At 37.6% G+C, this 288,358-nt stretch overlaps 6 protein-coding genes, 1 long non-coding RNA gene and 5 pseudogenes across 8 annotated transcripts; 6 read left to right on the forward strand and 6 right to left on the reverse strand.

Annotated features, from left to right (window-relative positions):
- Nucleotides 1-9,791: 9,791 nt before the first annotated feature.
- Nucleotides 9,792-10,748, forward strand: LOC119524697 (annotated as a pseudogene).
- Nucleotides 10,749-47,894: 37,146 nt separating this feature from the next.
- LOC119524699 lies at nt 47,895-49,394 on the reverse strand (annotated as a pseudogene).
- Nucleotides 49,395-60,413: 11,019 nt separating this feature from the next.
- On the reverse strand, nt 60,414-235,313 carry LOC119524710 (annotated as a pseudogene).
- On the reverse strand, nt 70,631-72,284 carry LOC119524707 (olfactory receptor 2M4-like). Its single transcript, XM_037823381.1, is given in 2 exon segments — nt 70,631-71,225; nt 71,228-72,284. Coding segments are annotated over 2 exon segments (981 nt in total). The 5' UTR covers nt 71,919-72,284; the 3' UTR covers nt 70,631-70,935.
- On the forward strand, nt 117,687-118,646 carry LOC119524700 (annotated as a pseudogene).
- On the reverse strand, nt 132,125-141,669 carry LOC119524701 (microtubule-associated tumor suppressor 1 homolog). The gene is made up of 3 exons (XM_037823371.1): nt 141,600-141,669; nt 134,573-134,724; nt 132,125-134,472 (listed from the first exon to the last, which is right to left on the reverse strand). Exons 1-3 carry the CDS (start codon nt 141,667-141,669, stop codon nt 132,610-132,612), a joined length of 2,085 nt encoding a protein of 694 aa, XP_037679299.1. The 3' UTR covers nt 132,125-132,609.
- LOC119524702 (olfactory receptor 2T6-like) lies at nt 153,464-154,483 on the forward strand. The gene has a single exon (XM_037823373.1). It carries the CDS (start codon nt 153,524-153,526, stop codon nt 154,481-154,483), a length of 960 nt encoding a protein of 319 aa, XP_037679301.1. The 5' UTR covers nt 153,464-153,523.
- Nucleotides 178,933-179,886, forward strand: LOC119524709 (olfactory receptor 2T27). Its single transcript, XM_037823383.1, has one exon. The coding sequence runs from the start codon at nt 178,933-178,935 to the stop codon at nt 179,884-179,886; it is 954 nt and encodes a 317-aa protein (XP_037679311.1).
- LOC119524711 lies at nt 212,700-213,921 on the reverse strand (annotated as a pseudogene).
- A 16,595-nt stretch (nt 235,314-251,908) lies between the features above and the next one.
- On the forward strand, nt 251,909-252,841 carry LOC119524703 (olfactory receptor 14A16-like). The gene has a single exon (XM_037823374.1). The coding sequence runs from the start codon at nt 251,909-251,911 to the stop codon at nt 252,839-252,841; it is 933 nt and encodes a 310-aa protein (XP_037679302.1).
- Nucleotides 252,842-252,976: 135 nt separating this feature from the next.
- LOC119524712 lies at nt 252,977-268,697 on the reverse strand. 2 transcript variants are annotated; one of them, XR_005214868.1, is made up of 6 exons: nt 268,677-268,697; nt 267,703-267,796; nt 266,157-266,532; nt 264,987-265,129; nt 253,489-253,572; nt 252,977-253,153 (listed from the first exon to the last, which is right to left on the reverse strand). It is a non-coding gene; the product is annotated as an uncharacterized LOC119524712 (long non-coding RNA). The 2 variants fall into 2 exon arrangements; XR_005214867.1 differs by lacking the exons at nt 252,977-253,153; nt 253,489-253,572 and having other exon boundaries at nt 263,542-265,129.
- Nucleotides 268,698-272,741: 4,044 nt separating this feature from the next.
- Nucleotides 272,742-273,701, forward strand: LOC119524708 (olfactory receptor 2T11). Its single transcript, XM_037823382.1, has one exon. The coding sequence runs from the start codon at nt 272,742-272,744 to the stop codon at nt 273,699-273,701; it is 960 nt and encodes a 319-aa protein (XP_037679310.1).
- Nucleotides 273,702-288,358: the final 14,657 nt, after the last annotated feature.

Consider the following 288,358-nt stretch of genomic DNA (forward strand, 5'->3'; position numbering starts at 1 on the left):
AAATAATTTACAAAGGATGCTATGGACAATTGTATGCCAACAAATTATGCAACTCAGATGAACCCACACATTTCTAGCAGTATACAAACTATCTACCCAGACTCAAGAAGAAATAGAAATCTCAATAGACCAATTACAAGAAAAGAGACTGGATCGTTAAACAAAACATCCCAAAAAGTGAAGTTCTGCACCAGATTGATTCATGAGTAAATTTACCAACTATTTCAGGAAGAATAAACACCAATCCTGATCAAACTCTTCCAAATAATTGAAGATGAGGGAACCTTCCAAACTCCTTCTATGAGGCCAGTACCACCATTATATCAAAGTTAGATACAGACATCACAAAGAAAAGAAAATTACATCCCAATACCCTCATCAATTTAGAGACAACAATCCAAAAGGAAACGCTAATCAACTGAATCCAGCAGCATATTTAAAGAATTATATGCCTTGATCCTGTGGGAGTTATCCAAGGTATGAAAAGGTAGTTAAACAAAAGAAAATTAGTCAGTGTAATACAATGTTATTATAATGAAGTTTTAAAAAATAAAACATGATCACCAAAATTGATGCTGAGAAAGCATTTAAAAAAATTCAGCATCCCTTTATTATGAAACACTCAAAAATATAGGAATGGAAGGAAATTTTCTGAACATGATAAAGGGAATACATGAAAAACCTGTTGCTAATATCAAACTTAACGGTGAGAGACAAGAAACATTCCCTCTAATATCAGAAATAAGACAAGGATTCCTACTTTCACCATAGTTATTCAATAATGTACTGGAAGAGCTAGACAGAGAAAATAGGCAAGAAAAAGAAGTAAAAGGCATACAAATTGGGAAGGAAGAAGTAAATCTTTCTCTATTTGCAGATGACATGATCCAATTTATAGAAAATTAAAAAAAAAAATCAGCAGAGCTATTGGAACTAATAAACATATCAGCAACCTGCTGTGGTACAGAAACAACAGGCACTACTCAGCAGTTTCTGTATACTATGAATGAAAAAGCTGAAGAGGAAATCAAGGGAAATACTCCCTTTACAATACAAACTAAAAACATCAAATAGGTAGTGATTAGTTTAACCAAGGATGTTGAGGAATTGTACAATGAAAATCACAAAAATTGCTGAAAATAATGATGACCTCTGTATTTGGTAGGACATTCTGTGTTCATGGATCGGAAGACTAAATATTTTTAATTTGTCAATTCTATTCAAATTGTTTTCTAGGTTCAATTCAATCCCAATCAGAAGTCAAACAGCTTTCTTTGCAGAAATGGGACATCCAATCATCTTAGTTGTATGGAAGGGCAAGAGGCACCCAATAAGCAAATGGTATTGAAAATGTAGGATAAAGTTGGAGGACTGATGCTTCTTTATTTTAAAATTTAGTACAAAGCTACAGTAGTCAAAACAGTGTAATTCTGGTAAAAGGAGATAAATATATACTACTGGAATAGAATTGAGAATTCAGGAATAAACCTCACATCAATGCTAATGACATTTTGACAACAGTCCACTCAATGGGGAAAGAACAGTCTCTTCAACAAATTGTGCTGAGTAAACTAGAAATCCATATGCACAAGAATGATAATAGAACCTCACACCTTAAACAAAAATTAATTCTAAATGGATCAAAGACTTCAATTTAAGTAGCAAACTATAAAATTTCTAGTATAATACTTAGGTATACATTTTCAGCATATTTGTTAGGTAATGGTTTCTTAGAGTTTACATGAAAAGCACAAGTAACAAAAAGGACAAATTGAAATTAATAAAAAATTAAAAGTGTGCATGAAAGGACATTATCAAGAAATCAAAAGAACACCTAAAGAATGGGAGAAATATTTGGAAACCATGTATATAATAAGGGTTTATATTCAGAATATATAAGAAATCTTGCAAGTCAACAGCAAAAAGATAAAAACCCATTTAAAATTGGGCAAAGGACTTGAATTCACTTTTCTGCAAAGATATACAAATGGCCAATAAGAACATGAGAAGATGCTCCGAATCATTAGTCATTAGGGAAATGTAAATCAAAAACATAATGAGATGTCATTTCACACCACTAGAGATGCTACTGTTAAAACATGAAAGATAAAAAATGTTGACAACGGTATGGAGAAATAAGAATTCTTGCACATTTTTGGTGGGTTTGGAAAATGGTGCATTGCTGTGGTAAGGTTTGGCAGTTTCTCAAAAGTTAATGATAGAATTACCATATGACCTATCAATCCTACTTGTAGATGTATAGCCAAATAAATGAAAACCAGTGGCTCAAACAGATATTTCAACCCAGATGTTCATAGGGGCATTATTCATAACTGCCAAAAGGCAAAACTTATCCAAGTGTCCATCAACAGAGTGATCAACAAAGGGTGTTATAATCACTCAATGGAATATTATTTGGTCATAAGAAGAAATGAAGTTCTGATACACGCTACAATGTGGATGAACTTAGAAGACATCATGTTGAGTGAAATTAGCCAAAAAGTAAAGGACAAATATTGAATGAGCTTACTTAAATGAAATATTTATTGTATGCAATTTGATTGAGTCAGAAATTGGAATAGAGCTTACCATGGATGGGGATAGGATTAGGCAATGGGTAGTAAATGTTTAATTGCTATAGAGTTTTTGTTTTGGTGATGGAATAGTTTGGTAATGGATGGTTGTGATGGTAGCACAATATTGTGAATGTGTTCAACACCACTGCGTTTTACACTTGTAAATAGTTAAAATGATTAAAATCAAGTTTTATATATATATATACATGTATTTGACTAGAATCAACTGGACAACACAAGAGTGAATCATAATGTGAATCACTATGGCCCATATTTACTAAAATAATAAAAATTTTTCATCAGTTGTAACAATGGTACCAAATTAAGGCAAAATGTAATAGGAAAAATTGTGTGCGGTGGGGGGTGAAGTATGTGGGAACTCTAGTTTAGCCTGAAGTTTCTATATACTACAACTCATTAAGGAAAAAAAAAAAAAAAAAAAGGAAACGTAGCATATAAAAGAAAGACTTTGCAATTATTTGGGATTTTTCAGGCAATTTTGGAAATATAAAGCTAGAAAAATGAAATTCCTTTAATTTGTGTTACAGGCATAATATGAGCAAAATAAAAGAGCAGCAGGTTTTTCCTGGAATCACCCTCCACTAGATATAGATAATCCTTAATTGTTATCATATTATTTATTTGGGAGTTTCACTTTCTCTAGTAATAATTTATAAAATGAAAACAGACATACCAGTGCACTGAAAATTCATAATCTGTTATTTGAGTTTTTGGAAATGCATAAAATTAATTCACCAGGCTTAGCTGATTACTATTAGATCATGGAAAAACTTTCAATATTTTTTTTCTGTTCTGTTGTTTGATTTTTCTAACATTCTGAGTGCATCTCATTAACTTTTTTTTCTCATTCTCTGTAACTCTTCATCTCTATTTTCTCCTGAAAGCAAAATGCTAGATACATGGTTTTGGACAGAGTTAAAATTTTGTGGGTTTCTTTGTGCATTTGTTTGTTTATAACACTAGGATATTTTACCAAGTCCATTAGTAAAAACTATGTCTAATTAAAATTCACATTTTTGAATACTGTATCAAGAGATCCCAAATCCAGTACTGAGAGCAGTCGATAGAGACCATCCCTTAGGGAGGCACTTACATTTTACTTTTCTAGGATCACCTTTATAGTTAGTGTTATGTAAAACTGAACAGAAGCAAAAATTAAAAATAGTAATTTATACTATCACATGTAATTTACATAGCACAAATCATCTTTTAATTAAATTTATTATTTTATCCTCACAGAAATTTGATATATTAGTATTTAAGTATTTTACAGAAAAAAACAGCTGAAATATAGATATTTAAGTATTGTATGAACATGGATCAGAGAGAAAAGGGAAAGGAGAAGGACCCAGAAAGGCAGGCAGAGAAAGACAGACTGAAATAAGAGAAAGACAGACTGCCTTCTGGAGCCGGAAACTGGAAAAGAGCCAAAGACCCGGGAACGTTCTGTGAATGAAATGGCTCCGAGGCAGGGTTCCGGGAAGAAGCACAGCTGGTCCTTCCTCCCACTCACCTGAGCCTGGCAGGAGAAGCAGGGCTGAGAGCAGCAGGGTCCCGATGCCCACCCAGGAGGGCTGCATCCCCCAGCCCAGTATCAGACCCTGTCCTCACGTGGGCTGTCGTGGGCACGTCCTGGGTTCTGGTTCAGGCTCACTCACACTCCTCCAGAAACATGGTGAACTTTGCTCCTGAAGGGAAAACTGGCTCATCACCACTCCCATACATTGGAAATGTAAAGCTGGCAACAGGTGGATGCTGAGCAAGCTGACTCAGCCTTTTATATATTAAAGGGCCAGATAAGGAAGGCAGAAAATAAGGTGTGGTTATGGATCACATGGTCTGATAGCAAAAAGAAAACTGATTCTAAACTGCTTTTCATACTTGCCTTTCTGATTCAGGGTTTCCTTTAATTAAGGACAGAAACCCACACATTCCTTTCTAAAAAAATTTTTGAAAAATTTTAAGTGACTATTATATTTTTATTAACTAGGGAAGGGGCCAGCACCAACAATGTCATGTGGTACAGGTGGGAGCTCATGTGCAGAAGTGCAATAGTTGCAAAGTCACCCAGTTCGCAGCATCCCACAGACAGGAGGTGCTTCAGTGTGCTGTGCTCCAGTAAAGGGACTGTGCATCTTTGTTCTCCTGTTTACATTTTTTTTGAGCATGCATGGATACAGCCTTCTATATCAACACAAATATTTTGAGCTTAGATGCCAAGCCAACAGCATTCAGCTGCATGCTGTCTGCCCCATAAATGGAATACCCAGGGTCTTTTCCTACATTAAGCTGAGTTTGTAAGCTGCCGCACTCCTGTGGGAAGCTGAGAGCCTCTCCGCTGAGAGAGAAGGAGCCACTCGGTGAAATAGCCCCTACCTGAGAGCCCGTCCAAGGTCATCCACCAGGCAATTCTGGTCAGTAATATACACACATCCTCTTTTATAAGCAGTTGCTCAACATTTTACAAAGCACAGGCACTTGAGTAAGTACTGGGGATAAAAAGACAGAAAAGGCATACAGGAGCTCATAGTGCAGTGAGAAACTGATGCAAATAAATAATGCTAGAAAGGGTTAAGGCTGTGATGGAGTAACATAGTATTGTTTTGGGGATCTGGAGAAGAAGCTTGTGAAATACTCAGAGAGAAGCAACACTGGGGGGATATTTGAAGGATGTAGAAGAGGGCCTGCAGTGGAAGATCAGGAGAAAGAAAATGTACAGAGAACTGAACAAAATATCAGCCTAGCTCAGCATGACCTATGGGGAAGAGTAGGGAAATGATGGTGAAATTACCACACGGGCTGAATCAAGACAGGACTTGTGGGTCAGACCACAGTGTTTTGATTTTCTTTTGGAGAAGATGGAAGCTACATAGGTGTGAAAGACCACAGGCCTGGATATATAATGACTGAGTTTGGATTTCAAAATGATTGTACTGTCCTGTGATCATAATTATAGTAACTTGGAAAGAAAGAAAAATCATTAAAGTTGAATGAATTTTCAGAGAAAGAATTTGTAAGTACTCAGAGGTTGTAAAGATGGATCATCACTGCATAAATTCAAGTTGCTAAGGAATAGGTTGAAGTGGAAAAATGTTTGTGTTTTCATAAAACACATTCTCTGTGGATTCTTAGGATGGATCTATCTATTATATCTATCCAGGATGGATCTGTCATATCTATCCACATGAATCTATCCATCTATGACATATTTGTCTGACCATTCATCCTTAAATGGTTTGATTGGTTCTGTTAATCAGAAATATTTTGAACTATTCAACATGATTTACAGCCTTTGATATCAAATCATTAAGCAGAACACATGTAGAACCATACTGAAAAAACTACATATGGATAGGAGAACATCAATTAATCACCGTTGAATCAAAATGTAATTCAAGATTCAATCACATTAGAAGATTATCCTGAGATACAAATAGAAGATTTTAGGAGAAAGTGTCTATGTAATTTACTATTTAATTATAGTATAAGAGGAGGCTTATTTCTCAAAAATAGATTATGCCACTTATTGAGAACACCATAACTTGGAAAGAAATAATGATTCTTCTAAGCATGATGGAAAGCATTTGTGATTTTAGGCAAGTGCATGACATGAGATAAATTTCAATTTTAAAGTATCACTCATGCTTGCAGAGAATGAATTGTATGTGTCAAGAATTAAAATAGGAAAAACAGGGAACTAACAAGGAAGCACTGGCAAGAAGTGTTGGTACTTAGATGAGAAAAGTGATTATAATGGATATGAAGAGAAAGGTTTGGAATTGTAATATATTTTGGTGATAGAGTCCAAAGGACATATAGGTAGCCTACACATGGGTATCAAGATGCAAAAATGATTAGCAATTACCCCTAGATGGTGACCCATTGAATTGCAAGGTGATGGTACATTTATTAACATTGAAAAAAAGTATTAGAGGAACAGGTTGTGCATCAATATTATGAGAAACAGGCTGTGGGTGAGTATTTATTTGTGTTTTGGCCAGTTGAAATTTGAGCTGCCTACTACTCATTTTAAAAGAGCCATCCGTAGTCGTTGGATATATTTGTCCATTAATTCAGGGAGGGTTCAGAACTGGAAAAATATATTTGTGAGTCATTGGACAGTAGACATTTAAAGCCACAAGATTGTTTTAGAACATCTAAGGAGATCATGAAGCTACAGAGAATGAGGTTTGGAAAGAAACCTGAGGCTCTTTAACGTTGAGAGATTGTATAAAAAATAGAGGCTATCATAGGAGGCACAGAAGGTGCTGTCTGTGAGTTGGGGGGAAAGAGAACAAAAAGTGTCCCAGAAACCAAGAAACAGTGCTTCAAGAAAGAGGGCTCAGACCAGAGTACCAAATACTCCTGCAGGATGTGGTCAGTTCAGTTGTTTGTCACTATGGTGGTCAGTGGTTTAAGGGCAGGGAGTCTGACCACAGTGGAAGAAATAGAAAATGAAGAGGTGGCAATACCAACTGTCAATAATTCCTTTGTGAAGTATTTCTAAGAAGTTAATCAGAAAATAGAGCCAGGAGTCAAGGGAGATATTTTGTTTTAAGGTATGAGACATAAGTGATTGTTTTATTTTCAGATGTGATATAAGAGATAGTTGGGAATGGGTGAACAGAAAGGAGGAATGGTTGCCAAAGAGAGAGGATCCAGAAGTATCCTTGAGACAGTGAGATGGGATGGGAAGTAGAACTCAAGAACAGGTTGTTCAAGAAGTCATTGTAAGTTTCCACCTTTTTACATGCTGCATAATTTACCTAACAATGAGGTTTGTTGTTTCTTGTCTAACTCCCAATAATACATGAATTGTATGAATCAATAATAGCATGAAAAGTCATTGATGTCTGGGATCAGGTCACCATGTTCATGGTTCATTCATTTCTTTGACTAGACTAAGCACTATTTTTTTTAATTCTATCTATAAAAATCATATTTAAAATGGACTTTTATGAACCATGTGAATTTCAGGTAATATACTGGCAGAATTAAGATGAACATGTCTACAAATTTGACCATTGGTCACTTGCACTTTTCTTTGAGCAGATGTGAGTTTCTCAGTAAGTGTTATTTTGACACTGGTTTATATTATCTCAGCAGGTAAATTCAACAGAATCATGTACTCAATGGGGACAAATCATTTTTTCCTAATGGATGTTAGAAGACTCCTCAAAATTCATCTTCTTCCACTACTGAGTAAATATTGAAATCATCACCTTTAATATTCAATTTCTCTGTTTTCACTTATAACCAGACATTTCCAGGAAAAAGGCAGTAAACATAAGGATACATACTTGTCATTTGAAATATTCCATTTACAAATACTCTTATTTATTTTGAGGGTAAATTTGGTCTTTCTATAATTATCACTCTGTGGGCTTAGTTATCTCTCATTTGACTCTATTACTCACATGAATTTTCACATATTTCAAGGCAAAGACCACTTTCTGAGAAATCTTAATATTTCATATCCTAACATTTCCCCATATAATGGTGAATAACAACATGATTTCTGTGATTTTTAATTCCAAAGCATGAGTATCCAAGAAAAGTCTGTGAGAGTGACATGAAATTTAATACATAATGTAAAAACAAGTTTGTAAATATTCAAGAGAGATGAAATTCTTCATTTCCCTCTCCTCATTGCTAAGGTAAATGATGTAAAAACAAAATACTCTAGATCATAAAGATTATTGGTTTACTTCATACCATTAAAATAAGTACTTAAATACATGCATTATTTGATAAAGTAAGGAAAGTTTTGTGACAACTACTATGTATTTTGGTTTCTACTGGAAGGGAAAGTATTTAGTTCCGGAGAGAGACGAGTGTGGGAAATGAGTCAAGAAAACCAATGAGGAAAAAGTGCATTTTTCTCCAAGTATCCCTTGAGATAAACTAACAGCTATCGCCTTTGGGAGAGGAGGAAAGTAAAAGTAATTATCCCATAAATTCATAATAATTAAAGTCAACGGACTGAATTCCCTTAAGACAGACCCATAATTCTTTTGGTTCTTGGGTGTCTGCATGTGTATTTCTACATTAATTTCTCCCCCATAAATGAGTATTTAACGTCCAAAATATTGAAAATATAAATTCACAATTAAATCAGGAATTCCTCAGTTAAGAGAAGAAGGCTTGGAATATAATAAGTTCTACACAAGCATATTAGCCATGCAATGAACACCTTTGTTGAAAAGCCATAATATGCATCGGACATGGTAGAAGGTAAGATCATTTCAAAGAAGGAACTGGGCATGAAAAACTATCGAATGGTAGCATACTGATGGAGTAATTACTATATTTTGCTTAGAAACATAGGAGCGCTAGGATTGGTTCGCTCATATTTGCCTTATTCAAATTAAACCTGAAATAATTAATCAAGTGATTTTGTCCATACAAGAAGCAGAGTCATCACATGTAGGAAATAAAGGTAGTCACAGTTTTTGACAGTTATAAGTGTTTGTAAACAGTGAGGAATTTTATTACATAAATTGGTCAAATGAGAGAAAATAATAATAGATATATTTAATAAAAAGTTAACCAATGAATTATTTTACAGGGCTATAGAAAAATATAAATAATTTAATTTTTTAAGAATATCCATTCATTATATTTCTCTAAGCGGTGATAGATTTGTGAAATGAAAATATTCAGCAAATATTTATTGAACATCTATAATGTGTAAGGCAAGAATCCATATGGGTCCTTGAAGAATGCAAACGAGTGTAATTTTATCCTAACTTTAGAGGATTCACAAAATAAATTGTAACAGAAAAATGATAGGTTACATTAATTATGAGAGAAACCAAGAGCTTGAAGAGTAGGTGAAGGTATATAATGTTTATTTTGACTCACCATGACATAGTCAATGTGCTGTCTCAATATGAGAACATTATTATTACCATCATTTTAAAGATAAAAACAGAGGTGCATAAAAATTAAATAATTTGCTCAGGACACAGGGCTAGTTTACATTGAAACTTGATACTCTATGACTGAAATCCTTGACCTTTATAATGCACTATACTATTTAAATACTAAAGAAATGTATCTAGTCTAATACCTGGGTTTGACATAGAAATGCAGTAGGCTTTGACAAATGTATCTAAGAAGAATATCCAATAATAAATGTCCATCCCTCATACTCTAACTGGTTTCCCAGACTGTCTCAACACTCACATCAGCATGAGAAGAGGAAATGACACATCAACCACAGATGTCATTATCCTTGGACTCTTTCCTGATATGAGATATGTCAGCTTCCTTATCTCCATCATTTTCCTGAGCTACATCATTGCTCTCACTGAAAACTCCATCCTGATCCTACTAATTTGGATGGAGTCCCAACTCCACACTCCCATGTACTTGCTCCTCAGCCATCTTTCTGCCATGGATTTAGTTCTCATCTCTAACACCATTCCTAAAATGGTCATTGACTTCTGGGTGCAGAGGAGAACCATCTCACAGATTGGCTGTGGAATACAGATGCTGGTGTATGTTGCCATGACAGGTTCTGAATGTCTCCTCTTGACTCTGATGTCCTATGATCGCTATGTTGCCATCTGCAACCCACTGAGGTACTCGGTCATCATGAATTCCAGAGTCTGCCTGCAGATGACTACTCTCTCCTGGGTGCTGGGGTTCCTAAATTCCTTGGTCCACACTGTGTATACCATGCACTTTCCACTCTGTGACTCCAGGGAGATTCACCACTTCTTCTGTGAGGTCCCAGCTATCCTGAAACTCTCCTGTGAGGATACTTCTACATATGAGATGATTATGTTTTTCACAGAAATTGTGTTCATCCTCATCCCCTTTGGGATTATTCTGACCTCCTACAGCCTCATTTTCTTGCATGTCTTTCATATGCATTCACCTGAAGGATGAAACAAAGCCTTGGCCACCTGCTCCTCCCACCTCACAGTTGTAAGCCTCTATTTGGGTTCAGGTGTCTTTCTCCTTATGATACCTCCAAAACTGTATTCAGCACAGTGAAACCAGGCTGTCTCCCTTTTCTACAACACCCTCACCCCCATGTTAAACCCCATCATTTAAAGCCTGCAGAACAAGGAAGTGTTAGGGGCTCTGATGAATGTGCTGAGGATGGGTGTCAGTTCTCAAATTGCAGCCAGAAGACTTTAGAATTGTAACAGTATGTTTTAGCCAAGTCTTTCACAGATAGGTTTGATAAAATAATAGAATACTCAGGTAAACTTTTATTTGAAATCCTGAAAATCACTGGCTCTCAAATTAGGAATCAAAGTGACAGATACAGGAGACTGTTGTATTCAATAACATGCAAATATGGGAATCACAAGAAGATTTAGCCAACAAATGGCATGGTCAAGGAAATAATTCACAAGGATCACACCTTTATTTTGAAATGCAGTTATTTCATTTTAATTAATCTGCTTTCCAAACTAACTGGATAATTATATATTTAGGATACATAATCATAATTCAAAATTCTATAACCCACTCAGAATTAATTACTTTCAAATTTTGGAATACATATTTCCAATCAGGTTTGTGTTTCTGCATGTAGGTATAAGTATAAATATTTACACAACATGAATATATGCATTTATATGTATATATGTATGTTAGGGGTGTGTGTGTGTTTGTATTAAGTGAATACATACAGGATAAAGTTTGGAAAAGTGAAGGAGACAAAATTATCCAACAGAATGATAGGTTTTATAATCTATTTTTTGACTGGCCAATATTTTGTGAATAGCTATCTGTAAATATTTTAAACTCTCCCTCATTGCTGAAGGACAGTTTTGCTGGATATAGGTAGGTTCTTGGTCCACAGTTTTTCTCTTTCAGTACCTTGAATATATCACACCACTTTCTTCTTGCCTCAATGGTTTCTACTGAGAAATTCATGCTTAGTCTTATTGAGCTTCCTTTGTACGTGATTGATTGATTTCCTCTTGTTGCTTTCAGAATTCACTCTTTGTCTTTGACATTTGGAATCTAATTAGTAAGTGCCTTGGAGTGGGTCTCTTTGGATCATCTTTGGGGTATGCTGCACTTCTTAGACCTGTAATTTTACATATTTCATAAGAGTTTGGAAATTTTCATTGATTATTTCCTCTATTAGACTTTCTGTCCTTTTTGTCTTCTCTACTCTTTCTGGGACATCTAAAACATGTAGTTTCATGTGCTTCATGTTGTCATTTGTTTCTCTGAGACCCTGTTCATATTTTTCCATTCTTTTTCCTATCTCTTCTTTTGCGTGTAGTATTCCAGATTTCCTGTCACCTAATTCAGTAATCATTTTTCTGCCCCTCCAAGTCTGTTGTTGATTGCTTCCATTGTCTTCTTCATGTCTTCTATTGTGTGTTTCATTCCTATAAATTCTGCCATTTATTTTTTCAAGCTTCTGAATTCTTCTTTATGGTCACCCAGTGTCTTCTTTATGTACTTCATCTCTTTTGTCACATTTTCTTTCAACTCATTGATTTGATTAAGAAGATTTGATTAATTAGTTGTTTCAACTCTGGAATCTCAGAGTTGAAACTTTGTTCCTTTGACTGGACCATATCTTCAAGTTTCCTTGTGTGGCTCATGAGTTTTTGTTGTCTAGGCATCCGATTTTCTTAGTTAGTTTATTCTGGAGGTTGTTTTCTCATTTTTGCCTTGGGTTTTCTTTGATCTCAATATTTCTTGCTTCCTCTTCCTGGCTGGTTGTCAGACTGGCTTTTTCACAGTCTTCTCCCAAAATCAGACTGCCACTGTGGTGAGCCAAAACTGCAAGGTGAGCTGACATTGCAGGATTCCTATGCCTTCACTTTGCGAGCTCAAATCTGGCTTGATGTTGTGCTACACCTGTGGCCAAATACTCCCTCAGCTGCCCCAGTACTCCAGACATCCACAAGGTAAGGAAGTGGCTGCCAGCTGCTACTTCCCTCAAGGGTAGGGAAGGGTTTCAGACCGAGAGCTGGAAACACAATGTCCACATTTGTCAGTCTCTTTGTCCCTCACTGACCTGGGGGTTGAATTGTTCTCTCCTATACCCCAGGTTTTTAAACAGTGGGATATGTCTCACTGCTGTGATAGATTTCAAAATCAGTGTACCTGGTGAGAGATTTCCCATCTGCTATTCTGTGCCTTTCCCACACTAAGCCCAAGTGTGTGTGTGTGTGTGTGTGTGTGTGTGTGTGTGTGTGTGTGTGTGGAGGGGGGATTAGCTGGTCTGGGACAGACTATTCCTACCTAGTATTTCTTCTCTTTCTTCAATTTGACATCTGCAGGGTCCTTATCCAGTCTATATCTTCCTCCAGAAATTCAAACAATTCAGAATCATCCTTTTTTCACTGAATCTCTGGAGAGTTTTCAGCAGCTTTTTATGTTGTTATGTTGATGATGTCACTCTTAAAATGCACTTTTACAATTGGTTTTCAACTCTGATTAGATTAAAGCACCAATTCTCTGTTTCCAATATTCAAGATGGCACTGATATTACATGGTGTGAGTTAGCAATACAGATACAGAAAATATCACATTTTGATTCTCCTAATCTCACTTTTACATGAAGCAAGCTCCTCACAATTCTTCCAGAATTTTCCCCGTATCCATTTTTAAAGTTGTTCCAACATATTTGGTATTTGCAAACTCAGCAGCACCCCACAACTCTGTTACCAAAATCTATTCCAGTTTCCTAATGCTGCCATTATGAAAAATACCAGAAATGGATTGCCTTTTATAAAGGGGATTTATTAAGTTACAAATTTATGGTTCTAAGACCATTAAATTCTCCAAACTAAGGCATGAACAAGAGGATACTTTCACTAAAGAATGGCCAATGGCATCCAGAACATCCCTGTCAGCTGGGAAGACACATGGCTGGAGTCTGTTCTCCTTTGTTCCCAGGTTGTCTTTCAAAATTACTTTCTCCAAAAGGTCTCTCTCAGCTGCTATGAGTGCCTTCCACCTGTGAGGTCTCTCACAGGACTCTGGTGATTTGATTAAGACCTGCCCTGAATGGGTGGAGCATAGTTCCATGGAAATTATTTAATCAGAGTTCTCACCCACAGTTGAGTATTGTCACATTTCCATGGAAACATTCAATCAAAACTTTCCACCCAAGAAGAATGGATTAAAAATTATAGTGTTTTGTGGTGGACATTGTTCTAGTTTGCTAATGCTACCAGAATGCAAAACACCAGAGATGGATTGGCTTTTATAAAAGGGGGTTTATTTGGTTGAACAGTTACAGTTTTAAGGCTGTAGAGTGTCCAAGGTAACATATCAGCAATTGGGTACCTTCACTGGAGGATGGCCAATGATGTCTGGAAAACCTCTGTTAGCTGGGAAGGCATGTGTCTGGTGTCTGCTCCAAAGTTCTGGTTTCAGAATGGCTTTCTCACAGGACATTCCTCTCTTGGCTGCAGTTACTCAAAAATGTCAGTCTTAGTTGCTCTTGGGGTGTTTGTCCTCTCTTTAGCTTCCCCGGAGCAAGAGTCTGCTTTCAACAGCCATCTCCAAAAATGTCTCTCATCTGTAGCTCTTCTCTCAGCTTCTGTGCATTCTTCAAAGTGTCCCTTTTGGCTGTAGCAAGCTCTCTCCTTCTGTCTGAGCTTATATAGTGCTCTAGTAAACTAATCAAGGCCCATGCTAAATAGGTGAGGCCACATCTCCATGGAAATTATCCAATCAAAGCCATCACCCACAGTTGGGTTGGTCCCATCTCCATGGAAACACTCAAAGAGTTACAATCTGATTAACACTGATACATCTGCCCATGCAAGATTACATTAAAGATAATGGCATTTAGGGAGACATAATACATTCAACCCAGCACAGACTTAATATGTCCAGCCAGTACATCTGGGGAAAAAATTGTCCAGAGACTCATGGGAAGGCAAAAATGAAGCTCTTCTGTATAAGCACTGAAAATAAATACAACTATTCCTTTTCTTTCCTGTGACAGTTTGAGACTGTTGTGTACCTCAGGAAAGACTATGTTGTTTCAACTCACTCTGGTGGGTGCAGATTTATTATGGATGAGATGTTTTGATTAGGTTGTTTCCATGGAGCCATGTGCCACCCAACTGTGGATGACACTTTTATTTAGATTCTTTCCATGGAGATGTGGTCCCACCCATTTCAGGTGGGTCTTGATTAGTGCACTGAAGTCCTTAAGAGAGCTCAGGGGCTGACACAGTCCCAGACACTTAGAGATGCAGACAGAAAGATGGTTGGAGATGCTAAACTAAGAGATGAAGCCCAGAGTTTTCCCTGGAGAAGCTAAGAGAGGACCCACAGTTGCTGAGAGAGTAACACTCTGAGAGAACAAGCAAGGATGCACAGGAGCTGAGAAAGAGAAGCTAAGAGAGACAGAAGCCCAGAGACATTTTGCAGAAGCCATTTTGAAACCAGAATCCTGCTGGAAATAGGGACCAGCAGACTCCAGTCATGTGCCTACCCCACTGACAGAAGTGTTTGGACACCATCAGCCTTTCTTCAGTGAAGGTATCCTCTTGTTGATGCTTCAGTTTGGATGCTTTTATGGCCCTAGAAAACAATTTGCAACCCTTTATAAATGTCAATCCATTTCTAGTATTTAGCATAATAAGATCTGTGTGTCTTTTTATTATTATGGATGTCTATTATATTCTTATTATTTATATTATATTATTATTTTTAAATATATTCTTATTCTTATTTTATTCTTATATTATTATTATGGGTGTCTTATTATATTCTGGCTGTCTTATTATTATTCTTTCCCTATTTTTCTCTCCCCAGTCTCTCTCTTCTGCTCACTGGGATTACACAGCAAATAAGCTCCCTGTATATATTTCCTTGAATCAGGATCTGTTTTGGGGATAAATCCACACAAGTTCATATGGCGACTTAATGAATACTATTACTTCATCAGATATTCTCATGTACTTTTAAATGATTCAGCATATCTATCCTGAATTATATCCAATCTACTCATAGGAGTGGCATACTTTTGCCCACATATCTTTATGATAATTGACCTTAAAAACCTTGTGGGATGACCCTAAGTTTACCAAAGTATTAGTAATACAATAACAAGTCTTTTTAAATTTTAATAGTTTCCACTTGGTGTCCTCCACTATGAGAACTTTTATGCCACAGATCAAAGATACAATCTAGGAGCTGTTCCAACTGGCAAGTATATTAGGTCCAATTACAGACCAAGGGAGAGGGGAAATGACCACCAAGTGGGCTCATAGACACAGTTGGGCTGCATAATAATAGACTTTATACAAAATTTCATTTATCTGGCCATGAACTCCCCACTGCAAGTTTCCACTCTACCTGGACAACTTGATGATGCTTTGGGTCTCTGCATATCTCTGTCATCTAAAGCCCCTGCTGTCTAATAATACATGAAATGTCTGGGTGTCCTTCATTCTCCAGAGCACAGTCACCCCAGTTAAATTCCTCTAGGTCCATTTTGGGAAGGTCCTAAGGGGGTGACCAAGTATACAACTTGCCAACAGTGTTTTAGTCCTAAGGATCCAACCACTTCTTGAAACAATGTGTTCTGAATCTAAACATTGCTTCATGACTGGGAAACATGTAAGGGATTATGACTTTCTACAGTGTCTACAACTTATTCTCTACCTCTTCCATTTTGTCCCCTTTCTGGTTGTAGATGTTAACTAGTGTCTTTATTGGTTCATGCCTATTTAGCCCCTAAGATTTTTTTTTATATTCATATAGTATTTTATTTGCTGACCTCTTTGTGAAACATTCCCAAAATTCATAAAGGCCAATGGAACTTCCATGCTAAAATGTTGCTCAACATGACTAATTTTCTAAACAAAAAAATATTTTAATGTATAGTGCTTTCATTTTACTTTTGAGGAATCAACAGGTGAAAATGACATTTAGGTGGTAAAACTCAGGTTACAAATACAAGATAAATATCAAATAATATCATATTTCTGATTTAGTGGAAAACTTAACAGTTTTGAGTCATGCTTAACACCTGGTTAAATAAAGAGATAATGGGCAGGGATGTCACAGAGGTATGCAAAGATTTAACAGTTCAAATAATCCTTAGCTGTTCTGAGAAATTATAGATACGATATACGTAGTAAATATTTCTCTAATATGGTGATTTCAATCACTAGTGACCATCATTCAGTTAATGCATTCAAAGTAATTGCAGTTATTTTTGAGTACTGAAAACTGGTTTCAAAAAATTATAACTCAGGGAGCCAAGAATACTACAAATACCTTACATTCAAAAATACAGTTTAAATTTGGGAAGTTTAAGTTAAGGAATACTTGTAATTCTTAGTTACTTTAGATATTATTGAGACTACGCTACCTCCTTAATTTGGTGTATTACTATGCATAGTTAATCTCAGTTACCATGTTATGTATTTACTAGTCATCAACAGCACAAATTTTTATGCTCCAAAAGAATTATCCATCTAGTAAAATGGCTATATTTAATTTTCTTTTAAAGACAGACGAACTAAATTGGAGGAAGATTGGCTTCTTTTAATATCTTTTACAAATTACTGATACAAATTCACCAAAGAAGTAATTATATATTTTGCCTAACATCAAATAGTCTGCACAAAGTTTCTGAGGTAGATGTATGTCATGTTCAATTTCCAAAAATAAATACAGGCTTTCTAACTGAAAGTACCTACATTCCTAGCCCTCTAAAGTAAACAAACAAACAAAAACTACAAAAAATGATCTCTTGGCTTTTGAATATCCCACTTAGTTACATAAAGTATTTTCTGTCCCAAGACTTCCTCAAATTCAAAAAAATATTTATTTACTTCATGAAAACATGACAGTCTTCATTTCAAACCATTCATTCAGTTTCCATGGCTCTCATAAGTCACATTTGTTGACTGTGGAATTTCTCAATCTTCTTTACATCTTGAGCTTGGTCTGTTCTATACACCAAACAAACTAAATCATCTGTTCTGTTAATACACAGACTCCCATCACAATGCCTATATTTGAGAACCACACGTGCCTTCATAGGGTCTGTGAGGTAGAGCTTCTTGGCCATGAGGGTGAAGCCCTCCCAGGTTCGGTGCTGCAGCATTGTGGGCTCAGGATGGACAGGAAGGGGCAAGAGAGACAAGGCCACATGAACCTGCACACCCACCTACCTGCCTCCTGCAGCCACCAGACTCCGGAGTCAGCCCCTAGGATTTGAAGCCCTATTGGTTGTCTCCACAACTGCCTATGGATCAAGTCCTGTTGCGATATATTTGGCTTTGATGCCTGAGTTAAGGAAGTTCAAGTCTACTCATTCTGGTAGTCAAATAGTGCCCTTTGGCTTCTGCATGGATCCAGCATCTTGTGGATATTAAAGAAAGCAGCTATGTTTGTACCTCTCCTATAATCAGTCCTAATCCACAGAGGAAGCCACCACTGACCTTCCTAGTGAGCCTGGGGCCACTTTCACCAATGCATTCCTAATGGTCACAGTGAATGTTGTGTGCTCTGGGTCCTCCCATAGAACATGGTCAGGTGATGAGACTCTTACTTGTGTAATATAAAAATTGCTAAATTCTCACTATCATCTTCTGGAGAAATAGTCAATTCTACCTCACAGAGCTTTGGCCATCATATTTTCTAGGCTTCTGAGAGCTGCCTTGATGTTCATTTGACATGTGGTCCTTAACTGGGTTCTAAATCCCATATCCTGAGAAAGTGCTTGCTCAGTCCAAAATTCTGCTTAAAAATGTTTGCTGATCCAGTCTTGCATTCAGGTCACCTTAATAAAGCACCCTTGAATTCACCCCAAGGATAATTCCCTGGACTTTACTGGTACATTCTGGCCAATTCTCAAGAATGATGGATGGTCTCATTCCTCCCCTATTAGATTTTTTTTTATTTTGAAATAAATTCAAACTTACAGGAACAGTAGCAAAAATAATACAAACCCTATACAAAGAAATCCAGCATACCCCAACCCCACTCCACCGATACCCAGATCTACCAAATTTAATATTTTGTCACTTTACCATTCCTTTCTTTCCCTCTCTCCCTCCCTCCCTATCCATCATCCATCATCTATTGCTCTGTCTTCTGAACATGAGAGCAAGTTGCACACATCCTTGAACAAATAATATAATTCACATATGCATTTCCTATGAACAAGAATATTCATTTATGTAATCACATTAAGTGTAGTTAAGAAGTTCAAGAAATTTAACATTGATATAAAGTTTACATTCTATATTTCATTTTTTCTTATGTCCCAATTGTGTCCTTTTGAGCCTTTTCTCCTCTATTCTTAGATCTCACCCAGGATCATTTATGGCATGTAATTGTCATTATCTATTTAGACTGTCTTTTTTTTCAATTATGGAAACATATCCACAGCATAAATCTTCCCATTCCAACCCCTCCCAAGCATTCCATTTAGTGGGATTAATCACATTCACAATATTGCAATGCCATCACCTTCCCACCTTCCATTACTAGAAATTTCCCTTCATCCAAACAGAAATCCTACACTCATTTCTTATTAACTCCCCATTGCCCCTCCCCCACTTCTTGTAACCCATACTCTACTTTTCATCTCCATGATCATATTCTCTGATACTTTCTTTGTGTTTACCATTCCCCTGTTAGATTTAACATCTTCCCATGTTATTCTGGGACTTAACTTTTGTGTATGACTTAGCGGCAAGGAGACGGACATCACTTCAGGTTTTTATCTGTTGGTTTGTAGGCAAGAGTCCTCTACAGCATTTTCTACCATGGTAGACATGCTCATCAATGTTAGGGAAGGATGGGCCATCTCTGTAAGAGCTGAGGGTTTGGGAAATTCCATAAAGTCAAGATATCCCAGGTCATCCATTAAGATGTCTGCATTATATATTCCATGTTCTTGGGTTTTTCCATGGTTAGGTCTTAACATTAGCAACAAATATACCCATACTGAGCATTCTAACACAGACTAGAGCTCCGTGACTTCATGAAGACATTGGACTCATGTTTAGTTATTCTTCTCTTCCACTAGGGGATATAAAGGACTCTTAGTGAGCTACCAAAGACCCTGTGGTTCTCACATGTATCCATTAACTGCTTATAAGAAGCCTTCAGTGGCTCATTATTCTTCTTCAGGATATCATAGAACTGAGCAGTAACCATCTAAATATGCTGCCTTCCTTTGTAAATATTGGTCCCCGCATATAATTCAAGTATCTGAATCATTACATGTGTGGTGGTGTTTTTTTGCTGAGATATTTTTCCAGGTCACCATGAGTAACATCTTTAGCAATTAGGCCACCACCTTATGTGAGGGTCCTTCCATGCCCCTACTGTCAGTAGCATGTCCTCGTCACTCAGCTGCTGTTGAGGGTGCTCACCCCAGACTCCCAGATTTTATTACCTTACATTCTTAAGGGTAGCACTTCTTTTAATCCATGTCTTCTAAGAAACAGACAAGATAAGATTAGGACTTGCAAGAGATTTGTTGGGGGTTTGGACTCTAATAAGGGGAAAAAAGAGAAAGGATCCAGAATTGGCAAGTAGACTATGATGTAGGCAAAAATCAAGTTAATGAGAAATGGAAGGGGGATAGACAGAGTCCCAGGCTGCAGTGAAGTGCTCAGAATGTTTTGTCCAGGGAGATGGGGAATTCAGAGCTAAATTCACATTTTAAAGGAGTCCTAGGTCTCTGAACAAATAGCATCCCTTTCACATTCAGTCACTAGATTAAAGTGGCGTGCACAAAGTGTGGTCTCCAAGGAATGCAGTGATGGGTTCAGAGATGAAGCCTTGTGTTATTTACACTTTCTATTATGGGAGATATAAGCGCTGCATTTTCATGGCCAGGATGGGATCCATATATATATCAGGTTTAGAGTTGAAAAGTTTTGTAAGGTGGAATTGAAGCAAAAGCCTTACTCACATAAGCTTGTCATATGTTAAAAGACACACAGTTATGCCAGTGGGTTCTAGATTGTCCTTTTTCTTCATTGACTCATGTCCAGCTCTTCTCTATTAATTTCCCACTAGTATTAGTGGTCCCAGGCTACTAGGAGTCAGTAACTACAAAGAAACTTGATTTACCACCTTTATCATTGTTCAAACACCACATATATAGATATATTGTGTTCTGCATCTGACAGTGTCAACATGTGCAGTCCTTGAAGATCTGAGTTTGCTTACCTTTTTAATGTTGACTCTTGGTCATTGAGAGTAATTTTCTTGCATGTTTGGTGATCTGGAATTATGAGTATGGGGTCCAGTGTGGCCTCAATTGAGGATTTAGAGGATTTATTGCAGAGAGGATTTAGTTTCTGCATATGCTTATGCCAATTTCCATGGGCTGCCATGAATCTGAAATCACTTTAACCCACTTTTTTGAGACTTTGTTTTGGCCTACTTTACCTTACAAAAATGGATGGCATTATAAACATTATTTTGCTTTTCTTACTCAACACAACTCATGGAAATCTGGTGCACTGGCAGTTTCCTAATGGGTTATTTGTAATGACTTTATAATGTTCCTTGCTATGGATATCATTTTTCTTTTGATTGGCTTCCAATTTATTTCCAAGTATTCTCTGCTAACATCACTGCTACAATATTCTGCCCTTTAAGGACAGATTTAATGGAGTTAAAGTGCTGACTCAGAGTGTACATGATTTGTGTTTCTTTTCTCCTATTAATTTAAATAGAAACTGCCATTTAGTTTTTCATTTGAAAAACATTAACTAACTACTTTTCTGTCCAAGATAATTTTATAGGTGCTAAAATAGAACAGTTAGTAAGCTCAGACTTCCTCTCATGGAATTTAAATCACCATATACTTACTCCATAATTCTGTGTCCTTTTTTATCCCAACACCAATATCTAGAGAATAATATCTAATCATCTATCAGCATTAGGTGTCATTACACCTTTGACAGTGAAGATTGGCTAAGTTATGATGCACTAACAAACAAACCCTCAAATCTCAGAAGATTAAATAACAAGAATTTATTTCTCCTTATGTGACATCATCCATACCAAGTTCAAATTAATTTCACCACAGGACCCAGAGTGAGGGAATATCCACCTACCTGAAATTGTCAGTCATTTTGGCAAAGCTCTCAAGAAAGGTTTCATATCAGTTATCAAACCTCAACAGAGCCATGTTACTGCTGGATACAGATATTGCAACTATACTTTAAGTTTTTATCAATCACACACATATAGTCTTTCATCTTGACTTCTATTTCCATGCTACTTTCAATGTCTTTGACTACAGTTATGTACTTTTCCCCTCTGTTTGGAAATATGTATATACACTGATATTTCTGGAATCACATTCTTGCTACTTATGATTCAGGTGAAAGAGAGGATCACCATTCCCATAGTTGGGAAATTCCAGGAAACTCCCAGATTAGGCTCATGAACTCAATACCTGATTTAGATGACTATAGCTGGGGTCAGAGGTTAGTAGAGTGTTGTATTTTTTTTTTATTTTTAAATAGATCCATGCAGATGTGGAAAGAATCTATTCTCCAAAGTAAAGTATTCTGTGATCCCAGAAGAGAACCTCTAGGTTAGCATGCAGAGCAGATAAAAAGGAAGAGTTACCATATAAACAAAAATAAAGGAACAGTAAAATCATCATCCATAATGTAGGATATCTCATGCAAATAGTTCATGTTATGTATTGAAATTAGTCATGTATTTAACCTGCCTATTTTATTCGACATAATAGCATTAGCATTCTGCTATCTACATAAAGAAATATTCTTTAATAATACTCTATTTCACAATTAATAACAGGTCTTTTAGTTTTCCTTTTTTAGTTTGGCTATTATATACTGATATTATATTCTGCTGAGATTAAAACATTTTCAAAAATGTGTCCATTATATTGTTTCCCAATGCAAAAATTCATGGTCAAATAATTATTAGCTGAAAATAATGTATATTATCTGATAATTTACAAGCTAGGATATTTTATTAACCTTTTGTGGTAGGAATTTTTATGTGCCCTTTTAAAATTTAAATACACTTGGGAGAGACAAAATGCTAACAATACATCCCATCAGCTTCTGAAGTTTTAACTCAGAATAAACATATTTAAAGAATGTAAAAAATGAATGTAACAGAAATTTTTAAAATCATTTCTTACTAAAATATATGAACATTAATTTCACTTAGTAAAAAGTATGTGACAATTTGTGTAGACTACAAACCATACCCAATCAAATCATATTAGACCACAGATATTAGGGACAGAGAACTGAAAGATCACAGGTATATACTGATATGTCAAAACTTACAAAATATTCATTAGATGTGGTGAAATGAAAAGATTGGGAGTTTTAATTTTAGAAATGACACTTTTCCCATATCTTCCTAATGCCCCCTAAACATCCTTGTTTTCAGGCTATAATTAAAGGGGTTCAACTATAGAGGTGATAATCGAAAATAACACTGATACAGCCTTGTCTTGATTGGGCTGTGTGAGGAGCCAGGAGTCATGTAGGTGAAGATGGCTGGGTCCATAAGAGACTCCAAGACCATCAGGTGGGGAGGAGCAGGTGGCCAGTGCTTTGTTCCTCCCCTTGGGGGAATTCATGTGGAGGACAGTGAAGAAGATGAGGGAGTAGGAGGAAAAGATGATAAGCAAAAGGAATGAAGGAGCTAGCACACCATGCCGTCACAAGAATTGTCAACTATACACATGAGAGGTATCCTCACAGGAAGAGAACTCAAGATAGTCATGATTTCACAGAAAAATGTTCTGATCTCTTGGGCCACACTTAGGTAAGTGCATGGTGTATGCAGTCTGGACTAGAGCATTTAGGGCACCACCCGCCCAGGACCCCCAGGACCATCATCATGCAGACCCTGTGGTTCCTGATGACGGGTATCTCAGTGGGTAGCAGATGGCCACATAGCGATCCCAGGACATGAGAGTCAGGAGAATGCCCTCAGCTCCCCCCAGCATCTGATATAAAAACATCTGTGTCCCCAGCACTGGTTGAGATGTTTTTCTTCCCTGAGAGAAAGTCAATGGCCATCTTGGGGACAGTGGTGGAGATGAGGAGCAAGTCAATGAGGGACAGCTGGCTGAGAAGGAAGTAACATGGGCAGTATGGAGCTGGGAATCCAACAAGATGAGGAGAATCAGGGTGGAATTCCCTGTGAGGGCAGCAACACAGATGAAGATGATCACACCAATGAGGATGTTCAGCGAGTTCATTGCCGGGGAAGAGTCCCAGGAGAATAAAATCCATTCCTGTGGTCTCATTCTTTCCCATCATCAATTAAATCCAACTGCTTCAATTGAAAGGTACGAGGTAAGGAAAAGAAAAGCACCAATAATGAATTATAACTTAATTTATTATTTGTTTTCTTATAGTAAGTTCAAATCCACTCTATGGAAATATCATTTCAGTGTATTATTAGAATTCTCAAGTTAGCAATGTATCAGTTACATTTATATCTTTAATACAGGGTGAAACCACAAGAACATACAAATGTAAAAGTCATTACTAGTAAACTATGTATTAAACTTGTTATAGTTTACCAACAAACTTCAGTTGCCCTGCAAATGAATGTTCTAAATCCACTCCTGATTGCTGATTACACTTTGAACAGAGACTGATTTTCCTTTCCCCCCTCAGGCCACTTGGCCCTGGAAAAAAATGTGCATTACAGTCCTCCTCGTCATCCTTACAGTTGAGTGTGGGCATAGTTTTCCCCTCCTATCGATAGCAAGCTTGGAGGACAAGTGCTGACCATTGTGGGGCTTCATTGTGGAAGGAGTGTAGACAAGGAACTACCATCATTATTTGTTATTTGTGCATGAACTCAGTTTTGTTTACATGGGTCAAGCACTAAACTTTGTGTGTTTTTTATTATAGCAACTAGTGTGATCATAATACATAACATATGTGAGAGAATATATTTTACCCTGAAAAGGTACATTGTTGTGTAGTGACTGTGACAATTATTTTAGCTTAAAATCAAATATGAATTCTTTCACTCAGTTTGCTATCACTGATGCCACCTTTTATCCCAGATTCAGCATCACGGAAGCAGACTTAATCTACCTCCCATATTAATTCATTAATTTGCCTCCCACTTTCCAGCTTTGCTGGTGTGCCTGGACTTGTGGTACCTGCCCACTATTTTCTACATCTTCACTGGCCGGACGTGCTCATCCAGTGGTGGTATCTTTTGTAAATTACCTAGATTGATTGACACCTGCTTGTGCAGTGAGTGCAACTCTACACGTCATCAATGTGCAGATCATTCATCCATAAAAGAACATGTAAGTGGAACAAGTGACCTCGAGGCATTGCCTGCAGGTTGTTGGCTCTGATTTATACAAAGAGACATTAATACGACATTAGCCTGGCACCCTAGATGAGAAAAGGGAAGTGTTAAGAATCAGAAAAGGATATGGATTGCTGGCTTAATTACAATGCAGTACATCCTATTGAACAATCTTAAATTAATTGCTACTCATTGGTCAAAATAAAATATCTTTCTCATATCTATTTTTATATTTTATTGTTTTAATCCACTGTCTTTCCTACGTTCAACATATTCTCCTTTCTTTTATATATTTCTGTAAAATACAATATTATGAATACACAGAAAAACACCAATCAAAAGATGATGAAAAATGTTCTGGAAACAGATAGTGATAGTGTTGCACAACATCGTGATGGGCTGCAGCTATTAGTTTAGTCATAGAGAAGTCATAAATATGTAGCAAGGTTGAGTATAGTCCTAAACAAATGTATGTTTATCAATATGATGTAATGGCTAAACTAATCAATAGACTAAAATACAAAACTATATTAACAAGTTAGAGACAAATAATAGTAATATCTTTTCTAATTTAGTAAAAATATGTTATATTGCTCTTAAAAAATCATAACTAGTAAAAATATTATCAGCAGAGTTTTACAGGCATTCAAGGCTAAGACTCTGATAACATGGATATACCTTCCCTTGATCTTCAACCATTTGTGTTCACAAAGCATCATTTAATGTAAAAATAGAATATGATTTCATTGAATGTAACTCAAAAATGCCATAAATTCTTTGCAACTGAAACAAGGAGGAACTCTGTGATCTCATGTTCACCTGCTTCTGGAGGAACAGGGGCTCCCAGGCTTGGTCATGTATCAATTACTTTTTAAATTGTAAACTTCTTCCTTTTGCTTTAAGTGCTCCTTTTAGTAAAAATGTGTTAAAGGTGAATTCTTGTCTTGAGTGCTCTCTAGTTTTTTTTTTATTCATTTTATTGAGATATATTCACATACCATGCAGTCATACAAAACAAATCATACATTTGCTTGTTCACAGTACCATTGCGTAGTTGTACATTCATTACCAAAATCAATCCCGACATCCTCATTACCACACACACAAAAATAATCAGAATAATAATTAAAGTGAAAAGGAGCAACTAAAGTAAAAAAAGAACACTGGGCGCCCTTGTCTGTTTGTTTGTTTGTTTCCTTCCCCAACCTTTCCACTCATCCATCCACAAACTAGACAAACGGGAATGTGGTCCCTATGCCCTCCCCAATCCCACTGTCCCCCTCATAAGCCACATTTTTATACAATTGTCTTCAAGATTCATGGGTACTGGGCTGTAGTTTGATAGTTTCAGGTATCCACCACCAGCTACCCCAATTCTTTAGAACCTAAAAAGGGTTGTCTGTATTGGGCGTAAGAGTGCCCACCAGAGTGACCTCTTGGTTCCTTTTGGAATCTCTCTGCCACTGAAGCTTATTTCATTTCCTTTCACATCCCCCTTTTGGTCAAAAAGATGTTCTCCATCCCACGATGCCAGGTCTACATTCCTCCCCGGGAGTCATATTCCATGTTGCCAGGGAGATTCACTCCCCTGGGTGTCTGATCCCACGTAGGGGGGAGGGCAGTGATTTCACCTTTCAAGTTGGCTTAGCTAGAGAGACAGGGCCACATCTGAGCAACAAAGAGGCATTCAGGAGGAGACTCTTAGGCACAATTATAGGGAGGCCTAGCCTCTCCTTTGCAGTGTTCCCAGGGGCAAATTCCATGGTAGAGGGCTCAGTCCATCAAACCACCAATCCCCTATGTCTGTGGGCATGTTAGCAACCATGGAGGTGGGGCAGGCCAATACCCCTGCATTCTCCACCAGCTCCTCAAGGGGGCTCTGCATATTTTTTTCCTTTTTTTTTTTTTTAACTTTTTTTTTTCTAAATCAACTGTATGAAAAATTAAAAAAAATTAAAAAAAAAACATACGATACAAGAACATTTCAAAGAGACCATAACAAGGGAGTAAGAAAAAGACAACTAAACTAACTACTTTACTTCCAACATTTTCTTACTCTACCCCAAGAAAGTAACCTAATATAGCAACATTTCTGTGAACTTGGTCCTACTATACCCATCAGAAATTAACAGACCATAGTCATTCCTGGGCATTCCCAGAGCATTAAATTTACCCATGATAGCTTATCTGTTTTTCTTGGATTATTGTTCCCCCTTCCTTAATTGCTCTCTATTGCTAGTTCCCCTACATTCTACATTATAAACCATTTGTTTTACATTTTTCAAAGTTCACATTAGTGGTAGCTATATAATATTTCTCTTTTTTGTGTCTGGCTTATTTTGCTCAGCATTATGTCTTCAAGGTGGTTCCATGTTGTCATATGTTTCACAACATCGTTCCTTCCTACTGCCATGTAGTATTCCATCGTGTGTATATACCACATTTTATTTATCCACTCATCTGTTGAAGGACATTTGGGTTATTTCCATCTCTTGGCAATTGTGAATAATGCTGCTATGAACATTGGCGTGCAGATATCTGTTCAGGTCACTGCTTTCCGATCTTCCGGGTATATACCGAGAAGTGCAATCGCTGGATCGAATGGTAACTCTATTTCTAGTTTACTAAGGAACTGCCAGACTGACTTCCAGGCTGGCTGAACCATTATACAGTCCCACCAACAATGAATAAGAGTTCCAATTTCTACACATCCCCTCCAGCATTTGTAGTTTCCTGTTTGTTTAATGGCAGCCATTCTAATCGGTGTTAGATGGTATCTCATTGTGGTCTTAATTTGCATCTCTCTAATAGCTAGTGAAGCTGAACATTTTTTCATGTGTTCCTTGGCCATTTGTATTTCCTCTTCATAGAACTGTCTTTTCATATCTTTTGCCCATTTTATAATTGGCCTGTCTGTACTATCGTCATTGAGTTGTAGGATTTTTTTATATATGCAAGATATCAGTCTTCTGTCAGATACATGGTTTCCAAAAATTTTTTCCCATTGAGTTGGCTGCCTCTTTACCTTTCTGAGAAATTCCTCTGAGGTACAGAAACTTCTAAGCTTGAGGAGTTCTCATTTATCTATTTTTTCTTTTGTTGCTTGTGCTTTGGGTGTAAAGTCCAGGAAGTGTCCGCCTAATACAAGGCCTTGAAGATGTTTTCCTACATTATCTTCTAGGAGTTTTATGGTGCTTTCTTTTATATTGAGATATTTGGTCCATTTTGAGTTAAGTTTTGTGTAGGGTGTGAGGTAAGGGTCCTCTTTCATTCTTTTGGATATGAATATCCAACTCTCCCAGCCCCATTTGTTGAAAAGACCTGTTGTGTCCCAGTTCAGTGGTTTTCGGGGGCCTTATCAAAGATCAGTCAACCATAGATCTGGGGATCTATCTCCAAATTCACAATTTGATTCCATTGATCTATAAGTCTATCTTTATGCCAGTACCATGCTGTTTTGACAACTGTGGCTTATATAATAACTTCAAAGTCAGGGAGGGTAAGTCCTCCCACTTTGCTTTTCTTTTTTAGAGTGGTTTTAGCAATTTGAGGCATCTTCCCTTTCCAAATAAATTTGATAACTATCTTTTCCAAGTCTGCAAAGTAGGTTGTTGGAATTTTTATTAGGGATTGCATTGAATCTCTAGATAAATTTGGGGTAGAATTGATCATCTTAACTACATTTAGCCTTTAGCCTTCCTATCCATGAACATGGAATATTTTTCCATCTTTTAAGGACCCTTTCTATTTCTTTTAGTACAGTTATGCAATTTTCTTTGTATAAGTCCTTTAAATATTTGGTTAAGTTTATTCCTAGGTACTCGATTGTTTTAGTTGCTATTGAAAATGGTACCTTTTTCTTGAGTGTCTCTTCAGTTTGTTCATTTCTAGCATATAGAAACATTACTGACTTATATGCATTAATCTTGTATCCTGCTACTTTGCTAAATTTGTTTATTAGCTCTAGTAGCTGTATCGTCGATTTCTCAGGGTTTTCCAGATATAAGATCATATCATCTGCAAACAATGACAGTTTTACTTCTTCCTTTCCAATTTGGATGCCCTTTATTTCTTTGTCTTGCTGGACTGCCCTGGCTAGCACTTCTAGCACAATGTTGAATCACAGTGGTAGTAGCGGGCATCCCTGTCTTGTTCCTGATCTTAGGGGGAAGGCTTTCAGTCTCTCACCATTGAGTACTATGCTGGCTGTGGGTTTTTCATATATGCTCTTTATCACATTGAGGAAGTTTCCTTCAATTCCTACCTTTTGAAGTGTTTTTTATCAAAAAGGGATGTTGGACTTTGTTGAATGCTTTTTCAGCATCTATTGAGATGATAATTTGATATTTCTCTTTTGAATTGTTAATGTGTGGTAATACATTGATGGATTTTCTTATGTTGAACCATCCTTGCAGGCCTGGAATGAACCCAACTTGGTCATGGTGTATGATTTTTTTAATGTGTCTTTTGGGTTGATTTGCAAGTGTTTTGTTGAGAATTTTTTGCATCTATATTCATTAGGGAGATTGGCCTGTAGTTTTCCTTTTTCGTAGCATCTTTACCTTGTTTTGGTATTAGATTGATGTTAGCTGCATAAAATGTCTTAGGTTGTATTCCATTTTCTTCAATGTTTTGAAAGAGTTTAAGTAAGATTAGTGTCAGTTGTTTTTTTTGGAAAGTTTGGTAGAATTCCCCTGTGAAGCCATCTGGCCCTTGGCATTTATTTGTGGGAAGCTTTTTGATGACTGATTGGATCTCTTTGGTTGTGATTGGTTGGTTGAGGTCTTCTATTTCTTCTCTGGTCGGTCTAGGTTGTTCATATGCTTCCAGAAAATTGTCCATTTCCTCTAGATTATCCAGTTTGTTGCCATACAGTTGTTCATAATACCCTCTTATAATTTTTTAATTTCCTCGGGATCTGCAAGTAATGTCACCTTTCTCATTCATTATTTTGTTTATATGGGTCTTCTCACTTTTTGATTTTGTCAGTCTAGCTAGGGGCTTCTCAATCTTGTTGATCTTCTCAAAGAACCAACTTTTGCTGTTATTTATCCTCTCTATTGTTTTTGTTGTTGTTGTTGTTCTCTATGTCATTTATTTCAGCTTTAATCCTTGTTATTTCTTTTCTTCTACTTGGTTTAGGATTGGTTTGCTGTTCGTTTTCTAGCTTCTTCAGTTGATCCATTAGTTCTTGATTTTGGCTCTTTCTTCCTTTTAATATATGCATTTAATGCTATAAATTTTCCCCTCAGTACCCGCTTTTGCTGCATCCCATAGGTTTTGGTATGTTATGTTCTCATTTCATTCATCTCTATATATTTAGCAATTCTCTTGCTATTTCTTCTTTAACCCACTGATTGTTTAGGAGTGTGTTGTTTAACCTCCAGTTATTTGTGAATTTTCTAAGTCTCTGATGGTTATTGACTTCTAATTGCATTCCATTGTGGTCAGAGAATGTGCTTTGAATAATTTCAATCTTTTTAAATTTAATGAGGCTTGTTTTATGTCCCAGCATATGATCTATTCTGGAGAAAGTCCCGTGAGCACTAGAGAAGTATGTGTATCCTGGTGATTTGGGATGTAATGTTCTATATATGTCTGTTAAATCCAATTCAGTTATCAGATTGTTTAGGTTTTCAGTTTCCTTATTGGTCTTCTGTCTGGTTGATCTATCTATAGGAGACAGTGATGTGTTGAAGTCTCCCACAATTATTGTGGAAACATCAATTGCTTCCTTTAGTTTTGCCAGTGTTTCTCTCATGTATTTTGTGGCACCTTGATTGGGTGCATAGACATTTATGATTGTTATTTCTTCTTGCTGAAGTGCCCCTTTTATTAGCATATAGTGCACTTCTTTTTCTCTCATAACATCCTTGCATTTAAAGTCTATTTTATCTGAGATTGATATTGCTACTCCTGCTTTCTTCTGGCTGTAGCTTGCATGAAATATTCTTTCCATCCTTTCACTTTCAATATTTTTGTGTCCCTGTGTCTAAGATGAGACTCTTTTATGCAACATATTGATGGTTCATATTTTTTGATCCATTCTGTCAATCTATATCTTCTAATTGCATAGTTTAATCCATTTACATTCAACATTATTAATATTAAGCTATTCCTTGAATCAGCCATCCTGTCCTTTGTTCTGTCAGATAGATTTTTCCCTCTCTCACTTAATGTCCTTTAATGTACCCCATACTGAATCTCTTTAGTACTGAATCTTTCTCCATCTCTGTCTCTCCTTTCTTTGTTTTTCTGTTGGTATGGCTCCCTTTAGTATCTCAAGTAGGGCAGGTTTTTTGTTTGCAACTTCTCTCTGCATTTGTTTGTATGTGAAAAATTTAAGCTCTCCCTCAAATTTGAAGGAAAGCTTTGCTGGATAAAGTATTCTTGGTTGGAAATTTTTCTCACTCAGAATTTTAAATATGTCATGCCACTGCCTTCTCACCTCCATGGTGGCTGCTGAGTAGTCACTACTTAGTCTTATGCTGTTTCCTTTGTATGTGGTGAATTGCTTTTTCTTGCTGCTGTCAGAACTTGCTCCTTCTCTTCCGTATTTGACAGTGTGATCAGAATATGTCTCAGAGTGGGTTTATTTGGATTTATTCTATTTGGAGTTCGCTGGGCATTTATGATTTGTGTATTTATGGTGTTTAGAAGATTTGGGAAGTTTTCCCCAACAATTTCTTGGAATACTCCTCCTAGACCTTTACCATTTTCTTCTCCTTCTGGAACACCAATGAGTCTTATATTGGGATGTTTTATATTATCTATCATATCCCTGAGGTACATTTTGTTTTTTTCTATTTTTTTACCGATTCCTTCTTTTCTGCTTTCATTTTCCATTCTGTCTTCTTCCAGGCCACCGATTCGTTGTTCAGCTTTCTCTAGTCTTGTACTATGAGTATCCAGAATCTTTTTAATTTGGTCAACAGTTTCTTTAATTTCCATAAGATCATCTATTTTTTTTATTTAGTCTTGCAATGTCTTCTTTATGCTCTTCTAGGGTCTTCTTGATGTGCTTTATATCCTGTTCCATGCTCTTCTTGATGTCCTTTATATCCCATGCCATGGTCTCATTGTTCATCTTTAGTTCTTTAATTAGTTGCTCTAAGTACTGTATTTCTTCTGATCTTTTGATTTGGGTGCTTGGGCTTGGGTTATCCATATCTTCTGTTTTTTTCATATGCTTTAAAATTTTCTGTTGTTTTTGGCCTCTTGGCATTTGCTTAACTTGGTAGGGTTCTTTTAGGATTTGTAGACCAATTGAAATCCTTATCTCTAATTTGTCAGGTCTACAGCTTTGCGGAGTACACTTTTTGTGACTAACCAGCAGGCGGCATCCGCGAGCCACCTGTTCCCCTCAAGCCAGTTCTCCCCTGCTTTGCCTCTGTGGTGAGTGGGGAAGTAAGCCTTGTGGGGTCCAGTTGGTGTACCAAGCTTGCATGTGTAGTTGGTGTTGCCCGCCCTGTATAAGAAGGGGCGTGTGTCTGGGCAGTCAGGGAGGGGGGTGGCTCTAAGAAACAAATCTCCCTGGTGTTCCTGGAGTTTTAAAGCTGCTGCAATAGTCTAATCCTTCAGTTCAGTCCTGCCACAGTTTGTCTCTGCCACTGACCCACAAGTCCTTGGTATTAGTGTGTGGCCCTGAGACTAGTGAGTGGGTCCCTCTTCCAGGCCGTGCACCCCCTGGTCCTCTGTTGAGGGATGACTGTGCTATGTCACAGGTGAGTGCCATCCCCCCAGGGTGGTTCTGGGCTGCTGGTCTGTGTAGGGAGGCTCCCAGTCTGCTGAAATGATGTCTGAATGGGGCTTGTTAATTCCCACTGCTCCACCTTCCCAAGTCTGGGACAACCAGCTGAGGGTGCAGGGAAGGCTAATGTCCACACCCAATTTTGTCGTGTATGCGTGTTATTTGAAGCACTTCCATCACACTGGGTTGTCTGGGGCAGCTCTGGGCTATGGGGCCAGTGATGGGCAGGAGTGTTTCTTGTCCACCAGGATGATGGCTGTAAGAGGATGCCCCCCTTTTCTTGGGAAGTTTGTGGTGTTTGGTGAATTTTCTCAGCCACTGGATTATTGCCTTTGTCTCAGAGCTCTCAGTTCTGCTCTTGTCTTGACCTGCCCAAATTGCAAGTCTTTGAGGCTTTCTGTATTGGGCTTCTTAGAGTAATTGTTTTAGAAAATGAAAAAAAGATTAAAAAAAAAAAAAAAAAGAAGGAAAAAAGGGCCCTCTGGCAGATCTAATGCGTTCTTGAAATGCTAGAGAGACAAAGCAATTAGGGCTATTAAGGAAGATCCAGGGGCAGATGAGAATCAGTTTTCTTTGGGTTTTGCAAATGAGCCTGCGGGGCCTGAGCTCTGCCCTTCCCCTTTCTATGTTCACCAGAACTCCAAAAGCATCCGCTTTTATTTTTGAGTTTGCCTTGCTGTTTTTTGCTATGCCTTTCGCCTCTTCTGCTGGGCTGGCTGCTCTCAGATTCTCTGGTGTCTGGTCTCAGTCTATCTGTGGTTGGAGTTTGGATCAGTGGAATGAGTTTCCAATAAGAGCTGCCACTGCAGTTCTCCCTTCTCCTTCCCGGTGCTGACAGCCCCTCCTCCCACGGGACTGAGCCTGGCAGGGAGGGGTATGGGTCCCCTGGCTGCAAAAACTTACAGATTTCACTGATCTCAGCATTTCCACGTTTTCATGAGTGGTTGTATGAAGTATGCCCAAATTCAGATTGCTCTGCAGTGTCCAGTCCACGCAGTTCCTGGCTTTTCTAACCTACTTCCCTGGAGGAGTAAATAAAACATACACCTCACCAATCCACCACCTTGCCCCACCTCTCTTTCTCTAGTTCTAAAATATTATCTGTCCCTATACTGTTAATTGAATGGGAGGTTACTTGATGAAGCCCAAACCCAATGAATCATGACCTGATTGGGCTCAGGCCTTTTCTAATGGAGATCATAGGTTTCAGGTGTAAAGAGACAAACCCATGACATCAGACTATGAAATTAAATGCTTATAATTTATTTGTTTCTCTTCCCTTAAAACCTTAAATTTGGAACAACACACAACCATGGCCATATATTTATTGCTGCTTACTGCCAGCCCATTAGAAACTAGTGCAGTACTGGCCCCCCAAAAGGAAACTTCCTTATCTGGCAGCATCTCCTAAGGATTTGCCTCTTGTATTTGCCCTTATCTATCATAGAGCAAACCTGTTGTACTCCATTTATCAAATCTGTATATGCACATGTATGTGGAAATACATGATTCCCTTTTTCTCATATTCATACCTTTAAATTCCAAACATATTTAGCAGCCAAATGCAGTTCCCTCCTCTTTCATTATGACTTTCTAAATATCTGTCATTGATTTGTACAAGTTTTATTTTATTGATCTGATTATATGTATTTTTCTTCCATTAGACTGGTTATTCATTTCAGAATTTCAATCTGTAGTCTAGAGCATAATGGTGTTTTTTGTGATGTGATGAAAGAATAAATGAATAATAATCTTTATTTAAAATAAAGCTATTTCACCTGGACATTCATGGTGCAACACTTATAAATCTATTTAGGAATAGGGATATTCTGTTTCATGGAATATATTGTTATACACACGTATTAACACAGAAGAACATGAAGCCTTCATTCCCCTCACTCATTTCTATCTTCCCCACTTGAGTTTTCCTGTTTGCTGAGTCTGAAATCTTTGCACTCTTTTTTATCTCTGCTCTTGTTTTATACGTACAGATGATCTATGTTTATTATGACCTTCTCTGTAATTAATACTGCAATTCTCATTTTCATTTTTATTGCCTTTATCTTTCTTTTATGGACCACTCTTTCCTTGTCAACAATTCTCTTTTGCTTTGGTTTTCAATTATCTTTGGGATACAGCACAGAGGTGTGCTAACTTTCCTGTTCAACTTGAGAATCTTCCTCTTTTATTAAGGGAATTGATTATATTTAAAATTATCATATTTATACTCTTTTGCTCCATTAGTTTTTACTACTTTCTGCTGCAAAATTGCTGTTTCCTTTGATTCCTGACTTTTATATGTGACATTTTACTTATTATTACTCTTCCTCTTATATGAGAACTTTTCTATTAGTTGTTGTGTTTTATATTTGTAATATATATTTAACCTATATTTTCAATATGTCAATTTATAAGTGAAAATCTAATACTTTCAGTGAAATGTGATACATTTAAAATATTGATATTCCTTCTTCTTCTCCTTTCATATGTCCATTTCCTTCAGCACATGAGGATTTTATCTCAAACTGTCTTAAGAAAATTATAATTGCAAATAATTATTTACAAATTAGAGCATAATATAACTATGCATAATAATTATAATGATTACCTTGTCTTTTAATTAAAATTACTATGGTTGTTTAGACTTTATCTGTAACCACTGGCAATATTGTCATTTCTGAACTTCCCTATTTACCTGTTATTGCTTTTGAGTCACAGTTTTGGGGGCTGGATTAGATCTTCTATCACCATTTTGCATTGGTATAAATGATATCATTCTACAATTTTAAATGTTTGGGTTATCTTCCGTTTGCCTTGTGATACATATTTATCATTATGGATTCTAAGAGAATTCTTAGGGCTCAAATTTTTATCATAAACACTCTATGAAAAAAGTACCAATTTGTCCATTGCCTTTTGTATTGTGAAAAATCTATAGCTATACTATTTTAGTTTTATTTGTGGGTGATTGTCTTCATCTCTCTATACTCTTTCAGGAGAGCTTAAGTGTTTTTATCATCTCTTTTATAATCCCTTCAGGTTGTGTCTTGTAATGACTCTATTTTAGTGATTTTGCGAGCTGTTCACCCCTGTTTTAAAATATTATCAATTACCTATAATTACTAAATTGACTGAAAGATATTGAAGTACTGACCCCACAAGACCTCAGCCCCTAATTATTCTTCCCTACCTCTTCTGGTAAAATCTGCACCTGCCAGGATTCTTTCCAATGGAGAAATTTATGGCAAATGTATTCATGTTTGTTCACCTTCCATTCATAAAGTGAAGGTTTGTATCTTAATCCTCCATTAAATATGCAGAATTATTCTTCTAAATGGTTTCTATTCAAGCTTTTAACCATTTTTAATTTTGTTGTTTCTTTATTGCTGAATTTTAAGGTTTCAGTGTATGTCCTGATAAGTGTTCTTTATCAGACATGTGTTTTCTAAATATTTTCTCCAAGTCTATAACCTTTCCTTTTGTTCTCTTAACAGCAATTTCTGTGAAGTATGATAATTTAATTTTAATAAAGTCCTTAATTTTTTCTTTCATGGATCAAGAATATAACAAGTTCTCTTGTCAAACTCAAGTTCTTTTAGATTTTCTCTGTGTTTTCTTCTAGAAGTTTTGTTTTCCATGCAATATTTAGGTCTATGATCCACTTTGCATTAGTTTTTGTGAAAAGTGTAAGTTTCTCCCTAGTCTAGTTTCCTTTTTTTTCTTATGGATATCCAGTGTTCCAGCACTTTTTGCTGAAAAAGACTGTTCTTTCTCCATTGAACATCCTTGTATACTTTGTCAAAGATCATTTTACTGTATTTGTGTAAGTCTATTTATGTATATTCTATTCTGTTTCAATGATCTTTTGATGTACTTTTGTCTTGATTACTGGAGCCCTGGCAAGTTTTGAACTATGATAGTGTCATTCCTCCAGCTTTGCTCTTCTTTAATCATCTGTCTTTTGACTTTTTATATCATCTTCAGAAATAATTTGTCAGAATCTACAAAATAGGTTTCTGAAAGTTTGAGATTGTGTTGAGATCTTGATTAATATTGGATAAATGACCTTTTCTCATCAAAATTTGTATGGCTCTGGAATCCATCTAACTTTGGCCAAGCACTTTGCCTCAGCACTGACATTTGAACTAGTTAATAAACTATTTTGAACCCTGGAGCCTAAACTCCCCAACCTCAAACCCACATATGACATCACCACTCACATCACCCTTACACCTCACATGCCTTACAGGAACCCACATTTGCAGCCACCACCCACCAACCCACACCTCACCCAGAACCCACAGCTGGTCCCAAATGATAAACTATCACCTCTGTCAACAGACTTCCAGACCCTTTCCCTTTTCAAGTGTGTGTGCTTTGAACTCACCAGTCCTTTACTCTGGTGGGAACTAATAGCCTCCACACCTGGATCATAATAAATACACAAGCCCATGGTTCCCTCTGGCTCCGGGTGCTGCTCAGTAGCTGGGTTGAGCCAAATGGGCTGTTCTGGCTTCCTGCAAACCACTTATGGAATGTCTCTCTCAGACCATAATAAATGTTTTTCCTCTTGCATTATTGTCTCAGCCTTCCTTTGTGTCATATCTGGCCTCCACCCATACCCAAATTTAAAAATCCAACTAAAGCAATGTGAAACAGACTGTTAATCTTCCCCCTAACTTTCCCCAAAGGGACTTATGGCCTTTTACAGAGGAGACTGTGCATTCAAACAAATAATATCAGATGTTTTGTATATTAGTGTCCACTGGCTTTGAACCATTAATTCCTAGAGAGACAAAACTTCACTGTGGTTTAACAGTCAGCACAGGTGCTTATGAGGGTTAAGTGATCAATGGGATTTTAGCTAAGGTCCATTTCACAGATGAACCAGTGTGTCCTCAATCCCATTCTGTGACTATTTCCCAATTTCAGAATGCATAATTGGAATAGACTTATTCAGTTACTGGCAGAATACCTACACTGGCTCCCTGACCTGAGGAGTGAGGGTTATTATGGTAGAGAAGGCCAAGTGGAACCTGCTTGCTGCATCTACCTAGCAAAATAGTGAACAAGAAGCAACACTGCATTCCTGGCAGGACTGATGAGATTATTGTCATCTTCAAGGAATTAAAGGATGCAGGGGTGGTGATTCCCACCACATCCCCATTCAAATCTCTTATTTGATTTGTGAAGAAAAATAGGGACCTTGGAGGATGACAGTGGATTATCATGAATTTAACAGGATGATTCCAATTACAGCTGCTTTCCCAGGTGTGCTATCATTCCTTGACCAAGTTAATGTATCACCTTTACCTCACATGTAGCTAATTTTCTGCAAATGCTTTGATCTTAATACCTGTTGGTAAAATTGCTGTCACCTGTCAAGTCCAGCAATAAACCTTCACTGTCCTTACTCAGGGGTGCACTGTCTATCCAGCCCAATATCATAATCTAGTCCACAGGACCTTTTACTGCCTTTCCCTTCCCCAAGACATAACACTAGTCCATTACATGGATGATGTTGTATATCAGAGGATAGGAGATTTAAAAAAAATCAGGGCCTTCAACCTCACTGAAATTTCTAGATGTCCAGTGACAGGGACCATGATGAGCTACCCCTTTCAAGGTGAAGGATGCACCTGGCCCCTCCTACAACCAAAAAGGAGGCACAATGCCTTGTTGAATTCCTCGGACTTAGGAGGCAACATATTCTTCCTTAGGGTATACAACTCTGGCCCATTTACCTAGTCACCCAAAAAGCTGATAGTTTTGAGTGGGGACTGAAGCAGTGGAGGCTTTGCAACTGGTCCAAACTGTTGATCAAGTTCATCTGCCATTTGGAACATATGGATCACCAGATCCAATGCTGCTTCAAGTGTCATTGACAAATCAATAAACAGATTAGAGCCCTAGGCAGGACCCTATGGTAGAATCATGGTGAAGATCATTAGGATTTGGAACCAAAGCCTTGCCTTCCTCTGCAGATAACTACTCTCTTTTTGAAACAGATTTTGGCCTACTACTGGGCCTTAGTAGACTTTACACTTAACAATGTGCCACCAAGTTACCATGAGACCAGAGTTGCCCATCATGGACTGTATGCTGTTTGGCCAACCAAGTCATAAACTTGGGTGTGCCCAACAGCACACCATTATCAAATGGAAGTGGTATATATAATATCGGGCTCAAACAGGCCTTGAGAGCACAAGTAAGTTACAAGACAAAATGACCCAAATGCAAATGGTTCCCACTTCTGCCACATTATTTTCTTCCAGCCCATAGCTATAGCCTCCTTCGGAGTTTCCTATGATCAGTTGATTGAGGAAAAGAAAACTGAGGCACAGTTTATAAATGTTTCTGCATGATATACAGTTACCACTTAAATAGGGCAGCTGCAGCACTAATGCCCCTTTCTGGGACATCCCTTAAGGACAGTGGTGAAAGGAAATCTTCCCAGTAGGCAGAATGTCAAACATTGCACCTAGCTGTTCATTTGACTTGGAAAGAGAAATGGCTGAAAGAGCATTTGTATCAAAATTCATGGGCTGTGGCCAATGGTTTGGCAGGATGGTCAGGGATTTGGAAGGCAAAATATTGGAAAATTAGTGACAAAGATGTCTGAGTGGATAGATATTTTTGGGTGGGCCAAAAACATGAAAGAATTTGTGTCCCACAAGAATTCTCACTAGCTGGTGGCTTCTGCAGAGGGGGATTTTAGTAATTAGGTGAATAGAAGGACCCACTCTGTGGCTAACATTCAGCCTTATTCCCCAGCCACTCCTCTCATGCTCAGCAAGATTATAAACAAAATGCTCTTGGTGGTAGGGATTTAGGTTATAAATGGGCTCACAAACATGGACTTCACTCACCAATGCCAGCCTGGTGAGTACCTAATCTGCCAGCTGCAGAGACCAATGTTCATTCCTTGATCTGGCACAAATCCCTGAAGACATTTGTTTGCCACCAGGTGACAGGTTGATTACATTGGGCAACTTCACTCATGGAAAAAAATGTTATTTTGTTCTTATTGGAGTAGACACATATTCTGTTATGAATTTGCCTTCCTTGCATGAAATGCTTCCCCTGACGCTACCAATCCTGGAGTTACATCTTCATGATATTCCACAGAGCATTCATTCTGAAAGGGAACCTACTTCACAAATAATGAAACTTGGCAATGGGCACATGCTCATGGAATGCACTGGTGATATCATGTTTCCCAGCTTCCTGAAGCATCTGCATTCATAGAATGGTGGGATGGCTTTGTGAAGACTTTCAGTGCCAACTTTTTGGCAACACTTTGCAGGACTGGGCAATGTTCTCCAGGGGATATTTATGCTCTATGTCAGTGTCCAATCTACAGTGCTTGTTTCTCCCATAGCCAGGATTCACACATTCAGGAATCAGATGGTGGAAATGATAGTGTTGCCACTCATTATTTTCCCTATTGATGCACAAGAAAACTTTTGTTTCCATTTCCCATGATCTTATACACTGCTGTTTTACATATCTTACTTCCAACAGAAGGAGTGCTTCCACTAGGAAACACAACAATTATTCCATTGAACTGAAGATAAGACTGCCATGTGGTCACTATGGGCTCCTCATGCTCTGAATTACCAGGTAAAGTCAGGAGTTACTCAGATGTCTGGGGTGATTGATGATGTTTATCAAGGGGAAATAGGACTGCTACCATGCAATGGAGGTTAAGGAAAGTATGTCTGGAAAACAGAAGACCCCTTGGTGTGTCTTTTACTACTACCATGCCCTGAGAATAAAGTCAATGGAAAAGTTCAACAATGTAATCCAGACAGGACTACAAATGGCCCAAATCCTTCAGGAATGAAGCTCTATTTCACCCCACCAGGCAAGGAGTGATGACTAACTGAGGTGCTTGTTGAGAGTAAAAGTGATATGGAATGGGGAGTAATAAATACCAGTTATGACCATAAGGTCAGGTGTAGAAACAAGGGTTAAAATGTTTATAAGTATTTTTCTGTGATTTTTATGAATAGCTTGTATACAAACACAAAGTAAATACATTTGTTTTCCTCTAACTCTAATTAAAATAAGTTGAAATGACTTTATGTCAAGGATATCAAGGATAAGGGTTAACATCAGCAAGGACTTTCTTCTGGGGAAATGGCTATTAAATTTGTGCTGTACAAAGGACAGCTGAATTATGTTAAGTAAAAATATGGCCATCTATGGCTAACTGCATCTACAATCAACAAAGGAAATTGTCAGTAGTAAGGACAGAAATCTCTTCAATCAATCCGTTGGAGGTCATAAAGTGAGGACTGAGAATTTTAACAGTTATAAAGAAGAATTTTGATCTCTACTTCACATTCATAGTTTCTCCTAAGCAAGTGAACATCATCTTCAATTGAGTTTCCAACTTGTAGCCTCAAACACACAATTTGGATTTGCCAATCCAACAGTCATGTCAGTCAATTCCCATAATAAATCTCTCTCTCTCTCTCTCTCTCTCTCTCTCTCTCTCTCTCTCTCTCTCTCTCTCTCTCTCTCTCTCTCTCTCTATCTCCCTATATATCCTCTGTATACACCATCTTGACAACAATAAAATTTCCAATCCATTAACATGGGGTGGCTTTCCATTTATTTAAGTCTTCATTAGTAGCTTTTAGCAATGTTTTATAGTTTCTAGTTGATAAACTTTCAATTCCTTGTTTTATTTTAATCCTACATATTTTACTATTTTATTAGTTATTATAAACTGAATTATTTTCTTTATTTCCTTTACTGATTGTTCATTTCTGTGTATAGTAATAAAACTGATTTGGGGTGTTCTTTTACCCTACAACTTTGATGATTTCATCAATTATCTCTAGTAGGCTTTCTATCTGTGTGCATACATTTGGGGCATTCTATACAAAGGATTGTGACATATGAGAATATATAAAGAAACTTTATGTTTTCCTTTCCAAGTTGAATGCCTAATTTGTCTGCCTAGATCTTCCAGGAGAATGTTGAATAACAGTGATGAAATCAGACATCATTGTATTTGTCCTGATCTTAGGGGAAAATATTGTCTTCCACTTTGGAATATGATGTTAGTTGTGAGGTTTTCATAAATCTTTATCATCTTGAGGGAGTTCCCTTTTATGACTATATATTTAGTTTTCATCATGAAAGTGTCTTTAACTTTGTTTTCAAATGATTTATCTGCATCATTTGAGATTATTTTTTTCTTTCATTTAATTAATTCAGTGTATTACACTGATTTTCTCATGTTAAACAACCTGTGTAACATAAGAATAATTTGTCCTTTGTCCTGCTGTATCACAATTTTCATATAATGCTGGGTATGTTTTGTGAGCATTTTATTGGGATTATTATGCATAAATATCCTTAAAAGATATTCATCTCTGGTTTTCTTTACTTGTAGTGTCATATTCTCTCTTTGGCGTAACTGTAATACTGGCCTCATAGAAAAATTTAGTGAAGTATTTCCTTTTCTTCTATTTTTCAACATAGTTTGAGGATTGATATTAATTCTTCCTGAAATGTTTGGGAGAAATCACTGGTGAAACTCTCTACTCATGAACTTTTCTTTTTTGGGGAGTTTCTGATTACTCCTTAAATCTTCGTATTTGCTATAGGCCTTTCAGATTTCCTATACCTTCTTGAGTTAGTTTTAGTAATAAAAATTTGTCAATTTTATTGATTTTTTTAAGAACATACTTTTGGTATCATTGATCCTCTATATTGCTTTTCTATTCCATACTTATTTTATTTCAGCCCCAATCATTATGATTTCCTTCCCTCTGCTATCTAGGTATTAAGTTTGTTCTTCTTTTCCTTGTTCCTTATGTGTAAAATTAGATTATTGCCTTGAAATCATTCTTTATATATAGTGGATGCATTTTCAACTATTTATTTCTCTCTGATCATGGACTTTCTTATGTCCCAGAAATTCTTTGAGTGTGGTAGATTTAATCATGTACTCCAACAAAGGACATGTTTTGAATCTTAATATGTTTTCCTGTGGTTGTGAACCCATTAGCAAATAGATCCATTTAAAAATGTTTTATTAGCTATGATGTGGTCAAATTAAATCATGGTGGTTCTTAGTCTGTATTACTAGATGTCTTACGAAGAGTAGAAATGTGGACATTCAGTAGAAACTACAAACCAGAAGACAGAAAACATTGAGGTCAAATGTAAGAGAAAGGTACATGAGGAGAACAAGGACATTACATTGTGACAGAATGGGAGATACAAGACACAGAACCCCAGGGATATGGAAGCCATAACAAGCAAGCTACAGGTTCCAACGGACAGCATGGCCAGGCCAGCATGCTGATTTTCAGTTATGGTCTCTAAAACTGTAAGCCAATAAATTCTTGTTGTTTAACTGAGCACACTGTGGAGTATTCATCATAGAAGCTCTGGAAAACCAAGAAATTGAATTTTTGCTTACATTCATCCCTCAGTAATTTCTAATTTCCCTTGTGAATTTCTTCCTTTGGGCAATTTGTTGTTCCAGGGTGTGTTGTTTTATTTGCACATATTTATGAATTATCCACTTTTCCTTCAGTTGATGATTTCTAATTCATTCCCTTGTGATAATAGAAGTTATTTATGATTTCAATATTTTAAATTTGTTGAGGGTTGTTTTGTGGCATTATATAGGGTCTATTTAAAAAAATTTTCCATATGCCCTTGAAAATAACGTGAATTCTGCTTTCTGCAGATAGAATATTCTATATATGCTTTTAAGATCAATTTGGATTATAGTATTGTTGAATATGTTCAAGTCTTATATTTCTTATTGATCATCTGTATAGTTATTGTATCACTTTTGAACATGGGGCATTGATGTCTCCATGTATTGCAGAACTGTATTTTTCTCTTCAATTATGCTAATATCTGCTTCAGAAATTAAATCTCCTCAACAACATTTCACATGCCAAATAACTGTCAATTTATGATTATTGTAAGAAGAGTTCCTGCTCACAATATGAATAAAAATAGGAAATATCTGGAGGTAATATTAAAGTATGTATGTGAACTTTGGAAGAAAACCAAAAACAATTAGTAGGAGAAAGAAGAGCTTGAATAAACTGAAAGCAGCATTGGGTATATCTCCTGGACCAAGACCATTCAAATTTTTGCTTTTTGTCTAAGGTTAGAGAGTCTGCATGTAAGAATTCCAAAAAGAGTTGTGGTTGATGCTATTTGTTTGTTTGATTTTGTTTGTTTCAACACAGATATCTCCTCAAGCATCCAGAGCATAGAGTACCAAAGTTTGGCAACATCTAAAAAGTGGCAGAAGCATGGTGGAGCAGCTTCCTTACTCTGTGGAGCTGTTGGCTGCATAACATCAATCCAGTGTGAAAGCAGCACATTAGTTAATAATTTTCAGGGTCTCTGAAGGCCTAGGAGTGGATTGTGAGGCCAAACACTTACAGTGCATTCTGAGAAACCTCCAATAAATTGGACACCACATCTTAGGTTTGGCAGTGTGTGCCACAGGGCAATTCTCCCCTGTTATTTCACAGGCAGCAGAGGGAGGCTTTCCCTCCATCCTTAGGGAGAACCACATGGTAGGTGCACTTTGGTTTCTGCCTCATGCCCTGCTGTGTTTTATGTGAGGATGGAGGGTTATCTTTGAAAGTGGAAATAGTGATGCTCCAGTGACTATGGTTAGTGGTTCCTGGACCAGATAACTGTTACTTATTAGTAAAACATTGAGGCATTTAATATCAGGGGTAGTATAAATGTAGTCCACAACCATTTCCTGAACAAAGGCTGAATGACTGTGCTATTGATCTTAGCTATGGATTGGGATTCCTAAAAGGGTAATATCAGGGCAAATAAAAGATGACAAATTAAAACCACATTTCTTTGAGAGATCAGCCAATGGAAGGAAAGAAGTTAGCACATAATAGTGAAAATAGAGTTGTAACTAGTATCAAAAAATCCTTTCATCCCTCTACATGTACAAGTAGATGCTATTTGGTCATATGGTATTGGAGACAGTCTAACATTTTATGATTAGTTAGGAACACAAAGATCTAGATCAATATAGCTGCAGAGAGCACATGCAAGCAGAATAATTCATTCTGATGATACCCTGTATTGCCCACATGTTCTAGTTTGCTAATGCTGCTGGAATGCAAAACACCAGAAATGGATTGGCTTTTATATAAGGGCCCTTATTTGGTTACATAGTTACAGTCTTAAGGCCATAAAATATCTAAGGTAAAGGCATCAACAATCAGGTACCTTCACTGGAGGATGGCCAAAGTTGTCTGGAAAAACCTCTGTTAGCTGGGAAGACACATAGCCAGAGTCTGCTCTGGAGTTCTTGTTTCAAAATGGTTTTCTCCCAGGACATTCCTCTCTAGGCTTCAGCTCCTCAAAAATGTCACTCTTAGTTGTTCTTGGAGCATCTGTCCTCTCTTAGCTTCTCTGGAGCAAAAATCTGCTTTCAAAGGCCATCTCCAAACATCTCTGTAAGCTGAAACTCCTCTCTCAGTTCCAGTGCATTCTTCAAAGTGTCCCTCTTGGCTGTAGCAAGCTCTCTCCTTCGGTCTGAGCTTATATAGTACCATGGTAATTTAATTCAGACCCACCCTGAGTGGGTGGGGCAAAACCTCCATGGAAATTTTCCAATGAGGGTTATCACCCACAGTTGGGCAGAACACATTTCAATGGAAACAACCTAATCCAGATGTTCCAACTTAATCCCATCTAACATGTCTGCCCCCACAAGGTTGCATCAAAGAACATGGCTTTTTCTGGGGGACACAATACACACAGACACATTCTACCTCCTGGACCCCAGAAAAATGTGATCTTCCCATGTACAAAATATTCATCCCATAAGAATATCACAGAAACTTAAACCATTTCAGTAACAATAGTTAAGTACAAGATCCCATCAAAATCAATCATAGGTGTGGTCAGTCCTGAAGCATAATTTTCCCTTAGCTGTGGATCTGTGAACTTAGAACAAGTTATGTGCTTCCAATATACAAAGGAACAACATTCACAGGGTAAACATTCCCATTGTCATAAGGAGAAACAGTAAGGAAAACAGGGTTCACAGGATCAAAACAATTCCTAAACCCTGCAGGACAAACTCTATTAGAATTCTAAGTCTGAGAGTCATTAACAGAATGAGGTTGCATCCTCAGGGCTTGAGAGAGTGGGAGTCTAACCCTTCCTAAGGGCCTTTGCAGCAACCCTTTCCTCTCCAAATGCTGGAGTGAGATCTCCAACATATCCACACATTGGGGAGACTACCTTCTCAGCCCCAGCCTCCTTAAACATTAGGGAAGCTCCAGGATTCCCTTCCATCTCTGGGGCACATGCTCAACCCCTTCAGAACAGTAGGGTGGCAGCCAGGCTCTCCCCAATTCCCTGGGAATGTGCTCTACCCTCTTTGGGGCCTGGGGTGGAAAAACTCTTCTGGAGCATGGAGGCAGAAGGCCCACCCTTGACCCCTGGGGCAAACTCACCCTTGCTATGCATGTGGGCCACTCCACTCTCCCTGCCCAAGGCCTCTTGACTCCAGACTTTAACCTCCATGGCTCTGTCTTTGAAGAAATTTTTCCTTCAATTTGTTCCTTGCCTGTCTTCTCCAGTACAGCCCAGCAGCGGCTCTGTCTATAAAGATCTCACAAAAATTCTGTTGGCTTCTCATGAAGCACACAGGGATTAAAGCCATCAGACAATAGAACTTTCTACAAATCATTTCTGGATAACTCCACTTCCAGTCTTGGCTTGTACTGAAATGGTGGTTGGGTTCCTTGTTTCTTTAATCTTCTCATGGGGCTGTAACATCTGGGATTCCACTCACTGGAAGCCCATAATGTTCCAGACCATCAACTTCTGGTTTCTTTGAACCCAAGAGTTCAGTTCTAAGTTTATCTCTCTCCACTTGCATTTTACTATAAGCTGTGAGGGAAAGCCAGGGTACATCCTCCACACATAATATGGAGATCTCCTCAGCTAACTATTCCAGGTTGTCACTTTTAAATTCTTCCTTCCATCTGACACCAGGACTGAATTTTGCCAAATTCCCTGCCACTTTAAAACAAGGATTTCCTTCCTTCCAGTTTGCAATATCACATTCATCATGTCTGCTCAAGGCTTTATCAGAAGTATCTTTAGAGTCCATATTTCCACAGTCTCTTCAAAGCAGTTTAGGCCTGTTCTATCAAGCGCCTCACAAATCTTCCAGAATCTTCCCCTTATCCATTCAAAAAGCCATTCCAACATGTTTGGTATTTGAAAACACAGCAGCACCAGCACCCCACTTTTCTGGTACCAAAATATATTCTAGTTTGCTAATGCTGCTGGAATGCAAAACAACAGAAACAGATTGGATTTTATAAAAGGGGGTTTATTTGGTTACACAGTTAGTCTTAATGCCATAAAATATCCAAGGTAACACATCAACAATCGAGTACCTTCACTGTAGAATGGCCAATGATGTCTGGAAAACCTCTGTTAGTCAAGAAGGCACATGGCTGGCATCTGCTCTGGAGTTCTACTTTCAAAATGGCTTTCTCCCAGAACATTCCTCTTTAGGGTTCAGCTCCTCAAAAATGTCACTCTTAGTTGCTCTGGAGACATCTGTCCTCTCTTAGCTTCTGCAGAGCAAAAGTCTGCTTTCAAAGGCCATCTCCAAAATGTCTCTGTAAGCTGAAGCTCCTCTCTCAGTTCCAGTGCATTCTTCAGAGTGTTTTTCTTGGCTGTAGCAAGCTCTCCTTCTGTCTGAGCTTATATAGTGCTCCAGTAATTTAATTCAGACCCACCCTGAGTGGGTTGAGCAACACCCTCATGGAAATTATCCAAGCAGAGTCATCACCCACATATGAGTGGAGCACATTTCCATGGAAACAACTTAACCCAGATGTTCCAACTTAATCCACACTAACATGTCTGCCCCCACAAGATTGCATCAAAGAACATGGCTTCTTCTGGGAAACACAATACACACAAACTGGCACACTATGTAATAAGGTGAATAGTCCTGTTCCTTCTATCCACAGAAAACACTGAGTTAAAATGGAATAGATTACTGTACATTCATTTTGGTTTCATAAGCTACTGGACATAGACTGAAAACCCTCTTTCCTTTCCTGGGATCAGTAACTACAGCCATAACTGCTACTTTACTAATAGTATACATAATATTTCAAAATTTTTAGACTTATGATCTTGGTTTTCAAAGGGAGACATGACTTTATTAGAAAACAATTAAAATAAACAATAAAAACAGGTTAAGTTGGTTCTCAATGGATGCTTCGGTGGGTGAGTCTGCTTTTGGCTGCACTGGGCATCTCCCACTTCTCTGCAATGCAGGGTCCAGCTCAGAGCAATGCCACAACCACAGGGACTCATCTGCTGCTGCTGAAGCCACAGTGGCTCCATCTGGGCTCAGGGTCAGACTCAGGACATGGGCTGTGTGGCTTCTGAGCTCTGTCACCTTGCCCATGTTTGGGTACTTCCAAATCACCACCTGAATCTGAGCAATGCCATGGCCACAGATAGGCTCCTTGTACTGGGGAGACCAGAGGATGGAGCACACCTGAGAATGGGCATCCACAGCACTCAGACAGACCCTGGAGCAGACATTGCAGATACAAATGTGTCCATCACTGGTGCCCCCTCCTGTTGCCAAGACATTGGCCTGCCAGGGACACCAAGCTACAGCCTTGACAGCACCTTGATGTTGGGTGAATGTCTGCAGGGGAACCCAGCCACCAACTCCAGCAGCTGTAGGCCACACATTGACCAAGTTATCATTTCCACCACTGGCCAAATGCCATCCATCTGGTGCCCAGCATAGTCCACACACGTCTTGGCTATGGCCGCTCAATGTGGCCACATGGTGTTTGGCTACCCAGACATCATGGTGGTGGATGTGACCACAGCATGAGACACTGGATGGGATATAGCTGTTCCAAGAAAAGGGAGCCCACTTGTGCAGAGTGACTGGTCATGCTTCAAAGCCATTTCTGCTGCTGCACATCCCATAGCTGCACCTCAGCACTGCTGGTGCCCACAGCCAGGTACTGGTCCCCTTTGACCCAGGCCATGGAGCACATGTAGACCCCAGGCTGCTCCATTTGCAGCAGCTGCAGGATGTCACCAGAGTTAGCACTCCACAAGTATACACTGTTGTCCAGCACCACAGTCAGTAAGCTCCCATAGCTTCTGTCCACGAGGTTCAGGCAGAAGTCATCCTGGATATCCAGGGCATTGAGGATATGGCCTGGGAGGGAAGGAATGTATCAGCAGGTCTTTCAGCTGGAGCCAGGCATTGCTCTCTAGCTATAAAGTATATTCAGTCTGTTCTGGTGACCCTCTGGGGCATTCTGGGGTTTTCCACTGAGACAAAGGATCTTGACTGCTTCTGCATCGAAACCATTCAGATTCAAGGCCCAGGCTTTCTGAAGATCTTTCATAGTGGGTGTCTGGCTGTGTTCAGTTTCACTCTCTCAGCTTAGAAGGAAGCTGGCCACCTCCCTCTGGGAATCACTGTGATGGTGGATGTAGCAGTCACTGCCCACTTGGCTGGGAACTGTTTGAGCTTTGGAGCTGGATTTTCCAGGAATTGGGGCTCAGGTCCTGCTGGCACTGTGGGATGGGTAGGCTAACCTCTGGGGTGAGGGGGCTGGCCCCACAGAGTCCTTGGCTTTGAGCTGCCAGTGAGCAGGTGCTGCATTGGGGATGGATGCATCCACTTGGAGCAGGGAGTACAGATCTCTCTGGAACAGAAACTGTGCCATGTTTGCCTCTGGGGGAGGGGTGAATACGTGGCATTAGGACCCCCAAACCAGTAACTTCCAGAGACTCAGCTGTTCTCACCAAGCTCCCTTGAACTCTCCATAGGATCTTCTTAATGTGGAGAGTCACCCGATACCTAAACACCATTATCATAGCCAGTTGACGGATAAAAAACATGCCCTAGGAAGTTAAAGACACTTTGCACTATCAAGACACTACTAAGTGATAGAGCTGGATTTTAAATCCATATTGTTTGACTCCAGAGGCTATTCTGTTAAATACTAGTCAAATTATCATTTCCTTTTCTCTGCCTGGAGATAAGTCAAAATGAATAATGAATGTATAAATGAATGATTGAATGAAAATTAAAAGGAACCACAGATATTACACATGACTTTTCTCTTACCCTGGAGATAGTTTCAGTAGATAGTTGGAAAACTAGGGGATATATGTAAAGACTACACAATAAATACAGCTTGTGCCTTTGAATACCGGACACTGAATATTAATGATCTTAGCTTAAATTGACTATATTGATTTATTTATTCATATAAGCTTATCAAACCAGGAGATTCCACTTACCCACTCTCTCACCTTTTAAAGGTTGCTGTCTAATGCTATCTTGACCCTCAATAAAAATGCTACTTTAAACACATAAATCTTGTCATGGTTCTTCTCTGCCTAATTTCAATGGCTTCTCAAAGATCTTGGACAAGGTACAAAATTCTTAATACGGCTCTATTAGGTCTCTCTAGGGTAACAGAATCAGAAAAAATATCTATAAACATCAGATTTAAAAGAAGTGTGTCACGCACCTGTGGGGATGCATGAGTCCAAATTCAGTAGGGCAGGATGTACAGGTCCAAATTCTGTTGGGCAGGCAGCTAACTGGTGACTCTGATGAAGCTGTTCCATGAGCTCCTCAGGAGGAGCTGAGGAAGAAATGAAGGTTCTCTCTCTTCTTTCTTAAAAGTCTTCAGATGATTGGATTAGATCCAGCTGATTGGATTCTCAAATGGCAGAAGACACGCCATTCGATGATTTAATCTGCACAGATGCAGTCAATTAATGATGATTAAAATGAACCAGTCTTCTGGTTAACTATCCAGCCACAAATGCCCTGGCAGTAATGGTTAGTTCAGTGCTTGCTTGGACAGGCACCTGGGCATGATCACCTGGCCAAGGTGACACATAAAACTGACCACCACAGTGGCCACAGAAATACTGCATTTCTTGGCCTTCACCTACCTGCCACAGGCTCTTGATAGGTTTTCTGAATCAGAATTATCTAGTCAGGACACTTTATGGCCTGCAGATTGCAACTTTGTAACCAAGTAAACCCCCTTTATAAAAGCCAGTCCCTTTCTGGTATTTTGCATTCTGGCAGCATTAGCCAACTGGAACACCACCAATCTGAGATCCTTCAGCACTTCCTCCAGAAATCCATGACTTCAGAGCTAGGCCAAATCCTCCTAGCACCATGTACCCTCTCACATAGAAACTGTTAGGGTATTAATTTTACATTTATTTCCTAAATGAAATTGTATTTTTCTCCCAGAATAGGAACAGACATCAGAGCAAGGAATTTTTCCTTATTTTTTTCTCTATCAGTTCTCATGCATCAGTCCCACAATGGCAGTCATTTATTATATGCACAAAGAATCACTGGCCTTAACCTAATGAGTCAAATGCAAGAAATTCCTAGTCCTCACATGGTGCATGGTGACACATCTCCACCTCCATTGAACCTAACAGCTTTGTAGGTAACCAATTATGTACAATTACATTTTTACAAATAGAAGGAAAACATTTTAGCTGGCTCTCAAGATGATTTTAGATCATCAATGGTCATTTAACTGACTGAATTCTGACCTTGCTAGAATCATTTTAAAAATCAAGTATGGGATATTATTGGATTTTAATGTTTCAAACACTACTGAAGGTAAAAATACATATCACTCTACCATTCTATTCTCCTTTTTCTTCTGGGTAAAGAAAAGTAGGAAACCAAATCAAAAATATGTTAGAACCAGCCTCCTTTGCTACCTGCAGATAATCCAGCCCAGATGGTATGTAATTTTAAAAACAAGAAAATCACCTTTAATATTTTTTCAAAAATTAAATCTCCTCCACAACATTTCACATATCAAATAATTGCCAATTTATGATTATTGTAAGAAGAGTTCCTTTGTTTTTGTTTTGTTTGAAATTTTGTTGTTGCTGTTAGCCCCACCTCCTCTCTGTCAGGCTGAATCCTCCTGGCTCCTTTTGTGTCCACTCTTGGTTTGTCTACCTTGGAGTTTTGATTCTGCAACTTGAATTTGTTAGTTAATTCTGCAATTGGAGACTGGTTGAGCCTCCTCCTTTCTCCCAGCACAGATGGTTTGTTTTTCCCTTGGGGAACCAGCTCCAAGCAATCTTCCTTACCTGTGGGGTAGATGAGCCAGCCACCTGACAGGGAAACTTACAGTTCTTCCCTGTGTTCTCAGCCATTCCACCCATTCCAGACTGTTGTAGCATGTGTTTCTGGTCACAGAAGTCCCTGAAACTGCTGTTCCATACAATTCCTGGCTATTTACCAGCTGCCCTAGAGAAGTAGCTAGATTCCATCCCTCATCACTCTGCCATCTTACCCCTTCCCACCAAATAGGCCTATGATACAGCTTTTTAAAGTGATCTTACCTGTTTTTTCTGTGTCCTGCTCTTCCTTCCCCATAACCTGCATTGCAGCATTACTGGACTCTTCCAACCCTCTCAGGAGACATTACAGATTCTCTTGATCTCCTGCAGCCTGGAGTCTTCCTTGCCATACTGTCCTTCCTTTCAAATACTGGTCATTCCCCCAAACCCATAACTGGATCTATCATCTTTTCCTTAGCTGTGTCCTCAGGACTTGCCTATATCTCTTCCAAATCCTCAATTCTGCTTCAAGGTGCCTCCCTGTGTCCAACAGGAATGGGTCATATCCAGAAGCAGAGCCTTGGGCTGAGTCATCTCTCCACAGTTGTTTGCACTTAAAGATGTTCAAAAACCATTTGCTAAGCTAAAATCCTGAGTTGTTCATAGTATTTGTCAAAAGTCCTGGTTTGAATCTCCATATGGTTCCTCAGACTCCCCTTGGTAGATTGGGGTGTGAGGTAGAAGGCTGCCTCTGACCCATATGGCTTTCTGAGATGTGGGAGTTTATGAGCAGACTGACCAAATCATTATGACTGCATATTAGACTCACCCACCCATTTGCCCTTTCTGTTCTTCAACTGTCTTGCATTACCTGGCATTCTTACAGCACAGTATTTATCACAAATCTCTACCTGTCACATGGTCAAAAATCTTCATGTGTACATTTTTTTTTCTGAATTTATAAGGAATTTTGATATATTTAACATTACAATGAAATTACATAGTTGATTGTTGATGACCTTACTCTATTGTGTAAATAAAAATTAAGAGCAAAATATTTTGTCACAGAGGGTGAAGTCAATCAAGGCTTAAAGTATAATTAAGACACACCAACCACCATGCAGAAATGTAACACTCAAAATTGAGAATATCAAACTATATTTCTGGTTAAAATATTCCAATTTTGCACCTTTCTGTGCTCTGATTAGAGATTAACTTAAATGCAAGTCAGCATAAGCATTCTAGGAATGGGAATAGAATAATAATTGGCTCATTTCATGGGAAGGTTACTGGCCAAAATTTGGGCTAATCCATGCTCATGCCTTCCCTCTCCACTCATTCTTTAAAGTTCATTTCTAGGCACTGGCTCAATGGCTTCTACTTTTTCTGGATGGTCACAGAACCGGTGGTCCATGAAGTACCTTTGGATGGTTGCCATATATCCTTCCTCCCTTCCTCCCTTCCTCCCTTCCTCCCTTCCTCCCTTCCTCCCTTCCTCCCTTCCCCCCTTCCTCCCTTCCTCCCATCCTTGCTTCCTACAATCCAGGATTCTTTTATTTTTTACATTTACTATGCTATGAATTCATAGGGGTTACATTGCAGCAGTGCAGGCTCCCTTACATCTGTTTTCACAAAGTGAGCTTCTCTGAGTTGAGCAGGATGGCAGTTCAATTGAACCTGGGTAACTTTCCCTTTGGTGTAGCTTCCTTCTTTTTATGATAATTTTCCTTCCTGAGGTTCAGGAAATTATCTCAGGTCTCAGAGAGCTTGATATGCTCAATATGTACATTAATTCTCTTGGTGAGTATCTTGCCCTAACTTTTGTGTTTACAATACCAATTGCATGCTGAGTAACATTGTAGACACTTCCAGTTTTACCATAGTAAGATTTGCAGGACATTCATTTGGCATCATGTATTTCTTATCGGGTCTATTATCTTGCTATTTGGAATTAGTCTGGGTAATGAACTTTGAAAATGTTGCTCTATATTGTTTCCTCATTATACTGTAAATCTCTTGAAGTCCCAGACTTTGAGGTCTTAGTTTTACCCTCAGTACTTACAATTTACCACCTCTTCATTTTGCCGAGTAGTGTGTATGAGCAGATGCCAGCCAAGTGACAAGGTGGGAAGAGCAGGGACTCTGAAGCCAGACAGACCTTAAATCCTAGCTGTTTCCTTTGAAGCCCACTGCACAGGATCTCATCAGTCCAGTGGGTTGATGGTAACTTCTTCCATGTCTGCTGTGAGATGTAATTGATTTACAGTATTTAAAGTTCCATCCCTGGAACTGACATTAAATAAAACTTTCACTTTTCCATTCTAACAAGAAGCAATTTTCTAAACCATTTTCACCTGTCTATAATACATCAAGATAATTGAATAATACATTGTTAACAGAGACCTATTAACTGCACCCACTTCCATGCATTCAACATTTCCTTGTGCCTATGAAAAGCATATGGTTAAGAGTGAAGGCTCTGAAGCCAGATGTCCTAACCTCAGGCCTCTGTGCCTCAGTTTCCATAGGTGTACAAAGTGGTTAATTATAGAACTTATAGCATTATTGTGAGGAATTCCTGAGTTTAATGAATAAAGTTTAAAGTTTACCTGTACACTGTCATCACTTAATAGATGTGCCTGTTGTTGTCATTATTTCTTCTTTCCTCCTAAATGGCAGGTCCTTGGGATTCAGTGAGGCATGAGATTTCCAGCCATAAGAGGCTCTCAGCATGAGTAGTAGATACAGAAAAGTTTACCACAGAGCTGCAGAGTGAAGATGGTGTGAAGCCTAGAGGGTGACAGGCTGGTAGTCGGGGAAGGTTCCTGGAGTGGATGATGCCTGCCCTGATTTTGGAAGTTAGGTGAGAATTAAGCAAAGAAGGTGAGAGAGGAGTAAGGGTTTTCCTGGCAGAGGGACAGATGAAAAGGCCCAAAGGCATGCTGCTGCCTGGAATGTCTGGGAATGGTTAGTGGAGCAGGGACTGGGGCTGGGGAAGAGAAAGCTGGCCCAAACTGTGGCTGGTGAATGCAATCATGACTCTCTGTGTCTGAGACATCCCTCCATATGGCACCACTTTTCTTCCCTCTGTTTTCAGTCCCACTAGGGAATATCAGCTGGAGCCAGGCACCTGGTTATGGTGAATAACCCATCCACTGAGGTGAATAACCCATAGATTCAAGCAGCTGACACTGTGATGGGCCACATGAATACAAAGACAGGTCATTTCAAAGGGCAATGGTGGAGTTGTTTCTAAGATATACAAACAATGAAGAGGGGCAGGTGACTTGAACTGTGATTTTAAGTCAGACTTCCTGGAGAAGCAGGTCTTGAAAATGAATAATGATAATCTGAGGAAGAAGGAGGGAGTTGTGTGGAAGCCACAGGGTGCAGGTGAACCCCGGTCCCAGCAATGGATGTAGATCCCAGCAGTTCTCAGGAGCACTGGGCTATTACAGGGGCTGTGCTCTATGGGGTAAGGCCCCAGGACCACAGCTGCTGCCAATCTTGTCCAGACTAGCAGACAATTGTGTTCACAAGGGTCTGGAGGCTAATTTATTACTATTTTCATTATTTTGCCTGATGAAGCTCAGTTCTGGTCTGGTTAATTAAAGCCTGGGGATTTCACTGAGCCAGGACACTCAAGGCTTAGCATCTCTAACTTTGGCACTGCCCTGTATTGACTCCTATTCTAATTGGAATCACAGACCACAGAATAGTCAAGGTAGAAACATGTTCACTTTTAGTAACATCTGTCCAGCATTCTAGGTTGTCTTTCCACCTCAGCCGCATGCTCAGTGCTCAGAGGGCAGCAGTGACATGCAGAGGGAAAGGGTGAGCCCCTCTGCCTCTCTAAGAGGCACCCCCATAAGGGCTCCTCTGCAGCACTAACAACTCAATTAAATGGAGAAATAATGGCCCAGATCCTGTGCAAATACTCTTATCTCACCCTGGGTAGAGTTGTTCCTGGCCAAGAGTCAGTTGATAAATTAATGGAAGTAGAAATTGTTCCTGGAAGAGTGAGCCATGCTAAAAGGTGCTGCCAGCTTTATCTTGCTAACACCCAGCTCCAGGCATATCATCATCTTATTTGAAAAGTTTTCCTGGCTGGGCCCCCATGCTTGCTAAAAGGGTCTCACCACTCAGCACTGGGCCATGGTGTGATCTTGCCCAACCTCTGTGACTTTTACCACCACACTGCACTCAGCAGCTGGACCTTGACAAATTGTACTTAGATGTAGTAGCTGGATGGAGTTTTATAATAAAGCCAAATCCCAAACTCTTAGCTTGGAATGATCAGATGTCATGGGGTGCCTTGGAGAGACTGGCTCTTTAGGAAGGAGAGAGAGTAACTAGGTGGCAAAAATGTACTGTTATAGTTTTCCTTTTCATGTATCAGAGTTTTAGAGAAAAGCAAAACATAACTTGAGCCTTAGGACTCTAAGTATAGATTCATTGAGATAGAGGTTTGCCAAAATCTCCGCTTAAGCTGTGGAGATGGTTGAATAATGGAAGAACGTGATTGCATTGGAACACTGACACTAGTATCATGATCTATGATGAACCCACTTGGAACAAAATTGAATAAATGGCATTTGGAATATGTAGTCCCTGAATGGGGATTTCAAGTGACACACCTATACAAAATTTCATAGGACCAGGGAGTGAGCAGGGCTTACAAGAATCCCAAAAAAGACAGATTTAGGAAAAAAAAAAAGGTGTGAGACAGGAGAAATGAAAGTACTAGAGGGAAACTATGCCTCATGTAAAAAAAAGAGGAATCAGATATAATGATAATATGGAGACCAATAAATTTGGTGAAAACAACTATCTTCTTAGCTGAAGAATCTAGAAATTTGAGGCTGTGTTTTTCTGTGCCTAGTTGGTTATTGTGAGTTAAGGCAAAACTATGCCTTCCCATTTGTACTTGTCAGACCTATCTTTTCAACCCACAGTTGGTTAGACTCAGCATATTCTTTCATAAACTCTGTTCATGCTACTAACACATCCTGGCCTCTACTACATCTGCCTGTCTGGCTACCAAACTAGAGTTATCAGGGGTTCTGATGTCTACAAAATCTCAGCAACCATCTGGATGCCTTGGGCAGTGTCTACAAACCACCACTTTTGCTTAAAATGAAAAATCAAGCCATATTCATGATGGTATGATCCAAAATCCCCAATTTCTATGTCTGCAATGGTAACATGGAGAAAAAAAAAAAAAAAAAAAAAAAAACTAGCAGTGTTCAGCCTGTGATAGACATGCAATAATAATTGAATATATTTTAAAAAGTAATGAATATGAAACATTTCTTTAATTCTAGACCATTGGCTTCATTTGAAGATTCATAATCATCAACTAGAGAATAGGGAGAAAGAAGAGGTGAGGTTTTTAAAAAGGCTTATCAAAATTGGTTCATTTTCATACTATCTTCCAGTTTTAGAAAAATAAATAAGACCCAGACACAGGGAATGGGAATGAGACAGTAACCACTGGTTTCATTCTCCTGGGCCTCTACTCTGATTCCAAGAATCCTGAAATTCTCATGTCCATCATGCTCCTGACTGGTGTGATTTCTGTTACTGGAAACACCACGCTGATCCTCCTCATACGGCTGGACCCGCACCTCCACACCCCCATGTACATCCTGCTCAGTCAACTCTCACTCATGGATTTGACTTTAACTTCCTCTACTGTCAGCAAGATGGTCACTGACTTCTTCTCAGGGAAGAGAAACATTTCACAAATTGGCTGTGGGACACAGATGTTCTTCTACTTGACAATAGGAATAGCATAATGTGTTCTCCTGACCCTCATGGTCTATGACCGCTATATGGCCATCTGTAACCCACTGAGGTACTTGGCCCTCATGAGCCCCAGGGTCTGTCTGGTAATGGTCATCATGTCCTGCATGGGGAGCTCTCTTACATCCTTATCCCACACTATCTATGTAATGCATGTCCTTACCTGTGGCCCCAGGGAGATTCATCACTTCTTCTGTGAAGTGATGGCTTTCCTAAAGCTCTCCTGTGAAGACACATCAATTTATGAGAAAGTGGTATTGGTTACACGTGCAATATTGATCCTCATCCCATTTGGCCTCATTGTGGCTTCCTATGCCCTCATCTTCCTCACTGTCCTCCGCATGAACTCCCCCAAGGGGAGGAACAGAGCCCTGCCACCTGCTCATCCCACCTGACTGTGGTGAGTCTCTATTTTGGTCATGATTATCTACATAAAGAATCAGAGGTAATAAGAGAATATATATTTTTCCTAAACTACTCTCCATTGAAGAGCATTGTGGTACTTCCCAGTAGCCCTTTTAAAATATCTGGATCCCAAAATTTGCAAAAAGAATTCCAAAGAATTCAGGAGTTTTCAGAGCTGAAGTGTTGCCTTTAACATGACATTCCCATTGGAAAGACAACCTCCTTCAGGTCACTATTCCTTTCAAAAGCACAGTAATTGTAAGAAGTACAAGAAAGCATCATCACATTGAGGCTTGCATTTGAAATGAACACCCTGTTGTCTTCTCTGACCACAGAATCTTATTGTCTCTGCTCATTGGCAGGTGAACGTTGCTCATGCTACATTTTAGATTCCACAGTTCAGTCCAATCGACAGTGTCATGACCCCCTCATTTTCCCTGTCCACCCATTTTCACATTGGAATATAATGAACAACTAAAAGGGTAAACATTTAGTTAATAAATTTTGATGGAAGACCAAAAAAAATGACAAGCTTCAGACTGAAATCTATTAGACTATCTGGGTACTTTTAAAAAGAAATTCTTTTCCTCTTCATGGGTATATTTAAAAACAGCCCCTTGTTTGCCTTACAGTTTGGCTGCTTGTTGTCATCTGGTATGTGTCTCTCTCTTTTGATCTTATTCAGAGTCAAATAATTGAACTTTGTGTTGACATGATAGCTGTGATGTTTTTTATGAAGATGCATTGGCTGTGTTGTGAGTTGGAAAGCTCATTATTTCAGGACTCAGAATATTAAGGCAAAATATAGGTATTTTCACTAACTAGAAATAGCCACTCATTTTGTGTCTGACTTGTTTTAATTATTTCAAAAGGAGAGATATTGTATGATTCCACTACAATGAACTCCCTGAACAATGTAAAATCAATGTATTATAACATAGAATATTGGGGACTTACAGATAGACAGAAGCTAGTGAAGGGGGAATGATAACCTAATATGTTTGGATATGTTAATGAGGGTGAATTTAAAAGTACGGGAATAAAGAAAAGAAATAGCCACTCAGCAGATTCACAACTTCACTAATCCCTGATATTTTTCACCTGCAAAAATGAGACTTTACACCAGAGTAGTAACTTTTCACTATTTAATGACCATTGGAATAAACTCTGAAGGTCATTAATTAAAAGACTTCAGACAAAAATAATCAGCACCTCTGTGGTCCCTTCTACAATCTCTTCATTCTAGGCTCACTTTATTCAAACTGTGTTTCTCAGGACACCAGCATAAGGATAATATTAATTTTTACCTTAACTAAAAATTATGATTCCTTGGCCCCACTCAAGATCTCCTGAATTAAATCCCAGAAGTTTAAGCCATGGGAATTACATATTAAACAAGTTTTCAAAGTGATTTTATGCACTAAAATGTTTTGGTTCTAAGGGATTTTTAATAAATTAGTGCATTTTAAAGGTAATACCTTTAGTGTCTCTGTGTCAAATACATCAACTCTCTCCTAAGCATTGAGTTCTCTTTTTTGTATACATGGAAAGTAATCAGGCAATCAAGTAGCAGGTTTGAAAATGTTTTCTTTCCACTTGACTGAATGGGGAACAGAAAAGTAGACTTCGTAAGCAAATAAGAAGTCATATTGAGTAGGATATGAAGTAAAATTTATCATGTGAGATAATCTGGAGTACAGGGAATCATGAATGCCTAACATGAGAAGATCAGATCAAATGCATAACTGAGATCTTGCAACACAGGTCAAGGATACTAATACTCCTTTAAATTTCTTATGGGATTTTCTCATTTGTTTATTCTGCTCCAAATTTTGACTCCATTCTCTGTCTCCAAATTTCTGCTGCTTCCATTTAAGTCTACCAAAGTGTAGAATCATTGGCAGATGGTTGAACACTTAATTTAATAAACACATTAAATCTGTCAGATTGCATTTAAAATTTAAAAAATTAATAAAATGCATAGATATAAAGACATGGGAATATGTCATAGATATACACATGTATTCTATATTGTGCTATAAATAATAACATGGAGAGACAAGCTCAATTTAGTTTCAGGGTATTTCCAAATTAGAGCCTTACACTACCCCAAGAATGTAGATTTTTTTTCCAATGAGTCCTGAATTATATATTTAGATTCAGAAAAAAAGCAGGAGGTCCCATTTCTGTTCTCAGGTAATATAAAATGAACAAAACTGAAATCATTTGAACTCAACCAACATTTATTGAGAAGTTAAGTGCAAAAAAATCTATGGAACATTCAAAGATGACTAAGACTTGAGCCTCTATGCCCAAGGAGATTATATTATGTTGGAGGCAGATCTGTGAAGAAACAATAATACAAGACAATAAAAAGTACCAAGACAGAGGCAAAGGGAACTCTGGTGGAAGCAGTGATGAAGCAGCTTGAAAAACTGAGTAAAAGTCTAGAGATAACTTTATGGAAGAGAAGCATTTAAATAGATGCCCACAAGCAGCAGGGGTCATTCTGAGCTGAAGATCAAAACTGGTAACTTGTGAAATAATCTGAAACATTCAAGGCTGAGTAAGTAAATACAGTTGCACTACAGCATATATGTAAGATGAGTGTTGGACATAGGATTCAAAAGTTACCTTAGGACCCTGCTATTCAGCAGAGTATCTCAAATATGTAAAGCTTGTTAAAAGGCATATGCTCCAGCCTCTTCCCCAAAGAGGTTGATTCATGAGGTCTAGGGTGGTACTCAGGAATCGTGATATTTATATTATGATCAATTTGGGTAACATTGTTAAATAGGAACTTCTACAGGGACAGCAAGTGGCTGGTATCTACTACCCTCTCTCCCCATTGAAGAATAGTTCACTTTACAGAAAACTGAAAAGAAAGTAGCAACATCATTTCTCTACTGTGGCTGAAAAATTGAAATTCAGATGGCCAGTGTTTCAAAATAGCTGTCGTATCAAATGGGAGAACAATGCAGAATCTGAGTATTTTGAGGCAAAGTGGCCTCTCCTTTACTATTTAAACATTAGCCTTCTCCACAACACTTTCCTCAAAGCAGCCAGCACCTCCTTGTTCCTCAGGCTATAGATGAGGGGGTTCAGCATGGGAGTGATGATAACATTAAACACAAAGAGATGCTGGTCAACCTCTGAGGGGAGAGAGAGACCTGGGGTCATGGAGACAATCATGGCTGGACAAAACTAAAGGCTCACCACACACAGGTGGGAGAAACAGGTTGCCAGAGCTTTGTTCTTGCCCTCAGGGGAGTGCATGTGGAGGACAAGAAGGAAGATGAGGGTGTAGGAGGTCAGGATGAGCCCAAAAGGGATGAGAAGGAAAACAATGCCAGACACAAAAACCACCTTCTCATAGGCTGAGGTGTCCTCACAAGAGAGCTTCAGAAGGGCCATAACTTCACAGAAGAAATGATGAATTTTCCTGGACCCACAAACAGAGAAATATATGGCATAAATTGTGTGCATTAGGGAGATGAGAACACCCCCAGCCCATGACCCAGTAGCCATTTGCACACAGACTCTGGGTGTCATGATGATCTGGTATCTGAGAGGGCTACAGATGGCCAAGTAGCGGTCAAAGGCCATGAGAGTCAGGAGAACAGACTCAGCCACTCCTAGCATCAAGTAAAGAAAGATTCGGACTGCACAGCCGATGCAAGAGATGCCTCTGTGTCCTGAGAAGAAGTCAGTGGCCATCTTGGGGACAGTGGTGGAGATGAGCATCAGGTCCATGAGGGAGAGCTGGCTGAGCAGGAAGTACATAGGGGTGTGGAGGTGAATATCACTCCTGATCAGTAGGGCCAGGATGGAGTTTCCAGTGGTGGCCACTAGGAGAAGCAGGAGGACAATGGCAATGAGGAAGCCAGGATGTCTGGAGTCAGAGAAGAGGCCCAGGAGAATGAAATTTGTGGTGGTGGATCCATTTCCTTGCCCCATGTCTTAGTCTATTCGCTTGATCTGGAGGATCACCAGAGAAAAACACACAGTGAGAGCTCCTCAATTATAACTGAACCCGTTGAATTGAAATTTTAATATTTACTGAGGAAATCCAAATATAATGCTATGTATTTTGAATGTGGGAATAAGTCATGGCTTGCTATCTGTTATTAATTAACAATAATACTTAACAATCCATTGGAAGCATAATCAACAGAAATGAAGAATATTGGTTTGGTCAACATTAAACTGCATTGATTTGCAAAATGTTGCTATCATTCATTCTGTATTACAATTGTAATTTTTAGTCAATATGAAAATCTCCATACATCATGGAGGTGTGATATGCAAAGATCATCCAGACATGTTTCAATGTAGACATAGTTACTAATGCACAATAACTAACAGAACCTAGAATTTCTGCATACTTCTTGTGTTTTAAGTTCATAATCTTCATCTATCTTTGTTACTTGGAGGACGCAAGATTTATCAGATGACATGATCACCCAGGGATGAGAGATTTTATGACTCTAACTCTTGGGACTGACCAGGAATACCTTGAAAGTGATTCAAACTGTTTTCAGTCCTCTAAATGATACATCACTGTAGACCAATTGATGGCATACTAGACTTTGGAAATTAAAGTATTAGTTTTTGAAAAAGTACACATCAAGTTGAAATTGTTCCTACAAAAGTTGCTGGCTCTTTTCTCTATTGCTTTCTCTATCGTGTTACTTTCTCCAATGCATGAAATAAACCTTGGTTTTGCAAATCTTTCTATAACATTCTGTACCATCTCATCACAATTTTTGAATTTGCTCCTCTGTTATTGCCATTTTGTGTCATCTCATTATGGATTAGGAAGAGACAAGCAAAACCTAGGTGAAAGAGTTATAGCCAAAGCAGAGTTTTGAAGTATGATCCAGAAGGAATGATTTGCAGAACCTTAGAAGGAATCTCCCTCTCCCTCTCTCCCTCCCTCTCTCTCTCTATCTCTCTGTCTCTCTCTCTCCCCCACCCATTACAAGACTATTAGGAAATATGTCTCACTATAATTTTTTACTTACAGGAGGATTGTACATCCCAGTACTAGCAAATCACCATGGAAATAGTGGAGATCATTAAATTTTCTGGAAATATTATTAACACAGTGCCACATATATGTAAACTTGTGGCCATACAATCTTCAGGTATCTCTTAGATGCAATATAGAGAAAGTGCTGCAGTTCTTGGTAGAATATTATTATCCTTCCATGTGGATTATATTATAATTTTTACTCAGAATGAAAATGTGATGATATTGGAAGAGTGTAACTGAAGGAATTAAGTCAGATAGGAATATTCCAGAAGGCATTCTGCAAGGCAGGTTATAAAATAAGTGTGGAAATGCTACTTACTCTACCTCACACTTGGAGATCATTATTAGCAGAGTAAATACTCTGGAAAATCTTACAATTAAAAAATTTCTCCAATTTTTTTTTAACCCAGAATCTTCTCAGTCTGCTATTGATCTTGTTTCCCATAAGATTCATTAATACTCCCTGATCTCTTATGCTTTATGCAACATTATTGTTAATTTGAGATTGACTTACAGAATTTCAGTAATTGACAAGAGGTGATTGAATGTGTTCATTTTGTCCGAGAAATTTTAAATAAAATATATTTTCTTTTCATGTGATTTTGTTTGATTGATTGTGTTCCTGCTAATTGACATGAATCTGGTTCATTCTGGAGAGGAAGAACCTGTTCTAAAAAGAGCTACATGTTAACAGCATAATGAGGAGTAAACACAGAACACAAAAAGCATCTTTACAAGTTATTTCTTTTTGTAAGTGTAATAATAGTTTATGGCTTTATCCTTACAATATAAGTTTATATTGCAATTACCTTACTTTTCAAATAAACTATAAGAAGCACAACAAGCATTCAACAAGTAAAAACAAAAGATTTATTTTCCTATTTCTACTGATTAATGTAGAAGGAAGATAAGGTGGGATAAAGGAAGGTGTCTTAGTTTCCTAGGGTTGCCATAACTAAGTATTACAAACTAGTTGTCTTAAAACAGCATACGTTTATTGTCTCATGGCTCTGGAGGGTGGATGTCCAAATCATGGTGTCAGCAGGGCCGTGCTCCCTCTGAAACCTGCAGGGGCGATCCTTCCTGGCCTCTTCCAGCTTCTGGTCTTTCTGAAAATCCTGGGCATCCCTAGGCTTGTAGACGTGTCACTCCAATCTTTGCCTGCCGTGTCTTTATGTGCACTTTCTCCTCTTTGTCTCCGTGTCCTCTCCCTTTCTTAAAAGGACACCAGTCATACTGGATTAAGGGCGACCCTGCTCTGCTGTGACCTCATCTGACCTTTACTAATTCCATCTGTAGGGACTCCATGTCCAAGTAAGGTCACATTGTGAGGCCCTGGGCTTATGACTTCTGCATATCATTTTGGAGGGCACAGGTCAACCCAGAACAGAAGGATAAGAGGGGAATCATCTGGAAAAAGAAGAGAGAGTAACAAGTAATGGGGAATGAGGGACAAGGTGTCATTTCTTTCCACTCTCTCTTTTATGTGACTTCCTTAGAGGCATTGCTTTACCACACCATCTAAAGCTTACTGCTGATCGCTTCATCTCCTCTTCCCTGATTTATATTCTCTCATACTCCTTATCATCACCTAAAATCAAATAAAACACTTATTTGCAGGTTTATTTCCCTTTTGTCTGTCTCACTCATCAAACTATAGTTTCCTTGAGGGCAAATGATTTGTTCACCACTGTATCTATCTCCCATGAGCTGATATGGAGTATGCCCTCATTCAACACTTATGGAACAAGAAAAGGATATATAGACTGAGAGAAGCAGACAGCAGGACAAAAAAAATTATGTATCTGAAGAGCATGGGAGAAACAGGGAAACAGATACCAGCAGGTACTAAGCTGAGTGTTGTGTTATGTAAACTGCCTTGAGTATCTGCATCTGCTGCTTATTTAGATGTTCAGCTCCCAAGAAACTCTTCTCCTGCTGTTATGGCCCATTGAAATTCCAAGGGCCCTGATGTCCTCTGTTCCCAACCCTTCATCCTCCATCCACCATAAAGAACTAAGGTTTTCTGTTCTTCAGGGAGGATTTATGCCTTTGAATAAGTGGAGCTGGACAGTGCAAAATTGAAATGGAGAGTACGAGGTTTCCAGCTCTGGACATGGTGATCAACTAACATTTCTAAGATCAAAGAAGTGAAAAAGCAATTTTCAGATATGCTAGCATTGTGCCAACCTGAGCAAATGAGCTCAGTTTATCTCACAGAGAACAAGTTCAGAGCAGACTAAATTCTATGCAGTGCTGACCTTACCTATAATAGGACTTCATGACTTTCTGTCCAAAGTTAAGCATAAATTGTTGAACATACAAATCTATAGCCAATGTTTCAAATATTTATGATGCAAATATAATAATCTAAGATGTGTTGTGTTTTTCTTTTGTAAGTTGGCTTGATTAGAACCTCTTTAAACATCAAGAAAACACAAAAGATTTCTTTAAACCCTATTTCTGGGAAACTAGGATAATCTATGTTTATAAATGATTAGTTTAACTATTTTGCTTGAGCTGACTAGTAGCTGATAAGTTTAGTACCATTATAAATAGTGTGTGTTTAAATATATATTATCTATGTGATTATCAAATATAATCTGCTGCTGCAATCTGACTATTCACTGAATCCTCATGCACCCTCTCAACTCTCTGTGATGTTTCTTTCATAGATCTGGGAACTGGTTTCCAAAGCACTTCGACGATGTACCCAACTGTAGAGCCCTGAAAATTGTTACTTACTTTCATGCCTCTGTACACAAACTTGGGAACAATGACTTCTTTTTCCAGTATTGGGTAACTTGTCATCATGTATGTGCCCATGTTTGTCAACTCCTGGGATTTCTGGGTTCTTCTACATCTCCCCTTGCATTCTGCAGCTCAGCAAGTGAGGCATTAGGCTCTTCATGTGGAGAATAAACTTTGACAGTTGGTGATCTTGGTGAAGTCAACACCACAAGCTCACCTCAAACCCAGGGAGTGTCTGACAGCACTAGGAAGCAGAGATTAAATACAGGACTGTTGACTGGAAGAGATGCCCTGGGCTCCACAGGGATTTGTGTCAGCTCATTCCAGCCCTGGTAGGTGACTAGATCTGGTGTCAGAGAGCAAAGCTGGAATTCACCAGGGAGAAAGTCACTCCTCAGGAGCTTTTTGCAGATTTATTTTTAATGTATGGGCCAACTGAATGCAGGTGGGTCTTAATCTACATTAGTGGAGACCTTGTGAAGAGAAAAGGTCAAAAGCCAGAAGCCAGAGAAGGCCACACAGGAGGAAACCAGGTGTCAGCAGAGACCAGAAGAGCCACAAAGGAGAGGGAATCAGCAAGGAACCCCGAGGCTTGCCAGTGGTCAGCTGCAGAACTCTACAGACTCCAGGAGGAAGCAAGTCTGGCTGATACCTTAATTTTGGACTTATTTTAGCCTCAAAATCATGAGCCAACAATGTCCTGTCATTTGTGCAAAACAAGTTTGTGGCATTTGCAATAAAAGCTCTGATAAAGGAAGACAAGGGATAAGAGTAGGTTTGTAACTCAGTTCACCTCTTACTATCTGTGTGACCTTGGGCAGGTTACATCACCTTGCAGGCTTCTCTTTGCTCGTCTGCTACTTGGAGGTAATATAAAGCCTTTTTCATGGGACTGTTCCAAAAATTAAATGAAATAATGCACTTGAAGATGTGCACAATATATGAACTAGTCATAATGTTGGCAAGATGAATCTTCACGGGATATGTATATCACAGAAGAGCTAATACTGATTTAATCTGATTGAACTGCAAGATCACAGCTAATGGATGGTTTTGGAACATGCAAGTTAAGCCCAGTTCACCCTAAAGGACCTAATCAGATTGGGGTTTTGTGGCTTGCCAAATAGGAAAAGGAGTTCTGCATTTTTAGGAGAAAAATCTGACTTACAGGTGCTGGGCATGGTGGTATGATCTGTTGGCTTTAATGTAAATCACATCCTTCCTTCACCTCCATCAACAAATGTCCCCTGCTGTGAGAAGTTTCCTCTGACCCCTGGGTTGGATCAAGCTTTCTGACCTTGTGGTGGTCTCAGTTCTGGTACTCAGGTATTTATGTTCCTTCCTCTTCCTCCAAATAATTTATAAACTCTGTGCTTGAGAAAAGTCAGCTGAGAGGCTTGGACTTAGAAATTACTTAATAAATATTTGTTTTATTCAACTGAATAATAAATGAGGGAACTACAAATGATTACAAATGGTTAATAATCATTTCTTATGTACTATCACTTGTAGGCAATTACTCTGAGCCTGAACCCTTCATAGGACTCTAAGAATATTAACTCAATCTCATATCAGAACTACAAGGCTTGAACTTTTCTTATCATCTCTATCATAAGAGAAAAATCTGAGGCATAGGGGAGCTCAGTAATTTGCCTTAAGTAAAAGATCTAATAAAAGATGGGAACCTGGTTTGAACCAGGAAGTCTTTCACCAGGGGTGATATTTCCAGGATTCTGACCAATTATCCAGCCCCCTAGCTATGCTCCCAGCCTTCACCTGTGCTCCAAGTTTCCTGCCTATGCTCCCAGCCCATACATCTGCTCCCAACCCTTGACAGAACTCTCATCCTCCATGCCAATCCTACCACTCCCATGGCAATGCTCCCAGACCCTGACCAGTCTTCATGTGTCTGGTCTCTTCCCAGCCCCTGCCCATGTTCCCAACTCCTGCTCCTGCTCTGGGCCTCCCTGCCCATCCTCCTATCTACTTCCTCTGCTCCCAATCCTTGACCAAACTCTCATCCTCACACCAAACTCTCACCCTCCCTGCCCATGCTCCCACCCCACGGCAATGCTCCCAGACCCTGACCATGGTCCCTGCCCTTGACCTTGATTCTTCCATGCCCCTGTCCATGCTTCTCATTCAGGACTGGATAACTAAGAGAATTCTTTCATGTGTGAGAACTCAATGCATTGCAAAATTAGTCATTTGGGCTTACTGAGAATATAAAAATCAAGTTTTGATTTATTGATTGCATTTTATGTGTCATCATATTTGTGGACTCTTTCTTGCAGCACTTCTTGTCTGTATAATTTGTAACCAGTATAATGTTTATATTCCTTATTGCCAGCCACACTGCAACCCCTCCAGCACTGGCTACCTTACCTTTAGATTTGTCAGTATACAGCTTGAGGCTAGAAGAAGGGAAATAACCAGTTAATTTAACTACAATAAAAGTTAGTGGATTAATGGAAGACTGTTCATATTTTCTGTCAGTTACCTCACTGAAATGATCAATCTTCTTCTCCATTTAGATTCTGACAGAGAGAGGCTCTACCCCATGAGGCAGAAAACCAGGAGCAACCTTCAGCTACAGGGTGCATTTGCAGATGGATTTCTGCACAGAAAGAGGCTTCCACACAGCTCTCAGGCATCACCTGGGTCTCAGATTCTCCTCCTGATGCTTTTAAATGAACCCCAGTGGTCAAAAAATGCATTGAGAAGCATATTTTATTTTATTTATTGTAAATGTATGGTCCAATTAAGAAGGAACTGGATTAAAAGTTTAAGATTTGGAAGTTCTCAGATTTATCCCCTTATTTGCATGACATTGTCCAACCAGCCAGTCCCGTCAAACCTTATACAATGTAAAAGATTATATTTTTAAATTCTTACTGCTGACATTCAAAATAGCACCATACTTTGATAAGTAACATTTTCTAGGGACAAAAAAGTGTGGCCTACTCTGTAGTTTCTCTCTATAAGTTGCTTACGATAGTTGTGGAAAGAAGGTGAACATGGTTAAAAGAGCTGTTGACTGTAGAAACAATATACAGTACACTTAATTTCATTTATAGTAACATTAGCAATGTACATATTTATTTATAATAAAATGTAATTGTTAAAATGCAGGCAATCACATAAATTCTAGCATGTTTTTTAAGTCTACAGTGAAACATTTATATTAGACCATAGCTGGGTTTCCTCATTGCTGAGTTTGTTTTAGCTTATGATGATAAAATGCTATTGGGCTGTTTGAGGTAGGATTTATTTGGGCATTTCCAAATGTGTAACACTGTGTAGGAGACAGGTAAGTCAGTCCTGATATTCTTTATGATCCATAACATCATAAAGGGGTTAGGAGGTTAGAATAGAAATGAGATGATGTATGTGTAAATCATAAATTCTGTTCCATGTTAATTATTGCTCTTATTCTAATTACACCAATGTGTCAATTGATGATATGGATAAATGTAATATAGGAATCTAGTTAATTTGGCTAAATAAGCCTAAATTGAGTGCGCATCTATATAATGATAATGCAGCATATTAACAAAGGAAACTAAATGAGAAATTGAAGCAATGATTTGGCTTGATTGAATAATTGTTTTAGTGTGATAATATGACAATAATTTAATACTTTTCACTTATCAATTGGCAAGTCTTTACACTGATACCCTTTAATTCTCTGAAAAATCTCACAAAGTAGATGCTCTTCCTTACATTTTACAGGTAAGGAAAAGTGAGTCCACCAAAGAAAGGGACTGAATCAGCCCTCCTGCTCACATCCCACGTGAAAGCTCTCTCTCTCAGTCAGTCACTTACAGGGTATAGCACTCCCTCAGTGGGCAGAACATCTTACCTCGATTCTGTCACCTAGTGCCCTGGACCTTTGAGTAGTTTACTAACTGTCTTTGGCTTCAGTTTCCTTGTCTGTGAAAAAGGAAATGAAGATACCAACATTACAACAGATCATCTCACAGTTTTCTGGAGTGTGAGTGATAGCCTGGGGAAAGCTCCTATTCCCTCTAGTCCCAGAATTGAAAGGAAAACAGGAATCACTGGCAAGTCCAGCTCTGCCAGTCATGTTGATTAGTGAATTCACTAATCAAGACATATCATGTGCATTTTGCAAAGCATAGGATGTGCAGAGGGGAGACATCAGTCCTGGAGGAGAACAAGGATCCTTCAGTCTGACCAGAGGCCAGGGATGCCTCACAAGGGTTGAGGTGGTGTATGGGGATCTGCAGAGGAAGGAGAATGCCCAGGTAGAGTGGGAACCATGGAGTGGAGTACAGAGTACTTTCCATGTATGGGCTACATCTCCTGCAACAGTGCAGGTTGGGAGGAAACATGCTACTCAGGAGAACTACAAGCTGTTGGGCATTTCTGGAGCTCAAGTAGATTGTGAAATGGTGGCAGACAGAACTGCATGCTGCAGGAGGTCTTTTTGCCACAAATGGGAATTGATAGTTTAGTCCGTAGGGCATGGAAGGGACTGATGAATTATGAGCTCCTAATCAGGGGAATGGAGATTTGCAAACAGGTAAATCACTCTGGTAGGATGTGATGGACTGAAAGGAACAAGCATCCAGAGCAGGAACATTCATAAGCAGTTATTGTTAGGGTTCAGGAAGAAAAATGAAGATGGTACAGATAACCATAATATTTAGAGGGTTAAGAGACTTGACTCAGTGTATCACTGGGTGTGCAAATGTGAAAGCTGATTGAAAGCTGCAAATTCTGGCTTTGTTTCATTGGCTCAGCATCCTGGAATAATTGGACGTTTCACCGGCACAAAAGAAAGTTGGGAAATGTTTGGTCTCACACAAGCTGCTTTATTTTCTTCCAAACCATTCTTTTTGATACATTTTCTTGCTACATCTAAAAGAGGGGAGACCTGATTATTTCCATTGCAGGAGACACACATGAAGTGAGCTCTGGGGATTAGGCAGACACTTATTTCCACACTGATAATCAGTTGTGATTTAGTGTTCATGGATGCAGTTATTTAAAACTGGCATTGTCAGGAGGCAGGGTGTTGTTCAACATTTACAGATGGGAAAACAGGGACAGAGGGCCTCAGTTGATTTCCTCAGACCCTGCAGTCTCCCAGTGATACTTTAACTGTGGAACTTCATGTCCACTCAGTGAAACAGAGTGACCTCCTTTAAAATGGAGCACCTCCCCAGCACCTTCCTCAGGATGCCCAACACCTCCTTGTTCCTCAGGCTGTAGATGAGTGAGTTCAGCATGGGGGTGAGGATGGTGTCAAAGAGAAACAGTGCCTGGTTCAGGATTGTCATGTCAGAAGATCCATGCCTCATGTATACTAACATGGCTGGACCATAATGGAAGGTGACCACTGTCAAATGGGAGGAACAGGTGGCCAGAGCTTTGTTTCTCCCTTCAGGAGAGCTCATTTGCAGAACATGAGGGTGTAGGAGGTCAGAATGAGGCTTATGGGGACAAAAACCACAATAACACCAGTCACCACTACCCTTTTAACATAGGCAGAGATGTCTTCACAAGATAGCTTCAAGATGGTCTTGACCTCACAGAAGTGGTAGAGCACCCAGGGGCCACAGGGAGGGAAGTGCATGGTGCAGGCTGTGTGGACTAAGGATGCCAAAGCCCCTCCCACCAAAGACCCAAGGACCATCTTCAGGGAGAACTGGTAGCTTAAGATGGTTGGGTATTTCAGAGGGTGACAGATGGCCACATCGTGGTCAAAAGCCATGAGGGTGAGAAGGAGGCACTCAGCAATTCCCAGGGACAAGGTGAAGAAGATCTGGGTTCTGCAGCCAACCAGGGAGAATTTCCTCTTGCCTGAGAAAAAGTTGACTGCCATTTTGGGGACGGTGCTGGAGATGAAAGCCAGGTCAATGAGGGAGAGGTGGCTAAGCAGAAAGTACATGGAGGTGTGGAGGTGGGGATATACCCAGATGAGGAGGATCAGGGTGGCATTTCCTGTGATGGCAATGGTGTAGATCAAAAGGATCATGGAGACAAGGGCACTGACATATCTCATTCCAGGAAACCGGCTCAGGAGAATGAAGTCTGTGCTTAGTGTCTCATTGTGGGTCTCCATGTTTTCCCTGATCAGCTTCACCTGAAAGAGTGGAGACATTCAAAACACAAGTCCTAGAAGAGAAGGGAATTGAACCAGGCCCATAAAATATAGTGACTGATTCCATTTTATGAAAACTTTTTTGGGGACCTGGAAACATAATTTTCTCTGTGCCATGAGGTGTTGCAATATAGTAGAGGAGTTAATAACTAGAGCATAGCAAATGACGCTAACTAGGTTTTCTTCCATCAATGTTTTAACCCCTTGTGTCTCCACTTTTTCTACTCATCATCTAATTCCCCACTTTTGAGAATCCTTAACATTCACATATTTTTTCCTATTCATGGTTGTATTCAAAGCAAATTTTTGCATGGTGCAAGAGACACTAATAGAAGTTTAATAAGTTCAGTGATTCATGTATAACAGACTAAACATGTCTTCTTATTTAAAAAAAAAAAACATATTTGGGAACCCTGATATCAGATATTTAACTTGATGTTTGAGTTCCTTTAAGGAAAAGACCACTGTATACTATGAAACATAGCAGATCCTCAGTAACATTTGTTGACTCAGTAGAAGGTAGTCAGATAATCTTCACATCTCCAACTCTATTCAGAGATTTGACAAAGGGCAAAGCTTAAATTCAGTATCTCCAAGGAAAATGGTGAGAAGGACATACTTTCAAAGGTATATATCTACTGCATTTTGAGGTCAATTTAAGTAGAATTTTATTTCATTTATAATTAAGAAACATGTACCTTCCCTCAAAGTTTCCCAGCTTCCACCTTGTTGCCTTTGCAGAAAGATCCTGTCAGCCAGATCCAGCAGATAAAGGAATCCCAAACATCTGAGGCAAATGAGCACCTACAGGGAGTATTTCATGAGGCTGAGGTGTTTTTTTTCAAGCCCTTGAGAGTCCCATGAATATCTGCTCTGCCATTAGCAGAGTCACTCAACTGGCAGGTGGAAGCCACTGCCAAAATCTTCTCTTTCTAGTGAGTTGCTTGAACCTCTTCAAACACTTGACTCATGACTCAATCTTTACTACACATATGGAATACATATTAAAGTGCAAATTTCAGTCCCTGCTCCCAGAGATTTGGATGTTTAGGTCTAGGATGGGCCCCAGAAACATGCAATTTCAGGAAGAGCCCAAATTATTCAGTGCTGGTGGTGAGTGCCAGCTGTGAGAGGTTTGGCTAAGTGAATAGACTGGTGCCTTTTGATAATGTAGAACTCTGAATCTGTGACCAGTTAGAATAATTAAAATTGTTTTAACTTTGTCATTTGATGAGTTGACCTATACCTGATAGAAAAATATTACAACATCCTGATGTGTATATTTCATGGATGCCCAGGTGATAAAGATGTTCTACCATTTCAAATTAAGAATTTGTTGCTCCTTATAGAGATTGCTTCAAAGTTAAATAAATTGAGCCTTCAAAATGAGCTGTGGGATCTGAGTTTGCAGGGGCCAGTGGACAGGAAGGATGCAGATGCTCTCAGGGAGCAGACAGCAGTCAAGCAGGAGCAGTTCCAGTGTCAGGATCTACTTGAATGCCAGGTGCAGGTATTGCATCCAAGGAGAAGGAGGAGGACATGTGCCTGGGGGCCAAGGCTGAGGCCCTGGCTGCTGGGGGAAAGATTGAATTACTCTGCCTCTCTCTTTACTGGGCCTTCAGTGAGGGCCATTCCAAGGTCTTCTCCAGGCCCGTGACAGCGCTGAGGCTTTCCTGGACTATCCAGTCCAACAGCTCTTCAAAGGAGGACTCTACCTGTAAGTCAGTTTTTAATAAGAACTAATCCTGAAGCACAGTGTGGAAAAGATGTCCCAATTACATCCTTGGAATCAGCCTTGCTGATTTGAGCTTCAACTGAAAAGGCAAATTACAAAATTCATGAAGCAATACAGAATTTAATTAAAATTCAGGCTATAGACATTTTTAAGAGAAAAATGAAAAGTTTAAAGAAGCAGAAGGCATTGAAAGAGTATTTGGTGACCCAAATTCATATATGTCTTTAAAAAGGAAATTGCTTATGATAATCTTTCATAAATAAGCATTCTATTCTGTTTTCAACACTTCAGCTATAACCACATGATGGAGAAAATTAATAGACATGTGGATAATATACTGAAAGAAAAGTCTTCAAAGTTTCTAATGGGGCAGCAGCAGAAGTAGTGGAAAGTAAGGGAAGAAGAACTGTGATTTCTCATGATAATGAAATGAAAGGGAAACCAGTTTGGATATAGGAGAATGTGTTACTGAGAGTCAGAGGTAATGGAATCTTCAGGGAAGGTGAGAATCCTTTGAGGAGGCTCAGGAGAATCTCTTCTTATCTGAGTTTAAACAAGGAAACCGACATCAAGAACCTGATAAGAAAGAGGAAAGAGTGGAAATGGCAAAGTGGGAGAAAAGAAAAAGAAAACAGGAGAAAAGCCACTGAAAGCAAGAGAATAAGCATCTTAAACAATAGGCCATTAATTTCTGAAGAGCAGTGCTCTAGAAGAAAACAGTCATGGCTGTGAGAAGAAGACAAGAATGTATTTTCATTTAAAACATTATGGTGTAAGCTAAGATGGCGATATAAAGAGGAGTGGAAAACTGTTAGTCCCCACCAAAACAATTCATAAATGACCAAAAACTAGTAAATAACATAGAATAACTGTGGGGAGACAAACATGACTGTCCACTCATCATCCACCAACCTGAATTGGGAGGAATACCCGAGATTGCAGAATAAAATCTGTAAGTACAAATAATCACTTAAATTCTTTCCATATACTTGTTTTCTAATTTCCTGCTTGTAAGGATATTGCAAGCTCAGGTGAAACAAAAATGATAATAAAACAAGGCAACAACAACAACAAAGAAAACCTTGGAAAAAGAATATGAATAAAATTGAAATCACCCATAGTTCCATAACACAAAGAAATCTGTCATTAATATAGAAGTTTCCAACCAGAAATTTTTCTGTCTGTGTATATAAGCTTTCTATGTATTTGAGATCATCCTGAATAAGGCTATATATTTGGCCACTTTCACTTAATTATATACCATAAGCATTTTCCCATGTCATTAGAAGTTCTTTGAAAGCATTTTAGTAGTTAATTAAAATATCCCAGAAGATTAAAAAAAATTGTGGTACTTTTCTGTAAAACAAAGTCATTTAATTCATTTGAGGATTTGTACTACAAAAGTAACATTATATGCCATGATTGTATTCTTAAGAATCTTTTTACTTTGATAAAAGGTAAAATTTTTAGCTCTGCCACATTTAATACTCCCACCCCCAAATCCTTGCACAATTAAAAAAGAATGAAAATCTGATAAGAAAAAAAGATATTTCTGTTAACCTGTGTTGTTGATGCAGGCTGACTTCCCTGTAACACATTCATAAAAATGAAATTTCCCAATCATTGAATAATAATAGTCTTTTGACTTAAAAAATAATGATTTGACTTATGGTTTTAACTTGCTATTTAATTGCCAATATGTTTGTTTATAAAATAGTAATTGTGCAAGGCAATCTATCAGATATAACATATTTAAGTTTTCACATAAAGATAAAAACTTGAAGATATTAATACCCATAGGACAAAATCTGTACTATTAGAATAAATAGCTTCATGTCTCAATCAATTATATTTTGACTTATGATCGAGTGTTAAAATTTTGACAAAGATGGTATTGAATAAAGCTTCTTTATTATCTGGAGCCATAAGCATCAGATTCTCTGATACTTTCATTTAATAAACTAATATTGGGTCAAAATGGTGTTCCGTAAATGCTTAAATTGGTATTGAATGTGATCATTTTAACATCCATGAAAAGTACTCCAGGGCGGGGCAAGATGGCAGACTGGTGAGCTGTATGTTTTAGTTACTCCTCCAGGAAAGTAGGTAAAAAGCCAGGAACTGCGTGGACTGGACACCACAGAGCAATCTGTCTTTGGGCATACTTCATACAACACTCATGAAAACGTGGAACTGCTGAGATCAGCGAAATCTGTAAGTTTTTGCGGCCAGGGGACCCGCGTCCCTCCCTGCCAGGCTCAGGCCCGGGGGAGGAGGGGCTGTCAGCTCCAGGAAGGAGAAGGGAGAATTGCAGTGGCTACTCTTACCGGAAACTCATTCTACTGATTCAAACTCCAACCATAGATAGACTGAGGCCAGACACCAGAGATTCTGAGAGCAGCCAGCCCAGCAGAGAGGAGACAGGCATAGAAAAAAAACAACACGAAAAACTCCAAAATAAAAGCAGAGGATTTTTGGAGTTCTGGTGAACACAGAAAGGGGAAGGGCGGAGATCAGGCCTTGAGGCGCATATGCAAATCCCGAAGCAAGGCTGATCTCTCTGCTCTGGGCACCTTTCCTTAATGGCCCTGGTTGCTTTGTCTATTAACATTTCAATAACCCATTAAATCTCTGAGGAGGACCGTTTTTTTTTTTTTTTTTTTTTTTTTTTTTTAAATCCTTTTTGCTTTTTCTAAAACAATTACTCTAAGAAGCTCAATACAGAAAGCTTCAAAGAATTGAAATTTGGGCACGTCAAGTCAAGAGCAGAACTAAGAGAGCTCTGAGACAAAAGGCAATAATCTAGTGGCTGAGAAAATTCACTAAACAACACAACTTCCCAAGAAAAGGGGGGTGTCCGCTCACAGCCACCATCCTGGTGGACAGGAAACACTCCTGCCCATCGCCAGCCCCATAGCCCAGAGCTGCCCCAGACAACCCAGTGTGACGGAAGTGCTTCAAATAACAGGCACACACCACAAAACTGGGCGTGGACATTAGCCTTCCCTGCAACCTCAGCTCAATGTCCCAGAGCTGGGAAGGGGGAGCAGTGTGAATTAACAGAGCCCCATTCAGCCATCATTTGAGCAGACTGGGAGCCTCCCAACACAGCCCAGCAGCCCAGAACTGCCCTGGGGGGACGGCACTCACCTGTGACATAGCACAGTCATCCCTCAACAGAGGACCCGGGGTGCACAGCCTGGAAGAGGGGCCCACTTGCAAGTCTCAGGAGCCATACGCCAATACGAAAGACTTGTGGGTCAGTGGCAGAGACAAACTGTGGCAGGACTGAACTGAAGGATTAGACTATTGCAGTAGCTTTAAAACTCTAGGATCATCAGGGAGATTTGATTGTTAGGGCCACCCCCCCTCCCCGACTGCCCAGAAACACGCCCCACATACAGGGCAGGCAACACCAACTACACAAGCAAGCTTGGGACACCAATTGGGCCCCACAAGACTCACTCCCCCACTCACCAAAAAGGCTAAGCAGGGGAGATCTGGCTTGTGGTGAACAGGTGGCTCGTGGACGCCACCTGCTGGTTAGTTAGAGAAAGTGTACTCCACGAAGCTGTAGATCTGATAAATTAGAGATAAGGACTTCAACTGGTCTACAAACCCTAAAAGAACCCTATCAAGGTCAGCAAATGCCACGAGGCCAAAAACAACAGAAAATTATAAAGCATATGAAAAAACCAGACGATATGGATAACCCAAGCCCAAACACCCAAATCAAAAGACCAGAAGAGACACACCTAGAGCAGCTACTCAAAGAACTAAAGATGAACAATGAGACCCTAGTACGGGATATGAAGGAAATCAAGAAGACCCTAGAAGAGCATAAAGAAGACATTGCAAGACTAAATAAAAAAATGGATGATCTTATGGAAATTAAAGAAACTGTTGACCAAATTAAAAAGATTCTGGACACTCATAGTACAAGACTAGAGGAAGTTGAACAACGAATCAGTGACCTGGAAGATGACAGAATGGAAAATGAAAACATAAAAGAAAGAATGGGGAAAAAAATTGAAAAACTCGAAATGGACCTCAGGGATATGATAGATAATATGAAACGTCCGAATATAAGACTCATTGGTGTCCCAGAAGGGGAAGAAAAGGGTAAAGGTCTAGGAAGAGTATTCAAAGAAATTGTTGGGGAAAACTTCCCAAATCTTCTAAACAACATAAATACACAAATCATAAATGCTCAGCGAACTCCAAATAGAATAAATCCAAAAAAAACCCACTCCGAGACATATACTGATCACACTGTCAAACATAGAAGAGAAGGAGCAAGTTCTGAAAGCAGCAAGAGAACAGCAATTCACCACATACAAAGGAAACAGCATAAGACTAAGTAGTGACTACTCAGCAGCCACCATGGAGGCGAGAAGGCAGTGGCACGATATATTTAAAATTCTGAGTGAGAGGAATTTCCAGCCAAGAATACTCTATCCAGCAAAGCTCTCCTTCAAATTTGAGGGAGAGCTTAAATTTTTCACAGACAAAGAAATGCTGAGAGAATTTGCTAACAAGAGACCTGCCCTACTGGAGATACTAAAGGGAGCCCTACAGACAGAGAAACAAAGACAGGACAGAGAGACTTGGAGAAAGGTTCAGTACTAAAGAGATTCGGTATGGGTACAATAAAGGATATTAATAGAGAGAGGGAAAAATATGGCAAACATAATCCAAAGGATAAGATGGCCGATTCAAGAAATGCCTTCACGGTTTTAACGTTGAATGTAAATGGATTAAACTCCCCAATTAAAAGATATAGATTCGCAGAATGGATCAAAAAAAATGAACCATCAATATGTTGCATACAAGAGACTCATCTTAGACACAGGGACACAAAGAAACTGAAAGTGAAAGGATGGAAAAAAATATTTCATGCAAGCTACAGCCAAAAGAAAGCAGGTGTAGCAATATTAATCTCAGATAAAATAGACTTCAAATGCAGGGATGTTTTGAGAGACAAAGAAGGCCACTACATACTAATAAAAGGGGCAATTCAGCAAGAAGAAATAACAATCGTAAATGTCTATGCACCCAATCAAGGTGCCACAAAATACATGAGAGAAACATTGGCAAAACTAAAGGAAGCAATTGATGTTTCCACAATAATTGTGGGAGACTTCAACACATCACTCTCTCCTATAGATAGATCAACCAGACAGAAGACCAATAAGGAAATTGAAAACCTAAACAATCTGATAAATGAATTAGATTTAACAGACATCTACAGGACATTACATCCCAAATCACCAGGATACACATACTTTTCTAGTGCTCACGGAACTTTCTCCAGAATAGATCATATGCTGGGACATAAAACAAGCCTCAATAAATTTAAAAAGATTGAAATTATTCAAAGCACATTCTCTGACCACAATGGAATACAATTAGAAGTCAATAACCATCAGAGACTTAGAAAATTCACAAATACCTGGAGGTTAAACAACACACTCCTAAACAATCAGTGGGTTAAAGAAGAAATAGCAAGAGAAATTGCTAAATATATAGAGACGAATGAAAATGAGAACACAACATACCAAAACCTATGGGATGCAGCAAAAGCAGTGCTAAGGGGGAAATTTATAGCACTAAACGCATATATTAAAAAGGAAGAAAGAGCCAAAATCAAAGAACTAATGGATCAACTGAAGAAGCTAGAAAATGAACAGCAAACCAATCCTAAACCAAGTACAAGAAAAGAAATAACAAGGATTAAAGCAGAAATAAATGACATAGAGAACAAAAAAACAATAGAAAGGATAAATATCACCAAAAGTTGGTTCTTTGAGAAGATCAACAAGATTGACAAGCCCCTAGCTAGATTGACAAAATCAAAAAGAGAGAAGACCCATATAAACAAAATAATGAATGAAAAAGGTGACATAACTGCAGATCCTGAAGAAATTAAAAAAATTATAAGAGGATATTATGAACAACTGTATGGCAACAAACTGGATAATGTAGAAGAAATGGACAATTTCCTGGAAACATATGAACAACCTAGACTGACCAGAAAAGAAATAGAAGACCTCAACCAACCCATCACAAGCAAAGAGATCCAATCAGTCATCAAAAATCTTCCCACAAATAAATGCCCAGGGCCAGATGGCTTCACAGGGGAATTCTACCAAACTTTCCAGAAAGAACTGACACCAATCTTACTCAAACTCTTTCAAAACATGGAAAAAATGGAACACTACCTAACTCATTTTATGAAGCTAACATCAATCTAATACCAAAACCAGGCAAAGATGCTACAAAAAAGGAAAACTACCGGCCAATCTCCCTAATGAATATAGATGCAAAAATCCTCAACAAAATACTTGCAAATCGAATCCAAAGACACATCAAAAAAATCATACACCATGACCAAGTGGGGTTCATTCCAGGCATGCAAGGATGGTTCAACATAAGAAAAACAATCAATGTATTACAACACATTAAAAACTCGAAAGGGAAAAATCAATTGATCATCTCAATAGATGCTGAAAAAGCATTTGACAAAATCCAACATCCGTTTTTGATAAAAACACTTCAAAAGGTAGGAATTGAAGGAAACTTCCTCAACATGATAAAGAGCATATATGAAAAACCCACAGCCAGCATAGTACTCAATGGTGAGAGACTGAAAGCCTTCCCTCTAAGATCAGGAACAAGACAAGGATGCCCGCTGTCACCACTGTTATTCAACATTGTGCTGGAAGTGCTAGCCAGGGCAATCCGGCAAGACAAAGAAATAAAAGGCATCCAAATTGGAAAAGAAGAAGTAAAACTGTCATTGTTTGCAGATGATATGATCTTATATCTAGAAAACCCTGAGAAATCAACGATACACCTACTAGAGCTAATAAACAAATTTAGCAAAGTAGCGGGATACAAGATTAATGCACATAAGTCAGTAATGTTTCTATATGCTAGAAATGAACAAACTGAAGAGACACTCAAGAAAAAGATACCATTTTCAATAGCAACTAAAAAAAATCAAGTACCTAGGAATAAACTTAACCAAAGATGTAAAAGACCTATACAAAGAAAACTACATAACTCTACTAAAAGAAATAGAAGGGGACCTTAAAAGATGGAAAAATATTCCATGTTCATGGATAGGAAGGCTAAATGTCATTAAGATGTCAATTCTACCCAAACTCATCTACAGATTCAATGCAATCCCAATCAAAATTCCAACAACCTACTTTGCAGACTTGGAAAAGCTAGTTATCAAATTTACTTGGAAAGGGAAGATGCCTCGAATTGCTAAAGACACTTTAAAAAAGAAAAACAAAGTGGGAGGACTTACACTCCCTGACTTTGAAGCTTACTATAAAGCCACAGTTGCCAAAACAGCATGGTACTGGCACAAAGATAGACATATAGATCAATGGAATCGAATTGAGAATTCAGAGATAGACCCTCAGATCTATGGCCGACTGATCTTTGATAAGGCCCCCAAAGTCACCGAACTGAGCCATAATGGTCTTTTCAACAAATGGGGCTGGGAGAGTTGGATATCCATATCCAAAAGAATGAAAGAGGACCCCTACCTCACCCCCTACACAAAAATTAACTCAAAATGGACCAAAGATCTCAATATAAAAGAAAGTACCATTAAACTCCTAGAAGATAATGTAGGAAAACATCTTCAAGACCTTGTATTAGGAGGCCACTTCCTAGACTTTACACCCAAAGCACAAGCAACAAAAGAGAAAATAGATAAATGGGAACTCCTCAAGCTTAGAAGTTTCTGCACCTCAAAGGAATTTCTCAAAAAGGTAAAGAGGCAGCCAACTCAATGGGAAAAAATTTTTGGAAACCATGTATCTGACAAAAGACTGATATCTTGCATATACAAAGAAATCCTACAACTCAATGACAATAGTACAGACAGCCCAATTATAAAATGGGCAAAAGATATGAAAAGACAGTTCTCTGAAGAGGAAATACAAATGGCCAAGAAACACATGAAAAAATGTTCACCTTCACTAGCTATTAGAGAGATGCAAATTAAGACCACAATGAGATACCATCTAACACCGGTTAGAATGGCTGCCATTAAACAAACAGGAAACTACAAATGCTGGAGGGGATGTGGAGAAATTGGAACTCTTATTCATTGTTGGTGGGACTGTATAATGGTTCAGCCACTCTGGAAGTCAGTCTGGCAGTTCCTTAGAAAACTAGAGATAGAGCTACCATTCGATCCAGCGATTGCACTTCTCGGGATATACCCGGAAGATCGGAAAGCAGTGACACGAACAGATATCTGCACGCCAATGTTCATAGCAGCATTATTCACAATTGCCAAGAGATGGAAACAACCCAAATGTCCATCAACAGATGAGTGGATAAATAAAATGTGGTATATACACACGATGGAATACTACGCGGCAGTAAGAAGGAACGATCTGGTGAAACATATGACAACATGGATGAACCTTGAAGACATAATGCTGAGCGAAATAAGCCAGGCACAAAAAGAGAAATATTATATGCTACCACTAATGTGAACTTTGAAAAATGTAAAACAAATGGTTTATAATGTAGAATGTAGGGGAACTAGCAGTAGAGAGCAATTAAGGAAGGGGGAACAATAATCCAAGAAGAACAGATAAGCTATTTAACGTTCTGGGGATGCCCAGAAATGACAATGGTCTGTTAATTTCTGATGGATGTAGTAGGAACAAGTTCACTGAAATGTTGCTATAGTATGTAACTTTCTTGGGGTAAAGTAGGAACATGTTGGAAGTTAAGCAGTTATCTTAGGTTAGTTGTCTTTTTCTTACTCCCTTGCTATGGTCTCTTTGAAATGTTCTTTTATTGTATGTTTGTTTTTCTTTTTAACTTTTTTTTTCATACAGTTGATTTCAAAAAAGAAGGGAAAGTTAAAAAAAAAAAAAAAAAAAAAAAGAAAAAAGACAAAAAATGGAAAAAAAAAAAAAAAAAAAAAAGATGTAGTGCCCCCTTGAGGAGCCTGTGGAGAATGCAGGGGTATTCGCCTACCCCACCTCCATGGTTGCTAACATGACCACAGACATAGGGGACTGGTGGTTTGATGGGTTGAGCCCTCTACCATGGGTTTTGCCCTTGGGAAGACGGTTGCTGCAAAGGAGAGGCTAGGCCTCCCTGTATTTGTGCCTAAGAGTCTCCTCCTGAATGCCTCTTTGTTGCTCAGATGTGGCCCTCTCTCTCTGGCTAAGCCAACTTGAAAGGTGAAATCACTGCCCTCCCCCCTACGTGGGATCAGACACCCAGGGAAGTGAATCTCCCTGGCAACGTGGAATATGACTCCCGGGGAGGAATGTAGACCCGGCATCGTGGGATGGAGAACATCTTCTTGACCAAAAGGGGGATGTGAAAGGAAATGAAATAAGCTTCAGTGGCAGAGAGATTCCAAAACGAGCCGAGAGATCACTCTGGTGGGCACTCTTACGCACACTTTAGACAACCTTTTTTAGGTTCTAAGGAATGGGGGTAGCTGGTGGTGGATACCTGAAACTATTAAACTACAACCCAGAACCCATGAATCTCGAAGACAGTTGTATAAAAATGTAGCTTATGAGGGGTGACAGTGGGATTGGGAATGCCACAAGGACCAAACTCCACTTTGTCTAGTTTATGGATCGATGTGTAGAAAAGTAGGGGAAGCAAACAAACAGACAAAGGTACCTAGTGTTCTTTTTTACTTCAATTGCTCTTTTTCACTCTAATTATTATTCTTGTTATTTTTGTGTGTGTGCTAATGAAGGTGTCAGGGATTGATTTAGGTGATGAATGTACAACTATGTAATGGTACTGTAAACAATCGAAAGTACAATTTGTTTTGTATGACTGCGTGGTATGTGAATACCAATAAAATGATGATTAAAAAAAAAAAAAAAAAAAAAAAAAAAAAAAAAAAAAGTACTCCAGAGACAAGATCATACATCTTTTACTAGGCAATTTTGAGTTTTTACCAATATTTTATTCATTAGCGTATTTAGTCCAAGAGTAACAGAATTTAGCATCTCTAGTTATATGTGCTTTATTAAGAAAGTTAATGAATATATTATCTATAATTTAGAGTATTGCAGTATTTATAAAAAGCAATGAAAGTCAGTATTTTATCATCTGTCTTCCATTTCCTATTAAAAGTCCTACAGATTAAAAAAAAAAAAAAGGAACTAAGTACCAGCTTTATTCCCATGCATAAAACCTTAAGGACACTATGAGTGCAAGATAACTTATTGATACAATGAGTTCCTTCACCATATGGGGAACACAGTCATCCTGGTGACTTGATATAATTGATTAGTCCGACAATCTCAAACTTTCCAATCAGTAGTTCTAAAGGTCCATGCATTTTATGAACCACTGCAAAGTATCTTTCTAAGCCAACTACAGCATGTTTTTTTTTAAATATTTGTGTTTTATTTTTTAATGGTAGATGTAGCCAAAGATGTTTTGAGGTGAGTGAGGGTTAGTTCTTTTCTCTGTAACTTCACTACCAACTTTAGTGAAAGCAAGTTGCAAGTTTCAGACCAAATTCTGCTATACATACAGATATTTATGGAGTAATTGTGTATGGGTGGGTGAGCTCATGAGAGCTCTCCATCCTTCCAAGTGCTCTGTCCATGTCCTGTATAAGAGACTCTTTCCAGGCAAATATAGGAGTGAGAGACAAGTTTCTGCCACCCAGAAAGCTGACACTGAAAATAAAATTCAAGTTTAAGGCCAGATATGGTATGGTTGGTGTATTTAGGTTCAATGATTGTATCTAATAGCAAGCGATGCACATACCCACACCCTATATATGGATGGAAGATGTTTCCAAAACATTTTCTAGCAATCCACCTATTAGATATAAATTTAATAGCCCATTTCTACTATCTACCATGTTAAACAAGCCACTATTATCACCAAAGAAATCCTATATTGTCAGTTATTATTCAAATTAATGGACTTCTTGAGCAAAATAGTTAAGATACACTGGTTTAGAATCTCAGGCATCAATTAGTTCTACATTCTATGATCCTAAAAATAATTCAATGCCAAACTTCATTGATTAAATTCTTTCACATTACAGATAATAACCTTATTGGTTTCCCTTTTTTCTCTTAAGATTATCAATATTTTTCAATTCTGAGACTGCTTTTCCCTATTCAGTTCAATTTTTTTTTCAAATTATTCATTTGAGTTGGTCAATGGTATAAATTAAGTCTAACATGTCAGTCCCTAATTCTTTTTCTTGAAGCACTGACTCTTAAGGACAATTTATCCTCTAATCCTTTTAGATTCTAAGCTGGTAAGAAGCCACTCAGGGAGGCGGGGCAAGATGGCAGATTGGTGAGCTGTATGTTTTAGTTACTCCTCCAGGAAAGTAGGTAGAAAGCCAGGAACTGCGTGAACTGGACACCACAGAGCAATCTCACTTTGGGTATGCTTCATACAACACTCATGAAAATGTGGAACTGCTGAGATCAGTGAAATCTGTAAGTTTTTGTGGCCAGGGGACCCACACCCCTCCCTGCCAGGCTCAGTACCGTGGGAGGAGGGGCTGTCAGCTCTGGGAAGGAGAAGGGAGAACTGCAGTGGTGGCTCTCATCGGAAACTCATTCTACTGATCCAAACTCCAACCATAGATAGACTAAGACCAGACACCAGAGAATCTGACAGCAGCCAGCCCAGCAGAGAGGAGACAGGCATAGCAAAAAAACAGCAAGGCAAACTCAAAAATAAAAGCGGATGCTTTTTGGAGTTCTGGTGAACATAGAAAGGGGAAGGGCAGAGCTCAGGCCCCGCAGGCTCATTTGCAAAACCCAAAGAAAAACTGATCTCTCTGCCCCCTGGATCTTTCCTTAATAGCCCTAATTGCTTTGTCTCTTAGCATTTCAATAACGCATTAGATCTGCCAGGAGGGCCCTTTTTTTCCTTCTTTTTTTTTTTTTTTTAATCTTTTTTTCATTTTCTAAAACAATTACTCTAAGAAGCCCAATACAGAAAGCCTCAAAGACTTGCAATTTGGGCAGGTCAAGACAAGAGCAGAACTGAGAGCTCTGAGACAAAAGGCAATAATCCAGTGGCTGAGAAAATTCACCAAACACCACAACTTCCCAAGAAAAGGGGGGCATCCTCTTACAGCCATCATCCTGGTGGACAGGAAACACTCCTGCCCATCACTGGCCCCATAGCCCAGAGCTGCCCCAGACAACCCAGTGTGATGGAAGTGCTTCAAATAACACGCATACACGACAAAATTGGGTGTGGACATTAGCCTTCCCTGCACCCTCAGCTGGTTGTCCCAGACTTGGGAAGGTGGAGCAGTGGGAATTAACAGGCCCCATTCAGACATCATTTCAGCAGACTGGGAGCCTCCCTACACAGACCGGCAGCCCAGAACCACCCTGGGGGGATGGCACTCACCTGTGACATAGCACAGTCATCCCTCAACAGAGGACCAGGGGGTGCACGGCCTGGAAGAGGGACCCACTCACTAGTCTCAGGGCCACACACTAATACCAAGGACTTGTGGGTCAGTGGCAGAGACAAACTGTGGCAGGACTGAACTGAAGGATTAGACTATTGCAGCAGCTTTAAAACTCCAGGAACACCAGGGAGATTTGGTTCTTAGAGCCACCCCCCTCCCTGACTGCCCAGACACACGCCCCTTCTTATACAGGGCGGGCAACACCAACTACACATGCAAGCTTGGTACACCAACTGGACCCCACAAGGCTTACTTCCCCACTCACCACAGAGGCAAAGCAGGGGAGAACTGGCTTGAGGGGAACAGGTGGCTCGCGGATGCCGCCTGCTGGTTAGTCACAAAAAGTGTACTCCGCAAAGCTGTAGACCTGACAAATTAGAGATAAGGATTTCAATTGGTCTACAAATCCTAAAAGAACCCTACCAAGTTAAGCAAATGCCAAGAGGCCAAAAACAACAGAAAATTTTAAAGCATATGAAAAAAACAGAAGATATGGATAACCCAAGCCCAAGCACCCAAATCAAAAGATCAGAAGAAATACAGTACTTAGAGCAACTAATTAAAGAACTAAAGATGAACAATGAGACCATGGCATGGGATATAAAGGACATCAAGAAGAGCATGGAACAGGATATAAAGCACATCAAGAAGACCCTAGAAGAGCATAAAGAAGACATTGCAAGACTAAATAAAAAAAATAGATGATCTTATGGAAATTAAAGAAACTGTTGACCAAATTAAAAAAGATTCTGGATACTCATAGTACAAGACTAGAGAAAGCTGAACAACGAATCGGTGGCCTGGAAGAAGACAGAATGGAAAATGAAAGCAGAAAAGAAGGAATCGGTAAAAAATAGAAAAAAACAAAATGTACCTCAGGGATATGATAGATAATATAAAACATCCCAGTATAAGACTCATTGGTGTTCCAGAAGGAGAAGAAAATGGTAAAGGTCTAGGAAGAGTATTCAAAGAAATTGTTGGGGAAAACTTCCCAAATCTTCTAAACACCATAAATACACAAATCATAAATGCCCAGCGAACTCCAAATAGAATAAATCCAAATAAACCCACTCTGAGACATATTCTGATCACACTGTCAAATACGGAAGAGAAGGAGCAAGTTCTGACAGCAGCAAGAAAAAAGCAATTCACCACATACAAAGGAAACAGCATAAGACTAAGTAGTGACTACTCAGCAGCCACCATGGAGGTGAGAAGGCAGTGGCATGACATATTTAAAATTCTGAGTGAGAAAAATTTCCAACCAAGAATACTTTATCCAGCAAAGCTTTCCTTCAAATTTGAGGGGGAGCTTAAATTTTTCACATACAAACAAATGCTGAGAGAGTTTGCTAACAAGAGGCCTGCCCTACTGGAGAGACTAAAGGGAGCCCTACAGACAGAGAAACAAAGAAAGGAGGGAGAGACATGGAGAAGGATTCCGTACTAAAGAGATTCAGTATGGGTACATTAAAGGATATTAATACAGAGAGGGAAAAATAAATATGACAAACATAAACCAAAGGATAAGATGGCTGATTCAAGAAATGCCTTCATGCTTATAATGCTGAATGTAAATGGATTACACTCACCAATTAAAAGGTATAGATTTTCAGAATGGATCAAAAAAATGAACCATCAATATGCTGCATACAAGAGACTCATCTCAGATACAGGGACACAAAGAAATGGAAAGTGAAAGGATAGAAAAAAATATTTCATGCCAGCTACAGCCAAAAGAAAGCAGGTGTAGCAATATTAATCTCAGATAAAATAGACTTTAAATGCAGGGATATTTTGAGAGACAAAGAAGGTCACTACATACTAATAAAAGGGGCACTTCAGCAAGAAGAAATAACAATCATAAATGTCTATGCACCCAATCAAGGTGCCACAAAATACATGAGAGAAACACTGGCAAAACTAAAGGAAGCAATTGATGTTTCCACAATAATTGTGGGAGACTTCAACACACCACTGTCTCCTATAGATAGATCAACCAGACAGAAGACCAATAAGGAAACTGAAAACCTAAACAATCTGATAACTGAATTGGATTTAACAGACATATATAGAACATTACATCCCAAATCACCAGGATACACATACTTCTCTAGTGCTCATGGGACTTTCTCCAGAATAGATCATATGCTGGGACATAAAACAAGCCTCATTAAATTTAAAAAGATTGAAATTATTCAAAGCACATTCTCTGACCACAATGGAATACAATTAGAAGTCAATAACCATCAGAGACTTAGAAAATTCACAAATAACTGGAGGTTAAACAACACACCCCTAAACAATCAGTGGATTAAAGAAGAAATAGCAAGAGAAATTGCTAAATATATAGAGATGAATGAAAATGAGAACATAACATACCAAAACCTATGGGATGCAGCAAAAGCGGTACTGAGGGGAAAATTTATAGCATTAAATGCATATATTAAAAAGGAAGAAAGAGCCAAAATCAAAGAACTAATGGATCAACTGAAGAAGCTAGAAAACGAACAGCAAACCAATCCTAAACCAAGTAGAAGAAAAGAAATAACAAGGATTAAAGCTGAAATAAATGACATAGAGAACAACAACAACAACAAAAACAATAGAGAGGATAAATAACAGCAAAAGTTGGTTCTTTGAGAAGATCAACAAGATTGCCAAGCCCCTAGCTAGACTGACAAAATCAAAAAGTGAGAAGACCCATATAAACAAAATAATGAATGAGAAAGGTGACATTACTGCAGATCCCAAGGAAATTAAAAAAATTATAAGAGGGTATTATGAACAACTGTATGGCAACAAACTGGATAATCTAGAGGAAATGGACAATTTCCTGGAAACATATGGACAACCTAGACTGACCAAAGAAGAAACAGAAGACCTCAACCAACCAATCACAATCAAAGAGATCCAATCAGTCATCAAAAAGCTTCCCACAAATAAATGCCCATTGCCAGATGGCTTCACAGGGGAATTCTACCAAACTTTCCAGAAAGAACTGACACCAACCTTACTTAAACTCTTTCAAAACATTGAAGAAAATGGAATACTATCTAACTCATTTTATGAAGCTAACATCAGTCTAAAACCAAAACCAGGCAAAGATGCTACAAAAAAGGAAAACTACTGGCCAATCTCCCTAATGAATATAGATGCAAAAATCCTCAACAAAATACTTGCAAATTGAATCCAAAGACACATTAAAAAAATCATACACCATGACCAGGTGGGGTTCATTCCACGCATGCAAGGATGGTTCAACATAAGAAAATCAATGTATTACAACACATTAACAAATCAAAAGGGAAAAATCAAATGATCATCTCAATAGATGCTGAAAAAGCATTCAACAAAGTCCAACATCCCTTTTTGATAAAAAACACTTCAAAAGGTAGGAATTGAAGGAAACTTCTTCAATGTGATAAAGAGCATATATGAAAAACCCACAGCCAGCATAGTACTCAATGGTGAGAGACTGAAAGCCTTCCCCCTAAGATCAGGAACAAGACAGGGATGCCCGCTACCACCACTGTGATTCAACATTGTGCTAGAAGTGCTAGCCAGGGCAGTCCAGCAAGACAAAGAAATAAAGGGCATCCAAATTGGAAAGGAAGAAGTAAAACTGTCATTGTTTGCAGATGATATGATCTTATATCTGGAAAACCCTGAGAAATCGACGATACAGCTACTAGAGCTAATAAACAAATTTAGCAAAGTAGCAGGATACAAGATTAATGCATATAAGTCAGTAATGTTTCTATATGCTAGAAATGAACAAACTGAAGAGACACTCAAGAAAAAGGTACCATTTTCAATAGCAACTAAAACAATCAAGTACCTAGGAATAAACTTAACCAAAGATGTAAAAGACCTGTACAAAGAAAACTACATAACTCTATTGAAAGAAATAGAAGGGGACCTTAAAAGATGGAAAAATATTCCATGTTCATGGATAGGAAAGCTAAATGTCATTAAGATGACAATTCTACCCAAACTCATCTACAGATTCAATGCAATCCCAATCAAAATTCCATCAACCTACTTTGCAGACTTGGAAAAGCTAGTTATCAAATTTATTTGGAAAGGGAACATGCCTCGAATTGCTAAAGACACTCTAAAAAAGAAAAATAAAGTGGGAGAAGTTACACTCCCTGACTTTGAAGATGATTATAAAGCCACAGTTGTCAAAACAGCATGGTACTGGCACAAAGATAGACATATAGATCAATGGAATCAAATTGAGAATTCGGAGATAGACCCCCAGATCTATGGCTGACTGATCTTTGATAAGGCCCCCAAAGTCACTGAACTGGGTCATAATGGTCTTTTCAACAAATGGGGCTGGGAGAGTTGGATATTCATATCCAAAAGAATGAAAGAGGACCCTTACCTCACACCCTACACAAAACTTAACTCAAAATGGACCAAATATCTCAATATAAAAGAAAGCACCATAAAACTCCTAGAAGATAATGTAGGAAAACATCTTCAAGGCCTTGTATTAGGCGGACACTTCCTGGACTTTACACCCAAAGCACAAGCAACAAAAGAAAAAATAGATAAATGAGAACTCCTCAAGCTTAGAAGTTTCTGTACCTCAGAGGAAGCATTGATGTGGTAACTTTGTAGCAATTGATGAAAGAATAATAAAATACTACTATACAGTATAGTCCATAGATTGCATTAAGTGTATTTTTTCTGGTATACCACCTGTTCTAGTTTGCTAATGCTGCAGAATGCAAAACACCAGAGATGGACTGGCTTTTATAAAAAGGGGGTTTATTTGGCTACACAGTTACAGTATTAAGGCCATAAAGTGTCCAAGGTAACATATCAGTAATTGGGTACCTTCACTGGAGGACAGTCAATGGCGTCCGGAAAACTGCTAGCTGGGAAGGCACATGGCTGGTGTCTGCTCCAAAGTTCTGGTTTCAAAATGGCTTTCTTCCAGGATGTTCCTCTCTAGCAAGCTTGCTCCTCTTCAAAACATCACTCACAGCTGCACTGAGTTCCTTCTGTTACGTCAGCTCATTTACATGCCTCCACTGATCAACTTAAACCCACCCTGGATGGGTGGAGCAACACCTCCATGGAAACCATCCAACCAGAGTCATCACCCACAGCTGGGTGGGGCACATTCCAAAGAAACACTCAAAGAATTACAATCTGATCAACCCTGATAATGTCTGCCCATATAAAATTACATCAAAGATAATGGCATTTGGGGGACACAATACATTCAAACTGGCACATTCCACCCCTGGACCCCAAAATGACATTATCTTTCCAAATACAAAATACATTCATTTCATCACAATATAACAAAAACTTAAATCATTAACAAAAGTTAAGTACAAGATCCCATTGAAATCAATTATAGGCATGGTCAGTCCTAAAACAAAAATTCCCCTCTATCTGTGAAACTTAGAACAAGTTACCTGCTTCCAATATACAAAGGAGGGACATGCATAGGATAAACATTCCCATTGCCATAAGGAGAAAGAGTAAAGAAAATAGGGTTAGCAGGACCAAAACAGTTCCTAAAATCCACAGGACAAACTCCATTAGATTTCAAAGTCTGAGAGTCATTTACAGAACAAAGTTGCATCCTTGGGGCTTGAGAGAGTGGGAGTCTAACCCTTCCTACGGGCTGTTGTGGCAGCCCTTTCCTCTCCAAATGCTTGGGTGAGTGCTCCAACATATCCACACATTGGGGAGACCACCTTCTCGGTGTCACCCTCCTCAAACATCGGGGCAGCTCCCAGATTCCCTTCCATCTCTGGGGCACATGCTCAACCCCTTCAGAACAGTGTGGTGGCAGCCAGACTCTCCCCAATTCCCTGGGAATGTGCTCCACCCTCTTTGGGGCTTGGAGTGGCAGGACATTTCCTGAGCATCAAAGTGGAAGGCCCGCCCTCGACCTCCAGGGCAAACTCACCCTTTCCATGTGTGTGGGCTGCTCCACTCTCACAGCCCAAGACCGCTTGACTCCAGACCTCAACCTCCATGGCTCTGTCTTTGAAGAAATTTTTCCTTCAGTTTGTTCCTTGACTGTATTCTCCAGTCCAGACTGGCAATGGCTCTGTCTGTAAAGATCTCACAAAAATTCTGTTGGCTTTGCATGAAGCATGCAGGGGTCAAAGCCATCAGACAATAGGACTTTCCATAAATCCTTTCTGGATAATTCCATCTCCAATCCTGGCTCGTACTGAAATGGTGGCTGTGTTCCATGTTTGGTTACATCCTCACATTGGGCTGTAGCTTCTGGGATTCCACCCCCTGGAAGCTCATAATTTTCCAAGCCATCAGCTTCTGGTTTCTTTGAACCCAAGAGTTCAGTTTTAAGTTTATCTCTCTCCGCTTGCATTTTACTATAAGCTGCAAGGAGAAGCCAGGGTACATCTTCCATACGTAGTCTGGAGATCTCCTCAGCTAAGTATTCCACATTGTCACTTTCAAATTCTTCCTTCCATCTGACACCAGGACTCAATTTTGCCAAATTCTCTGCCACTTTAAAACAAGGATCACCTTTCTTCCAGTTTGCAACAACACATTCATCATCTCTGCTGAAGTCCTCTTCAGAAGTATCTTTAGAGTCCATATTTCCATAAACAGTCTCTTTAAAGAAGTTTTGGCCTCTGCTATCAAGCTCCTCACAATTCTTCCAGAATCTTCCCCTTATCCATTTGAAAAGCCATTCCAACATGTTTGGCATTTGCAAACTCAGCAGCAAAAGCACCCCACTTTCGGTACCAAAATCTGTTCTAGTTTGCTAATGCTGCAGAATGCAAAATACCAGAGATGGACTGGCTTTTATAAAAAGGGAGTTTATTTGACTACACAGTTACAGTCTTAAGGCCATAAAGTGTCCAAGGTAACACATCACTAATACTGGAGGATGGCCAATGGCATCCGGAAAACCTCTGTTAGCTGGGAAGGCACATGGCTGGTGTCTGCTCCAAAGTTCTGGTTTCAAAATAGCTTTCTCCCAGGATGTTCCTCTCTAGCAAGCTTGCTCCTCTTCAAAACATCGCTCATAGTTGCACTGAGTTCCTTCTGTTATGTCAGCTCTTTTATATGCCTCCACCGATCAACTTAAACCCACCCTGGATGGGTGGAGCAACACCTCCATGGAAACCATCCAACCAGAGTCATCACCCACAGCTGGGTGGGGCGCATTCCAAAGAAACGCTCAAAGAATTACAATCTGATCAACACTGATACCGTCTGCCCATACAAGATTACATCAAAGATAATGGCATTTGGGGGACACAATACATTCAAACTGGCACACCACCCTATTAATAACACCATGTAATTGTGACATACATTTGTTCTAGTTTATGGAAGAATATTAATATATTTGCACTATTAACTGCATTCATCATCCACAGCAGGATTCTCTATATTATACAGGCAATCTTTCACCCTCTAGCCTTCCTTCTAGTGACATATATGACCCTAAACTTCCCCTTTCAACTGCAGTCAAATGCACTATTCAGTTCTGTTAATTATACTTATGATAATGTATGATCATTGCCTCTATCCATTTCCAAACAAGGTTTTAGTAAGGTTTATAATCAACCTTATTAAAAATTCTGCACAAATTAAACATCAGCTCCCCTTTCTCTTCTGTCATTCTATCTACTGGTGACTTACATTCTAGATATTAACTCCATAAATTTGATTATTATAATTAATTCACATTAGTGAGATCATGTATTATTTGAACTTTTGTGTTTCAATTATTTCACACAATGTATATCCTCAAGACTCATCCATTTTTTCTTAGAGCTGAATAATATTCCATCATATATAACATTTTGTTTATCCATGCATTGGTTGATGGACACTTGGGTTGTTTGCATCTTTTGGCAATTGTGAATAATGCTTCCTTGAAATCAGTGTGCAAATTTTGGTTCATATCCCTTCTTTCAGTATACATAGCAGTGAGATTAGTGATGATAGGATAATTCTACTTAGCTTCCTGAAGTACCGCTAAACTGTCTTCCACAGCAGCTGTAATATTCTACATTCTCACAGCAGTAAGTGTCCCTATATCTCCACATCCCCTCCAACACTTGTGGTTTTCTGTTTTTATAATAGTGGCCATTCTAATAGATGTGAAATGATATCTCAATGTGGTTTTGATTCACATTTCCCTAATAAATAGTGAAGTTGGAAATCTTTTCATGTGCTTTTTAGCCACTTCTATTTCTTCTTTGGAGAAATATCTGTTCAAGACTTTACCCAGTTTTAAATAGGGTTGTTTGTCTTTTTATTGTTGAGTTGTAGGATTTCTGGATATTCAATCCTTATAGGATATTTAGTGTGCTGGTTTGAATCTATTTTGTCCCCCACAAAAGCCATGTTCTTTAATGCAAACTTGTGAGAGCAGACTTATTAGTATTTTGATTAGGGTGGATCCTGTTGATTGTTTCCATGAGGATGTGACTCACTCAACTGTGGATGAGACCTTTGATTCAATCATTTCCATGGAGATGTGGATCCTGCCTGCCTATTCATGGTGGGTCTTGATTAGTTCACTGTAGTGCTTAAGAGAGAAGCTAAGAACAGACACAGACCCAGATGCTTGGATACATTGGGAGATGCAGACAGAAGGATGTTAGGAGATGCTAAGCTAAGAGATGAAGACTTGAGTTTACCCCAGAGAAGCTAAGAGAGGGATCCCAGATGTTCAGAAAGAAACATCCAAGGATGCACAGGATCTGATAGAAGTTAAGAAGTACAGAAGTCCAGAGACATATTAGAGAAAGCCATTTGGAAACTGGAACCCAGGAGCAAAAGACCAGCAGATGCCAGCCATGTGCCTTCCCAGCCAACAGAGGAGTTCTGGATACCATCAGTCTTTCCTTAGTGAAGGTATCCTCTTGTTGATACCATAGTTTGTACACTTTCATGGCTTTAGAACTGTAAATCTGTAACCTAATACATCCCCATTATAAAAGCAAATTCATTTCTGGTATTTTGCATAATAGTAGCTTTAGAAAACTGGAACAAATATTTTTATTTTGAGTTGTAGGATTTATTTATATATTCTGGGTGTTAAACACTTATTGGATATTTGGTTTCCAAATATTTTCTCCCATTACATGCACTGCCTTTTCACTCTCTTGATGAAGTCCTTTGAAGCACCAAAGTATTCAATTTTGAAGAAGTCTCATTTAATTTTTGTTTAGTTGCTTGTGCTTTGGGCATAAAGTCTAAGAAACCAACACATTTATCTTAAATATGACCCCCCTACATTTTCTTCGAGGAGTTTTATGGCCCTGACACTTTTATTAGGTCTTTGATCCATTTTGAATTAATTATTGTATAATGATTGCATAATTTTTGCATATGGGTATCCAATTCTCCCAGCAACATTTGGTGAAGAGAGTATTCTTTCCCAATAGTGTGGACTTGGTAGCCTTGACAAAAATAAACTAACCATAGATGTGAGAGTCTATTTCTGACTCTCAGTTCAATTCCATTGATCAGCCTGTACCATGGAATTTTGACCACTATAGTTTTATAATATTCTTTAAAGTCAGAATGTGTAAGTCCTTCAACTTCATTCTTATTTTTCAAGTTTTTTTTTTTTTTTTTGTATTTGACACCCTTACACTTCCAAAGAAATTTGGTTATTAGATTTTCCATTTCTGCAAAGTAGGCTCTTAGGATTTTGATTGGGACTGCCTTGCAACTGTAAATCAATTTGGATAGAATTGACATCTTAATGATATTTATTCTTTCAATCTATGAACAAGAAATGGCCATCCATTTTTTTTAGGTCATCTTTGATTTCTTTTAGCAATATTTTGTAGTTTAATGCATAAAGGTCCTTTACATCTTTGATTAATTTTTTTCCTGAGATTTGGTTATTTTAATTGCTATTTTAAGTGGCTTATTATTGATTTCCTCCTCAGATTGCTCATTACTAGTGTAGAATTATAATACTGATTACTGCATGTTAATATTGTAATCCACCATTCTGCAGAACTTGTTTATTAGCTTGAGGAGCTTAGTTATAAATTTTTCAGGACTTTCTATATAGAGGATAATGCTATCTGCAAATAGTGAAAATTTTACTCCTTCTTTTCCAATTCGGATGACATTCTATTTCTATTTCTTGCCTAAATGCTCTAGATAGAACTTCTAGCAAAATGTGGAATAACAATGGTGACAGTAGACACTATTGTCTTATTCCAGATCTTAAAGGGAATGTTTTCAGTCTTTCGCCATTGAGTACAATGTTAGCTGTAGGTTTTTCATACATGCCCTTTTTCATGTTGTGGAAGCTTCCTCATTTTTATATCTTCTGAAGTGTTTTTATCAAGAAAGGATGCTGGATTTTGTCAAATGCCTTTTCACTGTCAGTTGAGATTATCATTTGTTTTTCCCCTTTGTTTTGTTATGTTAATGTGGTTGTTTAAGTTTGCTAAAGCTGCCAGAATGCAATATAAAAAAAAAATGGATTGGTTTTTACAATATTGGTATATTAGTTCACAAATTAACATTTGTAAGGCCATGAAAATGCCCCAATTAAAGAATCAAGAGGATGATACCTTCTATGAAGGAAGGCTGATGGCATCTAAGGTTCCTCTGTCACATGGGAAGGCATACAGCCAGGGTCTGCTGCTCCTTCTCTACTGAGTTTGGCTTTCAGTTTCCCTGGCTTTCTCCAAAATGTCTCTGGACTTTGGGCTAAAGTCTCTCCAAAATGTCTCTTCTTTCATAAAGGACTTCAGTGGAGGACTCAGACCTTCTTTGAATGGGCTGGATCACAATGAATTGGAATAGCCTAACCAAAATGCCTCACCCCCAATGGGTCTGCCCACACAAGAATGGGCTCAATGAAGATAGTCTTTCTTGAGTACATAACAGATTCAAACCAGTACACTCCACTCTACTCAAAACTAGCAGTTTTTCTGGTCATTAGGTAAATGGGCCAGAGTAGCACAGAGTAGCCTCTTTTTGGTCATGTGATGGGCAAGCTCATGATAGGTAACTCAGGTCCCATGGTAACTTGGTTGCCCATGGTTAAGTGTTCTGTCTCTACTAAGGCCCAGTAACAGGCCAATAGCTGTTTCTCAAATGGAGAGCAGTTATCTGCAGAAGACGGTAAAGCTTTACTCCAACATCCAAGGTCCTGTGTTGTGATTTCCTATAGGAGCCTGCCAAATGCTCCAAAAAGCATCTTTATTTGCCATGAAACTTCCAGCACCATTGGATCACCTGGGTCATATGGTCCAAGTGGCAGAGCAGCTTGAACAGCAGCCTGGACATGTTGCAGAGCTTCATCTTGTTCTGGTCCCCACTCAAAACTGGAAGCTTTTCTGGTAACTCTGTAAATGGGCCAGAGTAGTACACCCAAATGAGGAATATGCTGTCTCCAAAATCCAAAGGGGCCAACTAAGCATTGTGCCCCTTTTCTGGTTGTAGGAGGGGCAAGATGCAACAGCTTATCCTTCACCTTAGTAGGGATATCTCAACATGCCCCACACCACTGGACACCTTTAAATTTTACTGAGGTGGAAGTCCCCTGTATTTTTGTTGGATTTTTCTCCCATCCTCTGCCATGCAAATACCTTACCAACAAATCTAGAGTAGTTGCTACTTCTTGCTCACTAGGTACAGTCAACCTGACATCATCAATATAATGGACCAATGTGATGTCTTGTGGGAGGGAGAAGTGACCAAGGTACCTGTGAGCAATGTTATGGCATAGGGCTAGAGAGTTGATGTACCACTAAGGTAGCACAGTGAATGTATACTGCTGTCCTTGCCAGCTGAATGCAAATTGCTTCTTGTTGTCCTTACTAACAACTATTGAGAAAAAAGCATTTTCCAGATCAATATCTGTGTGCCAAGTACCAGGGGATGTTTTGATTTGCTCAAGCAATGATACCACATCTGTAACAGCAGCCACAATTGGAGTCATCACCTGGTTAAGCCTATGAAAATCCACTATCACCCTCCAAGACCCATCTCTTTCTGCACAGGCCAAATAGGAGAGTTGAATGGGGGTGTGGTGGGAATCACCACCCCTGCATCCTTCAAGTCCTAAGAGGGTCATTAATCTCTGCAGTCCCTCCAGAAATCCAGTATTCCTTCTGGTTTACTATTTTGCTAGGCAGAAGCAGTTCTAAGTGCTTCCACTTGGCCTTGCCCACCATAGTAGCCCTCACTCCACAAGTCAGGGAACCAATATGAGGACTCTGCCGGGTGCTGAGTATGTCTATTCTAATTATGCACTCCAATTATGCAATTATTCCAATTATGGGGAAATAACCACAAAATGGGTCCAGGGACCCACTGGACCCACTGTGAGATGGACCTGAGCAAAACTCCATCAATCACCTGACCTGCATAATCCCCAATTCTGACTGGCAGACCAGAATGATGCTTTGAGTCTCCTGGAATTAATGTCATTTATTAACCAATGTTAATAATCCACTTGTCCTTTCCTACCATACTAGCCTTTACTCCATGAGTCAGGGCACCAATGTGGGGATTCTTCCAGTTGCTGAGTGTATTTATTCCAATTATGCATTTCAGAACTGGGGAAATAACCACAGAATGGGTCTAGGGCCCTATCAGACACACAGTGAGATGAAACTGAGCTAAAACTCCATTGATAACCTGACAACCATAAGCCCCTATTCTGGCTGGTAGACCAGAGTGGCATTTTGGGTCTCCTGACATTAATGTCACTTCTGAGCCAGTGTCTTATAATCCCCCAAATATCTGATCATTTCCTTTCCCCCAATGCATTTACCCTGGTAAAAGGCCATAGGTCAGGTCTCACACTATCTGACTTTGAAGCATATTACAAAGCCACAGTGACCAAAAGAGCATGGCATTGGCATAAAGATAGATATACCAACCAACAGAATTTAATTGAATGTTCAGAAATAGACCCCCTCATCTACAGACAACTGATCTTTGATATGGCAGTCAAACCTCATGCAACTGGGACAGAGCAGCCACTTCAGTAAATGGTGTTTGGAGAACTGGATATCCACATTCAAATGAATGAAAGAAAACTCCTATGTCACACCTTATACAAAAATTAACTTGAAATGGATCAAAGATTTAAACATTAGAGCTAAGACCATAAAAGTTTTAGAAGAAAATGTAGGTAAATATATTAAAGATCTTGACATAGGAGGTGGTTTTCTAGACCTTAAACCAAAAGCACAAGAAATCAAAGAAGAAATAGATAAATGGCATCTCCTCAAAATAATCCCTTTTGTACATCAAATGTCTTTGTCAGAAAAGCAGAAAGGCAGCCTGTGCAATGGGAAACAATATTTGGAAAGCACATATCAGATGAGGGTTTAATATCAAGAATATATAAAATAATCCTACAATTCAACAACAAAAAGACAACCCAATTAAAATGGGCAAAAGACATGGACAGACACTTTTCTGAAGAGGAAATACAAATGTCTCAAAAACATGAAAATGTGCTCAACTTCACTGGCTATTAGGGAAATGCAAATCAAAACCACAATGAGTTACCATCTCACACCTACTAAAATGGCCATTATTTAAAAAACAGAATTTATAAGTGCCAGAGAGGATGTGGAGAAAGAGGCACACCTACTCACTGTTGGTAAGAATGTAGAATGGTGCAGCCACTCTGGAAGGTAGTGTGGCAGTTCCTCAGGAAGCAAAGTATAGAATTGCCATATGATCCAGCAAATCCATTTTTAGGTATATACTCAGAAGAACTGAAAGCTAAAACGTGGACATTTTTAAACTGATGTTTTTAGTGGCATTATTCACAATTGCCAAGAGACAGAAACAGTCCAAGTGTCCATCAATGGATGAATGAATAAACAGAACTGTAATATATACATACAGTGAAATATTATGCAGCTGTAACACAGAATAAAATCACAAAGCATGTAAAAATGTGGATGAACATTGAGGACACTATGTTGAGTAAAATTAACCAAAACCAAAAGGAAACATGCCATATGGTCTCACTAATATTAAATAACATTATTGAGCAAACTTTGAGAGTTAGAGCTGAGAACAGAGGTTATCATGAGATATAAAGAGAATAGAGATCAGGCATTTGATGCTGAAGGAATACAGAATGTTCAACAGGATTGATTGTATAGATCCAGAAATGGATAGCATGATACTCCATGATGGTAGCACAAAATTGTAAGTACACTGAACAAAGATGAATGTGAGTAAAGTTGAAAGAGTAAGGCTAAGGGACATGTATGACACCAGAAGAAAAGATAGAAGATAAAGAATGGGACTGTATAATTTATTGAAACCTGGAGTGGTCAATGATGGTCATTAAATGTACAAATATAAAAATGTTTTTACACATGGGAGAACAAATAAATGTCAACTTTGCAAGGTGTTGAGAATGGGTTGGTATTGGGAAAAAATATAATCATTGAAAACTAGAGTTATAATTAACAGTAACATTGTAATATGCTTCCATTAATTGTAACAAAGGCAATATACCAAAGTTAAATGTCTATAAGTGGAGATAAAAGGGTAGGGTTTGGAACTCTTGGTGGTGGTGTTATCTGACCTTTTCAATGTATTTTATTGTATTCAATTTTATGTTTTTCTTTTATACTTTTTATTAGTATTATTGTATTTTTTGGAGTAATGAATATGTTCAAGGGCTGATTGTGGAGATGAATGCACAGCTATATGATGATACTGTGAACAATTGATTGTACACCATGGATGACTACATGGTATGTGAATATATCTCTATAAATTTGCAGGGGGAATAAATAAAAGGATACAAATGCTGGAGAAAACCTGGAGAGAGGGTTAGACCTATTTACTGTTGATGTGGAAATAGAACGGTACAGACCAACAGGAGGGCAGTGTGGTGGTTCCACAAGATGCTAGGTATGGGGTTGCAATAAGATCATGCAACCTTATTATTGGGTATATACTTGAAAGAACTGAGAGCAGGGATACAAATGGACATTTGCACACTGGTTTTTAAGGTGGTCTTATTAATGATTTGCAATTAATGGAGGTGGCCTAGGTGAACTGTGGTGTATGCATACAATAGAACATTGAGCAGCTGCAAGAAGGAATGAAGGTGTGAGGTATGCAATTAGGTGAATGTACCTTGAAGACATTTTCAGTGAACTAAGAAACAAAATAACAAACATTATAATGCCTCGTTAATATGGACTAACTATATTGTGCAAACTCTGAGAATTGCATCTTACAGCAAGGTTATCAGGGAAAGTCTTATTGTAAATGTTCCTATGCTGTAAGGTCTTACAGCACTCACATCTATTCCTGAGTTGTAATGGCTATCTATAAATTCTAAGATGCTGAGCTCTTTGCGTATGACCTGGTCAATCCCTAGAACTTTGAGTATCCGTGTAACACCTGAGTCTCGAGAGCTAGAGTTTGTCAGCTATAAATGTCAGTATTATTCCATACAACAACTTTTATAAAAGCTGAAAAAAGTATCTAATTCAATTAGAGATACAAATAATGCAGATCTGATTAGGACAAAGACAAGTAAGAATAAGGGTAAAGGATGATATTGACTGTGTTTTAAAACTACAACTTCTGTGTGAGATCAAGAGAATATATGTTTATTGGTGCAAAATCTATATTTTCTGTAGCACACCAGATGATTTAACTTATATGGTCAGTTTACTCAAACATCATAATTACATGGAAGTTTGAATAAGGAGTGAGATCTGTTGTTCTGTACAGGTTAGTGTGAAACACCAACACATCCCAAAGTAATTTGGGCAGAGAAAAAAAATGTTTGCAAGCCCCCGAGAGACTTGGGGAAAACGTAGAAATCTTAAACTTCCCCACCTTAAGGGTTATTGATATTCTCACAAGACTTGGGGACTACCAATTTAGAAGGCAGAGACCTTGATCTTGGAGCTTGCCCTTTTGAAGCTTTTTACTACAAACTTATAGTTGTGTCAGAGAACCTCTTATGTTGCTCAGATATGGCATCTCTCTGTAAGTCAACTCAGCAGGTAAACTGACTGCCCTCCCCCTTATGTGGGACATGACTCCCGGGAATATAATTCTCCCTGGAAATGTGGGACATGACTCACAGTGATGAATCTGGACCCAGCATCATGAGATTGAGACTGTCTTCCTGACCAAAATGGGGGAGAGAAATGATGCAAGATAAAGTTTCAGTGGCTGAGAGATTTCAAAGAGAGTCACAAGGTCATTCTGGAGGTTATTCTTATCCATTAAATATATATTCCTTTTTAGTTTTTAGTGTATTGGAATAGCTAGAAGGATATACCTCAAACTGTTGAACTGCAACCCAGTAGCCTTGATTTTTGAAGGTGATTGTATAACTATCTAGTTTACATGGTGTGACTGTGCAATTGTGAAAACCTTGTGGCTCACAGTTCCTTTAGCCAATGTGTGGACAGATGGGTAGAAAAATGGGAACAAAAATTAAAATAATAATATAGGAAAGGGGGAGAGGGGTGTTTGGGTGTTCTTTTTTACATGTATTTCTATTCTTGTTTTTATTTTTTTCCTTTTTGTAATAACAAAAATGTTCAAAAATTGATTTTGGTCATGAATGCACAACTATATGATGGTACTGTGAACAACTGATTAGTAGGTGATTTTGGTTTATGTGAATATAGCTCAATAAAACTGTTTTTGTTTTTAAAGGCCATAGGTGTCCTTGGGGAAGGCTAGGAGGGAGATTAACAGCATAAATTTTAGGCAGTGTAACAGGGTCCTTCCCCAAATGTAAACAGCTTTCCCCATATTCAAGGCACTCTGGGTCTGTAAACTGAAATCTGAGAATTGTTTAAGGGGCTGAGACTCTCTGCTTTATAATTAAAGTTAGACTTTTGTTCACTTGATCTAGAACTCATCTTCTTATAGAGATCAAACAAGAATTTAGTAAACTGCCCATCTATTTTATTTCTTTTACCACATGATCTACTAGTCAGGGCCATAAGTCTCTGAGAGTCAGATTATTTTGACTGCTGCTTTCAGTCTGTTGTCCATTACAGTAGCCATGCCCACCTTGACTTTGGTGATTAAGTTATTCCTTATGGCCTCTGCCAACTAGGGATATGACCATGCCTATTGTGTTTAAGAATTCCAACTAAGTGACACCAGTTCCCATAGTAATATCTGACCGACAGAGAAGGGTGACTACAAAGCTTTTCAGGAATGATGGAGCTGGTCTCACAAATTTATTCCTCTCAGTCCTGGTAATAGGTATGTCCTATGGAGATTCCTAGTGTGTGTGAGAAGGTATTCCATAATAAAACCACTCTAGCATTCCAATCTCTCTAAACTTTTGGATTCCCTCATCTACATTATACCAGGGCAATTCTGGCATTTAAACTACAGGTAAAAAATCAGCCACCTTTTGATCCCCATTTCAGCCAACCACTCAATCTCTTAATGCACTTTCTAACCCCTCAAGCTACAACACTGAATCCAGAATCTCTGGTTAGTGGGCCCATAGCAATATATTCAGTCTGATCCATTTTTATATTCCTTCCACTATTATTCCAGCCCTTAATATCCATTCCTATACATATTCCCCTGATTTCTGTCTACATAAATTTGAAAACTCATGCATATATTTTGGAGTATAGCATACTTCCTCATGAGTCACACTTTGTACCTCACCATTTGGGACCTGTTGGGAATTTAGTCTAGTGATAGGTCTGGAAGAAAACTGGTAGTGGGGGAGTGTCATGAAAAAATTAGAAGTGTCTTTCAAGCCAATTACTTCAGGGCAGTTCATCACAGTTTCCTCTGGTGAAAAAAGACTAATCTCTCCAGACAGAGGAGTGAAGGATGTTCCCCAAGTCAAGCTGGTTACAGGTTTAGCAGGCAGGCCCTGAAATGTTAATCTCTTCAGATGGAGGTTGGATGGCAGACTTCTCAGGGCAGGCTGGAGGTCAGGTAGCTGTCTCCTCAGGTCAGGATGTGTCCTCAGGGTACACCATTACCAGTTTATTTAGCAAAGGCTCAGCAGAATCTAGGTTCTCACTGTGCCCACTACCATCATTATCAAAACAAGTGTCCCCATCCCAATTTTCAGGATCCAATACCTTTCCAATCAATGCCCTCACTTTAACAGAAGACACCCTGCAAGTTTGAGACTTTAGTTTATGTTGTAAATCTGCCACTCACAAAATGAGACTCTGGGTCTAGTTTTCAGAGATCTCAATTCTGTGTCCACAATAAATAAGACTTTCAGGGAACACATAGAAACTTTTATATTTTTCATAAATCACTCAAGCTGCAAATTTGAAGCCCTCAGCTCATCCTTTTCTTCTGTAATTATATCAAACAATATCTAGGAACAAGCAGCCAACATCATAATACCTTTTAACTGCAAAAAAACTCTGAAAAGGTGTCAAAAACACTGTCATCCAGAGCCTTGTCTCACATAGATGTATGGTTAGCAGAACCCATTGGTGAAATTTTGCCTCTTTCTATTGCCCATTCACACCATGGACTTCAGTGCTATCTTGATTATTGGAAATAGAGTCATTAGTGCCTCTGAATCTAATCAGAGTAGAAAACCAATTGCAAAAATCCATTCTTAAAACTCTTTTTCTCAAGAACCACTCCTGATACTAAAGCCACGGATGGTAGTTTTGGTGGAAGCATTGGGGGCAGGGAATGCAAACTCATATCTAGAGTATATGCCTATTCCAGTTAAAACAAATTTCCACCCCTTCCATGATGGAAATGGTCCAATGTAATCAACCTCCAATGTGGTAACTGGCTGATCACTTTGGGGAATTGTGTCATATTGGGGACTGTGTGTGGGTCTCTCCTGCTGGTGGATTGGGCGTTCAGCAGTGGCTACAGCCAGATCAGCCTTGGTGAGTGTAACTGGAAATTAAGACTGCCATCTGGCCACTGTGGGTTTCTCATTCCTCTGGACCAACAGGAAAGAAAGGTCATTACTGTACTGGCTGGGTGATTGGTCCTGACTATCAAGGGGAAATAGGACTGCTACTACACAATGGAGGTAAAGAAGAGTTTTCCTACAATACAGGAGATCCCCTAGGGCATCTGTTAGTACTACCATGCCCTGTGATTAAAGTCAATGGAAAACTGCAACAACCCAATCCAGGCAGGACTACCAATGGCCCAGAAACTTCAACAATGAAGGCTTGAGTCACCCCACCAGGCAAAGAACCACAGCCAGCTGAGATGCTTCCTGAGGGTAAAGGGAACATGGAATGGGTAATGGAACAAGAGAGTGATAAACATGAACTATGACAATGTGAGCAGTTACAGAAATGAGAACTGTAATTTTACGAATATTTCTTTCTTGTTTTGTCATGATTATGTTTGTACATAAAGCAAATATCTTTGTTTTCTTCTCTATCTTATCCCTTTATCATATGACTTAAATTGTATCATTCATGTTATAGTGTTTTAGTTATAGGATATACTGTTTAATTGTGAATATTACCCAAGGGCTTTCACACTATTCTGGGGAGATTTAGTGTTCTTCTGATTGTATGCAGGACAGTTTTATTGTCAGGTGAAAAATGTCTGTTATTGTTTTTTATTTAGAGATTAAGTGCGGTTTAAGGTGATGTGTATAGCTGTCAAGTTGACAAGGGGTGGACTGTGATGATTAGGTTCATGTGTCACCTAAGCCAGGTGATGGTGCCTAGTTGTATGGTCAAGCAAGCACTGGCCTATCTGTTGCTGTGAGGACTTAAATCATCAGTACACTGATTGCATCTCTGGCTGATTATACCTGCAGTCAGCTAAGGGAAGTGTCTTCTGCAATGAGAGATGTTTAATCTAATCAGTTGAAGTCTTTTTTGGGGGGTGATAGCTTCAGCAGTCAGAAGAGAGAACATTCATCTCTACTTCAGTCAGTAAGGCTGCTGCCTCTCAGCTGGCCAGCCAGCCTCTCCTGGGGAGTTCATCAAAGGCATCAGAATTGCAGCTTGCAGTCTGCCCTATAGAATTTGGACTCATGCATCCCCACAATTGCATGAGACAATTTTATAAAATCTCATACTATTTACAGATACCTCCTATTTGTTCTGTTTCCCTATAGAACCCTGACTAATACAGTGGTGTATCACATTAATTTTCCTGGGTTGAACCACCCTTGCACACCTGGGATAAAATGCACTTGATTATGGTGTAACTTTTTTTTGATGTGCTCTTGGATGTGATTTGTTGTATTTTTTTGAGGATTTTTGCCTGTATATTCTTTAGAGAAATTGGTTTGTAATTTTAATTTCTGGTAGTATTATTATCTGGCTTTGGTATTAAGGTGATGCTGGCTTCATAGAATGAATTAGTTAGTATTCCCTCCTCTTGAATTTTTGGAAGATTTTGATCAGCACTGGTATTAATTCTTCTTGGAATAATTGGTAGAATTCCTGTGTGACACCATCTGTTCCTAAGCTGTTCTTTTTTGGAATGTTTATTTATGACTGGCTCAATCTCTTTTCTTGTAATTGGTCTGTTGAGGTCTTTTATGTCTTCAGTCAGTGTAGATTGTTTGTGTGTTTTTAAGAATATGTCCATTTCAACTAGGTTGTCTAATATTTTGGCATACAGTTTTTCAGGTAGCCTCTTATGAACCTTTTTATTTCTGGGGGTCAGTAGTAGTGTCCCCTCTCTCATTTCTGATTTCATTTATTTGAATCATCTCTCTTTTTCCTTTGTAATCTAGCCAAAGTTTTTTCAGTTTTATTGATCCTCTCAAATAACTAATTTTTGGTTTAGTTGTTTGTCTCCATTGTTTTTTTAAGTCTCAATTTCATTTATCACTACTCTAATCTTTGTTATTTCTTTCCTTCTCCTTGCTTTGGGATTTGTTTACTGTTTTTCTTTCTAGTTCCTTCAGGTGTGTAATTAGACCTTTGATTTTAGCTCTTGTTTTTCTTAATGTAGACATTTACATCTATAAATTTTCTTCTCAGCACGTCCTTAACTGAATCCCATAAGTTTTGGTATTTTGTGTTCTTGCTTCTAGTTGTCTTGAGATATTTACTGATTTTTGTTGCAATTTCTTCTTTGACACACTGATTGTTTAAGACTGTGGTATTTTACTTCAATATATTTGTAAATTTTCTACTTTTCCTCATATTGATTTCAGCTACATTACTTTATAATCATATAAAGTGCTTTGTAAATTACATTCTTTTTAAACTTATTGAGACTGGTTTTGTGGACAAATGTATGGTCTATCTTGGAGAATGTTCCATGGGCTCTTGAAATCAATGTATACCCTGCTGTTTTCAGATTCAGTGTTCAATATGTGCCTGTTAGGTCTAATTCATTTATCATAGTATTCAAGTTCTCTGTTTTTTTATTGTTCCTCTCCAGAAGTTCTTTTTATTGATGAAAGTGGTATTTTGAAGACTCCAACTATTATCATAAAGATGTCCATTTCTCCCTTAAATTTTGCCAATAATTGACTCACGCATTTTGGGACATCCCAGTTTGATGCATGTTTATCATAATTATTTATTTTTGGTGGGTTACTCCTTTTATTAATATATACTTTCTTCTTTGTCTCTTATAACAGTTTTACATTTAAATTGTATTTTGCCTGTTAATTATATAGCTATCCTAGCACTTTTTGGTTATTATTTGCAGAATACCATTTTCTAACTTCTCACTTTAAACCTATTATTGTCCTTTCAATTAAGAGAGTCTCTGGTAGACAGCATATAATTAGGTCATATCTTTTTTTTATCCATTTTCCAAGCCACGTCTTTTTTTATAGTCCTTTTTCATTTTTATTTTATTTTTATATTGAGATTGTTTGCATACCATACAATTATTCAAAGATCCAAAGTGTGCAATCAATTGCCCACAGTACCATCATACAGCTGTACATCCATCACCACAGCTATTTTTTTGTCAATTTTTGAAACATTTTCATTACTCCAGAAAAGAAATAAAGACACACACAAAAAAGGAAACTCAAATCCTCCCATACACCTAACCACCCCCCTCCATTACTGAGTCACAGTACTGATATAGTACATTTGTTATTGTTGATGAAAGAATGTTAAAATACTACTAACTGTAGTATATAGTTTGTGATTGGTATATATATTTTTTCTATATGCCCCTCTGTTATTATTAATGTATAGTGTCGTACATTTGTTCTAGTTCATGAGAGATACTTCTAATATTTGTACAGTTGATCATGGACACTGTCACCATAAGATTCACTGTTTTATACATTCCCATCTTTTAACCTCCAACTTTCCTTCTGGTGACATACATGACTCTGAACTTCCCATTTCCACCAACTTCTCATGCCATCCAGCACTGTTATTCTCACAATGTGCTACCATCACCTCTGTCCATTTTCAAATGTTTAAGTTCACCCTAGTTCACCCTAGTTCTGCTGATAACAAGCAACCACTCCCCATTCTTTAGCCTTATTCTATATCCTGATAACTTACACTTCTTGTCTATGAGTTTACATATTACATACACTGATTAGTTCATATCGTTGAGTTCATATCAGTGAGATTACATATCAGTGAGTTTACATATTACATACACTGATTAGTTCATATCAATGAGATTCTGCAATAATTTGTCCTTTAAGTGTCTGTCTTATTTCACTCAATATAGTGCCCTCAATGTTTCTTCATCAACCCATTTTTTAAGACGGTTTTGTTGATGCACCATACATTTCATCCTAAGTAAACAATCAATAGTTCCCTGTATGATCACATATTTAGGTATTCACCACCATTTCCTCTATATGTATAAGGACATCTCCATTTCTTCCACAAAGTAGGGGGCAGAGTCAAAGAAAGGAGAGAGAAAGGAGAAAAAGAAAGAAAGAAGGAGAAAAAAATGATAGCTAGGAAGCAACAAAAGGAAAGAAGGCATTGAAATAAAGTAGAATAAAGGGTCAGACAACATCACCAGTGCCAAGATCCCCATACCCTTCCCTTATGTCCCTCCCTCATATGCATTTAGCTTTGTTATATTACCTATGTTATATTACAGGAAGCATAATACAATGTTTCTGTTAACTATAGTCTCTAGTTTGCCTTGGTTGTATTTTCCCCCCAATTCAACACCAATTTTAACACATTGCAATGTTGACAATCATTTGTTCTACCTCATGTAAAAACATATTTGTACCTTTTATCACAACTGTTGAGCACCCTAGATTTCACTGAGTTATACAGTCCCAGTCTTTATCTTTCCTCTTTCCTTCTGGTGTCCCACATGGTCCTAACCTTCGTCTTTCAACCATACTCAGAGTCATCTTTATTCAGTGTACTTACATTGTTATGCTACTATAGCCCAATTTTTTTTCCAATCTTCACATTCCTGTCTTTTCCTTTCTGTCTGCAGTGCTTCTCTTAGTGTTTCCTATATAGGAGGTATCTTGTTCACAAACTGCCATTTTCTGTTTCTCAGAGAATATTTTAAGCTCTCCCTCATATTTGAAGGGCAGTTTTGCTGGATGTAGGATTTTTGTTTGGTGGCTTTTCTCTTTAAGTATCTTAAATATGTAATCCCACTTCCTTCTTGCCTCCATGGTTTCCATTGAGAAATTTGCACATAGTCTCATCAAGCTTCCTTTGTATGTGATGGATCGCTTTTCTCTTTCTGCCTTCAGGATTCTATTTTTATCTTTGATGTTTGATAATCTGATTATTAAGTGTCTTGGCATAGCTCTATTTGGATCTATTCTGTTTGGGGTTCACTGCATTTCTTGAATCCATAATTTTATGTCTTTCATAAGAGATGGGAAATTTTCACTGATTATTTCCTCTATTATTGCTTCTGCCTCTTTTCCCTTCTCTTCTCCTTCTGGGAGACCAATGACACATGTATTCCTGCATTTCATTTTGACCTTAAGTTTCTGGAGATGTTCCTCATATTTTTCCATTCTTTTCTATATCTGTTCTTTTGTGTGTAGGCTTTCAGGTGCCTTGTTCTCCAGTTCCTGAGTGTTTTCCTCTGCCTCTTGAGATCCACTGTTGTATGTCTCCATTGTGTCCTTCATCTTGTGTGTTTTGCCTTTCATTTCCATAGATTCTGTCTGTTGTTTTTTCAAACTTTTGATTTCTACCTCATGTCCACCCAGTGTTTTCATTATACACTTCTCTTTTGCCACATCTTCCCTAAATTTTCTGAATTCATCCAGCACTAGTTGTTTAAATTCCTGTATCTCAGTTTACATATAATTTGTTCCTTTGACTGGGCCATAACTTTGCCCCTCCTAGTTTAGGTTGTAGTTTTCTATTGTCTGGGCATCTGGCCTCCTTGGTTACCCCAGTCAGGTTTCCCTAGACCAGAATGGGCTCAGGTCTTGGAAGAAGGCAATAGTATCCGGTTTCCCTGTGTCTTAGAAGAATGGTACACCCTGTAAGGCCTCAAGTCACTGTGATTTTCTGCCCAGCAGTTGGCACCTGTCAGCCTGTCAGCCCAGACTGGTGTAAGAGATGTGGCCTGTGGCTGTTTTCCCCAGGCTCTGGGGTCTGGTTCTGAATGGAAGGCAGGTAGTAGAACTTGGCACTGTCTCTTCCCTCTTAGGGAAGCTGTACCCCTGGGGAGAGTCATTTGCATTTGAATCATCTCTTACTCTGCTATCTCCACCCTTGTCTGGGTCTGAGCACTGGAAATTGAAAATGGTTGAGGCTTTCTTCACTGAGCCAAAAAAAGGGACAGAAAGACCCCCTTCAGGATCAGCCTGTGGCCCCCCTCAGTTTCACCTGTTGGCCAGAGACAGCAACCAGTCCTCTGAGGCTCCCCCTCCCTTCCAGGGAGGTCCTCCAGCTCTCCAAGATCAGTCAGCAACAAAAGCCTCTGCTCATTAGGGACTAGCTTGCTGGTTAAAACCCCCTTTGGAGCTCAGCTGAGCCGTATTCTCTTGCTGGAAGAGTGCTGCTCTCTAGCAGAGCAAGGCTTTGCAGATTGGGAGAGTGCTGCTATCTAGTGCCATGAGGCTTTGCAGTTTAGGCCATAGGGGCAGGGGGCTCCTGGCTCAGATCTGCAATTTTTACTTACAGATTTCATGCTGTGATCTCATTCATTCCTCTCAATTCATGTTGGTGTATGATGAGGGGATGGTCAAATTTGTCCTCCTGAAGTTATTCCAGATTATTTATTGTTTGTTTCTGGTTGTTTATTAGTTGTTTCAGGGAGGCTGACTAGTTTCCACTTCTTTCTATGCTGCTATCTTCTTCCATCTCCAAACCATGTCTTTTGATTGAGGAATTTAATCCATTAATATTCAATGTTGTTACTGTAAATGGAGTGCTTACTTCAACCATTTTATCCTTTGGTTTTCTATGGAATGTCTTATATTTGCCTCTCTTTTAACTCTTTCAGTCACCCTTACTGATCATCTTCATTTATATGCCCTTCTTCAAACCTCTGTCTCCTGTATCTTCCTTTCATCCTGCAGATATAACTTCTGTATTTCTTTTAAGGTCTCTTGTCAATGAACTTGCTCTGATTCTATTTATTTGTGAATATTTTAATTTCTCTCCTGTTTTTGAAGGAGAGTTTTTCCAGGGAAAGAAATCTTGGCTGACACTTTTTCTCTTTCAGTATCTTAAATATATCATAAAACTACCTTGTCTTCATCATTTCTGACAAAAAGTTGACATCTAGCCTTGCTTAGGATCCCTTGTATGTGATGAATTGGTTTTCTTTTGCTGTTTTCAGAATGCTCTCTTTATCAAAGGCATTTAACATTCTGAATTACTGTATGTCTCAGTGCAGGTATTTTAGGATTTATTCTGTTTGAAGTATTTTGTACTTCTTGGAGATGTATATTTATGCCATTCATAAGAGATGGGAAATTTTGGGCCATTATTTTCTGAAATATTCTGTCTGCCCCTTTTCCCTTTTCTCCTTCTGAGACACCCAGAACATGTTGTTTGTGAATTTCATGTTGTCATTCAGTTCCTAATACCATGTTCGATTTTTTCCATTCCTTTATCTTTTCTTCTGGGTATAAGTTTCAGAAGTCCTGTCTTTTAGTGCAATGATATTTTCTTCTGCCCTTCAAATCTTCTGTTGTATACCTCTAGTGTATTTTTTATCTTATCTATTGTGCTTATCTTTCCTATAGTTCTTTGTCTTTGCTTGCTTTCAAATTATTCTTTAGATTCACCCAGTGTCTTCTTAATATCTTTATCTCCTTAACCATATTTTCCTTAGTCTCTTTGACTTCATTTAGGAGAATTGTCTGAATATGTCTGACTAGTTTTCCACATTCATTGTCTCCTCCTTCTTTCTAATTTTTTCCTTTGACTTGGCCACATCTCTCTGCTTCTTAATATGGCTTATAAATTTTGCTGATATCTAGGCATCTGATTACCTTGATTGTTTATACTGATCAACAGTCTTTCTCTTTTCCTTAGTTTTTTTCACTGTTTTGGCTGCATTTATTTTACATTATAATGCAAGCAATTTTTGTGTTTTAATGGAAATTTATTGAGATATATTCACATACCATATAATCCATCCAAAGGATACAATCAGTGGCTCACAGTATCTTCATATAGTTGTTCATTCATTGTCATAATCAATTTTAGCACATTTTCATTACTCCAAAATAAAGAAAAAAGTAAAAATTTCCTAGGGTTTTATTATTGATTGGCCTTGTATTAAGGCTCTTTGACACTTGGGTACAACTTATTTGGATCTTCAGAATTGTCCATGTTTAATTGATAAAAATGAGTCCAGGGAGCCATGGAGGAGGTGCAGACCAGTTTCAAAGGGCCCTGGAAAAAGGGTAAGGAAAGATGCCAAAAAATCTTATCTTCTTTTTTGTGTGTGTGTTGTCCCCTGAAGCTGCATTTTTCTGGTTTGTCCAGAAGATGGCACTATCCAACAAAACTTTCCCCAGAGACCTAAAGAAGGAGTATATATATATTTTTAACTTCTACCAGGCAGTGTTGAAACAATGGTTATAGGGTCCCTTTTCTGGGCCAGCTAGAACTGTGATGCAGACCCAGAACCCAGCAGTCCAAACTCACCAGTCAGAAGCCACACTCAGTCCTCCACCATGTTCTCCCTGCCTATTATTAGGGAGGAAGGTCTTCATGACCCTCCTCTGTCCATGGTATCCAGTCATGGGTGATACCCAAGGCAAGTCTCAAGTGTGGGGAATGTGTGCCAGCCACAGTCAGGAGAAATTCACTCACAGTTTTTGTTTCAGCTTCTTTACCTCACCACCCCACTCTCTGCAGGATGCTGTAGTGCCTCCCCTGGTCTTCAGAGCCTCAGAACCATTGATTTGGACAGGTTGCCTGTCCACTAGCTGTTTCATAGAAGGAGTGTGTCCTGTAGCTCCCTAGTCCACTGTCTTCCCCCAGCAAATTGTTTCTTCAATCTGCCCTCCAGTATTCTCCCAGTGCTTCCCACTCTCAGAGTTTTATGAGAAATTAGTTGGTAGAGGACAGAGGAAATGCTACCTGAAGGCTGAAATATCTTTGGTTCAGGGTAGGCTGTAGCAGCCCAGGGTGGAACTGACCCAGAAAAGACACCACTGGAAGAAAAAAAAAAAACATCAAAAACTGTATTTTCAGATCCTTTTAACTAAGTTTGGGAAATGATCAAAATGTTTCCAAAATGCAAATAGAAAATGGGTATGGTAGATTTGGGCTGCAAGTTCTAAAGAGGGTGAGGAATTGCTTCTATCTTGTTCCTCTTTTATTCTAATTAGGGATGTGGCAGCCACCTAATAAGTATTTTTATTTTGAAGGCAAGATATCAAAGAGTATCTTTGTCTGGCTGATTATGTTATGGCTGTTTTTCTTTTAATTTTTTGTATTCAATTTTGCATTTTAAACTTTTCTGTTAGTAGCATATTAACACAAAACAAAAACTCACTGAAATTAAGTGAAAAACAAAACAATGCAAATTGTGAGTGATAGAAGAAAGAGAACATTCAGTAAGATAATGAAAAATGATAGAGAAGAAGATGTGAAGATGACTCAATCCTAGTCTTGACCACTGTAATAATGAGTGGGGTTAGGCTTGACAGGTTAATTGAACTCAGAGTTTCAGACTCAGCTATGAAGGATGAGAAGAAATTATAACAATATCATACAAAATGTTCTTCAAGATTAAGTGAGGATATACATGCAGCAATGTGTGTATGTCTATATACATACATATATGCATGCATGAATTTGAAAATATTTTGGTAAGTGAAAAAAACTGCGTATAAGCTAACATTTTTCAGAGAAGCTTTTATTGATGGTAATGAGATTTTAGAATATTATTAATATTGGTTTAGATTCCCATAACACTGAGTTTAACATTGGAAGGAGATAAAGAGTGACTTGAGAAGAAAGCCAGAAAAGTGTCATGGAAATATATATTAACTATTTAGCCATCTTAATTGCCTGCTGCTTCAAAGTCCTAGTGGGAATTTATCAACTGAAAAGTTTTGTCTACTCCCTTAATGGGCAGAAAGAAGTCCAGATGATGACACTTTCCTTCTTCTCCTTGTACATTTAACTGCAGTCACACTCTGCTTGTTCAGCTGGATGAAGTTCATTCACAGCTTCATGTGGGTTATTGACAACATCTCATTCATTTTTTCCTATTATCTATTTTGAAAGGTAGAAGCAAATATGCTTTCTCCTTTGAATCTCTTTTTGTAACAATTATTTACTGCCCCATTTTAGAAAATGGATTTTCTATTTCCAATTTTTTATGGACAAATGGATATATATTCCTCTTATATTTTTGCATGATGTGTTTTTTTTTTCCAAGACTAAAATTTTGCAGAGGCAGAGTGACTGATTCTATTTCAAGTGTTGTTATCTCTGATGGTCTGAAATCACAAGAAACAACTCTCTGGATAATTTTCATGTTTATGTGACAGAAGTGACAGTGGGAGTCTTAAGACCTAAATTGAAGACAGTGGAGGTAAGGCTGTGTTCCTGAGAGAACTGAGTCAGTGTTACAGGCTCTGAATCCTACCCCTGGGATGTAACAGGAGTCCTCCCTCAGATAGTTGTGTGACCTCAGGCAAAGACCCTGAGAACCTCAATTTTCTAATCTGCAAAGAAGAATATGAAATAAGAGTAAATACTTCATAGACACTTTGGATAGAGTAAATGTGGTAAAGGTAATAGGAATAAAACTGAGGTGCTGTAAGCTCCATTGAAATCCTTGACATTCTCTTATGACTGCACTATTGATGATCCCCTAAGTTAAGCCCCTGCTAAGCTGTGGCATTAAACTCAAGCAATTGGATGATAAAGACTAGTGATCCAGGAGGTCAGTCACTGTGTGTGGTGCTGATGCTGTGATCTGTTTTCTGTCTGGTGTCCTGGGTTGACTATTCAATATGCTTTATTTCAATCCAAATGAAGCAGAGATTTCCAAGCTCGCACCCACCTGCTCCCCAGTGCTCTTTCCTCCACCCTACTTCTCTAATCATTCTGCAAAGAGGTTTGAGATCTTAAAAAAAAAAAAAAAAAGAAAAAAAAAACAGTCCCTGCAGCTATCCTGCTTCATTTCAACCACTGATGTAGACTTGATGAGCTGGTGTGTTTTGCCATTTAGCAAACTGTTGAAATTGTACACAGATTTCAGTTTCCATCTATAAAGGAGGGTGATATTTGATAGAATAGTTTTTTTCTGTTTATGCATTGTGACACAGAAGTTGTGGACATGTTTATTATGGCATCAAATTCATTAAAGAGTTGCTTACTGCATCAACTCACCAGAACATGGGACTGTTAATACACTGAATATCATAATTAGTCTTTGAATTATTATAAGAGCACTGTATAAAATGTATTTTTCCTAAAACTCATCCTGAAATACCCTTGCATCATCACCACTTTTCAGAAAGATGAGCTGTTATTTCCCTCCTATTGTAAGGACTATTTAAGTTGAACACACTCTTTGGGAAATAAAAAAGTTCCACAGAATTAATCTCCTTAACATAAAATATGCTAGAAACTATTAATGATTATCTTCAGAAAGTACAAATGTTTGGGTCTATTGTGTTTTCTTATTTATTTTGTAGTAGTCTATTTCATTTCTACTTTAAATCACTTTTACGTATAATTTTTCCCCTGAATAGATCAACAGTGTCATCCTTAAATGTAATCAAGTTTAAATTTACCTTTGAATTATCTTCATGATCTGACAGAAACAGACTCTAAGCAGGAAGAGAGAGCTAGAGAACAGTGAATTGGAATGAGAGACATCTCAGTGTTGTTCAATTTTCCCATCTGCATCTCAGTTTCCATGAAAAAATTGATCATGGTAAGTAACAGAGCAAACAGTGTCTGCAAAACAACTAAAACCCTGTTGGAAAGTCTCAGGGATTCTGCAAATATTAGTCCCCTACCCACTGAGATTTAGGGCAAATGGTGGTATATTAGGGAGACAAATTTTACCATAGAGAAGCATGTACTAGACATAAGTGAGAGAGAATTCTCAATTAAGCTTAACTAGGAATTAAAATTTTTTTAAATGAATAAATTTTCTGGAACTACATAAATTACCAAATGCAAATTCTTAAATATATGAATAAGATACTGAAACTGGACAACTGAAGTAATGAATCTTATAACATCATAAGACAATATTAGTGAGAGTCAACTCTTACATAGTGATAGAGTTAGATATTAACTCTCTATACTAATAGTGTAAAGGTTTACCTATCTGTGACTAGTAATGTTCTGAATATGGTCAATATTTTGTTTATTTATTTATTTATTTATTACTTATTTATCTTCACCACAATTTAAGGTAAAGCATTTTCCTATCCCCTTTTTGTGTAGACAGAGGGATGGAGGGTTGAGTAACTTGCTGAGGGCAAAGTGCAGGTAGAAGGGAAGCTGGATCCATGGCTGAGTTTAGGTGCAGAGTCTGGACTCTGAATTCTCTATTCTCAGGTTCTCTGAGGATTGTTGGAAACATGAGTGAACTCCATCCTGCCTGTGGGGCTGTGTACCTTAATATGTGCAATCACAGTGCCTCACAGGGCAGGCAGATTGAATAAGCAGAGGGCTCAACATCTGATAAGGCTTTGCCCAAATAAGTTTTCAGTTATTTTCTGAATGCTTGCTATATGGGATATACTCTGTTTTTAAGATCCCTGTTGTATCCTTGAACAAGATAGTAAATTCAGTTCAGGTTCCCATGACAAGAACACTAGAAATAAGGGATATGATGTTTCTATTTTCCAGTCATTCATTCCTTGTGTTTGCATAGATGCACTGCTCTAAAAATTTCCAGAACATGCTGATACATGATACTATTATCAAGAATATTCATCCCCCTGAAATGGCAACACCAGTGTAATACCAATCCTTTTGACCCAGAGTTTTGAATTCATTCCTTTTTATATAAATTTCTTGAAGTAAATGTAATTCATAATCCGAAAACAAACATGCTTTTTAGCACAATTGGGTACACAAACACTCATACATGCACACAAATATACACACACTCACTGGACGTAAATGTCAGCTATGCACATCACCATGAGTGATCAGTGTAACCCCAGTGTTCTCCTTGGTCCCCTTAGGTGAAACCTTGAAATCACATGGACAACTACACGTGGCTGGCTAACCACACTGGAAGCTCCACTTTCATCCTTTTGGGAATTTTCAGTCAATCTGAACACCCAGCTCTCCTTTGCACAGCAATTTTTTGTGATTTTTCTGATGACCTTGTCTGGAAATGCCATCCTTATCCTTTTGATATACTCAGATGCCCACCTCCACACACCCATGTACTTTGCATCAGCCAGTTGTCTCTTATGGACATGATGTACATTTCTGTCACTGTGCCCAAGATGCTCATTGACCAGGTGATAGGTGTCAATAAGATCTCAATCCCAGAATGTGGGATACAGATGTTCCTCTATGCAACACTAGTAGGATCAGAATTTTTCTTTCTTGGTGCCATGGCCTATGACAGGTATGTGGCCATCTGCCATCCACTGCATTACCCTGTCCTCATGAACCACAGGGTCTGTGTCCTCCTGGTGTCTGGCTGTTGGTTCTTAGGCTTGGTGGATGGTTTTGTGCTCACTCCCATCACCATGTCCTTCCCCTTCTGCAGATCCTGGGAGATCCATCACTTCTGTGAGGTCCCTGCTGTAACAAAGCTCTCCTGTTCTGACACCTGGCTTGTGGAGACACTCATGTACCTGTGCTGTGTCCTCATGCTCCTCATCCCTGTGACAGTCATTTCAAGCTCCTACTTTTTTATCCTGCTCACCATCCATAGGATGAACTCAGCAGAAGGCCGTAAGAAGGCCTTTGCCACCTGTTCCTCCCATATGACCGTGGTTACCCTATTCTATGGGGCTGCCATCTACACCTACATGCTCCCCAGCTACTATCACACCACAGAGAAGGACATGGTTGTATCTTTCTTTTATACCATACTCACTCCTGTGCTAAACCCTTTAGTCTACAGTCTTAGAAATAAGGATATCACACGGGCTCTGAACAAAATGTTGCATTTTGGACCTGTGTCTCAAGAAACTATAAATTAAATTCGTGTCATAACCATTCCTTTTCTTTCTTTCTACATGCAATAGTTTTAGAATCTTATGTCTATGCTATTCCTCAGACTTATACCATGGTGTCACATCTCATTTTCAATGACTTTTTAGAGAATATTTCCCTGTACATGAAAACTCTTATACTCCTTCTCCATTCAAATGTATTATACAATTACATTTTATAGAGGTTACATTTACTAAGGTTGATACTGAAGTGCACTGTGATTCCATCAGATATAAGTAATGAAAATATTTAGAGATAGTGGTCATGAGTTATTCATCTGACTTTCTTAAGAAAGGGAAAGAGAGAGGAGGGAAATAAAATGGGTGCATTGTTAATATTAAAAATAGATGATTGGAGAAAGATTAAATAATGATTTAAAATATCAGTCTTTATCCCCTTTTGTTAAGTTCATACTCTCTATTTGGTGGCAGTGTAATTAACTTAATATCTTAGATAGCATGGGCATTTTAACATGCCTATTCATTACTGAGAAAATCCCATCATCTACACACTTTATGGAGTAGTGCTTTGTTCCACATGGTCCCACCCTGAAGGCATCTAGCGGGTGTTAATATTCTGAAACTTTTAGTAACCATGTGGTAGATATAGGATCCATGACTGCTTCAGTGAATGTGGGAAAATATTTACCAAGTGTGGAAGGATAATTTAGAGAAAAGTCCCTATAGGACATGACATCTGATCTAGCTTTGAGGTTGTCTTTTATTTGTTGAGAAGGTAGAGGCACTTCATGAAGTATTCAATCCCTCATTTATTCAACAAATATTTCCTATGCTATTTTATAATCTGAAATTGTAGCTAAATGAGATTAAAATCAGAATAATACATGGTTATTGTTCCCAACAAATTTGAACTGTAGGTTTAAATGTATATGCAAATTGATTTGACAACCACATGCAAGGATTATAATCTTAGCAAGATATCAGGTCTATCTGTGAAATGTCAGTTTGCCATCAACAAAAAGAACAACATCAAAGGCAGCTGAGAGAAGTCCCTGGAGCTGAATGTTGGAATTGACTCCATGGTACCCCCAGATGGGTCCAGGAGGCTGTAGGGCAAGGGGTCAGGCATTGCCAGTGATGCCAGGGAAATGGAAGAGAAGGAGCAAAGCATCTGATGGTGGGCCAAACAGTACTGGTGAGTTTTCCAATGGATCATTGTTTCTTGCTTCAATTTAGAGCCCCATTTCTTGCCCCTCTGTGACCCAGCATTTTACAACCAGTAGTGAAATGATATTTACATTTTAGAAAAGTTACTTTAGTGGTAAAGGACAAGAGATATGCAACACTAAAAGCAAGCAGACCAGGCATGGGACAATAGTGAGCTAACTGATGTTGCAAATCCCCACATAGGATTGAGGAGAGAAATATTTGGGGTTAGAGGAGACTTGTTGAATGTATTAAATAAATCCACATTTACAGTTGCACATCTATCATTTTCAAATTGGTTGCATCCAATTTGAAAAATCAGGTGGTTTCAAAATTACAGATATCCTTTTCCCATTGATACAGTCAATAATTATATGGCTGTAAAATCCAAACTTTGAAGTGTTTTGGATAAACATGTTAGAAAACCAGTTTCCAATAATTTTGCTGCAGTCAAACCAACTGAATAAAATATGCACACACTCTTGCATCTTTTGAAATAACTGATAAGTGTATATGTTTCACCCCTCAATGTACTGTTCTATAATTATAAAGCCTAGAATTGAGAAAAAGTAGGAACAAGGAACTTGTTACAGTGTGGAACCATACTCTTCCAAAGTCTTTTTTTTTCTTTTTAGTTTACCTCAAACCAAAAATCATTTGATTAAACTATTTAGAACAATGAATTATCTTTATAGGTAAGATGCTTTAAAATAATTTTCCCATAGTCTCGATAAATAATATTTTCAGTAACTATCCCATCAGTTATCATCTACAGTTGGGTGGGGCATATCTCCAAGCAAACCCAATCAGCACCAAAACGTCTGCCCCACAAGCCTACATCAAAGAATATGGCTTTTTCTGCAGGACATAATACATTCAAACTGGCACATTCATCCACCCCTAAATTCTCATCAATCATTCTCTTCTCTACCTTGGTCCTTATATAATCACTCATAAATAGTGATGCTTTACAAATTGTTGCTGATATCATTGATTATATTAGATGTTATGTTTAAATTTCTGTTTCTCTAAAAATTTTGATTTAGCATCTTTCCTTGTGTTCATTGCCCTATAGAACATCTTAACCTACAAATTAAGCAACTATAACTTTTGTTTACATTGTGATTGGATAGTTTGTGCTCTGCCTGACTTGTTCTTGCCTCATATATTATTAGCACTAATCCTTTGTTATATGTTTAAAGCCTCTTTTACTAGTGAGATTTCAACATATACTTATTGTTTTCGGTGTTGCACAGATCTTTTTATGAGTCAAATAAATCAAACACTTTGCTTTTGTTTGGAATTTTGTTTCTTATTAGGAAGGCCTTCACCTTCTAAATATTATAAAATCATCTTCTATATTGTTTTCTAGTGTCATTCTTTAATTTTTACTTATATTTATTTAATCTGCATGGACATTTTAAGCTATGAAATTGGCATCTAACTTTATTTATTAAAGTCAATTTTACTACCACTATTACATAACACCCAGTGATCCAATTGATGAGTTTTCATATAACTTATATCATATTTCATATAACACTTATATCCAGGTTTTTGCATAAGTTTCTGTGGCATATAAAGAATCTAGGATTTCCTGAGAGCCTCGATGATGACATTCAGGTATATTTGTGAATCAAGAGAGGAATAAGCTTAGAGAGAATTGTCATTGGTGTCAAGGAACTTCCACATCCAGAGATAAATTGTGAAGACCATGGAAGCTAACATAACATCCCCAAAGAGCATACGGTAACTCGCTTGCTTCAGTGAAAATCAGGCCTAAGGCTGGATCAGATCCACTCAGATGCTAGAGAAGAGAGTGGGGATCCAGTGGACACTGGTTTATCTAAGGTCACCTTGGACCTTCCTTCAGAAATCATATAATCATCTGAAGGTACCTGGGAAGAGTATAGGATTCTAGAGGACTGAACAAGTCCCAGAAAGGGCCTAACTTATCATAAAGAAGCTAGTTGTATCAGTAGAGTCTAAGATACCATTACCTGGTAACTTTAAATTTAAGTCTTCTCCATCCCAACCTTCTTGGAACCAGCAGAGTGATGGTGTCGGAGACTAAAAAGAATAAATAAAAGAATCTCAATCATTATATCTACGCTGTGTCTCATTCCTCTCTACCCTTTCATAGAAGCAATTACTAATGTGAATAATGTATACACATCAAGGTCAATTTTCTGTCGATATATATCCAAATACCAAGTATTTGGTTTACGCATATGCATTAGATAAGGGCATGATACCTAATGCAACAATACACAACTTGTATAATGCCACAATCATAGTAGAGGTCATATTTAGGTCACATAAAGTCTGAAACAGGTGTTTGTTATGGGCAGGGGCTCTTTTCCACATGATAATTCAGTTACCTAAGCCTGTTCCACCATGGGGCTCTGTTACATTTACTGTGTGGCTTCTAATTGTTGTAGGAACTTTCTCCACTTGGAAGGTTTGTATCTGTCAACCCTGGAATTGGTGTATTCACATATCATTTTCCAGAGGGTGTTCATATAGCCACATCCACCTGCAAAGGGGATAGGGAAATGTACATGAGCTGAGTGCCTGGGAGTAAGAGAAACAAGTCAGGGTGCAGCAGGCCAGTTTCTACTATACTTATTGAAATTTGCATCCACACCAAAATTCTGTACATGTTGTTTTGAATCTATTTTTGTTCAATTAACTTAGCTCTTTGAGATTGTGCTTTCTGTTCAAGAATACACAGTTCAGAGGCAGAGCAAGATGAAGCATAGGGAGGTACGGAATCATCCTCCAGGGCAGCTAGTAAATAGCCAGAAACTGTCTGGAGCAAAAACAGTTTGGGGGATTTCCATGACCAGAAAGACATTGCACACCAGTCTGGAGTGGGGGTGGGCAATAACACAGCACAGAACTGTAAGAAATTCTCCCAATCTGTGGAGGCTGGTTCCCTTCCCACACAAGCCTGGTAGGCTGGTGTGGAATCACTTCCCCATGGGAAAGAGAAGCAGCCTCTGCTAGGAGCAAAAATGGAAGGTAGCTCAATCAAGCTCCAATTGTGGATTTAATTAATAAATTTGGACTGCTGAATACAACACCAGGCACAGATAAACTTGGAGAAAGCACAAAAGGAACCCAGAGTCTCTCCATAGCAGAGAGCTGGTGAGGCTGATGGAAAAACAAAACAAAACAAAACAAAACACAAAACAGAGGCATATGGAGTTGGCTGGGTGGAGAATATTAGAAAAAGTTTGTACCCCTAGAAAAGGGGCACATAGAACCAGGTACCATCTCCACCTTTTCATTGGCAAATGGGAGCTGGGGACCAGCACAGAGAAGGTTTTTGTTTTTTTTTTTGTTTGTTTTTGTTTTTTACTTTTTAGCATAAAGAAAGCAGCAGGCATTTTCAGTTGTCAGCACTGCCCAAAGCAAGGTCAAAGTTAAGGAATAGCTGAAGGAAATAGTAACTACTTAGGTGAAGGATATAATTCCCTGAATGGTATATCTTAACCAAGAAAGTGGGGATAGGGTCTAGCACAAGTGGTGCCCCTCATTCAGAGATTTCAAGCCCCAGGGGGTGAAAAAGAAACAGTTTAAGCCAGCCCTCTGCTTCAGCCTCTGCCTCAACCATGCCTCTGGCAGAAACAGGGTCTGCTGAGAATTAAAGGCACTGGACCACTTTATGCCAGTGGAGGATGGGAAAAGATATTTTATACAGCTAACCAGGAAAGAGCAGTGGTAGCTATACTAATATCAGGCAAATTGGGTTTCAAATGTAAAACAATTATGAGAGACAAAAACTATACCATATATTAATAAAAGGGACAATTCATCAAGAAGACAACAATCATAAATATTTATGCACCAGGCCAGAGTGCTCCAAAATGCATGAGGCAAACACTGACAGCACTAAAGCACTAAAGAGAAGTAGATACCTCTACAATAATAGTTGGAGACTTTGATACACCATTTTCATCAATAGATAGAACATCTAGTCAGAGCATTAAAAAAAAAAAAAAACTAGAGATTTTGAATAATGTGATTAATGAAGTAGACTTAAACATTTACAGAACATTGCACCCAATAGAGCAGGATACACATTTTTCTTGAGTGCTAATGGATCATTATCTAGGATAGAACACATGTTGGAACACAAAGCAAGTCTCAAAAAATTTTAAAAATCAAAATTATGCAAAACACTTTCTTGAATCATAATGGAATGAAGTTGGAAACCCGTAACAGGTGGGGCTGGAAAATTCACAAATATATGGAGCTTAAACAACACACTCTTAAACAACAAGTGGGTTAATGAAGAAATTTTAAAAAAATCAATAAATATATGAGACAAATGAAAATGAGAGTGAAACATATCAAAACATATGGGTTGCAGCAAAGGCAGTGCTGAGAGGGAAATTTATTGCCCTGAATGCCTATCTTAACAAAGAGGAAGGAGCAAAAATAGAGGACTTGACTGTTCACCCAGAGGAACAAGAGAAAGAACAAAAAAGCAACCCCAAAGCAAAGTGAAGGAAAGAAATATCAAAGATTAGAGCAGAAATAAATGAAATTAAGAACATGAAAACAATTGAGAGAATCAAGAAAAACAGAAGTTGGTTCTTTGAGAGAATCAATAAAATCAAGGGACCTTTAGCTATGCTGACAAAGAAAAAAAGAGAGAGGATGTAAATAAATAAAATTAGAAATGGGTACAGGAAGAGATAAAGGAGATAATGAGAGGATACCATCACCAACCATATGCTAATAAATTGGACAACTTAGGTGAAATGGACAACTTCCTAGAAAAGCATGAACAACCAAATTGAATTGAGAAGAAATAGAAGACCTCAGCAAACAAATCAAAAGTACAGTGATGGAATCAGTCGTGAAAAATCTGCCAAAAAAAGGTCAGGACCTGATGCCTTCAATGTGAATTGTACCAAGCATTAAGAAAGAATTTGTACAATATTGCACCCAATTCAAGATGCATCTTAATCCTTTTACTGGAGACCTTTATGAGAGGATAAACACAGGGAGAGCCCAGAGAGCAAACAGAGAGATACTTGAAGAGAGCCCATGGAGAGAGACACCCAGGCAGAGCTGACAGAAAAGAGCCCCATAGAAGCACAGAGGGGAGGCTACTGGAATGAGAAACTGAAAGAAATGAGACCTAGGAGTGAAGGACAAGCAGATGCTGGCCATGTGCCTTTCCATGTGTGAGGATCCCTGGATGCCAGAAGCCTGTCTTCAGAGTCCAGATATCATCCTACTGATGATATGATTGGGACATTTTCATGGCCTTAGAATTATAAATTTGTAAGCCTAATAAATCTCCATTAAAAAAGCCAACCCATTTCTGGTATATTGCATTCTGGCAGCTTTAGCAAACCAAAACAAGGGCTATCAATGTTATGTAGTGTCTAACTATTTTGTAAAATTTTTGCTGTTACCTAAAGAAAGAATTTGTGATTATCAAGCAGGTGACTCTAAGAATAAGGGATAGAAAACAGAACATAGAGGGTGCTTGTTGATGGCTCCTAGTTGTCTATGGCATAGGGTTAGAACAAAGAGAGCAGCCAACAGGCATTAAAATGAAATGGAATAGATGGGAGCCCAGAAGTTCAAGACTTTGCAAGGTTTAAAAAAATCTGGGTACTATTGTATTATAAATAGAAAGGAACTGAATAAAAAATAAAAAAAAAAATTAAAATAAAAACTTTGAGAAACAATGTTCCTGCAAAATTTTTCATTAAGCAATATTGATATGGTAAACATTCTCAGGCAAAGATCAGTTTAAAGGTATGGTCTTTATACTTGTTTTTAATTTTTTTTTCTAATGGTTTTAAGGTAAACATTGAGGTGGAGAGTGGCATGGGAGTGATAATTAAATAAATTAGGCTTAAAATTTTGTGTTTAGAATATGGTTGTGGTTATTAGCATCTGGAATTTACTGGAAGCAAGTAGAACAGAAAATGTAATTATCAAAGCACCCAAAAGCCTGAAACAAACAAACAAACTGGCTGATGACTACCATAGCCCAAGTAAGCTTGGAAACAAAGAAGACCTCTTCTCAAATGTTCCCTTCAAGGACTCACATGGAGAGGGCAGATCCTCAGAGAGGATAGAGACAGGAAGCTACAAAGAACAAGGACAAGGGAATTCCTTCTGGAAGGCAAAACCAGGGCCCTTGGAGGAGCCCACCCCATCTCTCTTAATTTTTAAATATCAGGATGGCACACTAACTATGGACCAATGTCTGCTCTGTGACTACCTTTCTTCTTTCTGAATGGGAGTAGTTCTTGGAATCAATATGGAAGTTTGAGATGTTTATTAGACAACAGGAGATACTTAGGAGGCAATGGGTTATTCAAGTCCAGAGTACAAGAGAGAAGTTAGGGATGGAGGCACCCATTTGATGATTTTTAGCATGTATATGACATTTAAACCCATGATAATTTAAGACTCCCATAGAATGAGAAGATTTGATGATGCAAGGCTTAGGCAAAAAGCACTGCAAAGGTAAGAGGTCCACAATATGTAGATTTTCCATCAAAGGGGGCTGTGACGGTTGTGTTCATGTGTCAATTTGGCAAGGTGATGGTGCCCAGGTGTCTGTTCAAGTAAGCCCTGACCTAACTTACTGCAAGGATATTTGTGGCTGGTTAATAAATCAGAAAGCTGGTTTTTTAAATCATCCATCAATTGATTGCATCTATGGCTGATTACATCAAGAAGGGAGCAAATTCCACAATGAGAGAATTCAATCAGCTGGATTTAACCCAATCAGTTGAAGACTTTTAAAGGAGAAGATATAGGACTCTCACTTCTTCAATCAGTCAGCCTTGCCTGGTGAGTTCATCAAAGACCTTCATCAGAGTTGCCAGCTTGCTGCCTGCCCTATTGAATTTGGACTTGTGCATCCCCACAGTTGTGTGAGACACTTTCATAAAATCTCATATTTATGATAACTCCTTTTGGTTCTGTTTCTGTAGAGAGCCCTAATTAATACATGGGGCCAAAAAGAAAAGCTTCTGATGAAGATGGAGAAAACTGGGAGTGGTATCTCCCAAATTATGTGAAGGTAGTGTTCTAAGTAAAAGAGAGGGATCTGTATTTATAGGTATATAACTAAAGGCATGTATTCTGGTAAAATTTATTACTGTACATCAAGCCTATTACTACATGTTCTAAATTCTCATAGCCATGTCTGTTTTTTTCAACTTACTGCATGACAAGTCAAGAAATAGAGGGATTGGTCTCAATATGCCTCACCAAAAATTATTTCACTCTTTTATTCCATACAAGGTGTTAAAAATCTCTTTTTGATACTTATATATAATGACAAGTGTGATCATATGCATTTTTGTCCAATCCATGAAAGTTTAGAGCATGAAAAGAAGCAATAACCTGATGGGACACCATGAAAACAGGTAAAACTGTGATGGTTGTATCAAACTATGATGTATAGCTACCGTGCTTATGACTAAAATGTGGCCATACACCAACAATTGCCTGACGCATTCATCATGAAATATGGTGTTTGTATATAGATGTCTTTGGGAATTCAACTCAAGGCATATTGGCAAGCTCTTTGTCTGATCCCTGTGCTTCTCTCTCCCTTAGTTTCAGTCTTTGGTGGAGAGAGTTGTGTTATTTGTTGGTGGACATCAAATACCAACATGCAAATAAAAAAACTTTCTCCTCATTAGATGCTTTGTTTAATAGTGAAGACAGTTTGCTGCTTATTGAAAAGTCATATCTCATAATATTAATCATTATTATGAAACAATATATTGGCCATCCAGTCTTTGCCACACTCCTAAACATATACAAAATATCTGACTTAATCTTAGCAATAATCTTAAAAGGTAATTAAATAATTTTCCCACATTTACAGCTATGGCAAATGAGGTACAGAATTCAAGCAAATTAAGATGTTGACTACTAAAGTACAAAGTGTTAAAACTGAAAATCAAATTAAGATGCTGAACCTAGCAACTGTAAATTTAACCACTACATCATGCTTGTTTGCACATGCATGACAGAACGTATGCAAAATATTATGCCTCCATTAGCAGAAAACAAGAAGTTTCAATATTGTGTATACACTGAACCGTCATCTCATCACCTACACCACCTGCATCAGGACCATCAGGACTAATTTCATCAGGAAATTTATCTGTGTTCATGTCAGACACCACAAGTTGTCCAAGACTTCCAGCCATCCCTTGACCTCTTGGATTCTAATTCCCCAAACCACCCTTTCTGACATGGTTCTCTATCCTTTTACATTTTCTGAAACATTTCTCAATATGACTTCTGGAACTCAAAATTCATGATCAGCAAAATCCCTGATATTATCAGTTTCTTCAATGAATGCCCCTTCTATCTTCCACCTGTAATGTCACCTTGGTTATTTTCTGAGAGTATCACTTCCCCTCTCAAGTAATGGTTGTTTGCTTTTCTATATCTCCATAACACAGGGCCTGGAGGAAGTAAGATTCCCTCTTCAAAGAAAACCAGTGGTTTTGAATCTTAGGTACACACACTAACTTTTCTAGTAATGCTCGTTTATCACCTACCTAGTCATTCCTATTTGTTCATTGGAGGTTCTACCCTCTGGCTTATGCTCAGTTTATGGGAAATTTACTATCCCTATAGATGTTCATTCCAAAACCTTGATTTCTGAATCCCTTGTCTCTTCCTCTTCAATAACAATTTCCATTCTTCTCCCTCTTACCTCATACTCTACCTTAAACAATCTCTCATCCACATAGTCAAATCATAGATCTTGTCACTTCTAATAAGTATAGTCAACACACCACCTCTAATGCCCTTCCTCCCATAATCATTGACCCTCCCAAAAATGGCAATTAATCTTGTCAACTTTTACTGTTCTCCACTTCTCCCATATTCTTATGTCTCTCTTTACCCAGCTTAAAATCATTGATTAAAAAGTATAATCACTTCCATGTATATTCTCTCTACTCCCTTCCTGTTTCAGTTCATCTAACTCACCTGGTGAAAATGACAACCTTGTTTTTTCCAACTCTCAATCTGATCTTGGAGCCACAGAGCATAGATTTGAACACAGCTAAAACATATACTTCAGTATAAGTATATGTAGTAAATGTATATTTTAAATTTTTCATCACTCATCTTAAGCAGGACTTTAATATATCTTAGAGATCATGTATATCAATTCTCCATTTATAGCTGGGTCTGTTAGGTTCCAACTTCTTTTCCTTATGGCATATAAGCTCCTAGTGAAGGCAAGCTCCTGTACTTTTGCAATAGTTTCCATTTCCTCTCACATAATCAACGACATTTTCCCTAGCAAGTTTCTCTTATCCTGCATCAGTGATGCTTTTTACTCTCCAGTAATTCACTCCATTGTATACAAACTTTGTTTAAAAAATGTACGTATTCCCTTGATCCCATCTCCTCCTGCAACTGAAAGATCATTTCTCTCCCACCACTCCTTTATAGAAAAACTCTCTAAAATAATTATCTGTATTTGCATCACCAGTTTCCCCCTTTCTATTCTCTCTTGACACACTCTAAATCAAACCTTTGTCTCCACTACTCTACCAGCACATCTTATCTAAACTTTTATGGACTTCATGTTGTGAAGTCATCTTACTCTATCTATTGGCTGACACAGATGAGCAATATCTTTTAATTGAAGCATTCCTCTTGGCTTCAAGGACATCTCACAGTCCTGGTTGTATTCCTGTCATTCTAGCTGATTCATCACATGTTCCAACAGTATTTCTTCCTCATTTTCCTGACTGGCATATTTCACAGCACTTTAGAGTTAATTCTTTGATATCTTTACTTTTTTATGTTCTTTCATTTTTCAGTGGATCACTTTCAGTGTCCTAACTTCAAAGGCTATTTATGAGTTGATGTCAACCATATATTTATCTTCAGTTTGGTCTCTTCCTTGACCTCCAGAGTCACATAAATGGCTGTTATTCACATCTCCATTTGCTTACCACATCCAAAACTGAATTCCTGATCTTTTACAAACACTACACTCTTGCAGTTTTCTATCTCAGTTATGGCAATTCCCCTCTCTAGACACTCCAACTAGCAGCCTTACTGTCACCATAGACTCTTTTCCTTCTCTCTTATACATCAATCCATTCTATGCATTTATTCTATTGGCTGTACCCTGAAAATATACCCAGAACTGACCATTTCTCTAGCGCCACTACCACTGCCATTATTCCTGCCACCAACACCCCTCCAAGATTATGTCAAAGCCTCCTGTTGGCTTTCTTGCTTTTTCCCTTGCCCTCTTATAATTTATTCTCAGGAAATTAGCCATGATAATCTGATTAAAGCATGTAAAGTTATGTCATTTTTCTGCTTATAGTCATCCAAAGATTGCCCATCTCATTTATAAAGAAAGCCAAAGATCCTTCTTTGAGTCTTTGACCTCATGCCCTGCTACTTTTCCATTTGTCCTTCTGATCCAGCCACACTTGCTCCTCATTATTATTTGAATGCTTCAGACACTAGCTATTCCCTCTTTCTGGAATGCTGTCTTCTGGATATCTGCATGGCTTGCTTCATCTCCTTTAGGATTTTATTTAAATTTTTCCTTCTAAATGAGACATTTCAGACCCTCCCAGTACTTTATATTTCTTTCCCTTACTGGTTCTCCTTAGCCTTTAAACTAAGTAAAGTACTACCTATTTTTTTTTAATATTCCAGCATTATTTATTTGATCAAAGCAAAACACACTTTCCATTACTACAGACTGAACACAGATACAGTTGTTTACACATCCATATTTTTATGATGTGTCAACATTTTGCATCCTACATGAAACATTTGGTTTGAAAAAAATCTTAAAGTTCTCTATTTTATTTCCTATCTTCTCTCCTGTTGTCTTCCATCCTCCAAAGACGCTGTACATTAATAGTTGGAAGATTTATTTCCCCAGATGCCTAAATGATATGGAGGACAGCAGTGAACAGAAGATTTACCATTTAGGGGATGAATGGCAAACCCAACTTTGGCTACTGACATTGAGAAAAACTTGGAAGAGTGAGCAGAGATGTTCCAGGAGGTGGCAGTGAACCTACTTTCCAATTTATCAGAAGCAAACAAGGAAGGTTACATACATAATAAACAGAAGTTAAAGACTTCAGACGCAATCACTAATTTAAAAAAGCCATGCATCAAGAATATTAATTCACTACATAGAGTACATGTAAATGATGATTCAAATATCCACCTCTAGTATCCTGAATCTGTTCTTCTTGTAGGGATAATTCATACAGCCAAACATCAGCAATGCAGAATAGTAAATACTGACATCACAAACTTGTCACATGCAGGGAGAGGGAGAAAAAGCCACAGTTCTTCCTTCCACCTTCCCAAAGTCTTAGAATTGGGAGAGATAATAAATAAAGTTTTGAAAAGAAATGGAAATGCAACTTGGAGGACAGTTGTACAAGCCATATTTTCTACTTATCAGCTGGCCATTCTGTTCCCTTTCCAAGGACGGAAGGATTCCTCATACCCAGAAACAGTCCTGTCTTCCCAGACTGCTTTGTTCTATTAAATACTGTATCATTTGTTTAATCAAGATGCCCAATCTTATCTTTTCTGGTTCTGCTAGCCAATGAAATTTCTCTTCTTTATTCTTATTTTCTTTATGGGTTTCCAAAATTTGTTGCATCAGATCCAGGCCTTAGTTTATTTGGAAAATGGTTGCAGCACTTTGTAAGATTAGCCAGCCCTGGGAAAGCACAATGCTTATCCTTGTCCCAGGGACAAGTAGGGAGGAGGTAGAAGGTATGCTTTTGTGGCTCTGGATGAGGGATGAGGACATGGGCGGAATGGGGAAGAAAGGGAGAGAAGACAGTTTGAATCCATAAGGAGAGCTTAGATCAAGGTAAAAATAAGGCAGAAACAATCCATTGGCACTGCCCTTTATCTTTGTACAGATTCTTAGAAAAATTAGAGTTCTACATTTGCTCACAGCCTGAGAAAATGGATCATGGTATGGTATTTAGGATCTCATGGGTAAGTTGGAAATCGACAGCAGAAAACTCTAGCTACTTTCAGCTGACATGGCTGAACATTGAAAAACTGCCAACAAGTTACTCCAAAAGGATACAGAGAATGTACAGACATTGACAAGTCAAAGCCGTTCCTGTCATACTCTCTGCCCCCATGTCGGAGGATTGAGTGGAATTCGTAGTAGATAATCATAATCCAAGCAACTATTGCTCTTTCTTCTGTGGCTTTTGCTGAAATGTATACACTGTTATTTGATTAGTACATACCCAGATATATTCAGCTTTTGACTTTTAATACACAGCGAAGGAAGGCAACATCAGACAAAGGACACTGTTACATCCATCTCATTCACACATCCCAGTCAGACCAAAATAAAAATCACAAAAAGGTGTCTGTGGTGAAGGACATTATAAAGGTTATAAATCTTTATCATAATAGGCCCCTGAGAGTTTTTCCCCTTATGCTTAGGTGAAAAAGGCAATGAACAAGATTCTCTCGTTCTTTAAGTGCGTTGTGCAACGGCGTCCACGCAGATCATCAATTCCGAAATCTTTTTTGGAGGAGTCTTTTGGATTAGGTCAAAAGTCTGACTCCCGAGTTCCAGTCTTAGAAGCAGCCATTTCTGGTGGTGATTACTTTCCAGTTATACTGCAACAATGACACGTAAGGTAATGTAGCTCCTGCTGCCAGGATCGTTAGGGTCAGTCCCGCAGACCTGTATCCAAATGCTTCCAGATAGTCTCTCGGCTTTCAGAAAGCGTCATCTGGGTGAAACGCTGGGGCTGGGGAAGGAGCCAGAATTCCTTGGCGACTGAATAGGGATAGCTGAGGACGTGGGGGATCTCTTGGGGCTGCACAAGTCCCCGTTGTGCAGCTTCCACAGCAGCTCCTCGTTCTCCATGGAGAGCCGCTTGTTGACTTTCAACTCCTTCTCCAATGATTCTTGCAGAACAGCCTGCTCTATGGAAAGTTGCCTTGAAATTGCCATGTGCTTGTCCATCCGGGCTTTTAATTCCTCATTCTCCTGCTGGAATCGCTTCAGTTTATCAACCAGTGCTGTGTTGTTGTCCACCAGTTTCTCCATTTTCATGAGCTTGATGTCCTGTTGATGCAGTTTCTCATTCTTGATCTCTAACACAGCTTTCAGGCTTTCTAGTTCCTGCTCTAGGTACATGATCTGAGGATTTTTTAAAATTGATTTCTCTCTTGATATTCTTTTTTGTTCTTCTGATTTCAACTTTTCATTTAAAGCATCGTTTTCACTCTTCAGATCATTGATTTGTTTCTCTAGTGATTCTTGTTTCTCATAAAGCAAATCCTCAAGTGACTTCTTTTCCATTTCATGGCTTTTCTTGATTTCTGAAAGGGAGGTTTCATATGTCTTCTTTAGCAATTCTACTTTCTCGAAGTGGCTAGCTTCAATTTCCAACTTGGAGGTTTCATGGGTAGCATTTAAGTTGTCAAACTGCTCTTGCAATTGAGTTTTATACTTCTCTGCTTCTTCAATATAAATGTTCTGAAGCTTTTCACATTCCCCAGTATAAAATTCTTTAAGCCGATTCTCTAGCTCCGTTATATCTGTCTGGTGTTGCTGGTTTAGCTTCTGGACGAATCCTTCATATGCTATCTGCAACTCATTCCGGGCTTTTTCTAATTTCTCACAGGTGGTTGAAGCAGTGACTAGCTCTCCCCGGAGGTTAACAAGTTCTTGAGATAGGGTTTTGTGTTGTTTCACTGCTTCCTCCGGCTCAGACAGCAGATGCTGAATCACAACTGTTAATGCTTCCAACTTGGTATTACCACAGGAGAGAAGCTGCTTGAGCTGCAGGATAAATCCACTTTGGTTTTCACATTTCGTTTTATACTGAGCCAATTCGAGTGTTTTTTCAGGGGACAGCACATCTGGAGATGTCTGGGATTGAATGCATGAGCTTCTGGGATTCTTCTGCCTGCCCTTTTCAACTGCATTAAAAGCTGTAAATACATTTTTTCTTGAAGGACCCTTTGGAGGAGTCTTTAGTAAGTGTACATGAGCTCTGGGTAACAAAGGCTTCAAATATAAGGATCCTGATGGACCATTTTGAAACGCTGGTTTTGGAGTTTTTTCCTCATGCTTGATGACAGTGGCACTGCCAGAGTTATTGCTGTAGGCACTCAGATCGCTGTGGGTGCTGGCAATGGAGGAGGTGCTTCCAGTCCTCCGGAGCACAGAATTTTTCAAAGATGCTTTGGATTTAGGAAGCGGTCTCGGCAAATTCACCCAAGAAGCCTGTGCAGTTTTCAAGGATGCAGGTTTTCCAGAACTGGACACACGCCTGATCCTCTGAGGAGAAAAGGTTAGATCAGAATTGAGATTTCTACTGTCACTATTTCGCCTCAGACAGGAAACAGCAGGTCCCACTTTAGCTTTTGGACCAGGTGTTTTCCTCAGACTGGAGGAGTCAGGCTTGGATATATTCCTGCCTGAAGAGGTTGCAGTTTTTGATGCAGAACCCTCCGGGTGCTGGCCGGGAGGATCCGCAGTGCTCCGCTCTGCTCCGCAGGTTGGCGGGCTCCACTCAGCTCCCTCGCTCCCTCCTCTTGCGCTCGAGTTTCCAATCTCGAAGCTCCGCGCGCTCCCGGACTAAGTGCGAACGCGCCCCACGCCCTCCGGGCCTCCGCGGAGATGGTCGCTGCACCTGTTAACACCCGCGACGCGGCGCCCCGGGCTGCTGCCAGCGCACCTGGCTGAACCGCGCGTCCGCAGACCACACAGGTTCCCGCGGGCGACTGGAGTTCTGCCGTACCCTGTGCCGGGGCCCAGGCCAGGCCGGACAGCCGAGAGGTCTTGCCTCCTCCTCTCTTGCCACCGGCGTTCTCCGTGCTAGCTCTCTGGCTTGATTTTATTCAAACAGACAAAACTCACTGGCTTTCCTTTCTTAGAATAGTGGGTACTTAAATAGTATTAAATAGAATTTGCGAAGCTTTATACAGGCAAAGTGAAGAGTTAACCTCTCCATTCCTACTCTCGAATACTCAAAATCAAAATCGACAAATAACTTAGTAAAAGAGTGTCTTTCAAGAAGATGACAAAAAGATTTATTTAAATAAGCATATAAGCCCACTAATTGCCCAGCGAGAAGCCTGGGACTGCTGGGACTGTGGGTCAAATGCCTGCTAGGTTAAATGCTGGAGAGCTAGCATCCCGCCGGCGGGAAGGGTGGGGCGCGCGGGGAGGGAGGACTACCTATTTTGCTTATTTCCTTTTTTTATTATCTATCTTCATTCCAAATCTAGAAAACTGCCTGGCACTGGGGTGTTCAATAAATATTTTTTTGACTGTTAAATCTTCCCATTACTTCAATTCAGACAAAGTTATCAAACTTCATTCATCAGCTGAATTATTTTAATAATTATTTCGGGAAACTTATGTGGGCAATAATTCTCAGTACTTACATGCCTGTAACTGTTTCCCTTTTAACTTAATGCAACACCTTGTGATAGTGTATGTGAAGAATTCCTGAATTATGTGGATTGTTTTTTGTTGTATTTTGTGTTTTGTTTGTTTGTTTGTTTGTTTGCTTTTTAATTCTAGGTGATGAAGGAAAGAGAACCAAGAGCAAGGAAGCTCATTTCTTGGGCAACAACTGATTTTCATGTTTATTGTGAAAGTATAAAAGTCTGTGGGATCGCTGCACCCAAGTTTGTTGTCAGGCTTAGTTCTTCAGTTGCAGCATCTCAGGTATCTATGATGGCCACACTGTGGTTGAGAGATAACCCTAGGTTGGCTGTTCATATACACCCTCAGTGTCTCCCAAGGTTATTTTGATTGAGATTTGTTCTTGTAAAACTGCCAGGTACCCACCTCTACACCAGTCCCTGCTCATACAGGTAACAAAAATAAATGTTTCCTCCATGAATACAGTCTTCTTGTTTCACATAAGCAATCTTCCTATCCAAGTGAATTTTCATGAGGTGGCTCTTTCTTCACTTTATCCAGTTCATTATATATTAGAAAAGTTCCTGTAAATTCCTGTGGATGGTACCCTTCTCTAATATTCAAAATGAACACAGATCTTCCCTAATTGTGTAATTATTTGGAAGTTGTGATGGCTGATGGGACTGCAAAATGAGTAACATTCCCTGTTTTGAGCTGATAACCAATGTGTAAGATTCTTGAACTTCAGCAACTTGTGATTTATTTAAGATAATGATCTAAATGGGCTTACTAAGTCTGTAATGATTATCACTTTAAATGGAAGCCATCTTCAGTTGATGGCTAGTTAATAATACCATTGCATATGTTTGCATTCCTTTAAACTTTTGCAGAAAAATTATTGCAGATTATACAATACTCACCAAAACTGTGATGCAGGCACTTTCATGTGAGAAGTATCCAAACAAAAGGAAGAACTGGGAGAGAAGATGGCATAGATGTGAATAAAGAAAACTGGAGGCATAAAAGAAAGCTAAAAAAAAGAAAAAGAAATGACTCCATGGGAGCTTGATGCTTGAAGCGTTTTCCAAAAAGCCACATACTGGAACTAACGCAAATTCTTTACTTCAAATGTCAATTTTTTTTTTTAGGTTTTAAATTTAAATACATTTTAATATGGTAGCTAAATGCATTTAACACATTCACTTCTTCACAATTAAGCATAGAATATGAAGGCCTCTCACCTTTCTCACCTCTGTCTTTATGTGAGTACTCACATGTTCTCTCTAATAAATTTTCTATCTGCTTAAAAAATAAAAGAATAAAATATGAAGGTTATAGCTGTCAAATACTAAATATAAAAATATAGCTGGCAAAATTTAGGGAGTAAGGGAAATAGACTGATAAAAAGCAGCATGTGTTAATTTACTCAACTTTCATGAGAGGTATCAATATATCACAAATTTGATACATAATTTATGTCCATATATATTACTGTGAGAAGAGCTAAGCTATAAGTGATTGATAATTGTACTTCAGGAGAATGGAGTTAGGGTAGAATGAAAGCTGATGCCCTGAACTAGGTTGATAACATAAAGGGGAAAAGTGGTTGGATTTAGAATAAATATTTAGGGGAAAACTCAACAACTTTGACTCTTTAGAGGTGGAGTACAAGATAAAAAAGGATTAACAGAAGAGAATAAGGGGATTTCTCTGGGATCAACAGAAGTAGTTGGTTGATAGCCACTGATACTGAGTAGCAGTAGATATGACTTCACACCCAGAAATGGACATCAGTACCATGGTGTTTAGAAAATTGAGCTTACACCGAATTTTAACACAGAGAACTATCTAAGTTTCTCCAAGGCTGCTCTGTCTAGATCAACTTTGAATTGAAGGAGTGGTGTGGGTTTTCAAGATTAATTTATGGGAACTAGAAACTGAAAGTAGTCAATACTTTCTTAAGGAAAAAATAGTCTCTATTGATAATATTTACAATCACAATGATAATTATAGCTTATCATTTTTGAATATACTGATTCATTTCATCATACCACAAACCTAACTTTTAGCTCCAATTAGCCAAAACACTTTTCATTATGTTTACCAATATGTCACTGGCTCTCAGTGGCATATAGTAGGCACTTAAATATTTGTTTAAGGAAATAGTTTTGTCTGTACATACTGGTAACCTAATTCTCTTCATATTAAAAAGATGATATTTTGTAATTTCTGATATCCAATTGACAAGCACTTTCTTGCTTTTCATGGTCATGGAAATGACATCCCAAGAGATGTCCCCAAGGAGAAATTAAGCATATCAGCAAATACCAACTGACTGGTATTTTCTTTTGAGTATGGCCTAATCAAGGGAAGCTATAGTAACCTCCTATCATTTTTGCAATCATCCTGACTACAGCTCCTTATTCTACAAACTCACAAACAAAATGAGTCAAAGTACAGGTTGTTTTAAAATGTAGAGTTGCACATGAATATTTTTGTACAAATCTATCCATTGCACAACTATCAGCATGACTAAAACATAGAACCAACCTTTATTTTAAACAGTAGGAAAGGGTTACAATTGTTAATCTTTATAATTTCCCATATGTTCATTAAAATTAGGTTGCAGAATTGTGGAACTGATTATAGTATATTATAACATGAGAGTATGAAGTAAGTATTCTTAATAATATGACCTAGATATCCACCTTCCATCCACCCATAAGCATATACACTAAAATGCAACACTCATTTTGTTATTATTGGAATTATTTTGGTGTTAATATTTTTATTACTTTTGTTTATTTTCTTTTCAAGTAGTCACAGGAAAAACTCATCTCAGACTTCAGAATTTTATATTTTCAGAGATAAATTGTGCATGTAGAAGCTTTCCAAATAATTGGCACATTTTTTTTCTTTCTGTATTGGATGAAAATGAGACACATTTTTCAAATTTTCTAAAGTGAACTGTTGTATCAAAATTTAAAAGCAAAGGTTTATTTTTCCAAATAACATGACCAGTTCTTTACAGAATCAGAACCCCTATTTACGATAAAGAAGATTTCATCAACTTGATTTCTGGTCATGTGCTCAAGAGGGCTTGACAATTATTTCTCTAAACTGGGTGTTCACATCAATCAACCTGTCAACAAGTTCAACAACAGAATGTGCCTGATATGTTTTCCCAACTGATAGATCAGTGTATTCATTCAATTTGATGACTATGCAAGTTGCTTTGGTACCATTTTATAACAATACTTGTAATTTAATGAATGATGTTTATTTGGAAATTGCTTCAATGGAAGAAAGATAGGAATTGGAGCTCATGATTGCTGTTAAAGTGAGACATTAAAGGGTCACAGGAAAAACTTCTCTTCCTTTCCTTTGGCAATTTTCCCACTATTACTAATTTGCCCTCTAGAGGAAAGTGCAACATAAGGAGTCTGATGATGAAACATTCAGAAAACAGTTTCTCTCAAGCTGTTAATTAAAAAAGGAAGAAGAAGAAGAAAAAAAAAATCCAATCAACAACAAAAAACTGCAGAGAATCCAGTCCAATCACTTCAGTTTTAGCCTACATTTTTTTTGGCATGCCATTTAGATATTTTGAATAAAGTTTTCTGTATCAACAAAATCCATTTAATTGACATCTCCCTGGATTCACAGAATGAATTATTTCTGTGAGAAAAACCAGGAATGGTTATGATGTCACTCTAGATTATTTAAACTCTCCTCTCTTTGGTTCCCCAGTGCTGCATGCCCCAAAGTGTGGGGCTGAAGTACAAAATCTTTCTCTGATTTAGTGGCCATCTTTAAATACTTCTAGCAATTTCCATTTTGTGGTTTTGTGTCCTTTTAACTTGGATCTCCTGTCATCTTTTCATTGAAGGCTAGAGGACAATATGGACACAGAGAACAGGATGAACAAGAGAGCTGCTTTTTGTTGCTTTGGTTTCTAAGATGTAACCTTTTGTGAAGTTGCCTGTAACCAATTTTGTCTTTAACAACTATTCCTCTCTCCATATATATTATACCTATAAGTGATCTGCTGTCATCAGCTTCATCCATCTCAATTCTGAGGGTAAGAAAGCCATTTGGTTCTATTAGATAATTTTACTAGATGGAGGAGGGTGTAGAAGAATGGGTAAGTAAAGGTTACTAATTGGAGATAATTTAGATATTTCAGTGCATGCTCAGTTCACACCAGCTTGCTTGACATCTTTCAGTTAAGATAATAAATCAATTGAAAATGAGAATCAAGAGAAAATAAGAATTTTTGTGGGAGTGTGGGGCACTTGGGTACTTTAGCTTAAGAAGACTGGATTAAAAATGTGTGCAGCACAATCCAGAATTCCAGTGGCAAAAATATTTTGACTGAATTGAAAAAAACCAAAGCTGTAGACAAACCTAATTGTCAAACGAGAAATACAGGTTGTTATTGGGATACTTCTGGGTACTGCCAAAGTATTTATTTAGTACACTCAAATATATATATGTGCGTGTGTTTGTGTGTGTGTACAAATATATATATATGTATAAAAATGGAATTTTTTAGTCAGTAGTTGGTCATTAATAGTCATGGAAACATGGAAACACTTGGGAAAGTCTAAGAATTTTCTGTGGCTTCTTCTACAAAATATCTACTCACCTATTTAAAGCAAACATCTTATTGAACAAGTTCTTAGTCTAGAAACAATAAAATGGTAAATCATCCTGCCAGTTTATGCTGGAGCCAGTCTACATTTCTTTAACTGATTTTATTTAACTCATTTTAAAGCCCATTTTGGTTACATCAGGAAGCATTATCTGTAAGCTAGGAGGTGTTTTCACTGATGTTGTATATGTTCATTAGTTAGGCTCAGTTTACACTGTAGGCATAATACACCCTGTGAGTTAGAAGCAACCTGATAACTCACAAGGACACACTGACTTTCTGATCTGTGTCATTAACTATATTTATTTTCCAGAGGCCAGTTTTATTCTGACTTAGGAGGTCTTCAAAGTTAGCCCCTCAGTACCATATGATACCATAGAGGATATTAAAGCAAATATTTACATCTTTCTTGTTCTTGAGTAACAGCGAAAGGGAGGAATGGGAAAGGATTAGGTACAGTATAATTAAATTGTAAAGATACCGTTGACATATAGACTACCTATTATAAGCCAGACTGACAATGGCTGTGTATAGAAAGGTCATATATTTAGAGGATGGCTACATTTTCTGAAAGTTCACATTGTAGCTGGGGAGGTAGAAACACACAGCAACAAAAACACAGGGACCTGAGGCAAGTTGTGGAAAACAAGTTCAAGACACATCATGGGGCAAGGGGAGAATGGTGTTCTTGGTTGTCAGAAGTTAGGAAAGCTTCACAGAGAAACTAAAGATGTCCTTAATGCATTCTGGTGGCCATCAGGCTTTAGTCTAACTGATTGGATAAGGCATAAATGTAAAGTTCATAGTAAAGGGTTAAAAAAATAGGTAAGGGTCTAGGATGATCTCCTTCTTTAATAATCCACATTTAATTCAGCAGAGCCTCAGGGCTGCCAAACCCTGAGTCCTTACCTTGAACTTGACTTCTGCCCATGGATTCCTTCTTTCCCTATCTTAACCCAAAACTTGTTGGGCCAGCAATGGCTATTATGATTTCTCCACATGTGTATATCTATGTAAATTAAATGTAAATTTATGTATTTATGTTCTATGCATACATATCTTTCTATATAGTGCTCTAGACAATCCCTTTTAACAAAAAAATATACAATGCAAATATTTACATGACAATAAAAGTATACCTACATCATTATTATTAATGGGTATAAGATAAATTGGTTAATATTTGAGTTAACCTGGCATCATTGATGATTATTTTCCAGATTTTTTTGATGTATGAAAAAAATGTTTCAGTTAATGTGTTTGCATATACACACATCTTCATGCTATTCTCTAATTATTTCCTCAGAATAAATTCATTAACTTCATATTTCTGGCTTAAGTGTAGGTATGTTTTAAATAGTTTTGATAAATTTTGCCAAACACTTCCAAATTTTTAAAAGAAAATCGGGTGCACACATTACTAATACATGAGAATGCCCACTTCCTCACCCTGAAAATCCAAAATTTTAAGACCATTCTTTAAAAATACTTTTTCAGATTACAAAAATAATACAATTGTTCATTGAAAACAATCAAACACTACCTCAAAGTTTTCTTCCAGATCAATATCTATTTCCTGTACCTAAATCATTGAGCCACTTTGTCTAAAGATTTTGAATTTTAAAAAGTTTTATTAGTTTATCTCTAAGTTGCAATTTTATTGTCTGCACATACTTACTTTCCCACTTAAACTGAGGGAAGATGTTAATTTCTAGACCCTGTTTTCCATCCTGATGGTCAGTTGTCATTTTTTAACATTTTTTCTCTCTAAACAGTAAACACATGTTCATTCTTTCAGGTCAAATTTAGAATAATTTGACTAAGTTTCTCCAGAAAAAAATCCTACTGGAATTTTAACTAGAACTGCATTTTATATAAAGATGAATTTAGAGATATTTGACAAATTTAGCACATGAGTTTTTCTTTCCAGGAACAAGTTATGTATGCCTTTGCCTCTGAGTAATGTTACTTAGTTTCCAGCTACTTCATTATTTTGCTGATATGTTGGTATTTTATTTTCCTGATATTTTTCAAATATCTATTTTGTTCATATAAAAAGCTGTTGATTTGTTCCAATTAACTGAAAAATACTCTTACTAAATTAAGTAATAAACAATATTCAAAATATTTCTCCTTGGGTTCAGTTAGAGCTCTTAGACCCAGGTCCTTAATTTATTGAGGGCTAGATGCTGGAGAGACAGTGGTGAGGAAAACAGACAGGGCCTTCCTCCTGGATCTTTGGTCTAGACTGGGAGAATTGATCACTAACCCTGCTAAAATTGTAGTTTAAATCATGAAGATGTGATGACGACATTTGATGCTGTCACTGACACCAAGGAGGGTCCTTGTGGGAAATATATGTGAGCTGAGGCCTGAGGTGACAGTAACCAAGTCAAGAGGGACAAATCCATGGTTTAGGCAAAGGGAACTCTTCAAGTTGGGCTCTTTTCTGGAAGGCAGTGACAGGAATTGGCAGAGTCCTGGAGAGCAGAGAGTGGAGTGGGGAGCAGATAGCAGAGCAGGGAGTGCAGAACAGAGAGTCTGGGCCATGCAGCACAACATAAACCATGTTCAGGACTTTTATTTTGACCTCTTGGACAATGTGGATCTTGAAAGGGCATTGAACAGGGGAGGGAGTGGGTTTATAGGAGCAGATTTTCAGATGTATTACTTTTAATGTATTGTTGGGTGTAATTAATATTTGTTCAGAAATTTTTCATTTAGATTTATAAATAAGAGTAGTTTTATTTATGGAGGTTTGCTGTGTTTTAGAGGTTATAGAGGTTAATAAAATAAGTAGGGAATAATTCCCTACTTTTTACACTCTGTAACAATTTCAAAAATTATCTCTTATTAGGTTTCCATGAAATGCTTTCTAATCTAGCAATGTTTGGGGGTTAAACTTATTACTGTGTTTTAGTCTTTCCAAACTTTGCTGGTATGGTTTGGAATTTTTTTCTTAAGCAATTTGATTATATATAGCATATTTTATAATAATATAAGAATATTACCCATATACATGCATAATACACATAATATATATTTTAAAATCACATTCTTCATTGACATCTCCAAAGTTATTAATATAATGTTGAATATAACATCTCTTACTGTAAATATTTATCTTCTCTTCTCATATCTGTGGTTACATTATTTTTCCTTTTTCTTAATGATGCATCTGTGTCTTGCTTTTTTTATCTTCCACCTCCCACTATAATTAGCATGGCCAGAATATGGTTTATTTCATTTTAATTTCAAAGAATTCATGAATATATATTCAAGTATTTTATACCTCTTAAATTTATGTTGTGCATAATCATCTAATTTAATTGGCTTAAATCTTTGCTTACATTGTATATTTTTGTATAAGAATTATATTATTGAATGCTTAAAATTTCTGCTGAGTACCTCTTTGGCTATATTCCTTTAAATTTCCATAAATCATGTATTTATTCATTTGTGTATATATACTTGGGTCACTCCTTTATTTCTTGTATCTTTTAATTCCATCTTTTCCATTTTGTGCTGTCATTTCATTTACTTCCTTTCAGTAGTACTCAGCACTCTAGCAGTGTCCATTCATCCCATCCAGTGTCGCTGTGCTCATTGGCATGGTTGTTTTCTTGTAATCTTATTATATAATCTTTTTCTATCATCCTGTGCTGTTATATTGTGTATTTTTTCTCTCATTTTATTTGGTGTTTTTCAAATACACACACACAAACACACACATACTTATGTCCCATATTTATACTACTGCTGATTTGTTTAGTGCTTTTCAAAATTGTTCTGATTCTTATACTGCTATTTGTGTTACTAAGCCAAGAGCCTGCCTTTTCTTTCATGAATGAGTAGAGTAAATGGCTTAAAATAATTTAGTAGCCCCAAGGCTGGAGTGGCTAATAAGGCCATTTGTGTTGTTTAAAGTCCTCTTCCTGAGAGTCATCCCAATGTGTACTAAGTTTAGTTAATTCATAAACAGGTGATGCCAATAAAGAAAATTTTGGAACCCAGAGTTAGCAACAGCCTGCCAGCCCAAGTCATCCACTAATTGTCTTTTTGTCATAAGCTTAGGGAATTCCTGGATCAGTCTTATTCTTTTGGGTTACAGGTGAATTCCTTCAGCATTTAAATCATGACCCAAGTAGTGGACTTTCTCTTGAGTAAGCTATTGTTTTTCCTTAGAGACTTTATGTCCCTTTGGGGCTATTTTTTGGAGTAAATAGATGGACTCTCTTAAGGACTTCTCTTTGGTAGAGGAGAAGAGCAATAAATGGTTCACATATTGTAATATTGTAATATTTTAGGTTTATCAGGTCCTGGTGCAACATTTGTGAGAAATACAAAGGTGCCTGTGCAAAGCCCTGAGGCATAACTGTCCAAGTGTATTGCTGAATAGTCCACTTGAAAGCAAACAGAAATTGACTATCTCAATTTCCTGGAATGCTGAAGAAAGCAGAACACAGATCTACAATTCTAAAGCACTTAGAATCAGGAAGAACCCAGGATAACAGGTATGCTGGTGTGAATGCATTATGTCCCCGAGAAAAAGCCATATTCTTTGATGCAATCTTTTGGGGCAGACATATTAGTGGGGATTAAGTTGGAATGTTTGGATTAGGTTGTTTGCATGGAAATGTGCCCCACACAACTGTAGGTATAACTCTGATGAGATATTTCCATGGAGGCATAGCCCCACCCATTCAGGGTGGGCCTTGATAAGTGGAGCCATATAAATGAGCTGACGAACAGAAGGAACTCAGTGCAGCTGTGAATGACATTTTGAAGAGGAGCAACAGCCAAGAGGGACACTGAAGAAAGCACAGGAGCTGCAGATGAGAGACAGTTTGAAGACAGCTGTTGAAAGCAGACTCTTGCTCCAAAGAAGCTAAGAGAGGACAAACACTCCAAGTGCAACTAAGAGTGACATTTTTGAGGAACTGCAGCCTAGAGAGGACATCTTGGGAGAAAGCCATTTTGAAACCAGAACTTTGCAGCAGATGCCAGCCACATGCCTTCCCAGCTAACAGAAGTTTTCTGGACACCATTGGCCATCCTCCAGTGAAGGTACCCAATTGTTGATGCCTTACCTTGGACACTTTATGGCCTTAAGACTGTAACTTTGTAACCAAATAAACCCCCTTTTATAAAAGCCAATCCATCTCTGGTGTTTTGCATTCCAGCAGCATTAGCAAACTAGATCAACAGAATATTTGGATTTGGAACTACAGGAAAGTGACGGATGACTAATTTGTTAATGGCTCTTAAATCTTGAACAAACTACCATCTGCAACAATTAAGTTTCCTTACAGGTAAAGCAGGAGTGCTATAAAAGACTAATGCAGAGGATAATGTGGTCCTTGAGATACTAATTCTTTTATTATTGGGGTTAGGTTGTCAATGGCTTCCAGTTTAAGTGGATATTGAGCAAGTTTTGGTAAGGATTTGGATATGTCTATCTGTAATTTTACAGGTTGGGCACTTTGGATTGTCCCTAATTCAGTACTAGATATAACTCATAGGGATTCTGTTAAAGCAGGTAGGTCTGGGATATCATGAGCAATTTCTTCATCCTCAACATCTAGTAAAGTTTGCAAAGAACGTATAAGGTCTGCCTCAGTATCTTTAGAAAATTCCATAGAGAGTGGTCTTTCTGAGGAGAGAGAATTAAGTTTCTCATTTTTGACAGAAGGTCTCTTCCCAGATTTATGAGGGCAGAGTTGCAAAGCAAAAAGGAAAGTTTTTTCAATAAAAAGCATCAAGTCATTAGCATTGGTTGGGATAAATATTTCCCTTGGGCTTTATTGCTAACCCCCATTATTGCAATTTGCTTTTGACTTTAAGGGATCTGTTATTTTGACAGGGTTGGGTTCAGAGTTGAAAGGGTGGCTCCAGTATCTAGAGCAACCTTATATATTTATCCTTTTATATATTTTTTTTCATTTTTATTGAGATTGTTCAGATACCATACAATTATCCAAAGATCCAAAGTGTACAATCACTTGCCCCTGGGTACCCTCATACAGCTGTGCATCCATCACACTTAATTTTTGCTCAATTTTTAGAAACTTTTCATTACTCCAGACAAGAAATAAAGTGAAAGATGAAAAAAGAAAAAAAGAAAAGGAAACTCTAATCCTCCCCATCCCTAACCAACCCCCCTCAATTGTTGACTCGTAGTATTGATATAGTACATTTGTTACTGTTTATGAAAAAATGTTGAAATACTACTAACTGTAGTATATAGTTTGTAATAGGTATATAGTTCTTCCCTATATGCCCCTCTATTATTAACTTCTAATTGTATTGTCATACATTTGTTCTGCTTCATGGAAGTGATTCCTAGTATTTGTACAGTTGATCATGGACATTGCCCACCATAGGATTCAGTTTTATACATTCCCATCTTTGACCTCCAGCTTTCCTTCTAGTGACATATATGACTCTGGGCTTCCCCTTTCCACCTCATTCACACACCATTTGGCACTGTTAGTTATTCTCCCATCTTGCTACCAACACCCCTGTTCATTTCCAAACATTTAAGTTCATCCTAATTGAACATTCTGCTCATACTAAGCAACCACTCCCCATTCTTAAGCCTCAACCTATATCTCGGTACCTTATATTTCATGTCTATGAGTTAACATATTATAATTAGTTCCTATCAGTGAGACCCTGCAATAGTTGTCCTAATGTGTCTGGTTTACTTCACGCATTATATTACCCACGAGGTTTTGTCATCAACCCATTTTTTTTAAATATGGTTTTGTTCACACCCCATACATTCCATCCTAAGTAAATAATCGATGGTTTTCTGCATGGTCATACATTTATGTCTTCACCACCTTCACCACTATCTATATAAGAGCATCTACATTTCTTCCACAAGGCAGGAGGGAGAGTCAAAGAAGGTAGAGAGGGAAAAGAAAGAGGAAAAAAAATGACAGCTAGGAAGCAGCAAAAGGAAAAATAACCTTAAATCAAAGTAGAATGAACAATCAGACAATACCACCAATGTCAAGTGTCTAACATGCCTCCCCTATCCCCTCCTCTTATCTGCATTCACCTTGGTATATCACCTTTGTTACATTAAAGGAAGCATAATACAATGATTCTATTAGTTACAGTCTCTAGTTTATGCTGATTGCATCTCTCCCCCAATGCCTCCCCATTTTTAACACCTTGCAAGGTTGAGATTTGCTTGTTCTCCCTCGTAAAAGAACATATTTGTACATTTTATCACAATTGTTGAATACTTTAGATTTCACCAAGTTACACAGTCCCAGTCTTTATCTTTCCTCCTTTCTTGTGGTGTCTCACATGCTCCCCACCTTCCTCTCTCAACCGTATTCATAGCTACCTTTGTTCAGTGTACTTACATTGTTGTGCTACCATCTCCAAAAATTGTGTTCCAAACCATGCACTCCTGTCTTCTATCACCCTGTAGTGCTCCCTTCAGTATTTCCTGTAGGACAGGTGTCTTGTTCACAAAGTCTCTCACTGTCTGTTTGTCAGAAAATATTTTGAGCTCTCCCTCATATTTGAAGGACAGCTTTGCTGGATACAAGATTCTTGGTTGGTGGTTTTTCTCTTTCAGTGTCTTAAATATATCACACCACTTCCTTCTTGCCTCCATGGTTTCTGCTGAGAGATCCGCACATAGTCTTATGAAGCTTCCTTTGTATGTAATGGATCGCTTTTCTCTTGCTGCTTTCAGGATTCTCTCTTTGTCTTTGACATTTGATAATCTGATTATTAAGTGTCTTGGCGTAGGCCTATTCATATCTCTTCTGTTTGGAGTATGCTGCGCTTCTTGGATCTGTAATTTTATGTCTTTCATAAGAGATGGGAAATTTTCATTAATTATTTCCTCTATTATTGCTTCTGCCCCCTTTCCCTTCTCTTCTCCTTCTGGGACACCAATGATACGTACATTATTGTACTTTGTTTCATAGTTGAGTTCCTGGAGACGTTGCTCATATTTTTTCATTCTTTTCTCCATCTGCTCCTTTGCGTGTAGGCTTTCAGGTGTTTTGTTCTCCAGTTCCTGAGTGTTTTCTTCTGCCTCTTGAGATCTGCTGTTGTATGTTTCCATTGTGGCTTTCATCTCTTGTGTTGTGCCTTTCATTTCCATAGATTCTACTAGTTGTTTTTTTGAACTTTTGATTTCCGCCGTATACATGCCCAGTGCTTCCTTTACAGCCTCTATCTCTTTTGCAATATCTTCTCTAAACTTTTTGAATGGATTTAGCATTAGTTTAAATTCCTGTATCTCAGTTGAAGTGTACGTTTGTTCCTTTGACTGGGCCATAACTTTGTTTTTCTTAGTGTAGGTTGTAATTTTCTGTTGTCTAGGCATGGTTTCCTTGGTTATCCAAATCAGGTTTTCCCAGACCAGAACAGGCTCAGGTCCCAGAGGGAAGAAATATTCAGTATCTGGTTTCCTGTGGGTGTGTCTTAGAAAATTGCTCCACCTTTTGATGCCTCGGGTCACTGTGCTTTTCTGTCCAGCAGGTGACGCCTGTTAGCCTTTAATTCTTGACTGGTATGAGGAGGTATGGCCGTGTTCCCCCAGGCTCTGGGGTCTGGTTCTGAATGGAAAGGGCCCCACCCCTTTCCTCCTAGAGAAGACAGACCCCCCCAGGTGGAGGTCATTAGCATTTCAATGGTCTCTCTCTCTGCTTGTGCTGTCCCCACCCTTCCCAGAGTCACAGCCCTGGAAACTGAAAATGACTGGGGCTTTCTCCACTGAGCCAAAAAAGAAACAGATAGTCCCCTTCAGACCGAGTCCAAGGCGACCCTCCAGCCCTCCCAGGTCAGTCGTCACCCAAAGCCTCTGTCTGTTTTTTGGGGATGCGTACCTGTAGTGAGCAGTTCACACTCGCTACTTAAAACCCCAGTTGGAGTTCAGCTGAGCTGTATTCGCTTGCTGGGAGAGAGCTTCTCTCTGGCACCACGAGGCTTTGCAGCTCGGGCTATGGGGGAGGGGGTCTCACGACTTGGTTCCGCAGGTTTTACTTACAGATTTTATGCTGTGTTCTCGGGCATTCCTCCCAATTCAGGTTGGTGTATGATGAGTGGATGGTCTCGTTTGTCCCCCCGCAGTTATTCTGGATTATTTACTAGTTGTTTCTGGTTTTTTGTAGTTGTTCCAGGGGTACTACTTAGCTTCCACTCCTCTCTGTGCCGCCATCTTGTCCGAGTCCTATCCTTTTATTTTTAATTTAATTTCACCTTGTGCATTTAGAGGGATTACCGGGAAGAGAGCACTGAGGTCTCTGGAGCCACATCAACATTGAGCATGGTTTCTTTTATGCCCTGATAGAAAGTTAAAATTTTTTTTTCCTGAGGGCAGTCTCTCTTCCATTGGCCAGGTTAATTACAAGTTAGACAATTATTTCTAGGCCTTTGTTTGGCATTTGATTTGGGGACTTAAAATTGTAATTGGTTTGAAAGCCTCAATTTGTCCATCTAGGTCTGGGTCCTGTAATTGTTTTCATTGCAAGAACATGTTTGGCAGTTTTCTGTTGTTTAACTGTTTCCAAGATTCTTTCAAAATGCCCAGCCATAGTAACAAGTACACTAGATCCATCGCCTCCCAACCTCTTCTATGTCTTTTTATAAGTACTCCTATTTTGGGGAATAGGCAATTTACAGATAGAGACACCAAAGCCTGCTGGGTATCAGCAGTTCTTTCTGTAAATCCTGAATGTCTTAGGAAAAGAGTACCTAATCAAGTTTTAAAATCTATCACAGATTCATCCTTATTTGTTTACAGGTTTGAATGATTGCTCAATCAGGTGTGCAGGAAGAACATTAAGAATGGCTTTTAGTACATCAACTGCAATTTTTTAAGCTTTTTCATGCCCACAGGCAAACAGTGACATGGAGATTTGGGGGGTTTGAATATCTTTCCCAGGCTCCAACCAGTCTGCCTCTTGAATCCATTTTTGAGCTTCCCTTGGGCCAACTAAATACTAACCTGTGGATTAACTGATAAAGACCTGGCAGCATGGACTCCTAGGCTCTTATAAGTATTTTAATCTTCCCATGGCTTGGGAAATTCCTTGATTATAGCTTGTTAGTTAATCTTTGACTGTGAGAGAACGTTATTTGTGGTAGTACTCTGGTAAACTCAGGGGGATTTAACTTTAAAATGCGACCATTTAACTTCCTCATTTGGAAAGAGAGTAATTCTGTAATGTGTTCTGTTACAGATATTCAGGCAAAGATGGACAAAAAGGAGTACCTAAGGTAGGAGAGGTGTGAGCTGAATGCTCACTGAGTTTGAGACTTTAAGATCCCATTCACTTTTTTTAAGAAGCCTTTAAGGAAGATATTTTAGAATGTTGAAGTTTTTTATATGACTTAGCATACCAATTGGAATAGGTAGCCCATTACTTCCCCCTTATTTGAGAACTGGCTTTTTTTTTCCTTTTTAATTTTTATTGGGGTTGTTCAGATACCATACAATTATCCAAAGATCCAAAGTGTACAATCACTTGCCCCTGGGTACCCTCCTACAGCTGTGCATCCGTCACCACACATAATTTTTGTTCAGTTTTTAGAAACTTTTCATTACTCCAGACAAGAAATAAAGTGAAAGATGAAAAAAGAAAAAAAGAAAAGGAAACTCGAATCCTCCCCTATCCCTAACCACCCCCCATCAATTGTTGACTCATAGTGTTGGTGTAGTACATTTGTTACTGTTTATGAAAAAATGTTGAAATACTACTAACTGTAGTATATAGTTTTCAATAGATATGTATTTCTTCCCTATATACCCCTCTATTATTAATTTCTAATTGTATTGTCATACATTTGTTCTGGTTCATGGAAGCGATTTCTAGTATTTGTACAGTTGATCATGGACATTGCCCACCATAGTATTCAGTTTTATACATTCCCATCTTTTTACCTCCAATTTTCCTTCTGGTGACATATATGACTGAGCTTCCCCTTTCCACCTCATTCACACACCATTCAGCACTGTTAGTTATTCTGACATCTTGCTACCAACATGTCTGTTCATTTCCAAACATTTAAGTTCATCCTAGTTGAACTTTCTGCCCATACTAAGCAACTGCTCCCCATTCTGAAGCCTCGTCCTATATCTTGGTACCTTATATTTCATGTCTATGAGTTTACATATTATAATTAGAGAACTGGCTTTTTTAAGTGCACCTCTAAGATGAGTAATCACAGTCAGCTGAAAAGTTCCCCATGAGGGCCACTGTAATTATAAGTTATCCTTAGTGATGATCTGCCATTTTGTTAAGTGGATGCAATTCCTTGTCCCACAATTCTTAAACATAAAAAGATGCTGGGTGCTCGCCAGTGGAGTGCTAGTAGAATTTGAAAATCCCATTGCAAACTAGTAACAAAAGTGCTGAAGAACCCCATAACAAGAATGCTGTGAACAAGACCCAATGATTAGGACTCAGTCCCTTATCAGGACCTTCCTGCCAGGAATAAACAGCCCATTAACTCCTGGACAGAAACTAAGTGAAACTGCAGAGCTCAAACACAGTGGAGCCTGGACCCAAGAGGAACTCACCAAGAACTCTGAGGAGATACAAGGACACAGAACACAATGAGTTCCAGCAGGTGCCATGTCTATCATTCAGGTTATTCAGAGTCATCAGTGATTTCCTCTGGGTTCCTTTATAGTCATCAAAATAACTGTAAAAATAAAAACTTAAGCAAAACATGGTTAGGTCTTGTGAATTGGTGAGATTCCAATTGTCATGGTGTAAAGAGTAATTCCACTGAACAAAAAGAGCAATTGGCTTTTATAGACAGAAGAAGCAGTCCATTGGGAGGAAATTTTCATTGGTTAATGCAGAATACATTTCCTAACATTGTTAGTGCAGGTGTTTGCTTAGCAATGAGGAAGTTAGCTGGTGTAAGAATTGGGAGTTGGTGATAGCTGATCTAAAATCTGTTTTCAGGGTGAGCTGGAAATTTACAGGGAATACAAATTTACTCAGATGTTGAGTTTTGCTGATGTTGAGCTTCACATGGGCTCCTGTGGTGGGCCTACTGGATTTTATTTATCAGTACTTGTCACGTTCTATGCATTGGTCTAAGCAACTGGCATATACCAGCTGATGTAGTCCTTGCAAATGTTTTTGTTATGACAGAATAGATCAGGAAACTGAGGCTAAAGGAGTTAAGTAAATTGCCTATGATCACACACATGGGTGGTGGAGATAGGATCAAATCTAACCCCAAGGACTTCCCTTTTATATTCAACATATATTTCCTCTCTTTGGACATTTCTTCACTCTCATTTGAGATTTATCATTACCAAGAAGACATTTATGGCCAATCTGAATTTTCTCCTGTTGTAGGTGACTGCTTTTTCCTTTTCTTGTCTTCTGTTTTATGCTTCTAGTTGTTTCCTTCCTTCCTTTTCCTGCCTGCCTCTTTCCTTCCTCTTCCAGTCCCTCCCACCTTCCTTCCTCCCTGTCTCCCTCTCTTTCTTTCATTTCACTTTAACTTCAAATAATTTTCAAGGACATATATAACTGCATGGATATTTTTATTAAATGAGATATCACAGCTGTTTTTTCTTCCTTTCCTAAATATTTTCTACTATTCTATTTTTATTAATCATTCTCTTACATTTGTGAAATAATTCTAAAGGGCCAATTAATTTATATTTTAATTTTGTATACTCTTTGCTCTGTATCTATCATTTTCTTTCTTATCAATTAAACCCTGTCCTCTGCATACCATGAGACTGTTTTAAATTTTATTCTCCACAATTACGGAACAATTTTCATGTCATCTTCACTGTTCTTTGCTGTATCTCATATAATTTTCTCATACTGTTGCCATGTCTTTAACTGTTATAGGTAACCCTCCCCCTTCCAGGGAGCAGTGTGCTAACCTAAGGGCGTGTTCATCCTCTCCAGTAGAATCTCCTATCATCTATCATCGTGGTTTTTACAACTCCCCTTGACTTTGTTGTGGGTCCCTGGTTCTATGTGACACATTAGAGAAGGTGGTATTGCTTTCTCCTGGAGCCCCACTGGGGATGGTTCAATAACCAGATGGACCATGCTGTGATCTCATTCACTGGTATTTTCAACTGTGTCAACAGCTTGATGGTTATTTCTAGATAAGAAGCTGGAAAGTTAGTTTTCAGGAAAATCCACAAACACAATGAAATATCTTACTGAGTTGTTTGATTATTTGAGTTGATTGAAACAATTGTTTTGCAGATGAAGGCACATTACAAACAAAAAGAACAAACTGTAAGTGAAAACTCCTTTCTGGAACCCAGTTCTTTTTCAGTACTAACTATATTCACTTAAACCAAGCATCAATTGGAAAATTTTCATTTGTCTTTATAGCATCTGGAACTAACTTTGGAATTGAATTTAACAGGTACATCACATCAATGAGGGAGAGGTGACTGAAATAAGCTGTAAATCAATTCCTCTTACCAAAAAATAAAAATAAATACTTGATGTTAAATAACTAATTTCAATTTAATAACAACTATGCAAACATTTTCAAGCTATTCATTTTATATACGGTGATTTTCATTAACTCTCTACTTCTTTCTATACATCTAGGCCAAACTCAACACCAATGGATGGAGAAAACAGGACCTTGTCCAGTGATTTTACTCTTATGGGGATTTTCACTCATGGTAAAGCCTCCGGCTTCCTTTTTAGCATCATTTGTGGCATCTTCTTCTTGGCCGTGATAGCTAATGGGATCATGATATTCCTGATCCACATAGATCCTCACCTCCACACCCCCATGTACTTCCTCCTCAGTCACCTCTCCCTCATTGATGTGATGTACATTTCCACCATTGTGCCCAAGATGCTGGTCGATTATTTAGTGGGCAAGGAGACCATCTCCTTCATTGCCTGTTCATTCCAGTTCTTTCTCTACATGGGCTTTGTGGGGGCTGAATTCTTCCTGCTGGGGCTCATGGCCTATGACCGCTATGTGGCCATCTGCAACCCTCTCCGCTACTCAGTCCTCATGAGTAGGCAGGTCTGTTGGATGATCTTGTCCAGCTCTTGGTTTGGTGGTGCTTTGGACACTTTTCTCCTCACTTCCATCACCATGAGCCTCCCATTCTGTGCCTCCCACAAGATCAATCACTTCTTCTGTGAGGCACCCACCATGCTGAGACTGGCCTGTGGTAACAAAGCAACCTATGAAATGGCGATGTACATTTGTTGTGTCATGATGCTACTGATCCCCTTCACTGTGGTGATTGCTTCCTATGCGCAGATTCTCATCACGGTACATCAGATGAAATCAGCAGAAGGAAAGAAGAAGTCCTTTGCCACCTGCTCTTCACACATGATGGTAGTGACATTGTTTTTTGGGGCTGCCTTATACACTTATATGCTCCCCCAATCCTACCACACCCCAGTCAAAGATAAGATCTTCTCTGCCTTCTACACCATCCTCACCCCCTTGTTAAATCCTCTCATCTATAGCCTGAGGAACAAAGATGTGACAGGGTCATTGAGGAAGGTTTTGGCAAGATATGAAGCTGCCTGTGGAGTGACAAGGGAAGAATTCTGATGGTTTAAAAACACTGCAACTGTTCAGCCAGTGCTGTGGGTGCTGCTATTTGAAGTTTTACCATAAATAGTACGGATAAGAAATGAAGTAATCACCAGTGCAAGTTATGTTGAAAGGTGCATCAAAAGTACTTTTCTCAAAGATTTAAAGTCATCATAATATTAATGCCTGAAAAATGCCAGTTCTTCCATAAAAGTAACATTGGTGCTTATTTCTTATTTGTTTCCAATCATTAGAATCCTTCTCTCAACCATAACTCTGAGTGTAACTCCTGTATAAAAATGTTACAAATGGTCAGCTTAATATAATATACTCTGCCCACTTTCAGCAGGTGTTTGGCATCATAGGAATTGGTCATTTTTATTACATTGTTTAAATTGCCCATTGACAGGGTTTATGGATGGTTCAGCCATTTGAAATACAGTAGCAACTAAATTGATGTACAATCTCATGGAGAATACCTACATAGAATTTACACCAGGACTTAGAATATCCAGATATCCCTTCCTTGTAATGGCAATTGAAAACTTTCCTCCTTTGTCCAAATTTGGAACTGCCAAAAGTGAATCATGTGTTTTTGCAGAAATGCAAAGGCTAAACCTTTATGGGTAAGGATTGTATCATGTTATATTTGTTATGCAACAAATTATTATTACTTTGGGAGACAGTAAGAAGTAAGTGACATTATTAGTATTCAGAATATTCAGATTATTAGACTTCTAAAAATCTTCTGAAGATGTTAGAAATGGAGGAGATATTTTTATCAACATTTCTCCTCCAAAGAAATAGTGGATGACACATTTTTGCTTCTCGGCAGCTACTGGAGTTTGGAATGTATAAAGTCCCAAAAGGAGAAGGAAAGAACCAGCGATTCATTAGAAAGTTACAGCAGGACTTGGGATAGTTTTTCTTTAAGAAGCTGTGACCCAGAGAATTAAAGTAGTGGACTTAAATCACTGACCCAGTTGTTAAAGCCTAGGACCATGTTCCAGGCCCCTTGAATCAACTCTGCTATGGAAGGCTTTGTGTGCTCACCATTTTAATGAAATCATTTCTTGGTTCAGTGATGCTTTGTTACTCACCAGGCACTGGTGATGATAGTTGATATAATGCATCCATGCATCCTATTATAATGAAAAAGCTATTTGGTGTTAGACAAAATTATACAGGGAAGATGAATGGGAAAGCAGATCTGCCCTGTCTAATTGAGCAGGATTACCAGGTGTGAATCCACAGAGGCCTTCCTGACGTTCTCTATCAGGAGGTTCTTATTTCCTTGAAAATTGTCAGGCAGTCTTGAAGAATGCCATATCCATATTTATAGGAGAGAGCATTTCCAACCTTGTAGATCATGAGATAAGAGAAACATGATAAATCAGAAAACAATGACATGAACCTGAGAAATGGAGATAAATCTAGCTCCACATTTAGAGACCATGTAATGTCTGTTTGTATAATTTAACATTCATGTAATGTTTCTGAGACTCAATTTTCTCTTCTATAGAATATGATTGAATACATTTTTCCACGTGAGATTTAAATATCAAGTAAAATGAGAAGTATAATACTTTATAAATTATAGTCATTATCTTTTCTCTTCCTTAAATGATGGTTCTCTTTCATATTAATCATGTTCATGATTTTTAAAATTTTCTCCCTTTACCCTTTCCTGCCTACCCCTCATACCCATTAGCACGCTCTTTTTAAAAATTTTAATTATACTAGGATATGGTCAACTGATAATTTAAAAAATTAATTTCACAACTACAAGGATTGAAATTGAATTTTGTAAGCAAAAATGAGAAAAAAAGAATAATGAATTCTAAAAAATTTAGAAATTTCAAAAAAAAGTAGTTATCAGTATGCATCTATAAGAATGGCTAAAATCCAAGAAAACTGACATCAATTGCTGATGATGGTTTGGAGCTATAGAAGCTCTCATTCATTGCTGGAGAGACTAGAAAAGGGTGCTTACACTTCAGAAGACAATTTAGTAGTTTTTGCAAAGCTAATCTTAGTCTTCCCCTATGATGTGACAACTGTGTTTTTTACACAAAAACAGGCATATACATACAGATGCACAAAACCCACATTTTATATATATCTCACAGCTTTATTCATAATCCTCCAAAAATGGAAGCAACAAGATCTCCTTCAAAACATGAATAGACAAACTGGGGCACATTGAACAATGGAATATTATTGAGATATCAAAAGAAATGAACAAAGATGCTGGGAAGATGTCATAGTAGATAGATCCAGGATTCACTTATCATCCCAAACAGGTAGTGGACAGAAAGAAACTGTTTGAAACTCCTGTTCTGGGGCTCTGGAGGCCAGTGGAGCACTATACAGCATCAAAGGAGGAGCAGGACAGAGAAGCTGAGAAATTGCTTTAAAGAACTGTGAGTAACTCACTCTGTGGAAGCTGTCACCTGTATGCCCCATTCTCAAGTAGAACTGTTTCAGTTTCAGTCCCTGGCTGGCTGCAATGGACAGAGAGGTATGTGGAAGCCCTCTCCTCCAAGAACAGTGGGAGAGGTGTATGGCTGAGTACTGATCACGGCTTTTGATTGGTGAATTTAGATCAGTTGGCCCTGGATCTTAACCACTGTTTCAGCCCACCTTGGAAAGGGACTGCTATGGCCATTGTTTCTACCCCATCACCAACAGGTGCAAAGGTGAAGAAGGTTTAAAGATGCAGGGTCTCCTGAGGTCTGCAGGGATAAGTTTGCTGAAGAGTGCCATCTTTAGGGTAAGCCAGAGAAGCACAGCATCAGGGAACCATCAAAAAGGCTTTCTGGTGTACTTTTCAACCCTTTTCCAAGGGCTCTTTGGAACTGATCTGCATCCTCTTTCTGGTTCCCTGGCCCTGTTTTGGCTGGTAAATATTGACTGGGAAAGTCCTCTTTGGTGTGAACCTCTCCCAGAAATTGCCATCCAGGCAAAAGCAGCTAAAGGCAGTGAAATGAGACTAAAAGCAAACAGACAAACTATAGAGGCAAAACAAAACAAACAGAACATATCAAGATTCCTGGAGAAGGGACAGAAGAAAAGAAGATTTCTCCTAGGGGTGAAACAATTGCATAAATAGTGCAATCTTAAAAATTATACTGTACACCCAGAGTAAAATGAAATGAATAAGGTCTGAAAAAACCTGATCATTAAACACAAGCAATTCTAAATGTCTAGAATAAGTTCAAATGAGTATTAAAAAAGAGCCTTGACAAAAAGTGGAAAAAAAATAAAATCCTAGGCAGAAGAGAGAAACTGGCCTTCAGAGTAAACTCATCAAGATAATCAAATAAATAGACATCAGGAAAAAAATTGCAAAGCGTACCAAAAAATAGAAAGATGTGGCCCCAACAAAACAGCAAGTTAAAATTTTGGAGGAGATACAGAATATGGAACAAACTGATTAAAGATATTTGAAAAAATCTTCTAAATCAACTCAAGGAGATGGAGGAAAATAAAGAGCTATGGGATATTGAAAAGACACTGTGTGGGCATAAAGAAGAATATGAAAGTATGAAAAGAAACATAACAGAACTTATTGGATTAAAAAGCAAAACAGAAGTGATTAAAAAGACACTAGAGGCATACAACAGCAGACTTGAAGAGGCAAAAGAAAGAGTCAGTGAACTAGAAGACAGGATAATCAAAATCATACAGACAGAAGAACACAGAGAAAGAATGGGAAAAAAATTATGCAGGGTCTCAGGGAATGATAGCATGAAGTGCACAACATATGCTTCATGGGTGTTCCAGAAGGAGAAGAGAAGGGAAAGGGGCAGAAAGAATATTTGAGGAAATAATGGCCCAAAATTTCCCAAGTCTTTTGAAAGACATAAATATACATATCTAAGAAGTGCAGTGTACTCCAAACAAAAAAATCCTAGTAGATCTACTCCAAGACACATATGAATCATAATGTCACATGCTAAAGATAAAAAATACTGAAAACAGCAAGAGAAAAGTGATTCATCCATGAAATGGAACCACAATAAGACTAAGTCCTGATTTCTCATCAGAATCATGGAGGTAAGAAAGCAGTGATATGATATATTCAAGGTGGTGAAAGAGAAAAACTGCCAGCCACAAATTCTTTATCTGGCAAAACTGTTTTTCAAAATGAAGGATAGTTTAAAATATTCACAGATAAACAGAAACTGAATGATTCATTATCAAAAGACCTGCCCTACAAGAAATACTACAGGGAGTACTGCAAGCTCAAAGGAAAAAAAAAACAGGAGGTAGAGGCTTGGAGGAGTGTGTAGCAATGAAGATTATCAGTAAGTGTAACCAAAAGGATAAAAAGAAAGGCAAAGATAAGATGAGGCATATAAAAGCCAAAGGATAAAATGATTGAAGTAAGTACTGCCTTTATAGTAATAACTTTGAGTGTTAATAGATTAAAGTCCCTGATCATATGGCACAGATTGGTAGAATGAATTTTTTAAAGTATGATCCATCTACAGGCTTCACAGGCAAATTCTAGCAGTCATTCCAAGAACTAATACCAGTGCTGCTGAAATTCTTCCAATAATTGGAGAGGAGGGAACACTACCTAACTCATTTTATGAATCCAACATCACACCCTAATACTAAAGCCAGATGAAGAAACTATAAGAAAAGAAAATTAGAGACCAATTTCTCTAATGAATATAGATACAAAAATCCTCTACAAAATACTTGTAGATCCAATCCATCAACAAATTGAAAGAATTATACATCATAAGCAAATGGGTTTTATTCCAGGTATGCAAGGGTTGTTCAACACAAGAAAAACAATTAATGTAATACACCACAGTAACAAATCAAAGGGAAAAAGCACATGATCACCTTTACTGATGCAGAAAAGCATTTGATAAATTCTAGCACCCTTTCTTGATAAAAACTCGTTGAAAGATAGGAATAGAAGGGAACTTCCTCAACATGATAAATGGTGTATATGAAAACCCCATAGCTAGCATCATACTCAATGGTGAAAGACTGAAAGCTTTCCATCTAAGATTAGGAATAAGTCAAGGGTGCCCATTGTCACCAGTTATTCATCACTGTGCTCTTAAGTTCTAGCTATGGTAATTAGGCAAGAAAAAGTCATCCAAATTGGAAAGGAAGAAGTAAAACTTTCATTCACTATATGCAGATGACATGGTCCTATATATAGAAAACCCCAAAATATCTACAGCAAAGCTACTAGAGTTAATAAACAAGTTAAGCAAATTGGCAGAATACAAGATCAACACACAAAAATCAGTAATGTTTCCATACACTAGTAATGAACAATCTGAGGAGGAAATCAAGAAAAAAAAATGATATATACATCAATTAAAAGAATCAAACATCTAGGAACAAATTTAACCTAGGATGTAAAGGAACAGTGCAGAAAACTACAAACATTGAGAAAAGAAATCAAAGAAGATCATAATAAATGGAAGGATATTCCATGTTCATGAATTGGAAGACTAAATACCATAAAGATGTCAGTTCTATGCAAATTGCTTTACAGATTCAATGCAATCACATCAAAATTCCAACAACTTATTTTGCAAAATGCAAAAATGGAGAAGCCAATTATCCAATTTATTTGCAGAGTAAGGGCTCCCAAATAGTCAAAAGTATTTTGAAAAAGTATGAAGTTGGTGGATTCACCATTCCTGACTTTAGAGCATATTAGAAAGCTACAGTGGTCACAACTGCAAGTTACTGGTATAATGATAGATATACTTACCATTGGAATCAAACTGAGAGTTCAGAAATAAATGCTCACAGCTGTGGCCAAATAACATTTGACAAGGCTGTGAAGTCCACTCAACTGGAACAGAATAGTTTCTTCAAAAATGATGCTGGGAACAACTAGATATCTATATGCAAGATAATGAAAGAGAACCCTATGTCACACCTTATACAAAAACTAACTTTACATTGGTCAAGGACCTAAATATAAGAGCCAGGACTATGAAACTCATGGAAGAAAATATAGGGAAGCATCTTCAAGATTTGGAGTAGGCAATGGTTTCTTAGACTTTACACCCAAATCACAAGCAACCAAATTAAAAAATAGATAAATGGAACTCCTCAAAACTGAAAACTTTTGTGCTTCAAAGGACTTTGTCAAGAAAGTGAGAAGTCACTTGGAAGTTACTTGGAAGTTACTTAGAAGTTACTTATCTGATAAAGGTTTAATATCCAGAATATATAAATAAATCCTACAACTTAACAATAAAAAGACAAATAACTGAATTTCAAAAATGGGCAAAAGATTGGAATAGACATTTTTCCAAATAGGAATTACAATTTGCTATAAAGCACATGAAGAGATGCTCAACATCACTAGATATTAGGGAATTGCAAATCAAAACCACAATGAGATATATTTTCATACATACTAGAATGTGTTTTCTGAATGGCCAATATGAAAATAACAGAAATCCACAAGTGTTGGAGAAGATGTGGAAAAATAGGAAGTCATTTCAGTGCAGTTGAAGATGTAAAATGGTGCATTTGCTGTAGAAGCCAGTTTGGCAGTTCCTCAGAGAGGTATTTAGAATTGTTATATGATCATCAACCATGTTACTAGGTATGTATACCCAGAACAATTGAAATCAGGCACATGAACAGATGTTTGCATAGCACAGTTCATAGTGACATTATTCACAATTGCCAAAAGATGGAAGCAACCCAAGTGTCCATCAACTGATATATGGATAAACAAAATGTGGTATATGCATATGATGGGTTTTTATTCAGTTGTAAGAAGGAATGAATTCCTGATGCATGTGACAACATGCATGAACCTTGAGGATATATGTTGTGTGAAATAAGACTGACAAAAAAGGAAAAATATTGTATGATCTCATTGATATGAACAAATCATAATAAGCAAATTCATAGAATTAGAATTTAGAATATAGGTTACCAGTTTATAGAGTGGGTGTAGAGAATGGGGAACTGATGCTTAATTTGTGCAGAATTTTTAATAAGATTGATTGTATGTATTTGGAAATGGATAGTAGTGATGGTAGCACATTACTAGGAGTGTAATTAACAGCCCTGAATTATGTTTATGAATGTGGTTGAAAGGGGAGTTTTTCTGTGGTTTATGATACTAGAAGTAAAGTTAGAGGATAAAACATGGGACTGTATGACTGTGAACCCTGTAGTGGATGATGACTGTGGTTAATAATGAATTATAAGAATATTCTTTCATGTATTATAACAAATGTATGTCACTATTACAAGGTGTAAATAATAGGTGGCATATGGGAAAAATACACCTTGTAGAAACTATGGACTATAGTTACCAGTAAGATTTTAATATTCTTTCATCAATTGTAACAAAGGTGCCACACTAATGCAGTGTATCAAAAATATGGGGGTAGGTGGGAATGTATTTTTTGCATGACTTTTCTGTAAACCTATAACTTCTCTAATAAAAATATTAATAATTTAAAAAAACATCATGCTAAGTGAAAGAAAACTGAGAAAAGTACTACATATGATATGATTCCATTCACCTAAAATATAAATATAAATAAATCTATAGGGACAGAATTAGATTAGTGGTTATGTAGGGCTGGGGAAGGATGGAGGGAATGAGGGGCAACTGCTAAGTGGTATGGGGTTTTTCATTTTGGAGTAATAAAAATATTCTAAAATTAATTGTGGTGGTGAATGAACAACTTTGTGAATATACTAATAGCCTGTGACTGAACACTTTGGATGGATTGGAATATCTCTCAATATAACTGCTTTAAAAAGAGAAAACTGTGAAGTCATGCAAAAAAAATGGGTAAACTTAACTATATATTGCTAAGTGAAAGAAGCCTGTCTGAAAAGGCTATATACTATTTGATTCCAGCCATATGACTTTGGAGAAAAGGAAAAACTAGAGGGACATTAGAAAGATCAGTGGTTGCCAAGGGCTCAGGGAGACAGGGGGAAGGATGGAGCACAGGGGATGTTTAGAGTGGTGAAACTGTTCTGTATGATACTGTAATGGTAGTCTTACCATTTGCATGTGTCAAATGCAAATGGTAGTAACAATACCATTTATACGCATTTGTTAAAACCCATATAACTATACAAAACAGTGAACCCTATTATAAACTGTGAACTTTAGTTAATAACATCAATATTAGTTCATCAATTCTAAAAGATATTAAACACTAATGAAAGATGTTAATAGCAGAAATTATGAGAGAGCAGAAAAGTGGGGATATAGGAACTCTCTGTAGTATCTGCTCAATTTTCTGTAAACCTAAAACTGCTCTAAAAAATAAATTCCATTGTTTTAAAGGTTCCAAGACCATGAAACCCTTTGATATTGTAAATCACTCAAAAAATCATTAGGCACTGCCACCTAAGAAATGTGGAGTTTATAGAAGTAGGGTGGAGAATGGAGTATGAATGATACAAGTTTGTTAATCTAATTGGCTTTACATATGTTTTGGGTGCAGGGGAACAGTAAGGCTACTATTGCTTGCCAAGGAAAATTAGTCTAACATATGGTTTTATTTCCTTGGGACCCCATATTCCAAGTTGACATTTCTTTTTCCCTCCTGCATGTTCAAGGATATGCTAGTAATACACTATCTGGGTATGGAGGAGATATACATGTTTTATATTTCCCTGTTCTCAGTAGCCTCCTTTGCAGTGTGAGAACACAATCTTTTGGAAGAAGGCTGCTACTACAGAGGAAAGACTTGCTAGAATTAGAGGGTATTTTATTATTCATTACAAGCCCCATCCTGTAAAGGATTATATATTTCTAACGATCATAGCTATTGACACATTATGAAACTTGGTCATTTTCTGATGCCCACTCTCATCCATCACTGGGCATTGCATCTCAATTTCTCTGACAGATCCAGCCTCTGATGGAATGTGAGGCCAAACACTCCATTTGTGGGACATTTGACTATGCCTGCAAGGCAATCATGTCAATTACCAGTGCCTTAGCTTTGTGGGAAGCAAAAACACAAAAAAGCAAACAAAAAAAAATCCCTGGGACCTTTTGCTTCCTCTGCTGGAAACAGCAAGTGAAAAATGTAATTTGTGTTCATAGAACAGCTAGGGACAACTGGAAGAGAGTTGGATTGGTGTCTTAGCTTTTCCACTAACTGACTCTCAGATAACTGAGTTGCCTGGGCCTTGGTTTTACTTTAAGTGAAATGGGGAATATTTCCTCAGATATAGCTTCTGATTGCTTCAGAACAAGATCTTGCCAATGACTAAGTAGTACACAGGCCTTTTAGCTACTTGAGTTAGAGTATGATCAAAGTTTCTAAAATTTTGGTCACTGTTCAGCTTTGCTAATGCTGCCCTTTTGCAAAACACCAGAAATGGAATGGCTTTTATAAAGGGGTTTATTTGTTTACACAGTTAGAGTCTGAAGGCCATAAAGTGTCCAAGGTAAGACATCAAAAATCAGGTACCGTCAGTGAAAGATGGCCAATGGTGTCCAGAAAACCTCTGTTAGCTCAGAAAGTACATGGCTGGTGTCCATTTGCTTCCAGGTGGCATTTCAAAATGGCATCCTCCAAAATGTCAGTGTCAGCTTCCAACATCCATCTTCAAAATATGTCTCTCAGCTGCAGCTAGCCATGAGGTCCTTCTGTCTGAAGTTTATATTAGCTCCAGTGAACTAATCAAGGCCTGTGCTGAATGGGTGGGGCCACACCTCTATGGAAATCATCTAATCAGAGCTTTCACCTACAGTTGGGCAGAACACATCTCCATGTAAACAACCTAATCCAAAGTTTCCAACTTATCAACACTATGATCACCCTACTGAGATTTAGAATGTCACGCACATGTCACTTCATTGCTATGTTACAAAAAAATAAGAAAAGAGAAATGATTAGTTGTGTAGCAAGTAAAGTAATTTTGGGCAAGAACTGGGTTCCTTAGGAAGTCATTGGTTTCCATGTTATATGTGCAAGGCCAACCATGAGCAAGAGTACAGGTATTCTGGGGGCTGCAGAGATGCCTGGAGCCTCAGGTCTTCCTGGTCCCATCCAACTCCCTTACACTCAACGGGCATTCCATGAGTGATGCTTAAGTGAAATTTGGGTAATCTTTTACATAAGAGGAAATTTTCAGGCAGGGAGTGGTGCTAGCGTTGATCTTGGTAATGGCTGATATGCATTTTATGGCATGTGCCAATTTCATGGGTCACCAAAGGCTTTCTGACTTGTTGGATCAAGAACTTTCATGAGGCCACATTTCCTCTCCATGGGAAAAGTGTTGGAATCCCACTAGCCAGGATGGCCATAAGCATGTTCCTGGGTATGGGCTTTTGGGTGCAAGGTGCAGGGCACAAATGCTGTTTTTTGCAATCTATGTGTGCATATGTGTAAAGTTATCCTGGGCCAGAGTTACCTGTGTGTGTGTGTGTGTGTGTGTGTGTGTGTGTGTGTGTGTGTGTGTGCATGTATTCTTGTATTCTTCCTCTCTTTCTTTCTTTCTTTCTTTATTTTGAGAGAAAGAGTTGCAAGAATGGGTCATGAAATGAGAATTGTCAGATAGGGTGAAAATGATAATCTTTTAGAAGTACAATTTAAAAATAAAACCAAACTTTAAAAATATTTACATAAGTACATTAAGTATTTCCAATTGATGAAAATTTTATGAAAGAAATGCTCCATGAGCTACACTCAAAATTAAGTATATGGTTGTTCATCACATAATTTATTAAAGCCACAAATTAAAGCAATGTGTGTGCAAAAATGGAACACTGGTTAAATAAAATCAAGCATATCCATAGGGTAGAATAGTCTACGGAAACTGAATGTTACATTTGGAAGCATGTTTCATATCAGCCTCTTATGATATATTTTATGAACACTGCAAATTGTCACCTAATATGTAAATATACCCATACAGACCTGTACACATATGGGTGTACAAATTTTAAAGTTGTGTATAAATGTATATCTGTATATATATATATACTGGAAATGTATCTATATGATTTTTTCCATAATATCTTGGAATTATGGTTAGTTTAAAATTTTTAAACTTTTCCATATTTTCTCCATTGTATATGCATTGCCTTTATACTCAGATTAAAATAATAATTACCAATAAAATGGTAAAGCACAACAGAAATTGGACTACAGTTAATCTCTCTTAAGGGTTTTCACATTTGTTCTCATATTTTTCTCTGAGGAAGAGCTGCTGCAGGAAATTTGTGATGAAATATTCAGAAAATCAGTGGTCTTGTACTTTGGAGCTCAGCAGTGGAAACACATTTCTTAAAGTCCATGTGACTTTAAGGTTCACTCTCATTCACTCTGTGACTGCACATCTAATTGGCTGTGAAAAGTAAATCTAATTAAAATTTCCTGCTATCTGCAGGGAAAAGACCTGCTCTGTCCAGGAGTAAGTCACTGCCTGGGAGATGAGGTATAAGGTCTTCTCAGAAAACTATTTAAACCCCTGCCTTTTCATTCTGGCTGTTCCCCTCCATACCTCTGAACCCAAATGCAGTACATGGAGATGAAATCAACCACCTTTAATGGTCTGCAACTTTCCCCCTGCTTTATTAGTTTTTCACATTTATGAACCCTCTGATTACTCAATACTCCCCTGTAAAGATGGGAAGGAGGCTTTATCACAATTTTCTAGAAGACTTGAGAATTTGTGTGACTTGGACAAGGACATGAAAACTATTTTGGGAATTTCTAGAGTGGCTCTTTTTTAAAAAAATGGCATCGTCTTCTACAGAGTTATATTACAAAAATAGCTTTTGATAACTTGCTGCATATCTCTCTTTGTGCTAACTCAATCATCAGTTGCTAAGGATAAATCTAGTTTATATTTCAGTCATGTCAATTCATAAACACAAATTTAAAATCTTTGCATACTTTAATTGTTCTACAGGGATAATATCCAGATGGTATATGGGTACATAGATGGGCCAGATCTTGGAGAAGTCCCCCACACCAACCCAAAGCCTTCCAGTTACAGATGTATATGATTGTGAATCACTTATGTGTTTTTTTTTTCTTCTCAGTATAAACTGGAGAAGAAATTAACTCCACTAATACTAAACTTAAATATTTTTCATTCTACTAACAAATCTTCTTCCTTTGGAAGACTGTTCATTCTCCACTAATTTTTAGTGACGTGAACTTCTTGTAGTTTGCTGGTGAGGTTGTGCTTGGCTAAATTATTTGTAACCATCTATATCTTTGAATTTCAAAGCTTTCTACTCAGAATGGCTATCTGGAGATGATTAGCCTCTAAGTAAGTGATGGAGATGATCTTCTTCAGTTGGAATAAATGTTGGAATTAAATGGAGCATGTAGGTGAATTTTCCTATAAATGGTACACATTATACTCTTAAAACATACCAAGAGATTTATGTAACATGCTGCTTTCATAACTAGCATTCAGATCACATAGATAAGAAAAAATATGGAGAATGGGAAGATGATGAGGTTAAAAAAAGAGGAAGAGGTATGAGAAAAATGAATAAATTATTTAAGGTATTTTTGAAAATTTAATTATTATATTTAATAATTTGAGATTCTGTTTAAAGAAAGGAAAATCTTTGATTAAAATTAAGCAATTCTGTGAATCATACAGGAATTTCTGCTAAACTTGGGCCAACTGTAAATTTAATCTTCTCTCAATATACCCTTCAGGAAAATCTAGGTTTTAGGAAATTATTCAGGAAGATTATGATGTGACAGTCCAAATGCTGATAAGCACCTTTCCTTTACTTGTCAGTGACACTTTAAATATTGGGTGAATAAGGAAACGGTTGAGTGGCCACACCATGTCACAGTGGTCTGACTGAATTAACTACTAGTAAACAAGACCTAAACAAGATGGATCTAAGGAAATGGAAATATGGTTGTCTGCAACTTTTAGGCTGCAAACCTCAAGTGCAGGTTCAATGGGGGAATTATTGTCCTGTGTTCCTCTCCCTCAGTTGTGAAAGCATTGAGAAGCAGGTTGTGTATTTTATTTTCTCTGGACATTATCTGGAGCATGCATTGCAAATCTCAGGCTGTAAGGATGTCATTTGAGTGGAAGTTTGAAGAAATTTGTTTTCTACTCAATTCCTATTTATGCCTTTGTATGTGTGAGTTAAGCAGAGCCTTTTGAATTTCTGTTTTTTTTTTTTTATTTTTTAAGCACCTTGTCCTTGTGGATTAGATGGCATAGGGACAATGCTATTTTAAAGGAGAAAGCAGGTTAAGTGAAAAATGTGTGCTGAATCTTAGTTTATAAGGAAAAGAATTAGGGCAGAGGGTGGATATTACTACAGATTTTGAAAAAATAAAAAATATCATAAGGGGATACTATGAATAACTTTATGCCAACAAACTAGATAATCTAGAGGAAATGGACAATTTCCTGGAAACACATGAACAATCTAGGCTGACTAGAAAAGAAATAAAGACCTCAACAAATCAATCACAAGTAAAAAGATCCAATCAGTTATTAAAAACCTTCCTACAAATAAAACTCAAGGACCAGATGCCTTCACAGGGGAGTTCTACCAAACTTTCCAAAAAGAACTTAAACCAATCTTGCCTAAACTCTTTCAAAAACTGAAGAAAACAGAACATTGCATAACTCATTTTAGGAAGCTAACCTCACTGTAACACCAAAACCATGTAAAGATGTTACAAGAAAGGAAAGTTACAGGACAATCTCCCTAATGAATATAGACGCAAAAATTCTCAACAAAATACTTGCAAATAAAATTCAAAGATACGTTTAAAAAATCATATACCATGACCAAGTGGGGTTCATTCGAGGCATGTAAAGGTGGTTCAGCATAAGAAAATCAATCAATGTAATACAACACATTAACAAATCAAAAGGGAAAAATCAAATATCATCTCAATAGGTGCTAAAAAAGCATTCAACAAAATCCAGCATCCTTTTTTGATAAGAACACTTCAAAAGGTAAGAATTGAAAGAAATTTCCTCAATATGATAAAGGGCATATATGAAAAAAAAACCACAGCCAGCATAGCACTCTGGCAAGAGACTGAAAGCCTTCCTTCTAAGATCAGAACAAAGACAAGGATGCCCGCTGTCACCACTGTTATTCAACATTGTGCTAGAAGTGCTAACCAGAGCAATACAGCAAAACAAAGAAATAAAAGGCATCCAAACTGGAAAAGAAGATGTAAAACTGTCATTATTTGGAGATGATATGATCTTATATTTGGAAAACCCTGAAAAATCAATGACACAGCTACTTGAGCTAATAAACAAATTTAGCAATGTAGAAAGATACAAGATTAATGCATATAAATCAGTAATGTTCCTATACACCAGAAATAACCTAACTGAAGAGACACTCAAGAAAAATATTCAATTCTAAATACCAACTAAAAAAATCAAGTACCAAGGAATAAACTTAACCAAGGATATAAAAGTCGTATTCATGGAAAATTGCATAATTTTACTTAAAGAAATAGAAGCAGACCTAAAAAAATAGAAACATATACCATGTTCATGGATAGGAAGGCTAAATGTTGTTAAGATGTCAATTCTACCCAAACTCATCTACAGATTCAATGTAATTCCAATCAAAATTACAACAACCCTACTTTGCAGACTTGGAAAAAGTGGTTATCAAATTTATTTGGAAGGGAAAGATGCCTCAAATTGCTAAAAACATTCTAAAAAAGAGAAACAAAGCAGGAGGAATTACACATTCTCTCTTTGAAGCTTACTATAAAGCCACAGTAGTAAAAACAGCATAGTATTTGCACCAAGATAAATGTATTGATCAATGGAATTGAATTGAGAATTTGGAAATAGACCACAAGATCTATGGTTGACTGATCTTTGATAAGTCCCCCAAAACCACTGAACTGGGACCTAACAGTCTCTTCTACAAATGGGGCTGGGAGAGCTGGATATCCATCACCAAAAGAATGAAGGAGGACCCCTACACAAAAAATTAACTCAAAGTGAATCAAAGACCTCAATATAAGAGACAGTATCCTAAAACTCCTAGAAGATAATGTTGGGAAACATCTTCAAGACCTTGTATTAGGAGGTCACTTCTTAGACCTTACACCCAAAGTACAAGCAACAAAAGAAAACATTGATAAATGGGAGCTCCTCAAAATTAAAAGCTTCTGTACATCAAAGGAATTTGCCAAAAAGGTGAAGAGGCAGCCAACTCAATGGAAAAAATATTTGGAAACCATGTATCTGATAAAAGACTGATATCTTGCATATATAAAGAAATCATACAACTCAACAACAATAGTACAAACAACCCAATTATAAAATGGGCAAAAGATATAAGACATTTCTCTGAATAGGAAATACAAATGGCTAAAAAACACATCAGAAAATGTTCATCTTCACTAGCTATTAGGGAAATGCAGATTAATACCACATTGAGATATGCTCTCACACCAACCAGAATGGCTGCCATTAAATAAACAGGAAACTACAAATTCTGGAGAGGATGTGAAGAAATTGGAACTCTTATTCAGTGCTGGTGGAATTGTATAATGAATGGTACAGCCACTCTGGAAGGACAGTCTGGTGGTTCCTTAGAAACCCTATGATCCAGCAATTGCACTTCTTGATATATATCTAGAAGATCTGAAAGCAATGACACAAACATTTGCACATCGATGTTCATAGCAGCATTATTCACAATTGCCAAGAGATGGAAAGAATCCAAATGTCCTTCAACAGATGAGTGGATTAAAAAAATCTGGTATGTACACACAATGGAATACTATGTGGCAGTAAGAAGGAACAAGGTCATGAAACATATAACAACATGGATGAAGTTATAATGCTGACTGAAATAAACCATACAAAAAAAGAGAGAGACTGTATGTTATCACTAATGTGAACTCAGTGAAAAATGTAAAATAAATGTTTTATATTGTAGAATGCAAGGGACCTAGAGATAGACAGCAACTAGTGAAGGGGGAATGATAATCTAATAAGAACAGAGACGTTATTGAGGGTAATCTTAATGTTATAGGAATGCTCAGGAATGATTATGGTTTGTAAATTTTCTTGGGTATGGTAGGAACACCTTGGAAGCAATGTAGTTATTTTGGGTTATTTGTTTTCCTTATTCCTTTGTTTTGTTCTCTTTGAAAGGTTTTTTTTTTAATTTTTTGATAAATAAAGTTAAAATATAAATAAAAGGATCAGTCTACAAAAAAAAATCCATGAAAGTGACTTAAACTGCAGACATATTCAACTGAGCTCATTTTAAATGTATCCCAAACTCTACTGCTCTTTAGTTATGTCAAAAATGCCAAGGTACTCTGTATTACTCAAGGAGAGGTAAAGGGAGCTGTTAAATAAAATTTGCAGGCAATGGTATAATAACCCTGGTATTTGGAAAGGTAGGAAAAATCTTATCAGCATTATTTAAAAATATTAACATGTATGTAAAACACATGCCTTGAACAGCTCATTCCCCCAATTAGAGAAAAAAGCTGCCTCTCCAGTATCTGAAAATACTTCTTTGGTGTTCTGCCACCATTGTGTTTTCCTTTTAGATCTTTTGAGTGGGTGGAGGACTTTGAACACACATGCCAACTTGGGTGTTTCTCTAAAGATTCTAGAGCAATGGTCTTTCCATTATAAAGTTGTTCAAGCCTTAAAATATGGCCAGGGCATCATACAAAGGACACTAAAATGCTTTTTTTGTAGTCTCAATGAATCAGGTAGAAAACAAATTAAGTTCAAATACTTATTGAAAATGTTATTAAAAAAAATCCAACTTCAATTTGGAAATGTGTTCTGGAATATTTAAATGAACACATAAGAGCAGACTCCTGATTTGGGGTTATAAGAAGAATAACAACTTTGCCCTTTTAAAATATATTTACTGAATAATGGAAAATTCAGACAAAATTTAATAACATGAATAAAAGAGATAAATTTGAGTGATTAAATATCAACACATATTATATTGCAATTGAGAAGATAATAATAAAAATATTTAGATCCTACATAAAAAGATAAATTCTGAATAGAAATAATGAAAAATGCATTGGAATTTTTAAAATCTGAATTAAAGTGAAGTGATTCATATGAATATACTGTGGAAATTCCAAGTATCTACCTATCTATCATCTATTTAGTTACCCCTATCAATCTATTTTTTTGCTGATTTGACAAAAATATTTACATGTATGAAGACTACATAACACTAATTATATTGTCAATTCCTAACTTGTTTAAGAAAGGTCACTGCACAAGAGATATTGAAGTGCTCTAAAATCTTGCAGAGCACAGAATCACATACCTCCTGGGCACCACTGCAGATTCTTGTGGCCTCACTTGTTTCTTTTCCGTTATTACCTCAGTGAAACTTTTGTTTGGGCACCAACCAGTTTCACGAGAATAAGCCTTGTGGGAACGCACCCCTGCTAGGCTTCTCTTCCTGCCAGGCTTCTCCTGACACCCTGGAGGAGACACCTTGGGAACACTCTCTGATTTTGTACAGGTGCCATCTTGAGAAGCACACTGCAAGCACCCAGGAGCTAGCGAATGGATCCATCTCTTCCTCATTCTTTCTTCCTGGCTCCCTGAGGATGCCCAAAATGAAGTTTCCAGACATCTCTTAGGATGCCCCAGATGAAGTTTCCAGGCAGCCACAATCAAAATGCATCCTCCACTGCCTCGCTCTTTCTCCTTGCTTTAACCTTCACCCATACCTGTCCTTCTGTCCAGCTCTCTGGATCACATTCCTCAAGAAAATATTTACAATTAAAACATCCTAAGATTGACATACTGGGAAGCCTAGCAAAGGTAGGCCATATATGAAAGTAACTTAATGATAGTTTTCTCAAATTGGACCCCAATCCAAAAAATGTGGGAGAGGCAGAAATAATATTTTCTTATCTATCAAAAACAACAAAAAGCAAAAAACACATTTCAGTCAATTATAGTAAAAGGATTGAATTGTTTTTCTACCTATTCTCAAAATAAAAGTGATACTGACCTATAAATGAGAAAATCACAAAGTAGACAGCCAAAAAGTAATGAAAAAAAAAATGGTTAAAGAGGTGTGTCAAGCAGGTAAATGATAGCAAGATTGTTTTAGGATTTTCTTGGTTTCTTTTTAGTATTTTTCAGCTTTTTAAAATTTTTAATTTGTTGTGAATTCTTTTCTCATTATTTATTCTTGTAACTAATTATGTGATTATGATCTTGTAGCCTTTTTCTTAAGAAGGGCTTTTGAAATTATGTAAGCTTCAGGTTCTAGAAAACCTAGATTCCACCTCCTACCTGAGAGAGTTAAATGTGAATCACATGAAAAAGAACCTAGATATAATGTGGAGGGAGAGTATACTCAGAGAGGCCTGCATTCTGGGGATACACCCAAACCTTCCAAGAGAAGAGGGTGGAGATTTGTGAGAATATTGGAAAGAGGATGAGGAAACGAGATTTTAGTGTTCTTGTAGTAACTCAATGTTTTCAATTTGTTATTATTTTTAGTTGTTTTGCTCTACATTTCAAATGTACTTTCAAATGTTTTTACTATTACAAATTATATGAAAGACTAGGTGATTATACATCAATTAAGTACTTAAATGATGAAGTGGGGTCTGAAAGGTAATGTTTTAGAAAGACAATACTTCCTAAGGAGGGGTATATTTTCTTTAATCATTTAAGAGAAGGATGATAAGGATTGGCCTTGTTAAAAAGGGTTGGGGGTTGGGGGGGGGCAAACTTCCAGAACAATGTCATGAGCAAAATAAGAGAGAAAAAAAAGTAATTCAACTTGAGTGCAGGGAAGGACAGCCTGATTTATTTGGTGAAAGTTTGATTATTATAATTCCTTGTAAATTTAAAGGTTACTTTTTCCCAAATTAAAAAAATAACGTGAGGGAGCACGTCACCTTTGGGTGAACTGTGTAATTGTAGGCCAGGGACAAAGGGCCCCAGAGACTGATATTCTTAATTCAATTCTCCTTCCAAATGAGATGACTGGCCCCACCACCATGATGCAAGCTCTTCTACTTAAGTCCCTTGGTCTCTTTGTTCTTAGCAGCCTATGCAATGGAAGTAAGTGTGACCTTCCCTTGCATCATCTTTATTTGGAATTTAAGAACTCAGGCTGGTCAATCTCTTGATCCTCAAACAATTTGCCTATTTTAAAGGGTCTCAGACTGGTTAGGGACTGGCCCTTATCCTTATGCCAACAACACATAATTTAGGTCCAAGCCTGTGCACCATGTCATGCTTTGAATCCATAGATACTCCCTACCTGTGTATTCCTTCTTTTATCTTATCCTCTCCCCACTTTGTTTTCCTTTGCTTCTCTCCTCTGCTTCAAAAAAAAAGTCAAAGATTTAGAAGGTCTGATTTCTTGCCTCTCATCTGCTCACACTTAATAGAAACAGAAATGCTGAGCAATTCCATTTAATACTTTAGTACTATAAGGTTTTTCTCTGAACAATAGGTACTTGACTTTCAGATTCAGATAATCAGATTTGGGGAGGCAGCTGTGTGAGGTAAGTAACTTGAAGGATTTTACATCAATCAATCACAAAGTGTTTTAAATATCAGATTCTGGATTTACCTATTGGAACATTGATTCACACCAGCACAATGTTGGACAATATTGAAGTTGATATGTCTGAACATTCTAATTATATGTATTCATGCATCTGTGCTACCCATGTAAATTTTATGTATTTTGGTTTCATTTCTTCAATCAGTTGATATGATGAACTTGATTCTGTAATGTGTATATCAGAATGTGAATTTTTTTCAGTGTAAATGTTCAACAAATTGTCCTTGTTGAAAAGTTATACTCATTTATAATTTAGAAATTTTTTATACTATTCAATCTTCTTAGGTACTTCATAAAATCTCTAAAGTATTTCAATTTAAAAAAATCCTTCATATCCTGCCTCAAGAAACTGCTCTTCCCTGACTTTCTAATTTAATTCTTAGAAATTCTTGTGAGAGAGATAGGACAAAAAATGTGAGTGGCGTGCCAGGCATCCAGAAGCTTGTAAATGATGAAGATAGGATGTGAAATAGGCTTTCTGATCCCCAACCTGCTGCAGTAGTCACAAAACCAATGCAAATGCCATGGATGAATGTGTTCCAAGTGTGAGAATAGACAGGGGGAAACAGGGGAAGTTCAGCTTCTCATGAGACTTAGCTGAGAAGGTAATAATGTCTCTGTTATGCTTTCAGGATGAAGGAAGTTCCCTTTGCTGTTATTAAAAATTCTCTACCATTTCAAAGATTCTCCCAATTGTTTCAGTTTTGCAAAGGTCATTTATTTCACCAGAAAAGGTGAGGGTTCATATGCAAACACTGCTGGGAAAAAAAAATTAACAGATTGGATTATATAGATGTTAAAAGGCTCATAGCAAGGGATGCCTTTCTTCCCTGATTGCCTAGGACAGTCCCTATTTATAACAATTGTCCACCTATTCTGTCCAGTTTAGCCTTTTAGCACTCAAATATCTTATGTGTTAGCTGGTGCTCCTCTTAAAATCTACTCCTTGACATAGAGCAGAGTTTGACAAGAGAATCACAATATAAAGCAATGACCACCTGCAAAAATCTGTCTACCTGCTATTGGATCTGCTATTATTGGGGATTAAAAGATATAAAATGAAGAGATGAAGTTCCAAAAGTTAAATGTTACTGCTATTACAATTTGCCTAAGATTAACCAATGTTATAGTCTTTCTTTTTTGGTATCTGTGCTTCATACCAGAATTTACACATGAAGCTTGGGTTAAAATTGAGTTCACCCAATATGATACTTACCTCAAATCACAGAGAAGTGGTGCACCCCATGAAGCAATCATGCTTATTCCTTATTCAGAGGTGAACTCTTTGATTATTTGAAAAACAAGAAATAAATGTCAATTGGCCTGATCTGAAAGGACAAATTTATCATATGTCTGGCCTTTTAAAGAAATCCATAATTTGCACCAAAGAGCAAAATGGATTCTACATTTCCTAAAATATTATATATTTTAACGTTTATGATAACTGGACTAAAATAGAATTGCATGTTAATCACAGGCAAAATGGGGAATAAATTTAAAAATTAAACTCAGAATACAATAGGAAAATGAAATATCTTAACTACGTAAACAGTTAAAAATTTTTGTCCTAAAGTTATTGTAATTGCAAGTAACTGGAGGAAAAATAGTTACAAGTTAATGTCTTACACAAAAGAATGTCTTTATTATATAAAGGGAAAATGCATATTTTTGAGAAATTAAATATAATAATGAGTAGAGGCCATGAACAACAACAACAAAAAGAAGCAACCAAAAGACAAAAATAAAAGTGTTCAAATTTCTTAGTAATCAAAGAGATTCATATTTTAAAAGTTGTCATTTAAAAATTTTGCATATGATATGAAGCTGAAAGTGTTCCAAAATTTAAAACTTTCCACAGATATAGCAATACTTATGATATGGGCTTCAGATATTACAATTGATTTTCCTCCCTCATTTTCAAAATATTCTTTAATGTTGTTATACTGCTTTATATTATTTTTAATGCAGGGCATGAGTCAATTTTGACAGAGTAGAAGGAAGATGCTCTTAAAGTATGAGGAATTAACAGAGCTGCTCAAATCTCCTTTCCCATTTCTGAGGAATGCTGGGGAAATCGCCAGGGTCTCATTATGTGAGAATTAGTGCCACGAATATTCCTGGGCAAGGATGGGAATACTCATGCCATGAAAGGGAAATTTTGGTGCCCATTTCTCTCTCTTAGGCTTTAATATTCCTTATGGATCAATGCCAGTCACTGTGCTTGGTCTCCGCTAACCATCTACTGCCCACTGTATTTATAACAAAATAATGAACAGAGTACTTGGAGGAGCTTGATCTTATCCAACTTGTGAGGGGCAGGGCTGGTGGGCATTACCCTCTCTGTGTCATGCACTGCTGCTGAATGCTAGCATTTAATTTCCCTAATGGTTAAACACAGTGGGAACAAAGACAGAAAGAGAACAATGACACATATCAGGACAATAGACAGTGAAAAGCACTGGGGTAAAGCCAATATTTTAAGAATGAGAAAGCTGGAAAATCTGCAAAAATATAACTGGGGTCTCATCAGTAAAAGTTTGCCTGAGAATGTATTTTACATTATTATAGATCCATATGCCATGACAGAGCTGTAGTGAAATGCACAGAGGAGTTTTGGTATGAATTACCCATGTACCTGCCCTTGGACTTCAGCTTCTGTTACGCCAATCTTCCTCTTCTTATTGTGTTCTACCCTTTTCATGTCCTACATTATACCTTAGCTGGAGAGAAGTTAAGACCCCAGAGATCCTAATAAAAATTATTCTTAAAATGCACCTGCATGGCTGTGCTTGTTTGCCTTTGAAATTTAAATAAATTTATATAAAGTGGCAGGTTTTCCCCTGGGAAATAAAACACACCTACAGTCATACATAAAATGAGGGCTCTTAGTCTGCTCAATCCTTGGCTTCTTGAAAGCAAGGACCATGCCACGTACATTCCTATCAGGGCTTAAAAGTTTGACTTACACAGTGTGTTTCAGAAAATATTTATGGAATGAATGAACTGCTGTCTATTTTGGCTTACTGGAAAACTGCATAAAGCAATTATACTGCCACTGGTTAAGTTGAGACATACACCAATGAGGAAGTTTCTTAGCCTCTGTAATTTTGTTTTTTTTTTCATCTACAGAATGTATAAAGCAAATAGTATCTCATGAGGTTGTTGGGAAAAGTAAATGAAACAGAACTTGTGAATCATTAAGCAATGAGCAATCTTTTAGTGTTCTACTAAGAATGTAGTAACTGCTCTTACTATGATTTGCCAGTGAAAGAATAAACATGTAACATTGCTACTCTTAGTTGCCCTTGCAACTGAATTTTTTGCTATATTCTTTCTAATTTTGGGTGTTGTGACAATTAAGCTCTCAAGTACTTGGTTGGACAAAGATATTTAAAGCCATCTTATTCTGGGAAATGGAAGACCGCAGAGCAGCACTGTCTAGTAGAAATCTGATGGGAGTCACAGAAGTAATTATATATTTTATAGTAGCCATGTTACAAAAAGTGAAAAAGGAACAGGTGAAATTGATTATTAAAATCCATTTTATTTAACCCAATATATCCAAAATATTATCATTTTGACATGCAATCAATATAAAAATTTAATCTATATGTTGCATTCTTTTTTTCATACTAAGCCTTTGAAGCTAAGTACAATGTTAACTATAGCACATCCCTGTTCAGACCACTCACAATTCAGGTGATGAATATCCTATGTGGTTCCTGCCACTGTATTGGAGAGTTTAGATAAGTATGATGTCAAAAGAAGTTGCTTGTCTAAATAATTCACCCATTCAAAACTGTGGTAAAATATTATTTAACTGACATACACACACACACACACACACACACACAATTTGAATTCAGGTTTAAGCAAATAAGTTCCTCTGTTGGGAGACAGTATCCACTAGTATTATTTAAATTTAAATAGGATTATTTTTCCATTCCTGTTTCTATTTTTAACAGTTATTTGTTAATCAATCAATTTTTATTAATCATGTAAATGACTTGTAATTAATCAGTATTTTTCTGCTAAATGAAAGAAAATAAAAATACCAATTGACCATAAACATTATTTGTACCTTGATTGCCTTCTTTCAACTAATTATCTGATTGCTTCTCAGAGCTCAGAATTATGGCTTATTCTTTAATACAAGATCATTATTTTCCAAACATGCAACACCTGATTAATGTAAGTTAAGCAATAAAATTTTAAAAATATGCCAACATCTCAGTAATGGTATAAATTCCTTAAAATCAGTCCATGGACTTATATTTTCATAGGCAAAACATATGTCACAATGGGTGATTTTTCAAATGGGATTCAAGGTGTCAGATCTATAGCACCATGGAGGGAGAAGAGGATAAATTGGGGCCCTACTTTCCTACCTTACCCACCACCCTATCCTAATTCAATTTGCCTGGTTCTGTTTTTATTTCTTGTATGTATATTGAACCTAGTGTAATATTCAGAGTTCTATGCTAAAAGTATTTAAATTTCAATTACCTGAAGGACATAAAATTGTTTCATCATGAAATCTCAGAAGTAATCATCGAGAAGTCACGCATGTCATCCTTGAATGAATGATGGTGTGATGGGACAAAATAAAATCTTGTTCAGGCTATTCTTCCAGAAAACTGAAATTTCTGAGATTCATGGATGTGAGTAGTGCTTAAGACTCAATAGTAAAGATTAATTTCTTAGAGAAACCAATTAACTGTAGTAAACCCCAGAGAGTATTATAAAAAGGGAGAGATTACACAACGAGACATGATAAATTTCTCAGAAGTTGATATGTCCGTGACTGCATCACAGTTTTAAGCAAACCAGATAGTTTTCTTTCTATGCCAAATATTATGTATCATACCCATCTAATTTTTATGTAACTTACAGAGCTATGGAGTGGGGTAATTATTCCATGTATGCCGACTTTTTTCTCCTGGGCTTGTTCAGCAATACCCGCTTCCCCTGGCTCCTCTTTGCCCTCATCCTCCTCGTCTTTGTGATCTCCATCGCCAGCAACACCATCATGATTATTCTCATCCAAGTGGACTCTGTTCTCCACATGCCCATGTATTTCCTGCTCAGCCAGCTCTCTCTCATGGACATCTTGTACATTTCCACCATTGTGCCCAAGATGCTGGTTGACCAGGTGTTGGGCCACACGGCCATTTCCTTTGCAGCGTGCACTGCCCAGCACTTCCTCTACTTGACCTTGGCAGGAGCTGAGTTCTTCCTTCTAGGACTCATGACCTATGACCGCTATGTGGCCATCTGCCACCCTCTGCACTACCCTATCCTCATGAGCCGCAAAGTCTGCCTATTGATTGTGGTGGCAGCATGGCTGGGAGGGTCCATAGATGGATTCTTGCTCACCCCAGTCACCATGCAATTCCCATTCTGTGCCTCCAGGGAAATCAACCACTTCTTCTGTGAGGTGCCCGCCCTTCTGAAGCTCTCCTGTACGGACACGTCAGCCTATGAAACGGCCATGTATGTCTGCTGCATTTTGATGCTTCTCATCCCTTTCTCTGTCATTTCTGCCTCTTACACTAGGATTCTCATCACTGTTTACAGGATGACTGAGGCGGAGGGGAGGAAGAAGGCAGTGGCCACCTGTTCCTCACACATGGTAATTGTCTGTCTCTTCTATGGGGCCGCCATGTACACGTATGTGCTGCCTCACTCCTACCACACTCCCGAGCAAGACAAGACTGTGTCTGCCTTCTACACCATCCTCACTCCCATGCTCAACCCACTCATCTACAGCCTCAGGAACAAGGATGTCACAGGAGCCCTACAGAAGGCTCTGGGGAGGTGTTTCTCCTCAGGAAGGTTAAATGCTTTTTAAGGAAACTGCCCCTGAAGCCAGAGGCTTAAAAATAATGAAATGATGTGAATCCTAGTGTAAGAGTCAGGCCTTGATCTTCACTTTTGGAGTTAAATATTCTCTGCCTAGAAATTTAGCAAGTCACTCATGGTCCAGAAACTATGGGGAATTCTTGGGATTTGAAAAGCTGACTGGATTTTCAAGGCTTGGCCATTTTGTGAAAGGTTTGAGGGTTCTGAATGATAGGAAATTTTGGATGGAGTAGGAATAAAATTGGGATTTCAGTATTCAGCCAATCTGCTTTGGACAAAGCATGTGCTCCACTGGAAACCGGTGACCTCTGGCACTCTTTGTATTGGCTACACTTAGTCATGCAAAGGGAATGCTGCCTTCAGGTATTCCTCTGATTTCTCAGCTTTCTTTCTCCTTAGACACTCTGCCATTTGGGCAATGCAATGAACTCTACTTGTCAACTATTAGCTTCATTTTATTTTAAATATTATTTCACTGTCTAACTGATTTTCTGCAAGTGATATTTTGGTCTTCCATAGATAAATTTAATTCAATCAAACTAGTAGTGGCATCATTATCTGTTGAAAATAAAGTTGATTTGAAGGTATTCAACTAATCCACTCAAATGAATTTAGTCAACATGGCTTATAGGAATAATCTAACAGGCCAGATTTTGTAGGAAGACACATAAAGATATCTATCTTAATTTTTTTTCATAACATTTTACTAAAACCATCCCAGCACAATGGATATAATGTAAAAAATTAAAAATGTAGTCATGAGACACTGATAAACATGGATGATTCCTACATTTCTTATCCATCATTGTCTCTGATCTCCTAATGATATCATTTAACAGGAGGAAACAAGATACCTCCAAATCATATCTTTTTTGCTATATTTAAATTTCTGATTGCTTTATATGTTATTTTTAGAGAAATCAGAGAAATAAGTTTACAGGAAAATAATTCAGAAAATACATAGCTCTCATACCCTCCCCCTCTATAATACCATATACTAGTGTGGTACATTTCTTACAAATGATGAAAGAATATTATTATAATTATACTATTTACTGTAGTCTATGGTTGTCATTAGAGTCCCCTGACTGTGTTTTACAGTTTGTAGGTTGTTTCTTTTTTTATAATTTTTATTCTTGTAAGATATATACAGCCTAAAATTTCCCCTTTTAACAATATTCAAATATATAATTCACTGCTATTAATTACATATGCAGTGTTGTGCTACAATCATGACCACTCACTAACAAAATAGTTCCATCATCATAAATAGAAGCTCTGCACAATTTATGCATTAACATCCTATTCCCTACCCCCACTCTGGTTCCTGGTGACCCATATTGTAGTTTCTGACTCAATGAATTAACTTATTTGTATTATTTCATGTAAGTAAGTTCATGAAATATTTGTCCCTTTGTGTTTGGCTTATTATACTCAACTGGGATTCTTGCATCATATAGTAATTCTATACTTAACTTTCTGAGGAACTGCCAAACTGTCTTCATGTGGCTATACCATTTTACATTCCCACTGACAATGAATGAGTGTTCCTATTTCTTCATATCCTTTCCAACACTTGTAATTTTCTTTTTTTTTTGTAAATAGTAGCCATTCTAGTGGGTATAAAATGGTATTTCATTGTGGTTTTGATTTGCATTTCCCTAGTGGCTAATAATGTTGAGCATCATTTCATGTTCTTTTTGGCCATTTGTATATCTTCCTTGGATAAATGTCTATTCAAGTCTTTTGCCCCTTTTTAAAAATTAAGTTGATTTTGGGTTGAGTTGAAGAATTATTTTGTAAATTCTGGATATTAATTTCTTATTAGTATGGGGTTTTCAAATAAATTCTCCCATTTAGTAGGTTTACTTTTAACTTTCATGATGAAGTCCTTTGATAAACAAAATTTTTAATTTTGTTGAGGACCCATTTACTGTTTTTTCCTCATATTTTGGGTGTACAGTCTAATAAATCATTGCCTAACACAAGATCTGAAAGATGTTTCTACACAATTTCTTTTAGAGTTTTATAGTTCTGGTTCTTATACTTATATCTTTGATCCATTTTGTAGCTGATTTTGTATATGGTGAGAGTGGGGGGTCCACCTTCATTCTTTTCAAATGGACATCCAGCTTTCTCAGCACCATTTGTTAAAGAGACTATTCTTCCCTAATTGAGTGGAGTTGGCATGCTTGTCAAAAATAAGTCAGCAATAGAGGTGAAGGTTTATTTCTGAAGTCTGAATTTGATTCTATTGTTATTCATGCCTGTCTTTGTGCCAATAATATGCTATTTTGATAACTGTGGGTTTGTAATAAGTTTTAAGTTCAGACAGTGTGAGTCTCACAATCTTATTCTTCTTTTTCAAGATGGCTTTGGCTATCTGGGGACCCTTAAACTTCCAAATAAATTTGATGATTAACTTTTCCACTTGTGCAAAGAAGGCTGTTAGAATTTTGATTGGGATTTCATTGACCCTATATATTGGTTTGAGTAGAATTGACATCTTAATAATACTTAATCTCTCAATCCATGAACACATGGAATGTGCTATTGGATTCAATTTGCTAGTAATTTATTGAGGATTTTTGCATTTATATTCATAAGGGATATTGGTTTTTAATTTTCTCTTTTTTGTGGTATTTGTACCTGTTTTTAGTTTATGGCAATGTTAGTCTCAGAATGAATTAGGGAGTGTTCCCTCATATTCAATGTTTTTGAAGCATTTGAGCAGGATTAGTGTTAGTTCTTCATGGATCATTTGGTAAAATAAAACTGAAACCATCTGGTGCTGGGTTTTTCTTTGTTAAGAGGTTTTTAATTCTGATTCAATCTCTTTATTAGTTTTTGGTATGTTGATATCTTCTATTTTTTTCTTGAATCAGTGTAGGTATCTTGTGTTTCTAAGAATGTATTCATTTCACCTAGGTTATCTGGTGTGCTGCTGTAGAGCTGTTCATAGTGTCCTCTTATAATCCTCCATTTCTTTGGGGTCAGTAGTAATGTCTTCTCGCTCATTACTGATTTTGATATTTGTGCCCTCTCTTTTTTTAATCTGTCAGGCTAGCTAAAGTTTTGTTGATTTTTTTAAAAAAAATTGGTTTTGTTGATACTATTTTTTTGCTGTTTGTTGTTCTCTCATTCATTTATCTCAGCTCAAAACTTTATTTTCTTCCTTCTGCTTTCTTTGGTTTAGTTTACTCTTTTTCTAGTTCTTCCAGTTTTGATTTTAGGTCTCTGATTTGAAATCTTTCTTTTCTTTTTAATGTAATAATTTACAGGTACACATTTCTCTCTCAGCACTGCCTTGCTGCATTTTCATTTGCATTTACCTCAAGATATTTCATAATTACCCGTTTGATTTCTTCTTTGACTCATTGATTGTTTAAGAGGACACTGTTTAATTTCCACATAGTTCTGGATTTTCCAGTTCTTTCTGTCTTTATTAATTTCTAGCTTCATTCCATTTTAGTCAGAGTAAACATATTGTATGATTTCAATATTTTTTAATTTCTTGAGACTTGTTTTATTACCTAACATACAGTCTGTTATGAAGAATGATCCTTGTGCACCAGGAAAGGATGAGTATTCTCAGGCTGTCCATTTTTGAAGTGTTATCTATATGTCTGTCCAATCTATTTGGCTTAGAGTATTGTTCAATGCTTGTATTTCCTTGTTGATCTTCTATATCTGTGCTCTCTATATTATTTAATGTGGTGTATTAAGGTCTCCTTTAATGTAGAAGCATCTATTTCTCCCTTGCAATCTATCAATACTTGCTTCATATATTTAGGGAATCTGCCATTAGGTGCATTTATATTTATAAGTGTTATGAACCCTTATCAGTAAATACTGAACATTTGTCCCTTTCTATTTTATCTGATATTATGTATCTACTCCAGCTCTTTTCATTGATATTGGCATTGTATATATTTTTCCCAACCTTTCACTTTCAATCTACTTATGTCTTTGAAGTTAAGTCTCTTGTAAACTATATACAGTTCAGTCATATTTTTGTATCTTTTCTGCCAACTTCATCCTTTGGACTGGAGAGTTTAATCCATTTAAATTATTTTTTTTTTTTGGCTTTTATAAAGGAGGTTTATTTGGTTACACAGTTAAAGTCTTAACGCCATAAAAAGTCCAAGGTAACATATCAGCAACCGGGTACCTTCACTGGAGGATGACCAATGGCATCCGGAAAACCTCTGTTAGCTGGGAAGGCACGTGGCTGGCGTTTGCTCCAAAGTTCTGGTTTCAAAATGGCTTTCTCCCAGGGTATTCCTCTCTAGGCTGCAGTTCCTCAAAAATGTCACTCTTAGTTGCTCTTGGGGTGTTTGTCCTCTCTCAGCTTCTCTGGAGCAAGAGTCTGCTTTCAAAAGCCATCTTCAAACTGTCTCTCATATGCAGCTACTCTCTCAGCTGCTGTGCATTCTTCAAAGTGTCCCCCTTGGCTGTAGCAGGCTTGCTCCTTCTGTCTGAGCTTATATAGTGCTCTAGTACACTGATCGAGACCCATGCTGAATGGGTGGGGCCACACCTCTGTGGAAACTATCCAATCAGAGTCATCACCCACAGTTGGGTGGGGCACATCCCCACAGAAACACTCAAATAATTACAATCTAATGAACACTGATAAGTTTGCCCACACAAGATTACATCAAAGATAATGGCATTTTGGGTGACATAATACATTCAAACCAGCACAGGTGGTATATGGGAATCCTGTATTTTATGCATGATGTTCTGAAAACCCACAACTTCTCTAATATTATAGACAACAAACTTTATTATTAGATAGATGTCTAATCTATCTATATCTATAGTATTATCTATATTATCAGATGGATGCATAGATAGATAAATAGATAAATATATTAAAAAAGAAAGTTAAGAGAAACATCTTTTGGCCCAGTGTGTAAACACTTACATTTTGGCATTATTTTTATTGGCAGATAGGGTAAATACATATTTAGGAACTGTTAAGGTTTGGTAAAGCTCCTGGAATGCAATATACCAGAAATGAGTATATTTATTTTGGGGATTTATTACCTTACAAATTTACTATTCTAAGGCTGTGAAAATGTCCCAATTAAGGCAACAACAGGATGATATCTTCTCTGAAACCACTTACTGGCAAGTTTGGGCTTTTCTGTCAGATTGCCAGGCACATGGCGATGTCTGCTTGTCCTCCTCTTCCAGGTTTCATTGCTTCAGCTTCTGGTTTCAGTGGCATCCTTTCTATTCTGTAGGTCCTCCCTTAGCTTCTCCAGGGCTTTTCCCTGGGAGCTTCTCTTAATTTCATCTCTCTTTTCTGTATGTCCTTTATTCTCTTATAAAGGACTCCAATATGGAAATTAAGACCCTCCCTGAAAGAGGTGGGTCACAACTCAATTGAAATAATGAAATCAAAAGGTCCCACCCACAATAGGTTTGCCCCCACAGGAATGGATTAAAAGAACATGGCCCTTTCTGGGGTACATAACAACTCCAAACTACCACACAGACAATTAAGACATAGATTTCTGGCCTAAATTTTGATCTCTTTGCATATTGGTGCAATTACTTTCTTTCAAGTTCTCCTAAACAAAAAGTCAGATCTATTAGTTTATTGTGCTGATACAGTAGTTGTACATACCCACACAATAAGAGAATTAAAAACTCATGCCTTTGTTTTCTTTTTTTATCTTCATTTTATTGAGATATATTCACATAACACGCAGTCATACAAAACAAATCGTACTTTCGATTCTTCACAGTACCATTATACAGTTGTACATTCATCACCTAAATCAATCCCTGACAACTTCATTAGCACACACCCAAAAATAACAAGAATAATAATTAAAGTGAAAAAGAGCAATTGAAGTAAAAAAGAACACTGGGTACCTTTCTCTGTCTGTTTGTTTGTTTCCTTCCCCCATTTTTCTACTCATCCATCCATAAACTAGACAAAGTGGAGTGTGGTCCTTATGGCTTTCCCAATCCCATTGTCACCCCTCATAAGCTACATTTTTATACAACTGTCTTTGAAATTCATGGGTTCTGGGTTGTAGTTTGATAGTTTCAGGTATCCACCACCAGCTACCCCAATTCTATAGAACCTAAAAAGGGTTGTCTAAATTGTGCGTAAGAGAGCCCACCAGAGTGACCGCTCGGCTCCTTTTGGAATCTCTCTGCCACTGAAGCTTATTTCATTTCCTTTCACATCCCCCTTTTGGTCAAGAAGATGTTCTCCATCCCACGATGACAGGTCTACATTCCTCCCCGGGAGTCATATTCCACGTTGCCAGGGAGATTCACTCCCCTGGGTGTCTGATCCCACGTAGGGGGGAGGGCAGTGATTTCACCTTTCAAGTTGGCTTAGCCAGAGAGAGAGGGCCACATCTGAGCAACAAAGAGGCATTCGGGAGGAGGCTCTTAGGCACAACCATAGAGAGGCCTAGCCTCTCCTTTGCAGCAACAATCTTCCCAAGGGTAAAACCTATGGTAGAGGGCTCACCCCATCAAACCACCAGTCCCCTATGTCTGTGGTCATGTTAGCAACCATTGAGGTGGGGTAGGCCAATACCCCTGCATTCTCCAGAGGCTCCTCAAGGGGACTCTACATATTTTTTTTCCTTGTTTTTTTTTAACTTTTTGTTCTTTTCAAATCAACTGTATGAAAAAAAAAATTAAAAAAAAAAACATACAATAAAAGAACATTTCAAAGAGACCATAACAAGGGAGTAAGAAAAAGACAACTAACCTAAGATAACTGCTTTACTTCCAACCTGTTCCTACTTTACCCCAAGAAAGTTACCTAATATAGCAACATTTCTGTGAACTTGTTCCTACTATATCCATCAGAAATTAACAGACCATAGTCATTCCTGGGCATCCCCAGAACGTTAAATAGCTTATCTGTTCTTCTTGGATTATTGTTCCCCCTTCCTTAATTGCTCTCTATTGCTAGTTCCCCTACATTCTACATTATAAACCATTTGTTTTACACTTTTCAAAGTTCACATTAGTGGTAGCATATAATATTTCTCTTTTTGTGCCTGGCTTATTTCGCTCAGCATTATGTCCTCAAGGTTCATCCATGTTGTCATATGTTTCATGAGATCGTTCCTTCTTACTGCAGTGTAGTATTCCATCGTGTGTATATACCACATTTTATTTATCCACTCATCTGTTGAAGGATATTTGGGTTGTTTCCATCTCTTGGCAATTGTGAATAATGCTGCTATGAACATTGGCGTGCAGATAACTGTTTGTGTCACTGCTTTCCAATCATCTGACAAGAAGTGCAATCACTGGATCCAATGGTAACTCGATATCTAGTTTTCTAAGGAACTGCCAGACTGACTTCCAGAGTGGCTGAACCATTATACAGTCCCACCAACAATGAGTAAGAATTCCAATTTCTCCACATCCCCTCCAGCATTTGTAGTTTCTGGTTTGTTTAATGGTAGCCATTCTAATCGGTGTGAGATGGTATCTCATTGTGGTCTTAATTTGCAACTCTCTAATAGCTAGTGAAACTGAACATTTTTTCATGTGTTTCTTGGCCATTTGTATTTCCTCTTCAGAGAACTGTCTTTCCATAACTTTTGCCCATTTTATAATTGGGCTGTCTGTACTACTGTCATTGAGTTGGAGGATTTCTTTATATATGCAAGATATCAGTCTTTTGTCAGATACATGGTTTCCAAAAATTTTTTCCCATTGAGTTGGCTGCCTCTTTACCGTTTTGAGAAATTCCTTTGAGGTGCAGAAACTTCTAAGCTTGAGGAGTTCCCATTTATCTAGTTTTTTTTTGTTGTTGCTTGTGCTTTGGGTGTAAAGTCTAGGAAGTAGACGCCTAATACAAGGTCTTGAAGATGTTTTCCTATATTATCTTCTAGGAGTTTTATGGTACTTTCTTTTATACTGAGATCTTTCATCCATTTTGAGTTAATTTTTGTGTAGGGTGTGAGGTAGGGGTCCTCTTTCATTCTTTTGGATATGGATATCCAACTCTCCCAGCCCCATTTGTTGAAAAGACCATTATGACTCAGTTCAGTGACTTTGGAGGCCTTATCAAAGATCAGTCGGCCATAGATCTGGGGGTCTATCTCCAAATTCTCAATTCAATTCCATTGATCTATATGTCTATCTTTCTGCCAGTACCATGCTGTTTTAACTACTGTGGCTTTATAATAAGCTTCAAAGTCAGGGAGTGTAAGTCCTCACACTTCATTTCTCTTTTTTAGAGTGTCTTTAGCAATTCGAGGCATCTTCCCTTTCCAAATAAATTTGATAACTAGCTTTTCCAAGTCTTCAAAGTAGGTTGTTGGAATTTCGATTGGGATTGCATTGAATCTGTAGATGAGGTTGGGTAGAATTGACATCTTAATGCTGTTTAGCCTTCCTATCCATGAACATGGAATATTTTCCCATCTTTTAAGGTCCCCTTCTATTTCTTTTAGTAGAGTTATGTAGTTTTCTTTGTATAGGTCTTTTACATCTTTGGTTAAGTTTATTCCTAGGTACTTGATTTTTTTAGTTGCTATTGAAAATGTTATCTTTTTCTTGAGTGTCTATTCAGTTTGTTCATTTCTAGCACATAGAAACATTACTGACTTATGTGCATTAATATTGTATCCCGCTACTTTGCTAAATTTGTTTATTAGCTCTAGCAGCTGTATCATTGATTTCTCAGGGTTTTCCAGATATAAGATCATATCATCTGCAAACAATGACAGTTTTACTTCTTCCTTTCCAATTTGGATGTCTTTTATTTCTTTGTCTTGCTGGATTGCCCTGGCTAGCACTCCAGCCCAATGTTGAATAACAGTGGTGATAGTGGGCATCCTTGTCTTGCTCCTGATCTTAGAGGGAAGGCTTTGAATCTCTCACCATTGAGTACTATGCTGGCTGTGGGTTTTTCGTATATGCTGTTTATCATATTGAGGAAGTTTCCTTCAATTCCTACCTTTTGAAGTGTTTTTATCAAAAATGGATGTTGGATTTTGTCAAATGCTTTTTCAGTGTCTATTGAGATGATCATTTGATTTTTCCCTTTCAAATTTTTAATGTGTTGTAACACATTGATTGATTTTCTTACGTTGAAACATCCTTGCATGCCTGAAATGAACCCCACTTGGTGATGGTGTATGATTTTTTTAATGCTTCTTTGGATTCGATTTGCAAGCATTTTGTTGAGGATTTTTGCATCTATATTCATTAGGGAGATTGGCCGGTAGATTTCCTTTTCTGTAGCATCTTTGCCTGGTTTTGGTATTAAATTTATGTTAGCTTCATAAAATGAGTTAGGTAGTGTTCCATTTTCTTCAATGTTTTGAAAGAGTTTGAGTAAGATTGGTGTCAGTTCTTTCTGGAAAGTTTGGTAGAATTCCCCTGTGAAGCCATCTGGCCCTGGGCATTTGTTTGTGGGAAGATTTTTGTTGACTGATTGGATCTCTTTGCTTGTGATGGGTTGATTGAGGTCTTCTATTTCTTCTCTGGTCAGTCTAGGTTGTTCATATGTTTCCAGGAAATTGTCCATTTCCTCTACATTATCCAGTTTCTTGCCATACAGTTGTTCATAGTATCCTCTTATATTTTTTTTAATTTCTTCAGGATCTGCAGTTATGTCACCTTTTTCATTCATTATTTTGTTTATATGGGTCTTCTCTCTTTTTGATTTTGTCATTCTAGCTAGGGGCTTATCAATCTTGTTGCTCTTCTCAAAGAACCAACTTTTGGTGACATTTATCCTCTCTATTGTTTTTTTGTTCTCTATGTCATTTATTTCTGCTTTAATCCTTGTTATTTATTTTCTTCTATTTGGTTTAGGATGGTTTGCTGTTCATTTTCTAGCTTCTTCAGTTGATCCATTAGTTCTTTGATTTTGGCTCTTCTTCCTTTTTAATATATGCATTTAGTGCTATAAATTTCCCCTTTAGTACTGCTTTTGCTGCATCCCATTTGTTTTGGTATGTTGTGTTCTCATTTTCATTCATGTCTATATATTTAGCAATTTCTCTTGCTATTTCTTCTTTAACCCACTGATTGTTTAGGAGTGTGTTGTTTAACCTCCAGGTATTTGTGAATTTTCTAAGTCTCTGGTGGTTATTGACTTCTAATTGTATTCCATTGTGGTCAGAGAATGTGCTTTGAATAATTTCAAGCTTTTTAAATTTATTGAGGCTTGTTTTATGTCCCAGCATATGATCTATTCTGGAGAAAGTTCAGTGAGCACTAGAAAAGTGTGTGTATCCTGGTGATTTGGGATGTAATGTTCTGTATATGTCTGTTAAATCTAATTCATTTATCAGATGGTTTAGGTTTTCAATTTCTTTATTGGTCTTCTGTCTGGTTGATCTATCTATAGGAGAGAGTGATGTGTTGAAGTCTCCCACAATTATTGTGGAAACATCAATTGCTTCCTTTAGTTTTGCCAGTGTTTCTCTCATGTATTTTGTGGCACCTTGATTGGGTGCATAAAAATTTATGATTGTTATTTCTTCTTGTTGAATTGCCCCTTTTATTAGTATGTAGTGGCCTTCTTTGTCTCTCAAAACATCCCTGCATTTAAAGTCTATTTTATCTGAGATTAATATTGCTACACCTGCTTTCTTTTGGCTGTAGCTTGCATGAAACATTTTTTTCCATCCTTTCACTTTCAATTTCTTTGTGTCCCTGTGTCTAAGATGAGTGTCTTGTATGAAACATATTGGTGGTTCATTTTTTTTGATCCATTCTGCGAATCTATATCTTTTAATTGGGGTGTTTAATCCATTTACATTCAACGTTATAACCGTGAGGGCACTTCTTGAATCAGCCATCTTATCCTTTGGTTTATGTTTGTCATATTTTTCCCCTCTCTCTATTAGTATCCTTTATTGTACCCATACCGAATCTCTTTAGTACTGAACCTTTCTCCAAGTCTCTCTGTCCTTTCTTTGTTTCTCTGTCTGTAGGGCTCCCTTTAGTATCTCCAGTAGGGCAGGGCTCTTGTTAGCAAATTCTCTCAGCATTTGTTTGTCTGTGAAAAATTTAAGCTCTCCCTCAGATTTGAAGGAGAGCTTTGCTGGATAAAGTATTCTTGGTTGGAAATTTTTCTCACTCAGAATTTTAAATATATCATGCCACTGCCTTCTCACCTCCATGGTGGCTGCTGAGTAGTCACTACTTAGACTTATGCTGTTTCCTTTGTATGTGGTGAATTCTTTTCTCTTGCTGCTTTCAGAACTTGCTCCTTCTCTTCCGTGTTTGACAGTGTGATCAGAATATGTCTTGGAGTGGGTTTATTTGGATTTATTCTCTCTGGAGTTTGCTGGGCATTTATGATTTGTGTATTTATGTCATTTAGAAGATTTGGGAAGTTTTCCCCCAAAATTTCTTTGAATACTCTTCCTAGACCTTTACCCTTTTCTTCCCCTTCTGGAACACCAATGAGTCTTATATTCAGACGTTTTATATGATCTATCATATCCCTGAGGTCCATTTTGATTTTTGCATTTTTTTCCCCCATTCTTTCTTTTATGCTTTCATTTTCCATTCTGTCATCTTCCAGGTCACTGATTCATTGTTGAACTTCCTCTAGTCTTGTACTATGAGTATCCAGAATCTTTTTAATTTGGTCAACAGTTTCTTTAATTTCCATAAGATCATCCATTTTTTTATTTAGTCTTGCAATGTCTTCTTTATGCTCTTCTAGGGTCTTCTTGATATCCTTTGTATCCCATACTATGGTCTCATTGTTCATCTTTAGTTCTTTGAGTAGCTGCGCTAGGTGCTGTGTCTCTTCTGATCTTTTGATTTGGGTGCTTGGGCTTGGGTTATCCATATCATCTGGTTTTATCATATGCTTTATAATTTTCTGTTGTTTTTGGCCTCTTGGCATTTGCTTAACTTTATAGGGTTCTTTTAGGATTTGTAGACCAATTGAAGTCCTTATCTCTAATTTATCAGATCTACAGCTTCATGGAGTACACTTTCTCTAACTAACCAGCAGGTGACGTCCACGAGCCACCTGTTCTCCACAAGCCAGTTCTCCCCTGCTTTGCCTTTTTGGTGAGTGGGGGAGTGAGTCTTGTGGGGTCCAATTGGTGTACCAAGCTTGCGTGTGTAGTTGGTGTTGCCCGCCCTGTATATGGGGTGTGTTTCTGTGCGGTCAGGGAGGGGGGATGGCACTAGGGGAGGGCAGTGTCAGGATGCAAGATTAATGTGAAAAAAATCATAATGTTCCTATATGCTAATAATGACCTAGCTAAAGAGGTAATCAAGTATTGATCAATGGAATCAAATCAAGAGTTCAGAAATAGACCCCCAGATTTATGGTCAGTTCACTTTTGGCAATGCTCCCAAAGCCACTGAACTGGGAAAAAATAGTATCTTCATCAAATGGGTTTGAAAGAACTGGAAATCCATACCCAAAAGAATGAATGAGGATGCCTACCTCACACCCTATACACACATTAACGCAAAGTGGATCAAAGACCCAAACAAAAAAGCCAGTACCATAAAACTCATAGACTATAATATAGGGAAACATCTTGAAGACCTAGTAGTAGGAGGTAGCTTCTTAGGCCTTACACCCAAAGCAGAAGCAACAAAAGAAACAATAGATAATAAATAGATAAGTGGGAACTCCTCAAAATCAAAACTTTCTGTGCCCAAAGGTCTGTCTCAAAAAGGTGAAGAGGAAGCCTACTCAATGGGAAAAAATATTTAGAAACCAGACACCTGATAAGAGACTGATAGCCAGTATATATAAAGAAATCCTAAAATTCAATGACAAGTGTACAAACAGCCTAATTATAAAATGGGAAAAATATATGAAAAGACATTTTTCTGAAGAGGAAATACAAATGGCTATAAAACACATGAATATATACTCATCTTCACTAGCTATTAGGGAAATACAAATCAAAACCACAATGAGATTTCACTTCACACCAATAAGAATGGCTGCCATTAAACAGACAGGAAACTACAAATGCTGGAGAGAATGTAGAGAAATTGGAGCCCTTACCCACTGATGGTGAGAATGTTTAATGGTACAGCCACTGTGGAAGACAATTGTGTGGTTCCTCAGAAAACTAAATATTGAGGTTCCCTATGATCTGGCAATTGAACTACTTGGTATATACCCAGAAGATCTGCAGTGACACAAACAGACATTTGTATAACAATGTTCATAGCAGCATTATTCACAATTGTCAAAAGATGGAAACAATCCAAGTGTCCTACAACAGATGAGTGGACAAACAAAATGTGGTATGTACATATGATGAGGTCCTGAAATGTGAAAACATGGGTGAATGTTAAGGGTGTAATGCTGTGTGAAATAACTTAGAGAAAAAAGAAGAGATATTGTATGTTATCACTAATATGAACTCCCTGAATAGGTAAAATCAGTGCTTTAAAATGTAGAACATAGGGGAACTATAGATAGACAGAAACTGGAGAGAGGGAAATGATTACCTAATAGTTTAATAGAGACCTGATATCTAGGTTGAACTTAAAGGTATGGGAATGGACAGTGGATATGATTGTTTGTTGATAGGATTATAAGTATCAGTGGTGTATTGAAGGTGAGCATAATAAAAAGGGGTTGCTTAAAGGCTTATATCTCATAGATTAGTACTACAAATATAAATAAGTGCTTGCATGATCCGCTTCTAAGGTAAGACACTGGTAAGAGTTAGCAACAGAATGGTATATGGGAGAAACTATAAATTGCATATTATAGACTATATTTAATAGGAATACCTTACCACTACCACTCTAATACTACAGATAAATAATTAAGAGGTGATAAGAGTTTTGGGGAGTTTTGGGTCACAAGAATAGTGCAAAATTGAGAGTGATGATGATTGTAAAATTAAGTGAAGAAAACATTAGACATCATTTATCTTGGACAGAATATACACTGTGAAATGGGGATCCCCCTACTTGATAAGCCAAGCCCTTGACCTTGAGATTTGCTCTTGGGAAACTTACTGCTGTAAGGGGGAGGCTAAGCCTACCTATAATTATGCCCAAGAGTCACTTCTAGAGAACATCTTTTGTGGCTCAGATGTGGCCTCTTGCTCTCTCTCTCTCTGAGCCTAACTCTGCAAATAAATCCATTACCTTCCCCCCTCCTTGGGACATGACCCCCATGGGAGTGAGTCACCGTGGTGATGTGGGCTATGACCCCAGGAATGAGTCTGGACCTGGCACTAAGGGATTGAAATTGCCTTCCTGACCAAAAGGGGGAAAAGAAATGTATCAAATTAAGGTTTCAGTGGCTAAGAGATTTCAAATAGAGTCAAGAGGCCATCCTAGAGGTTACTCTCTTGCAGTCTTCAGCTAGTTATTCCAAATGGCCATAATATGCTAAACCAAAATCAACAGTAGTCCCAAACTCCCTAAAGAATACCCAAGCCCCTATTTGAGATTCTGTGAGTTTCACTCACTCAGTTTATTTTTCAGAAACTTAAATCCTTCAGAGTCTTCCTATGACAGATAAGTCTCAAAACACAGAGGTAACAGCCTCTTCAAGAACATCAATCAGATGCATCCCCCTTCCCATAATGTCAAAAACCCTTTCCAATATGAACAAATTAGGGTGATCACTGCCCAGATATCCCTGAAGATTGAGACAGTGATCAAATGAGAGGGAGGAGTAGCAACAGACAATATAGGATTTAACAAAGGTTTATGAATGCTGAATATTTTTATAAATGTATTTTTAGATGCTAGGGTATTAGAATAGCTAGAAGGAAATAACTAAAATGGTGGAACTGTAACCCATAACATTCTTTGAAATTTGCTCTATAGCTACTCATTAACTTGTAGTTTGAAAGTTATCAACTTTTCCGTATATTTCACAATAAGGAAATAACAAACTGTAGAACTGTAAACCATAACATTCTTTGAAATTACTAATATAACTACTTAAATTGTATTTTTAAAGTTATCACCTTTCTGTATATATGTTATATTTCATGAATAAGGAAATAACTGAAATTGTGGAAGTGTAACCCACAACATTCTTTGAAATTTGCTCTCTACTTGTTAAATTGTACTTTAAAAGTCATCACAGTTATGTACATGTACCAGTTTGGATGATTGTGACCCCCAAAATGCCATTATCTTTGATGCAATCTTGTGGAGGCAGACATAATAGAATTGATTAGATTGAAATCCTTTGTTTCCACTGAGATGTGATTCAATCAACTGAGAGTGAAATGTTTAGATAATTTGCATGGAGGTGTTACCCCGCCCATTCAGGGTGGGTGTTAAATGGATCACTGGAGTCCTATAAAGGAGTTTATGACAGAGAGGACTCAGTGCAACTGAGAGTGACATTTTGAAGAGCAGCTGCAGCTAAGAGAGGACAATACACTTCAAGAGAAACATTTTGGAGAATGCCATTTTGAAACACCACCTGGGAGCAAGTGGATACCAGCCACGTGACTTCTGAGCTAACAGAGTTTTCCTGATGCCAATGGCCATCATTCAGTGAAAGTACATGATTGTTGATGTCTTACCTTGGACACTTTTTGGTCTTCAGACTTTAACTGTGTAACCAAATAAACCCCCTTTATAAAAGTCAATCCATTTCTGGTGTTTTGCTTAATGGCAGCATTAGCAAACCAGAACAGTATATATATTTAATTTCACAATAAAAATATATTAAAATAGTAAGAGGTTGTTTTTTCAAACAAAGGAAAATTAACACAAAAAGTTGGCTCCAGATCTTGGAGGGCTGCAAGAGCAAAAGTGAAGCTGAGATAACTCAGTTTTTGAAGCAGATATCTTCCTCTCTGCAGGCACAGGGAATCAGTGGGAAGAGATGGGGTAACCAGATCTCTTCTTTCCTTTCTCCTTTCATTCTCTTTCTGCTTCTTATTGGCAGAATTTTATAGGAAACCAGCTGGTAATGGAATCAGAGCAATGAAGTTTGTGAACCCAGTCCAGCTTCAAACAGCATAATAACAGAGATAGATGTCAAACTGAGACACCATAGATAAATTACTGGCACAAATATGACTACCCAAATTTGTTCCCCTCCATTCCTCTCCATGCTACACACCCAGATACACATTCTTCAGGTTTGAAACCGGAGGTATCCCAGAAAAGATCACATTACTAAAGCTAATCCATTCCTGGTGGGTATAGACCTATGTTAGGTTTTTTCAGCTGAGGCATGCCCCAGGTAGGTCTTAATCCTCTTACTGGAGTCCTATATAAGAGTTGAAATTCAATGAAGCACAAAGCGAAGCTGAGAGACAAAAGCCAGAGACATTGAGAAAATAGAAACCACGGAAACAGAGAGGAAGCCACTAAAGCCAGAAGCTGGAAGCAATGAAACCCAGGAGAGAAGCAAGAGACCAGCAGACATCACCATGTAACTTGAAGATTGGCAGTAGCCAGTTCTCAGTGAGAAAGCCTTCCTTGTTAATGCCTTGCTTTAGACATTGCCATTGCCTCAGAACTGTAAACTTGTAAGTTAATAAACCCCCATTGTAAAAGTCAACCCATTCAATAATGATCATCTCAATATTGCAAACATTTCAGGAATCCTTTCTATTTTTTCTTCATGGGCCACCCTCCTGCAGCCTCTGTCCCCCTGCTCCCATCCATACTATTTGGCTTCTGGCTCAGCTATAGAGCATTCCTTCTGGGATGTCACTTCACTGTCATTTCTACTTTTTCCTGCCTTGGATTCCCTGTTTTCTGGATTCCATGCCTTCGTCTTTCTTGGTTTACTTTTTGATTTATCTGGAGGATATCCTTCAATAGACTCTTTCTAATGCAATTTTATTGAGATATAGTCACATAACATACAATCATTGAAAGTGTAAAATCAGTTATTCAAGTATCATCATATAGTTGTACTTTCATCACAATTAAACTGCACATTTTCATTACTCCAAATACTAAAATAAAAAATTAAAATAAAAAAGAATATCTAAAACATCCCATTCCACACCTCCCCCATTGTTGATTTACTTTTTTATACAGTTTAACTGACATATATTCACACACCCTACAGTCAACCACAGTGTACGTCTATTCACAGCACCATCATATAGCTGTGCATTCATCACCAGAATCAATTTTGAAATTTTTCCCTACTCCAAAATAAAAATAAAACAAAGAAACCCTAACTCTTTCCATCTCCTCCATCACACCCTATTCTTCATCTAATTTTTGTCTCCATTTTTTCACTCAAATGTCTATACACTTGATAAAGGGAGTGTGAGTCACAAGGTTTTCACAGTCACATAATCACACTATGCAATCTTCATAGTTATACAATCATCTTCAAGATCAAGGTCACTGGGTTGCAATTTGACTGCTTCAGGTATTTCCCTCTAGCCATTCAAACACACTAAAAACTAGAATGTGGTATCTACATAGTGCATCAGAATACCCCCCAGAGTGAACTCTCAACTCCATTTGAAGTATCTCAGCCACTGAAACCTTATTTTGTTTCATCTCTCCTCCCCCTTTTGGTTAAGAAGGTCCTCTCAATTCCACAGTACTACATCTAGGCTCATCTCCAGGAGTCATTTCCTGCATTGCCAGGGGAATTCACACCCCTGGAGGTGATGTCTCATGTGTGAGAAAAGGCAATGAGTTCACCTGCCCAATGGGCTTAGTGAGACAGGGGGCCACATCTGAGCAACAAAGAGGCTCTCTGGGGGGGGGAGTACTCCTAGGCATAATTATAAGTGGGCTTTGCCTCTCCATTGCAGAAACTAGCATCACAGGGGAAAGCTGCCTGATTGAGGGGCTCGGTCCACCAAATTTGAAGTCCTCAATGTTTGTGGGAAAAACAGCAATAGCCCAGGTGGGGAAGTCCAACACTTCTGCATTTCTCCCCAGCTCCTTGGGGGCAGTGGGGCAGTGGGGCAGAAATACAGTTATATCATTCTGGAATGTGTCAGGATGTCACCCCAGCCTATAGAAACTCACCAAATCCCACTTCCCATTCAAAGCTCCATGTCCTTATGGTGTTCAAACAAACTGGTAGTACAAGTTAGAATATCTAGTGTGCTACAGAAAATATAGATCCTGCACCAGATAAACATCTCCTCCCTTGATCTCACACATAAGTTGTAGTTTTAAAACCCAGTCACTATTGTCCTTTACCCTTGAGCCTTATTTGCCTTAGTCCTAACCACATCCTCTTCATTCATATTTCTAATTAAAGTCTGAATTCTTTTCAGCTCTTTCAATCATTGCCATATGGGATAATACTGACATTCATAGCTGCCAAGTTCTAGCTCTGAGGCTCATGTGACACACATACACCCAAAGTTCCAGAGACCAACTAGATTACACACAAGGAGCTCAGCATCTCAGGATTTAAAGAATACCATTGCATCTCAGGAATAGACATGACTGTTATAAGAGCTTACTATCCAGGGACCATTACAGTAAGCATTTGCCTGATAAATTGTGCTCTAAGATTTAGTTCTCAGAGTTTACACATTATAATTAGCCCATATTAGTGAGGCATTATAGTGTTTGTCCTCTTGCTTCTGGCCTGCTTCAGTCAAAATGTTGTAGTCAAGACCCATTCACCTAGTTGCATGTCTCACAGCTTCATTTTTTTCTAGTAGTCACTCAATATTCTATTGTATGTACACACTACAGTTCACCATTCTGTTCATCAGTCAACATACTCTTAGACCACCTCCATCTATTGCAAATAGTGAAAACTGTCACCAAATGTACCAGTGCATAAATGTCCATTTGTTTCCCTGTTCTCCAATCTTCCAAGTATATACTCCATACTGAGGTTGCAGGACCTTGAAACCCCCACATACCTAGCTTCTTGTGGGACCACCTTACTGTCCTCCAGATAGGCTACACCATTCTACTTCCCTACCAACAGTGAATGCCTACATCACTCTCTCCAAGTACTCTCCAGCACTTGTGTCCCTCTGTTAATTTTTCCCTGCAATTTTATAGGGATGTATTCAAGTACCATGCAATCATCCACAATGTACAGACAATTGTTTACAGTATCATTATGTGGTTGTACACTCATCACCCCAATCAGCACTTGCACATGTTCATTACTCAGAAAAAGAGAATTGAAACAAATGAATAATAAAAAGGATAAAAGGAAAAGTAAAAATAAAATAAAATACAGCAGTAATATCAATAATAAAAAGGATAAAAGGAAAAGCAGAAATAAGATAAAATACAGCCACAAAGAAAGAGGAAGAGGCAAAAATGAAAAGGGACAAAATAAAAAAGAAAAAGAGGAAAAATGGCAACTAAAAATCCACAAAAGGTTACAATAAAATAAAATAAAATACAATGGAAAAAAGTCAGACAACAACACCAATGCCAAGAATCCCATACCCCTCCCTCCTGACCCCTCCTATAGGCACCTAGCTTTGTTGTATTACCTTTGCTACAATAAAGGAAGCATATTGCAATGTTATTGTTAATTATAGACTCTAGCTGGTATTGATTGTGTTTTTCCCCCAATATTACCCCCTTTTTTTAACACCTTGCAAAGTTGGTGTTCATTTGTTGTCCCTCACGCAAAAACGTTTGTACATTTTATCACCGTCATTGACTGCTCTATGTTTCACTAAGTCATACAGTCCCAGTCGTTATCTTCTGTCTTTCCTTCTGGTGTCCTACATGGCCTTAACCTTTCTCTTTCAACCATACTCACTGTCATCTTTGTTCAGTGTACTTACGTTACTGTGATACCATCTTCCAACATTGTGCTACAAACCTCTCTCTCCTGTCTTTTGCTATCTGTCTGTAGTGCTCCCTTTAGTGTTTCCTGTAGAGCAGGTATCTTGTTCACAAACTCTTTCTTTGTCTGTTTGTCTGAGAATATTTTAAATTCTCCCCCATATTTAAAGGACAGTTTTGCTGGATATATAATTCTTGGATGGTGGTTTTTCTCTATCAGTATCTTAAATATATCATACCACTGCTTTATCACCTCCATGGTTTCTACTGAGAAATCTGCACATAGTCTTATTGATGTTCCTTTGTATGTGATGGATCACTTTTCTCTTGCTGCTTCCAGAATTCTCTCTTTGTCTTTAACATTGAATAATCTGATTATTAAGTGTCTTGGCACAAGTCTATTCAGATTTATTCTGTTTGGAGTTTGCTGTGCTTCTTGGGTCTGTAATTTTATGTCTTTCATAAGGGATGGGAAATTTTCATTGACTATTTCCTCCATTATTGCCTCTGACACTTTTCCCTTCTCTTCCCCTTCTGGGACACCCATGACACATGCATTCATGTGCTTCATGTTCTCACTCAGTTTTCTGAGACATCTCTCATGTCTCGCCATTCTTTTCCCCATCTGTTCTTTTGTGTATAGGGTTTCAGATGCACTGTTCTCCGGTTCATGAATCTTTTCTTCTGCCTCTTGAATCTATTGCTGTATGTCACCACTGTGTCCCTCATCTCTTGTGTTGTGCTTTCCTTCCTGTAAGTTCTTCCAGTTGTTTTTTCAGACTTTCCATTTCTTCCTTGTGTTTGCCCAATGTCTTCTTTATATCCTTCATCTCTTTTTCCAATTCAGCTCATTTAATTGATTTTTGGACTAATTTTTAATTGATTTAGGAGATTTCTTTGAGTAAATAGTAGTTGTTTCAATTCCTATATCTCAGCTGAAGTGTAAGTTTGTTTCTTTGACTGGGCCATATCTTCATTTTTCCTAGTATGATTTTTCATTTTCTGTAGTCTAGTCATCTGGTTTCCTTGAATGTCCCAATCAGATTTTCCCAGACCAGAAGGGCTCAGATCTTGGGGGAGGCTCTGTATTCAATATTGCCTGAGGGTGGGTCCTAGAAGATTGGCAGACTTTCCTGTGAGTTCTCTAGACTCTGTGCTTTCCCTATCTAGCCCAGCAGGTGGCACTTGTCAACCTGCAGTTCACCACAAGCATTAAGAAGTGCAGTCCCTTTAATTCGTAATGGATCCTGACCTGTGTAGGGGCCAAGAGGTCAGAAGCCAAGCAGTTGTTTCTGGTTTGTTTGTTTTACCCTAGGTCCTGGGGTCTGAATTCTCTGAGAGAGGGGAGACACTTGAGCTGGTCTCTTTTTCATAGGGAGGATACACCCCTTAGGGAGTTATCATCTCCATTTGAATTCCTCCTTTGTCTTCCTGGCTCTGTTAACTCCACACTTGCCTGGGTCAGCAGGGACTTGAAGATGACTGAGGTTTTCTCTAATGGGCTGCTTAGAATGTGAGAAAAAAAAATGGAAAAAGAGCAAATGCCCCTTTTCAGAGCCAGTCCTCAGCCCCTCAGTTTTCTTGGGACATAGCTACCTTACAACATTCTGAAAAGTCTCTGTTTTTATTTATTTATGCATTTTGTCCCATCAGCCCTGTCTCCTCCCTGCTGGAAGGAATCTGCTTCCCTTCCTGCTCTGTGCTTGTAGCTTGTATTCAGTAGTCCAAATGTGTTAATTAAAACTGCAATTGAAGCTTGGTTGAGTTACTTTCCCTGTAACCTGTTTCGTTTTTTCCACATTACAGTGTTTCAGCTTGGCCTGCACAGTCTTAGGGGGGAGGGGCTTCAGCTCTGGGTTTGAGGAGGTTTACTTATGATTCTGTGCTACAATCTCAGCCACTCCACCCATTCTGGGCTGGTGTAGGATGTGTGTCCACTCATGGATATCTCCCAACAGTTGTTCCAGATTATTTACTAGTTGCTCCTGGTTGTTTTCTAGTTGCTCTAGAGGACTCACTAAATTTGACACCTCTCTATGCTGCCATCTAGCTTTGCCCACAGCATGACATTTCCTTCAATAAACTCTTAAATGAGGTATTTTGGAGGAAAATTATGAGATTTTGCAAGTTGGAAAAGAGATTTTATCCTCCCAGATGTTGGAAGTTTGGTTAAATGTAGGCTTCTAGGCTGAAAATCATTTTGCCAAATGATTAAGAAGGCATTGCTCCATTGTCTTCTAACTTTCAGTATGGCTGCTAAGAACTTGACTACTATTACAATTGTAAATATTTTGCAGGTATACTCTCCCTCCTCTGGAATTTTTAAAGCTCTTCATTCATACCTATTGTATTAAAATTATCTGATGATATGTTTTGATATGGATCCATTTCATTTATTGTGATGAGCACCTGAGGAGACTTTTAATCTTACAAATCAAGTATTTTGATCACAGAATATTTTCCTGAAACATTTCTTTAATATTTCCTGGTATACCTTTTTATTTTGAGGGTGAGTCTTTTCTTCTTCAATTCCTATTGCTTGGAAGTAGGCTTTCTTAGACTGAAATTCTAAATTTATTACCCTCTCTATTCTTTCCCCCATCTCAGTATTTTGATTTATGTTATGGTTTCCACGTTTTAAAAATTCCACCAGTGTCCTTTTAGAGCATAATGTGCTGGTTTAATACCAGTTCTTAAGTTCTCATCTCTCTGAACAGGTGAATTACAGATTTGTTGTTGTTTTAAAAAGTCCTTTTGTGCCTTGCATTCCATGTCTTCCCCTATTTTCTTCTGTGAATTTGCTTTGGATTTTGTCTTTTTGTTTGCTTAGGTTTCATCTTTTATTTTAGAAAATTTCCTCAAAATCTGAGGATGCCTGACTTTCTTGTGATGGAAGGACTATAGTCATAAGCATCTCTAATAACTGGCAGGCATCATAGAACTATAATCTTACACATTCATTCATTTGAGGACCCCTGATTATCAGTATCCTTAGGTATTCCTTTGGGATGGTCTACTTCCTTGGACTGGAGTCTGTCTTGGGAGTGGAAGGATAAGACTGGCTGCCAGGACTCGAAGAGCAAAATTAGGGGATTGGGACTGAGCAGTGGATCTTGCAATTAAACATGAATGACTTCTTATTTATACTCTGACCAAGACTACTTTTACTTCCCTTAAGATTGACTAAACTTTAGACAGTTTTCTCCCTCTCTCCAGGCCCCTGACCTTTATCTCAACCCAGCCCTTACATTATCTAGGTGCCAAGGTGCTCCTAACTGGGTATTTCCTCATCTACCTCTTCCCTTCTCCTGGCCCTTTGGACTCCTGACGGTCTTTAAATACCTCAAAGGAGAGCACTCAGAACCAAGTGGTCCTGATTGTAAATTCAATAAATGACTCACTCATTCTGGTGGTCAAACACTTTGTATCTTGCAGTAAGTTTCCAATGACATACCTCCAACCCTTGAAAAGCTTGCCACCCTTTGTTTCATTGGGTTGAGTTCTACTCTTTCATCCCCACCATGTTAGCTAGGAATAAAGGCATTCTTGCCTGTTGTGCACTGTAGTGCAATTTTTCCTTTATCAAACTTCACTGCTATCCTAAATTTCCTAAGTCTAGGGGCTTTCTTGAGTTCAACATCTCCTTATAGTAACATTTTATTGTTGTACCTGGTAGGGAGAAGTTGCCTAGCTACATGATGTGAATAAGAGGACCTGGGGACTAAGCTTTTTTATTCAGACTTTCAGCCAAGGAGAAGAGACACAGAAAAAGACACATATCTTCCTCTTCAACGGGAGGGCTAGTAGTCCAAATAGTAGCATTTCCTACAAATCTTTTTCCCTAAAGTTTTCTTAGGCATCTCCAAAAGCACCCTATTCATATACCTGCTTTGAAAAAGGAGGGGTTACTTGACCTCTATTTCACAAGGGAGCATAACTTCTCCCCTCCTATCTCCAAAAGACATCATTGAGGAGGCGGGGCAAGATGGCAGACTGGTGAGCTGTATGTTTTAATTACTCCTCCAGGAAAGTAGGTAGAAAGCCAGGAACTGCATGGACTGGACACCACAGAGCAATCTGACTTTGGGCATACTTCATACAACACTCATGAAAACGTGGAACTGCTGAGATCAGCAAAATCTGTAAGTTTTTGCAGCCAGGGGAACCGCGCCCCTCCCTGCCAGGCTCAGTCCTGGGGAGGAGGGGCTGTCAGCTCCAGGAAGGAGAAGGGAGAACTGCAGTGGCTGCCCTTATCGGAAACTCATTCTACTGATTCAAACTCCAACCACAGATAGACTGAGACCAGACACCAGAGAATCTGAGAGCAGCCAGCCCAGCAGAGAGGAGACAGGCATAGAAAAAAAACAACACGAAAAACTCCAAAATAAAAGCGGAGGATTTTTGGAGTTCTGGTGAACATAGAAAGGGGAAGGGCCCTGAGATGCATATGCAAATCTCGAAGAAAAGCTGATCTCTCTGCCCTGTGGACCTTTCCTTAATGGCCCTGGTTGCTTTGTCTCTTAGCATTTCAATAACCCATTAGATCTCTGAGGAGGGCCCATTTTTTTTTTTTTTTGGTTATTTTTTTTTTGTTTTTAATCCTTTTCTCTTTTTCTAAAACAATTACTCTAAGAAGCCCAATACAGAAAGCTTCAAAGACTTGCTATTTGGGCAGGTCAAGTCAAGAGCAGAACTAGGAGAGCTCTGAGACAAAACGCAATAATCCAGTGGCTGAGAAAATTCACTAAACACCACAACTTCCCAAGAAAAGGGGGGTGTCTGCTCACAGCCATCATCCTGGTGGACAGGAAACACTCCTGCCCATCGCCAGGCCCATAGCCCAGAACTGCCCCACACAACCCAGTGTGACAGAAGTGCTTCAAATAACAGGCACACACCACAAAACTGGGCGTGGACATTAGCCTTCCCTGCAACCTCAGCTGATTGTCCCAGAGTTGGGAAGGTAAAGCAGTGTGAATTAACAAAGCCCCATTCAGCCATCATTTCAGCAGACTGTGAGCCTCCCTACACAGCCCAGCAGCCCAGAACTGCCCTGGGGGGTTGGCACTCACCTGTGACATAGCACAGTCATCCCTCAACAGAGGACCCGGGGTGAACGGCCTGGAAGAGGGGCCCACTTGCAAGTCTCAGGAGCCATACGCCAATACCAAGGACTTGTGGGTCAGTGGCAGAGACAAACTGTGGCAGGACTGAACTGAAGGATTAGACTATTGCAGCAGCTTTAAAACTCTAGGATCACCAGGGAGATTTGATTGTTAGAGCCACCCCCCCTCCCTGACTGCCCAGAAACACGCCCCATATACAGGGCAGGCAACACCAACTACACACACAAGCTTGGTACACCAATTGGACCCCACAAGACTCACTCCCCCACTCACCAAAAAGGCTAAGCAGGGGAGAACTGGCTTGTGGAGAACAGGTAGCTCGTGGACGCCACCTGCTGGTTAGTTAGAGAAAGTGTACTCCACGAAGCTGTAGATCTGATAAATTAAAGATAAGGACTTCAATAGGTCTACAAATCCTAAAAGAACCCTATCAAGTTCAGCAAATGCCACGAGGCCAAAAACAACAGAAAATTATAAAGCATATGAAAAAACCAGACGATATGGATAACCCAAGCCCAAGCACCCAAATCAAAAGACCAGAAGAGACACAGCACCTAGAGCAGCTACTCAAAGAACTAAAGATGAACAATGAGACCATAGTACGGGAGATAAAGGAAATCAAGAAGACCCTAGAAGAGCATAAAGAAGACATTGCAAGACTAAATAAAAAAAATGGATGATCTTATGGAAATTAAAGAAACTGTTGACCAAATTAAAAAGATTCTGAACACTCATAGTACAAGACTAGAGGAAGTTGAAACAACGAATCAGTGACCTCGAAGATGACAGAATGGAAAATGAAAGCATAAAAGAAAGAATGGGGAAAAAAATTGAAAAACTCGAAATGGACCTCAGGGATATGATAGATAATATGAAACATCCAAATATAAGACTCATTGGTGTCCCAGAAGGGGAAGAAAAGGGTAAAGGTCTAGGAAGAGTATTCAAAGAAATTGTTGGGGAAAACTTCCCAAATCTTCTAAACAACATAAATACACAAATCATAAATGCTCAGCGAACTCCAAATAGAATAAATCCAAATAAACCCACTCCGAGACATATACTGATCACACTATCAAACACAGAAGAGAAGGAGCAAGTTCTGAAAGCAGCAAGAGAAAAGCAATTCACCACATACAAAGGAAACAGCATAAGACTAAGTAGTGACTACTCAGCAGCCACCATGGAGGCGAGAAGGCAGTGGCACGATATATTTAAACTTCTGAGTGAGAAAAATTTCCAGCCAAGAATACTTTATCCAGCAAAGCTCTCCTTCAAATTTGAGGGAGAGCTTAAATTTTTCACAGACAAACAAATGCTGAGAGAATTTGCTAACAAGAGACCTGCCCTACTGGAGATACTCAAGGGAGCCCTACAGACAGAGAAACAAAGACAGGACAGAGAGCCTTGGAGAAAGGTTCAGTACTAAAGAGATTCGGTATGGGTACAATAAAGGATATTAATAGAGAGAGGGAAAAATATGGCAAACATAAACCAAAGGATAAGATGGCCGATTCAAGAAATGCCTTCACAGTTTTAACGTTGAATGTAAATGGATTAAACTCCCCAATTAAAAGATACAGATTCGCAGAATGGATCAAAAAAATGAACCATCAATATGTTGCATACAAGAGACTCATCTTAGACACAGGGACACAAAGAAACTGAAAATAAAAGGATGGAAAAAAATATTTCATGCACGCTACAGCCAAAAGAAAGCAGGTGTAGCAATATTAATCTCAGATAAAATAGACTTCAAATGCAGGGATGTTTTGAGAGACAAAGAAGGCCACTACGTACTAATAAAAGGGGCAATTCAGCAAGAAGAAATAACAATTGTAAATGTCTATGCACCCAACCAAGGTGCCACAAAATACATGAGAGAAACACTGGCAAAACTAAAGGAAGCAATTGATGTTTCCACAATAATTGTGGGAGACTTCAACACATCACTCTCTCCTATAGATAGATCAACCAGACAGAAGACCAATAAAGAAATTGAAAACCTAAACCATCTGATAAATGAATTAGATTTAACAGACATATACAGAACATTACATCCCAAATCACCAGGATACACATACTTTTCTAGTGCTCATGGAACTTTCTCCAGAATAGATCATATGCTGGGACATAAAACAAGCCTCAATAAATTTAAAAAGATTGAAATTATTCAAAGCACATTCTCTGACCACAATGGAATACAATTAGAAGTCAATAACCATCAGAGACTTAGAAAATTCACAAATACCTGGAGGTTAAACAACACACTCCTAAACAATCAATGGGTTAAAGAAGAAATAGCAAGAGAAATTGCTAGATATATAAAGACGAATGAAAATGAGAACACAACATACCAAAACCTATGGGATGCAGCAAAAGCAGTGCTAAGGGGGAAATTTATAGCACAAAATGCATATATTAAAAAGGAAGAAAGAGCCAAAATCAAAGAACTAATGGATCAACTGAAGAAGATAGAAAATGAACAGCAAACCAATCCTAAACCAAGTACAAGAAAAGAAATAACAAGGATTAAAGCAGAAATAAATGACATAGAGAACAAAAAAACAATAGAGAGGATAAATATCACCAAAAGTTGGTTCTTTGAGATCAACAAGATTGACAAGCCCCTAGCTAGACTGACAAAATCAAAAAGAGAGAAGACCCATATAAACAAAATAATGAATGAAAAAGGTGACATAACTGCAGATCCTGAAGAAATTAAAAAAATTATAAGAGGATACTATGAACAACTGTATGGCAACAAACTGGATAATGTAGAGGAAATGGACAATTTCCTGGAAACATATGAACAACCTAGACTGACCAGAGAAGAAATAGAAGACCTCAACCAACACATCACAAGCAAAGAGATCCAATCAGTCATCAAAAATCTTCCCACAAATAAATGCCCAGGGCCAGATGGCTTCACAGGGGAATTCTACCAAACTTTCCAGAAAGAACTGACATCAATCTTACTCAAACTCTTTCAAAACATTGAAGAAAATGGAACACTACCTAACTCATTTTATGAAGCTAACATCAATCTAATACCAAAACCAGGCAAAGATGTTACAAAAAAGGAAAACTACCGGCCAATCTCCCTAATGAATATAGATGCAAAAATCCTCAACAAAATACTTGCAAATCGAATCCAAAGACACATTAAAAAAATCATACACCATGACCAAGTGGGGTTTATTCCAGGCATGCAAGGATGGTTCAACATAAGAAAATCAATCAATGTATTACAACACATTAAGGGAAAAATCAATTGATCATCTCAATAGACGCTGAAAAAGCATTTGACAAAATCCAACATCCGTTTTTGATAAAAACACTTCAAAAGGTAGGAATTGAAGGAAACTTCCTCAACATGATAAAGAGCATATATGAAAAACCCACAGCCAGCATAGTACTCAATGGAGAGAGACTGAAAGCCTTCCCTCTAAGATCAAGAACAAGACAAGGATGCCCGCTATCACCACTGTTATTCAACATTGTGCTGGAAGTGCTAGCCAGGGCAATCCGGCAAGACAAAGAAATAAAAGGCATCCAAATTGGAAAAGAAGAAGTAAAACTGTCATTGTTTGCAGATGATATGATCTTATATCTAGAAAACCCTGAGAAATCGACGATACAGCTACTAGAGCTAATAAACAAATTTAGCAAAGCAGCGGGATACAAGGTTAATGCACATAAGTCAGTAATGTTTCTATATGCTAGAAATGAACAAACTGAAGAGACACTCAAGAAAAAGATACCATTTTCAATAGCAACTAAAAAAATCAAGTACCTAGGAATAAACTTAACCAAAGATGTAAAAGACCTATACAAAGAAAACTACATAACTCTACTAAAAGAAATAGAAGGGGACCTTAAAAGATGGAAAAATATTCCATGTTCATGGATAGGAAGACTAAATGTCATTAAGATGTCAATTCTACCCAAACTCATCTACAGATTCAATGCAATCCCAATCAAAATTCCAACAACCTACTTTGCAGACTTGGAAAAGCTAGTTATCAAATTTATTTGGAAAGGGAAGATGCCTCGAATTGCTAAAGACACTCTAAAAAAGAAAAACGAAGTGGGAGGACTTACACTCCTTGACTTTGAAGCTTATTATAAAGCCACAGTTACCAAAACAGCATGGTACTGGCACAAAGATAGACATATAGATCAATGGAATTGAATTGAGAATTTAGAGATAGACCCTCAGATCTATGGCCGACTGATCTTTGATAAGGCCCCCAAAGTCTCTGTACTGAGTCATAATGGTCTCTTCAACAAATGGGGCTGGGAGAGTTGGATATCCATATCCAAAAGAATGAAAGAGGACCCCTACCTCACCCCCTACACAAAAATTAACTCAAAATGGACCAAAGATCTCAATATAAAAGAAAGTACCATAAAACTCCTAGAAGATAATGTAGGAAAACATCTTGAAGACCTTGTATTAGGCGGCCACTTCCTAGACTTTACACCCAAAGCACAAGCAACAAAAGAGAAAATAGATAAATGGGAACTCCTCAAGCTTAGAAGTTTCTGCACCTCAAAGGAATTTCTCAAAAAGGTAAAGAGGCAGCCAACTCAATGGGAAAAAATTTTTGGAAACCATGTATCTGACAAAAGACTGATATCTTGCATATATAAAGAAATCCTACAACTCAATGACAATAGTACAGTCGGCCCAATTATAAAATGGGCAAAAGATATGAAAAGACAGTTCTCTGAAGAGGAAATACAAATGGCCAAGAAACACATGAAAAAATGTTCAGCTTCACTAGCTATCAGAGAGATGCAAATTAAGACCACAATGAGATACCGTCTAACACCGGTTAGAATGGCTGCCATTAAACAAACAGGAAACTACAAATGCTGGAGGGGATGTGGAGAAGTTGGAACTCTTATTCATTGTTGGTGGGACTGTATAATGGTTCAGCCACTCTGGAAGTCAGTCTGGCAGTTCCTTAGAAAACTAGATATAGAGTTACCATTCGACCCAGCGATTGCACTTCTCGGTATATACCCGGAAGATCGGAAAGCAGTGACACGAACAGATATCTGCACGCCAATGTTCATAGCAGCATTATTCACAATTGCCAAAAGATGGAAACAACCCAAATGTCCTTCAACAGATGAGTGGATAAATAAAATGTGGTATATACACATGATGGAATACTATGCGGCAGTAAGAAGGAACGATCTCGTGAAACATATGACAACATGGATGAACCTTGAAGACATAATGCTGAGCGAAATAAGCCAGGCACAAAAAAAGAAATATTATATGCTACCACTAATGTGAACTTTGAAAAATATAAAACAAATGGCTTATAATGTAGAATGTAGGGGAACTAGCAATAGAGAGCAATTAAGGAAGGGGGAACAATAATCCAAGAAGAACAGATAAGCTATTTAATGTTCTGGGGATGCCCAGGAATGACTATGGTCTGTTAATTTCTGATGGATATAGTAGGAGCAAGTTCACAGAAATGTTGCTATATTAGGTAACTTTCTTGGGGTAAAGTAGGAACATGTTGGAAGTTAAGCAGTTATCTTAGGTTAGTTGTCTTTTTCTCACTCCCTTGTTATGGTCTCTTTAAAATGTTCTTTTATTGTATGTTTGTTTTCTTTTTAACTTTTTTTTCATACAGTTGATTTAAAAAAGAAGGGAAAGTTAAAAAAAAAAAAAAACAAGGGAAAAAAAAAGATGCGGTGCCCCCTTGGGGAGCCTGTGGAGAGTGCAGGGGTATTCGCCTACCCCACCTCCATGGTTGCTAACATGACCACAGACATAGGGGACTGGTGGTTTGATGGGTTGAGCCCTCTACCACAGGTTTTACCCTTGGGAAGACGGTTGCTGCAAAGGAGAGGCTAGGCCTCCCTATGGTTGTGCCTAAGAGCCTCCTCCCGAATGCCTCTTTGTTGCTCAGATGTGGCCCTGTCTCTCTAGCTAAGCCAACTTGAAAGGTGAAATCACTGCCCTCCCCACTACGTGGGATCAGACGCCCAGGGGAGTGAATCTCCCTGGCAACGTGGAATATGACTCCCGGGGAGGAATGTAGACCTGGCATCATGGGACAGAAAACATCTTCTTGACCAAAAGGGGGATGTGAAAGGAAATGAAATAAGCTTCAGTGGCAGAGAGAATCCAAAAGGAGCCGAGAGGTCACTCTGGTGGGCGCTCTTATGCACACTTTAGATAACCCTTTTTAGGTTCTAAAGAATTGGGGTAGCTGGTGGTGGATACCTGAAACTATCAAACTACAACCCAGAACCCATGAATCTCGAAGACAGTTGTATAAAAATGTAGCTTATGAGGGGTGACAAGGGGATTGGGAAATCCATAAGGACCACACTCCACTTTGTCTAGTTTATGGATGGATGAGTAGAAAAATAGGGGAAGGAAACAAACAGACAAAGGTACCCAGTGTTCTTTTTTACTTCAATTGCTCTTTTTCACTCTAATTATTATTCTTGTTATTCTTGTGTGTGTGCTAATGAAGGTGTCAGGGATTGATTTGGGTGATGAATGTACAACTATGTAATGGTACTGTGAACAATCGAAAGTACGATTTGTTTTGTATGACTGTGTGGTATATGAATATATCTCAATAAAATGAAGATTAAAAAAAAAAGACATCATTAGCTGATTCCCTCTTTTATGCCTATGTGAAAGGTATTACACTATTCACGGACACACACTTTTGTTCCACTTTTGGAAACATATGAAGGACTGCAAAACTCTGCACATTTCAAGTTAGAAATGGCTCTCAGCCTTGCTTCAATGCAAGAAACGTAAGAGGAAGTGGTATTTGTATCTTCCAAGAAAGAAGCATTTGTTTTCAGGTTTGCTTGGCTCTCCAGTCTTGTCTTTCCCTGACATGAGAATACATGTATCCTAAAGGACAAAGATGCTTGAACACCAAACCCATAAGTAGAAGACATCTGCCTCAGAGAATCACAGGCACCTGGATTTGACTTTTTATGTGCAAGAAATAAAGCATTAAAGCAATAAGGATCTGCAGCTATTATCACAGTATCCTCTTACCCAAACTGTATGAGGAGCTCATATAAAGTCACTTTATCTCTATACCTTTTGCCATCAGGGTTAATCCCACACCTATGTTTTAACCAACTCTTGGTAATGGCATCTGATAATTACCCCCAAAGTCTGTGAAAATCTGAGAATGAACATGTCTTACAATCTTGTAAGTATGTGGCATTTTTGGTACTTCTCACAGAAAAAGGGTCTAGAAAAATTTCAGTAAATCTTTAAATGTCCTTACTCTATTTAATGAGCTGAATTACTGTGACACCTTAATAGCTGGATCCTGTTTGCAACATCTTGCTCAGCTTTAGCTTGAGTTGTGTTTCTACAATTTCACACTGAAGGAAATAACACAGACAATCCAGGAGTTACTTAAATATTTTAACACAAATTCTGTTCAAAAATTAATATGAATTTAATTTTATATGATAGAAAAAAGTTTAAATAAATAGCATATCTATAATCCTATGAAGATAAAATTAAATTTGAATTACATTTAGATATCTATCTGTCTAAAGGAATGAGTGCTCACACCTCTTATGGGTTCAAATATCTCAGAAGCATCTCATGCTGGTGACACCATCTTCTGAAAATTCCAAAGGAAAGATTACAGCACAAAACAAATACATATGGAATCTGTTTTTTTAATGCAGATCTCATTTCCAAACAGAAATTAAAGGCAATAATTGCATACATAGAAAGAACTTAGTGAAACTTCAGGGAAATTTCACTCCCTTCAGACATTTATTTAAAAATCTATGACAAATTTAAAATCAAATAACATATAATTCAAAATTTATCTGTTTGCTAATGCCAGAATGCTTAGCCCTGGTGCTTATGTTACTTAAGAAATAGTTTATCTTCCTCAAACTAACTCTGTAACTACTATTTCCCCATAAACAAATATATTTTGAGGGTTTATTACATGCTTAAAATTGTGATATTATATTTTTATATATTTGAACAAGATGATGTAAAATGATAGGAGGAAAATAAGTAAGCCATCAATCATAACATCTTTGAACCAATCACATGTTTGTATTTGCATTTGAAAGAGTGTATCCTTGGCCCCTTTAGAGGAGAGTGGATTGATTTCATAACTTCCAAGTCCCTTCCTGGTTCAAAAGATCAATTATCTACTTTTTAGTATCCTGATCTCATTCCTTAGCAATCTTTGCAAAGTTCTTTTACCTCTTTGTTTCTCAGGGTATAGATTAGGGGGTTCAGCAGTGGTGTGACTACAGTATAGAAGAAGGTGAAGAACTTGCTACATTTTGAAGCAAAGTATCTCTTAGGGTCTGTGTAAACCATTGCCACTGTCCCATAAAACATGAAGACCACAAGAAGTTGGGAGGAACAGGTGGCAATGGCTTGCTGCCTTCCCTCCTCTGACTTGATTTTCCCAATGGCTTGAGCTATGTAGCCATAGGAAGTTAGAATCAACCCCACTGGTATGATGCTGAAAAGGACAACAGCAATTGTCATCTGCTGCTCAATGGAGGAAGTGTCTCCACAGGCCAGGCGTATGAGGGCAGGCACCTCACAGAGAAAGTCATCCACACGGTGATGGGCACAGAAGGGAAGCTGGAGTGTGATGGGGGATTGTATCACAGATTCTACCAGTCCAGAGAGCCAGGCCATGATTACCAGCTTCCAACAGAGAAGAGAGTGCTTGATGATGGTGTAGCACAGTGGCTGGCAGATAGCAACGTACCGATCAAAGGCCATCACCACCAGCAAGATAGTCTCTGTGGCATCAAGACAGTGGAACATGCAGAGCTGGATGACACAGCCTGTGTAGGTGATAGTCTTGTCTGGCCCCCACAAATCTGACAACATCTGAGGAATGGTGGTTGTGGTAAAGCAGAGCTCCAGGAAGGAAAGATTGCTAAGAAAGAAGTACATGGGAGTATAGAGGTGAGGGTCTATGCAAGAGAGCAAGATAATGTCAAGTTTCCTAGGATGAGCATGGTGTAGAAGATGATGACAATCCAGAAGAGAACCATTTCTAGCTGGGGCCATTCAGAGAAACCAAGAAGGATGAAGCCAACTGGGAAACTCTTGTTCATTCCTGTTGCATTTGGCATTGGGGTTCAGATATAACTGCAAATAAAATTTTGTAAAATGTTTTTTTTTTTTTTTTTGATAGCTCTATTGGCATTTCTTTAGAGAAGGAAAACATTAGTTTTCCTGGAAATCTTGGGGGACTTGACATATGGACATTTCCCTTACCTTAAATAAACACGATGTAATTGAGCTTTTGTGAAGCCATATTGTTTACACCAAAAGGGCATTAGTAAGAGACACCCCTTGTAATCCATTTCTAAAATTTGTATTTACAACAACTCTAGTGAGATCCTCACAATTAATTACCTTAGATCACTTATATGTTCTTCCCAGACTGATAGTCGGCCACGTATCTATTAGCTACCCTAAAATATTTATAACAGATGTTTGATGCAAATTTTACCTTTCAAATATATATCCCCAGGAGTAATAGAGAATGTTACTAGGAAAATGTGAAATAGATTATCCTGAAAACTAGATCTTTCTGCTTTCACTGGCATGCAAAATAGACTCTAAACAGTGAGGCCTGGACAATATATCATATTTCGAGTGTCTGAAGAAGCACCTTGGCATAGGATATATATCAGCTTTTAAATGATGCAAACCTGGGTTGGCTACCTGTTTCTTTTATCTTAAAAATATAATTTAATTTCCTTAGGTATGTAACTTAAAAATCTAGAGATACTATTCTTATCTGCAAAATGGTTCTAATAACTTCTACCTCAGAGGATTCAGGGCTGGAATAAAGGGTATAACCTTTAACATTTTATTTTAAGCAGCACTAAACCTAACAGAACAGAAGACATTATTTTTTGCTCAAGTATCCATTATTTCTATTTTCAATAATCAGTTGAGTTTTAATAAAAAAATTGGTGCCAGAGCCATAATTTTTAAAAAATGAAAATAAAAACATCACAAAATTATGAAATCTGTAATTATTTAAAGCTTTATTTCATGGGCAGTGGGAAAAGAGGACCAAGATTTATTAGCTGAATACTTATTTTGGGAGTTGAATTTGGGAAACATTTTCGTGGAATATTAATTTTCTTCTGTGGGAATTGTCAAATAGTTCAGAGGATATCAAAAACATTGTAAACACAAAATATGCAGCTGGGCAAAAGAAAATTGATTCACAGATTGTGAAAAGTTAAATTGTGAAAGTAATCAAACAATGCAAAACCTTGAGGAATGTTACTGGATAGTATCTCAGTTCCATGTCAATTTTATGGGTATTTACTTAGTGCCTGCTATGTGCCAGGCTTTATGCTGTTATCTGGGCATACAGTGTGAATGAGAAAGAAGAACTCCCCGCAGTTTTAGAGTTTGCGTGTCTGTAGAAGACAGATACAGCAAGTAAAAAATTATCAAATCACTGAAAAAATCATCAAATCATGTAAATCATGATTCCAACTATTTCAGATGATACTTTCCTTAAGGAAATGCGACACTGTATTATAACTGAAGATAATAATACAGGATGCAAGACAGAGGAGGCTCATTCCAAGCATAAGGAACAGGAGGAGCAAAAAGTCTCTTGCTGTCAAAGTGTGTGAGCAATAAATTGCTGGCACGAATGGGGAAATCAAGTGCATGTTGTGCACTATACGGGATGAACTCAGCTTCTCTTTTCTCACTGCCCATCCTCATTCCCCTGAACTCATTTCATTTTATTTTTCTCTGCAAGCCTCACTGAATTATACAGCGTTCATTCTGCATCCATCAGACTGTACAACTTCAGTTTTCTCACTTGCTACAGACACATTTACTTCATTTCCTTACCTTCAGCCAGCTGGGATTTCAATACTGTATTAAATTGTGGAGTTCAGGCAAACATTTTCAAGTTGTCAGTTTAAGATTTTTTTCTGAAAATGTCATGGATTCTGAAGGGAAGTGGCCGCCGCCCCCAGAGCCGGGTCCCTTAGAGTCGCCGCCCGGCCGCCCCCAGCCCCAGCCATCGGAGACCTTCAGGCAGCGCCGCCTTCCGGCAAGAAGATGGACGCCTTAACTTGCAAGAGGTTGTTCTACATTACTGACTTTTGCCTTCGATTTTTATGTGGCCCTCATAATTCCCCATTTAAGAAATCTGTTAAGCTGATTTACGTCTTTTTCTTCAGATAGTATTTTTTTTCCTTATTGAAACATTAATTTATTTTCCATGGTATTTTCTTCACTGCATTAGTTCATAATTTAGGTTGATCTTTACTCATACTTTTTTTCTAGTTTTTATTTTCAATACAGTTCATTTTCTACCTCAAAACTTTTAGTCAATTTGAGTATTTTTAGTGTAATTACAAGATCTAAACTTTTTTCCTAACTAGTAACCAAATTTTGAAAGTATTTTACTGAATAATCTTTTTTCAATTCAATGACCTGCAGTGCAATTTTGCTGCTAGTATTTTCCAAGGGTAAGCATTCTGCTAGAACCAAGCCAACATCTATGTATTCTTTTCTCATGATTATGGCCAAAATTAATCCAATCTCTCTCTCTCTTTTTCTTAGTTCTATTTTTATCAGATAATTAATAGCACTAGAAACTTCTAGTGTTTTTATTAGGTATTATTTCATAGACTAAGATGTTAATTTTAGTTCTAAAAGGGTCATAGTAAGGCTTACCTTGCTTCTTACTGGGTGATATAAAATGTTCACGTATATGGAATAACTAAAATGTGGGGTCATTTTTAAACACAATTTTTTAAATAATATACCTTGATGCCTTTCAATAGGAGGGATTTTTAGAATTCCTTGCTATGATATCAGAAATGAAATGGTGCATAATAAAATTTTTGTGGCAAAACAGTCATTAAAGTCAGTTATTAGAATGTGTGGGTGTGTGTTTTAAGATACAGAGCCTACAATTTACAGCAAAGCACCTTGAGACTATGCATCTAAAAATACATCCTGCTCCATGAAGTTCTATAGAAGGGAGCACAAATTCCTTTCAAATTCAGGGAAATTGTACGCCTTCTGAATTTCTGAAATTCTGATCCTTCCCAGCTTCCATTTTTACACGTTCCATTTCAGAACTGTAAGCAGCTTACCTGGGATGGGAATCAGCTCAGAGGCAGAGCTGGGCAAACTCTGAGCTGGTCTGCCTAGGTTTCCCCTGCCCAGTGATGCCTTTTCTCTGTCCTGGATTCACCTCAGGCTCCTCCACCCACCCTGACTTCCCAGTTAAATACACGGTATTGTGTAGACAGTAGGTGGTGGGTCAAAAGGCTAAAACCAGTGTTTTGAATCTATTCAAGGAAAGAGAATAAGGAGCACAGGGAAAATGGACTTCTCAGGACATCTCTGGGGATTTACAAACTTGCAAATATTTACCTGCTGGCCGAAAGTTTTGTAAAAAATATAGGGACTGAAAGAATACTCCTCTTATTTTCAGTACATGAATTGAGATATTACTTTTTTGTTCAGTTGTCACTTTTAAATAGTTTCCCAGTTAACACAATTGAGTAATCAATTTATTGATTTTAATGCTAAAATAACTTTTGATTATTTTTACAGTTCTAATAATATACAATCATGATTTTTCCCTAAAGCATGCAATAATAAATAATCATATACATAATTGTACATTTCATTAATTATCATACTATGAAAACTTGTGCAGCATACGTAAGAGAAGTTAAGTCTTTAAATACAATTGAAAACAATTTTTTGATTGAAAGTCATTAATTGGTATAAATAGAAACATATTTCTTTAATTGTAAAATATTTCACTTTAGATAAAACATACATCAAAATTAAAAAGGAAGAATGAAACATAAGAAAAGGTAGCCAATGCACAGTAGAAATATTATATACCACAATATATAAAAAACATGATGAAAAGTTTTATCCTTAAAATACAAATGTAATAGAATATATTTCTGTGAAATAGAATTCAAATAATATACATGAAGTAACAAAGTATAAATATAAGGCAAAAACATTAATATTGATCCAATGAAGCTCACATAATAAATAGAGGAGAAAATAAAAAAGAAAATAATGTTTGGAGAAAAAGTAAGATTAGAAACAGCTAAAATTTGTTAGGAATTGAAAAAAAAAGAGGTTTAAAATATTCTGAAGAAAATAAAACAAGAAAATTTAAAGATTAAAAAGCAAATGAGAGGCGGGGCAAGATGGCGAACTGGTGAGCTGTATGTTTTAGTTACTCCTCCAGGAAAGTAGGTAGAAAGCCAGGAACTGCGTGGACTGGACACCACAGAGCAATCTGACTTTGGGCATACTTCATACAACACTCATGAAAACGTGGAACTGCTGAGATCAGCGAAATCTGTAAGTTTTTGCAGCCAGGGGACCCGCGCCCCTCCCTGCCAGGCTGTCCCGTGGGAGGAGGGGCTGTCAGCTCCGGGAAGGAGAAGGGAGAACTGCAGTGGCAGCCCTTATCGGAAACTCATTCTACTGATCAAAACTCCAACCATAAATAAAATAAGACCAGACACCAGAGAATCTGAGAGCAGCCAGACCAGCAGAGAGGAGACAGGCATAGAAAAAAAGCAACACGAAAAACTCCAAAATAAAAGCGGAGGATTTTTGGAGTTCTGGTGAACATAGAAAGGGGAAGGGCCCTGAGGCGCATATGCAAATCCCGAAGAAAAGCTGATCTCTCTGCCCTGTGGACTTTTCCTTAATGGCCCTGGTTGCTTTGTCTCTTAGCATTTCAATAACCCATTAGATCTCTGAGGAGGGCCCTTTTTTTTTTTAATCCTTTTTTTTTTTTTTCTAAAACAATTACTCTAAGAAGCCCAATACAGAAAGCTTCAAAGACTTGCAATTTGGGCAGGTCAAGACAAGAGCAGAACTAGGAGAGCTCTGAAACAAAAGGCAATAATCCAGTGGCTGAGAAAATTCAGTAAACACCACAACTTCCCAAGAAAAGGGGGTTGTCTGCTCACAGCCATCATCCTGGTGGACAGGAAACACTCCTGCCCATCGCCAGCCCCATAGCCCAGAGCTGCCCCAGACAACCCAGTGTGACAGAAGTGCTTCAAATAACAGGCACACTCCACAAAACTGGGCATGGACATTGGCCTTCCCTGTAACCTCAGCTGATTGTCCCAGAGTTGGGAAGGTGGAGCAGTGTGAATTAACAAAGCCCCATTCAGCCATCATTTGAGCAGACTGGGAGCCTCCCTACACAGCCCAGCAGCCCAGAACTGCCCTGGGGGGACGGCACTCACCTGTGACATAGCACAGTCATCCCTCAACAGAGGACCCGGGGTGCACAGCCTGGAAGAGGGGCCCACTTGCAAGTCTCAGGAGCCATACACCAATACCAAGGACTTGTGGGTCAGTGGCAGAGACAAACTGTGGCAGGACTGAACTGAAGGAATAGACTATTGCAGCAGCTTTAAAACTCTAGGATCACCAGGGAGATTTGATGGTTAGGGCCACCTCCCCTCCCTGACTGCCCAGAAACACGCCCCATATACAGGGCAGGCAACACCAACTACACACACAAGCTTGGTACACCAATTGGACCCCACAAGACTCACTCCCCCACTCACCAAAAAGGCTAAGCAGGGGAGAACTGGCTTGTGGAGAACAGGTGGCTCATGGACGCCACCTGCTGGTTAGTTAGAGAAAGTGTACTCCACGAAGCTGTAGATCTGATAAATTAGAGATAAGGACTTCAATTGGTCTACAAATCCTAAAAGAACCCTATCAAGTTCAGCAAATGCCACGAGGCCAAAAACAACAGAAAATTATAAAGCATATGAAAAAACCAGATGATATGGATAACCCAAGCCCAAGCACCCAAATCAAAAGATCAGAAGAGACACAGCACCTAGAGCAGCTACTCAAAGAACTAAAGATGAACAATGAGACCATAGTACGGGAGACAAAGGAAATCAAGAAGACCCTAGAAGAGCATAAAGAAGACATTGCAAGACTAAATAAAAAAATGGATGATCTTATGGAAATTAAAGAAACTGTTGACCAAATTAAAAAGATTCTGGGTACTCATAGTACAAGACTAGAGGAAGCTGAACAACGAATCAGTGACCTGGAAGATGACAGAATGGAAAATGAAAGCATAAAAGAAAGAATGGGGAAAAAAATTGAAAAAATCAAAACGGACCTCAGGGATATGATAGATAATATGAAATGTTCGAATATAAGACTCATTGGTGTCCCAGAAGGGGAAGAAAAGGGTAAAGGTCTAGGAAGAGTATTCAAAGAAATTGTTGGGGAAAACTTCCCAAATCTTCTAAACAACATAAATACACAAATCATAAATGCTCAGCGAACTCCAAATAGAATAAATCCAAATAAACCCACTCTGAGACATATTCTGATCACACTGTCAAACACAGAAGAGAAGGAGCAAGTTCTGAAAGCAGCAAGACAAAAGCAACTCACCACATACAAAGGAAACAGCATAAGACTAAGTAGTGACTACTCCGCAGCCACCATGGAGGTGAGAAGGCAGTGGCACGATATATTTAAAATTCTGAGTGAGAAAACTCTCCAGCCAAGAATACTTTATCCAGCAAAGCTCTCCTTCAAATCTGAGGGAGAGCTTAAATTTTTCACAGACAAACAAATGCTGAGAGAATTTGCTAACAAGAGACCTGCCCTACTGGAGATAGTAAAGGGACCCCTACAGACAAAGAAACAAAGAAAGGACAGAGAGACTTGGAGAAAGGTTCAGTACTAAAGAGATTCGGTATGGGTACAATAAAGGATATTAATAGACAGAGGGGAAAAATATGACAAACATAAACCAAAGGATAAGATGGCTGATTCAAGAAATGCCTTCACGGTTATAACGTTGAATGTAAATGGATTAAACTCCCCAATTAAAAGATATACATTCGCAGAATGGATCAAAAAAAAAATGAACCATCAATATGTTGCATAAAAGAGACTCATCTTAGACATAGGGACACAAAGAAACTGAAGTGAAAGGATGGAAAAAAATATTTCATGCAAGCTACAGCCAAAAGAAAGCAGGTGTAGCAATATTAATCTCAGATAAAATAGACTTCAAATGCAGGGATGTTTTGAGAGACAAAGAAGGCCACTACATACTAATAAAAGGGGCAATTCAGCAAGAAGAAATAACAATCGTAAATGTCTATGCACCCAATCAAGGTGCCACAAAATACATGAGAGAAACACTGGCAAAACTGAAGGAAGCAATTGATGTTTCCACAATAATTGTGGGAGACTTCAACACATCACTCTCTCCTATAGATAGATCAACCAGACAGAAGACCAATAAGGAAATTGAAAACCTAAACAATCTGATAAATGAATTAGATTTAACAGACATATACAGGACATTACATCCCAAATCACCAGGATACACATACTTTTCTAGTGCTCATGGAACTTTCTCCAGAATAGATCATATGCTGGGACATAAAACAAGCCTCAATAAATTTAAAAAGATTGAAATTATTCAAAGCACATTCTCTGACCACAATGGAATACAATTAGAAGTCAATAACCATCAGAGACTTAGAAAATTCACAAATACCTGGAGGTTAAACAACACACTCCTAAACAATCAGTGGGTTAAAGAAGAAATAGCAAGAGAAATTGCTAAATATATAGAGATGAATGAAAATGAGAACACAACATACCAAAATCTATGGGATGCAGCAAAAGCAGTGCTAAGGGGGAAATTTATAGCACTAAACACATATATTAAAAAGGAAGAAAGAGCCAAAATCAAAGAACTAATGGATCAACTGAAGAAGATAGAAAATGAACAGCAAACCAATCCTAAACCAAGTACAAGAAAAGAAATAACAAGGATTAAAGCAGAAATAAATGACATGGAGAACAAAAAAACAATAGAGAGGATAAATATCACCAAAAGTTGGTTCTTTGAGAAGATCAACAAGATTGACAAGCTCCTAGCTAGACTGACAAAATCAAAAAGAGAGAAGACCCATATAAACAAAATAATGAATGAAAAAGGTGACATAACTGCAGATCCTGAAGAAATTAAAAAAAAATTATAAGAGGATATTATGAACAACTGTATGGCAACAAACTGGATAATGTAGAGGAAATGGACAATTTCCTGGAAACATATGAACAACCTAGACTGACCAGAGAAGAAATAAAAGACCTCAACCAACCCAACACAAGCAAAGAGATCCAATCAGTCATCAAAAATCTTCCCATAAATAAATGCCCAGGGCCAGATGGCTTCACAGGGGAATTCTACCAAACTTTCCAGAAAGAACTGACACCAATCTTACTCAAACTCTTTCAAAACATTGAAGAAAATGGAACACTACCTAACTCATTCTATGAAGCTAACATCAATCTAATACCAAAACCAGGCAAAGATGCTACAAAAAAGGAAAACTACCGGCCAATCTCCCTAATGAATATAGATGCAAAAATCTTCAATAAAATAGTTGCAAATCGAATCCAAAGACACATTAAAAAAATCATACACCATGACCAAGTGGGGTTCATTCCAGGCATGCAAGGATGGTTTAACATAAGAAAATCAATCAATGTATTACAACACATTAACAAGTCAAAAGGGAAAAATCAATTGATCATCTCAATAGATGCTGAAAAAGCATTTGACAAAATCCAACATCCCTTTTTGATAAAAACACTTCAAAAGGTAGGAATTGAAGGAAACTTCCTCAACATGATAAAGAGCATATATGAAAAACCCACAGCCAGCATAGTACTCAATGGAGAGAGACTGAAAGCCTTCCCTCTAAGATCAGGAACAAGACAAGGATGCCCGCTGTCACCACTGTTATTCAACATTGTGCTGGAAGTGTTAGCCAGGGCAATCCGGCAAGACAAAGAAATAAAAGGCATCCAAATTGGAAAAGAAGAAGTAAAACTGTCATTATTTGCAGATGATATGATCTTATATCTAGAAAGCCCTGAGAAATCGATGATACAGCTACTAGAGCTAATAAACAAATTTAGCAAAGTAGCGGGATACAAGATTAATGCACATAAGTCAGTAATGTTTCTATATGCTAGAAATGAACAAACTGAAGAGACACTCAAGAAAAAGATACCATTTTCAATAGCAACTAAAAAAATCAAGTACCTAGGAATAAACTTAACCAAAGATGTAAAAGACCTATATAAAGAAAACTACATAACTCTACTAAAAGAAATAGAAGTGGACCTTAAAAGATGGAAAAATATTCCATGTTCATGGATAGGAAGACTAAATGTCATTAAGATGTCAATTCTACCCAAACTCATCTACAGATTCAATGCAATCCCAATCAAAATTCCAACAACCAACTTTGCAGACTTGGAAAAGCTAGTTATCAAATTTATTTGGAAAGGGAAGATGCCTCGAATTGCTAAAGACACTCTAAAAAAGAAAAACGAAGTGGGAGGACTTACACTCCCTGACTTTGAAGCTTATTATAAAGCCACAGTTGCCAAAACAGCATAGTACTGGCACAAAGATAGACATATAGATCAATGGAATCGAATTGAGAATTCAGAGATAGACCCTCAGATCTATAGCCAACTGATCTTCGATAAGGCCCCCAAAGTCACTGAACTGACTCATAATGGTCTTTTCAACAAATGGGGCTGGGAGAGTTAGCTATCCATATCCAAAAGAATGAAAGAGGACCCCTACCTCACCCCCTACACAAAAATTAACTCAAAATGGACCAAAGATCTCAATATAAAAGAAAGTACCATAAAACTCCTAGAAGATAATGTAGGAAAACATCTTCAAGACTTTGTATTAGGCGGCCACTTCCTAGACTTTACACCCACAGCACAAGCAACAAAAGAGAAAATAGATAAATGGGAATTCCTCAAGCTTAGAAGTTTCTGCACCTCAAAGGAATTTCTCAAAAAGGTAAATAGGCAGCCAACTCAATGGGAAAAAATTTTTTGGAAACCATGTATCTGACAAAAGACTGATATCTTGCATATATAAAGAAATCCTACAACTCAATGACAATAGTACAGACAGCCCAATTATAAAATGGGCAAAAGATATGAAAAGACAGTTCTCTGAAGAGGAAATACAAATGGCCAAGAAACACATGAAAAAATGTTCAGCTTCACTAGCTATCAGAGAGATGCAAATTAAGACCACAATGAGATACCATCTGACACCGGTTAGAATGGCTGCCATTAAACAAACAGGAAACTACAAATGCTGGAGGGGATGTGGAGAAATTGGAACTCTTATTCATTGTTGGTGAGACTGTATAATGCTTCAGCCACTCTGGAAGTCAGTCTGGCAGTTCCTTAGAAAACTAGATATAGAGCTACCATTCGATCCAGCCATTGCACTTCTCGGTATATACCCGGAAGATCGGAAAGCAGTGACACGAACAGATATCTGCACGCCAATGTTCATAGCAGCATTATTCACAACTGCCAAGAGATGGAAACAACCCAAATGTCCTTCAACAGATGAGTGGATAAATAAAATGTGGTATATACACACGATGGAATACTACGCGGCAGTAAGAAGGAACGATCTCGTGAAACATATGACAACATGGATGAACCTTGAAGACATAATGCTGAACGAAATAAGCCAGGCACAAAAAGAGAAATATTATATGCTACCATTAATGTGAACTTTGAAAAATGTAAAACAAATGGTTTATAATGTAGAATGTAGGGGAACTAGCAATAGAGAGCAATTAAGGAAGGGGGAACAATAATCCAAGAAGAACAAATAAGCTATTTAACGTTCTGAGGATGCCCAGGAATGGCTATGGTCTGTTAATTTCTGATGGATATAGTAGGAACAAGTTCACAGAAATGTTGCTATATTATGTAACTTTCTTGGGGTAAAGTAGGAACATGTTGGAAGTTAAGTAGTTATCTTAGGTTAGTTGTCTTTTTCTTACTCCCTTGTTATGGTCTCTTTGAAATGTTCTTTTATTGTATGTTTGTTTTCTTTTTAACTTTTTTTTCATACAGTTGATTTAAAAAAGAAGGGAAAGTTAAAAAAAAGAAAAGAAAAACAAGGAAAGAAAAAGATGTAGTGCCCCCTTGAGGAGCCTGTGGAGAATGCAGGGGTATTCGCCTACCCCACCTTGATGGTTGCTAACATGACCACAGACATAGGGGACTGGTGGTTTGATGGGTTGAGCCCTCTACCACAGGTTTTACCCTTGGGAAGACGGTTGCTGCAAAGGAGAGGCTAGGCCTCTCTATGGTTGTGCCTAAGAGCCTCCTCCCGAATGCCTCTTTGTTGCTCAGATGTGGCCCTCTCTCTCTGGCTAAGCCAACTTGAAAGGTGAAATCACTGCCCTCCCCCCTACGTGGGATCAGACACCCAGGGGAGTGAATCTCCCTGGCAAAGTGGAATATGACTCCCGGGGAGGAATGTAGACCTGGCATCGTGGGACGGAGAACATCTTCTTGACCAAAAGGGGGATGTGAAAAGATATGAAATAAGCTTCAGTGGCAGAGAGATTCCAAAAGGAGCCGAGAGGTCACTCTGGTGGGCACTCTTATGCACACTTTAGACAACCCTTTTGAGGTTCTAAAGAATTGGGGTAGCTAGTGGTGGATACCTGAAACTATCAAAGTACAACCCAGGACCCATGAATCTCGAAGACAGTTGTATAAAAATGTAGCTTATGAGGGGTGACAATGGGATTGGGAAAGCCATAAGGACCACACTCCACTTTGTCTAGTTTATGGATGGATGAGTAGAAAAATAGGGGAAGGAAACAAACAGACAAAGGTACCCAGTATTCTTTTTTACTTCAATTGCTCTTTTTCACTCTAATTATTATTCTTTTTATTTTTGTGTGTGTGCTAATGAAGGTGTCAGGGATTGATTTAGGTGATGAATGTACAACTATGTAATGGTACTGTAAACAATCGAAAGTACGATTTGTTTTGTATGACTGCATGGTATGTGAATATATCTCAATAAAATGAAGATTAAAAAAAAAAAAGCAAATGAGAGATTTGGAAGCCAACAAATGGTGACAGACAAAATTATGAATTATAAATACTATGGTAAAAATATAACTACAATAATAAAATAAATCCTGGATACATAGAGGACAACAAGCATAAATTGAGAGTTCCTTAGAAGTCCAGGTAAAATCACAAAGTCACTCATGCAGAGGTAAATATCAGTCTGATCTCTGAATTTTCATTAGGACTATTTAATGATGGAAAACATAGAACAATATTTACCAATGTTCTTGTGTAGCATATTCTAAAAAGTTTATATATTCTGCAAGTTTTAATGAAATAGAAAAGTAAATTCAAATGTGTGATGCTTTGGGAGAGGTAGCACCCATAAATATTTCATAATAAAACTGACGACAAACCTCAGCCTTCAAGTGGTGAATAGAAAGATTATGTTAGAGACATTCATGATGAGGCTTAGGTTCATTAAATAATAACACATGAGGAAATATCTCTACATATTACTAAATAAATGTAAGGATGACAAAAGATGGAATATAACTGTCACAAACCACGCCAATGTGGAAATAATAATACTGTATAGCAAATGAGATTCCAGAATTTGGAGAGAGATCTGGGAATTTTAATTAATGACTGCTCCCCCTACTAATATACACAAGCTTTCTTTTCTTTTGTATCTCCACAAAACCAATGTATTTCTGAGGAAGCAGTTCATTCACAATTTAAGCTAATGAATTGGTTAATAGAGATAACAGTATACATATATCATTAAGGTAATTAAGTATAAGGTTTTCACATGAATAATAAAGCAAAAACAGACAAACAAAAAAAAAAAAAACAAATTCCATGCAATGCAAGCAAGGTGATAAAATGCATAAAGTATTAATTGTATTTTTCTTAAGGTATACTGAAGAAATGTTTTATGAAAATGAAAGTAGACATTTAAGTATATTATTAGAACTATAAAAGTAATCAAAAGACTAAAATTATGAGCTCTCAAACACATAAAAACACATAATATCATAATTAATTTTAAAAAGGAAGAGACAAGTAAAACCAAGAAAGTTAAAAAGATATTAGAGAAAGCATAGCACAAATAACATGACACAAAGGAAATGAAATATATTTATGATATACATAATGGAAATGGAATAAATGTACCTATTAAAAGGGAAAAGATGTTATAGTGGATTGGATCCAGACTCCAGTATAACTGAGATTTCACGTGTGATTTAAATTCTAATAATTAGATGCATTTGAGATTTGGATGGTGGAGACTGTCTTGTACTAGGGCTTTTTCTTTCTCTGTTAGCATACAGGCATTTTATTTTTCCTACGGCAGAATTACGTTGTTCATAGAATCAAGGGTCAAGAATTTCAGAAGCAGAATAACAAGAATAATAAAATTATAACTTCATATTGAGATTTCTTTAAACTTGTCAAATATTTTGAGTAAAATCTACATGTTTACAATGTTTAGATTTCTATCCTTCTTTATATCCATTTGTAGACTGTGATAATGCTTCATTGCAGATATCACACATTTAGTGGATATCTATTTTTATGTATGTTGTGAAGTTTGCTTTTTGGAGGAGATTTACCTTTACTATATTTTATGATTGTTTAATCTGGCTTAGAGGGAAGCTTCTGATTTACTTTAATTGGTAACCTCCTCACTAAAATATTTTCAGGTTGCTTTTTAAAATTTTCTTACTCCTGATATAATGCTTCACAGCAGATTTCTCATTTAATCCTCTCAACAATCCTATGTAGTTGAAATTGTTACTGTCCATAAAAACCCTTCTGGAGTCTGTCCTAGATTGCCTCTCCAAATATCTTTTGCCTTCTCTATACTACTCTCTAATTTTCCAGGCATATTAGACCTCCTTCTTACTGGATTTTTTCTCTCTTCAGAATCCTGGCAATTGCTATCCTATACTCCACCTTACTTCCTTGATTACTCCTTCCACCAATATTTACTAGTCTATTGTTTTCTTTATGTATACATGTTCCAGTTTGCTAATGTTACCTTTATGCAAAATACCAGAAATGGATTGGCTTTTATAAAGGGGTTTATTTGGTTACAAAGTTACAATCCTAAGGCCACAGAAGTGTCCACACTAAGGCATCAACAATAGGTACCTTTACTGAAGAATGGTCAATGGCAACTGGAACACATCTGTTGGCTGGGAAGGCAAGTGGCTGGCGTCTTCTGGTTCCAGGTAGTTTCAGCTCCTGTCTCATCTCATGCATCCTTAGCTAAGCATCCCCAAACATCCTTCTGTCCACAACTCCAGGCATCTCTGAGCATCTTAAAACTTGGTAATTTTTTTTAGAGTAAAACAAATTTATCTGGAAAGTGAAAAAGAAAAAAAAATATGTCTACAAAATAAGTACTGAAACTACTGTGGTTTCATCTCGTTTTTCTTGATAGAGGAACTCCTTGGTCTCTGTGGAAAGAGAGCATTTTATTCCTCACTTCACTGAATTTGTCATTATTTTAGCAATTTGATCTGAATGGCCAAATTTCAGGGGATAAAACTTTGGTGCAGGAATACAGGTCAATTTTCTTACTGTTTTATTCTCAGATATGTTATTTCTAATATATATTTGTGACTAAAGGATTATGTCTTATAACTATGAAAAGATGAGCCCTAATTTTCTGGCCTAAGTATTAACCTATGCTAAGACTTAACTTTATTTTGGTTTATTTAGTTCCATAACATAAAAACCTCTATCTTCCATTATAGCCTAAAACCTTAAGTGAATCTTTCCTTATGATGAACAGGCAAATATAATTCTTTCCAGGCTATAGAACTAATGTTAATAGAGCAGCCTCTTACCCAGCCTTATTTATTCAAGCCCAAATCATGTGAAAAGTTCTGAAGGGCTTGTATGTCCAACTTTGGACAACTGATTGCTGTGATCATTAGATAGGGAGATTAGGTAAAGCAATGGCACATGTGACACCTGGTTTCACTGGGAAAATATAAAGTAATTCTATTGTCCACCACTTTACAACAAGCAGAATTGAAGTACTTTTTTTTAGAATCAACAAAAGAAACACACACTCCTTGGTTTCGTCAGGATTGTCATCCTAAGGGAAGCTTAATATGCAGCAAAATAAGCATGAAAATCAGTATCTTTTAGCTTTCTGAGATACTTTTGCTTCAATGTGTATAAAAGCCTACAGATTATGTTATTTGAGAAACTTGTTTGAGACTCTGAACCTCAAAATAGCACGTAAACCTTGCCTACTTAGGAAAATTCCTCCTCTAATTGTGAGACAATATTACTAGGCTTATGGCCTCTAATTTTGAAGAGGATTCATATCCAATCTCTTCCATATATTGCTACAAATAGAGGATATCCAGGCCTTCAAAGGGGCATTTTCCTTAATTAATTCAATGATTGAATATGTATTATTCAGTTACTAGTTCCTGAGATGTACCATTTACAATATTTTACTGCATAGAGTTTACAAGTAATATTTATTATTTATTACTGAGATAATGATGCCCTATTCAAATAATAGCAGTTATGGACCTTAAGAACTTTTAAAGGATTATATGTAATTTCATAAACTTCATTATTTTTTAAGCTTGTGAGCACAGACTGTGAGTTTTATTAACTGTAAATATCTCAATGTACATACACATTTTTCCTCTTCCAAGTTGTTTAACTGCCAAAATTACCCTTACAGACTACAAACATTGTAAAATGTGTTTGATCATTAATTTATAAAATTTACCTTTCAAATGATACATCTTTATGGAGACTTTGAAATGATATTTTAAGAGTTTAGTTACAATCATTGAAAGCAAATGGTTCCATAAATCTTACAAGTAATCATAATCATAAGCTCCTTAAACTCGCAACATGCATACATATTTCAAGATTAAATAGAAGCCCATTTTCTTCAAAAGTAATTTCTACTTCTTTTTTGTAAAAATATAAAAAGACTTAGCATTCATAGTTTTTACAATATTGAACCCAAACCAAGATTTTTCTACAAATGATATCACTTTCCAAAAAGTTTAAAAGACATCACAGAATAATGTGGTGTTACAACAAATTTCCTCATTACTGAAAAGTATTTTGCTTTTAAGAAATATTGTGCAGTATTTTCTTTTAAACCTGACTTTTATGCTAGATTTTAATTTTGTATATGCCATGCAAACACATCAGGTTTAATCCAAGTCATACGTACTTATGCAGTAAACTGTCATATGTGAGCAGTTACCATATATGCTGACACACAGTAATTGCAGAAATGGCAAAAGGCCATACTTATGAAAGAGAAAAAAATCTTTTTAATAAAAGGCAACCAACACTGCCCTAATTTTCTGCAAAAATTACCTCTTCCTCCCACCTCTTTTCTCCCTTTAATGGTAGCATGCCATTACTCAAAGATATTTATATCACTTTTACTTAAGATAGCTTTTTACATGGTTGCTTTATTTTCTGATATGCTGAATTTATCAAAAGGCGCCAAGATTAGACTCCTAGTTTCTGATTTTTTGCCCCTTTTAGATTCCTCTAGAATGATTTTCCTCACACAAGTGTTACTCTGAAAACATAAGGAACCAGAAGATAATGAATGCTACAACAAGCAATGTGAGAATTGTACCATTCAAAAGTGTAAATCTGTAATAAGTTCCTTGAACTTTTCATTTAGGACAAGAAGTCAGAGAACCTTTCTGAATGTAAACATAAAAATAGAGCACATTTATCAACAGTAGGAAAACTCATTACCTTACAACAGCAGTATTAAATCTTACAGAATAACATATAGCCAAAAGCATTAGAAATTCATTGTCTGAAATTCTGGTACATTATTCTGAAAATATGTCTGAAAGATACATACCATTAACATATAACAAAATATGGCATTTATTTCACAGGGGAAAAAAAGGTAATTTTCATCACAAAAGCAGATTTACTGTTTTGATTTTAGAGATTTATTTTAAAGATAACAAAGCAAAACAAAATTCCTCTTAAAATAAAAGTATATATGTAATGAATTATTAATAGTTTTTATGCTCTTACAATGTAAAATGTAAAACCATTTGAAAACTTTTGAACTTTGTACTGTTTGACCAGTTAACTTTTTTGGACTTAACATATTTTAAATTCCTTTTAGAGAATCCCTTTAATGTTTTCAGTCCTTAAGTCCAATACGGATGGACCAATTCTATTTCTTTTTCTTCTTTGGTGGTTCATCCTCAGAGCTGCTATCTGAGCTGGTGCTACTGCTGCTGGAGGAGCTGGAATCTGAGTCTAAATCAGAGGAGGAGGAAGAGCTTGTGAAGAAGCTGAAGACTTTCTCCACTAGAAGAGCTTTCACCAATGTCACTGTCCTCTGAGGGGGATGAGATAGAAGTTTCTTAACTTTCTGATGAAGAATCACTGGCTGAACTGTCCCTGCTATTGGTACTGGAACTGGTTACACTCTCAGAAGTTTTTTCCTCAGTCTCTTTTCCTACATTAATTTCTCCAATGCTTTGTTGTAATTAGAATCTGCTTTCTTTTTCTTTTAGTTATACTGTTTTTGAAGGCCTCTGTAGGTATTTTTTTCCTGTACATTCATAAGTCCAGTTGTCCAAATTCTAAGCATTTCTGACATCTTACATGTGGCTTGTTTGCTTCCCATTTTTAGCTTGCAGGTGGACAAAATCAGGTGGCAGGCAGGATTCTGCAGGCTGTGGTTTGCTGAACCGCTTGTCTCTGGGCTATGAGACATGCATGGGAGCGGCCATCTTAGCACAACTTCATGGGTTTTATTTTAAATTTTGCTCAAAATATGTTGATAAATATTAACTCCCTGGAAATTGTAACTTCTAAAGGCAACATTGTCAGTTGTGGACCAATCAGAAACAGAAAATAATTTCCATTGATGAGATCTCTATTAATTGTACCTGGTTACTATTTTTAGGAGAATCCTTCAATAGAACCTCTTCCCCAGCATCCCAGAAAAATGTGGCAAACTCATTTTAGTACATGTTTCCTAAATCACCTATGGCTTTTCTGAATACTGTAGATGACTTGCCCATAAAAAAGAATTTTTCATGGATAAGGATGGCTAGAGAAATAAAATGTAAGTTTTGTGTTTAAAATCACACCAAATTAAATGGAAACCATTAGCCTTATTGATAGGAATCCATTTTGATTGATGTTTTTCAGTATTTTCCCTTGAATTGAGATGGTTTATGATAAGGTACCTGGTAGCATGGGAGACAGAAATAAAAACAAATTTTTCATAAGAACTTTACCACTTCCAACTCCCATTTAATGATAAAGAATGCAAAACCCTTGAAAGTGACTCTTCTAAGGGCAAAAAAAGAGACAGAGAGCATTTTTCACATTTATAAATGTAAGTGATTCTTTTGGCTATTCTCTGCTGACTCTTTTATCTGCTACAGGGCTGTTTTTCAGGATTACTAGATTTTTAATAATACATTAGATAAAGCACAATGATAAAATGTTTTCTTCTTTGATGATTTTTGATTTCAGTAGACTGTTCTGGGCAATATAATAAATGTACATATTGCAATTTCAGTAGATCTTCACCTTATTTCAACTTATTTTTTTAAATTTTCTACACATTAATTATTTACAATTTTATATTGATGCTACAATAATTATTCCCAATGTTTGATTTTTGGTATTTCTCTTTCTCCCACATAAACAGGCACTGGAAAAAAGAACATATTTATCACATTGCCTGCTTTATATTGATTTTTAACTTAACTACACATAACATTTGCAATATTACATATTAAGTAATGAACTATAGCACACCAATTTACTATCATTTTTATTACACATTATAAAAATGTTACCTTGTCCTACACAGACTACCAGATAAAAATTGGTGATCAAGTGAAGCTTTCTTTATTATTAAACACATTGCATCAAGGGAGATCATGACCCTTTCAGACACTCAGGAGTAATTTAGGAATGATATTTAGAAAGCTTGGTGTCTAGTATAAAAAGGATTAAGGTAGAATTTTCAAAATAGGGAACTGCTTGAAACTAGGCAAAGTTCAAAATATATTAGCTTTTTTTTGTTAAACAGATATTTATTAAGTGCTTATAATGTAAATGATGGCACTGTCCTAGGTGCTGATGAGATACTGGTGAATGAAAGTGACACAAACCTCTGTTCTCATGGAAGTTTCATTCTAGTGGGAGACACAATGCTAGGAAAAAACAGTTGACAAAATGAAGACTCAAAATCCATTTAAAGGGGTGGGCTGAAAAAAATAAAATTGAATTTAATGGAGAAAAAATACAGCATTTTACATTAGAGTCCAATAAATTAAATGAACAAATGTGAATGGGAAATATACAGATTTATCCATGCAATGAACATTTACTGAGTCATGGACTGCTCAGCACTGGCACTTTTGAACACCTAATATTGAGAAGCTCATATTTAAGACAGAGAGACACACAAGGACTTTAGAGTAGTGTACAATGTAAAAACTAACCAAATTGTATATTGTGCATTATGGTACCACTTAGGAGAGAGACCCAATCCAGATGGGCCAGACACTTTCTTAAGAGTGACACCCAAACTATCTGGAAGGATTAACAGGCCTAAATCAAGCAGGAAATTGTGGAATGAGAAGAAGGAACATTCCACATAAGAGGAAGCACATGTGCAGAATTAATACCCACAAGTTGTTCCCTAAGGATGCAGCCAGAATTACAGCAAAGACTTTTCTGTCATGATAAGAAATCTCAACTTGATCTTTAGCTGTCAGGAAGTATCATTAGGTTTCTTTTTGTTGGTTTCCTTGATTTATTCAAACTTAACAGTGGGTTTATTTAAAGAAAGGTGTTATGCACATTTTTATATTCATCAATAAATGATTGTGAAAAAAATCACAAAGATACTTTACAAATAACAAGGGCCTAGAAGCTGAAATTCTTGGTGTAATACATAGAGTGGATTTTACCATGTCAACAACAGGCACCAGAATTCTTTGGCCAGGGGATGTCTTTTTCTGTCTTTATTTTATTATTCATCTGTCCATACATTGGGTAAAGGGACTGTCAGTCACAAGGTTTACATAATCACATGGTCACATGATAAAATGTATATAGTTATACAGTCACCATCAAGAATTAAGTGGACTGGATTACAGTTCAACAGTTTGAGATAGTTGCTTCTAGCTATTCTAATACACTAGAAACTAAAAGGAATATCTATATGAGGCATAAGAATAACCTCAAGAATGACCTCTCAACTCTATTTGAGATCTTTTAGCCACTGAAACTTTATTTTGTATCATTTCTTTTCCCTCTTTTGGTCAAGAAGGCATTGTCCATTCCATGGTGTCAGAGCCAGGCTCATCCCAGGAGTCATGTCCCACAATTCCAGAGAGACGTACACCCCCTGGGAGTCATGTCCCACATAGGCAGGAGGGCAGTGAGTTCAACTGCAGAGTTGACTGAGAGAGAGGCCACATCTGAGCAAAAAAAGAGGTTCTTCAGGGATGACACAGGCATAATTATACATAGGCTTAGCTTCTTTTTTAAAGGAATAAGTTTAATCAGAGCAAGCCCAAAGATTGAGGGATTGGCTTAGTAAATTGGGAGTCCCTAATGCTTGGGAGAATATCAGAAATTCCCCAGGTGGGAAAGTTCAAAATTTCCATATTTTCCCCCAGTCCCTCAAGGGGACTTTGCAAACACTTTTTAAATTTCTGCCCCAAATACTCTGGGATGTGTCAGGGTTTTACATTAACCCATACAGAATAACAAGATCTCATTCCCTATTCCAGGTTCCATGGAATAATGTTGTATGAATAAACTGACTATACAGGTTAAATTATATATTGTGCTACAGAGAATATAAATTTTGGTCCAAATAAACATCTCTTAAATAAGAGTTAAAATTCAGAAATAGATGTGACTGCTGTAAGAGCTTACAATCAAAGAACCTTTACAATAAGCCTTATTGAACATTCTGTACTCCTGCATTGTTGATAGCCCAATCTCTGCCCAATTCCATCTCCTGATAAGCTATGCTACCAAATCCAATTCTCAGCATTTGCTTATTATAATTAGTTTATATTAATGAGGACTTACAACATTCTTTCTTTTATTTCTGGTTTATTTCATGCAACGTAATGTCCTCAAAGTTCATTCACCTAGTTGCATGCCTCACAACTTCATTCCTTTTGCAGCCACTCAATATTCTGTTGAATTTATACAGCATAGTTTGCCCTTCTATTCACACATTGATATACCCTTAAGCCACCTCCATCCGTTGCAAAATGTGAATAATGCTGCCATAAATACCAGTTAGCAAATGCATATTCATGTTCCTGCTTTCAGTTCTAACAAGTAAATACCACGTAACAGGGCTGCAGGATCATATGACAACCCTATATTTAGGCTTCTCTGAAACCATCCAACTGCAATCCAGAGGGGCGGCACCGTTCTACTTCCCTACCAACAGTGAACATGTATATCTCTCTCTCCACATCTTCTCCAGTGTTTGTATCTTTCTAATTTTTTAAACAGTTTTACTCACCTACTGTACAATCCATCCTAAGTGAATAAACAATAGCTCCTGGTATACCCACTTAGCTATGCATTCACCACTACAATCTATATGAAAATATTTCCATTTTTCTGAAAAGAAAGAAGATAAAATTAAACATAAATTTTAAAAAGTGGGAGAAACTACAACAAAAACTAAAACAATCCTATACCCCTTGCTTTTATCCCCCTTTTTATTGGTCCTTTTGTTTCCAGCTAATTTCATTCAAAATAATGTCCTTAAGGTTTACCCACATTGTTGCATGATCATGACTTTATTCTGTCTTACAGCTTCATAATATTCTATCATATATAAATACCACAATTCCTTTATTCACTCATCGGTTAATGGAGATTTGGGTGGTTTTGTCTCTTGGAACCAGGAGTAATGCCAGTATAAACACTGATGTATAAAATTCTGTTCATGTCCCTGCCTTCAGTTCTTCCAAGTATATACCTAGAAATGGGACTGCTTTTCTATACTTGGAAATTCTGTACTTTGTTTCCTGAGGAACCAAAAGACAGCCTTCCAGAGCAGTTGCGCCATTCTACCTTGCCACCAACAGTGAATAAGTGTACCTCTTTCTCAACATCCTCTCCAGCACTTGCAATTTTCTGTTTTTTTTTTGATAACAGTCATTCTAGGAGTTATGAGATAATATTTCCTTGTGGTTTTGATTAGCACTTCCCTAATAGCTTCTAAAGTTAAGCAGTTTTCATATGTTTTAAGTCAATTGTATTTCCTCTTTGGAAAAGTGTCTGCGCACATCTTTTGCCAATTTTTCAATTGGGCTGTTTGTCTTTTTGTTGTTGAGTTGTAGGATCTTTTTACATATTCTGGATATTAAACACTTATCTGATACGTGATTTCCAAATATTTTCTCCCTTCATGTAGGCTGCATTTTTACTTTCCTGACAAAGTCCTCTGATGCAAAAATGCATTCAATTTGGAGGAGATACCATGTATCTCATTCTTATTTCATTGCTCACACTTTGGGTATAAAGTCTAGGAAACCACATCCTATCACCAGATCTTCAAGATTTCCCTACGTTGCCTTCTAAAAGTTTTGTGACCTTAGCTCTGATGTTTAGGTCTTTGATCCAATTTGAGTTAATTTTTGTTTATGGTGTGAGATAGGTGATATCTTTAATTTTTCTGGATATGAATATCCAGTTTTTCAAGCACCATTTGTTGAAGAGGCTGCTCTGCCCCAGTTGTGCTGACTTAAACACTTTATCAAAGATTAATTGTCTGTAAATGAGAGGGTCTGTTTCTGCACATTCAATTCAATTTCATTGGTTGGTGTACCTATCTTTCTGCCAGTACTATGCTATTTTGACAACTTTTGCTTTGTAATATGTTTAATATCAGGTAGTGTGAGAAGTCCCACTGCATTTTTCTTTCTCAAGATATTTTTAGCTATTCAGGGCAACCTTCTCTCCCAAATACATTTTATTTTTGGTTTGTCTATTTCTCCAAGTAAGTTGTTGGGATTTTAAATTGTACTGCACTTATCTATAAATTGATTTGGGCAGAATTGACATCCTAACTATATTTAGTCTTCCACCCCATGACCACAGTATATCCTTCCATTTATTTCAGTCTTCCTTGATTTCTTTTAACAACTTTTGTAGTTTCAGTGTATATGCATTTTATGTCCTTTGTTAAATTATTCCTAAGTATTTGATTTTTTTTGCTTGCTTTTGGAAATGGAATTTTTTCTTGAATTCCTCCTCAGGTTGCTCCTTACTAGTGCATAGAAATACTCTTGATTTTTGCATGTTGATCTTTTATTCTGTCATTTTCCTGTACTCATTTATTAGCTGTGTCATCTGCAAACAGTGAAAGTTTGACTAACTCTCCAATTTGGATACCTTTTATTTCTTTTCCTTTCCTAATTGCTCTAGCTAGAACTTCCAGCACAATGTTGCATAATATTGGTGATACGTGCATACTTATCTTATTCCTGAATTTAGGGGAAAGCTTTCAGCCTTTCCCCATTGTGTTTGATGTAGCTGTGGGTTTTTCATATAATCCCTTTATCAGGTTGAGCAAGTTTCCTTCCATACCTGTCCTGTGACATGTTTTCATCAAGAAAGGATGTTGAATTTTGTCAAATGCCTTTTCTCCATCAATTGATATGATCATATGGGTTTTCCCCTTTGATTTATTGATGTGGTGTATTACATTGTTTGATTTTCTTATGTTGAACCACCCTTGCATACCTGGAATAAAACACACCTGGTCAAGATGTATAATTCTTTTAATATGCTGCTGGAATCGATTTGCAACTATTTTGTTGAGGATTTTTGCATCTGTATTCCTTAAAGAAATTTGTGTGTAATTTCCTTTTCTTTTAGTATCTTTATCTGGCTTTGGTATTAGGGTGATGTGGACTTCATAGAATGAGTTAGGTAGCTTTCCCTACTGTTCAAATTTTTTGAAGAGTTTGAGCAAGATTGGTACAAATTCGTTTCTGAGTGCTTGATAGAATTCACATGTGAAACCAGCTGGTGTGGATTTTTCTTTTGGAGGAGGTTTTTGATGACTGATTCAATTTCTTTAATTGTGATTGGTTTGTTGAGGTTGTTTCTTCTCAAGTCAAGGTTGGTTGTTAATGCTTTTCTACGACACTGTCCATTTCATCTAATTTTTCTATTTTATCATATGGTCACTTATTGCATCCTCTCTTGTCTCTTGTATTTCTGTGGGATCTGTAGTTATGTCTGCCTCCTATTTCTGATTTTATTTATTTGCATCCACTCTGTCTATGTTTATCCACCTAGCTAAGGGTCCACTGATGTTCTTGATTTTCTCAAAGAACCATTTTCTGGTTTTGTTGATTCTCTCTATTGTTTTCATGTTCTCAATTTCATTTATTTCTGCCCTAATCTTTGATATTTATTTCCTTCTGTTTGCTCTGGGGTTCGTTTGCTTTTTCTTCTCTAGTTTTTCCAGGTGAGCATTTAAGTCCTTGATTTTGCTCCTTATTCCTTTTTTTAACATAGTCATATAGGGCAGTGAAATTTGCTCACACCACTGCCTTTGCTGCATCCCATAAGTTTTGATATGTTGGGTTCTCATTTTCATTTCCCTTGAGATATTTACTGATTTACCTTGTAATTTCTTCCTTGACCTGCTGATTGTTTAAGAGTGTGTTGTTTAGCCTCCATATCTTTGTGAATTTTCCAGACTTCTGCCTGTTATTGATTTCCATCTTCATCCATTTTGATCTCAGAGTGTTTTTTACAATTTAAAACTTTTAAAATGTAATGAGACTTGCTTTGTGACCCACCGTGTCATCCTTCCAGGAGACTGATCCATGAGCACTTGAGCAAAATGTGTATGTTTCTTTTGTTCTGATCCAAAAATATCTGTGAAATCTAGTTCATTTATCAAGCTGTTTCATTTTGCTAAAGCTGCTGGAATGCAATATACCAGAAAGGGGTGTTTTTCTCAATAGAGATTGATTAGGTTACAAATTAATAGCTCTAAGGCCATGAACATGTCTGATTTAAGGCATCAAGAGGAAGATACCATCTCTGAGGAAAGGATGCTGGCATCCAGGGTTCCTCTTTCACATTGAAAGGCACATGTTAATGTTTGCTGGTCCTTCTCTACTGGTTTTTGGTTTCAATGGCTTTCTCTCTCAATTCCTTTTCTCTTTCAGTTCTCTGGGCTTTTACTCTCTTTTATCCTCTTCACAAATTACCCCAGTAAAGGATTAACACCCACCTTGAATGGGCTGGGTCACATCTCAATTGACATAGCCTAACCAAAAATGTCCCACCCACAATATGTCTGCCCCACAAGAGTGGATAAAAAGTACTTGGCATTTTCTGAGGTACATAACAGTTTCAAACAAGCATGCTCCACACTCTGACCACAAAGACATGTTCTTACCATTTGCAAAATTCATTGATTCCACCACAATATCACAAAACCTTAAATCATTTCAGTAACAATAAATAACTGCAAAGTCTTATCAACATCAGAATGGCATGGTCAATCTCAAGACAAAATTCTCCTCTGGTTGTGGACCTGTGAAACTTAAAACAAGTTGTCTACTTCCAATATATGAAAGAGGGAGAGTCATAAGATAAATGTTCTTATTGCCAATATATAAAAGAGGGACAGTCATAAGATAAATTTTCCCATTTCCTGTTTGAAATGAAAATGGGTACCTGTTCCAAAACATTTCCGAAAACCTTCAGAGTATACTTCATTCAATTTTAAGGCATAAAGTCATCTATAGAATGACATTTTATCCTCAGAGCTTGAGAGAGCAGCAGTTCCACACTCTCCAAGGCTTTATGCTGTGGCCTTGCTCTCCCAAACAGTGGGGTGAGGGTTCCAACATCAAGCATTGGGGGACCCTTGTTCTTGGCCCCACTCTCTTCAAGCATCTGGGTATCGGCTGGCCTCTTGCCATCTTTGGGGCACACTCTAAGCCCCTTAGAACAGTAGGGTGGTGGCCAGTCTCTGCCCAGTCCCTGGGTAACCAAGGGACAGTCTTTGTATTACTTAATACCAGAAGTGCCATCACATCACTTTTTGCTGTACTCTATTTGTTACAACAATGACTAAATTCAGCTCCTTCCAAGAAGAGGTGATAATACATGAATACCAAGAAATGAGGTTGATTGGGAGTCATGTTATAGTCTACTCACCACACCTCCCACCTGAAACAATTAAAGTAACCCATGTTATGTGTCTGTCTATCTGTCTATCTACCCACCTACCATTTTCTTGTTGTGCTGATTTGAATCTATTTTGTATCATAGAAAAGACCATGTTCTCTTAATCTACTATTGTGGATGCAGACCTGTTGTGTTTGGGATCTTCTGGTTAGGTCATTTCAGTTTCAATTAAGAGGTGACCCAGCCTATTCAAGGTTGGTCTAAGTACTTTACTGGAGTCCTTTGTGAAGAGGATGAAAGACAGTAAAATCCCAGAGAACTTAGAGGGAAACACCCTAGAAGAAACAATTACCCACAGGAGCTGAGAGACAGAGAAACATTGAAACCAGAGAAAGACCAGCAGACATTGCAATGTGCCTTACCATGTGACAGAGGAACCCAGATTCCAGCAGCCTTTCCTCAGAGAACGTATCTTCCTCTTGATGCCTTAATTTGGATTTTTTATGGCCTTAGAACTGTAAATTTGTAACCTAATAAAACTCCATTGAAAATTCCAACACATTCCTAGTATATTGCATTTCAGCAAATTTAGCAATCCAAAACACTAGGAAGAAATGAAAGCAGGGACATGAACAGACATTTGCACACCAATATTTCTAGTGACATTATTCATGATTGCCTATAGATGGAAACAGTCCAAATGTCCATCAACTGATGAGTGGATAAACTAATTGTTGTATGTACATATGATGGAATATTATGCAGCTGTAAGACGGATTCAAGTCATGAGACATGTAAATGAAATTTGTGGACATTATGTTGAGCAAAAGAATCCAGAAACAAAAGTAAAAATATTTTATGGTCTCACTAATATGAACTAACTATAATGAGTAATCTCTGAGGGTTAAATTAGAGAACACAGATTATCAAGGTATAGAAAGAGGGCAGAAATTGGGCGAGCAATGCTTAAGGAGTACAAATGTTCAACAGTGTTTATTGTAAAGGTTCATAAATGGAGAGCAGAATGCTGTGATGGTAGCACAATACTATAAGTGTAATTAAGGAAACTGAGTGTGAGTATGGTTGAAAACAGTAATGCTAGAGATGTTTATGTGACCAGAAGGCAAGCTAGAGGATTAAAAACATGACTGCATAACTTAGAAAAGCCTACAGTGGAAAATGATGGTGGTTAATTGTACAAATAAAAGAAAGTTTTTACATGAATGAGAACAATGCATATCCCTATTACAAGATGCTAAAAATGGGAAGGTATTTGGAAAAAATACAATTGATATAAACTAAGACCTATAATTAACAGTAACATTGTAATATTTTTCATTAATTTTAACAAAGGCAATATACCAAAGCTAAATGTACATTAGAGGGGGATATAAGGGAGGGGTATGGAATTTGCTTTCTTTTTTTCTTCTTTCTTTTTGGAAGAAATAGGAATGTTCTCATATATATTGCAGTGGTGAATGCATAACTATGTGATTGTACCAGGAGTCATTGATTGTACACATAGGATGGATTGTATGCTGTGAGAATAAAAGTGTTTAAAAAAATAAGCAGAAAGCTGCAGTGTTGGAGGAGATGTGGAGAAAGTGGTATTCCTATTCACTGTTGGTGGGGAAGTGGAATTGTGCAGCCCCTCTGGAAGGTAAGGCGGTGGATCCTCAGGAAGCTGGGTATGGAGTTGCCATGTTATCTGGCAATCCAGTTCCTAAGTATGTGCCCAGAAGAACTGAAAGTATGGATAAAAATTGACATTGGCACACTGTTTTATATGGTGGCATTATTCACAATTGCCAATGTATGGAGGTGGCCCAAGGGTACATTGACTGATGAGCAGAAGGATGAACTGTGATGTATACATATGATGGAATATTGTGTAACTACAGAAAATAATGAAATCATGAGGCATGCAACAGTGTGAATAAAACTTGAGGACATTATGTTGAGTGAAATAATCCAGAAACAAAAGGACAAATATAGTGTGGTCTACAATATTTTCTGTATGTTAAAACTTCAACATCTGTATGAGACCAAAAGGAAGAGATGTTTATTTTATCCAAAATTTTAATTCTGTGTAGCACACTATCTAATTTATCTTGCCTGGTCAGTATATTTAAACAGCCTAATTACATGAAACATAAAATAGAGAATGAGATTTTGTTATTCTATACAGGTTAATGTAATACCATGATACATTGCAGAGTATTTTGGACAGAAAATAAAACAGATATTTCTAAAGTCCCTTAAGTGACTAGAGAAAAAATATGGAACTAATAAACTTCCACACCTTGGGAACTCCTGATACTCCCTCGAGCATTAGGGACTCCCAATTCAGTAAGCCAAGCCCTTGATCTTGAGGCTTGCCCTTATGAGACTTATTTCTGTAATGGCAATGCTAAGCCTACTTATAATTATGCCTAAGAGTCAGTGCAGAGAACATCTTCTGTTGTTCACATGGGGCCTCTCTCTTCAAATAAACTCACTGCACTCCCTCCTACATGGGACATGACTCGGGGGTACAAGGCTTCTGGAAACATAGCACATGACTCCCAGGGATGAGTCTGGCCCTGGCATTGTGACATTGACAAAGCTATCTTGACCAAAAAGGGGGAAAGAAATGAACCAAATAAAGTTTCACTGGCTAAGAGATTTCAAATAGAGTCGATAGTTCTTTCCGGAGGTTAGTCTTATGCAAGCCTCAGCCAGATACTGCAATTTGCCACCAAATGCCAAGCTCCAACCAACAGTATTTCTCAAAACCCTAAAGAATACAATGGACTCTATCTAAGACTCCATAAAAGTTTTACTTATTAAGTTAATTTTTTAAAAAAAACTTAAAGCCTTCAGATTGTCCCTATGCCAGATAAGCCTTGAAATCCAGAGGTACCAGTCTCTCCAAGAACATCAGCCAGCTTCACTCCTCTACTCTATAATGTCAACACCACCTTTTAGCAAGAAGAGATTACAGTTGTCATTGCCCAGAAATCATTGAAGACTGAATGATCAAATGAGAGGGGGGAGTTTTAATGAAGAAGTCAGAATTTAACGAATAATTATGACTACTGACTCATTATATGGATATTTCCTTTTGGTTTCTAGTTTATTGGAGTGGCCAGAAGGAAATACCTGAAAGTGTTGAACTGTAATCCAGTAGCCTTGATCTTTGATAGTGATTGTATAACTATATAGCTTTTACCTTGTAACCATATGATTGTAAAATCCTTAGCACTGATGGCCAAGAGTTAATAGTACTACTTTAATAACCTTTCATCAGTTGTAACAAATGCAACTACTGTTGAAAAATGGTAGAATTACAAAAAGTGCTATCATCAGTTGTAACAAATTTTCCACCACAATGCAAGTGCCAATGGTGAGATGGTGTATGGGAATCCTGTATTTTATGCTCTGTTGTTCTGTAAACCCACAACTTTAATAAAATAAAAAATAAAAAACTGTTATAAAATTGGAATCCTAAAATATATACCCTTTAGATACTGGCATTTTTTACTCAGCGTTAGGACTGATATTCACCCATTTAGTTTTGGTTTTGCATGTGTTTATTTATTTATATTGTACTTTTTGATTCTTTTAATTGCTGTATTGTATTTTCTCTATAAGGTGTAGGTGTAAATCTGCCCTCATGCTATGATGTAAAATTGAGAAACTCACTCAGTTGCCTCCCATTCCTCCAAGTGTCATATTGCAAAAACAATCTATTTCTTTTGTGGTTGCTCTATAGTGTCTTCAGGCAGGTATTTATTTTATCAAGAATCTATAGCAATTGTATATGGGAGTAGTCCTATAGGAATATACTTATCCTACAGAAGTGGAACTTATGACATTTTTGTAAATAATGTTTAAAATAATAAAGATATTCACTTTGCTTTTAAGTTCTTTAAATGAAATTTTATTCAGATATACTCACACACCATATAATCTATCCAAAGTGTCCAGTTAATGGCACACAGTATCATCATACAATTTCACATTCATTACAATTAACTTCTGAGCATTTTCATTACTCCAAAATAAAAATATTCAAAATATAAAAATTAAAAAATAAAATAGAACATCCAAACCATACCATGCCTCTTATCCTCCATATTATTTATATATTTCTGTCATTATTTTATTACTCTTCTGCCCATACACTGGTCAAAGGGAGTGTCAGTCACCACGTTTTCACTATCACACAGTCACATGATAAAAGGTGTATAGTTATACAATTATCATCAGGAACAAAGTCTGCTGGATTACTATTCAACAGATTTAGGTATTTCCTTCTAGCTAGTCTAATACCCTAGAACCTAAAAAGGAATATCTATATAATGTATAAGAATAACCCTCAGATTGAACCCTCATCTCTATTTGAGATCTCTCAGCCACTGAAACTTTATTTTCTTTCATTTCTTTTCTCCATTTTGGTCAAGACAATACTCTCAATCCCATGATGCCAGGGCCAGGCTCATGCCTGAGAATCCTCTCCCTCATTGCCAAGGAGCTGTACTCCCCTGGGAGTCACGTCTCACGTAGCAGAGAGGGTGATGAGTTTATTTGTAGCGTTGACTGAAAGATGCCATATCTGAGCAACAAAAGAGGTTGTTTGGGGGTAACCTTTAGGCACAAACACAAGTAGACTTAGTTTCTCCTTTTCAAGAATAAGTTTCAAGATCAAGGGCTTGATTTATTAAATTGGAATTCCGTAATGCTTGTGGGAATATCAGGGATTTCCTAGGTGAGGAAGTTTAATATTTCCACTTTTTCCCCCTGTCCCAAAGTACTCTGAGGTGTACTGGGTATCATATTAACCTGTTAAGAATAACAAGATCTCATTCCCAATTCTAGGTTCCATGCAACCATGTTGTTTAAATAAACTGACCATATGAGTTATGTCAGAAAGCCTGCTACAGAAAATATAAATTTAGTACCAAATAAACATCTATTAAATATTAGTCAACACTCAGGAATAGATGTGACTGCCGTAAGAGCCTACAATCTATGGCTCTATACAACAAGCTTTCTTGAACACTCTGCATGCCTTCATTGGTGATCTTCCAAACTCTGTCCATATTCTATGCCCTGTTACCTATGCTTTCAAATTAAATTCTCAGCATTTGCTCATTAGAGTTACTTTGTGTTAATGAGGCCATACAATATCTTTCCTTTCATTTATGGCTTATTTCACTCAGCACAATGTCAAGTTTCATTCACCTAGTTGTATGCCACATGACTTCATTCCTTCTTGCAGCCATTCAATATTCTGTTGTATGTGTACACCACAGTTTGCCTTTCTGTTCACCTGCCAATGTACGCTTAGGCCACCTCCATTCACTGCAAATGGTGAATACTGCTGCTATAAGCACCAGTGTGTAAATGTTTCTTCTTGTCCCTGCTTTCAGTTCTTTGAAGCATATAGCAAATAAAGAGGTTGAAAATCAAATGGAAACCCTATACTTGGCCTCCTGTGGAACCACCACACTGCCCTGCATAGGGGCTGCACCATTTTACTTCCCTACCAACAGTGAATAGTTATATTTCTCTCTCCACATTTTCTGAAGCACTAGTATCTTTCTGTTTATTTTTTAAACAGCTTTATTTTCACACCATGCAATCTATCCTGAGTGAACAATCAATAGCTCCTGGTGTAATCACATGATTATGCTTTCACCACCAAAATCTACATGAAAATATCTCCATTACTTCCACAAAAAAAAGAGGAAGAAAAAGAAAAAAGAAAAAAGAATAAAGAATAAAAAGAAAATAAATTTAAAAAGAGAAACAACAACAACAAGAATCCCATACCCCTCCTTTATATGCCTCTCTGTTGACCAATGCTGAGGAGCATTGCGTATTGCCCTTATTACAAATGATGAAAGAATATTACAATGTTATTGTTACTACAGACCCTAATTTTCATTGATTATATTTTTCCCCATATACCACCACACTCTCAACACCTTGCAATGATGAAATACATTTGTTCTCCCTCATGTGAAAACTTTCTTATATTTCTATGTTTAATCACCATCATTGTCCACTCTAGGTTTTGCTAAGTTACATAGGCTCAGTTTTATCCTCTTTCTTTCCTTCTGGTGTCACACATGACCCTAGTCTTCCTCTTTCAGCCATGCTCACACTTAGTTTCATTCATTATACTTAAAATATTGTGCTATTATCACATTGTATTGTGCTCTCCATTTCTGGATCTTTACAATCAATTCTGTTGAATATTCTGTGCTCCTTCAGCAATAAATGCCCAATCTCTACTCTTTGTCTCCTGATAACCTGTGTTCTTAATTCAAGCTTCCAGAGTTTGCTCATTATGGTTAGTTCATATTGGCTAGACCATACAGTATCTGTCCTTTCCTTTTTGTCTGATTTCACTCAACATAGTGTCCTCAAGTTTCATCCATGTTGTTCTATGCATCATGTTATGTTGTCTTACATCTGCACAATATTCTACCATATGTATATACCACAGTATATTTATCCACTCATCCATTGATGGTCATTTGGTCTCTTTCCATCTCTTAGCAATCATGAGTAATGCCGCTATAAACATTGGTTTACCAGTGTCCATTTGCATCCTAGCCTTCTATATTTAGCTGCCTGAGGAACCACCAAACTGCCTTCCAGAGTGGTTGCACCATTCTGCATTCCCACAAACAGTAAATAAGTGACCTCTTTCTCCGCATCCTCTCCAACACTTATAGTTTTCTGTTTTGTTGATAATGGCCATCTGAGTAGGTATGAGATGATAACTCATTGTGGGTTTTGAGAATTTTTTCATATGTGTTTGAACCCTTTGATTTTAATTTGATTAGTGATTTTAGTTTGAATAAATTTTGACTTTTCAAATTTTTCCTTCATTTATTTTGAAGATCTTATCATCTTTCCCTTTTGTTCTGTAACAGGGATTAAAGACATTAATTATTTATGTGTTTCCAACATTCCATTCCAAAGATAAATATAACTTGATCATGATGTATTATTCATATTTATATTTTTCATTAGAATCAATTTGCTTTATTTTGATAATTTTTTTCAGGTATGTTCTTCCTATATTTTTCCTTGTGATTTCCTAGTGAAATTGTTTTTGTTTTTTGTTTTTGGTTTTTACAAACAAGCACAAACATTTTACTCCTCTTCATCAATCCCACTTCCAATAACCTCTAATCTGCTTTCTTCGTCTGATAATTTATATAATTTTTTTGTCTCTTATAAATGATACCATGCTATTTTGTTTTTTGTCTTGATTATTTCACTGAGTGTATTTTTAAGGTCATTCTGTCTTGCAGAGTATCACATAACTTCACCATTATTTTCTTCAGGACAAATAATTTTCCATTTTTTTATAGATTAATTTTTGATGTACATTTGGGTTGTTTCTAGGTTTTGGCTATTAATAATTCTTCTTTGAATATTGGTGTACACATCACTGTTCATTACTTTACCTTCACTGTCTTTGAATATATTCTTAGAAGTGGGATTTTAGACTTTTTTAATCATATTAAAAACATTTCATTCATTTTTTATTTCATGAGGGTTTTTAATTTTGTCTTTATCAATTTTTTTCTTTTAAAATGCAAATATTTCACAATTTTTCTCCTTTACTCTGTAGTAGAGATTAAAGATTACCTTTTAAATGTTTTTCAATATGGTATTTCAAAAATGACATAATAGGTCATGATGCATTATCATTTCATCTTTCATTACATTCAATTTACTTATTTATTGACTAGGCATTTTTTTCCACATATTGTTCCATGTAATTTTATTGCAGAATTATGATAAAATATGTTTGGAAAATATTCCTTTTTCTTAAACTGTGTGACATGTATGTTATTCTCTCATTTATTTTTTGGAACAATTTGCCAATTTGCTAGTGAAGCAGTGAAGGCTTCATTGGATTTGTGGATAGATATTTAACTATGGGTTCAAAATTCTAATACACATAAAAGACTTGGGATTTCAACTTCTTTTAATATTAACTTAAGATGCTGAGGGTTTTTATTTTATTTTTGAAGAATTTGTATATTTTCTGTAAATTCTATAGTAATGTCTAATCTTTAGTACTTCATATTGGTAATTTGTCTATTTTTTTAGTCATTTTGAGAGTGGTTTGTATTAGTCAGGATTCCCCAGGGAAACAGTGCCAATAGGTTATCTATCTATCTATCTATCTATCTATCTATCCATCTATCTATCTTTGTGTCTATCTATGTATCTGTCTATCTATCTACGTATTATGTAAATATTATGAGACTTATTATAGGATTTGGCTCATGAGACTGTGGAGATGGGTGAGCCTGATTAATTCCTTAGGGCAGGTTGCAAGCTGGGAACACCAATGAAGGTTTCCATGAATCCCCTAGGAGGAACTGGCTAGCTAAAGTAAACATGGAAATTCTTTCTTCTGACTGCTGAAATCATCAGTTCTCCTCTACAGGCACTCAACTGATTGGATGAAATATCTCTCATTGTGGAAGGTAATTGTCTCTGTTGATTGTAATCATAATCAGCCATTTGTAATCAATTTACTGATGATTTAAATCTATGAAACATCCTCACAGTAACAATCAGGCCAGTTGGAGCTGGGCTGAGAGAGTGCTGCTCTCTAGCACCATGAGGCTTCCATGAGGGAGGGGCTCTCAGCTCTCTGCTCTCAGCATGGGTCTGCAGTTTTCCTTACAGATTTTATGCTGCAATCTCAGGCATTCCTCCCAATTCAGGTTGGTGGATGATGAGTGGACAGTCATGTTTGTCTCCTCACAGTTATTCCAGGTTATTTACTAGTATTTTGGTCATTTATGAATTGTTCTGGGGGTAACCAACAGTCTTCCACTCCTCTCTATGCCACCATCTTAGCTCCTCTCTACTTCATGGTCTTTTAATCACAGATTTATTTTACTTAATTGTGATCATGTTGGAAATACGGATATTTAAGAGCAAGTAAAAAGGAAAAAAATTAGCTTTTGACTGGAAAATTACATAAAAATATAAGAAATCCTGCTTTAAATCATCTACACAGAATACTTCAAATAAAGATTTTTTGGTTTTCAACACAATTTTTGAACTAATACAGAAACAGATGAACAAACATCTATATCCAATATCACTCAAGAAGTGTCTCTTTGTCTATATACTTGTGTAATTTCAGAGAAAAAAGATTAAGAGAAAGAACGTTGGAAAGAAAAGAAAAAATTGTGAGAGGAAGTAAGGTGGTCATAAAGAAGAAATTCTGAATGCTAGAATTCATTTTATATACAAATGTTTAACAGGAAAATGGGACAAGAATCAATTTAAGCTAAAACAAAAGAATTAACACAGTTTGTAAATCAGTTACTAATCTTTATCTCTATGCTTAAACAACTGTATTATGAAATAAATGGTTTAAAAAGAGTATTTGACTTTTTATTTACATATTTCAAATCTATTTATTTTGCTATGAGGGATTAGAGACAAAACTTTCTTAGTTATATTTTCATCTCCTTTTCTGTCCACCTAAAATTATATATTATTTAAATATCAAATACATAATCTTTAATTTCTAATTTATTGTAATTTACAAGATTATTTTTTTTCCTACATTAAAAATAAGTCATATACATCAATATTTACCAAAAAATATAGGGATTAAACAGCCATCCTTCATAAATAACAATTTTTTTTTCTTTTAGATTGAATGGGTACTGAAAAACCCTGATTTTAATGCCTGAGGATTTTCTAACCTTGTCTTGTTAGAACATTACTAGAGAAAATTTGTAACTTTCCTTCATTAAATATTACTAACAAACAGACCTATTTTCTTCTCTCAGATATTTTTTTTTCTTTTTTTTCCTCAGCTCCTTTTGTTGGAGTTCCTTAAACCCATCTAAACACATACCTGAGTGACTTTGGTGATGTTTAGTGAATTATTTCCACATCCCAATGTTGTTTTATTTAAGTAATATTTTGCACTTTTTTCATTTCTTTTCTGAGCGCTATTTTCTGAGCTGGATTCCATCTTATTTTTTTGTCCCAGATTAAGAAGTTTGATCAGTTATATCTTTGAGTTTTATATTAGTTGTTATCCCTTTCAGAGATCAGGTAAGCCATAATTTATTTGACTGTTTACAATTATTTGCTGAAAACTTCCCATGTCTTTGATATTTCTCTTGTGATGTATGGTCCCAGAGAGATGACTTTTCAGCAAAATTCACCCATCCCAAGCAACTGAATAGTGAAATGTGTGAATAGCAGGCTTTGGAACAGAATGAACAGCACACTCCAACACCATCATTCACTTATTCCCTGATTCTGGGCAAACTGACTAACCATCTGTAAATATCTTCTTCCTCTGTAAAACTGACATAATACTTGTACCTGATTCTTAGGAGAGTTTTGAATATTAATTGAAGTGGTGCACCTGTAGTGCTTAGAATAGTATCGGGACTATTGTAAGCAAATCATGTCATCTGTTTTTATTATTCTCCTTACAGAAGAGATAATCCATGTGTCATATCCAAGGGAACTAAGAAAGCTCCTGTTGTCTGAGGTAGAGGATTGGCTACAGACATATGAAAAAATTCTTTGGAGAAGGAGGATGGACTAAAATTAAAACTGTTGTGCAAGTGAATCAGTAGTGATACTGGTAGAGATAGTTCAGAGATTTGGGGGTGAGGATGGATTTTAATCATCCCCAAACTATAAACTAGCATACTTTTGGTTACAGTTTCTGCCAGAGAAGCAAGCAGATGCACATTACCAAAATTCCCAATTTAGAACTTTGTCTTCTTGTCCACATATTTGCCTAGACATTTTCTGCTTTAGCATTTTTAAAACTATGTTTCTGATAATGTTGTACACATTTTTTTAAAGAAGGCCACATGCAAACTTTGAGAAAATAACAATACTTTTTATAACTAACATTAATGTATTCTTGTGTGTGCAGAAGTGAGCATAAGACTTTGCATCCCACCTTTTCAGATAATAATAATGATGAATGGAAAGGTTACATATCTTTTACAGCTCACCTATCTAAGTGAAAGAGACAAAAATTAACCAAGAAAAAAAGTAATCTAATTTCAGGACATTGATCTTAATGGCTGCTAGTTCTCTCTTTAGATTTCCCATTTAGGTAATCAAAATGTCTACTATCCAAATTACTCCCTCACTTAGACAAAAGGAAAATTATATTTAAACTAGAAAAATTTACTATTTTTATTAAGTCCAGTAGTTACCAAGTTTATTTGAGCACAAAATTTTTCTTCAAGAAATACACATTAGTATACTCCAAGGAAGTTATCTGTAGGATGTAAATGAGTAAATGCTTTCTCAGCTTCTCTGTGAAAGGGCATATCTGTTTAGAATCTAATGGGTCTATAAGCTGAGGTACCAAGATCCCTTTTAGGAAGGGTGTCCCTGGATAGAATATTATTATATATTAATGAATTCTTTGGTAATCCTGAGTATTGTATGGATTTAAAAAACCTGAGAGGGTCTATGTGTTTCATCTACTTGTCAAAATGATTCAGGTTATCAGACTTCCTCTCTAGTTTCAGAGACAGAATTGAGCCCTAATGTCAAAAGAACTCCATTGCGTGTTTTGAATTAATCTATGTATCTAAAATGGTAATAGTTATGTCAAATCCTTACAGGAGCTGAGATAATTGTAACCCTAATAATTTTTTGCCTCTGTGGTTCAGAAGATGTAACACACAGGTGGTCCCATATTTTGAAGATGTTATTTTGTCAGGGAGATGATTATTCTCCCACTTTGTTACAAACTCTTGGCAGTTTACAAACAAGCATAATTAAAATTGGAAAACTAAGAGATTGGTTAATTTGTGTTCATACAGCAATTTTGATTTATGAAATTCAACAGAAATAAGCAAGTTTCAAGCTATGAGATGCTACAATATTTAGTTGTATACAAAGAATCTCATAAAGCCTTTCTTTTTTCCCAGCTTATGGAGAATAATGTCATGGCCAATTCCACCAAGCTGGTGACTGAATTCATCCTCATGGGATTTTCTGATATCTGGGAGCAGCAAATCCTCTATGCTTTGCTGTTCTTTATCATGTACCTGGCAGGTCTGATTGGCAACCTTCTCATCATTACACTTACCATCTTGGACCACAGCCTCCACAGCCCCATGTACTTCTTTCTGAGAACCCTATCATTGCTAGACCTTTGTTTCATCTCTGTCACAGTTCCCAAGGCCATCATTCAATCCCTGACCCAAAACAGTTCCATATCTTTCATGGGGTGTGTAGCACAGGCCTTTTTGGTTGTTTTGTTTGCTTGTGCAGAGCTGGCCTTGCTGACAGTGATGTCCTATGACCGGTATGTAGCCATTTGCTGCCCCCTCTATTATCAGGCCATCATGAGAAGAGCATCTTGTGAACAGATGGTGGCTGCATCATGGCTCAGTGGGGTTATCTCTGGGTTCTTGAACACAGCTGTGACCTTCTCGTTACCATTTTGTGGGTTGAATGTTGTCCATCAGTTCTTCTGTGAGATTCCCTCATTACTCAAACTCTCTTGCTCAGAGAAGAACCTTGCTGAGATTGGAGCTATAATTGTCACAGTGTCCTTGGCTTTCATGTGTTTTATTTCCATCATAATTTCCTATATACAAATCTTTTCCACGGTACTGAGGATCCCATTGGTGGAAGGCAGGTCAAAAGCCTTCTCCACCTGTTTTCCTCACCTCGTGGTTGTCACTGTTTTCCTCAGTACAGGGTCCATTGCTTCCCTAAAGCCAATGTCAGAGTCCTCTTCTGTTTGGGATCTACTAGTGTCTGTCTTCTACAGCATTGTGCCACCCACCCTGAACCCCATCATCTATAGCCTGAAGAACAGGGACATGAAGGCCGCCTTCTGGAGACTTCTGAGAAAATCTGTCTTTAAATGACAACAACAACAGCACAGATACTTTATTCAGTTCAGAGAAGCAAGAGGCCAATTTGATTAATGATAACAGGCTTTCTGTTGTTTAAAAAAGACTTGAACATTTACGCTTATATAGGCATGTGGATTTCATGCTTAACATTTCTTTAATCTAAAATAAAATAGAATTTCTCCAAATCAATGGGTCTTAGGCAATACAAACTTTTTTAATTAAATTCAGTTTTATTGAAATATATTAACATACCATGCAGTCATCTATGGTGTACAATCCACTGTTCACAGTACTATCACATAGTTATGCATTCATCACCACAATCTATTTGTGAACATAGAAAGTTTTTTTTTAAAGAAGTTTTATGGACATATATTCACACTCCATACAATTGATTCAAAGTGTACAATCAATGGCTCTTAGTGAAAACACAGAATTGTAAATTCATCACCACAATTTTAGAGCATTCTCATTACTCTAAAACAAACAAAAAAGAAAGAAAAAATAACAATAAAAAGTTTAATCATGGAAGCTATGATTTTCCTCTTATAAGTGTGTGTTTTAAATTTAAACAAAAGGATTCATTACATAGGTATATTTCTGCAATTCTAACTTTCATTCAGAAATATGTGTTTGAGATCTATGCATGTTATAGTCACCCCATGATGGACATCATATGGTTTCCAACTGTTCCCCTTTTGCAAACTTCAAATAATTATAATGAATATTTTTCACTGTTCTTCCTGTGCAAAAGGAAATAATGTTGGTTAATGATATTCACCATTTTCAGTTCTATAATATGGTCAAATTGTTCTTGTAGGTATATATACTGATTTTCATTCCTAAGAGTAGTGGATAAAAGTGTATTACATATTTTTTTTCAGTTCCACTTGAGTATTTAATATATTCAGAATATTTTTTAAAATATGCACCCCTTTGAATACTAAAATAAAAAAGGCAATTTGATAAACTACTAACTTTTATCTTCTCAGATTTCTAATTAAGATGAACCTCTATGTAGTGAGATTGATAAACAGATAATAGATATACAATTCACTATTTCTCATCTATAAATTCACCTTTCATATGCTTTGCCCATATTTCAGTTGGTACATTCATATTTTTATGTTTAGTAGACATTCATCAATTCTTAATTCTAGACTACTGTTTCTTATGTATAATGCAAAGATTTCTCAGAATCTCATTTGGTATTATTCTGTTCTATGGGGTATTTTACAAATTTAGGAACAATTACTTTGATCAGTTTACATTTATTCATGTTTTTAAATGATTTGCTTTTGTTTACTTGTAAAAACCATTAATTATTCCCTAATAAAATCTTATGTCAATGTTTTACTTATTTTATACATATATTGTCTTTGCCAAACCTGATATCACCCACAGGAAGTCTGAGAAAATAAGGGGTAGGAACCCATTACACAAGGAGATGGCACACAGAAGATCAGTTGGGCATCTCACCAAAATAGGAAGAGAGTTATAGGATTTAGGTAATGGTGGAATTTAGATAAAGTAAAAAGAAGTGATGTTTGATAGACTCAAAGCTAAGTCAGGCTGTATCTAAGTGGGTAGACATTAGGTCTGGTCAAAATAATGACCTGGGTCCTTGTTTCCTGGAAAAAGCAAAGTTAAGAAAAGATATGAATATCTGAACAGAAATCCCTTATCTGCCCCAGGGGATAAGATTGACGCTCATTCTCTGCATCGAAGTGACCAAGTTCTCCAGAAAGGAAGACAGGGTTTCATTCTTACTGATGAAATTCAAACCAGCAAAATGTCTCCTAATCTATGGTTTTAGTCAGCTAGTCTTCTCCATTTGTCAATAAGCAGTAATCACTCAAGAAAGAGGGTTGTATGACACTTAAGGCTGGACAGTATCTTTGGGGAGAACCAAAGCATTCTACTAACTTTGCATCTGTCTATATCTATTATCTCATAAAGCTTTAATTTCCATGAATTAATGGTCTAAGGAAATATTTTCATATGTTAATTTTTATGTGAGGAAATTACGTTATCATCTTTTTTTTTGTTTTTTTTGTTTTTTTTTTTTAATCTTCATTTTATTGAGATATATTCACATACCACGCAGTCATACAAAACAAATCGTACTTTCGATTGTTTACAGTACCATTACATAGTGGTACATTCATCACCCAAATCAATCCCTGGCACCTTCATTAGCACACACACAAAAATAACAAGAATAATAATTAGAGTGAAAAAGAGCAATTGAAGTAAAAAAGAACACTGGGTACCTTTGTCTGTTTGTTTCCTTCCCCTATTTTTCTACTCATCCATCCATAAACTAGACAAAGTGGAGTGTGGTCCTTATGGCTTTCCCAATCCCATTGTCACCCCTCATAAGCTACATTTTTATACAACTGTCTTCGAGATTCATGGGTTCTGGGTAGTAGTTTGATAGTTTCAGGTATCCACCACCAGCTACCCCAATTCTTTAGAACCTAAAAAGGGTTGTCTAAAGTGTGCATAAGAGTGCCCACCAGAGTGACCTCTCGGCTCCTTTTGGAATCTCTCTGCCACTGAAGCTTATTTCATTTCCTTTCACATCCCCCTTTTGGTCAAGAAGATGTTCTCTGTCCCACGATGCCAGGTCTACATTCCTCCCCGGGAGTCGTATTCCACGTTGCCAGGGAGATTCACTCCCCTGGGTGTCTGATCCCATGTAGGGGGGAGGGCAGTGATTTCACCTTTTAAGTTGGCTTAGCTAGAGAGACAGGGCCACATCTGAGCAACAAAGAGGCATTTGGGAGGAGGCTCTTAGGCACAACCATAGGGAGGCCTAGCCTCTCCTTTGCAGCAACCGTCTTCCCAAGGGTAAAACCTGTGGTAGAGGGCTCAACCCATCAAACCACCAGTCCCCTATGTCTGTGGTCATGTTAGCAACCATGGAGGTGGGGTAGGCAAATACCCCTGCATTCTCCACAGGCTCCTCAAGGGGGCACTACATCTTTTTTTTTCCTTGTTTTTCTTTTTTTTTTTTTTTTTAACTTTCCCTTCTTTTTTAAATCAACTGTATGAAAAAAAAAGTTAAAAAGAAAACAAACATACAATAAAAGAACATTTCAAAGAGACCATAACAAGGGAGTAAGAAAAAGACAACTAACCTAAGATAACTGCTTAACATCCAACATGTTCCTACTTTACCCCAAGAAAGTTACCTGATATAGAAACATTTCTGTGAACTTGCTCCTACTATATCCATCAGAAATTAACAGACCATAGTCATTCCTGGGCATCCCCAGAACCTTAAATCGCTTATCTGTTCTTCTTGGATTATTATTCCCCCTTCCTTAATTGCTCTCTATTGCTAGTTCCCCTACATTCTACATTATAAGCCATTTGTTTTACATTTTTCAAAGTTCACATTAGTGGTAGCATATAATATTTCTCTTTTTGTGCCTGGCTTATTTTGCTCAGCATTATGTCTTCAAGGTTCATCCATGTTGTCATATGTTTCACGAGATCGTTCCTTCTTACTGCCGCATAGTATTCCATCGTGTGTATATACCACATTTTATTTATCCACTCATCTGTTGAAGGACATTTGGGTTGTTTCCATCTCTTGGCAATTGCGAATAATGCTGCTATGAACATTGGCGTGCAGATATCTGTTCGTGTCACTGCTTTCTGATCTTCCGGGTATATACCGAGAAGTGCAATCGCTGGATCGAATGGTAACTCTATATCTAGTTTTCTAAGGAATTGCCAGACTGACTTCCAGAGTGGCTGAACCATTATACAGTCCCACCAACAATGAATAAGAGTTCCAATTTCTCCACATCCCCTCCAGCATTTGTAGTTTCCTGTTTGTTTAATGGCAGCCATTCTAACCGGTGTCAAATGGTATCTCATTGTGGTCTTAATTTGCATCTCTCTAATAACTAGTGAAGCTGAACATTTTTTCATGTGTTTCTTGGCCATTTGTATTTCCTCTTCAGAGAACTGTCTTTTCATATCTTTTGCCCATTTTATAATTGGGCTGACTGTGCTATTGTCATTGAGTTGTAGGATTTCTTTATATATGCAAGATATCAGTCTTTTGTCAGATACATGGTTTCCAAAAATTTTTTCCCATTGAGTTGGCTGCCTCTTTACCTTTTTGAGAAATTCCTTTGAGGTGCAGAAACTTCTAAGCTTGAGGAGTTCCCATTTATCTATTTTCTCTTTTGTTGCTTGTGCTTTGGGTGTAAAGTCTAGGAAGTGGCCGACTAATACAAGGTCTTGAAGATGTTTTCCTACAATATCTTCTAGGAGTTTAATGGTACTTTCTTTTATATTGAGATCTTTGGTCCATTTTGAGTTAATTTTTGTGTAGGGGGTGAGGTAGAGGTCCTCTTTCATTGTTTTGGATATGGATATCCAACTCTCCCAGCCCCAATTGTTGAAAAGACCATTATGACTCAGTTCAGTGACTTTGGGGGCCTTATCAAAGATCAGTCGGCCATAGATCTGAGGGTCTATCTCCGAATTCTCAATTCGATTCCATTGATCTATATGTCTATCTTTGTGCCAGTACCATGCTGTTTTGGCAACTGTGGCTTTATAATAAGCTTCAAAGTCAGGGAGTGTAAGTCCTCCCACTTCGTTTTTCTTTTTTAGAGTGTCTTTAGCAATTCGAGGCATCTTCCCTTTCCAAATAAATTTGATAACTAGCTTTTCCAAGTCTGCAAAGTAGGTTGTTGGAATTTTGATTGGGATTGCATTGAATCTGTAGATGAGTTTGGGTAGAATTGACATCTTAATGACATTTAGTCTTCCTATCCATGAACATGGAATATTTTTCCATCTTTTAAGGTCCCCTTCTATTCTTTTAGTAGAGTTATGTAGTTTCTTTGTATAGGTCTTTTACATCTTTGGTTAAGTTTATTCCTAGGTACTTGATTTTTTTAGTTGCTATTGAAAATGGTATCTTTTTCTTGAGTGTCTCTTCAGTTTGTTCATTTCTAGCATATAGAAACATTACTGACTTATGTGCATTAACCTTGTATCCCGCTACTTTGCTAAATTTGTTTATTAGCTCTAGTAGCTGTATTGTCGATTTCTCAGGGTTTTCTAGATATAAGATCATATTATCTGCAAACAATGACAGTTTTACTTCTTCTTTTCCAATTTGGATGCCTTTTATTTCTTTGTCTTGCTGGATTGCCCTGGCTAGCACTTCCAGCACAATGTTGAATAACAGTGGTGACAGCGGGCATCCTTGTCTTGTTCCTGATCTGAGAGGGAAGGCTTTCATTCTCTCACCATTGAGTACTATGCTGGCTGTGGGTTTTTCATATATGCTCTTTATCATGTTGAGGAAGTTTCCTTCAATTCCTACCTTTTGAAGTGTTTTTATCAAAAAGGGATGTTGGATTTTGTCAAATGCTTTTTCAGCATTCTATTGAGATGATCAACTGATTTTTCCCTTTTGACTTGTTAATGTGTTGTAATACATTATTATTTTCTTATGTTGAACCATCCTTGCATGCCTGGAATGAACCCCACTTGGTCATGGTGTATGATTTTTTAATGTGTCTTTGGATTTGATTTGCAAGTATTTGTTGAGGATTTCTGCATCTATATTCATTAGGGAGATTGGCCGGTAGTTTTCCTTTTTTGTAGCATCTTTGCCTGGTTTTGGTATTAGATTGATGTTAGCTTCATAGAATGAGTTAGGTAGTGTTCCATTTTCTTCAATGTTTGAAAGAGTTTGAGTAAGATTGTTGTCAGTTCTTTCTGGAAAGTTTGTAGATTCCCCTGTGAAGCCATCTGGCCCTGGCATTTATTTGTGGGAAGATTTTTGATGACTGATTGGATCTCTTGCTTGTTGATGGGTTGGGGTGAGGTCTTCTATTTCTTCTTTGGTCAGTCTAGGTTGTTCATATGTTTCCAGGAAATTGTCCATTTCCTCTGCATTATCCAGTTTGTTGCCTTACAGTTGTTCATAGTATCCTCTTATAATTTTTTTAATTTCTTCAGGATCTGCAGTTATGTCACCTTTTTCATTCATTATTTTGTTTACTATGGGTCTCTCTCTTTTTGATTTTGTCAGTCTAGCTAGGGGCTCTGTCAATCTTGTTGATCTCTCAAAGAACCAACTTTTGGTGATATTTATCCTCTCTATTGTTTTTTGTTCTCTATGTCATTTATTTCTGTTTTAATCCTGTTTTATTTCTTTTCTTCTACTTGGTTTAGGATTTGGTTGCTGTTCATTTCTAGCTTCTTCAGTTTGATCCATTAGTTCTTTGATTTTGGCTCTTTCTTCCTTTTCATATATGCGTTTAGTGCTATAAATTTCCCCCCTTAGCACTGTTTTTTGCTGCATCCCATAGGTTTGGTATGTTGTGTTCTCATTTTCATTCGTCTCTATATATTTAGCAATTTCTCTTGCTATTTCTTCTTTAACCCACTGATTGTTTAGAGTGGTGTTGTTTAACCTCCAGGTATTTGTGAATTTTCTAAGTCTCTGATGGTTATTGACTTCTAATTGTATTCCATTGTGGTCAGAGAATGTGCTTTGAATAATTTCAATCTTTTTAAATTTATTGAGGCTTCTTTTATGTCCCAGCATATGATCTATTCTGGAGAAAGTTCCATGAGCACTAGAAAAGTATGTGTATCCTGGTGATTTGGGATGTAATGTCCTGTATATGTCTGTTAAATCTAATTCATTTATCAGATTGTTTAGGTTTTCAATTTTCTTATTGGTCTTCTGTCTGGTTGATCTATCTATAGGAGAGAGTGATGTGTTGAAGTCTCCCACAATTATTGTGGAAACATCAATTGCTTCCTTTAGTTTTGCCAGTGTTTCTCTCATGTATTTTGTGGCACCTTCATTGGATGCATAGACATTTACGATTGTTATTTCTTCTTGCTGAATTGCCCCTTTTATTAGTATGTAGTGGCCTTCTTTGTCTCTCAAAACATCCCTGCATTTGAAGTCTATTTTATCTGAGATTAATATTGTTACACCTGCTTTCTTTTGGCTGTAGCTTGCATGAAATATTTTTTTCCATCCTTTCACTTTCAGTTTCTTTGTGTCCCTGTGTCTAAGATGAGTCTCTTGTATGCAACATATTGATGGTTCATTTTTTTTGATCCATTCTGCGAATCTATATCTTTTAATTGGGGAGTTTAGTCATTTACATTCAACGTTATAACCGTGAAGGCATTTCTTGAATCAGCCATCTTATCCTTTGGTTTATGTTTGTCATATTTTTCCCCTCTGTCTATTAATATCCTTTATTGTACCCATACCGAATCTCTTTAGTACTGAACCTTTCTCCAAGTCTCTCTGTCCTTTCTTTGTTTCTCTGTCTGTCGGGCTCCCTTTAGTATCTCCAGTAGGGCAGGTCTCTTGTTAGCAAATTCTCTCAGCATTTGTTTGTCTGTGAAAAATTTAAGCTCTCCCTCAAATTTGAAGGAGAGCTTTGCTGGATAAAGTATTCTTGGCTGGAGATTTTTCTCACTCAGAATTTTAAATATATCGTGCCACTGCCTTCTCTCCTCGATGGTGGCTGCTGTGTAGTCACTACTTAGTCTTATGCTGTTTCCTTTGTATGTGGTGAATTGCTTTTCTCTTGCTGCTTTCAGAACTTGCTCCTTCTCTTCTGTGTTTGACAGTGTGATCAGTATATGTCTCGGAGTGGTGTTTATTTGGATTTATTCTATTTGGGGTTCGCCTAAACATTTACGATTTGTGTATTTATGTTGTTTAGAAGATTTGGGAATTTTTCCCCAACAATTTCTTGAATACTCTTCCTAGACCTTTACCCTTTTCTTCCCCTTCTGGGACACCAATGAGTCTTATATTTGGATGTTTCATATTATCTATCATATCCCTGAGGTCCATTCGATTTTTTCAATTTTTTCCCCATTCTTTCTTTTATGCTTTCATTTTCCATTTTTGTCATCTTCCAGGTCACTGATTCGTTGTTCAACTTCCTCTAGTCTTGTACTATGAGTGTCCAGAATGTTTTTTAATTTGGTCAACAGTTTCTTTAATTCCATAAGATCATCCATTTTTAATTAGTCTTGCAATGTCTTCTTTATGCTCTTCTAGGGTCTTCTTGATTTCCTTTGTCTCCCATACTATGGTCTCATTGTTCATCTTTAGTTCTTTGAGGTAGCTGCTCTAGGTGCTGTTGTCTCTTCTGATCTTTTGATTGGGTGCTTGGCTTGGGTTATCCATATCGTCTGGTTTTTTCATATGCTTTATAATTTCTGTTGTTTTTGGCCTCGTGGCATTTGCTGAACTTGATAGGGGTTCTTTTAGGATTTGTAGACCCAATTGAAGTCCTTATCTCTAATTTATCAGATCTACAGCTTCATGGAGTACACTTTCTCTAACTAACCAGCAAGGTGGCGTCCACGAGCCACCTGTTTCTCCACAAGCCAGTTCTCCGCTGCTTAGCCTTTTTGGTGAGTGGGGGAGTGAGTCTGGTGGGTCCAATTGGGTGTACCAAGCTTGCATGTGTAGTTGGTGTTGCCTGCCCTGTATATGGGGCGTGTTTCTGGGCAGTCAGGGAGGGGGGTGTGGCTCTAACAATCAAATCTCCCTGGTGATCCTAGAGTTTTAAGGCTGCTGCAGTAGTCTAATCCTTCAGTTCAGTCCTGCCACAGTTTGTCTCTGCCACTAACCCACAAGTCCTTGGTATTGGCGTATGGCTCCTGAGACTTGCAAGTGGGCCCCTCTTCCAGGCCGTGCACCCCCTGGTCCTCTGTTGAGGGATGACTGTGCTATGTCACAGGTGAGTGCCGTCCCCCCAGGGCAGTTCTGGGCTGCTGGGCTTTGTAGGGAGGCTCCCAGTCTGCTGAAATGATGGCTGAATGGGGCTTTGTTAATTCACACTGCTCTACCTTCCCAACTCTGGGACAATCAGCTGAGGTTGCAGGGAAGGCTAATGTCCACGCCCAGTTTTGTGGTGTGTGCCTGTTATTTGAAGCACTTCCGTCACACTGGGTTTTCTGGGGCAGTTCTGGGCTATGGGGCTGGCGATGGGCAGGAGTGTTCCTGTCCACCAGGATGATGGCTGTGAGCGGACACCCCCCTTTTCTTGGGAAGTTGTGGTGTTTAGTGAATTTTCTCAGCCACTGGATTATTGCGTTTTGTCTCAGAGCTCTCCTAGTTCTGCTCTTGACTTGAACTGCCCAAATTGCAGGTCTTTGAAGCTTTCTGTATTGGGCTTCTTAGAGTAATTGTTTTAGGAAAAGAAAAAAGGATTAAAAAAAAAAAAAAGGGCCCTCCTCAGAGATCTAATGGGTTATTGAAATGCTAAGAGACAAAGCAACCAGGGCCATTAAGGAAAGGTCCACAGGGCAGAGAGATCAGCTTTTCTTCGGGATTTGCATATGCACCTCAAGGCCTGAGCTCGGGCCTGAGCTCTGCCCTTCACCTTTCTATGTTCACCAGAACTCCAAAAATCCTCCGCTTTTATTTTGGAGTTTATCGTGCTGTGTTTTTCTATGCCTGTCTCCTCTCTGCTGGGCTGGCTGCTCTCAGATTCTCTGGTGTCTGGTCTCAGTCTATCTATGGTTGGAGTTTGGATCAGTAGAATGAGTTTCCGATAAGGGCTGCCACTGCAGTTCTCCCTTCTCCTTCCCAGACCTGACAGCCCCTCCTCCCATGGGACTGAGCCTGGCAGGGAGGGGCGCGGTTCCCCTGGCCGCAAAAACTTACAGATTTCGCTGATCTCAGCAGTTCCATGTTTTCATGAGTGTTGTATGAAGTATGCCCAAAGTCAGATTGCTCTGTGGTGTCCAGTCCACGCAGTTCCTGGCTTTCTACCTACTTCCCTGGAGGAGTAACTAAAACATACAGCTCACCAGTCTGCCATCTTGCACCGCCTCCCTCGTGTTAAAATCACTATATCTTTTTAATGTAATTTTATTGAGACACATTCACACCATAGAATCCATCTGAAGTATACAATCAGTGGTTCACAGTGTCATCACATAGTTGTGCATTCATTACCATGATCAATTTTGGAACTTTGCATTATTCCAGAAAAAGAAATAAAAAGATAAAAAGAAGACCCCAAACATCCCTGACAGCTTCTCCACTGTTGTTACTGACCCCTAGTATTGTACTCTACCTAATTTAAGACTAACAATAAAGGTAGGCTAACTAAAACAATGTAATATTGTCAAAGATAGATATATAGATGAGTGGAACAGAATAAAACATCCAAAAGTAGATTCATACAAACACGGGCAGCTGACTTTTTCTTTTCTTTTTCTCTATAGCTGTACAATCACTATCAAAGATCAGGGCTACTAGATTACAGCTTAATAACTTCTGGCTATTCTAATACACTAGAAACTAAAAAGAAATATCTATGTATATGCAATATCAATATAATTTAAAATTAAAAAGTCACATCATATATATAATGGGTTCAACTCCCCCTTAAACATAGGACATGCCCCACTCTAGAGGAGAGTAATCATGGATTTTCCCCCAGTCTTCTGGACCTACTTCTCATAAATGAAAATTTACAGTCACCATATTTTGCTCTTTATTTAAAATAATATGAAATATCAACTTGGGGATGCCAATTCTAAATTATAATAAAATGATAAACATTGATGATATACCCATAACAAGTAAAAAACTGTTCTAGATTTGGGGGAAGAGATAAAGAGAAAACTGTCCCCAATTTTCATGGCACATTGAACTGCCTTATCTGGCTTTGATTCTGATCCTTACAAAGTTGTACAACATATTGAGCAACCTCCTCCATGGGAGTTGGAAGCAGGGATAGTCAAAGCAAATTATTGCCTCTCCCAAGTAACAGAAGATAGGAACCTCAGAACCACATCTTCTGAAACCTCATCCAATATTTTGGTGCCAAACCATGGTGTTGCTGTTAATTGATAGAAAATTTCCACAGGCTGGAAGGATGCTGCACAGTGTGCAGCTGCCAGGTTGTTAAGGCTAATAATGACCTGGGGAAAAATGTCCCTCAGGGAGCAAATGCTTATAAAGCCTGTGTTCATCTCCTGTAGGACACCAGCCTGGCAGGTCCACCAAGGACCTGATGACCCATTATCAGGGGCAGCAGACAACCCTGGTGGGGTCATTTTTCAGGTGCGGGATATAGCCTTATATTAACTGAGCTTTGCTTCTACACATTATTTCCTAACAAGATAAAAAATTTTTATAGTGGTTTGCATAAAGCCTACATACTAAACATTTTAGTAAATGTTTTACCGAATATTTAGGAAGGTTTCAAACAAAAAGGAAATACAGTTAAGAGTATTATTTAGTGTGGAGAAGAGATTGCAGACCTCTGTTGACTTTGAATGAAGTCAAGTCCTCCTAACAGGTCTGTAAACAATGTGAGAACAAAATGTGTGAAACATCAGTTCCTGACTCTAGAAAGGAATTCTTTAGACAAGGCAGGGCAAATGCAATACTAGATGATTTCATGACATTGGCAGGTTATTCAGCTAAAATAACACACTAATTCACAAATATATAACTAACTAAAACCAGAAGAGGTTTGGAAATAGTTTTCAGCTGTGATTGTCTTGAGATTAAATCATTGTAAACCTGAAAGTTTATCTTGACCTTGCCACACATTTACCAAACATCCCTGTAAGTGCCTCCTTTCAAAACCCCAGATCCTCAAAGTTGAGGCAAATTTTAAATGTTTCTTTCTCCACTATATTCCTTAGATTTGTACAATTTGCTAAAATATATGTGTAAAATAAATGCCTGTAGAATCAACTAAGATTAATCCATATTTATTTTATTTTTCTTAGCCTTTTAGGCTTAATTCATCAGAAGTTATTCATCACAGAAGCAAAGACAGAGATCTTTACATAGTTTTCTGTTGCATCCCCAGAAACTAGAAATCTTCCTGAAACAAATGTATCCTCAATAATCATTAGTTGAATAATTGAAAAAGACATTTCATTTTAGAAGGTTTTAGCACTAGGAAGTAAAATTTCATTAAATTTTTAAAAATTCTTTTTTGTTTTTATTTTTCCTGCATAGTTTTCCAAGGTTGAAGAGTTGTGTTAGAATCTGGAGGTCAAAGAAATTAACTGAATTTTACAAGCTCACACAGAATTCCATGTCAAGGGAGAGTTGGCAACAAAAGAACAGTACCTAAATTATTTCCAAACTCACCAATTCTTCCCCAATTTCTACTTAAGTATGGTAAAATGTTGTCTTGTGAGAAGAAACATCATTGGCTTTTGATAGAGTCATCTTGGATATTCTTTCTACTTTGCAAGCAGGAGGTAAGTTCCATATGTAGGCATGTGATCATGCTAGTGGGGAAAAGAAAGATGCTTTTTTCCATATTGACTGAAAATTTCAATGTGAGAACAAAGCTGGTTTTGCACATGTCTGCTGACATTATTAAAATTGTTCATTCCCTGAATTTCCAAAGGGCTTAACTGAAATGGCAAGGAATTTTAATGGATTATCCAACAAACTTAGAGAGGCACTAACAGGAAACCTGTTTGAATATAGTTAAAACCACATCTCTGGGCCTCATCTGTCTGGGAACTAATGAAGGCAGAGTAGAAGCAGTTACCTGATTGCCCTTCCAGACTATACTTCCAACAGACGTAGAGTAATAGTATTTTGACCCAAGGCAAGGCTAAATACAAAAAACCAGTTAATTCTTATTTGAAGGGAACTTTTGAAGATTGTAAACATCTTTTTCAAGTATTTTTTTTTAAAAAAGATTATTAAATATATTGTGCACATATTAGGGCTTTCATTGTAAATATGGAGAACTGGACCAATTCTCAAGTTTTTTGCATGTGTGTTGAGGGGCAATGGATGCTTTCTTAAACTTGTCATATAATATTTCCTATCATGCCTGCTCTATGTGCTGGGAATGCTAGGTAAGGACTGAAGATGGTGAAAATACAGTGTTACATACTGGTCAGTTTTGAATTCAGAAGTTAATTCAGTTCTTCCATCCTGGAGGCTGTTTTCCTCCCATTGTTACCAAAAATGGGGACATATTTTTTTTTGTAAAAGAGAGATCTCAAAAATTATAGCCAACAATTCAATAACATCAACAAGTTTCAGGTACTGTTATAAGAGACTTTCATAGATTACTCCATTTAACCTTTACAATGATTCTGCAGAAGGGAGAGTTATGCCCATTACAAAATGAAGAACTTGAAAAGTGAGGTGCACAGTGTTTTGTGACTGATAACAGGCAGTCCCCAGGCAGTTAATGACCAGATTCTGTGCACTTAACAAACTGAACTACCCCAGCAGCAAAGGGTTAAATGATAACTTAGAGTAGGAAATACTGTAGAAAACTGGAAGATTTACCCTTGAAGCCTTGCTTTATTCCAAGGAACAAGTCTCCACCATTTGGGGGCATTCTTTCTTATGCATTTCTCTTCTCCTTGCTGAAGAATTATTCCACATTTCTATTGCCTTAGTTTGTTTCTTTGTTTGTTTCTATTTTACTTCACACTTCTTGAATTATTTTGAGCGTAGATCAGCGAGCACCTTAAAATTGAATACACAATGACCAAAGTCCATATTTTAAGAACAGAAACACATATTTCAGGTGGACGTTTTGTGGAATGTGGCTCACAGTCTGTAGAGGAATTGGGTGAATTCTCTGGACACAGGTGCAGATACAGGCAATAGGGAGTGTTCTTGTCACAGAAACCTGGCAACCTGCACAGGAGGATCCTGCCTAGAAGAGTCCGGAATATTTGTTTGAGTGTAAATCCTTAATGGGGTTCCTAGTGTAAATTTTTCCAGCCCAGTCAACATCCAAAGTTGAAATACTGAGATACAGAAAATTATATGTATTTAATGCCCCCATTTTTAATAGATGGCTTATCATTCAATTTTAAATTAAAGTATTTTATATATGTAACCCATAATAACTGTATAAAGAGAGAAAATACAGTCAGAACAAATGAAAGCCACTTGCAATCCCACTGATAGTGAAAACTTTTATTAACTTTATAATTATATGCACATTTGTATAGGTTAAATTAACAATGAGGAGGTTAAAATGTATAACTTTTTCACCCAAGAGTACAATGAAACTGTCATCAAATGCTAATGGATATATAACCCCTTATTTTTCAAAGCCATCTTGGAATTCTATTTTTATTTAAAACTAATTATTTATCTTGTCTCCAATTAGCAGATGCTTAGGACACCTCAGTTTACTAACCATTATAAACAATGTCAATAGGAATAAATTTTACAGATTAAAATTGCCCATTCATCCGATTCTTTACATACCATATTTTTATAGGAATGGAAGCTTGCACTCATTTTTTAAGGCTTGCAATATTGTCTTGGTTTTCTCTAAAAGAAAAGTGATGTCCATTTCCATTTCCACCAGTTATTCATGGGAGACATCCCTAAATACTCAATGTTGATTCAACCAGGTATCAACTAGAGGCTCAAGTTGAGTAAGATTGGCCAAAACCCATTTCTACACTGTGGCTTTTGCAGAAGAGTGACTAATTCTCTCTAGTATGAAGCCTTTTGAAGAGGCTTTAGTATTCTTGTGCTATAGAGAAGAATAAATGTTCAAGTTAAACTTAGGTTTCAGCCCTCTGCTTTTGGCCATATAATGTGCCCAGATGAATGCAATTGGACAAATGCCTTCACATTTCATCACATGTCACAGCCCGTGAGTTAGTTGAACCTGATACCTACATTGCAGCGATTGTGACAGATCCCCTGTAGGAAGTAGAGGGAGTTATTTCTATGGATTCATCCAGGAAGTTCTAGCAGATGCCATCTAGTGGAGAAAAAAGGAAGCCTAGGATGCTTTTAATTGTCCAATGACTTCTACTAACCCTATAGAATCAGGTCCAGTTCAAGTGGGAAGTAAACATACCAAACATGTCTGTTGTTCATATTGTTCATTGTTGTTAAACAATGTCTTAGATTCAGAGTAAGGATTTTCAGCTCTAAACTCTAAGCACCACCATCTGTAGGGAGACATATTTAAGAGTGGTATAGTGGATTTCAGTGACAAAATTAAACATAAACACAAGAACAGTAAATCAGGCTAGAGTTTTATTATTAAATTATTTTATTTTATTTTATTTTATTTGCCTGTTTTAAAATACTATTTTAAACAGTTGATTCCATCCACTATATGGGAGCATGTGTATCTAGTAAAATATACTAAAGAATGGCAATTATGCAAACCAAAACATAATAATAATTTAACTCTTCAAGTTTAGTTTTGTGCATGAGAGATGGGATTGTTCTAGGAACATTTCATTTTATTCCACAAGGATGTCAATTGGGTTCACACATCTGGGCAGTTTTTTGAGACATCACTGTTGCTATTTTTCACTCACTTGTAAATAATAGTTTTGTCCTCAGGGACCATTTATTCTTAAATGACACTTGCCACTTCCCTTTACCACACATTAAGGAGTACCTGTTTCAAGCATCAGATCCCCAGAAAGGAGTGGGATCTTTGTGTGATGGAAGTGCTGGGTGAGGGACTGAGACATGCACATGGGGTGGGACATTATTATACCTGTTTAGTGGTAACAGGCAAGTTGCTCTTGGCAGTGGATGTGGCACATTCAGCAGAGATTTGTGAGTCTGGCCTTGTTGCTTGCTCAGAGATGTGGTACATGTGTTTGTAGAGTCCTTTTGAGGGTAAATCTAGTGAGGGGACTTTTTCCCTCGACCTCAATATGAAGACAGGCTCCTGCAGGCATGTGATGTTTGGCAAACGTTAGGATGTATTTTGGGTTCTGGAAATAACTAACTTTATTTTGTTACTTCATTAATTTGTGAACTTTTGATCAGAAATGCAAATTTTTCTGGAGTTTGATCATGGCTTCATACCTCATATTCCTTTAACTTGCCTCAGCTGATTGAAACGTTAATTGATGTTTAAAGAGGCATCATTTCTTCAGGGGGCAGGTGAACCCAGTGGCTGAAAGCACCAACAACAAAGTCAGATTCCTTGAGCCTGGTCTCAACCCACCCCACCCCATCTCTCTGTGCCTCAATATCCCCAACTGTAAATGATGATAGAGGTGCTCTGAAGAGTGACTATACAGAGTATTGGAGCATGTTGAAGGTGCACAATAAGCACTGCCTGAGTGCTGCCTGATTTATTATTAGCAACTTATTTCAATTACATTTAAAAACTAACATTTATTAGTATATTAGTTTCCTAATGCTTCCCAGCAAATTACCTAAATTTTAGTGGCTTAACCAACACAGACTTATTATGTTAGTGCTTTAAAGGTCAGAAGTCCAAAATGGGTGTCACTGAATGCAAATCAAGATATCTACAAGACTGTGTTCCTTGTGGAGGATTTTTGGGAGAAGGCATTCCTTGCCTCCTCCAGCTTCTAGAGCTGCCCACACCCCTTGGCTCATGGTCCCACACCAGCAATCACATCACTTCAATATCTGCTCCATCATCACATTTCCTTTTCTCGCTCTCTTGCTTCCCTCTGTACCTACTATGGGTCAGTGTAATCATGTTGGGGTATCCAGATAATCTGGAATAAACTCCTCACTTCAAAATCTTTAACTTAATCACATCAGCGAATGCCATTTGTCCAAGAATATGTTCATTGGTTCCAGGGATTAGAACATGTATATCTTTGAGGGACCATTATTGTGCCTAACAGAGTTCATTTCATTTAACACTAAACTAAACCCATCTCATATTACATTTAATAAAATCAGAACATAATAAGCCTATGACTTTTATATGACACAATTTTTTTTCTAATAGGAATACTTGCTGCTAAGCAAACCATGTATAATGGCTGTCTTTGTTTTATTTGTTAATATAAACATGAATTAACATTTACAGTAAAATCTCTGAATAGACAATAATATTTTAAGCTACATTTATCTTTTACAAAATAATTGGGACCTAACTGAATGCAGAACTATCCTAGTAAAGGCATATTCAGAAGAGAGAGGAAGTAATGAATCCCTTGTTTACTGTAAATTACACTGATTTTTTGGTATTCTGTTCAAGAAATTGTATTGAGTTTGTTTCAATGAATAATGGTCTTAAATATGGAGCTATAAAACCTCTCTGATTTATATGCACAACTTGTATTGCTGTTTGAAATTAGAAACCTTTGATTATTTCTGCTTGTGAGAATTAAGTTTTTTATTATAAAACTTAAGTGGACCTTATTTTATGGCAAATTTATTTGGATCTAAGATAAACACAAAGGACTGGCATTTTTAAAAATTTATGTCCTTTAATCATATTTCACAGAACATACCTGAAGGTATTTTAAAGGGTTTCTACCAGGAGTGTATCCTCTTAAACAGTATAAAAATTAAACCATTTGCATATTAATAACCTGCATTTATTCAATTCTCTTTAATTTACTTATTCAACAAATATTTACTATGTGCCAGGCATTCTTTCAGATGGTGGGAACACACAGTATATACAACAGATAAAATCCTTGCTCACTGTGAGCAGGTGACAAATCATATATACTGTGTATACATTAGATCATGTTCAGAAATTTGAAAAAATCTAAAACCATGAGGTAAACTGTTCTGAGGTTGCTATTTTAAATGAATGTACAGAACAGGTGCCTCTGAGAAGGTGACTGTTCAGCCAGCACCTGAAGGATGCAAGGGACGACCCTGCACAGATGTGGGGAGGAGACTCTAGACAGAGGGAGCAGCAGAGGCAGAGGCTCAGGGTGCAGAGGACCAGTGAGGAGTCTGCTCGAGCTGCAGCATGGGGGCAAGTGGGCAGGATGGGGCAGGGGATGATTTCATGGGGTGAAGGAGTAAAACTAGATGGGCCTTACACTGGGATATGAAGCCACCATTGCAGGATTTGGAACAGAGTTTGCCATGGTCTGACCTAAGATTCTGTAGTCTACTTTGAATGTTGTGTTAAGACTTAGACTGACAGGTTATAAGGCAGAAGGCACGGGGATTGTGGGGGAAGTTTCTGGAATAACCCAAGTGAAATGTAATGATGGGTAAAAGCATATTACTACTAGCCATGGAGGTGGTAAGAAACATAGAAATGTGTAATTGAAATGATTTTACACTTTTTGAGTGAAGTGTCTGAATAAATTTGATGTGACAAGGGGATGATTGTCCCTCTCCCTTAGTATGAACTAGCTTCATTAGGAAGTGTGGGGAGACTACAATAACGTGACTCTCTGTTATGTGAATGGATTTTAAATTAGCTATGAAATGTGTTTTTAGGGAACAGCCTCAAGTGTTTTTTGGAAACTGAATGGAACAGAAGTGGATAGAGATGAGGCCAGATAAGCTAAAACCAACTGCTGTCTGACTGTAGATTTTTGTCCACAGGGTATATATATGGGAGGCTAACAAACTAGACAGTAGACTGGATGTATATTTAGAATAACTGGAATGTATCAATCAGAGGGAAATGTGGAGTGAGGCAATTTAAGTTTGATGTTGTTTGTTATTGCATCAATTAAATTGTAGATATTAGAATTTATTGATTATATTTTGTTGCTTCTACTGGTCATTTACTATTTGTGGTAAAAGATGAACAGATAAATTTGAATTTCAGAAAAACAGCAAATAATTCTTTACAGAAAGTAGATAATAAATATTGCATGGGACATACTTTTATGAAAAAATCATGTTCTTTTTAAAGTCAAATTTAACTGGGCATCCAGTATTCTTATTTGCTAAATCTGAAAAACCCTGTATTGAAGGGCTTATGGTACTTGGCAGTTGTCCTAGGAATGGCAAAAATAAGAAAACTGTCATGTGCATCTAGGCTGTACCCTTGATTTGGACTCTAGTTTTTAGTGATGAGTGTTAGATACTCAACACATTAAGCTACTACTACTGAGAAAGGCTTTATTATTGCTATGGATCTTTTACTCTAGTTTTTAACACTTAAATTTTAATTCATCTAGTATGAGTTAGGGATGTAAATTCCTTTCTAAATGGTATATTGTTGCTGCAATATGCTTATATATATTCACATCATACATACACACACACACACACACACACACACACACACACACACACACATATGTACTACAATTTCTAAATCCTGTGGTTAAATTTGGCCTCAAAGCATAGGAAAAAATTGGCAGGAATCATGCTTAACTACTTCCTCCTGCATGTTTCTTGGTGAGATGTCTTCAAGATGCCATGGTTTTATTTTTACCATGCCCTCCTCTTCCACAAACTTACAGTGGCAATGGTAAGCAATACAATCAAAGCAGAGACTCAACTTAGTGCCATAATAGATTTGCTGTTTAATGAATTCAATACTGGTAGCTCTATTGAGGATGAGTTAGAAAATAAAGAAACTATTAGAAGAAATATCTGCTAGGAGGATAACAAAGTAGTGCAAACAAATTGAAGAGACCCAGATTTAAGAACCACCAAATAGAAAGACAGGGAATATTCTGAAGCCCTAGCAAATGTCCTAATCTTCCATTACTTAGGTTACTCATTACGCTCATCCTTAGTCATTCAATCAATCAGTAAATCAGTCAATGAACCTTTTCTTCTGCCAGTATTAATTTAGCTCTCCTATTAGTTGGCCAACTTTCTTGACATCATAAATACAAAATGAACAGGGAATATATATGTGAAAAACCCTACTCCTTTTCTAGCAAATTCTAAATGTATTATGCAATTACCGTAACTACAATAATAGAATGAACACAATATAAAAAAAGTGTTTTTCACCAAAGGGAAAATGAGAGCCACCATCCCTGTTTTATGATGTGACTATTTGTGGCTCTGTTTGTTTTTCTCCAGGTTTCCGCTCTGGAAAATTTCATGCTGACCAGTACACTCAGAGGTGGTATCTCCATCATATGTTTCTACCATATTGAATGTGCTATCTTGCCCTTCCCTTCTTTGTCTCTGGGGCTTCCTTCCCTGGATCTGTCCTAGTAAATGGCAATGAAGAACAGAACTTCACCCTCAGGCTTTATCCTGCTGGGGCTTCTGGAGAACAACAGGGCAACAGGCATTGTCTTTACAGTTATCCTTGCTATTTTCTTGGTGGCTATAACTGCAAATTTGGTCATGATATTTTTGATTCAGGTGGACTCCTGCCTCCACGCCCCCATGTACTTCCTGCTCAGCCAGTTGTCCATCATGGACACCCTTTTCATCTGCACCACTGTCCCAAAGCTCCTGGTTGACATGGTGTCTAAGGAGAAGACCATTTCCTTTGTGGCCTGTGGCATCCAGATCTTCCTCTACTTGACCATGATTGGCTCAGAGTTCTTTCTTCTGGGCCTCATGGCATATGACCGCTATGTGGCTGTCTGTAACCCTCTTAGGTACCCAGTCTTGATGAACCGCAAGGTGTGTCTTCTGCTGGCTACCGGTGCCTGGTTTGGCGGCTCTCTCGATGGTTTTCTGCTCACCCCCATCACCATGAATGTTCCCTACTGTAGCTCCCGCAACATCAACCATTTTTTCTGTGAGATCCCTGCAGTTCTCAGACTTGCCTGTGCAGACACATCCTTGTATGAAACACTGATGTACATCTGCTGTGTTCTCATGTTGCTCATTCCCATTTCTATCATCTCAATATCCTACTCTCTCATCTTGTTCACTGTCCACCGCATGTGCTCTGCTGAAGGTCGGAAAAAGGCCTTTACCACATGTTCCTCTCACTTGACTGTAGTCAGCATTTTCTATGGAGCTGCCTTCTACACTTATGTTCTGCCCCAGTCTTTCCACACCCCTGAGCAGGACAAGGTCGTGTCAGCCTTCTATACCATCGTCACACCCATGCTGAATCCTCTCATCTACAGCCTCAGAAACAAGGATGTCATGGGGGCATATAAAAAGATATTAACAAGATGCTCATCTGCCCAGAAAGTGGCAACAAGTGATGCTTAGAGGTTTTCCATCCAAGTAATGGAGAGGTCTTCCATCACTGGTATTTTCCCAAAGAACCTCCCATGTATGTCCTGGTTCATCATAGAATATTTGATCAGCTATCAAAGAGTATTAATTGTTGGCAACTATAAAGGTTCAATCTGTATAGATTTTTGTTCCTGGGAGGGGGATGATATTTCCGTACCTATGCAGATACTTTTGCCTATCAAAATGTATTCATTAATAATAAATTAAAGGTTTCATCTCTTCTTGTTTCTTGTATTCTCTTAGGGGGCAGATATTGGAGTTCCCAGCAACTTTTACTCTAAACAAAAGAAACAAAAAACCTTCCAAAGCTACCAAATATTTGGTTCAAAAATCTCTGATCACTTTTGTAACAGTATAGTATAGCAATACCAGTCCTCATGTGGCAAGAAAAATATTAATCACACAAGTTTCAATCAAGTTTTTTGTTATTGTAATTGCACTAAACAGACTGTAAGCTCTATGATCATCTTTTCATCTCCTGTGCTGAGTACTGTCAAAATTTAAGAAATAATATATATTGGGTGAATTATATTAACTTGACTGTGAATGTATTAATGACCGAGGATTGCATATCTATTGAAAAAGAATAGACTATATAATATTTAGTATAAGAGAGAACCACAGAGCCAACTTCTATGTTCCTATAACAGCAGCCTACTAGGCTTGATGAAGCAAGAACCCATCATGGCAAAGAACTTTACATTTTCCAGCTCTGTGAGATCCCACTACAGAACTTGGAGGCACTTTGGGTTTTGTTCTGAATAAGATATGAAGCCATTGGAGGGTTTTCAGTAAAGGTTTGACATGATGAGATTTATGTTCTTTTAAACGTTACTTTAAAAAAGATTACTATGCCTATCATGTGGAGAATAAAGTAGATAGCAAGGGTGGTCACAGGAAACAATTCGGGAGGCTTCAAAGATAAAAGGAAAATGAAGACAGCTGGGAGAATGTGTGTAGTAGAGCCAGATTTTGTTTAATACCCAAAAGGATTTATCTCATTGATAGGCTGTATATTGTCAGAGAAGATGGAATGAAGAATAACTCAGTGGTTTATGCTCAAGTGACTACAAAAATGTAATTTCTAATTCTGGAGGTTTTGAATACTGCTAGCATGGCTGGTTTGAATGGGAGGAAACAAGAATTCATTTCCTGACCAGATAAATTTGAAATGTTATATATGTTATACATGCAAGTGATATATCAATAAGTCAATTAGAAGTCTTCAGAATAGAAAGAATACCTAAAGTTAGGACAAGTTGAGATCACTTAAGTAAGATAAATGTTTGGCACTGAGCCCTGAGGTAGTTGGGGTGAGGGTGAAAGCACATGAGACAAGTTGACTCTGATGAAGTAAGAAGAGGTGAAACCTCAGACACAAGTGAAGAATGTGTATAATGAAGGAGAGCATAATCATTTATGACAAATGCAGTTTATGGATGGATTAAAATGAGAACTGTGATTTGACCACTGAATTTGACAGCATGGAGAATATGTGTGACCCTAACAATTGCATTTTCATTGGGGATGGTGCCTGGAGATTATTCAAAAGGGAAAATGTAGGGAGAGGAAGTGAGAAATGTATAAATAAAGTTTTGAAGTGAATTTTTTTTTTTTTTTTGTAAAGGGGAGCAGAAGAATGAGACAATAGCTGGAAGGCATGTAACAAAGGTGTTATGTTTCAAATTGTTAAGTTTAAGTTTAAATTGGGGTCTGGGTGGAGGTCAGGCAAGATGGAGTCTGAGGCCATAATCCTTGAGAAATCACAGTTTGTTACACACAGGGTCCAGAGAGAAAGAGGTGTCATGAGAGGTTGGAGGGGATGCCATCAGCTCAGGTGTCTCAACCGGTAGGTGGGGAGCAGATAAGCAGACAAAGAGGGTCCATGGACTTCTGCCTTTTCTGTGGTCCAGGGATGGGGGTTAGCAGATTTCCCGTGGGAGTCAAGGATTGGTTAGTTTAAAACAAAGAACAGAAAAGAAAAATGACTGACAATCCAAGAGCAGTGGGCAAGTTTAGCTTATCATTTGGGAACAGCAGTGGGTTTTGAGTGAGTTGTGCAGGTGATGTGGGTTATGGGCAAAGATGCAGGTTTGGGCTCTGGGAGAGTTTATGCCCCAGGGTTGAACAGATGTTCATTAAACAGGACAAAGTTCAGCATGGAGGCAATTGGCTTAGCCAATGTAAGATGCTGAAGATGTACAAAAACAAAACATTGATAGTTATAACAGGTTTATTATTTTTTATTCTGAGATATTTCAGAAGTTAATATGTGTTCAAGGGAATGATCAATACAAAATAGAAATTGTCAATGGATGAGAAATGGAGCTTTCAGAAGAATACTCCGAGAGTGAAAAACAATGGAAACTGTAGAAATGGAGAGATCACCCATAATTGTTCTGCTTTTCAATTGATTGTTTTACATTTGGTTTTTTATTCATATTTAATTGGTTTTTAGTTATTTCAACCCCCACCTCCTAAATTCATAGCCAATTTAGAGTGCTGTTAAGAACTTTTCCTTGAATGCAAAACAACTGGAATTTGAATCTCGACTTTGCTCTTTCTGGGCTGAGTTACCTTGGGCTTCTTACCTAACTTCTCTGTGCCACTGTTTACTTTCTTGCTAAGAGGTAATCAGAAGTCAAGAAAAGGGTGGGACTTCTTAGAACAGAGATTTCCTGAGTATGTTACTGCCCATTTCTAAGTTAACCCTACCTTTGAACTCTGGGCCCTTAACATTCTTCTGTGGATTATCTAGGCACAGCTGTCACCAGGAATTTCTCTTGATACGTTAAAGAGCTTATACCTAGATACTATACTGATAGCCCATTGTGATTGTTTCTGAGCCTTTTAGATTTTTTCTCTTTATTACTTGGCTTGATGACCTTCTTTGGAAGGAGGATGATGGTAGATTGAATTATGTACCCCAAGGAAAAACTTTTTTCTTACTCTTAATACGTTCCTTTGTGTGTGAATCCACTCTAAATAGGACCTTTTGTAGAGGTTATTATTAGTTAAGGTGTGGCCCAATGGTATGTTGCTGGGCTTTAATCTTATTACCAGAGATTTTATAGAGAAAAAAGTCACAGAAAGAAGTTAGAAGTCAACAGAACCCAAAGGAGAAAGGAGAAGACATCACCATTTGATAGAAAAACCAAGAACCAAGGAACACAGGCAGCCAGCCTGAGAATACCACAGTCTTTGACTGATCACAGGTTTTGATAAACAAATTCAGATTGCATGGAGCCGGACTCCGATGGCAGCCACTGTTTCACCTCACCTTTGAAACCCAGCTCACCTGTGCCCTTAAACACAGCACAACACAGTCACCTTATTGCTGCCTCAATTTTGACTTCTATTAGCCTCAAAACCATGAACCAATAAATTCCCATTGTTTAAGTCAACCCATTTTTTTATTAACTTTATTTTTCAACTTATTTTATGTCATTTGTTTTAGTGGCTGGGAAACTAAGACAAATGTAAAATCTGTAAGGTGGTGAAAAGCCCTAAGTGATTATTTTCAGATTATTTCTAAACATCTGGTAGGATTTTTTATAGGCATGCCAAACCCTCATCCTTCTGCCACCTTGTGGCTATTTAATGATGTGACACTATCTTCAAACAACACTGAATATTCCTTGATGTATTCCTTAGATCACTGTGTTTTATTGAGGGTCCTGTGAAGTTCTTACAGTGACATCATTTTTCTTTTTGCCATTACATATTTTCTACATTGAGAAGGTGTTCCTTTGGTATCACCATTGTTATCAGAGGCCGTGTTGTGCTGTGTTTACTGGCACAGGAGAGCTGGGTTTCAAAGGTGAGTTGAAACAATGGCTGCCCTTAGAGTCAGGCTCCATGCAATCTGAATTTGTTATCAAAACCTGTGATCAGTAACTGACCATGCCCACTCCTTTTCTTGGGGAGAGGATTTTTATGTCACTTTCACCCATGAGCTAGCCAAGGTCTGGACCCCATGGTGGTCTGCCGTGAGAGTGGGGGACAGGCCCTGTAGCTGCTGCTCAGAGAGATCAATTTAATGTTCTTTACAGTAATTTATAAAACTCCTTGTCCTGCTCTTACCTGGGTGCTGTGCAGTATTCTTCTGGTCTCCAGAGTTTCAGACAATTCCTTCCTGTGTAAGTGTTGTCTGCTCAATGAATTGAATTCTGGAGCCCCTAACTCTGCCATTTTCCCACCATCCTTTGTGGTACAATTTTCAAGTTTGACCTTCTGGTTTGCAGTTGTTTCACCTCCAAGGGAAAGCTTTCTTTCCTCTCTTCCTTCTCTGGAAATCTTGATCTCTTCTCTGTGTATGTGTGTATGTGTGTGTTTGTGCAGCATTTTCTCACCAGCCCTATGATTTGTTTAAACTCTCTCCCTCATTCACTACCCCCTTTTCATTACACTTTTCAGTTCTGGGACCCTTCCTGTCTTACAGCTTTTCAGTTTTCCCTTTTTTTTTTTACTGCATATGTTTTCTTCTTCTGGTTTCTTCCTTGTTATGGTATCTATCCCACTCCAGGAAAGTATACAATATGGGGTTAATCCAGAAAGGTGAATTTTGCATGTATTTTGTGCAGCAAATGGAGATTAGGTATAATGTGTGCACCTCTTGACAACAGTTCTTCTACTATCTCTCTTTTTCCCTTGGGACACTTTTGTTTATGCCACTCCTCAACCACTTGTGTTCCACCCTGGGTCTCTGCAGACTTGGGTCCCAATGCTGGGATATGTGTGTAGTCCTAACTTACAGCTGTGAGTGGCTCTAAGGTCTGCATCCACTCAAGCTCTGCTGCCTCTGTGTGACTCCCAAGCTGCATGGGACCCAGTGAGGGAGAAGTCAATGGGATGCATTGATTTTGGTGTTTGTTTTTCTTTTTCTTCAATTCAGTATTTTTAGAGTCCTTGTGAAGTCTCTATAATACTTTAGAGATACAATCAATTGGCATTTGTCCTTTTATTAATAGATTCTGAAGGGAAACATTTTCATTGCCATATTGATGACATCACTTGAGAATACAAACTCCCTGTCACAATTCAATATTTTACTGGAAATTACAGGAAGAGAAATTGAGCAAGAAAAATAAATAAGACATCTGAACTGGAAGGAAAGGAGTAAAATTATCTTGATTCATATATGACATGATCTTATATGCAATAAATAATTAAATAACCCACAAAAATATCTCAGTCTCTAAACAATTTGAGTAAGTTTGAAGATACAAAGATCTATATACAAAATTCAGGGGCATATCTACACACTAGAAATGAACAATCAGAAAAGGATATTAAGGAAAGAATTCCATTTACATAGCATAAGAAGAATGCTTGGGAATAAACTTAACTATGATGATGACAGATTTGTACATTGATAAGTATAAAATATTGCTGAACAACATTCTGTTATAATGAATTAGAAAAATTAACAATGTTAAAATGGAAATACTATCCAAATAGATCTAAAGGGTCAATTCAATCCCTTTCAAAATCCCTAGGACATTTCTATAATTCATAAAGGTTTGCAAAGGATTCAGAATAAACAAAACAGAAGAGTCTCTTCAACAAATGGTGCTAGAAGAACTAGATATCCATATCCAAAATCATGAAAGAGGATGTCTTGCTTTCAGCTTAAACAAAAATTAACTCAAAGATCAAAGTCCTAAATATAACAGTCAGGACTATAAAACTCCTAGAAGATAAAAGGTGATTTCTTAAACTTTATACCCAAAGCATAAGCAATGAAAGAAAAAATAAGTAAATGGGTCCTTCTCAAAATTAGATACTTTTGTGCTTCCAAGGACTTTATGAAGAATGTGAAAGGCAGCCTATTAATGGGAGAGAATATTGGGAAACCACATATCCAATAAAGGTTTAATATCCAGAATACACAAAGAAATACTATAACTAAACAATAAAAAGGCATACAACCCATTAAAAATGGGTAAAGATTTAAATGGACATTTTTTTCAAACCAGAAAAACAAATGGCTAAAAAGCACATAAAAAGATGATCAACATCACTAGCTATTAGTAAATGCAAACTAAAACTACAATAAGATATGGTTTCACAACTTCTAGAATGGTCACTATTAAAAAAAAACATAACAAGTGCTGACAAGGATTTGATGAAATAGGAACAATTACACACTGTTGGGAATGTAGAATGGTGCACCCACTGTGAAAGACAGGCTGGCAGTTCCTCAGGAAGCTGACTATAGAATTGCCACATGATGTAGCAATCCCACTACTAGGTATAGACTCAGAAGAACTGAAAACAGGGACACAAGCACACATTTGCTCACCAATGTTAGTAGCGGCATTATTTACAATTGCCATAAGAGGGCAACAACCCAAGTTTCCACAAAGCAATGAAAGGATAAACAAAAATGTGATATATATATATGATGGAACATTATTCACTGTAAGAAGTAGTGAAGTCCTGATGCATCTGACAACATGGATGAAACTTGAGGACACTACATTGAGTGAAATAAGGCAGACACAAAAGGACAAATATTGTATGGCGTCACCAATATCAACTAAGTATAATGAGAAAATTAATGGAGTTACAGCAGGTAAACTCATGGCCCTCCCCCCTATAGAGGACATGACTCCAGGTGTGTAAATCTTCCCGGCAATGTGGGACATGATTCCCTGGGATGAGCCTGGCCCTGGCATCATGGGATTAAGAAAGCCTTCTTGGGCCAAAAGGGGGAAGAGACTTGAAACAAAATAGACTATCACTGGCTGAGAGATTTCAAATAGAGTTGAGAGGCGATTCTGGAGGATATTCTTATGCACTATATAAATATCCCACTGTAGTTTTTAGTGTATTGGAATAGCTAGGAGGAAATATCTGAAACTGGTATACAGTAATACAATAGCCTTGACCTTGAAGATGATTGTATAACTATATAGCTCTTAAAGTGTGACTGTGTAATTGTGAAAATCTTGCAAATGACACTCCCTTTATCCAGTGTAGGGACAGATGAGTAAGAAAACAAAGACAAAAATAAATAAATAATAGGCAGAAAGGGGTCTTGGATGTTTGGGGTGTTCTTTCTTAATTTTTATTTTTATTTATTTTGAAAAAACAAAAATGTTTAAGACTTATTTAAGTGATGAATGCACAAATATATGATGATACTGTGAACCACTGACTGTAGATTTTGGATGATTATATGATATGTGAATATATCTCAATACAATTAGTGAAAAGGGGAAATAACCCCACCCCTTACAGCCATATTCCTGGCAGGCCAGGAATGCTTCTGCCCGGTGCTGCCACTGCAGCCCAGAGCTGACAAGCTGACCAAACAACCCAGTGTTATGGGAAGTATTTCCAGCAACACATGTACACACCCAATATCTGGAATGGATGATAGCCTTTTGCACACCCACAGCTAAATGTCCCAGAGCTAGGAAGGCAGAGATGTGCAAAAAGGGGGGAATTAACATGCCCCATACAGCCATCCTTTCAGCAGGCTGGGAATGCCCCTACACCAGCCCTGCAGCCCAGAACTTCCTCTGGAGGATGGCACTCACTTGTGATGTAGCACAGTCTGCCCTCAGCAGAGGGCATAGGAGGGCATGGGCTTAAAAGAGGGACCCACTCAGAAGTCCCAGGGAACATACGCCAATACCAAGGACTTGTGGTTCAGCGGCAGAGACAAACTGGTGAAACTGAACTGAAGGTTTAGACTCCTGCAACAGCTTTACATATCCAGGAACACCTGGGAGGTTTGATTACTAAAGTCACCCTCCCTCCCTAACCACTCAGACACATGCCCCACATTCAGGGTGGGCAGCACCAACAACACACCCAAACTTGGTGCACCAATTGGACCCCCACAAGATTCATATCCCCACTCACCACAAAGACAAAGTTGGGGAGACCTGGCTTGTGGGGAATAGGTGGCTTGCAGACACCACATGCTGTATAGTTAAAGTGTACGCCACCAAGCTTTTGATCTGAAAAATTAGAGATAAGTGTTTGAATAAGTCTATATATACTAAAAGAACCCTAACAAGTTAAGCAAATGCCAAGAGGCCAAAAACAACAGAAAATTTTAAAGCATATGAAGAAACTAGATGATATGGATAACCCAAACCCAAACACCCAAATCAAATGATCAGAGGAGACACAGGACTTCGAGCAATTAATCAAAGAACTAAAGACAAACAATGAGGCCATGGCCCAGGATATAAAGGACAGGAAGAAGAACCTAGAAGAGCATAAAGAAGAAATTTCAAGAGTAAATAAAAAATAGACTATCTTATGTAAATAAAAGAAACTGTCGACCAAATTAAAAAGATTCTAGATACCCATAGTACAAGACTAGAGGAAGCTGAACAGCAAATCAGCAACCTTGAAGAAGACAGAATGGAAAGTGAAAGAACAAAAGAAAGAATGGGGAAAAAATTGAAAAAAAACAAAACAAAAGGGACCTCAGAGATCTGATAGATAATATAAAACATCCAAATATAAGCGCCATTGGTGTTTCAGAAGGGGAAAAGAAGGATAAAGGTCTAGGAAGAGTATTCAAACAAATTTTGGGGGAAAACTTCCCAAAACTTCTCAACAACATAAATACAAAAATCATAAATGCCCAGCGAACTCCAAATCTAACAAATCCAAATAAACCCACTCAGAGACATGTTCTGATCAGATTGTCAAATATTGAAGAGAAGGAGCAAATTATGAAAGCAGCAAGAGAAAAGCAGTTCACCACTTACAAAGTAAACAACATAAAATTAAGTAGTGACTTTCTCTGAGAGAGAAAAAATTGCCAACCAAGAATTCTTTATCCAGAAAAGCTCTCCTTCAAATTTGATGGAGAGCTTAAATTTTTCACAAACAAATGCTGAGAGAATTTGCTAACAAGAAACCTGCCCTACTTGAGATACTAAAAGGGAGCCCTACTGACAGAGAAACAAAGAATGGAGAGAGAGACATGGAGAAAAGTTCAGTACTAAAGAGATTCCGTACAGGTATGTTAAAGGACATTAAGAGAGAGGGGGAGAAACCATCTGACAAGCATAAACCAAAGGATAGGATGGCTGATTCAAGAAATGCCTTCACAGTAACAAAGCTGAATGTAAATGGAATAAACTCCCCAGTTAAGAGATACAGATTGGCAGAATGAATAAAAAAATATGAACCATCAGTATATTGCATCCAAGAGACTCATCTTAGACACAGGGACACAAAGAAATTGAAAGTGAAAGGATGGAAAAAATGTTTCATGCAAGCTTCAGCCAAAAGAAAGAAGGAGTAGCTATATTAATCTCAGATAAAATAGACTTTAAATGCAGGGATGCAATGAGAGACAAAGAAGGCCACTACATGTTAATAAAAGAGGCAATTCAACAAGAAGAAACAACAATCACAAATGTTTATGCACCCAATCAAGGTGCCACAAAATACATGAGACAAACACTGGCAAATCTAAAGGAAGCAATTTCCACAATAATTGTGGGAGACTTCAACACATCACTCTCTCCTATAGATAGATCAACCAGACAGAAGACCAATAAGGAAACTGAAAACCTAAACAATTTGATAAATGAATTTGATTTAACAGACATGTATAGAACATTACATCCCAAATCACCAGGATGAAAATTCTTCTCTAGTTCTAATGGAACTTTCTCCAGAACAGATCCTACGCTGGGACATAAAACAAGCCTTAATAAATTTAAAAGAATTGAAATTATTCAAATCACATTCTCTGACCACAATAGAATATAATTAGAAGTCAACAGCCATCAGAGACTTAGAAAATTCACAAATACCTGGAGGTTAAACAACACACTCCTAAACAATCAGTGGGTTAAAGAAGAAATAGCAAGAGAAATTGCTAAATACATAGAGACAAATGAAAATAAGAACACAACATACCAAAACCTATGGGATATAGCAAAAGCTGTACTGAGGGGGAAATTTCTAGTGCTAAATGCTTACATCAAAAAGGAAGAAAGAGCTAAAATCAAAGACCTAATGGAGCAACTGAGGAAGCTAGAAAATGAACAGCAAACTAATCCTAAACCAAGTAGAAGAAAAGAAATAACAAGGATTGAAGCAGAAATAAATGACATAGAGGACAAAACAAACAGACCAACAAACAAACAAAAACAATAGAGAGAATAAATAACACCAAAAGTTGGTTCTTTGAGAAGATCAACAATATTGACAAGCCCCAAGCTAGACTGACCAAAAAAAAAGAGAGAAAACCCAAATAAACAAAATAATGAATGAGAAAAGTGACATTACTGCAGATTCCAAAGAAATTTAAAAAATTATAAGAGAATACTATGAACAACTGTATGCCAACAAACTGGGTAATGTAGAGGAAATGGACAATTTCCTGCACATATATGAACAACCTGGACTGACCAGAGAAGAAAGAGAATACCTCAACCAACCAATCACAAGCAAAGAGATCCAATCAGTCATCAAAAACCTTCCCATAGATAAATGCCCATGACCAGAAGACTTCACAGGGGGATTCTACCAAAATTTCCAAAAAGAACTGACACCAATCTTACTTAAACTCTTTCAAAACATTGAAGAAAATGGAATACAACCTAACACACTTTATGAAGCCAACATCAATCTAATACCAAAACAAGGGAAAGATGTTACAAAAAAGGAAAACTATAGGCCAGTCTCCCTAATGAATATAGATGCAAAAATTCTCAACAAAATACTTGCAAATCGAATGCAAAGACACATTAAAAACATCATACACCATGACCAAGTGGGGTACATTCCAGAATGCAAGGATGGTTCAACATAAGAAAATCAATGCATTATAACACATAACAAATCAGAAGAGAAAAATCAAATGATCATCTCAATAGATGCTTAAAAAGCATTTGTCAAAATCCAACATCCCCTTTTGATAAAAACATTTCAAAAGGTAGGAATTGAAGGAAACTTCCTCAATATGATAAACAGCATATACAAAAAACCCACAGCCAGCATAGTACTCAATGGTGAGAGAATGAAAGCCTTCCCTCTAAGATCAGGAACAAGACAAGGATGCCCGCTATCACCACTGTTATTCAACATTGTGCTGGAAGTGCTAGCCAGGGCAATCCAGCAAGACAAGGAAATAAAAGCCCTCCAAATTGGAAAGGAAGAAGTAAAACTGTCATTATTTGCACATGATGTGATCTTTTATCTGGAAAACCCTGAGAAATCAATGATACAGCTACTAGAGCTAATAAACATATTTAGCAAAGTAGCAGGATCCAAGATTAATGCACATAAGTCAGTAATGTTTCTATATGCTAGAAATGAATGAAGTGAAGAGACAGTCAAGAAAATATACCCCATTCAATAGCAACTAAAAAAAAAGTACCTAGTAATAAACTTAACCAAAGATGTAAAAGACCTATACAAAGAAAACTACATGACCCTACTAAAAGAAATAGAAAGGGACCTTAAAAGATGTTCATGGGTAGGAAGGCTAAATGTCATTAAGATGTCAATTCTACCCAAACTCATCTACAGATTCAATGCAATCACAATCAAAATTCCAACAACTTATTTTGCAGACTTGGAAAAGCTAATTATCAAATTTATTTGGAAAGGGAAGATGCCTTGAATGGCTACAAACACTCTAAAAAAGAAAAACGAAGTGGGGGAACTTAACACTCCCTGACTTTGAGGCTTATTATAAAGCCACAGTAGTCACAACAGCATGGTACTGGCACAAAGACAGACATACTGATCAATGAAATCGAATCGAGAATTCAGAGCTAGACCCACAGATCTACAGCCAACTGATCTTTGATAAGGCCCCCAAAGCCACTGACCTGGGACATAACTGTCTTTTCAACAAACGGGGCTGGGAGAGTTGGATATCTATTCCCAAAAGAATGAAAGAGGACCCCTACCACACACCCTACACAAAAATTAACTCAAAGTGGATGAAAGACCTCAAAATAAAAGACAGTACTATAAAACTCCTAGAAGATAATGTAGGGAGACATCTTCCAGACCTTGTATTAGGAGGTCACTTCCTAGACCTTACACCCAAAGCACAAGCAACAAAAGAAAAATTAGATAAACGGGAACTCATTAAACTTCGAAGTTTCTGTACCTCAAAGGAATTTGTCAAAAATGTGATGAGGCAGCCAACTCAATGGGAAAAAATGTTTGGAAACCATGTACCTGACAAAAGACTGATATCTTGCATATGTATAGAAATCCTACAAATCAATGACAATAGTACAGACAGCCCCATTATAAAATGGGCAAAAGATATGAAAAGACAGTTCTCTGAAGAGGAAATACAAATGGCCAAGAAACACATGAAAAAAATGTTCAGCTTCACTAGAGAGATGCAAATTAAGGCTACAATGAGATACCATCTCACACCAATTAGAATGGCTGTTATTAAGCAAACAGGAAACTACAAATACAAGACAGGATGTGGAGAAATTGGGACTCTTATTCATTGTTGGTTGGACTGTATAATGGTTCAGCCACTCTAGAAGACAGTCTAGCAGTTCCTTAGAAAACTAGATATAAAGTTACCCTTGATCCAGCAATTGCACTTCTCGGTATATACCTGGAAGATCTGAAAGCAGTGACAGGTACAGATATCTGCACATCAATGTTCATAGCAGCATTATTCACAATTGTCAAGAGATGGAAACAACCCAAATGTTGTTCAACAGATGAGTGGATAAATAAAATGCGGTACCTACACACGATGGAACACTATGTGGCAGTAAGAAGGAACGATGTCGTGAAACATATGACAACATGGATGAAACTTGGAGACGTAGTACTGAGCGAAATAAGCCAGCACAAAAAGAGAAACATTATAAGCTACCACTAATGTGAACATTGAAAAATGTAAAATAAATGGTTTATAATGTAGAATGTAGGGGACCTAGCAATAGAGAGCAATTAGTAAAGGGGGAACAATAACCTAATAAGAACAGAAAAGTTGTGGGTAAATTTAACCTTCTGTGAATGTCCAGGAATGACTATGGTTTGTCAATTTCTGGTGGGTATGGTAGGAACAAGTTTACAGAAATGTTGCCATCTTAGGTTATCTGTCTTTCTTACTCCTTTGCTGGGTTATAGTCTGTATATTTTCTTGGGGCAGAGTAGGAACATGTTGGAAGTAAAGTAGTTTTTTTAGGCTAGTTGTCTTTTTTATTCTTTTGTTTTGGTTTGTTTGAAATGTTTTTTAATTGTATGTTTTTAAAAAAAATTTTTTTGATAAAGTTGATAGTTAATTAAAAAAAAAATGAAAAAAAATATGCACAGCCCCCTGAGGAGCTGGGGGAGAATGCAGGGGTGTTGGGCTTCCCCACTTCAATGGTTGCTGATGTGCTCACACACATTGGGGACTGCTGATTTGATATGCTGAGCCCTCTATCACCGGACTTGCCCTTGGGAAGACTGTTACTACAAAGGAGAGGCTAGTCCTGCTTATAATTGTACTTAAGAGTCTCCTCCTGAATGCCTCTTTGTTGCTCAGATGTGGCCCTCTCTCTCTAGCTAAGCCAACTTGGCAGATGAAATCACTGCCCTCCCTGCTACATGGGATCTGACTCACAGGGGTGTAAATCTCCCTGGCAACATGGAATATGACTCCCAGGGAGGAATCCAGACATGGCATCGTGAGATGGAGAACATATTCTTGACCAAAAGGGGATTGTAAAATGAAATGAAGTAAGTTTCAGTGGCTCAGAGATTCCAAAAGGAGCCAAGAGGTCACTCTGGTGGGCACTCTTATGCACAATATCTATAACCCTTTTTAGGTTTAATGAACTGGAATAGCTAGCAGTAAATACCTGAACTCTTGAATCTTGAAGACAATTGTATAGCAATGTAGCCTGTGAGGGGTGACAATGTGATTGGGAAAGCCATATGGATCACACTCCCCTATGTCCAGTGTATGGATGGATGAGAAGAAATATGGGGGGAAAAAAAAGAAAGAGAAAAACTAAAGGAAGAATGGGGGGGGTGAAATTTGGGTGTTCTGTTTTTACTCTTGTTTTTTTATTCTTGCTTTCACTTTTGAAAAAATTATAGCAGGGTGATGAAGGAACAACTATGTCATGGTAATGTGATCAATGGATTATATACTTTGGATGATTGCATGGTGTGCTGGTTTGAGTGTATTGTGTCCCCCAAATGCCATTATCTTTGTGGTCTTGTGTGGGGCAGGCGTTTTGGTGATGGTTGGATTTGCTTGGAATGTGCCCCACCCAGCTGTGGGCAATGATTCTGATGAGATGTTCCCATGGAGGTGTGGCCCCACCCATTCAGGGTGGGCCTTGATTGGTGGAGCTATATAAATGAGCTGACTGGGTGGGGGGGAGGAAAGAGAGTGCAGCTGGGAGTGATGTTCTGAAGAGGAGCAAGCTTGCTACAGAGGAGCGTCCTGGGAGAAAGCCGTTTTGAGGCCGGAACTTTGGAGCAGACGCCGGCTGCCTTCCCAGCTAGCAGAGGTTTTCCGGACGCCATTGGCCATCCTCAGGTGAAGGTGCCCGGTTGCTGATGTGTTACCTTGGACGCTTTGTGGCCTTAAGACTGTAACTGTGTAGTGAAATAAACCCCCGTTTTATAAAAGCCTATCCATCTCTGGTGTTTTGCAT

Source organism: Choloepus didactylus (genome assembly GCF_015220235.1).
Source record: "Choloepus didactylus isolate mChoDid1 chromosome 11 unlocalized genomic scaffold, mChoDid1.pri SUPER_11_unloc4, whole genome shotgun sequence".
In the NCBI taxonomy this organism is placed as follows: Eukaryota; Metazoa; Chordata; class Mammalia; order Pilosa; family Megalonychidae; genus Choloepus; species Choloepus didactylus.

Bases quoted from the DNA above. Each gene is read 5' to 3' on its own strand.
- LOC119524708 (XM_037823382.1), top strand. From the start codon at position 272,742: ATGGCAATGAAGAACAGAACTTCACCCTCAGGCTTTATCCTGCTGGGG.
- LOC119524709 (XM_037823383.1), top strand. From the start codon at position 178,933: ATGGAGTGGGGTAATTATTCCATGTATGCCGACTTTTTTCTCCTGGGC.
- LOC119524701 (XM_037823371.1), bottom strand. From the start codon at position 141,669: ATGACAACTGACCATCAGGATGGAAAACAGGGTCTAGAAATTAACATC. The intron at 134,725-141,599 runs GTAAGTATGTGC...AATAAAATCAAG, and splicing joins CCCTCAGTTTAAGTGGGAAA to CCAGAGAGCTAGCACGGAGA. The intron at 134,473-134,572 runs GTGCGCTGGCAG...GTTCGCACTTAG, and splicing joins CGGACGCGCGGTTCAGCCAG to TCCGGGAGCGCGCGGAGCTT.
- LOC119524703 (XM_037823374.1), top strand. From the start codon at position 251,909: ATGGCCAATTCCACCAAGCTGGTGACTGAATTCATCCTCATGGGATTT.
- LOC119524702 (XM_037823373.1), top strand. From the start codon at position 153,524: ATGGATGGAGAAAACAGGACCTTGTCCAGTGATTTTACTCTTATGGGG.